The sequence below is a fragment of the Cryptomeria japonica genome, chromosome 8, assembly GCF_030272615.1.
Source record: "Cryptomeria japonica chromosome 8, Sugi_1.0, whole genome shotgun sequence".
NCBI lineage: Eukaryota > Viridiplantae > Streptophyta > Pinopsida > Cupressales > Cupressaceae > Cryptomeria > Cryptomeria japonica.
In genome coordinates this window covers 299,624,600-299,912,957 of record NC_081412.1, presented here as the reverse complement: position 1 = coordinate 299,912,957, position 288,358 = coordinate 299,624,600, and the positions used below count along the sequence as shown (strand labels likewise).

The 288,358-nt window shown below is 37.1% G+C and overlaps 1 protein-coding gene across 6 annotated transcripts; it reads right to left on the bottom strand.

The window, feature by feature from the left end:
- Positions 1 to 64,773: 64,773 nt before the first annotated feature.
- Positions 64,774 to 247,279, bottom strand: LOC131035868 (sterol 3-beta-glucosyltransferase UGT80B1). 6 transcript variants are annotated; one of them, XM_057967618.2, is made up of 15 exons: positions 247,097 to 247,279; positions 245,342 to 245,883; positions 243,675 to 243,844; positions 210,546 to 210,788; positions 170,378 to 170,489; positions 160,348 to 160,518; positions 137,453 to 137,516; positions 119,294 to 119,351; positions 119,012 to 119,189; positions 88,644 to 88,774; positions 80,696 to 80,798; positions 79,984 to 80,060; positions 79,564 to 79,611; positions 77,793 to 77,942; positions 64,774 to 65,328 (listed from the first exon to the last, which is right to left on the bottom strand). In XM_057967618.2, the coding sequence occupies exons 2-15, from the start codon at positions 245,754 to 245,756 to the stop codon at positions 65,137 to 65,139; spliced, it is 2,112 nt and encodes a 703-aa protein (XP_057823601.1). In that variant the 5' UTR covers positions 245,757 to 245,883; positions 247,097 to 247,279; the 3' UTR covers positions 64,774 to 65,136. The 6 variants fall into 6 exon arrangements, with proteins under 6 accessions (XP_057823601.1, XP_057823602.1, XP_057823600.1 ...); XM_057967619.2 differs by lacking the exon at positions 247,097 to 247,279 and adding an exon at positions 245,988 to 247,014; XM_057967617.2 differs by lacking the exon at positions 247,097 to 247,279 and adding an exon at positions 246,024 to 247,014.
- Between the last annotated feature and the right edge of the window lie 41,079 nt (positions 247,280 to 288,358).

Sequence of the window (288,358 nt, the reverse complement as noted above, 5' to 3'; positions counted from 1 at the left end):
GACTCAAGAGAAACCAAAAACATCATAGTAAAGTTTAGATTCCCATTGCCAAGGATGGATGACATTATGGATTATTTGAGTGGAGAAAAGTATTTCACAAAAATTGACCTAAAGAGTGGATACCATCGTATCATAATTAGAGAAGAAGATGAATGGAAAACTGCATTCAAGACAAATGAGGGATTATATGAATTGGTTGGTAATAGCTTTTGGATCGACTAATGCACCAATAACTTTCATGATGTTGATGAATGAGGTATTGAAACAATTCTTAGGTAAGATTTTTATTATTTACTTGGATGATATTTTTATTTTCAATAATACTAGAGGGAAAAATTTGTGGCATATCAAACAAGTATTTCAAAGGTTGAGGGAAGACAAGTTGCTAATAAAAATCAAGAAGTATAGTTTCATGAAGACTGAATTAGTTATTTGGGATTTGTCATTTCTATAGAAAGATTGAAAATGGATCCAAAGAAGGTTAGGGTAATTGTGGAATGGCCTAAACTAGTGAACATTGGAGAGGTAAGATCTTTTCATGGATTAGCCACTTTTTATAGGAATTTCATCCAAAAAATTAGTATTTGTAAACCAATGACTGAGACTATGAGGGGAGAGATGAGAGACTTAATTTGGACATCTATAGCACAAATGATTTTTGAATCGTTGAAACAAAAGTGACAAAACAACCAATGTTAGCATTGTTGGACTTCAACAAGGTATTTCAAGTTGATTGTGATGCTAGTGGAAATATAGCAAGAGCAATGTTGAGTTAGGAAGGGAGACCAATATTGTATTTCAATGTGAAAATGAATGATCATAGGAAGAAATATTTAGTCTATAATCAAGAACTATATGTCATAATTCAAGCCTTGAATAAGCGAAGACATTACTTGTTGCCTATGGAATTTGCGCTATACACTAACCATCAAGCCTTACAATGTTTGAATAGTCAAAGCAAGATGAATCAAAGACATATGAGATGGGTTGAACTCTTCCAGAGTTACACATTTGTGTTGAAGAATAGAAGAGGCAAGTCAAATTAAGTTGTAGATGCATTGATTCAAAGGAGGAATTTGTTGACAAAGAGACAAGGGGAAGTATTAGATTTTGAGGATCTCAAGAACTTGTATGAAGATGATCTTGATTTTGCGGGAGCATGGAAAGCGTGTAAGGAATTGATAGTGACAAATAGATCAAGCCAGTGACTGGATTACTTCATTTAGGAGGGAACGTTATTCAAAGTAAATTAGTTATGCATTCCAAGGAGTTCAATGGGAGAGAGTTTTATCAAAGAAAAGCATAGCAGAGGATTAGAAAGACATTTTGGTGTTGACAAAATAGTTTTTTTGTTGTGATCGCTACTTTTGGCCACAAATATATAAGGATGTTAGGAAGTATGTTCAAAGTTGCACGCATTGTCAAGTTGCAGAGGGAAGTAGTCAGAATATCAAATTATAAAAACCGTTGACGGTATAGAAAAGACCTTGGGAAGACATCAACATCGATTTGACTGGGGTTACAAGGACACAAAGAGGACATGATTCAATATTTGTAGTAGTGGACAAATTTTCTAAGATGACACATTTCATTACTTGTAAATATAGTAATGATTCAATACATGTTGTGGACCTATTTTTCAAGGAGATTGTTTGATTGCATGGATTACCAAAGACCATAATTTTAGACTAAGATACAAATTTCATTGGATACTTTTGGAGAACCTTGTGAAAGAATATGAATACAAACATAGATTTCAATTTAGCATATCATTTATATACTGATGGACAATCAAAAGTAGTAAACAAAAGTTAGGGTAACTTGTTAAAGTGTTTAGTAGGAGACAAAGCAATAAATTGGGATATAGTTTCACCACAAGAAGAATTTACAACTAATAACATAGTTAACCAAAGAACAAGGAAGACACCATTTAAGATTATGACTAGGTTACACCCTACAGGAGTTGCAGAGCTTAGAGACATCAATATGGAGAATAAAAGAAGTACACAAGTAGAATAATTTTTAGGATACATGGAGACAATACACAAACAATTTTGAAAAATATTTGGAGGATACTAATAGTCGGTATAAATAAAACATGTATAAGAAGAGAAGTCATAAGGAATTGATTGTTGGGGATGGATTCATTATTTATCTAAGAAATGAGAGGTTTTCAGTGGGAACATAGAAAAAATTGGAGGTGAGGAAGCATGGACCATGTAATATTTTTAGGAAGTTTGATTTAGGAAATACAGAAGAAGAAGAGTTACTAGAGAAACTTGGTATGTCGCCTATTTTTAATATTGTATAAATTTATGAGTACCATGAAGAGAAATCTAATGGTTGTACCAAAGAAGCTAGTTTGAAGAATCAATTATGATATCAACCACTAGAGGATATTAAGAAGATCTTGAAAAATAGAATTGAGAGGAGCACTAGTAACAAACAATATCAGGAGTATCTGGTGACTAGAAAGACAGGCCAATAGAAGATTAAAGATTGATTACTTAGGATAGAGTGGACTATCTCTATTTTCTACTAACCCCAGAAAGTCAGAAGCTCACTTGCTTTCTAACCCTCAGTATCTAATATAGGATCATCCCTAGATGTAAGAGAAATCTTGCATCAACCAAAAATATTTATTTCCTTGCATTCAATCTATAGTTGTCTCAACATTTTCCACCAAAATATCCTCATTTACATTCAACATGAAATCAACTAGATCATATCCAGAAATATTGTGATTTGCATATCATTAGAAATTTATCACTCTCTAAAGTTACAACCAAATTCACTATCAAAGCATTGAGGGCCTAATTGGGATGTCCTAAGTTTGTAGACCATTTTCAAAACACATAGAGCTAAATGAAACATTATTCAAGATATTTTGGGTGCATGGGGAACCTCTCTCGTGATCTACAACATGTTATCTTCTTTTGAAGAGCATAATCATGTTCTTAAGGCCACCCTTCACTTCATCATATTGTGGTTTGTGAACCCTTGAGGTTGACATGTACCATTTCTAGAACTAGAGAAACATATTTAAGATTACTTTGTAACCAATCCATAGTAGCTAAGTTGTTCTTAATAGATGGATCCTTAGAATGAGGATTTTTCAATACACCAGCCCTCAAACTATGTTTAGACTAGTGAGCCCATTGTAATATCCTATAACGTGTTATGATAGGCCTGAGATCCCTAGATATTCTACATATGAAGGCATGTAATGTAGTGTTGCAAATGATGAAATCAATAAAACTTCTTGTTTTCTCATCATTTTCCTATGTTATTTCCACTATGTTGAACTCTATGCTACATGGTTGGACAATCCTTTTTGGACCCTTTGTCCATGGTTACACAAAGTTGGGACATGATACGATATTTCTTCACTAATACCTGACTCATTGTATTAATTTGCACTTCCAATTTTCATGTAAAGCATGCTTTTCTCAAGTTACACGTAGCAAAAGAAAGCAAGCCTTCAGATCCAGCCATTTATTCTTTCATAGCAATCAATGCACTTTCATTTTTCATTTGCATGAACATTAATTTTGTTGCCAATTTTTAAATTCTCCATGTTGCACACTATGTCATCATACGACTATCATAATCAAAGTCTTTTTCATCACATCAATCAAATCTATACCCTTTCACACGCAACACATATCTTTTGCATCATTTTTTGCCAACTCATCATGTGTACTCAAAATCATTTCAAAGATGATAACCGATGTGATTCACATCAAATCTAATTTATGACATGATTAGCAATATTATAAATTTTTTATTTATATGCATTATTCCTATCAACGTGACATTTATGTATGGTTAAATAATTTTTTCCTTTCAAATGTGCGTTGTTTCCCTCAATTCAATTTGAGGACAAATTAATACAAAATTTGGGGTTGATATAGTCATTATTATACTTATTTTGGAAAGGGCATTGTTGTCATTATAATTCATATGTGGATAGTTGATGTAATTGTTTATGAGTGTGTTGTCTATCAAAATTTTAAATGATTTTGTAAAGTTCAGTAAATTTTGGCAAGTTTAGACCTTGGATAAAATAAAACACCAATCTTGGCATCATAGTTGGTCATACATAAATTACATGCATCTTGGGAAGGGAAATAATTATTGAGGAAACTTGATCTAGTAAATTTGTTAAGTAGAGATAAATGGATTTGAGCTTGACTTGAGCTGCATTTGAGTGGAATTAAAAAAAATTGAGCTAAAAATAAAGGAATTATAGCTCAATTTGTAGTGAAGATGTAGGACAAGGGAAGGAAAAGAAGAAGCAAAATGGGTGACGATCCCATTAGAAGGGAGCCTTCAAACCACTTTCTAATGCTCACAAATGCAAACTCTATGCCATTTTTTGAGAGAGAAGGGTGGGTGCACCATTGTTTAAAATTAACATAATATAATGATGAAATGATAGAGTAATTCACAGCCACCTTCAGGAATAATCAAGCAATTATTAAATGGTTGAGGGTGGATGTGTCTGAGGCCACCATTTTTTAAGCCTATGATCATCTAAGAATGGGCGAAGAGTTTCCAACATCATTGGATGTAGCATCAACAAGGGTATAATTTTCTTTCCCTAATGAGGAGTTTGAGTCGTCCTCTAAAGGCACTCATCGGGTATCTCTTCCTCCACTCTGACAAACAATGGCTTCACAAGTCATAAGTTATTTTACCTGTAATGGTACACAATTTATGTTTTATATTGCTCATTTAAAACTATTGATTCATCTCCATCTTAGAAGACTAGTTAATGTGTTAAATTTTCTACATCATATGTTAACCACAATGGATCTAGAATATAGGACTCAAAGATGAAAACCTCTTTCTTGTCTCACCATTGTTTAATTGTCTTATTGGTTAAAATAAGTTTGTCTTGAAAATTTCCAAATGTCAATTGGGAAAAATTTAGAACTTGATATAATATCTATAATAGGCTCTTGAGAAATGTTCTAGAATAGAAAGAAAAAGGGTCTAGAAGGGCTAAGCGAGAACAATCAATAGCAAAGGAAGAAGTTAAAACCCTTGTAGGGCAACCCTCAAGGGTTAACGAGGATAATGTAGACACTTGCTTTTCACCTCCCAAAAACCCTAGTAAATCTAAGGAAAAAAATTGGAACATGAGAATGTTCGTGATGATGAACATGTGGCTTTACCCACAACATCACTAGAAGCACCTGCAACCTCTATGAAAATTCCATCTTCATCATCAAAATATAGTCTGAGGTCTTCTACAAAGAAGAGAAAAGGATTTGTCTCTTCCTCAAATTTAGAACATAGAAATTTGAGGATAGAATCTACAAGTGAGGAACCTATGACAAGGATAAAGAAGTGCATAGAATAATCTAAGTAAAATTCCACATGAGAGACAGAGACAAAAAAGCCTAAAGAAAAACTAGAAACCCCCAAAACTGCCAAATAGTCTAAACAAAAGAAACCAAAAGGAAAGGGGACTTTAGAAAAATAGAGCTCAAAGAGACATTCCACTCACCTCTCTATAAAGAAAGCTTCATCCAAGAAAGAGACCCTTACACAAGAGACTATACATGTGGAGGATATCAATTTAGAGAGGGAAAATATGTTTAGAAACAAGGAGGCTAAGGATAAGGATGTAGGAGAACCTAATGTAGTAATTGTTAGAGAGGGGATACAAGGGTAATGTGATCATAAGATTGAGGATGAAGACCTCTTTGACCCAAGAAAGATACCTACAAAGTCATCTAGCCCAAAATAATAGGGGATCATTCCCCCTATGGAATACTATAGCCTTGATAATTAACTAAAAGTTGATCCTAAATTTTTGATAAGTCCTAAATATAGTATTGAAGGAAGAAATAAAAAATAAAAGTTGCAAGCAGCTCTAGAAAAGATAAAGGAATTGGAGCACCAGTTGGTTGATTATAAAGAAAGAGAAATGGGTTTAAAAGGAAAAATGCAAGAATTATAGTTTAAAGGGTGCCTTGTTATTAAAGACAAGGATGAATCAACACCATTAACCACAATTACACTAGGGATTGATTTATGGAAACAACACTTCAAATTTGAATGAAATAAAAACTAGTGGGCAAAAGAAAAACAAACACTCTAGGAAAAGTATCAAGCATCATTAGAGGAGAAGAGCACAGAGGTTAAGAAGTTGATTTTTATTATAGAGCAAATGGTTGACTTATCCAATCAGCTTATAACTTGATGTCCTCTTGCCTAGGTGTATGTACTTTACTTGCAAGAAAAGTTTTTATGTTTTCAAATTAGCCAACTGCCAAGTAACTCACTCATTTCTATTTTATCACCAAGTTCATTTTTTTTTTCTTATTCTAAGGCCACTTCAGATCCATCAGACCAAATGTGTGAGTTTTATCTTCACAATCTGGTAGTTCTATATAGTACTACTTGGAACCCCTTACTCTATCTGGGGGATTTACAGTTGAAAGCGCACACATCTTACATTAAAAATGAATAAGAAAGAGGAGAATTTTATTATCTATATGAGGAATTAGAAAAGGCACACCCATTGATGATCAGAGCTAAATGTGATGATACAATTAAAATTGCAATGGAGTCATTCAGAATGACTAGCATGCCAAACATTGTGATAAAGCTCCATGAATGCAAAGGATAAGACTATTAGAGATTCAAAACTTTTATGAATGAAATAGGAAAGGATAAGACTTTGGTACATTGTCAACATAGGTCAACATATATGGTTGGAAGCTAACTCAGTAAAATCGAGCCACACTCCCTCTACAACTTTATTTCCTTAGAGATCAATGCCAAGAGATACATGAAAGCCTCCGAGGATGTATGAATAACATGGATGCCACTTAGATTTTGTACTCTACTCCTCTTCTCGGTGCTAGATTGGTCAGGACACCAGATGATCGATCAAGCAATAGAAAGGGAATGATGGAAGAGGACTGCAAATGATAATGGATTCTACTTAAATTAACTCTAAGGAGTTATCAAGTCCATATATTATAGATTAGACATTTTAGGATTTAATCTTAGGAATTGGTTTACCTGAGGACAAGCAAAAGGCAAAATTGAGGAGTAATGATGAGTCCTGGGAATGTCTTAGTTTCATTGATTTTTTAGATACATTATGAGAATTTTACTAGTTTATAATAAAAAATTCATATGTTTTAATCATCCTCATAGCTACATTATCATCTAGTTATAATATATAAATGACATCTTGATATGGAATTATCTATGTAGTTTAATGAATGATATATTATTGAATGTTATGGATGATAATTCGTGTGGATTAGTATTTGTTGTAAAGGACTACCATGTAGCTTGAAGGGATCCCAAAGGCATCCATAACCTAAGAGATCTTTGATCCACTTGCAACGAAAGGAAACATACTTCTTTGGTCTGCGTGGAAGCATTCAAGGAATGGTAGGAGAGTTGTGGCCACGTGAAGTTGTTGTTGACTCTATCTCTTCACCGGCCATAGATGATTTATAACATAATGGAGCATGAGGAGGTTATGATTCATTAATTAAAATTTAATATAGTGAACCATGTCCCTAATTCTATGCTACTAAGGAATAAAGGAGTCCATTTTAGAACAGGACTCTTGTAGGCTAGTTGTTATTTCTATTTTACTTTTGTTGAATAAGTCACCTCAGTGTTAGGTAAGTGCAACATCTATCTAGGATCAGTTAGAAGAAGTAATGATCCACTTCCTATGATTTATTTAAGAAGGAGGAAGTGTGGTGTCAATAAGGATGTTTTTCCATTGGTGTTAAGTTGTTTTCAGTTTTACTAGCTAATTGATGTTAAAATCACAAAAAATATAGACAATGGTTATTGCTAGATTTTATGTGTAATTGTAATTTGTTTATCTTGGATATGAACTTATGAATGAGAATATACAACAATTGTTACTTTCTAAGTAAGAGTGTTGTTACTCTTTGAAGATTACACTCCTCAAGCAAGGGCCACTTGAGGTAATGTAATCCTCCCTTATCTTTCTATTATTAATTATTTATGAATGTAGTAGCTAGATTACTATTGGTTTCTTAACTATTGTTAAATGTATTCTTATGTTTCATTATTATTGTTGTAGTTAGAGTTGTTGAGCAGTTTGGAATACTAAGAGGGGGTGAATTAGTATTCCACTCAAATTCTAAAACTAGTACAGATAATATGTTGATCTTAACTTAGTCTTAATTATCCTTAAAATGATACACATAAATGAATTGCATAACATATCCACATAAGAGATGCCAAAGATTTTTATACATGGAAACCCCAATAAGGGAAAAACCACAGAGAGGGTTAACTCTCAAGATAATATAACTAGTTATATGAGGTTACAAAAACAGTCTCATTGCCGGAAGGCTCACTGCCCGGAGAGATTACTACTCATATACAATTGGCTTATTGTTGGAAAGGATTACTGCCAAAAGGAGTGAACTACAAAAATTGCATCTACACATGCATGAAATCGGTTCCAGTTAAAGCTCTGACAATATACCAGCATATCACAGTAGATCTAGTTAAGAACCTCTACAAAACACTTCACCAACTTATTGCACCAATTTTCTTATACTCAAACAACTTTATGACTTAGTCACCTACCACTTTTATCCTTTGCTCATGCTCTTTTTTTTCCTTCGCAACATACTCAATCCATATTCCATACATACATCAAGTCGGCCTCTGAGATACTTACAAAAGAACATTTTAAGGATTAGGATACATGTTGCAATCACCAAAGTTGAATACCAATATAGGTCTTCAAAGTCGGCCAAACCAAAAATGAACACATCCTTGAAGTACCAAAATGACACACTACCAAAATGTCGCAATTATTAGAGCACAAAATGGAACAACCAGATCATAGCTAAGACCAAAAATTCAAGGTGCAATAATCATGATCCAAGTCAGCATTAAACAATTCAAAACATGAACAACAAATCATCAAGTGAATATCACCAGAAATCAAGGGAAACCAGAGAGAACCAGAGCACAAGATTCTGCTCATCACAGCATATCCAAACATACAATTGAAGCATGACATCTACAGAACAACTTCCGGAGCACAAGACCAAATGTCACAACCAACACACAAAAAAACTCTCTTATCTAGATAATCATGTCCTCATAATTTTGGAGCAATAATTATATCAAAAACTGCGACAACAACAACAATAGCAACAACAAGGATTTGCAATCTGTAACATACATACCTATCTTCCACTATTCTGTATAAATATCTATCTTGCATTGTTCTGGAACTCAACATATATGACATTTTACATACAATTTCAAACCAATCTGGATCACCAAATTTGACATCAATGACAACTAAAATAAGTAATTCCAACAAGAGTCCTAGTTAAAACCAACTTGTTACTTGTTATTAGTTGTTACCCGCAACCACTTTCGAGTCGCTCTTTGAGTTTTTCACAACAATTTTTGTATTAGATACCTTTTCTTTTAGCACTGTTTGTAGTTTCATTAGTTAGTGTTACTACATACAACAATAGGAAGCTTGATAAATCTTTTTTTGCACTTATACTACCAATACCATCTTTAAAGATACATCCTTGGTCAATAATTAAGTGAACCTCCATTTACGACATTGAGTTACCCCATTGAATACCTCAACCAAGTTGAGTGCATGATATATTGCACAAACACTATGGACATAGTGGATACTAGTCACTCCTTTTTCACTATATCTATTAAATTTTGGTGTTTCAAAGTTTTGGGGAAAGGGAAGCATGTATAATGACTTATCAAAAGTATAAGGTCATAAGTCCTCCATCATATATGTGTTTTCTTTGGTATGCCAACTTGGATGTTCTCAATTTTTTGTTGCAAGTTTTGAACCGGTTGCATAAAATATTTGTAGGGGTTAGTGGAATGTGAGTGTTATGCATAGAGTGAGAAATGAGATTTGGATTTGGATTTGCAAAAGGGATTTGTTTTGGAATAGATGGTTCATTGATTGAAAGTATAACCATGTTGGTTTGAAAGATGTTGGTTATGATAACAAATGTTATAACCCAACATGGATGCCAATTTGGTAGAGGTATGTATGTGTTATGGTGTTGGTTTGGTGGAGGTATGTATGTGTTATGTTCCTGGTTTGGTTGAGGCACATATGTGTTTTATTGTTGGTTTGGTGGAGGTACATATGTGTTTTGATTAGAAGATGCCCCTTGGGATGTTGTTCATTGTTATTCAATGCACCTAATTGAAGTGAGTTGTTAGTCTCATATATGGCTACCATCATTGGGGGTTCAGAAGTGTTAATGGCGTTTACTTGAGATGTAGAAGGTAACATGCTTTAATTTTGAGGTAGTGGGACGTATGCCACATTAGATTGAAGGGAGGTGCATTGTGGAGTGGGTTGGTGAATTACAAGTTATATGCGGGTTGTGCAGATGTGGTGACATGAGTAGTGTATGAGATTTGTTAACTAACAACATACCCATGGACAATTGTTGAGAAGAAGATGGTTTGGAGAAGGATCCTAGATTTTGTGACATGTCGTTAACCTCAACTTATTTCACAAGTGATAGATCAAAATACATTGGTAATTTTTCCCCATTTTGAGCAAGTAAGATAAAATATATGTTTGGGTCGGAAAATAATAATGTATCCATAACTTTAAGGACATGGGGATATTGTGAGACATCCTCAATTTCATCTTGTGTCATATCATTTTCAATATTTTCTAAAGAAAACTCATCATTATAATGTTGTAGGGTGGTCCCATATCTTGATTATCATTGTCGGTATGATGAGGACACAAAATTCATTGCACTAATGGGATTGACGTTGGGATTAGATGTTGGAACCATTTGATTTATGGTTTGTGCTTAAGTGTTAACTATGGAAGATTCAAGGAGTTGTATCTTTATAGATTGGAATTGTGTGCCAACCATACGAGACTTTTAGACTCACCTAGTGTTGACCTAATGAATGTTAAAGATGACACTAAATTAAGATGCTATTTCTTTTTAGTAATGCAAGCAAACTACACTATGTTTTTTATATTTTTGACTTTTAAGGATGAAAATGCAACTTAGGAAAAGACAATGCAAGTCTAAATTTTTGGGAATTTTTGAATTGAAGACAAAAATATACATAAGGAATTTGACAATGCAATCCTATGTTTTTGGTATTTTTATGATTTTGGAAAACAATTAAATGCAACCTACAGATGCAACCCTAAGAGATCAAAAGGAGACTCTTGACCTCAAGATCAAGATGATGATGATGTTGAATTTGATAAATTTTTGTCCTTTAGTAGATTGATGAGTTAGGGATTTGACTGTTGGTGGAAAAGATAAGTCAAAGAGGTTGATAAGGTCCAAAATGCTCTAATAATATATGGTATTGATCCTAGATTTGGTTTTTAAGCTTCCCAAATTTGTTTCAAAGTTAATATTTAAGCTCAAAACTAAGAAATTCAATATGGGTTTGATAATGTAAGCTAAAGGCGAATGATGACCTATGCTATTGACTAAAAAGGCAAATTGAGCTAAACCTTGAAGAGTAAAGGCTTGACTACGACAATCCTAAAGGATATAAACCTAAATAATGTGATGTCTGAATGAAATGCAAAGGTAAATCTCAATGGTTTTGATTGTCACAAATATATCTCAAAGGTGCGATCTAGATCCAAATTGAAAATCTATTTGTGAAATTTGAGCTCCCTAATCTTATCAATCAATTGCATCACAATCACTGGTAAATGTGATACAAATTAAATCAAATGTGACACAACAACATATGTATACGATATTGATTTGGTCAAATGTGGCATAAATTTCATGTTTGTAGTATTAATTTTGACAATTGCATAGTTGATTTTGTGAATGCATGACTTTGGATTTCTTATGGTTTTGTTTCAGTTCCAGATCAATTTTGATTTCAAAAAATACAAAAATATAATATTTGGTAGTTGACATGGACACTCTGTTATTCAGAGTTACATAGATGGGGCCTAGATTAGCCAAAGATTGTTCTTTCACTGGTACAACACATTGTTATGAAAAATGTCCAAAGCAAATACAACCTATCTCAAGGATAAGATACTACTTGATCAGAGCTCCCACAATAATAAAATACCTATCCAAGATCAATAGATAGAGATTTGATGGTGTAATGAGTGGAAAATTAGTGTTTCCACCATTAGATGCATGAAAATTGCTAATTTTCCATTATATTCAAAAGAGGGGTGAATACAATAGATTTAGTCATAACCAGCAATAATAAGGACTAAAAATACTAATTGGATTCAAGGGGTGTGAATTGTTTTGCCTCTTTTGTGAGTTGAAATGTTAAAATTAGGGAAAAGTGCTGAAAATGAAGGTAAAAGGGTGGAAACAATTAAATACATTTATCAAATTGAGGCACGCACCTGGATTTGAGCAATATATGCATATTCGAACTAGATCCTCGAAAAATCTCCAAAAATGTTAGGACTAGAGCACCTGTCGCTCTAGTCCTCCTAACTTTTTGCACGCTAAAGAGGGTTGATTCGTCTCTGTAAATAATGCCTATTCCGAAGATCAAAACTTTGCACTTGTTTCCTACATACAAAGAGAAAGGGAATAGGTTGGGAATAGGGGCTTTCCAAAGTCAAACCCCGGTTTTGGAATTAACCATGAAATAGAGATAAAAAAATATAATTGAATTGTTGTAAATCAAGATTCTCCTTTTGAGGGAGATGATAAATAATGACTAAAAATCAAATGATACACCTCTTTGTGAAGTTTTTTTGTCTCCACAAGGGATTAGGGTTTCATGAAGTCTTTCATAAAATATGATTTAAATCTCCACTTCAATGCATGAATCTTGACTTTGTTGTTGCTCCAAGGCTTGAAGGAAGACTGGTTACTTGCTCAATTATTTGAATGTTTGATCTCATGTGTGTATAATGATTGTTGGATTGATGTGGTGATCAAATGAGAGGGGAAAAACCTCCTTTTATACTTGTCTATCGAAAAACTTGCTAACTTCCTGACATGAGTCGACATGGAGCTAGAAATCTTGCTCAAATTTGAAATAGGGAAAAGGGTTTGAAAGGAACCCAAAATAGGGAGGACCAGAGTGTGGTGCTATGGTCGTACCCTATTTTGGGGCTAGGACAAGGTGCCTAGCTTATGCAAAAGGTCAAAAATAATGTCATTCTTGAGAAATATGAGTAGAATCAGTCCCAATCAGGCCTAGGAGCGCAAATGCTAAGGTAGGGACCCAATGCAGTTAAATTTGTACAAGGGTACAATTTTAGGATGCTACAAATAACACAGGCTTGATAGCGTAAGCTCAATTGATAATTGATTCACCTTTCCTCTTACCCCAAAGGTTAGGAGACATGATGAACTCGAGTATTTCTATCTTACCAAGGAGGGTACATGAGGAGTATTTATGGGTTATGATGCACACACCCTGAACTGATCAAGTAATTACAGAGGTTGGCTTCTAAATAATGAATTGTTCATAGTAAGGGCTCCAACAATACCTGAACTTAAACTTCTATAGATGTTAAGACCTATTATATGTTTCATGCTCTTACAATCAAACCTACGTGTTCACCCTATGTGTCCTACATCACCAAGCAACACATAGAAACACCCACCAAATATATGTCAGGATTATATGTTTCTCTTGGACCAAGATTCATGAAGGCAAGGGGAAAGGATATGCATATAATAGTTAGAGACCACCCTACAAAAGTGCAAGTGCACAATGGATAGTAAACAATCATAAATTAACCTTAAAAATTTAAAATATTATTTATGCTAGAAAACACAAACACTTAAGGAATAAAAAAGAAGATTTTTTATTTATTGTGGTCCCACAACACGTGTTAGAAGATCTAGCTTTTCAACATCTTTGCTTCCTCCCTATCAAGACACTACACAAATAATCAATAGCACCAAAATCTCTACCCTAATGAAAAAAAACCATAGAAAATCATAAACTAAAAATTGACAGAATGCCAATTTTTATTTTTTTTAGCAGATAAATGTGGTATTTGATTTTGTGTATGTGTGATAGATTGTTGTGTATGTGGCACCAATTTCAATATATGCGAAACTATTTTTTGTGAATGCGGCACCAATTTTTGTGTATGTGTCACTTTTGTATATGAATGCAGCACAAAAACTTGCAAATGCATTAAATATTAAAGCGAATGCATGAAGGATTAAGCATTTGCATGAAGGATTTCACGATTGCAGGAAAAAAAATTGTAACCTATGAAATTTCAGAACTAACAAAACATATTTGATTAGTACATGATTTCGCATTAGGTTAAAAAAAATACACATTGAAAATTAGGGAAATATTGTAATAGATTGAATGAGCAACCACAAACCCAAATCTATTTCTAAATTCTCAATCATAACAATAAAGGATTGCATATACATTCAACAAGTGATGATAAATCAATAAATCAAAGGTAAACCAAAATGTTGAACTCATGCAAGTGCCTCCATTGCTCTTCTCCTTTTTGTATTGTGTATGGTGGTTCTCAAAATCAAAGCACTTTTCCTAGAGAGTGATAACACAAAAATTTGAAGATAGTGGTTATTGATGAATGAGAACGAGGTTTTTATTTATAGATTCCATGGTATCGATCGGCGGTTCAGGTTGAAAGATCAACATAGTGATCAACAATTGATTATTGTTGAGACTATTTGATTGATAGTTAATTACGAGGTTGAAGTGCCTACATGATTGAGAAAGACAAGATTGATTGATGAGGTGGCTAGTTTGATTAATCTATCCAGAGAGATGACTAGGCTATTAACTAAATTGATTCCAAGAGAGGTGGATTGATAGGCTCAGACAAAAAAAAGTGATTGGGAGTTGAAGTTTTAGTTAGCAATAGGGAATAATTAGCCATTTTAAACGTGTTGTAGGAGATTATATAAGATAAATATTTTATTTATTTTGGAGGAAATTGATTTTTGAAAAGAGTGGACAATTAAATGAATTAAAGTATTTATTTAATTATGAAGACATAATTAGTAAAAAAAAAATTGTATAATTATTTAACTGTGAGAAATTGATAGGAATAAATATTTAATCAAATAGGAGGAAAGGAGATTAGTTAAATAATAAATAATAAAATTATTTATTTAATATTAGAAGAGAATGAAATAATTAATTAATTAATTAATAATTATTTAATTATGAGGATGGATGGAAATTTTGATTCTTGAATTTAGAGTAGGAGAATAAAGTTAGATTAATTAAATAATTTTAAAAAAATTAAATAACTAGGAGAAAAAATAGTAAATGTAATGTTCATGGGCATTAGGGTAATTTTAGGTGTAGATATAGATACCAATTGTCAAAAATTACAATGTTGATCAAATTATTTCCTACACAATTTCATGAGGAAAAAGGATACATACAATCTTACAAAATAATCATAATGTAACTATAAAAAATAATCATAATGTAACTATCAAAAACATACCAAAAGATTACACAAGATGTACCCTATGAAAACCCTCAAGAGAGAAAAACCCAACCTTTAAAAGCATCCACATTCAATGTTTTTTTCTAAATATTACAATGCATGGAGTACGTGAATACTTTTGAAGTATCAAGCTCCTCCAATGCATCCACTTGTGTCCAAGCATTTATGCACACACCCCATCTAATGATTCACATATGCACTCAAACTGAGAGAGCTTGGTATAATGGCTGCCCACTCAAACTAACCAACCTCAACCACTAAACATGTACTTTCTTTTATAAAATCAAGCTTTTGCATAACAACCAAGTGGTAAGGTAAATCCATGTGCCTCAAAACCTTGAGTACAAAAACCATTGACTCCAATATTTACAATTTTGTAACTAATTTATCCTAATGTTAAATATTTTTCCCATATGTAATCCACACATAAAATATCCAATAAATTTCATATGCAAGTTTAAAGTGGATACAAGTAAATATTTAATGTGGCTAAAAACATCACCTAAGGATACACCACAAGTAAAAAAGAATTGCATAACTAAAATAATTATTTCTTGTGCAAGGTGTACAACACTCCTTTCCTAACATCTGGAAAAGAACGAACTATGGTTAAATAAAGTCAATATCTTCTTTATTTGTTCAAATCAAGATATTGTGTCTTCTAAAAGATTTTTGATAGCATCAATGTGGAGTAAAAAACTTGGCTTGTATGTTTCATTATGTTGGATGCTTGAAAAATGAGTCTTTGATTCTTAATAATGTAATGCATTCAATTTTGAAAAAGGGAGAATTGAGGTTAAACAAAGTAGGTATCTTCTTTATTTGTTCAAATCAAAACTTAGTCTATATGTTTCTTTTTATGGGATGCTTTAAAAATGACTTCTTTTGTTTATGTTAAAACTAGAAATGTGCATAAATAGGTGATTGGTACAAAAAATTGAAATGTTTGTCAATTGATTTTCAAGCATTTTTCTTGGGACCTTGTGGTTGATCTTGGCAATATGGTTCTTTAGTAGGATTCAAAATGGATTAAACTTTGTGATGTTCTCTCACATCTTTTTTTTTGTTCCCTCATGTTACGAGGAAATATATTAAATCACACGATAAATAGTTTTCACTACCACATTTGAATGTTAGTGCTTTAATTTCTTTAAAACCTACATTTTTCATTGCAAATTCACTTTGTTTTGAGCTTCATGGCTTTGAGGTTATTTGCAAATATCATAGCTCTCTATACATTAATCTTATTTCTTATGCAAAAATGATGGCCATGTGATGAAGAATTACTTTGAGGAAAAAACTTATCGAATATTCTAAATCTCCTATCACGACTACAAATTTGGGTAGCATTAAAGAGAATAATAATATGTAATAGTAGGTTGACCTATTCATTGGAGATTCGTAGAGCCATTGAAATTTTTACTCAAAATGGTATGTTGTTATTTGTGTTCAAGATCTTAATAAGGTTGGTAATCCCATTCATTTGAGGTTCCTTCTCTCCATTGTGCCCCTCATTCCCACTCTTCAACTTCTGAGTTGTCTTTAAAAGGTGAAAACAAAGATATAGCATCCTCTGTCAATACTAAGCCCCCCTCTAGACTTGACCTTTCCTCTCAACCTACTTCTATAAGTAAAAATTTGGGTGTTCTTGGTTTTGTCAATTTTGTTACCCCTAAAATTTCAAGAATTCCTTTTAGAACTATTCTAAGCAGTAAAAATAAACTAGTGATTTTGAGCATTTGGTTTCTAGATGGCCTATGCCTATGTGTAATAACCCACTTAACTTAATCCAAAAACTCAATTGATTTTTTTTTTAATATATAAAAATATTGATTTCTTATTCTTACTTAATCTTATTTATTTTTGATTCAATCACATACTCAGGTACATCTATCCAAACGAGATAGGCATCCATCCAACCGGGATGGGCATCTAACCATATGGGTTAGGCATCTATCCATATGGGACTAGGCATCTAACCATACAGGTTAGACATCTAACCATACGGGGCAGGAGGTTTCATCTATCCAATCCGGGATAGGCATCTACCCAAATGGGGTAGGCATCTATTCATAAGAATAGGATATGCTCTGGCCAGAGACTTTAGACTCATCGGGACCATCTGGGTCCCGAGCCACTCTCTAAAGACTACACTCCCCTACTAGGAGTGCACCGAGGTCGTCGTCCTTAGGAGTATAAAAATAATTACATTAACAAGCTTGAGTTCCACCTCGGAAATCGGCCTAAAGCCTCGGGAAGTCAAGTGAATCCATACGGGATTCCTTCTGAGTATGCAATGAATTAATTTTAACATTTCAATTATTATTTGCACCATTTGATTAAAAGATCAAGGAGCTTCAAGAACCAACTACTCACCCATAACCAAATCCTAACCCACATCCCCAAACGCCTCAGTACAAGGGACAACTTCGTCCCTAGACTGCCTACATACCCGTTTCAGCATGGGATCAAGACATAAAGTATGTAGTTCTGGTTTCTAACTATGGTTTAATGTAAATTGTTTGGTGGGTATGCAACCCTTTCTAGGGTCAATGTCCCAGACAATTTCTCTGCAGTCGCTACCCACGATGGTAGCTATATAAAAAAAAGGCTCAAGATGGCCTTTTTCTTGTGGCCTAAACAACTAAGTCCTATTTCCTATTAAATACGTCACCCTTAATCCGTTATCATCCGCTGAAATCATCAAGATAAAATAAATTTTCAAGATCTTCACACACATCCAAACCCTAATGGGGTTATCTAAAGTTCAACTGATCGGTTGTAAATTCATTTAAAAATTAATCTTTTTATATTATCGATCCAAGGGGGATTACCCATCCCTTGGATTCTAACTTACAAATGACCCTTATTTGTCCCCGGTGATTTAGAGGGACGATGCCATAGATGTCGTTATTGCAGCTTTATTAGGCGTTAAGTGCAGTAGTTCAACACAACGGCATTACCCGTAAGTGTGACCCAGAGGCACCATAGATACCGAATGCCGCTAATTTTTGGTTTCAACTCCTCTTGTTTAGTTATCTAACTAAGAATTTAACTTTGAATTCACGAATCTTAAATGAAGCAATATACCAATACAATTATGAAAAAGAAACTATTATATACAAGGAATTATCACTTGAATTTAAAAATTATAGTATGAATTTTACGTAATTGAAAGGAACATAAACAAATCGACTACTCGGAATAGTATTTTCTCCTAAGGAAAGTTATGATAATTAAAAATTCGAAAACTTGAACGAAATACATGAAATTACTAATTGCTTGGAAACCATGATACTTTCAAAGATAACTTATGAAAATGATTTGAATTACTTGCAAGATATAATTGTTTTGGGACAAACCATTACACAATAAGTATGAATCCTAGTACTGATTTGCTTGAAAGAAAATTAAATGATTGAATAGAAAGAATTTGGAAATGAATTTTAATACCTACTTGTTTGAAGTGAAAAGTACTTAATAATAATCCCAACTAATTATTCCATATGAAGTAATACAATTTTCATCTACAAATGATAACACTACTTTAAATGTGAATCCTAATACTTGAAAGGTACTAAATTGCTTGAAATAGAATTTAAATTATCAAATAATTATACTTTGGAAATGAATTTAATACTCACTTGTTGAAGGGAAAAGGAAACAACTATTCAACAATAAGCTTCAAACTAACTACATTATTCTTAGTTACTAATTGTTTGAAAAAGAGATTAGACAAGAGTGTAAACACTTGCTAGTTAACCAAGTAAATAATACTAAGTCTCCTAATAAGACAATTCTAATCAATAAACTTCTAGTTGCTTTTGAACTAATACCTTTGCAAGATTATAAAGTGATAACTAATTACTCCTTCCACTTGAAGTAACGTTAACTTTATCGTTGGATACATTCTAAAAATAATAACTTTATCAATTTCAAATACTTCAAAGGGAGCTAATGTTTGCTCCTTAAATTACCCTCAATTAGAATTGTTATTAAATTTTCTAAGTGATCATGGAATAGATTTCTTGAAACCCATTTGCTAAAACAATTTTGGTTTTGAATAAACTCTCCTTGCATCCTAATTAATTCTATTGCCATATGAATATTTAACTATGCAATTTACCTCTAATTTTAATGTTAATTAAATTTATCCTTACTAATTACTTGTATTATTCAGTGTAACTTTTCCTTTTTACTAGTCTTATGTTTCTTTTAGCTAGAAGGTAAATGATTTTAACTATTAAAAGAAGTGACTATTCGCAATGCCTTATATACTCATATCTTGGAATCTAATAAAGAAACAAATCTAATAATCAACCTTTCGAATTGAGGCAAAACTTTGTCTAACATTAACTCATATTGTTGAAATAACTAAAAGGGTTACTATGAATCTAAACACATCTACTTGTTAGGTAAATTCCTTTAACATTTGATACTTGTACAAATTGAAATATACAAAAGTTAGTTTTGAAATCCAATAATTAAAGAACTTAAATATTTGAAATGTATTGAATGTCTTGAGGGAACCCACTTACTATTAGGATTTATTTATTTGATGAAAAGATCCAAAACTATGGAATAAGTGTATCATTGGCGCAATAACATTTTCCTTTGCTTTGTTTTTCCTAAGTCAAACTAATTTGTTTAATAAGGAGATTTAACTATTATATCTACATCCTAAGAAGGATTAATTCAAGATGATAGATCTCTTAATGCTCGATTATCTATTGAAATTCTCAAGTGTTAATTGACCCTTTTGCCTTATGCAATATTTATCTTTTCAAAACCCAAGGGACTCTTTTCCCATCATTGAGGAGATATTGACTCTTTAGAATTTAAAAAGAGTTCAAATTTGCAACTTAATTTTCCATAATTAAAACTCCAATAAGGTATCCATTAATATGGGTTAGACCCTTTTCGCTTAATTTTTCCTTCAATATATTAATAATCTAATTCTTAAAACTAGAGATGATATTTTAAACACATTTCTATTAATTTTAATAAGGTTAGATTATAAATAGGTCTCATTAATCCTTTTTAAATAGATATATCAATAAATAAAACCATTTTTCATTAAATAGACCTCAATAAATAAATCCATCACTAAATTTGATTAATTTTCAATTATTAATATTTATAATTATAAACTAATCCTAAATGATTTTTTATCACCAAGTGCATAATTAAATTTCAAAGAACTATAAGCTTATTAATTTTAATCATTCATAATAACTTTCAATATTCTAAAACATTTTTAATTTTAAATTAAACACATAAATTTTAATTGCAAACTCTAAAGTATAATTCAATTTTAATAAAACAATTCCTAACTCAAATTATATATATGTTTTTTTTTTTAAATAATTGACTCAAATCTTTTAATAATATAATAATAAACTTAAATCTACAAACAAATTAAGAACATAAATTTAATATGATTTTAAATAAATTTGATATATATGTTTATATAATATATATTTGAAGGGAAATTTACTAATTTATTAATCAAGGCAAGATTTTTTTTTTTTTAAATTCATACATGCAAGGGAATAATATTTGTTTTCCTAAAAATGCAAAGAGATGAATATGTTTCTAAAAAGTACAAAGATGAACTTTTTTTTTCTGTAATGCACAAAGATGAATGTTTTCCTAAAATCCACACATGACTATTTTCCTAAAATCCACATAGATGGGTATTTATCTAACATACACAGAGATGAATATATTTCTATTTTTGTTTTCTTTATTCTGATTTTATATTACTTTCGCAATAGATTTATTTTTGTTCAAGTTATTCTAATATATATATATATATATATATATATTCTAAAAAAGCAACTGATTTTTTGTAAAATAAAGAAAGTTGATTGAGGAAAAGATTTCAGATTAAACAATATTCAAATTTGTATATGCATATTTTTAAAGAAATCTATTAACCAATTTATATTCCTACATGCAAAATAAATAAAAAAGATTTTCTTTTTCTTTTTTTTGGATAGAAAAGCAATTTATTACATGTATTTGATTAAATCAATCAACAAAAATTGAAAAAGATTTCCTTGCAAAAATCTGAAATGGATAAAAGAGATTTCTTTCAAAAAAATAAAATTAAAATATAAACTTTCTTATGTGCAAAATTTTGAAAGAGACGAGAAGAAGATTTTCTTTGAAAAGAAAAAGCAAGCAATGAATGTGCAAGAGGGGAACCTGGATTTGAATGAAGAACCTTATTGGCCTCCTTCAATTCCTCCTTGAAGCTTGGTAATTATCTTCTCCAAAATCCTGCAACACATCTACAAAATTTCTCCTACAACTAACATGGTATTGCAAATAAATTCATAAGAATTTCAAGACTACTTTATCATCCAAAAAACAATGAACTCCCTTTTTCAAAAATTTAGAACTCAATATATAGAAAAGAGAGTCATTTTCCCACTACAAAAGAAATTAATTGATTTCCATATTCTTTTCCCAAAATAATTTCAGGCAAAATGAATAATTGTCATAGTGGGGGTTACATGCAAAAAAATTGAATTTGAAATTCTCTTCTAGAACCTTCTCATTTCCTCCTACAACATGTGCTAAATAGCATATTGAGAAAACAAACAATTTCTAAATTATTTTCATGCAAAAATGATTGTTGGCATAGTGGGGGTTACATTTGACCATGCATTCAAAATTTGAATTTGAATTCTCCTCCAAAAATACATTTTGTAACTCCTTTGTCATAAAAATGCCATGAATAGAATTATTCTTTTCATAGAATAGTTTTTTAACTCCCATGTCATATATTTGCTAAATATAATATTTATTCTTTAATATTTTAAATTTTAATTTTCTTTTCTAGAATCTTCTTATTTCTCCTACACCATGTGCTCAATTAGGATATTGAGAAAATAAGCAATTTTTAAATAAATTATGACCTCATGTGTGTGTCACCACTTAAATTCTTTTTTTTTTAATTTAAAAACTTCAACCTCATTTCAATTTATATTTTCTTTCTAACATTACTCATAAAATTAATATTATAGTAGTAGTAGTAGTAGTAGTAGTAGTAGTAGTAGTAGTAGTAGTAGTAGTAGTAGTAGTAGTAGTAGTAGTAGTAGTAGTAGTAGTAGTAGTAGTAGTAGTAGTAGTAGTAGTAGTAGTAGTAGTAGTAGTAGTAGTAGTAGTAGTAGTAGTAGTAGTAGTAGTAGTAGTAGTAGCAAGTCATATCAAGATCCAAAAAAAGGGTTATGACACTATGGCCTACGATAGTTGTGAGAACCTTGATAATAGATGCCTACAAAAAAAATTGGAGGTGGCGATCAAAGTAGATTGATTGATGGAGTTAAAAGCAAGGATTCCAAACTCCCCTCCAATTTTGAAAGAGTGTGTAAAGGTCGAGGGAGCTAACTCTATCTTCTTTGTGTTTTTTGATCTAAGATATAAAATGTATTAGCTGCATTATGAGATAGCTTGAATCCCAATATGAAATATTGGTGGTGAGATCTTTATAAAACTTTAGGCAAGGTTTGGAAGTTCTACAAGAAGTTAAATCTATAGGATTTTGAGATAGATTTTGTCTGAAGGTTTATTTGGTCTAATGCTCTTTATTTATCTAGCAACATTGAGAAATGTAAGGGGGGCTTCTATCTTTCTTAACCCCACTAGTCTAACTCTATTTTTAAGGTTTAATTTCTCCATGTAACAAGGTTGTTTGGGATGTATTTACTTTGTTGAGTAATACATTTGATATTTGCTCAATTTATGTCCTAATATTTATAGAGAGAGGTTAGACATTTTGAATTGGATAGTTGTGCAAATCACAGATGCCCCTTGGATATTGTAAGGTGATTATTATACAATGAATAGTAAAAAAGATAAATTAGGTGGTTGTTAATTTGACTAGAAAGGCTGCTAGTTATTTTTTTATCTAAATTTGAAAGGAAAAAATGTGGTTAACCTAATGTTTAGAGGTACATTCTGCTAAAGGTATTTGGTCCATCTAAGGGGGTTCAATAGGCTTACCTAGATAAAAGTTCCTCTAGAGTTTTCAATGTTTAAAATAATAATAGGGTTCAAGTTTTACCATATATACTTTGTGACCGTCAATCTATTGTATTGATTTTTCTCATCTTCCTCCCCACTTGGCTCCCCTAGAATTGAAATGATTGTTCAAGTTGAACATCTATTACCTAAAGTATTATCTCTATCTTAGATGTTTAATTAATTATTCGGAATTCAAAAGGCTTATTTTGAACAAGTTTTATTCTAAGGTCCCTAAGTGATTGATGGTATGATGAAAGAATAAGTATCCGGTAGAATACTCAAAGTGGGGGGTGAATCAGTATACTGAAAAACTGATACAAAGTTCCCAAACTCAAATTCAATCACACAAAGTAAACATATCTCAGTTAAGATCAATATCATAAGAATACTTGACATCAACCGGTTTGACTATTATGACAACTTAACAGTAAACAACTTTAATCTTGTAAACATCAACAATGCTTAATCATAACTCAACATATTCATCTCGCAATGCTTCTAGTTATCATGCCTTATCAAAAATTAATCAAATCAACAAATAAGATCATAACCACAAAAATATTCACCACTTGACACAAATGTTTATACATGGAAAACCCAAATAGGTAAAAACCACGGTGAGATGAGACCCACAAGGATAGCTATATGAACTCTTATGAAGTTCGCCCTATTAGGAGCCAAGCATGTTAAAGCTTTACAATAAGTCTTGTTAAGAACTAATTCTGGTTAGGAATCACCAGGTTAAGGGATTTACAAATATGCCTTGATGAAAATAACAATACCCTGTTAGGAGTAACCTCGCTAAAGGATTTAAGAATCCAAGCTAATGGACCACCTTGTTAGAGGATTTAATGAGTAACCAAGCTTGTTAGAGCTTACCCGGTTAAGGGATTTCACTTTTGTTGTAATTGTTAGAAAACAACAAGTTTTCTTGATCTGTCTTAGTAGCACTATATTTGCTTGATCAGATCCTTCTTAAGCTTCAATCTGCCTTCACTCAAAGTGCAGATCCATTCACTAGTTAGGCAACTACACACTCAACAGGTTTCTATGAATCTTGCCAACAACCTTTACAAACAACTCCATCGACCTTAAATACAAATCAATTAGGTCGGTAACACAACAAAAACTTAATTCTCATCATCAAGATTACAAACAAGTCGGTACAATCTTGACCATTAGAAATCATGATAGTCTCTTCACATTCTTCAAGAAAATTCCAACCGCTCCATGATCACTGCTTCATCGGACTTTGTAACTCATCACGCTTTGTGCATTAGATGCAATCCACTTTTCTCCTTCCCTGGACAATAACCAAACGCACAAAAATAATTTGAACTTATCCTCATACAATGATCACACGTGTCTCCATCATTACCACTCATCAGATAATAAACCAACAAACTTGATCGGTTAGGGTTTAACAACTAATAGGGTTTACCAGTTACATTGCATAGAAAAGTTTAACCCTTTACACTGGTTCACCGGTTCAACTCACAAAATTTACATACTGGTTTACAACATCTTCCACAAATCTCTTCGTATCGGTTTACTAGCCAATATAAAAAACAACAATATCAACAATAACATGAATACCATTACCGGTTCAATTGACATCAATGACAACCTATCATTAATGCAATCTATATGCAAAATGCCAACAAACTCCCCCTTTGGCATTGATAGCAATACAAATATCAATGCCTCTAATTGTTGCTGAGATTGGTGAAATAGGAATGCTGGTTTACATTACCAAGTATTCACCTTGCTCTGTATGTCTCAAGCCTGTCGTTGGTTCACCAAATCAGACACATAATTCTTCTCCTTAATCACATAATTCTTCTCCCGCTTTGACAGCAATGCCAAAGTGAAAGTAAAAACATGTAATTCTGCTCTCATTGTGCATTAACATCATTCTGCAACTTGATGCTCCCCCTATGGAAAACATCCACTTCTTCATCAAACCATGTAAAATTTTGCAAGTGGTTCAGGGACTGATGTAATCAACATCATACTCAACTAGCCTCATGAAGAGGGACAACCCCCAATTGACTTCTAAGATACTCGAAAGTGGTCTTAGGCAGAGGTTTGGTAAAGATATCTGCAAGCTGCTCCTTGGTAGAAACATGCTCCAAGATAACATCTTTACTCTTAACTTTTTCCCTCAAGAAGTGATACTTCAATTCAATGTGCTTAGTCCTTGTGTGCAAAACAGGATTTTTAGAAAACTTTATTGCACGTGTATTATCACACAAAATCTTTATTGGTTCTGATATTTCCATCTTCAAACCTTCCAAAATGTGCCTCATCCACATAGCTTGTGTGCAATTCATATAAGTTGCTACATGCTCAACTTCAGCAGTAGATTCTGAAGTACAACTCTGCTTTTTACTAATCCATGAAGCTAGCCTTCCTTCTAGAAAGAATGCTCCACAGGTAGTACTCTTCCGGTCATCAATATTTCCTACCCAATCAGCATCTGTGTATGCCTTCAAGTCAAAATTTCCACCATATGGATACCATAACCCATAGTCAACATTACCTTTCAGATATCTAAAAATTATCTTGGTTGCCATCAAATGTGCCTCCTTTGGATTCTTTTGAAATCTAGCAACAATACCAGCTGCATGGGCAATATTCGGTCGACTGTGAACAACATAGTGTAATTTTCCAATCATTGACCTGTATTTGTTTTCATCTACAAACTTAGATGCATCTTCTTTGGACAATTTACAACCTGTAACCATTGGGGTTCCAACTGGTTTACAGTCACTCATACGGAAGGTCTTCAAAACCTCTTTCACATACTTGGATTGAGTAATGAAAATACCATTCTTCATCTATTGTATCTGTAAGCCTATGAAAAAATTTATTTCCCCTACTAATGACATCTCAAATTTATTCTTCATTTCATCTGCAAAACAATTACTCATGTCATCATTACCTCCAAATATAATGTCATCAACAAATACTTCACTGACCAGTATTTCATCTCCTTCAGACTTGAGATAAATGTTGTTGTCATCACTAGTTCTAGCAAATTCTATCTTCATCAATTGAGTATGAAGTCGTTCATACCATGCTTTGGGTGCCTGCTTTAATCCATACAAATATTTATGCAATTTGCATACCATGTCTTCCTTATTTGTCAATGCATAACCATCAGGTTGCTCTATATAGACCTCTTCTTCTAATATCTCATTCACAAATGCAGACTTGACATCCATCTGGTATACCTTGAACTTCTTATGAGCTGCAAATGCAAATAATGTTCTGACACCTTCCAGTCTTGCTACTGGTGCAAAATTTTCTCCATAATCTTCTCCTTCTTCTTGCGCATAACCTTTGCATACTAATCTTGCCTTGTTGCGAACTACAACACCATCTTCATTTAACTTGTTTCTGAATACCCATTTGGTACCTATAACATTCTTGTTTACTGGTCGAGGTACCAGGGTCCAAGTGTTGTTCTTCTCAATTTGATCCAATTCCTCCTCCATAGCTTTACCCCAATGATCATCACCAAATGCCTCCTTAGCACTTCTAGGTTCAAAGGTAGAGATCATGCAAGAGTTTTCTCTTATTCTATTTCTAGTTAGTCCATTGGCATCATTATCCCTAATTATCTGTTCTGAACTATGAATCAGTCTCACATACCCAGGAATAACATGATCATTCTCTTCAGGTTTAGCTTCTTCACTATCATCTTCCTCTGAATTTATTTGTTCCGGTTGAACAAGTACATCAGGATTTGCTTCATCGGTTTCTGATTTAACTATTTTGGGTTCCAAAAGCAAAATTCAAGGATCTTCATCCTTCTTCTAAGAACTAGTTCCTTCTGAAACTTCACGACATTCATCTACACGAATATCAACACTCTCAACAATTTTCTATGTCCGATTGTTGAAGCATTTATAGGCCTTACTCTTGGTGGAATAGCCAAGAAATATTCCTTCATCACTCTTAGCTTCAAACTTGTTAATGTAATCACCTCTTTTACTAAAACATTTACTTCCAAATATCTTAAAATAGCTAACATCAGGTGATCTCCCATACCAGTATTCATATGGGGTCTTGTCCTTACCTCTTTTCACCAGAACTCGGTTCATTGTGTAGACAGTTGTACTTTCAGCTTCTTTCCAAAATGTTTTAGCTACACCTCCTTGTATCAACATAGTCCTAGCAGCTTCAACCATTGACCGGTTGTTTCTCTTTGCTATACCATTCAATTGTGATGTCCTTGGTGCAGAAAGTTGTCACTTGATACCATTATCATCACAATATTAAGTGAACTCCACAGAAGTGAATTCACCGCCTTGATCTGTTCTCAGGCATTTTATCTTTTTGCCACTAAATATTGTCACATCCCTAGGCAAAGGGAAGTCACTTCTCAAACCCTCAAAGTCTTTGGAAACCATTAAAGGCTTTATGTCTTCAACAAGTTAACCTTGAAAGTCTTCTAAACCATTAATGGTTAACTCAACCCTCTTGCATGATTAGAGACTTTCTCTCTAACTCAACCCTCATCTAACCCAAGGGTCTCATCAAGCATTCATTTCTTTGACCATGGTTATCCCTTTAACCCTTGCACAAGAGTTTATCCTTTGGGTAAAAGTTTTATCCAATGGGTAATCCTAACCTAACCTTAATCCTTACCTCCTAAGGTAACCATGAGGTCTTCTCAAGCATTTAATGCTTCTTACATCCCCTCTCAAGTAGTCTTATGTTGACAATTGTCACCAATTCATTGGTAAGAATTGTAAACATGGATTGATAACTTTCAATCCTGGCCCTTGATAAGATTATCCAATCTTGACCATCCATTGCCCTATTCTTCCTATAAATAGAGCTATCATTCCTCCATTTTCATATCCAAGTCTTTAGCATTACACTTATAGGTACTTTTACTAAGCATATCTAGTCATTTTATCAAGCATTTAGTCTCACTTTGAATAGAAATAATCTAATAAACATTTTAGAAGCATTTCTATTATCACAAACAACCATATTAAGCTAGTGTATCATGTTAGGATTGTTCTTTTACTAATCCTTGCATCTTATCATTATATACATGCTAGTTTAATTCATACTTGTTAATATCATGCACATTTAGGATTGCATTCATGTTAGATTGGTCAAGTATCCCTCATTCTCATGATCATCATCCCTAAGTCAATTTGCTAAGTGATATGAGAGAAAAGGCATTGGCTTGAGGGATCTTGTGAGATAGAGAATAATGGAACATCCCTTGGGAAGTTGAGTTATTCCATATAACTCCATAACTTGCACCAAGAGTCTCATTGGTGTGTGGACTAGTCCTGAATTCATATTTTCCGTTTCATCGCACCACTTTTCCTGCACACATTTTTGGTGCACACCATGAGGCATAACCCCATTTATCAAATCATTTTTTATGCAGGACTAACTTTGTAGGTACACAGAAAACATGAATTAGCACATTGATACCATCCTTTAGCGCATCCGGCCTATCCTCTGGTGCATACTGCTCACTATTTAGCACCTTGGACCCGAAACTTAGCGCATCCCGCAGTAACCTTAGCGCATAACCCTTCTATTGATTCATGTTAAGCCTCAGCACTTTAAAGCATCAGTTCAGCACATCCATGCAACAACGTAGCGCATCAAGATCTTCTGTTAGCGCATTTATGCGATTTTGTAGCGCACTGGGTCTGCAGATTAGCGCATAATAGACACACAGAGAAAAACATAATTGTAACAAAGACAGAAAATTAGACTTGTAGAAGTCCACTTTTAAAACACTTTTTGCTAACTGGTTTTATTGCAAGTCACTAACATTTGTTTGCAGGGTTGGGAGATTTCATTTTACTAGTTTAGGCATTTTGATTAATTTTTTCTTGTTTCTAACTTTGTTAAGTTAGTTATTAGAAGTTTTTCTCATTTCCTTATTGGTAAAAATGAACTCATTTTCCTTTTGGGTTACTTAAAAAGAACAACAAACAAAAACCTTACCTTGCTTTCATAGGGAGAGAAACACTTGATTTTGGGTTTAAAAAGAACAAGACAAACTTTATTTGTGCAAAGTTTTAAAATGAACCTCACCATCCTTTGGTGTTTAAAAAGATCCACTTCATTTCTTGCATAATTTAAAGAACCTCATTTCCAAATTCTAGATAGAACAAAAGAGGGAAATCCTTCCCCTATCGAATTTATTTTGTTGACCATATCAAAGAATTTGCTTCATTGACCAGGATTTCTTTACTTAGATCAGAAAATCATTGATTTGAGAGTTAAAAAGAACACCATGTATTTTTGGAGCAACATCTCCCAATAGAAGTTACCAAATCACTAAATTGAAAGGATAAAAAGAACCATTTGTGCCTTGTCTCGAAAGTGGAAGGTATATGCTCTCCCCTTAATTGGGTGACCAAAAAGCCAAACCACTCTTAAAGCTTTCTGTATTTTAAAGCATTTGCATCCTTTAGCAAGCCTACTCTCCTGAGTAGCTCTTAGAGCGCCATTTAAATGGTCGATGAGAGGAGAACGACCTAAGTGGGGAACAACTTTATCACCAAGTGTTCCAACCCACTATAATCAAAAGTCGAGGATGACGAAAGTCCCTTCAACAGTTTTGCTCAGTGATTAGCCTTCCCCCAATATCTTTACGATACGCAAAGCCTTTGTTCTAAAGGTTGGGAAGCCTCCTGAGGGATTTTATCACTGAAGACCAAACGGGAAGCTTGATTATGAACTTTAGAAATAGAAACCTTGAGATGAGTCAGTATCCAAACATCCTCAATATCATAGTACAAGGGTGGGGAAGAATCCTCCCCCAAGATTACTCACCATATATCTCCCAAGATAACTACCCAATTGTGAAGCAATTCATTTTGGGTTAATTTATGGCAAAAGGCAAAAAATGGGTGCCCCCTAGGAAGTGACACGGATGTTTGAGTTGATGGAGTATCGAGACTAGTGGGATATGGTATTGTTAATGACCTTGAATAAAGAGTCTATTTGAATTGTCTTATTTGTATCCAAACCTGTGAAAACATTGGGGATTTGAACACATCCTTGCAAAACATACACTCTTTGTTTAGAATAGGCAAAAATGGTTGTCTTTTTCTTGCTGTGTTTGCAATTTATACTTCAGAAAATCATCCATCAAAATTAAACAAGTGTTGAAAATTTCCAAGAAAACCCAAAATAGAACAAACAGAGCATTTTAGCACGTAGGAGCAATCTCCTAGTGCATTTGGAACACACTTTAGCACATACAAGCTGAAACTTAGCACATTCATTCTCAAAGATAGCGCATAACAGTCTGAACATTTGACAAACTTTCACTAGCGCTCTTAGACACCATATTAGCGCTTTAGAGCATCAGCCTAGCTCATTGGGGGACAACTGTAGCACTTTGAGTCTAAGCATTAGCGCGTATTAAGGACAGATTAGCACATAACCCATCTAGATCGATCAAAATTCAAAACTTTGGTTTAGCGCGTAGCACAGGCAGCTTAGCGCAATAGTGGCTTTTGATAGTGCATCTAGATCACACTTTAGCGCATCCAGTCTTTGTCTTAGCGCATAGGTAAAACTTAGAAAAACACAGAGCAAAACTGAGCATTTTTGAAAAAAATTATCATCAGTCTCGGATACCCTTTTGGATCCTCAGTCGACCTCACCAAGTAAAACTTGAACCAAAACATTAGAAAAATATTCCAAACAAATCAAACAAGTCATTCTTAGAACAACAATTGTTAGAATCTGAAACTCGCTAGAGATAAAACTTTATCCTATTAGAATCAGGTAGTATCATCACATTAATCAAAAGGTCCACCATCTAAACGATTTCATCAACCAAACATACCTAGTTTAAACTTAAGTCGTCAAATTGAGTCTCCATATCGAGAAACTCTTATCCATATCATTTGACGCACTTTGTCGTGGAAGCAAATCTAAACCTCTACTCGATAAAAGTAGGCTTAAGTTTTCAAATGAAGTATCTCAATCCAAACATCAAAGGAAACCATTGATCAATCGTGTATGACCACTCCTCATATTTTGAGAAGAAAAAGTCTTCATCACAAAACTCAGTTGAAGAAATGACAACTCAGTTCTCAGGAACTTGCCAAATGAACTAGATTTCTCTACATCAATCGCCAACTCTTCAAATCACATCACACCTTTCTCTATCATATGCGCTTATATCTTCAAGACAAGTCAAACGAATTTGACGAAGAACCATTAAGAAGCAGAGCCTTTTGCCAAAAATCAGCACTTAGTCAACACTTAAATCGTGGAGGAAAGATCGACCCAGCTTTCTTCCCGGTAGTCTGCATCACTTATAACATAGCTCGATTTGAACCACCAACCCCTGAACAACACGAAGAAGAGGATTTTGTCCCCTTTGTCACAAAAAGTTTCTATTAGATGTCCGTTGTCACTCGCTCTCATTGAAAGAAGAAAAGCGAACCACAACCAGAGTCCAGTACGGGTCAAAGATTATCAAATCCTTTCGAGTAGCCAAATCTAAAGGACACGGAGATTACTGAGGAGCTTATTCAAGAATGTCAAGAAAACCCCTCATTCCAAAAACATATGGAAAGACTCATAGAAGCTAACAAAGAAAAATACATGCTCATGCTAACAAGAAAAGGAGTTAGGATTCTTGAAGACTTTGACACTAAAATCTTTAGGACAATGTCTCGAAATTACGCTTATCAAGAACAACAGAGAGAAGAGGAAACACGTGAACCTGGACAACATAACATACTAGAGCACACCCATACCCAAACTAGGGATAACGAAAGAGAAGAACTGATTCCTCGGAAAACAAACGCGCCCATGGTTGCTCTTACACAACAAATACAAATGCTGCAGAGGCAAATGCAGGACATGCAATAGGGGACCTCACTATGATACTCCTTAAACGAAATTTGTCCTTACCCCTTTGATAGGAGATTAAACATGATACCTTTTCCCCTGAATTCAGACATACCCAAATATAAAAAATATGATGGTAAGAGTGATCCTCGCGATCATGTCCGGGAGTTTTATACCATGGGTCTTGAATTTGCTCACGATGACACTTATTTGATGAGGTTGTTCCCAAGGAATTTGGGAGGGAAAACAATGGAGTGGTTGTCTAAACTTACACCTCCCATCAGATCCCTTGATGAGTTAGTCAATAAATTTATCACACAATACTCCTACAATATTAAACACGCAATCACCATGTTGGATGTATGTAATACCAAACAGAAAAACAACAAAACATTCATGGTGTTTCTTCAACGATGGAGACGTATGGTTTCAAGATATCCTTGAGATGTGCCTGAGAAAGAAAAGATGGAAATATTTATCGACAATCTGAATAGTGAGATGAGTTATCTACTGAAGCTCCAATGCATACCATCTTTTGCCAAGTTATTCGAAAATGGAATCCAAGTAGAGGAGGCATGTATCAAGAAAGGAACATTGAAGTTCTTCAAAGAAGGAACCAATTCATCCAACTCTCATTTTAACAACCAAAACAACAACAACAACTTAGACAAATCCAGATTCTGGACCAGAAACAAAAATGTTGTTAATGAGGGAGGAACGGATGCTAATGATATGAAGTCCAAACAACCAGTATTGGCTTTATCAGGTAATCCCCAGGTTACCAAGAATCAAAAGGGTGCTAACCAAGGCACTAACGCTTATCCGCCAAATACCAATCAAGGACCTTCAAATCCAAATACCAACAACAATGCCCAAGGCAACAACACAAACCGAGGAACTAATCCAAATCAAAGGGGTAACACCAACAATTTCCAAAATAGATGCATCTACACACCATTGGGACAATCCTTAGAATCAGCATTCTGAGAACTCCTGGAAAACAAGATTATCACATTACCATCCATAAACAACTTTGAACCCCAGGTCAAACCACCTTGGTGGAATGAATCACACTTCTGTGATTTTCATTGAAACAAAGGACATCAAACAAATGATTGCATGAGGCTTAAAAAAATTATTCAAGACATGATTGATAGAGGTGATTTAACAGTTGATGGTCTCAAAACAAACAGTGATCATGACGTGTTTAAAAATCCTCTTCCAAATTACAAGGAAGGAGCTTCATCATCAAACGATACCAAAGGAGCTCACATAAATCATGTATACAATAACACCGTCAATCATATATCGACAGATGACAATCAAGTAAATGTCATTAAAATCAAAGACAAACACGAACATGAGTCGATCAATGTAACCACCAGAGCTCAAAAATATGTCTTGAAAGGGCATACATCAACAAAAACCACTATCCCCAAGACTCAATATAACTTGGTTGATCAACTGCGAAAAAATCCTACTCAAATATCCATACTCGAGTTACTCAAACTTTCACCAAAACATAAGGACAACTTGAAACAACACAAGTACCAAATCAAGTTCCATATCGAAAATCAAATCCCATATCGAAATCAACATCAAAATAACTTGAAACAACACAAGTACCAAATCAAGTTCCATATCGAAAATCAAATCCCATATCGAAATCAACATCAAATCAACTTGAAACAACGCAAGTATCAAATCAAGTTTCATATCAAAAAAATCAGGAATCCATATCAACATCAAATCAACTTGAAACAACGCAAGTACCAAATCAAGTTCCATATCGAAAATCAAATCCCATATCGAAATCAACATCAAATCAACTTGAAACAATGCAAGTATCAAATCAAATTTCATATAAAAAAAATCAAGAATCCATATCAACATCAAATCAACTTGAAACAACGAAAGTATCAAATCAAGTTCCATATCGAAAATCAAATCCCATACCGAAATCAATATCCAATCAACTTGAAACAACACAAGTATTAAATCAAGTTTCATATCGAACATCAAGACCCATAACGCAAGCACCATATCGAGGAATCCTATCAAAAGATCCATATCAACAATCAAAGAACCATATCAAAAAAATCAAACTCAAAAACCCATAACGCAAGCACATCAAAAATCCATCACATCAGGAACCATATCGGAACTCATATCAGACATCAAATTCAATTCAAGGCAAAAATCAAAGATCCATATAAAATAACAAATCAGGATCATCATTAATCAATCAGCTTGGTACTTCAACAACAAAAGAAATTTCACAATCTATCAAGACTCGACATCATCACAAGCAGGCACAAATTTGGCTAAAAATCCATCCCAAAGCACTTGGCAGACACCTATTTACCCCTAAAATCATCTTCCTCATCTATTTTTTCCCACAATGCAATCTTCCCACTTATTTCCATCTATTTTTTCTTGCTCACGCGCTAAGAAAACCCTCCCATGCGCTACGCTGCCACCTATGCACTACCTAAACTTGGCTATGCACTAAAAACTTTGCCCTACACGCTAGGCCCCTATTAGCCCTATGCACTATTCTATCCTATGTGCTACCCTAAACCTGTGATGCGCTATCCAATGACTCCTAGATGCTACCCTAGTTGAAAAACCCTACGTGCTAACTGTTTTATCGTATGCGCTAGGCGACAGACCTGGTGCGCTAAAACGTGAAATTCGCAAGCAAAAAATTAAAACATGACCAAAATTGACAAAACAAAAAGCAAACAGGAAAAAATAAGGATGACTTACAGGTGGACCATATGTGGCGGGCCTCTGGTATCAAAGAACGCGCTCAAATCGGTGTGAAGTATAAGGAACTGACATCTTGTCACTCTTCAAATGTCACTCTCACAAAAAGTCAAAAGGTGCAAATGATACAAATAAAATCACTTTATACTTTTTATAGGGTAAAAGTAAATTAGGGTTAGTAGGTGGGGCATGTATTTTGCTCGTTCTCTCACAAATCACATTTTCAAGGTAGCTTAACTCTATATTTACCAGTGCCTCTAGGCAGTCGTTTTGCCAAAAATGATTCAAGTTCCACTAAGTTGTCTTCATCATCAACATCTCTGTTGGATCTAGATTCATAACCATGGCCGATATTTCTACTTCTTCTTGTAGACGTATAAAAATGACCACTTTCCTAAGTGAATATTTAATATTCATTTTAACCTCATTCCTCTATTTAATTAAATTTTGTTTAATTAAATTATTCACATTCATCTATTTGATTAAATAAGTTATTCAATTTATTTAATTAAATTCGCATAGGCCTTTCATATCCATTTAATTGAATAAATCACTTTATTTAATTAAATCCCCTTTCTACCATTTTTAATTAAATTTCTCATGGCAAATAAATAAATCTAATTTATTTAAATCCCCCACTTGCATCTATTTTGTTGAAATAAAGTAATTTATTTTAATTAAAATTACCCTCCATCCACTTGCATTCTCCTGCATTTCTCACTTGTCTCCTAAACTCCTTCTAGATTCTTCTAATCACTTCCAAATTAGCCTAACCCATCTACTAAATATTGTCACATCCCTAGGCAAAGGGAAGTCACTTCTCAAACCCTCAAAGTCTTTGGAAACCATTAAAGGCTTTATGTCTTCAACAAGTTAACCTTGAAAGTCTTCTAAACCATTAATGGTTAACTCAACCCTCTTGCACGATTAGAGACTTTCTCTCTAACTCAACCCTCTTGCATGATTAGAGACTTTCTCTCTAACTCAATCCTCATCTAACCCAAGGGTCTCATCAAGTATTCATTACTTTGACCATGGTTATCCCTTTAACCCTTGCACAGGAGTTTATCCTTTGGGTAAAAGCTTTATCCAATGGGTAATCCTAACCTAACCTTAACCCTTACCTCCTAAGGTAACCATGAGGTCTTCTCAAGTATTTAATGTTTCTTACATCCCCTCTCAAGCAGTCTTATGTTGACAATTGTCACCATTTCATTGGTAAGAATTGTAAACATAGATTGATAACTTTCAATCCTGACCCTTAATAAGATTATCCAATCTTGACCATCCATTGCCCTATTATTCCTATAAATAGAGCTCTCATTCCTCCATTTTCATATCCAAGTCTTTAGCATTATACTTATAGGCATTTTTACTAAGCATATATAGTCATTTTATCAAGCATTTAGTCTCTCTTTGAATAGAAATAATCTAATAAACATTTTAGAAGCATTTCTATTATCACAAATAATCATATTAAGCTAGTGTATCATGTTGGGATAGTTCTTTTACTAATCCTTGCATCTTATCATCATATACATGCTAGTTTAATTCATACTTGTTAATATCATGCACATTTAGGATTGCATTCATGTTAGATTGATCAAGTATCCCTCATTCTCATGATCGTCATCCCTAAGTCACTTTGCTTAGTGATCTGAAAGCAAAGGCATTGGCTTGAGGGGTCGTGTGAGATAGAGAACAAGGGAACATCCCTTGGGAAGTTGAGTTATTCCATATAACTCCATAACTTGCATCAAGAGTCCCATTGGTGTGTGGACTAGTCTTGAATTTGTATTTTCTTTTTCATCGCACCACTTTTCCCACACACATTTCTCATAGATGGGTTAGAGACAGAAGCACTAAATGCAGATTCTGATTTCTGTATACTACCATCGTAGCCATTTAATTCAAAGGCAGTAAGTTTTCCAATAATAGAGTCAAGAGTTACCTTTGTCTTGCCAATGGATTTCAGCTCCTCAATAGCTACAACTCGGATAGAATAGACCGGTAGCAGGGTTCTCAATACCTTACTGATTACTATGGCTGTAGACACCTAAAATTGTCATGTCTGATTAAATAAATATTTTTATTTATTTAATTATCTAAGCCTAATTCTTCTATTAATTGAATAAATCTTTATTTATTTAATTAATTCATTTATCCTCTTCTAGCCTTATTTCTCATTTAAATAAATACATTTATTTATTTAAATTATCCTTTTCCTGAATTAAGTAAATATCTTATTTATTTAATTGATCCCACTTCTTCTATTAATTAAATAAATCTTTATTTATTTAATTAATTCATCAACCTTTTCTACCCATGACACATGTCATTCATCTCTTAATTCATACACTACCCACCCTCTCATTATTTTCTTATTTCTTCTACCTACCCTCTAATCATAGCCGACCTCTTTTTACACCTCTCAATCTTATCCCTCCATTTCATATAGTGTCTTCTATATAAGGAGATGCTTCCTTCATTATCAAGCCCTCACTCACTCACTGGCTAATCAATTTATGCACTTGACTACACTACGCTTTTCATATGAGATCCTACTTGCAACCACATTTCCATTCTTTGTCGAGCTCTTGTGCACATAAAATCTGAGAGCAAATATATCAAGCAAGCTCAATGGAGATAGGAAGAATGGAGATCCAAAACCCTATTGGACATGTGATGGTATAGTCTTTGTGATTTCATTTGATTTGCATTGTCTTAGGTAATCTTCATATGTTATGGTGGATCTTTGTTGTTGCTAGGCTAGGGTTTTGTGGTTGAATTCATTTAGTCTTTCATCATTGTTCTTTCCATTTTCACCATATACATTTTGGCACGCCCGGTGGGACTCTTGTCCCTTTTGCATTTAACATCCTTGTTGCAGATTTTGTGTTTTGAAGTTGCAGATCTGACATTTTCGACAGTATTTTGGTATTTTTGCGTCTACGTACTTTCGGATCGCGTCTTTGGTTTTCAGCCACATCTACGACATCTAGGATCGCGTCCACACCCTCGACAGTCTTATTTTTTTGCAGATTCCAAAAATTGCGTCTGTGTTCCCTAGTCACGTCTATGGGGTTTTCAAGCGCGTCTGCGTCCAGAAGCCGTGTCTGCGTTACGGAGTCGCGTCTGTGTTTTACAGAAGCGCATCTGCATCCAGAATCTGCGTTTGTGTTTATGATACCCACGTCTATGCACACTGATTTTGTTTTTTGGGGGTTTTTCATTGATTCAGTTTTTAGTCATTCGGTTTTATAGATCTGGTTTATTTTGAGCTAACATTTTTTTTCAGATCTAGCTAATGAAATTGGTGTAGCTTGTCTTGAAAGCAAAATCGTTTTGTCGAAGGCCCCTATTTTCACAAAGTCTTTTGGATCTAAAATTTACCTAACTTGTATGCTTGCAGGAAGGGGTGATTATTTTAAACAATCCAACTACTAATAAATCTTTGTTGCAGGTCCTTGGCAAGGGTTTTTGGATTTTTATTGTGTGCCTTGTTTTCATAGACTAGCAAACACTTCAATTGGTGCTTTAAAATTGAATCATTGTCTTTTGTGTCTTGAGCAATAGGCTCTTTTTGTTTAATCTTTAGAGGGCCTGTCTCCCCGTGTGGTCATTAGGACTACTAGTGAGGAGAGAACGACCCAAGTGGTAGCAAAAGAAAAGCCATCTTCTTCCAAACCACTATAAATAACTGTATTCATGGTGAAAACTATGAATAACGTGTGTTGATTAGTTCATACCGACACTATGTCTCCCCATAAACCCGTTTGATCAAATTTATTTGATCATTTGTAGGGCATAACCCCTACCGGCTGGGAGCCTTCTGTATTTACAGAGCTGAAAGTGCCGCATGTATGGCCACATGAGCGGATGCCCTTACTAGCACTTTTTTGTTTTAGAAGCCAAAATCCTTCTAGTTGTTGGGGCAGGAGGTCGGACCTTTGGTAGCGGCCCACACACATATGGTTCTTAGTAGAGATACAAAGTTCACCACAAGGAGTTTTTGTGGGGACTGATGCTTGGCTGCCCCGAGAAGTGAGTGCCGAGGGTGGAGCCAGTGGGGTCAAGCATCTAAGTATCCGCTCCTAATAGCGTAGCCTCGGGGGAAACTCCATGTGGGATCAACAACTATTGTCTTGGCCAGCCATAAGAATTGTGCTTGACTTATTTTAAACATTCAAACATTCAAGACCAAACATCAAAACATTGTATCTTTTGTGTCTTCAAGTGTACGCAAAACATTTTACATCAAACAACACACTTTCTTTGGGTCATTTTGAGTCTAAACACTTGCAAACATTGAGTCTTCATCAACACTATGTCCTCTTGTCACGAAAAACAGTCAAACATTCAGATTTGGTCACAACAAGCAACTTCACAAATTGGAAAAATTGCACAAAATTTTCAGAAACGCGTCTGTGTCTGACAGAATAGCGTTTGTGTCATATAACCGCATCTGTGAAGGGCATAAATGCGTTTGTGTTTTTGAGCAACTTTGCATTTACAACATCCCAGAATCACGTCTGTGTTTAACAGAACCATGTCTGTGTCAGGGAATCGCATATGTGCAGTATACAGGCATATCTGTGTTCAGAATTTAAAAAAAAAAAAAACTTTTACAGTCCAGCAAACAAACACAGTCAGTTTCGGAATTCTTGAGCTTCCTAGGTTATTTCTCCAGGGTTTCATCTAGCATTCAGCCTATTTCTGGGTCTCATAAAGTCCATCATTGCTATACACCTTGCATTACATTCACATTTGTCTAAACTTGAGTCAAAAGGTCACTTGCTTGTCCTCATCATACTTTGTCAAGACACTACATACAACAACATTTTGCTAAGTGGTCCCTCATCAAGGTCTATCACCTTTGGGTCTCATTTGGTCTTACTTAGAGTCAAGGTCAACTTACCTCATCAAGAGAAACTATCATCTCTTTGGAAGCCACACCTACTCTACTACATACATACTTGGTCTTACACTTTGGACATTGCAAGTACACCTCAGATTCATTTACATTCCATCCAAACTCTTGGTCTTCCATACTCTTTCTATTTTCATCTAGTCTCACACATCTTGGTCAAGACCTAGTTCAAGGTTGAAACCCGTTCCCAAAAATCTAGGAGAGAAACTAAAGAGGCTCAAGATTCCGCAAACATGAGCTCATATGAGTATGACAATGATATCTTTTTCAATTCTGATCATACTACATTACCTAACATGGATGCCTATAGAAACATTCCAAATGTTGAGCACATGGACACTACAAACAACAATGATACACACAATGACAATATGGACAACTTCTCCATACATTCAGCAAAAGTGGAAGACACCATTATGGATCCTCATTTCAATAGATTGGTTGAGGAAAGAATGAGGAGAGATAGACAATACTTCCTACAAGTGATGGCACAAAGTGGAGCCAAGATACCTCATGATTTTGACATGTCTCGAATAATGGAAAATCGACCTTTGCAACAAAGTCACTCCAACATGGATCAAAGGAGGCCTAATAGTGGAGGCAATAGAGGACCACATATGGTGCCTGAATCACCATCGTCTTTGTTTCAAAAACCAGAGGTCCCATACACACATGGTCAAGCATATGATACTCACCTTCACAGACCATTATGGAAGTCTTATGCAAAAAAATATGCTCAATCACATACCAATGCTAATGATCAACCACCAAAGCAATTGGATACTCAAAGGCATGCTCAAAATTTGGACACAAGGAAACCCCGTGTCAAATTTGGGGGCAACACACTAGAACAAACTCATGACATGCCTGTAGAATATGGTATACATGGACAAAGCAGATATTCCATTCCTCAACATGACTCTATACCAAGTGGTCCATATACGCAGCATCATTATAGACCTCCTCCATATGAACATGTGTATGATCAATATCATCCATATATGCAACATGCTCCTCCTCCAATTGGTGCCTCGAGCATGGGCTATGGTCCAAGAAGTTGATCTCCACCTAAGAACAATTTGGAGCAACAAATCAGGGACTTACAAAAGAAAATGGAGGACATAAATACACCGAAGCCAACATACACAATGAGAGACATATGTCCTTATCCATTTGACAAGAGCATTCCAATGCCTCCTTTTCCTACACACTTTGTGACACCTAAGTTTGATAAGTATAGAGGAAAAGGGGATCCTAAGGCACACATAAGACAGTTTTTCACAGCTTGCATTGAGGTAGCTTCAGAAGAGACATATTTGATGAGATTATTCCCACAGAGCTTAGGTGATCAAGCTATGGAATGGTTCTCCCAACTTCCACCTGGAATTAAGTCATGGGGTGACTTAGCAAAGGCATTTATTCAATGTTTCTCCTACAAAATAGAGACAGACATATCAGTCACTACTTTGTACAACACCAAGCAAAAAGAGGGAGAGTCTTTTGCATCATTTTTACAAAGATGGAGAAATCTAGCTAGCAGATGCTCTTGTGAAATTCCACAAAAACAAACGGTAGAGATGTTCACCCAGAATGTTAACAAAGACATTGGCTATGATCTAAGGAAAGCTTGTTTGTCCACCTTCAAGGATGTCATTGAAAAAGGCTTAGCAACAAAAAAAGGTCCTAATTGAACAAGGAGTCATTAAGATATTCAAGGAAAACAAAGATGACTTTAAAGGAAAAGATAAGCCAAGATTTTGGAATAAAAACAAGAACACAGTCAATGATGGTGTTGTTGATGCCAATACAGTGCGACCCAAAATCATTTTTTCGAGATCAGGCTCTACAAACAATCAAGTGAATACTCAAACAACTTCTAGATCATGAAGGAAGTACACTCCATTGGGAGAACCACTTGAGTCAATTTTCAAGAAGCTAGTGGCAAACAAAGTAATCACAATTCCAAATTTTCCTCCATATGAACCAAAGGTCAAACCAAATTGGTGGAATGATGATGAGTATTGTGAATTCCATAAGAGCAAGGGTCATAAAATAGGAAATTGTCATCGACTGGAGAATATTATACAAGATCTTATTGATAGAGGTGACATTGAGATTGAAGGACACTCATCCAATCAAGAACATGAGATGTTTAAGGAACCATTCCCAAAACATGACAAGGGAAAAGCTGCAGCCACAGATGACCAGAGCAACTATACCAGAGCATCTTATAAATACGATTCAACTATTAATCACATCTCGATGGACAATTATGTCTCTACCATTATCATCAAGGACAAAACCCCTGAGAATTCTACCCAGAGACCCAAGATCGTTCTGAAAGGAATTGGATCTTCTTCTGAACCTACCTCTGAATGTCATGTTACAACCCGTCAAGGTAAATTCACTTTGCAAGGTGCTCCAACTAAAAACATCGCTTCCTCATCAACCAAGCCTGAATACGACCTTGTAGAACAGTTAGGGAAGACACCTGTGCTTATCTCCATCCTTGAGCTCTTATGCATATCTCCCGCACATAAAGCTATTCTTGACAAAATCTTGAGAGACACTGCCATTCCTACTTATTTGAACGTGGACCAGTTTCAAGCCATGGTGGGATACCTTTCCATTCCACACTCTCTTACATTCACAGAAGCTGATGACGCCTCCGTAAGTCAGCCACATAATGCACCATTACACATTGAAGCCCTCATAAACAAACATAGAATCAAACGAGTCCTGATAGATGGAGGAGCAGGTCTAAATATTTGTACATTGAGCACTATTAAACAATTCAAATATTCCGACAAAGCTGTGAATTCTACAAACAAAATTACCATTAAAGCATATGATGATGAAGAGCGTTCATCCAAGGGCACAGTCACCTTACCTCTCAGAGTTGGGCCAGTTACAAAGGATGTGGTTTGTCAAGTACTAGATCTTGATCTCACATACGACATATTGCTAGGATGTCCTTGGATTCATGAAATGAGGGTGGTCCCATCTACATATCACCAATGCATCAAGTTTCCTCACAATGGAGTCGAAATAACAGTCAATGGAGATCCTAATCCATTCATATATTGCAATAACTTGAGACCAAAAATTGAGACCATCATTCCCAGTAATCGCGAAGCTCTTCCTTCTTCGACATACATTGATCTTGAGTCATTAAAACCTTCGACATCAAAACAAGGTGAACTTAAGGGAAAATTCCAGGACAAGGGCATTGGTGAATACACTTTGAATCAGACCATGTACTTACAACAAGTCATGAGTTCACCAAAAGAATATGGAAGACCACATCCTAATAAGCAGGTATCTATCATTATACTCAAATGGGACACTACTATCTTTCAAAGATGGGATGAACTAGAAGAGGAAGACTTATACAAAATGCTTTACAAAGACCTTGAAAATGATACACAAGATCACATCAGTATACCATGTGAGAAGTATGGAAAAGGGTTCAAGATTCTACAAAAAATTGGGTATGATGGCAAAAGCCCTCTTGGGTTAAGAAAGGAAGGCATCATTGAGCCTTTACAACCTGAATTGACATTCAAAAAGGAATGCTCGAAGGGACTTGGTTTCCTGACTTCCAAGGTCCACACTCAAAGGACAGAAGAAGCATTACAAATCAAAACTGCCAAAATTCAACAAGAGAATCGCTATTCCACAGACTCCAATGAATGGGAATGGGGTTCAGACAAATCCTCTAGTGACTATGAGCTCACTGAGACATTCAGAGAACCAGGTGAACCAACAGAAGAAGAGGAATTTAATAGAAAATTCAAAGTTGGTCAAGAAACAACCCCAGAGGATCCCATACAGTCTTTGCCTCTAGGTCCTATGTTGAAATCACATAGAATGAGAACACCTGTCCCGAAATGCGCTGCTAGTGATGATAATTTGGATTCATTCACGATCGACACTAATGAGGAGAGTGCCAACGATGACCTCGATAACTACCTCGACATACCTGAATATAACTGCATCTTCACTCTTAACCCCGCTAACTTTGAAGACATCAAAGGCCTTCCCCTTGTTCACCACCAACTTATTGATTGGGACCATGAAGGACCTACACAATTTGACACATTCCAAAATGATGAAGCCCTTATTGACTATCTTGGCATACGAGAGGATATTCCCCCTAGGGACCATAAAGCGGGATACACTATAGAACTCAACAGCGTGGCATATTTTGGTGAGAGTGTCGGACCTTCCAGTCGCAAAAATATAAAAATAAAAACAAACCAAGGGTCTTATGGCGAAAACCACACTGTGGCGTTGTTTGACCCCAAAAAAGTAAAAAGAAAGGATGTATCTGAGGGCGAAAACCTCTCTGAGGCACCCGAAGATGGAAGGCTCGACATTCTCCCAGCATCATATGAAGAAAAGTCATCCATGTTGGTAGAGGAGACTATCAAAACAAACATTGGTACAAAAGAAGTTCCACACAACATATTCCTGGCTCAATCTTTGACAGAGTCAGAAAGTTCAAAATTCATAAGTTTCTTCATGGAGCGACAAATCAACTTTGCATGGTCATATGCTGATATGCTGGGATTGGATCCAGATTTGGTAATGCATCATTTGACATTAAACTAGGGGCAAAACCAGTGAAACAGAAATTAAGAAAGATGCATCCACAAGTGGCATTGCTAGTCAAAGCAGAACTTGAGAAATTATTGGATGTCAGATTCATACGCCCAATTGATTATCCTAAGTGGATCTCCAACTTAGTGCTTGTCAGTAAACTAGATCGTAGCATCAGAATATGTACAGATTTCAGAGACATCAACAAAGCTTGTCCTAAGGATGATTTTCCATTACCAAATATTGACTTGATCGTCGATCTCATAGCAGGTCATGCGATGTTATCTTTGATGGATGGATTCTCTGGTTACAATCAAATAAAAATTGCATCTGAGGGTCAGCACAAAACGGCATTTACTTGTCCTTGGGGAACCTTATGCTAGAATGTCATGCCCTTTGGGCTAAAAAATGCAGGCGCTACATATCAAAGAGCCATGACTACTATCTTTCATGATCTCATGCACGTTACTGTGGAAGATTATGTTGACAACCTCTTGGGCAAATAATAGACAAAGATACACATTTGGACATACTTTCAGTCGTCTTTGATCGGTTGGAAAAATATAAAGTAAGATTAAACCCCAAGAAATGTGTCTTTGGAGTAACCTCCGGGAAGCTCCTGGGATTCATTGTATCAAAAAGAGGAATTGAAGTCGATCCAACAAAAGTCAAGGCCATCCTAGAGATGCAACCACCACAAAACATCAGTCAGCTTCGATCTTTGCAAGGGAGACTCCATTCCATACGAAGATTCATAGCACAACTTACAGATAAGTGTAATCCTTTTCAACACTTACTACATAAAAACATCAAATTCAAATGGGATGATAACTGTCAACAGGCTTTCCAGATACTCAAAGATTATCTTCTGAATCCGCCAGTTTTGATGCCACCAGTTCCATATCAGCCTTTATTACTATACATATCAACTACTTCAACAGCATTGGATGCACTCTTAGCACAAGTAGTTGCTGAGGGCAAAGAAAAGGCAGTATACTATATCATTCGCACATTGGTGGGATATGAGCTAAACTACACACCAATTGAGCGTGCATGTCTCGCCGTGGTCTTTGCTTCGCAGAAATTACGACATTACATGCTAATTCATAAGACTAAGTTGGTTGCAAGGATCGATCCATTGAAATACCTTCTCAATAAAGCAACGCTTACTGGGCGACTTGCCAAATGGGTAATGATCCTGAGTGAATTCGACATCGAGTATGTGGACAGAAAAGCAATAAAAGGACAAGCTATCGCAGATCAGTTAGTAGATGCCCCCATGATAGATGATGTTCCTCTAATTTCAGAATTTCCAGATGAATCCATTTTAATAGTGTCACATGCAAAGCCATGGCAACTATACTTTGACGGCTCATACACACAGCATGGGGCAGGAGCTGGCATCCTCTTTATAACTCCTCAAGGGGATTCTATACCAAAATCATATCGATTATCATTTCCCTCCACTAATAATATAGCAAAATATGAGGCATTAACAACTAGATTACGGATTGCAGTTCAGTGGAAGATCTAGGAACTTCGTGTTTTCGGGAACTCTGAACTTGTAATTCGTCAAGCAACTGATGACTACCAAACAAAGGATGAGAAATTAATGCCTTACAAAAGAATGGTGGATGACCTGAAACAACATTTCACAAAAATAGACTTTGAGCAGATACCAAGAGAGCAGAATCAAGCCACAGATGCCATGGCTACAATTGCTTCACTGATCGATCTACCTCCAAATGAGACCCGCTATGAGTTCTTGGTGGATAACCTTTTGGTTCCTTCATATGAAATCACTCCTACTGAGATAATATGTGTCGTCGGTCCTGAGTCCCAATTATATGGTTTCATTTTCACATACCTTCATGATAATACCTGTCCTCCTGACCTATCCAATAACCAACATCACACTTTCATTCACCAATCTTCTCGATACATCATTTTAGCCGATGTCCTATACCGTCGAGGTCTAGATGGCACTCTTCTTAGATGTTTGCAAATCGACGAAGCTCAAATTGTGTTACGTGAAGTACATGAAGGGATATGTGGTTCACATTCTAGTGGTCCTACCTTAGCCAGGAAACTTATCAGGACTGGATATTACTGGCCCAATATGGAAAAAGATTCATATCAGTTTGTTAGGAAATGTAAGCAGTGTCAACTTCATGGAGACCTCATCCATGCGCCAGCACAAGAACTTCAACCAATTGCGACTCCTAGGCCCTTTTGTCAGTGGGGACTCAATCTCATAGGCAAGATTCACCCTCCATCCTCCAATGGTCATAAATTCATTATCACTGCCACAAAGTATTTCACAAAATGGATCGAAGCAGTGCCTCTCATGCAAGTCACTGGAAAACAAATTGCTATATTTATTCTCAACTATATCATTTGTCGATACGGTATTCCTGTTTCCTTTATCACCGATAACGGGCGTCCCTTCAAAAATCAGGATGTTCGTGAACTCTGTGACCGCTTCCATATTTCCCATCGTTTCTCCACACCATATTATCCCCAAGGTAACGGTCAAGCTGAGGCATCTAATAAAACAATCCTTAAAATCTTAAAAAAGACAGTCGACGACGCTGGCCATAATCGGCATATCCAACTTAATCCCGCACTTTGGGCCTACCGCACAAGTGTTCGCACACCTACAGGAGCTACACCCTATTCACTTGTTTACGGCGCTGAAGCTATCTCGCCTATTGAGGTCGAGCTACCCTCTTTATGAGTCTCTTTGCAAAACATTATCAGTGACGAAGACTATAGGGTCTCTCGCTTACAAGAACTTGAACTATTGGATGAACGAAGACAAACTGCTTTTAATCATCTCAAGACTTATCAACAACGAAAGAGTCGCAACTACAATCACAAAGTCAAGCCTCGTACATTTGAGGCAGGTGATTTGGTTCTCAGAGAAAACCCCAAAAATCAGCAAGACAGAGAGAAGAAGGGCAAGTTCGAACCAAACTGGCTTGGTCCTTACATCATTAAAGCAGCATATGGATCTGGGGCATATCAACTCTCAACTCTAGAGGGTGAACATTTAGAGGATCCTATCAACAACATGCACCTTCACAGGTTTTACACATAGCTCTTCGGAATATCCTAATTCAAAAATACAAAAAAATTCAAAAAATATCAAAAATATAAAAAAATCATAAAAACAAAAAAATCGTTACTTGGTGAAAACCTGGCAAACAGGCGCCTTGTGACACAAAAAAAATTGGAAAACAAAAAAACATTTCGTCCAACGGTGAAAACCACTTCGGTGGTGCCCTAGGCAAGTACCATGGTGAAAACTGGGTCACCAGTGCCATGCGTAGAGACATTGCTCCTCCCTCCTTCAGGATTCCATCTCATCCTTTCACTTTGCACACACTCACAACCTATTCATCCACAATAAACTTTACACATTCCCATCATAGCTTGTTATTGATCTACCCAAGATTGGTTAGCCATTCATAATAACATTCCTTTTTACCCTTTTCCATTCATAATAAATCAGCTCCTATCTGTGGTTAAGGCAAATCCTACGTCTAATGATGGGTGTGGAACTAAGAGCATCACATGTTTCGAGGAGTACAACTTCTTCCAGTTTTCTTCAGTCTATTCGCGTACAATCTGCAATAAAACAGCACTTGCATCGCCAATCTGCAATAAAGTTCCATTTTCTCCACAATAAAGTATCAGTTTCATGGATTCGGTAAGTTTTAGATGAGACACAACATCAACAATGGGCTTCAACAAATCAAATATGTCAACAGACTCAGACAACATTATGGTTCAGTGCTATCTATCCTTTTTGTGAAAGTAAACATTGTGACCACAATCAAATAAGACTTATACAAGTGACAAGAGACACTAAACTTGAGGACTACAGTGGATGTTGGTGTCGAGTCTTGGTTTTCTTTTGATTTTATCTTTCTGGTGACATGTCTTTTAGCTTTTCCAGGATGTCTTTGACTAGAGATTCTATCTCCAGGATGTCTTTGACTAGAAAGGCGAGGATGGGGTATCGTCACCTATTTTTGTTTTGTTGTCTGTGGATTGTCTCTTAGTAATGCTATGACTTGTCCAAGGATATGAGGACACTGTGAGTCTAGTATGAACTGGGGCATTCCTTGTTTGCAACTGTCTTATCTCCATGTAAACGGGTACAATGACTTTCTGGGTCGAACATATGCCTTGATTGTCATAACCTACTTGCCATAATAAGCTCAATGATGATAACGCACAAGAAGCTCTTTTCACTTCCATATCTTCTATCTTCCATCCCCCTTTCTTGATTGACTTCCATCGTCCTTCTTGAGTCTGTGTAGCCCGTTATCACATGACTGAGTATAATGACATGCCAAAAACATTTGCATTTCATGTAGTTGCACCTGCATTACCACATATTAGCATTTCATACATACATATAGATATCACAATTGCATCACATCCTGCACACAACACATATTAGCACATTTTACATTCTCATCATGTAAATAGTTATTTGCATTATCATATTCATTTGCATTTCATACATCCACATCATGCATAACATATCAGAAACATAAAAGAACAAAAATATTGCATTTCATTATGTACATATTTGCATCCATGTCATAACCATCACATAAAAGCATACATCATGAAACATCTCATCACATAGGTACACATGCATATAGTTGCCGCAAAGATGAATCATCTCATATATATATATATAAAGTGTCATGATACAATGATGTCAAAATCATATGGCTACAATCACCCAAAGGTGTCTATATCATCATACAAAATGGTACAAAACTGATACATAGGGAGCCCTCTAAGGCTATGATGAACTCCCTCCCTCGGAACCATCTGGCCTCGACGGAGTCTGAGCCCTAGAAGGACCCGCCCCAGGATCATCCCTCTTGTTCTGTCTATCTGGTGGTGGTGGAGGACCCATAACCCCACCGCTGGACGCCTGTCTCCTCTGGCTCCCTCCCGTAGCTGTCGTTGGTCGCGATGGTCTGTCGAAGCTCCTCGCCCGCTGCTCTGGTGGCACTGCCCCGTAATATAGGTCTCGCCAGTAACCTATCTCCTCCCCTACCCAAAGAACATAGGCATATCCAGCCCCTATATCCTCTGCTACCTACCTCCCGGCCCTCAGCGTTGTCTCAACCTCAGTATAGCATTGGATAGCCTAATCCCGCTCATGCTCTGTCTCCCACAGTCGCCTCCTGAGCCTAGTTGTCTCCCTCTCCAGGTCCTGAATCTCATCTGCCTATCCCTGGCAGATCTCCCTCAACTCAAGCAGCTCATCCTCCTCCTCGGCCCCCCGTGCCTCTGCCTTTGGCTCCCCCTGTACTAGTGCCTGTACCTATGCCTGTACCTACCTCTGCCCCTGTCCCTGCACCTGTCTAGGACCCTGTGCTACTGGCACCTATAGTGGCAATCCACCACGACCCCTCAGCACCCAAGCCTATCTCTCCTCCCCACCCTCTCTCCATGGAGCCACCCTCCTCTCTCCAATAGCACCCCGCCTCCTCCGTCGGCTTCTACCCCCACCATCTCCATCATCATCCCCATCCCCACCATCTCCATCTATCGCCTCCCCTGGGTCTGTCAGTCATGGAAAGGGATGCTCAGCCCAATACGCCGTGTACTCTGCATCCATGCCTGCATCCTCAATATCTGGCCACATATCCCATGGCATCGACACCATCTCTACTAGCTGCGTCACGACCTGATCATACGACAATAATGGCCCAAAGTGTGCCTGATCCCTAACTGTCCGAGCATACATCCCGGAACCCCGTGGCATCCGCTGAATCCGGCCAAACTGCCTGCATACCCTGTCAATCAGCTGTCTCTCCAATACATAGGGCATCCGCCCAATCAGATATCTGCTCTAGAAAGTATAAGGTAGATCCACTACGTCCTCCTCCCACTGCTCGCACCCGAGGTACAGCCTCCATATCACAGTGTCGATCTCATCCAGGACTCGACGCCAATGCTCCAACCTGCCAATCCGTGGCTAGGATGTAATCATATCATATAAATGCACAAAACTGCATCCATGACCCCTGCCCCTGAAGTGTATCGGTTGGGTAACCGGCAGATGCTCATAGGCCCATACCTACAGCAATGTGACTCTGCAGCTCAATCATACGGATCCATGATACACAAACTGATGTAGCTCATAGTACAAGTGTGCCAGCACACACGGTTCCCAGGCATATCCGGTGTGCTATGTAACCAGTGTCTCCATGGTGCTCCCCCAGCCCATAGCCAACCCTCGTGTCGCCCTATCTGGACACAAGAACCCACTGATCACTCCTCCTAGCACTGCTGGTAGTGTCAGTCCTGTTGTTGTCATCGTGTCCCATGCCACGTGTCCAGCTCTCATCTCTAGGCCTAGATCCTGAAACACTCGTCTTAGGGCCTCCCTATCTCCCTCTCAATCATATGGAATCAGCTCCCCATCAATCGGTATCCGCAAAATCCTGTAAACATCCTCTAAGGTGACTGTCATCTCACCCATCGGCAAATGGAAAGTGCATGTCTCTGAGTGCCATCTCTCAACTAGCGCAGTCAGCAACCCCATGTTTGTCTGAAACTCAGGCACATAAATAATATATCGCAGGCCCATACCCTCAATGGCAGCTCTGTCCTCGAATGTCAACTCTGGGCGCAACCTCTGAGTCGACGGGAATCTCTCTCGCGACTCCAGCATAGGCAAATACTCCTACAGTCAAGCAAATCAATCATGTCAGTCATAGTGGCATTCACTGTTCATCACAAAATGCTACTTTTTATCTAAGTGCGTATGGTACTCTATCCTAGTAACACTCACTGTTCATCACAAAGTGTTGCTTCTATTCTAGTGACACTCACTGTTCATCACAAAGTGTTGCTGATTATCCTAGTGGTACTCCCTGTTCATCACAAAGTACTACATGTTTTGCACTCCGTGTTCATCACAAAGTGTTGCTCATATTTGCACTCCTTGTTCATCACAAAGTGTTGCTCATATTAGTACTCCTTGTTCATCACAAAGTACTATGTCTTGGTACTCACTGTTCATCACAAAGTGTCTTGATCTATCCTATCCTAGGGCCTCTGCTTGAGTGAATCCTCTTGAGTAGTTTCCTAATTGGCAACGTATGTTCTATCATAGAATTGTCGATCCTAGCCCTATCTGCTATCCTAGTCTTCCCTAAAGGACCTGCTTGAGTGTATCCTCTCAGCAGCTTATCCAATTGACAGCGTATGTTCATCACAGAACTGTCGATTTGACCTTGAAGACATAAACGCGCCTGCTCTGCACAGACGTGCCTGAAATACACAGATGTGCCTATGCTCTGCACAGACACGCATGTCCTGCACAAATGTGCCTACATTTCACAAACGTGCCTGAACAACGCAAACGCAATCGCATTTGGCATAGACGCTTTTCCCAGCATAGACGTGCCTGGCACAAACACAGACGCGCCTAGCCAACATAGACGTGCCTGGCACCTACACAGACGCGCTTACACGTTTTTGGACATTTTTGACATTTCCTAAACATGCATTTATTGCTCTACCTATGATGCATTTATGACAACATTTATTACAACAAAGTACAAAGAGGTTTTGTGGTACTCATCGGCCCTCCTGCGTCGGCTGGCCTCTGAAATCGGCGAACGTGATCAAATCTGTGAACCAATGTCATCGTTGCTGACTGCTGCTGCTCTATTCTCTCTCTGCACTCTGATCTCTTGGATGTGTGGATGACAATGAGGATGGTTTCCCTTCGTGGCCTACCTTATAGACTACCCTAGCCCTAGCCCTAGCCCTCATTTCCCGAGTCAGTCTTCATTATCTCGTGACTCTGTCACTCTATCCTATTTGGTCAGTCATTTCTAGCCTTTCTTTCTTATTGAGAGATTGTCTGCGATCTTTTCAGACATTTTCATCCAATCTCTCGAGGGGGCATATTAATCCCATCTTGGGGCAACTTTTTATCAGTTCATATTATCTTCTTTGAAACAACGCGACAAGCTACATTGCCTCAAAGAGGGGCAAAATGTAGACACCTAAAATTGTCATGTCTAATTAAATAAATATTTTTATTTATTTAATTATCTAAGCCTAATTCTTCTATTAATTGAATAAATCTTTTTTTATTTAATTAATTCATTTATCCTCTTCTAGCCTTATTTCTCATTTAAATAAATACATTTATTTATTTAAATTATCCTTTTCCTGAATTAAATAAATATCTTATTTATTTAATTGATCCCACTTCTTCTATTAATTAAATAAATCTTTATTTATTTAATTAATTCATCAACCTTTTCTACCCATGACACATGTCATTCATCTCTTAATTCATACACTACCTACCCTCTCATTATTTTCTTATTTCTTCTACCTACCCTCTAATCATAGCCGACCTCTTTTTACACCTCTCAATCTTATCCCTCCATTTCATATAGTGTCTTCTATATAAGGAGATGCTTCCTTCATTATCAAACGCTCACTCACTCACTAGCTAATCAATTTATGCACTTGACTACACTACGCTTTTCATATGAGATCCTACTTGCAACCACATTTCTGTTCTTTGTTGAGCTCTTGTGCACATAAAATCTTAGAGAAAATATATCAAGCAAGATCAATGGAGATAGGAAGAATGGAGATCCAAAACCCTATTGGACATGTGATGGTATAATCTTTGTGATTTCATTTGATTTGCATTGTCTTAGGTAATTTTCATATGTTATGGTGGATCTTTGTTGTTGTTAGGCTAGGTTTTGTGGTTGAATTCATTTAATCTTTCATCATTGTTCTTTCCATTTTCACCATATACAGTGGCATCTTCCATTTTCCCTCCTTCACTCTATATCTCACCAACTTCTCTTTAATCCTTTGACCATACTGTTGGATATTCTCACCTTCATCTACATTCTCATGTCGTCAAACTTTCCTCTTAAACTCTCCTCTTTGGCAATCTTAACATGTTCATCACCGCTATAAATCTCTTCAAGTTTTTTCCATACTTCATATGTAGTTTCAAGACCATGAACATCTGCATATTCAGCATCAGACAGGGAACTGATAATAGCCTCTAATGCTTGTTGTTTTTCCTGTTGTTCTTTCTTATGATCATCAATTAGGGTTCCAATAGGTGTAATATACTTATTTTCTATATGATCCCAATACTGAAAAGCAAGACTCTTAATGTAAATCTTCATTTTGTCACTCCATATTCTATAGTTATCTTTGTTAAACTCCGGACCTTCTGTAATGCCCCGCCAGGAAACCCCGAAGGGATTAAGCCATGACACAAGAATAGAGTGCAATAATTTTTTTTTTAAAAAGTTACACCACATTAAGATACAACAAGATATCAAAGATTCAGATTACAAAGCGGAAGACATCAACTAACACCTAAAGAGTTTCCCAACGAGATTACTTAAATATCACAATTCACTTAACTCGCACAATTAATCCAATAAGCTGATTATCTTAACAACGAGATAATTCTTAATCAGGATAATTTCTTTCAAAGATGGACATATAAATCACAAACAAAGATTCATCCATTAAGATCTATTCATAATCTTCATTCAAGCTTTTCATTTAAAATTACAAGCCATACATCTAATACCTTAACACACTAGGATTCCATCATATACACATGAGATCTTTTCAAGCATATTTAATTTCCTTAACAACAACTGAATATATATTCCATTACTCTAAGTTACATTCTTTCATATTCCATCTTATTGCATTTTAAAAGACGATTACATACATGCATCAACGATAAATCTCATCTAAACCACTTACGCATTTGATCCACATGGCATACAAGAAGGGACTGAATATAAAAGCATTTAAAGTTAATTCCATTTATCCACTTAACCATTCTAACATAAGCTAATCATACATGATAAAGCTGAATAAAGGAAACATAAGAGAATACATCACATAACACCATAATGATCTCGGAGTTCACCCCTAAAGGGCTACATCTCCGGGTCTGCTCAACTGCAAGACCCCTCTGATAATTAATAAAGTTAAGAATACAAGAGGTTACACCATTACAATCCGGCCATCAAGGCGAAACATAAACAATATACAAGCGACCGCATCGGTCAATAAATACATAAACGATCCTCGAAAAGGAAAGGATCCAGCTGAACATAATCAAAGCTAAAACAAAGGTCCAGAAGAGCATCCATAAAACTGAGCCACCACCACCCAAGGTCTAACATGAAACCGATACTCACAAGGGCAGATACAAAAGGACGACCCATAAAGGTACTCCTAACAGGACAAAACGACAACACACTAGCGAACGTAGGGACAAGTGTCATCACACAACCTGGTATGGTTACCATGGCAAGTCTTCATAGGTCCCGGCCCCATACACTGGGTCACCCTGGCAACCTAATCCGAGCTTTCGACCCATCCAAGCCTCATGTGGACCCACACATCCTCTCGTGAAGACAAGGATGATGGTTTGCCATTTCAGGCCTTCTCACAGCATGTCGAGTCTATGTTAGCACTCGTCCCATGTGTGAGGCACATTAATCTTGCTTAGAGATTACATTCTATTCTACTGTTAGGTTATCACTTATTAGACTCACTTTCGACAGGTTACCCAGCAGCCACTTTGGGCGCGGCCCCCAATCGAAAGCCACTTCCCATATGACAGTAGACTAAACTCAGACAAACTCAAAACCAGGGAATACACATGGTCAGACGAACGGAGTTCAAGAAGAGAGAAACAAACATCTTGTCAAACACGACTCAAAAGTGGTACACTTACTGACGGTGCTCTAACTAGAGACCTGACAAACTAAGGTCAACCACGAATCATCATTCGACACCCATACAAGGGATATGACCAACTACGACAACACCACAATACAACAGTCAACTCGAAATCGAGGACTGAAACAGGTACCCCAAATCATTCCATACGACAGGGTCCTAAAAAACAAAGCACGACTTGCCGATTCATAATTAAGAGCGAATACAGAAATTAAACTCGCAAAGGCAATAAACAGAAAGGACAATATTCAACATATGCAATCTTTCCGAATTGATCTAAACATTAAACGTCGATCAAGTTTCCTACAAGATCTATATCAGATAACAGTTATCTACCTCATCTAGGGATAAGTTGTTCTTGGTTTTCTAACTCCTTAAGGTTCAAAGCATCGAACAGACATATAAAGCCATAATGAGTTCTTAAACCAAATTCATATTAATAAAATTCAGACAACCCTTAATCAATCAATTAAGATATTTAATCTCCAAATCAAAATGTCATAGACATACTGGTTCAAAACCGTCCTCTACAGTTTCATATTTTTCAAACCCAAATGCATAATACGAATCATGGAAATATAATTATAAAAAGAGAGTCTAAAGAAGATAATCATTTCCAAAAGCACATCGTTTAAATTCAAATACCCAACAATAAATATTTCACTTACTTCTCAATTACTCAAATGATATGTTCTGGAATAATATTTAACATCATCAATTAATAATTATAACATATTTCAACAGTTTTCCCAATAACATAATATTCTATTAATATTTTTAAACAATACTACCTCAAATAGCCATCTTCCCTAATCAGCTAGAAGGTAAGATATAAATTTATTAATCCAAGATCAATCAGAATATAATCAATAATATTCAATTGCGAAAATTCACAGTTTTAGAACTTAATTAGAAGGAGGCATAAGTCACGAAATGAAGTTGAATAATGATTAAAATATAAACTCCGTTATAAAATTAATCAATACCAAATTAATATTTATCATGATATTGCCACCCTAATCATAATTAAGAAACTAATTTCCACTTAACAACAAAATAATATTTAAAATATTATAAGCATTTTTTTTTTGAATAAAACAAATACATTAAAAAAAAACAATTTTAAAAACTATTTAAAAAAAAATGCATTTTTGAAAAGGCGAGGGCGGGGCCCACCTCCCAACAGGGATGGCTGGGCGCCCAAACCCTAGCCGCAGGCGGGGATATGCGCGGGCGGCGCCACAGTGGTGCCCGCAGGTCCCGCGGCGCCCTGCGGCCACTGCGGTCCCTGCAGCCACCACCGTGAGCCGCGGTCTCTGGTGGACTGCGAACAGAGGTAAGGGGAACGAGCGGGGGAGGGGAGGAGGAGCGGGTGGAGCTCCGCTCCCCGCCCTCCAACCCCAAACCAACAGTTAAAAAAAAAAAACACCCGCACAGCTCGGTAAGATATACTAACATTTCGCCCAATTCGATATTTTTTTTTTTCATTATTTAAAACGGCAAACAAAATTTGTTTTATAGTTTCGGTTTATACTGAGATCCGGTTACAATAAAAATATGTTTTGGGTAACCACAAATGGGTATCAAACCACCCAAGCAAAGAGATGGGAAAATAACAAAACCTCCAACAAAATCTCCAGCCAAACTCCAAATAGGCCAAAAAGGAAACTATTTTTACCACAACGATTCAGCTATGCTAGCAAGAACACCAGGCATAGGCAAAGATCTTAACCCACAAATCCAAGATTAAAACTAAAATCCATTTCAAAAGAATGGAAATACACATATATTTTTCTTTTAAAACCAAATGGATAAACAGATCCTACCTGATCTCGCATTCCTGGCAAGATCTGCCGAAGAGCCCCAATCTGCAGCTCCCAAATCCTTCCTTCTCCATCCAAAACCCCCAAATTTCTTCTCCAAAAAAATATTTTTTTAACCAAAAATTTCCCAAAATTATCTATCCTCCAAAATTTCCCCAAAAATTAGGTTATATGGAAGAGTTGACCAAAAATTCTATTTTTGGAATTAAAAATTTTTTTATTTAAAAATAACTCTCCAAATTAATACTTTTCTAACTATAGCAACAAATTAACTTGCTTTTCAATCAAAAATCGATTTCCTCATTTACTACAATTTAGCCTTTCTAATCAAAAGCCAACAGACTACAATTAAATCTATTGCGATAAAATACAAAACTTTCTTTTCAACAGCATATACAAAATGCATTCAATATTCCAAATCAGTCATTTAATCGAACTTACTCCCAACTTAAAACGAGAAATCCAATATTAACGAAAATCGCATAACGAAATCCCGATTACTTTAGTCCATTGATCTCTAATGCACAAATACATATTTAATCAAGATAATTACTAAGGACTAATCAATCAATTTAACCAAACACACCAAGCACGCAAATCGAGAAAGTCAACCAAACAGACGACTCGCAACCCGAACAAAAGGGATTACCGACGACGACTGACGATGCTCACTTGAGCACGACGAAGGTCAACTAGGGTCTTACGACCACCTAATCCAACTCTAAGGATTAAAAGAGTACACTCGAACCTGCAAATCCAGGTGAAGACGAACCTCGCACTCATGCGGCATTGTACCTGAAATTTCCTGCAACCAAGAGTCATACATGCATACATATAAAAAATTTAATGAAAGCGTTAGCCCGATATTAATACCACGAAATAGGTACACTAACAACTTGCATACACTAGTGTGAAAACCACATCAACAGCTATGCGTTAAATCAAACATCTGACTATAACATTATATTAAGATAAACTAACCAAGATTAAACCATGATTAGAGATTGATTAGGGTAGGGGTACTACACCTTCTTTCTTCATCATGATCTACAAGATCTTTTCCTCAAGTTGTTAGGCTTTTAGATTAAGAGGAGCTGAGACGCTCTGATACCAATTGATGGTATGCTGAAAGAATAAGTATCCGGTAGAATACTGAGAGGGGGGGGGGGGGGTGAATTAGTATACTGAAAAACTGATACAAAGTTCCCAAACTCAAATTCAATCACACAAACTAAACATATCTCAGTCAAGATCAATATTCATAAGAATACTTGACATCAATCGGTTTGATTGTTATGACAAGTTAACAGTAAACAACTTTAATCTTGTAAACATCAGCAATGCTTAATCATAACTCAACATATTCATCTCTCAATGCTTCTAGTTATCATGCCTTACCAGAAATTAATCAAATCAACAAATAAGATCATAACCACAAAAATATTCACCACTTGACACAAATGTTTATACGTGGAAAACTCAAATAGGTAAAAACCACGGTGAGATGAGACTCACGAGGATAGCTATCTGAACTCTTCTAAAGTTCGCCCTGTTAGGAGTCAAGTTTGTTAAAGTTTTACAATAAGTCATGTTAAGAACTAATTCCGGTTAGGAATCACCCGGTCAAAGGCTTTACAAATATGCCTTGATGAAAAGCACAATACCCTATTAGGAGTAACCTCGCTGGAGGATTTAAGAATCCAATCTAATGGACCACCTTGTTAGAGGATTTAATGATTAACCAAGCTTGTTAGAGCTTACCCAGTTAAGGGATTTCACTTTTGTTGTAATTGTTAGAAAACAACAAGTTTTCTTGATCTGTCTAAGTAGCACTATATTTGCTTGATCAGATCCTTCTTAAGCTTCAATCTGCCTTCACTCAAAGTGCAGATCCATTCACTAGTTAGGCAACTACACACTCAATAGGTTTCTATCAATCTTGCCAACAACCTTTACAAACAACTCCATCAACCTTAAATACAAATCAATTAGGTCGGTAACACAACAAAAACCTAATTCTCATCGTCGAGATTACAAACAAGTCAGTACAACCTTGACCGTTAGAAATCATGACAATCTCTCCACATTCTTCAAGAAAATTTCAACCGCTCCATGATCACTGCTTCATCGGACTTTGTAACTCATCACGTGTTGTGCATTAAATGCAATCCACTTTGCTCCTTCCCTAGACAATAACCTAATGCGCCAAAACAATTTGAACTTATCCTCATACAATGATCACACGTGTCTCCATCATTACCACTCATCAGATAATAAACCAACAAACTTGATCGGTTAGGGCTTAACAACTGATAGGGTTTACCAGTTACATTGCATAGAAAGGTTTAACCCTTTACACCGGTTCATCGGTTCAACTCACAAACTTTACATACTAGTTTACAACATCTTCCACAAATCTCTTCTTACCGGTTTACTAGCCAATATCAAAAACAACATTATCAACAATAACATGAATACCATTACCGGTTCAATTGACATCAATGACAACATATCATTAATGCAATCTATATGCAAAATGCCAACAAACTCAAAATTCCAATAGTGATGTGATTCTATTTGGGATGCCCAAAATTTATTGAGGTGTTATGGTAGTGATGAGGATAGGTAGAGACCAATAGTGAATAGATGTATTCAAGAAAAACTTATTGCCATTACAAGTTAAGTTTGAGAGAATCCTCGTGATTTGAGTCTACAATAGAAATCCATGGTGGTCAAGTATTTATTGAGATGTGATCAAAATTGTCAAGGAAAGCGAGCTAAGTTGATGTCTAGGTTGTCATAGTTAACATTATGGAATAAATGTACTATCTTCTTTTTAACTTTAATAAAACTCAAACATTGGAGGATTCCCAAATTAGATGTCCATCTCAATCCTTTTATTAGTTATTTTTTTTACCTCCAACTCTTTCAAGAGGATGTAATTAGAACCAAGAACATTGTCTCAAAGGGTGATGTCAGGTAAGTTGAATAGTGGCTTGACTAATTAGTTGAATGGCAAAATTTCTTTGAATGTTGTTTGTAAGGTTATTGATACTTTAGGTAAAGAGAAAGAGCAATGTTTTGATGGCCTTCAAAATTCTATTAGTCAAAGAGAGATTGTGTTTTTTCTACATTACTAGATGTATATAAGGAAACTTTTGTCGTAAGGTCTTAGGGGAAAGATATCAACAAAGGTATTGTAAATTTGATTCCTAAGAGCAATGATGTCAATCAAATTGAAATGTTTCTCGCAAAATATTTGCCAAAGTTATACCTATGAGATTAAAGAAGGTTTTATCTTCATTATTTATCTTTTTCAAATAGGTTATATAGAGAGATGCATCATAGATAATATTCTTATTAATTGGGAAGCAGTGCATGTGGCTAAGGAATATGATGAAAATGTTTATATTGGCCTTATTGATTTTGAAACATCTTATGAAAATTTTCAATTACATGTTATTTTTTCACTTGCTTGTGTATCTTTTACAAAGAAAAAATACCAATTAGTTGTTGGGATATTTTGTTAAAATACATTAATTATAATCCTATGTTACCTAAGTATGATTTTTAAGTTGTAGTTGATCTCCTCCTTTAAGATTGTGAAACATTTGGCTCATTAGAAATAATGCTTTTCAAAGCAACTTGAGGGATCTCACTAGCATCTTTTTAAAGTTGTGATGCATCTCCTTTATGATTATGATATACTTGACATGGTAGAAATAACTATGTTTTCTGAGGGAACTAAACTGATCTCACTAGATTCTTTAGGGAAGTCATGCTCTATTTGATTTCTTTACATGTAGGTTTCCAAATTAGTAAACTCTGTGAGGATATCATGAGATAAGATTCTCCAAATGGTACCCCCATTCCTTATCGGTGATTTTAGGTCATGAAAATATCTACATTTACTAATTTGAATCTCCAAATTAGTAAACTCCACAAGGATATCATGAGATAGCATACTTCAAATGGTGCCCCCATTTCTTATTGGTGATTTTAGGTCATGAAAATATCCACATTTACTAATTTGAATATGAGGTCATTACCAATGTAAATTAGATAAGGTGTCATTATTAATGAATGAGACAAGTTAAAACCATTAAAATCATTGTCCTATGTTTGTTGCCTCTAGTTAAAGTTCCTTTTTAACTATAAAATTGTGTTCTTTGTTGCACAAATATGCAAATTCATGAAGACTAGATGAATAAATAGTAACATTTTTCTTATGCATTTTCTATTTTTATATGTGAATTGTTCAACCTTTCTTTTGGCATGAAGTCAAATAGGGCTTGAGCTATAACATGTGAAATTGGATTATTGCTTTTTATTTTGCAACTTTAAAGGGGAACTCCTTGTAAAATAAAAATTAATGTACTATGAACCATATTTACTCACAATTTAGAATCTTTATATTATTTTGAGAGCTAATTTCACATTTAGGTAAGTGGAAGAGGTGCTAGTGGTAGTTCAAGTGATTAATTGGGGTGAGTAGGAGGAAATATATAATCTTTGAATGTGTCTTTTTTAATTTATCTAGTGTAACAAGTTAATACATTCTTTTGAAACAAGGCAGAGGATTTTATTTTATTGTAAATTAATATAGATCTTGAAACTAGACACTTATATTATTTAATTAAAAATAGGCTAAATGATGCAAGTACATAGAGATTTGATAAACAATCTTGTGATAAATTATATGCAGGACTTGAAAATGATCTACATCTTTGAGCCTCCAATACAAAACTTACAAATTTGCCAAAAGACTTCCTTCCTCAACACACATTGCAAACAATCTTCATAAACATTTATAAATAGACACAATAAATGTCAAGTGTATGAATAACATTGAATACTTGATAACTATGAGAATCAATATTTTTAAATTAAGAATTACTTCTAGATTTGTTGTGTATGTTTTTTGAATCAACATTACAAATTACAATTACACTCAATGATCCATCATCTGAAAGAGAAAGTGAACGATAAGGATGCAAACATGGTCTTGACAAGAAGCAAAGAGAAATTGGGAAGAATAAGTCATAATATTAATAAGTATTACTATAATTATTTATTTATTGTAATAAGTATTACTATAATTATTTATTAACTATACAATAAATAACTAAGAGACAATTTATAGTACAATTGTTAAATAATTATAATAATAATAATTGCTAATAGTCACTTTTTCTTCTCAATTTCTTTTTCTATCCTTTGTTGTTTATCATTGTAATTTTTGACTCATTCTTTAATCTCTTCTTCCCACTATTTTTGAAGATATGTCTACATCTTTATCCTTCACTTTCGCTTTCCTCTTCTTAATGATAGATCACTTAAAGAAACATGCACAACAAATTCTAAAATAACATCTTAATAAAACAGACATGAAAAACTTATACCAACTATTATCAGTTTTAGTAACTAATTATTTTTTCGCTGCAACTTCTCCCTTTTATCCTAGCCCCAACTTAGTCTACCTTTTAAAAGATGGCAATTAGCTTTTTCTTTTTTCCTCCCACTTATACATCTTAAATTTTGCTTATTTTGTTTTACATTTTAAAATAATATTCATTAATTAATACTTAGATCTCTTAAAATTATTTACTATTTTATTTTAAACTAATAACATCAATTTTAATTTAATAAATTTTCATCAAAATTAAATATTTAAAAAATTATTCTAGATTTTAAAAATATAGATTAATAATTAATAATTTAAAAATAAAATTGAGGGGCATGCTACAAGGTTTGTCAATACAACATTCACCTGAAAATGACTATGATTTCAACACAATTTTGCACAAAAATGATGATCTATTAACACTGGAAATAGATAACCTGGAGATGCAAGTCAAGTTTCCGATTTTTGGATTGGGTACAGTAATGCGATCGTGATTTTTAAGTACCATTCTGGAGAGCATTTTAAACAACCTATCTCTTTCGTGTGCAGATCATCTAATCATTCAAATGAGTTTTGTATTCTTTAGGGGACCCCTTGCCTTTTTTAACAAAAGAGTTTTGAAATTTGCTTCCAGCTCCTCTAAATTATGTTGATTTCTTGGGGGTTACAGACTTCATTGTTCTGGTTGTTGGATCGGCTTTTTCTATTTTCAGTGGTAGTGCTCAAATATCTGCTGTATGATCTGTACAGAGATTTCGAAGGTCTTAGGGGCACACTCCTAAATGGTCACATTTGTAATAGGACCTATATTTGTGAAGAGGATGTTTTCATGGTCAATGGAATGCTATCATTCTCTATCTCCGATGTCTAAAATCAAGCAATTTAGTAGTGCTTTGTCGAGGTATAGATTCACATTTTGCATGATTTAGGTCTTTGGGTTCTTATAGTTAAATCTGCGGCAGCAATATATTCATCTATTGCAGATCTTATATTTTATGTATATGCTCTTTGATAGTATTCATTTCTGAGAAGGAGCGACCATGCCTTAACTCGAACAATGGTAGCCAAATCCGTGGAGTCAAAAGCTGATGACCAGTGTCTCATGAAGAAATCTTTGGAGGTGAAAGCCCGCTGATCAGTGTTTCATGAAGAAACATGTACCTCCTTCATGAACTAGGGAACTTCTTGAAAATCTTAGCCGCATTCCTGTTTTGAAGCGAAGAATGCCACAAAGTATCCTTTAAGTATCATTAGAATGTCTACTTCCTTAGTGGGCTTCGAATTTTCCTATAACCAAACTTTTGGGTTCATGAATGCTACCATTTATCTACAGATCAAATCTTTCTACTTGAGAAGGGTGAGTCCATTATCTATTTCATCCATGGTGAAGAAGACTTTTGGGAATGTCTCAAGCAAGCAAGCAGCAAATTCTTTTTTGTTGGAAAATAAGGTCTAATTACTACACATTTTACTGTAAATTTTCTTTGCCCGTGGGAGCAGTATTGTCAGAGACGACGTTTCTGGAGTCTGAGGGCATTGATGGAGGAATTGGTGAAGAGATGGGAATGAAACAGAGGACAGGATAGGTGGGATGTTTTATGTAAACACAGAATTTTGTTCCAAAATAATACACAATTTATTCCAAGCAAATGAGAATTAATTAAAGACTCTGGTGCACGTTTTCCCCTTCTAAGTGCTTTTTGGCTTCTCGCCCATATTGACTAGAAGCAAAGTAATATAGATTCTCCAAATGGACTAAGAGAACATGACAACGATGATCCCTTCTAGCTTTCACACACATCCAAGTTAAATGTCATTAAATCTTCCACTTACGATTACACATGATTCATTTTATTATTAAATCTAGGAACCGAAATTTCACAATTCACCTGATCTAATTTGTATACCTCTTTCCTTAAAGATTGCATGAGGAGACATTTAGTCCTTTAATATCTCTAATTGTGTTATGCTATACAAATATTTCAGAAATTGTGAGCATTACAGATTTAATCTTGTAGGAAAGCAGATTGGAAAATGTTTCCCTTGAAAGAATATCTTAAGGTGAAACCCTTGAGAAAAGCAAAGGACTTTTGCCTTTATTTTGGGAGTAATATATTATGAATGGATAAAACATGTAAACCTTACAAGGAAGTGGAAAGAAATTATGTTACAATGTTATCAAAACTGAAGCAAAAAGAAGAATATGAATTTCAATTTCTTCGTCATAAATGGGAAGGGCCTATTGTACATGCATGCTGCCTTTATAAAAAATAATACATCAGGCAAGAAAAAATGGACCTCATATACTCAAGCTACATATGGACAACAATTGTAAAACTAATGATAATGTACCTCACATACTAATCCTACATTTGGACAACAATTGTAAGACTAAAGCTAATGTACATCAGAATATTATTTAGGTGATGCAAGGAAAACAGAACCATCTCTCTAATGTGGTGAAAATGCATTCCAAAACACTCGGAGATTCTGGAGTCGGTTCAGACTCTGGCAATGCTGTTGGTAGGTGTTTGTGGAAAGCATTTACAGCTGCCACAACACCATCCTCTTCTTCAATATGTTTCGCCAACTCAACAGCCTTCATTTTCACCTGCATATTAGACTCCAAGTTATAGGACTTCATCCATCCTAATCCAAGTCAGGGAACAACAGAGTTACATCCATTTCCATGTTAAAATATATTTTTATAATAATGTCTCTTTCAATTCATTACAGCCTCTTGAATATAAGATTTTGTCAAATACACTCGCAATGAGTTAGTCCCCAGTAAAAGTCAGAAATATATTATGCTAAAAAATTAAAAAGTACTTGTATTTTTTTTGCAATTTGCTTTCAATTTTCATATCATAATAGCAGCATGCACAAAACACAGAATTGATCAGTCACAATTTTCATTGGAGGGGACTCCCTCGCAAGACATCTCCATGGAAACATTTTTAAAGTTTCCAAGGGCTCCTATGGGTTCAGTCCTATGTTCAACACGTGTACTTAAATTATATTATGGCTAGAGCAGGACTTCTGAACAATTTGTATCAGCCAAAGAAGCCCTTCCGATCTTCCTTTATCTGGCTATTTATTCATAAATATATCGTATCATAAGAGGGGAGAACTACTTCTATGATTAGTTGATAGCACTGGACTGAATTTCATTCCAGATATTACTCTAAATGTAAAACTTTCAGTAACAATGACTCATACTTCATGCGGACTGAAATATCACTTACAATGTTGGTATGGCTAGTTTTGCCTTAGTTTTCTCTTAATACAATGCATTGATGTAAGACAAGTCATGACCCCCAAGCTCTCACTAGAGCCTTTAAATCACTAATACCAACCACACCGAAAAATTGAAATATGAAATCTGTAACCAAACTGAATAGTAAAAGTAAACAAGGAAATGAGTTTATGAAACTAGATTTACTAGCCAAGATGAGTTTGCTTGTATCCTCCATTCAAGTCCTGTGATTCAGAATGCACCTAGAACACTATCACTATGAACAATCTGCCTGACTAAAATAAGCTAAAACAACTAAAGAGAAAATACGATGCCATCTCAATGTGATTCAAAAGATGTCAGTCTTTTATGGTTTTGTTGAGGGAGTTAGGGTATATTTATACCTATAATGACTGCAAGCATGTGCTCCTCTAAGATGGTTTGATGACTCATGAAAAGATTCATCACTGACGCACCTTTATTGGCAAAAGTAGCCTATGTTTCTTAGCTTCTGGATTTGATTGTGAGAGCTTTTTTACATCAACGTTTCGGATCACACTCTGTGATCCATCATCAGGATGAAAGTAGAGAGCACAAGGAAAAAAAATCAAGCAATGCTGATGATGGATCACAGAGTGTGATCCAAAACGTTGATGTAAAAAAGCTCACAATCAAATCTAGAAGCTCAGAAACATACTAATGGATTGTGGAAATCTACTGATATTGAAAAGTAGCCTATTCAATTAAAATTACACAATGAAGAGCAGTTTATCATGTCATGTACTATTTTTAATATATAACCTACTCAACACAGATAGGATACAATGGTTTCAAACTTTCAAGCTCCTTGTGAAAATAGTCCTTAAGCAAGCAACAAGGCATCTCAAACTTCTTCCTTGGCTGAGGGATTTGGGGTATATTTAATAAAGTTCCCAGACTCGGACTCAGCTCGGACTCGGCTCTGACTCGGCAAGGCCAACTCGACTCGTGACTCGGCAACAACTCAGCAATGACTCGGCAAAATCTTGAAATTACATACTTTTACAATTATATATATATGAAATTATATATCATATTCCATGACTCGGGCCAAGTCATGAAAACTCGGCGAGGTCTGCTCGGCTCAGCGACTTGGATAACTCGCACGATTCGCAGCGAGTTTGGGAACTATACGGCTATGACTTTTATAGGTAGGTCAGCTTACAAGTCCATGCAATGTGCTCCTCAAAATGGTTTTGTGACTCAACAAATCTGAGGCACCTCTATTACCAGAAGTAGCCTACTCAATTTGTAGTATGTACAAAGAGCAGTTAACAAGATGCAAGACACCATTTGTATGAATCCTGCCGCAAGCCCCAATAGGATGCAATAGTTTTAGCTTCTTAATGAAAAGGGTCTTTACAAGCACGAGACTACTTTTCCCTTAAAATCAAGTAATCTAGGAGGACAGCCATCTACTCATGAGATACTAAAAAGTTATCAAGACTAGATTGGCAAGGCTCACTTTATGCTTTCATGGCCCTTCCTTCAGCATAGGCCTCACTAAAGGGTATAGTTCTGATCCAAGTTGAATGGTTGACCTTGCTCTCTCTCTTAACTAGAGCGTCGTCTATGTAGTCGGCATAATATGCCTATTCTAATGATTGATAATATTGGTTATCCACCAATGTATTAATTGTCCAAATTAAGTTTGTTGTCACTCTCGGGTAGTTAATGTGTCGGTTGGTTGACGGTTGTGTTCCTCTTGGCAACTGTTAGGTCCTTTAAATGTTGTGTACCGTCAAGGAAGGAGTAGGATATAGTCAGATCAATTGTAATCCTTGGCTGACCATCTCTGGTCTTCTTCTCTATAATAATCTCATGTGCAAATAAAGATATCTTTTACTCCTGTATCTGGTATGCATTGTTATTTGTATTATTATCTCCAATATTTAATTTATCAGATATAGCAATAAACATTTGGAACCATTGCCTTAAAAGAAATCAGGTCAGCCTTGAGTGATTCATGCCCTTAGATCTCAATAAAGGCAAGAAGAGGCCACCGGGTGGTCAAGACCAAGCACTCAGGCAATCTTTAAGGATTGTAGAACAAAGAGAACGAAGAAGAAGACTATGAGAAACATTTGAGGAAACTCTAGTCTTAAACCATTCGTTCGTACAGTCAACATTGGACGAGGAGTACGAAGAGTGAAATCTTGAACTCATAGACGTATGTCACCGTCTATCCATCTCAAGGGAAACGAGAATTGGAGGATCCGAATCGCAAACCCCCGAATAGAGGGAGCACAGGAACGAATTAGAGCCTAGAAGTACCTGAAGTGTTGGGGACGCTGGAGGTGGACGTCTGCATGGCTGAGAGTGTCGGGAAAGCACCGAAACGTAGCGGTCGGAACAGTCTGCCCAAGTCCAACATAGAAGGGAGTATGAAGGGGAGAAAGATGGTGACTCCTCCGACAAGTCCGAATGTGGATTAGCAGAAAATGCCAAAGTTCGCGGGGAATGGGTCCAAGGATCCTACATAGCATTGCAAGACATGCAAAACCATTTGGTTGGCAAGCGGTCAGTTAGATAAAGGCTACCGGTTGAGGGTATTTCCTGCAACGTTATGAAGAATAGTAATCGACTAGTTCTCAGAACTAGAAGAGAAACACACAGAATCATGGGATAGCTTGAAGAAGGCATTCCAAGAGGAATTTAAAATCCTGAGAGACGACAATGAAATTGTTGCTGAAATCTACAATACCAAACAAGGGAAGCATGAGAGTGTACAAGCATACAATCGTAGGCTCAAGGAGTTGCTAGGTAAGATGGAGAACCAGCCAGCCGATGGTTTGAAGAAGAGGTGGTTCATTGAGGGATTGATCCCCTCGCTAGGCAAGAAGATGAAAGTAGTGCCTTCGTCCTCGTACATTGATGCTTACAATCGGACGATGGACATCGAGATAAGAGGAAGACTAATGATGACAAGAGCATCAAAGGTAGTAGCGACTTAGAATCTAAAACGGTTCAGGCCCTACGACAAGATATGATGAGAATGATGAAAGAATTAAAAGGAACCAATAAAGAAAGTAATGAACTATGGTGTACTGAGCTCAAAAGTGAGGGGCACATGAAAGGTAATTGTCCTAGAAATATGTTTTGTGAGATTTGCCAAGTGATGGGTCATTCAATTAAGGAGTGCCCATACAATTTGAAGATGAGAAGTACACAAGTACTCTTCACACAGGGAGAGTCCACTCCATCAAAACCATAGAATGCATCACCAGGCGATTAACAAAACCAATGAGGATGAAATCAAATACAGTATGATTCTAGAGGACGTCTTATCATACAGTGTCGATAATGTAGTGAATGGGGAGACTTTGCGAGATATTGTTAGAATAAGAAAGGTAACATACAATTATTGTGGAATTGGTGTGGACCAAGGAATCATGAAGACACAGACTGCCCAAAGCAAAAGGGTATTATTATGTTGGACGTGGTCGAACAAGATGAGGCAGTTCTAGCAATCATGAGAGCACAAACGAAGAAAGTGTACTCGAACCCTTGTACGAAGAAGGAATGACTTCAAGAAGCAGAGAAAAAGTAGAATGAGTGATGGTGAAGGAACGAATAACTTCCAATGGAACTGCAGTACATCATTGCAGGAGTCAGAGAAGAGCATAGTTTGACAGGTGCTACAAACAACCATACCCATCAAGGTGACAAAACTTCTTCAAACTATGGCGCAACTGAGAGTGGCAATTACCACCACGGTCAATGACGAACAATTAGCCAAACACAATGTAAACCACAAGAGGAACCGACAGGAAACCACCACGTGAAGGGAATGAGGTTAGTGATCCAATGATGCTAACGGTGAGCATCGGGAGGAAGTCGGCAGTTGTCGAGATCGAAACAAACACCATCATCAATGGAGGCTCGGGAATAAACATACTGCCAAAAGATACTTGGAAATGCCTTGGAACACCAACGCTCTATCCATCGACCTTCCACTTGGTAGGTGTCGACCAACACGACATTGAGCCGTTAGGAACATTGATGGCACAAAACGTAATGATTAGGAGAACATTTTTTCTTGGACTTCATAGTCATCCCATTGTAGAAGGCATACGACGCACTCCTCGAGACAGGATGGTTGATTACTGCCAAGGTGAATCATAATTGGAAACGGAACACACTCTCAACCGAGAGTGATGGGAGGAAATACGTCATTAACCTAAGGAACCAGGCGGTGAGTGAAGAACTGACATCCTTTGACTCAGAGTCTTGAGGGTGGAGATTTTGAGATGGACGGAAAACAATGGAACCTAATGACAAAGGGGTGCTCGAATTGGAAGATTGCTTAGAAGATGAGACAAGTTCCCTAAATGGAATATTCCACTGGCAAATGTAGGACTATGAGGTATTTTCGCCAACTTGTAATTTTCTTGAAGCTACAACAATTGAAGAGGAATCAATGAAAGTGTGTAAAGTTATGGATGATACATCTGACAATATGGAGATGAAAAATGGAAGGAAAAAGAAAAGGGAATAGAAGAAAATAAAAAATTAAGAAGGCAAAATATGGAGTTAACTAATGAGAAAAAAAATTTAAAAGGAGGTATTAAACTAGTAAGACACCCAACATTGGTAAAACACTCAATACCCAATGCATGACCTCCAAGGAGTTTATAGCATGGCATTCAAGTCTTCATTTCACATGACAACATTTGCAAGGCCCATCCAACAATCTTGGTATGACAATTTAAGACTTTGGCAACTGCATTCTAAGGTACGGCATACTGTACGACATTCCTAGACACTCATGCAATACAACAAGGATCCAAGACTGTACACCACAAACAACCTTGCTAGTTTGTACAGAGGAAGGGACATCAACACATGGTCATACGAGAACATCAAACCGCACAAGGAGCAGATTGGAAGGCCATACAAAAAGAAGAGAAAGAAACCGTATGAGAAGAGGATGTGGTATGGACAAGAAAGGAGCACACCACACAAAGGGGGAGATAGTAAGCCATACGAAAGGGTACACAAGCCGTACGTGACACTACAAGGGTCATACGTGGAGCTAGCTTACACGTCGTACGAACATGAAAGACCATATGTAAACACAATAACATACTTCCATGTGTTGTATGGACAGGAGAAGAGGACGCACGAGTTGAGGTCGTACACAGAGATGACAGTGGAGAAGTTAAGTCTGTACAGGGTAGAGGGCAAGCCATATGGTACAAAGGAGCCATATTCGAATTCAAAGGCACAATACAGAAACACTAAACCATATGTGGAAAACCAATCAAGCCAGTCAAGCCTGTATGTGAGGAGTAAACCATACAAGCAAGTGGAGAGGATGTCGTACAAAGAACAGATAAGCAAGCCGCATGTGAGGAAAACTTGCAAGTCATACATAGAGATACCACATGGGTCGTACGTTACAGGCATCTCAATGCGATCCTTTCATACGTCTTCAACACATAGTGGACCGACATGTCGTCTTGAAGTTGGTGCTATCCAGCATAAGTCATTGTCTACACTCGTCATCAATCTTCCCAAATATTACTTGAGTTTACTTGTCATCTAGAAGACGACTTTTTCTTTTTTGGGGGGGTGCAAGAAATAGTCGACATAAAATGCCTATTGTTATGTTTGATAATATTGGTTATCCACCAATGTATTAATTGTCCAAATTAAGTTTGTTGTCACTCTCGGTTAGTTGATGTGTCGATTGGTTGACAATTATGTTCCCCTTGGCAACCGTCGAGTCCTTTAAATATGTTGTGTACAGTCAAGGAAGTGAGTAGGATATAATCGAATCAATTGTAATCCTTGGCCGACCATCTTTAGTCTTCTTCTCTGTAATAATTTCATGTACAAATAAAGATATATGTTTATTGCTATATCTGAAAAATGAAATACAAGAAATAATAATACGAATAACAATGCATACCAGATACAAGAGTAAAATATATCTTTATTCACACATCAAATTATTACAGAGAAGAAGACTAGAGATGGTCGGCCAAGGATTACAATTGATTTGACTATATCCTACTCCCTTGACGGTACTCAACATATTTAAAAGACACAACGGTTGCCAAGAGGAACACAATTGTCAACCAACCGACACATTAACCCAAGAGTGACAACAAACTTAATTTGGACAATTAATAGATTGCAGGATGACCAATTTAATCAAACATAACAATAGGCATTTTATGCCGACTACAATCTATTACAGAAGCACCCTATGAAACATGCATGCAATTTAAAGGCTATATTTTCTCACCAAAGTTCCACCTACTATTCAGATGGAAGTCTTGAGACAGCCTTCATCAAGAAAATATCCAATCAGCATAGCTTAAGATTCTATACACATGCATTTATTGGCATTTAATTCAATTTTTGTTGTTGGTTGGCCCTACAATGGGACTCAAAATATTATGTGCCATGATTGGTGGAGATCACCCAAGTAAAACTTTTTTAAAAATGTACTGCAATATCCTTAAAATCAACAAAGGTAGAAAATGTGAGCAGCACAATTGTAAATCTGTGTATGTACGTAGGCAAGCAGTTGGGCATATAAAATGAGAACCTTTGTTTTTTCAGTAGAACTGCATCAGAGCTCTGCACATAACTAAAGGGCACTACCCTTTCAGGGTTCTCTGCCATGATCTTTCTGGGTCAACGCACAAAAAAGAAAATACCACCAAGTTGCAAAGAAAATATCAATTCCTTTATCTGGCATCACCTAAGATTTTCAACACCAAGCCTCATTAGCATGAATTTTGAAACATATATGGAAACTAAAATCCTATATTTCCATGATGCTAGTTTCGGTAATAGATTTAGTTATTTTAACAAATGGATATAGAACCACTTCAATTCCAATCCGTCTCAACCTCTTGGTCCATAGTACATACTCTACATATTAAAATTATAGATATACCATAGTTAGTTTAATTCTCCTGTCTGAATTCTCAAACTCTTCAAAGAGAATTTCTGCAGCTTTTCTTCAAGGAATATTATAAACAGACCCGTTTTCCATTTCTAAAATTAAAAATACAGATCTTACATTCTGTTATCGTTTCTTTTTCCCTACGCACTCTGATTTGGTAATTCGGAAATCATGGAAGGTAAATATTGGAAATTCAAAACAAGTAAAAATGAGATTAATTGAATTTTGGCAATGCAGTTTGTTATTAGCTTGTCTAGGAACCTATTCTTTTGTTCTAAGTAAAGTTTTACCTCTTCATGTAATCAATCATAATTTTCATATCAATAACATGTATGTGAGTTTCACATCTTTCAAAGAAGTAACTCCCTTTTTTATCTTATTGGATTCTCAAGTACAATCCACCACTTTGGGAGTGCAGGTGGTTGTGTCTTTTGTGTTTGTGCTTGTTGGTGAGGGCTCTGCCCCTTGACCTTGCCCTGTATCATGACAGGGAGCACACTAGGGGCATTGCCCCTGGACCCCATGACCCTTGACCCCACAAGGGGCACTATCCCTTGACCCCACTAGGGGCTCTGCCACAAATCCTCAAAAGGTGCACTACCCCTTGACCCAAATCTCCACCCACCATTGCTATTGTTAATGCAATCATTGTCATGTTTTTATTATTGGAGTTGAGAAAATACAACACCACAGGAGCCCAAATGATCTCTGCAAGCTGAAAAACCTGTTACAAGGAGAAGCAAGGAAGCAAATAACAAATAAAACAAATACACAGAAAATATGCTCAAAAAGATGAGAGCTCAATATTCACAAAAATGTGTAATGTGATAATCCTTACAAAACAAAGAAAGAACTTAACCTTTAATAGGTCAAGAAACCCTAAAAGGGAAAACCTAGGTTTGCACATAAATAATTAATAAAGAATTAATTATTATGCACCTAAAGTTAGCTTAAGTGTAAAAGAGATAAAAGGAACTTAAATAATTAAACAAATATTGTTTAATTAATCAAGTAAATACCCGAATACTCTAACACCCCCCTTAAGCTAGACTTAGGGAGAAGTTAAAACCTAGAACAGCTACTAAAAGCAAGAAAGATGGGTCACGGCAACAAAGCCTGATCGGGTACCCAAATACAACCAAATCTCTATGAACCGGAGAAATAGAGAAAACCACGTGGGAAAAAACTCTACTCCAAAAAGAGATGGAAAAGAACACCACTGAAGCATGAAATAGATGCAAACACTGTCGAAGAAAAACTGTTGATCTGAAGAACCTCCACTGAAATAGAACATGACTAGGTAGAGAAGACTGTAATCTGTATGAGTGCCCTCAAATGACACTACTCAAATTAGATGGCAAACAAGGCAAACAACTGAAATCGAAGATACAGATGGCATGAAAACACCAAAGCCTGAAGAGCTGATCAATCGAACCACGGAAGCATTAGAACCAACAGGACAAACCTCCCCATAATGCTGAAGAGGGAGAGGGACGGGTACACTGAAAAGAACGACCAACAAGAACTGCACGACGAAGAACCAGAAACATCGAATGCGCAGAGAAAGTACACAGTGTCGTGGAAGGAACACTCACTTGACACACAACATGAGGCGAATGTCGTGGAAGGAACACTCACTTGACAAAGGAAGATGGCAAACAAAAGGCAAACATCAACCCCCCCATGGCACTTTATTAGTGTATGTACAATAAGGCACAAGATGTGCATGATCCCAAGTAAACAATGCATGATGGCACTTTATCTCAGTGCGTTTGCATAAAAGAAGCTACAATGATAAGAATACTGGAAAAGGAGAACCAAAATAGAGACATCCTACTCAAAGAAGAGATCTCAGGACCTGAAACAACCAAGATATCCACAGTGCTGAAAAAGCAAAAAACTGAAGAAAAGATTCCTGGAGCAAATTCTGGAAATAAAACCCATATGGCTGGAAAGTACACAGCACACGCTTTCCAAAAATATAAATTTTTCGAAAAACGGAGTTCGAATGCTCATTCTACGGCTCCTGGAGTGCAAAAAAGAGACCCCACTTTGACTGGAAAAAAACACAATCAAACAGAAAAATTGGAAAAAAAATTCCAACATCACGAGGTCCAGCTCGGAACCAGCTTTCCGACACCTATTCGTTTTCGAAAAAACGATTTTGTATGCCCAAGATATGAGGAAAAAACCAAACCCCCCTTCAAAACAAGAGAGAGGGGTAGTTTGGTGGCTGGGGCAGGCGGAGGTGGCCCGTGGGTGGCGCAATGGTGGCGACCAGGTGGCGCGGCGGCGGTTTCCGGCAGGCGGAGCTGCGGGCGGCGGGGCCAAGGCTGACAGGGCCGCCGAGGGCCAAAGGTCGCCGAAGGTGGCCGGAGGCTGGCAGCTGGCAGGGCCTACCCTGACAGCGACGGCGGGGGCCTGCATCATACCGTGGGGAACCCCCTCAAAAACCTTTGTTAAATAAACTTTTTCGATGTGCTTTTTTTTCAATTATTTTTTGATTTTTGTTTTTTTGATTCTCTTTTTTTTACAAAATCAAAAAATCGGCCTGCATGCCGTAAAAAGGCAAAAAATTATTTTTTTTTAATTTTTTTTCTCGAATTGCATGTCAGGGCCGTACAGCCTGGTACTGGAGAAGAAATACTCCCAAAGGCTCAAGAGCCAAAAATGATCAAGTTTTATATGACTATAGGGGTTTTTGGGCCTTTTGAGCACAATGGTGAGGTCCGTTTAGGCCCAAAGTGCTCAGAAAAAAAAGGCCTATCCCTAAATACATAAAAAAAACTTCCTGAAACCCCAGATCTGCTTCCAATGCAAAAATTCTCAAAACAAGAACAAATAGTTGCAGATTTGAAGCTCTGATACCATATTGGAGTTGAGAAAATACAACACCACAGGAGCCCAAATGGTCTCTACAAGTTGAAAAACCTGTTGCAAGGAGAAGCAAGGAAGCAAATAACAGATAAAACAAATACATAGAAAATATGCTCAAAAAAATGAGAGCTCAATATTCACAAAAATGTGTAATATGATAATCCTTACAAAACAAAGAAAGAACTCAACCTTTAATAGGTCAAGAAACCCTAAAAAGGAAAACCTAGGTTTGCACATAAATAATTAATAAAAGAATTAATTATTATGCACCTAAAGTTAGCTTAAGTGTAAAAGAGATAAAAGGAACTTAAATAATTAAACAAATATTGTTTAATTAATCAAGTAAATACCTGAATACTCTAACATTTATGTTTATTACTTTAAACTTCACTTAGTATGCCAAAGTTTAATTTGCAATTCTTATTTTTGGTTTACTCCTAAAGCATGAAAACTTTGCCCATCAATGTTCAAATTTCAATGCAATCATTGTCATGTTTTTAATTAATGTTAGTTTAAACTTTACATAGCATGCCAAAGTTTCATTGACAATTCTTATACTTGTTCCTTACACATATTTTTATAACTAATTTTTCAAGTACTATATGTATTTGTGCCAACCCCCGCCATCCCCAAACTTGGTCCCTTGGTCCCCACATCCCCCAATCAGGAAACCTCGTGGAACTAAGGATTTTCTATAATATATGTATAGAGAAATAAGCTCTAAATGTTGATTGTTATTTTTACCTTCAAAACTGTAGCTTGGAAACAGTTAATTAATATAATACTCTGACGCTCACCACACATGCCATTGCACATGTATGTGGAATTGTGGATAACAATTATGATCACATGTTGAAAATTGGTTATTGTTCTCTTAGTTGACCCAAACATAGACCCATATTAGACCTTTCAGCATCTATATCATGCTAAGATTGAAGAAATTTGTTCAGTTCATAAGAGCGGGTTATTGTCAAAGAAGCAAAAGTAGAAAAAGCATGGGAGAGTTTCTATTTGTTCCTCGAGCTTTGAGGACAAAGCTTCACAAGGGAGAGGACATGTTGTGTCCATAAGCACCACATATTTTCTTATTTAATGTAAATTAACTATAATTATATAAAGCTCATGTTTTGTCAGATTATGTTATTTATTAAGTGCTGATAAGTAGCAGTATAAGGTGCATCATTAGAAGGGGTAAGTGGCTTGTGTAGGAAGCTAATAGAAAGCTAATTGAATCTAGGCAATGTTGTTTAGTAAATAGCCTGTTTCGGAAGCTAGCCTTTTTGTCATAAATAAGATTTACCTCTCTTTGCAACCAATCCTATTTTCATATCAATACAAGTAAATGTGATATGTTCACATATTTTAGAGAAGAATTTCCTCCTCAATCCTTTCAGTTTTGTAGTCACAATTCACCACTTTAGAAGTGTACGTGCCCCCACTGGTCCTATATTTTGAGTAGTTATGCCTCTTGTGTTTTTAGGGTAAACGATAAGTACTCTTCTAAATATGCAGTTTTGCTTTCATTTAAATTCAATTACAACTATAAACTTGTATATCCATGATCATGAATTGCTCTGAAACCATTCTTGTATCACACCTCTTCCAATAGATCATTGAATCGAGAATAATGTTCGTTTCTAAATGAGTTAATTAGCTGCTGATTCATTAGCATACACTTATGATTTATCAATGAAATATTTGTTTGATCTCTCTTGTGATGTTAAGTGGTTAGCAATTTAAAGATATAATACAAATTTAATAGATACACCTAAGAGAGCAGCGAATTCCATTATTGGAAAATCATGTGTATCATCATTGAAAAAGGGAAATCAGATAGCTAAATGCACAACACATTTTTTCTTAGACAAAATTAAAAACATATAAAGTTCATCAAAATGATGTAGCTTAAATGTATTATTTAAAATCTCAAACATAATAATGATTCTCTCCCTCACTGTTTAGCTCCCCAAGTCTGAAGGATAAGAAAAAGATAAGTTTATACCTGTGGATCAAGCATGAATCTTATGGCCTCACAAAGTGCCTCCATTGTTAGTTGGCTGATGGGAATAGGTGCAGGTCCAACTCCTCTATCATGAACCCTATCACCCCAAAAGTATTGGTCACCAAAAAATGGTACAATTGTTGTTGGGCACTGCAAAACAGGAACCCAAACTAAAGATCTCAGACAAGAAAATATTCATGTAGAAAATGTAAGGCCTTGAATGCCCAAGAAAAATTAATCATACAAATTTTTACTTGGCAATAAAATTATAAAACCACAAGTGCCCTCAAAAAATGTTATAAACAAGAAACATTCAACTGCAACAAAAAATATAAACAACATATTGATAAAATAGTTGCATTGCATGTTGCCTGTGGGCAAATATCCAATTATGCAATTAAATCAAAATTATACAAAAATAAATTGCAAATGCACCACACAATTGATAGAAAAAGTGATCTCACATATTTTCTTCTGACATATTTAGGATTTACTCATTTTGTATTCCCCACCTTGTTAATTTCTTTTATTTTGTAATTTTAGCTCAATTTTATCTCCTTCATGCTATTGTTATCAACTGTTATCATGTGTTTGTTCTTCCATATGAAGACATGTCAAATGATTTTCCATCAATTAATCCAGAGACTTTTTAATCCGATTTTTGGTGTCTTTCATGGGTCCTTATTCAGTCAATTAATCTTCTTATGATTCCTTAACCATGATCACTTAGACATAATCATCTCATGTGGCCCCACATAATGAATGGTGCCCTTTGAAATAACTAAAATCTTTAACTAGTTGCTGAAATCTAGGAGCTACCATTTTCACCTTAGCTTTGTTGGGTAAGTGTTGCACATTTTCCATGTTTAAAAGTCGGCATGGGGTCAACCCTGCTAGTGATTCTAAAAAATGTGTTTACATTTTTTGGAAAGAAAAAGTTGGGTGTTATTTTGGGTTTTTTTTAATTTTTGCCCATACTTTGAAGCACTCCTGTTTATCTTTTACGTGATTCAAGCTGTGTGTAAAACTGCTTTTGATGTGCCTATTTTTGTCCACACATGGTTGAAGTAAAAAAGATTTATTATTGTATTGGAGAACTGAGATTTTACAATAATGATTTTTTTACTATGCTGGAATTTTTTAGCTAAAAGGATTTTCATAGGTAAAAATACTACATATTGTCTTTTCTTTCTATTTATTCTACTATTGTTTCAGACTGAATATGCACTACTTCTATTGTACCAAGTTTAAAAGGCTTCTTTTTGTCTACAAGTTTTTGCTAGTACTAGATTCCACAAAACAAAAGCTAACAAACTTGCCCAAAAAATAAACTTCTTAAAATTTTCATACATTCCTGGAAATATTTTATGATCTCTGAAAGAATGAAATACATATTTCTCTCAAGGAGTTATGATTTTTATTTTATACAAACAAAAAGAAAAGAACTCTGCCTGGCGTTCTTTAAAATATTTTGTTCTCAGGTGCACACCATGTATTGAGAGAATTCCCAGGGAAGATTCTTTCAACTGGTTATTAGAATCTACTACACACTTTACTATGTACTGCTCTAATTAAAATCTCATGGTAACTCGCATAAAATAGAGATTAAAATAGAAAATATATTCCAAGCATTTTACTACAGTTCAGAGCTAAATAGAGTGAAGAACTAGTCAAATCCAAAGGGACAAAGAGTGGGACAAGAATATGGGGAAAAGAAAAATTGATGATGAGAACCAACACCCAGTGAGAGGTCATGTAACTTGTAAATTACCCCTGCTCTCAAACCTGCAGCTGTTGTACCAGCTCCGCCATGGTGAACCTGTTCAGAAGCAGAAAGTATGTAAGAATCAAGAAAGGTAATGAGTATGATAACAGAATACTTGCATGAAAATAGAGAACCCTTTCAAGGTCCTTCTTATATCGATAACCCACACAGAGAAACATAAAAAATTAATTAAAATTTAAAATAATTCATTCAGAATCAGCCAGTTTCTTAATCATTATTCCAATTGAACTCAAATGTTTTTTGAAAATAAGTTAAAATATAATAGCGACTGAAAAATGATCAAGAGAATTGCAAAACAAAATAAAATCCAAGGGAAAAAGGTTTAATACTTTAATAAGGTGAAACTGTTTCCATTTATAGAAGCTTACTATAGAAATCTTCTAAAATGATAAAAATGCTACATACCACAGCAACACATTGAGGGAACAGCCAATCATGTGGACAATCTTCAAGAAGGAAGACATGCTTTGGAATTTCATCAACTGCAAACCAAATACTTAGTTAAAATAATGTAGAACAAAAAAATGCATTTCTTTACTTTCAAAAAGATACAAGCTATAGGGAAAAGAATCTGTACATAGTTGAGTTTCAAATTTGTGTAGTTTATATAGAAGCATGCCTGGAAAAAGGTCTGACACAAACAGTGCTCCCTATGCTGACCCTAAAGAATAATACAATTCAATAGGCATATCATAGATATCTACATAAAATTGTATTATAGATTCAAAGGTGCGCATTCATCCAAAGTTTGCAGATCATAAAATAAAAGGGCTCACAATTGAATGCATTGATGTGGGAAAGTGAAGCTTTTGTGAAATTAGAATATGAACGATTTTCAACATAACATCTACCTTGTCTAACTAAGCTTCTAGCATGCCCTTAATTGTAAAATTAATGAAATCTTAACATGTTCATCTAAATTCTACATAAGCCAATCCTTCATGTTTATTTCCACTGTACAAAATATACATCTGCACTCTCACAACTAAAAGAGTATGCCATGTGTATAATGGAAAGAAGTCGATTAAAAACTGGAAAAAAAAAGATAAGAGAACTGTTACCTACAGCCAAAGAGATTATACAAAAAATTGAATAGGTATTCAAGAATAAGACTTACAATTTCCAAGGTTGCCCCATCCTTTGTCGATAATTCCTCGTTGACCTGTCTCTTTTAATGCTTCAAGGATGATCCTGGTAGTCTTCAATGGATCTTCAAGAGGCTTGACAAAATGGCAAGAGCTCTATTTGTTAAAAGTACTGACCAAAACAAAAATGCCAAGCAGATAATAGATAAATGTCCACTCAAAAGAAAGCCAAGAGGAGTAGCAAACTAGCAATAGTTGTTGGGGATTTTAATTCATGATTTCTGAAAGGTAAATGTATGATTTGAGCTCTGCATTGACACAAATGAGATGGCAAAATAGCTTTTTTCAAGAGATAGGAAATTGCATTAATAAAAAATATAGAATAAAAAGAATTGAAAAATATATCTTATCAGACTAACATGTTACAAGCATAATATAAATGATTGACATAACCACATATTGATTCAGACAAGAATATCTGCAAACATTTGAACATAACATACTTTTTGGTAACTAATTGTAATAATAGTGTCAGAAAAAGATCCATAATCATTCTTTCTAGTTTGTCGATAGTCAATTGCCTTCACTCATGCTATGCACTGAGACTGTGGGCCCCCCCTTGTTGCAGTGTGGGACTTAGGACGTAGACCATCTTAGTGCAGTGTGGGCATGAACATATGTTTGCACACTTCCAGTGTACCCCATTTTCCATACATACACCAGAAACACAATACATGTCACCAAATTTATGGTCTGCCATATTGCAGTGTTTGGGTTTGGACCTAGCCCACACTTATTTGCTACAAATTTTACGCTATTAGATAATTCATAATACTAATAGCAAATAAAATGATATCAGAAGTAACTGTAATACAATGAATATGGAATAAACTGTCATATCCCTAATGCACACGCACACATATGTAGTAGTATTGATTCAATTGTTCAGTACAAGGATTCAATTGCTCGGTACAAGGAGGACCCAAAGAACATTGCCTTTTGCCTGTCATTAGACTTACTATTTCAAAGTCAATATTTATGGTTACTGTTTACAGTTACACAACCACTAACAAACAAATCACAAGCAGTTAAATCGTTACCTTATGCTGCCAAAGATAACCAAAACAAGTTGGCTTACAAATATAAAATTATTTATTGCAACAGTCTACATTGTCCCTCCTGTAAAAAGTCAGTGTCTCTTCTGCAACAATAACAAAATAACTCAGCAAGAAGTTGTGTTGAATATGGGAAGGCTGCACCCAAACTTTGGTAGGCCCCACGTCCATCTTTTGCCAGCTGCAAACAAAATTGTAAATTTCGCTTGACCTGTGATATCTTTGTTTTTGTTTTTTTTAAAATCTTTTCCTGTCTTGTGTTGCCGTTGAAACTTCTACCAAATCTTGAGAAAAGTCTTTAAGCCTCCTAGAGTTGTTATACTTCTTTCTAGTTGAGTGGACAAAGACTGTTGTTATACCTCTCACAAAAGCAGTGACATCAATAATCCTTCCAATAATTATGGTTAATCCTCTTCTTAGGAATCTTTTTGGGAGAATGCCATAGCATAGGATCAGCAGTTGGCCGGAAAAAGAGGGAAAAGGGGCAAGAGAGCAGGCTGGCTTCAGACCTAAACACTCTACCATTGATCATTGCATCACTCTAAGGCATTTCATTGAAAAAGTTTGTGACAGCCAAGGTGGAGAAGCTTTTTGTTGCTTCATTGACTTCAAAAAAGCTTTTGACACCATTCCTAGGGATAAGCTTTGGCACAAAATGGAAGAATTTGGGGTTCCAAAGGAGTTTAGAGCGACTGTCCATAAGCTCTATGAGCAAGGTTAGAACTAATATCAGAACTAAAGAGGGTATGTTTGAATGCTTCGGTTTTGACATTGGATTCAAACAGGGGTTTCCTCTATGAAAATGGCTATACAGCCCTGTTGGTGTGTTTTTTATGCATGCTCAACTCAAAATAAAATACCCAAAGATATACTATTCTCACTTGATCAAAATCTTCTCTGTGCTAAACAGATGGACAATGTGATCACAAAGTCGACTCCAAGTTTCCAAATTCATGCGGATAGTCTCAGTTGGTTCATTATGAAATGCTGGTAATCTTAAGGGGGACTTACACAAATGTTTGAGGAATGAATCAAACAAAGGATTCTATTGATTGCAGACACACATAACTATCTTTTTTGGAATAATTTTGCAATGATTTCCTTTTCTATCCTACGTCTACTTAGATTTGTAAAAAAAAAGGGCAAAAGATGAGGGTTGAGGAAGATAACTCTAATTCTAAGCTAATCCTATGAACTTGGGAGACGGAAATCGCAAATACGGAATCAAAACCTTGCTTCGCCAAATTCAACAACTACGCAAGAACAGTGCAATCTTCTATGGAATTTCAAAAGATTTTCACATTACTTTCATTCACCAGCATTTTGAACAATGAATAAAGCAATAGAAGTTAAATTTTTGCTACTGGTTCAAGCTAACTTTGCACAATAACTGAAAAATCATCCGATTATCAAAAGTATGAACACCAAATTCCACATTGAACAATTTCTATCAAATCCTTCATTCAATTTAATGACTTGAAAATAAATCCTACTCTAATGAGAGCAAAGAAACCATGCTAACTTGCAAAAGTAGACAAGATTCACCAACAATTGAACAATGAATTATGCCTTAGTACTTAAGAAGTATCACTACAACAATTCCTCTGAAATCTCTCATATGAAATAAATGAAATGGGGAAGGGTTTATATAGGCACCCCAATACAAAGCAACAGCCTAGATTGATTTAAGATTAATGGCCAAGATTAATAGATAAAACCCTAATTAGGGTTAATTGCAAAAAAACTCCTTCCGGCCAATGGGAAAATTACAACACTATAGATAACCAATGAGAAAATAGGAGCCATTTGTTGAGTCTGGCTCATTGCACCGGGACATGTCTAACTTGGAACCCTTGGATTGGTTGATTGATGACTAGGATGTCTACTTAACGAATTTCAAAAGATCTCTGATTAAATTCTTGAATATCAGACCCAAAATCAGACTAAGTCTGAAAAACGAAAAGTCGGGAGTTAGAAAAACTTTGTAAATTACGGAATTAAGTCTGATTATGAACCTTAGGAATGAAAATCAGACCTTGAAACATTCTGAAAACCAAAATCAGACATTAAAAGTTCTTGAAATTGTGAAATTAAGTCTGATTCGCACTTTAGGAATAAAAATCAGGCTTGGAAAAGATTCTATAAGCTAAAATCAGACTAGGAAAATTCTGGAATTTGTGAAACCAAATCTGATTTTCAGGAATTTCTGCCTCCAAGATACCAAAAAGCAACATGGTTTTCTGATAGCATTCTGTGTGCAGGTCTGAGAATCAGATTTTTGGAATATAAGAGGGAATTTTGAAGTCCAGAATCCTAGGAGTATGCCTTGAAAATGCCTTTAGATCTGCAAGAATTGAAGAAATTCTTCAAAGGACTGCTTCTGATTGTCCGAATTCCCCCTTAAAATTGTCTTGAACCTGCAACTTCTTCTCAAATTCACCTTGCAACTCTGAAAAGATGCTTAGGGAAGTTTAAACTCCTAAGGATGAAAAGAAAATTGTGAATAATGAATTTCCCAAAGCTTATACTTATAGGAAATTCGAACTTGCTCTTTTTTTGTTTTTATGTTTTAATGAGTTTTATTACTTATTGACAATTCCCCCTTTCCTTCTCTTAAGCAACTCTTTCTTTAACTCCCTTTTCATCTTAGGCATGTTCTCCCTGCTTTATTTTTATTTTTTTTCTTCAATTCTTTGCCAAGTTCAAACTTTTCCTCCCCCTGAGTAGAGCGAATTTCTCCTTGTGCTCAGCTTTTTGTTTTAATCAATTTTTCATCTTGCCCAAAACTTTGCCATGAGTTAAGTGAATTCTCAGCTTTTGTGTGTTAATCCACATCACCTTTCCTTCATGCTTGAGCGAACCCTTGTGTTTTATTTCTTTTTGCTTTGATGCAACACTTAGGCAAATTTTATGATTTCATCTTTGACTTTCACCTTGGCTCAACCCGTGGGCCAATTTTTTTTGTTTTAAGCTTTTTGTTTTCCCTTGCTTTAATTTCCAACTTTATTCTTGCCAACCAAGAGCAGACTTAATGGTAGCTTAGGGAATTTTTTACATGAGGTAGGGTGGACTTGTGTGCATGCAAGGAACTTCTCATCACCTAGAGGGCGGACTTCACACATAAGTTGGGAATCTTCTCCAATGCCAAGGGCGGACTTGTCACATGACCAAGGAAGTTTTCTGTTTAAAAGGCTGATTTGATATTTGGATAGGAAAATTTTCATGAGAACTTCACCTTGATTTACCACTTTCTTGCAACCTACCGACACTCGGCCATACTTTCCTCCATGGGCAGACTTGATCTTGCTTTGGAATTTTTCCATCTTGGAGAGCGGACTTCATGTGGTATTGAGGAAAATCTTCTATACTTAGTCAAAAATCTGAATTTTTTTCACAAAGTACTACACTTAAACCATTTTTCTCACCCAATCTTGAGCGGGCTTTGCATGGTCTTGAGGAAATTTTTCATGCCTTGGTTTCTAACTTCTCTCTTCAACACTTCCATTACTTGACTTCATGATGATTTGGAAACTTTCACACCAAGATGGCGGACATTGCTAGTGACCAAGAAACATTTTTCATCTTGGAGAGCGAACTTGATGTTGGCATACTTAACCAAAATTCTTGCCCTTCTTCCAACACTTAAATCATTTTTTAACACCTCCTTAGGGCGGACTTTGCATGTGCTTGCATATAACTGCCAACCTAGAGAGGGCGGACTTGGCACAAAGTAACGCGTATGATTTGACATAGGGAGGGCAGACTTGGCACAAAGTCACATAAGATTCTACACCACCTAGGGCCGACTTTGCACATTGGCATGCAACTTTTCCCCATGGCATGGGCAGACTATGCACAGAGTCATGCAATGTTCCATATGCCATGATCTTCAACTTAGCTTTTCCGGAACACATCTTCTGAATTCAAACGATATTTCACACTTGGTCCGTTGCAGAGACAAGAGAATTCAGAGACAAAATGCTAAGAGGCCAAAACCCTAACCTAAAAAGAAAAAAAAGAGGGAGGGGGGGGGGGTTCATTTGCAATGGGGCGATGTGTGAAAACATCACAACAAGCCCTTAGGATGCACCAAACATCTATTGCAATGTATTTATAATGTAAGTAGGGTATTGATATCTTGGTGCATCCTAAGGCCTACATGGCCATTTCCGTCCTCTATCCCCCTCGTTGTTTGGTTTATGTATTGATAAACTTGAAGAGTGGTTAAACAATATCATCGAAGAAGGTATCCAATTAGTAGGTTACGTGGTGAAATTGCTTTTCAATGCAGATGACCTTATTCTTATTGCAAAATCTACCCCAAGGTTTTATAGAGCATTTAAAAGCTCTAGAGCTCTTTTGACTTTTGAATGAAGCCAACTCACGAAATTGAAGGATTTCCATCTTCCAATTCCCAAAGATTTGAGAGGGCTTTCCTCCTAACAAAAAATGTTGAAGCAAAGCTCTCCATGAGGGTTCTTAAAATTTTGGCAATGATAGAATAAGTTATTTTCTCCAATATTTTCCCTTTTTTCTTCTTTTTCCAACAACCCCAAAAAGTAATTTTTATTTTATTTTCAATATTTGTCCCTCTTTCTTTTTAATATTTTTGTATTTGAATATTCAATATTTTCACAATATGGTTTTTATTTGTATTTTCGCCCGAAGTAATAATAATAAATTTGTCTTTTTTTTCTAACTTCAACTTAGATGCTATTGAACGCTCAATAAATTATTATTAATTTTTTTCCCACAAATCATACCTTAAAATGAAGATAGGTTGCAAGTCCCACTACTTGACTCAATTTGAAAAAAGGGGACATTACAGTGTGCCCTTCCCGAAATTGCTTGCTCTCAAGCAAATGTGAGCTCCGTCTATCGACTCTTTAAAACTAAACCCATTTATAAATACTAGGATCCCAAATTAATTTTGGGAACTCTTTACCATGCTTTCACTACATCAATCTGACACAACAAGAAGCTACAAATGTGTCAAGCAATCTCTTCCAAAATATACTATTGGGCCCATATTGACAACTACCAATGTCAAGAGATGAGACTGAATCAGAATCAACACAAAAAGAGAGAACTGCTACTGTCTCATTAGGCAAACTATAATTCCTGAATGGAGGACAACTCTTTGTCCTTGAACTATACTCCAAAGGGTAATCAAATGGCCTACCTTAAATTACTGGTCTGAAAATATCAACGAACACAAAACCATCATTACAACCTTCTGTAGTACCTTTCTCATGTACAAGCCTCTCATCATGATTGTCTTGGAGCTCCACTTGCATCTAACGCCATAAACATATGTTGGTCATATCCAAATCATTTCATCATATATAGTCAAGGTTTTCTTCCCTATGACCTACACTGACTGCAGCAGATGAGTGTTCTGCGGCATTTGTTCCCTAAATTTTGAAATCCCTAATGTTCACATCAGGAATACAGCATAATTATATCAGTAACCTAATAGGTGAGTCCATATGCATTTAATTTCACTTTAACTTTTAAAACTGCAAGAAAGATGACAGCACAAAGTCAAGCAGCTTGACCAATGGGAGTGAAACCCACTCTTGGGATGCTGGAGGCCCTACTACGGATAAAGCCTGATCCCAATCTAAGGCCCAATGAACCAAGTCGAACGCATTCAACAATCAAAGCAAGGGTTTGTAATAATTTTGCCTATGGTAAGGCCGTCGGGTGTTTTTTAAGGTGTTAGTTGGAATAAGTGAGTTCCTGGGTTACTAAAGGACTATTTTTGAGAATTTATAACCTGCTGCTGTTTTAACTGTCAATTGACATCACTGTGTCACCAATAACCTAAAATGATTGTGTGTCATTTACTGATTACAAGTGCTTTTGATATCAGACAATTGTTTTTGATTGAATTTGACTGCACTTACGGCTTCAAATCTGCAAATAAAATAATCATGTTAGGTGTTATGTTGTTGACTTTTTGTGATGAAATTTTTTTTAAAATGCAGTATTATTTTCCCTCTATGATATTTACAGTCAGATAGCCCTTTTTGTGGAGAAGGGTCTACAATTCAAATAGTCCCGTCACTGAGAAATACATGTCAATAGCCTTTATTGTTGAGAAAGGCAAGAAAGTCAGCAAGCCTCCATTTTTGGATAGAAGACTAAAAGCTCCAATAGCCTCCATTTGTGAAGAAGAGCCTACAGGTAAAATTGCCTCCCTAGATAAGGGCCTATGGTTCACATATCCTTCCTTGTGGAGGAGGGCCCAGGATTAAATAGCATGCCTCATAGAAAAAGGCCTATAAAAAAATAGCCTTCCTTTGTAAAGAAATACCTAGTTTACTCATGCTAGACCTAAAATTCTGAAATAATATTAAGCATTATGGTGGATCTAATGTTGTGTTTATTCCATGCAGTACTGTGCAAGGTATGTCTCCATTTCTCAGGAAAAAAATTACCACTATTACTTTTGATGGATCTATTTGTGTTACATGCAAGTGTTAGAAGTAGAAACTATGTTGACATGACCTGTGAAAGATGCACAGTAACAGTCTTATCGCAGATCAAGCACTATTCATGGGTTCTAAATAGAAGTACCTAGCATGCATTCATGTAAGCTTTCATTGAATTCTTTGAGGTCTCAAATCCTCTACAACAGCTTAGAAAACTTCTGAAATTGGAACTACTGTTAGTTCATTCAGGATGAAAATAACCAGCCTTGTGGCATACAAGAAACAAAGAATATATAATATGATGCTTGACAATGAAAAGATAGCCTCCTTGCATACTAGGTCCAGTTAGTATACAAAACGAATATAAAAGATAAGTTTTAAGCATAGTCACACACAAATATTGATTTATATGATAAATCAAAACCTACCATGCTCCCGAAGCCAACATATACAGGTTTTGGACCATCTTGAAGCCACTGAAGAAATTTTTCACGGGGGCTATAATTAGTTCCCGAGTTCAAGAAACAATAGCCAACTACATCCACTAAGTGTCCCCAGTCTACAAGAAAATAAAATTTACAATTCAGTTCCAAATGCAACTCAACTAAGCCCAAAAGCATTCATAGTTCTTATTTTCAACTCAAAAAAAAAGATCTTAACATAAAGCTAATGCTAATACACTATATAAATGCTAGAGGCCGCTGAAAAAAAGTTGAAAAATGACTTCTTGTACCTACTTTTCTATCCATGCCTTGCATTCATTCTTCTAAGAGGTATAAGGGCTCTAGGTCAATTGTCTTATATCAATAAAGAAAAGAGATCTGTCTGTTAACAAGGACTTAAACGCAGCATTACTAATAATATAGCCTTTTGCACTCACATGTGATTTGAAAAAAGTAAAAGCATTTTTTTAAAGAAAGCATAGCCGATTGTGCAAGCAGATACACATGGCAGATCAAGTTCATCCAGCATCATTTTGAAACCAAATAAAAAAAACTTTAGGATATATATGGTTAATACCAATCTTCATACAAACAATTTACTCTGCCCATCAAAATTTATCACACCCCTTTATATATTAGTGATATTCTAACTAAAGGTCCTCAATACTGTCCGAGGGTTTAGAATTTGATTGGTTAAAATGTTGGGTTCTCATTGTGGAGACCCAAGGTCAAATTCCCGAAAGGACATCTAATGTGGAATTCTAAGTTATGATTCTTGGTCTACTATTATTAGCTCCTACTGGTTCTAAAGGTGGATTTCAAGGTTGCAACTCTTGGTCTTCCATTGTAGGTTTCTAGTGTGTTTTCTTGGAAGGAGCTGTATTGGGCTCAATGTTGATACTCACAAAAGTTTGTATTGGTCTCATGTTCGTGCTCATATGAGCTGAATATTTGTAAAAGAATTGCAATATATTAAAAAAAGATCGTGAATACTTGTTTATAGTTTAACACATCGGCCAATCACAAGGATTGTGATGACCAAAAACAATACACAAGGTAATCATACACAAAAACAACAAATTGGGCAATATTAATCACCTTTATGGCCTCTAATAGATCTTTATAGTTTGGATTAACTCCAAAAGTTGCCCACTAATTTTCTATTATAAAACTGATAATGGAGTGTCTCTTAATTCCCAAGTGGTTATTACCAATCAGCCAAAAGGAAGGACTTTGTCAGCGTATTGATTTCCTTTGTTGTTGAAGACGAGTATTGAGGGTTCACAAACCAATTCAGCTTATGTCTGAGTAAATCATGGTACCTTGATCACTTGCATTCCTCCACTTCCCATGAAGTCTGTTCAACTAACAAGCTCCCCCTAGAATGGCTGTGCAAAGAGCCATTGTCATTAAATTCTAAGGCATAGGAAGTGATATTTAGAGAATAGGCAGCAGCAGCAGGTTGAAGTTTCTCCACTTTCTTAGTGGACAAATCCTTTTATGATTTTCTCTCTACCATGCATCAAATTGTGGTCCAGGCATTTCTGTAACTCCAGCTCCATTAAAAATCAAGATCCACATCCAAACAAAGTGAATATTATCCACTATTTCTTTATCCCAATTTATCCTAATCTTCCTTTTGAGTTTGCCAGAAAGATAATAACTCAAAAGGGAAAATAATTAATAAACGATTGGAATGTCAATGATATAATGCCTGACGTGGAATTTTCTTTAGCTGCTCTTGATCTTGAAATGAGGATGTCATTTGCATGTATTTCCATCTAGAGCTACAGGAGTTAGGTCTTCTACTGGTCCAAAAAGAAGCTCCAAAATCAGACTACACACTATGAACTAACGAGAGTACAAAATCTATTTCCCAAAGGTGAACCCTACAAGGTACCACTACCCATGATGGGACATACAACAACATGAATTTCAGATAGTACAGTTAGTGCAAATAATAAAACTACTAGGAAAGGTACAAAAATTACAATTCTAGAACAGATTCATCTTCAACTTATATCTGATATGTGTGGAGAGGTATTTAATAGACTCAAGGTGCCAGACCCTGTGTTCTTACAGTTGTGCAGTGGTGGAACTGCCAAGTTAAGTATTTTGGACACATTTCTACACATTTTAAGTCCATGTTCATACTCAAATGTGCTGCCTTCTTTAAAAATTAAAAAAACGTTATAATTATTAAAAAAATCCATGTTGAGGCTCACACTTCAATGATGATCATGCACCCACTAACCCACAACCACCAAAAGTACAAGTTGATATACAGTGTATGTTAAGTTTTGTGACCCAGATCAGTAATCAGATTTTCAATATTTAATTGTTTGCTAACATTAAGTAAACTATAAACAAGTAAATGAAAGAATGAAAGCAAGTGCACAAGAGACCAACACAAATACCCTAGGAAAACCTCCAAGGAGGAAAAACCCAGCACTAAAGACCCATGGGTCAGATTATGTATTCAATCTTAATTATACCAATACAATACTTAGCTGGACTCTTCAGATCTGCTCCTTTTTATCATATCAGATCTGCCCTTCTAATTACAACAAGTCTGCATCAAGTCTGCTCTATAACCGAAATTAGGAACACCAAATGCCTTTGATCTCCTTGAATAAATTCGCCCAATTCTCTTCTAAATTTCGCACACTTAGTTGCAGAAGAATTTTGCTGGTTGCATGAGAATGAATGAGTGATTTGTGTTTGGCAATTGATCTTTTATTTATATGAGCATTTAACCCATATAACCCAAAGTCGTCCTTGATTGAATATATGCATTTTGGCGCCAAGTTAATTTAGTGTGGCGTGGTAAATATAGGGCTGGTCTTGTTTTAGGGGCACGCTATCCTTTTAGGACCGGTCCTACACGTTACCTTTAAGGGAAGGCCCCAGTCCGATAGGGGTTCGGATGTTGCCTTAAGGCAATCCGAACCCTCTTTCCTAGTTACAAACAACACTCCCTCTTAACTAGGGAAGAAGAGAATACATAACACAAGCATAGAATTACATCTTCCACCTAGCACACGAGCATAGAAAGAGAAATACACAAGTGGGTCTTTACATAATTACAATTTTCCATCTAGCACACAAGCATAGAGTGGATCCTTTCATTCTTGCACACAAGCGAAGAATGATCAAAACGCTGTAGATAGAGTCACTGAGATTGAAACTCCCTCTCAACCAAGGTTTCATTTTCCACAATACCAAGTCTGTCTCTGAAGTACTCGAACTTCACTCTGGATAAGGGTTTGGTAAGAATATCTACAACTTGTTCATCTGTGCTAACATACTTCAGCTTAATGGTGCCTCTTTGCACCATATCTCGAATGAAGTGATAATGCGTTTCCACATGTTTGGACCGGTCATGGAACACGGGATTTACCGACATCTTTATACAACTTTGATTATCACAATGAATAGTAGTAGGACCACTAGATTGACCAAATAATCCAACAAGAAGTTTGCGAAGCCACACTGCTTCTCTAGATGCAACAAATGCTACAATGTACTCAGCTTCTGTAGTGCTCAATGCTACCGAAGATTGCTTTCTACGTGCCCAAGAGATTACTGCAGAGCCCAAATTGAAGCAGATACCCAAAGTACTTTTTCTGTCCTTGACACTTCCTGCCCAATCTGAATCTGAATAGCCTTCCAAGAAGATTGAGGTATTAAATGAATACTTCAGCCCATAACCAATAGTGCCACACAGGTATCTTAAAATGTGTTTGGCAGCAACCAGGTGAACAAGTTTAGGCAAGCTCATGAACTGACTAAGGGCATTCACAGCATAACATATATCTGGTCTAGTATTGACTAGATACATCAAGGATCCAATCAACTGCCTGTGCTCAGATGGATCTACAAAATCAGAGTTAGCTGCAGAAACACTTAACTTCTTAAAGTTAGATTCCATAGGAGTAGACATGGGTTTACAGTCCATCATTCTAAATCTTTTCAGAATATCAATAGTGTACTTTCCTTGACTTAGAAAAATTTCATTGGGTTTTTGCCATACTTCTAACCCTAGGAAGTAATGCATTAGGCCTAAATCCTTCATTTCAAATTCTGAGGCTAATTCTTTCTTACATCTTATGATTAATTTATTTTCACCAGTAAGAAATAAATCATCCACATACAAAACCAGAATAAGCATATCATCATTATATATCTTCAAGTAAATGTTAGCATCAACATCATTCTTACAAAATCCTAAGCTTAGTAAGTACTTATCAATTCTTTCATACCAAGCACGAGGAGCCTGTTTGAGCCCATATAAGGCTTTCTTCAACCTGCAAACATGAGAATCTCTTTTATGGATTACATAACCTTTTGGTTGCTCAATATAGACTTCTTCCTCAATGACACCATTGAGGAAGGCAACGTCCATTTGATGCAGCTCCCAACCTTTGGCTGCAGCAATAGCTATTATAGATCTAATAGAAGTATATCTAGCAGCAGGAGCAAATGTTTCCTCATAATCTATTCCTTCCTTTTGAGAAAAAACACAAGCTACAAATCTAGCTTTATATTTTTCAATACTACCATCAGCATTATGCTTAATTTTAAACAACCATTTAGAAGAAACAACAAACTTACCTTTGGATCTGGGTACAATGTCCCAAACATCATTCTTGATGATAGACCCATACTCTTCATCCATGGCTAATTTCCAAGCATGATGAGACATAGCTTCTTCGACATCGTGAGGTTCAAACTCAATGATATTACACATTATAGAAATGTAGTAGACGTGATTTTGGGGTCTCTTGCTATCTCTAAAGGTTCCTTTGGGAGCAACAAATCCTTCAGCATCTTGAATGGTGTTTCTAACCCAAAGTGGCCTCTTCTTGCTGACCACAATATCCTTAGGTATATCTGTAGAGTCCATGGGTTCTGCTGGATCATCCTGAACTTCCTGATCCGGGAGGTCATAGGACTCCTTCTGTATCTCAAGGTTAGCATCAACATTTGAATCTTGATTTTCAATCACCATATCATCATTATCAGATAATGAACCTTTAGATCTTTTGAAAGCAATATCTTCTTCAAAAGTTACATCTCTACTTACCTCAACATACCTTTGACCTAAAATGTAGATCCTGAAGGCTTTGGAAGATTCACTATATCCCACTAAGATGCTTTTCTTTCCAGAGGGATCCAACTTGGTTCGTTTTTCTTTAGGCACATGAACATACACAGGGCTCCCAAATATCCTTAGGTGGCTGATGTCAAGTTTGATTCCTGTAAAGGCTTCTTCAGGGGTTACATTCTATAGAGCACGATGAGGACATCTATTCTGAATGTAAATTGTTGTTTTGGATGCCTCCGCCCATAGGAAAGGTTGCAGGTCTTGATCATGAATCATGGCTCTTGCAGCTTCAACAATGGTCTTGTTCTTTCTTTCAACAACTCCATTTTGCTGAGGATTGTGGGGAACACAGAACTCCCTCTTAATTCCTGCCTTAATACAAAAATCATAAAAACTACCTGAGGTGTACTCACCTCCATTGTCAGACCTTAAACATTTAATTCGATTTCCAGTAGTGTTTTCAACCAAGGCTTTGAATTCTTTAAATCTGTTTAGGACTTCTTCAGACTCTTTAGATTTAAGAAAGTAAATCCATGTTTTTCTAGAGAAATCATCTATGAAGATAACATAATAAAGGAAGCCGCTAGGAGATGCTACAGACATGGGACCACATAAATCTGAATGAATAAGTTCTAACTTTTCTTTAGCCCTACTATCACTTTTATGAAAAGGGTTCTTCACATTCTTACCCATTGCACAACCTTTACAAACATCATCATGAGATAAACTAAGTTTGGGCATACCTTTAACCATTTTACTGAGAGTGGGAAGAGCTTGAAAGTGTAGATGTCCAAATCTTTTATGCCACAACTCGCATGATTCAAGGGCCTCATGGATGAGAGCTTGAATTGGATTAGCTGCAAGCTTATATAAACTATCACATCTATTTCCAATAACACGAGCAGTTTTGAAATTAGATTTCTTAGACCAAGCAAGTACTTTCCCTTCAAAAAATGCTATTTGCAAACCCTTATCTTCTAAAGCAGAAATGGAAATAAGATTTCTTTTAATACCAGGTACAAAAAGGATATCACAAAGTTGTAAGGAAATACTAGAATCTAGTTTTAAAGAGGTAGTACCAGAACCTTTTACCGAGTATCGAGCATCATCACCGATTACCACATGAAGGTTGGTATCCTTTTCTATCAGATCTGAAAGATGCTCACGAAAACCTGAGATGTGTCTGGAGGCACCACTGTCAATTATCCAAGTATCACTGTCCGTAGGAACGTTGCTTGATAGAGCAGAGATAAGAAGATAGTTCTCATTTTGTTCAGCAACTTAATTTAAATTGACTTCCCTTTCCTTGGGATCATTCTGACAATCTCTGGCATAGTGACCATACTTATCACATCTGAAACAACGAATGTGAGAGGAATTTCTTAACTTCTTCCTTGGATCATATGAGGAGGATCTAAAATATTTGCTTCTCTTTTCTTTCTTCCAATGCCCACCTTTCCTAGACTTAGCTATGAGAACATGATTATCATCTTTGTGAGAGTTCTTGAGTTTTCCTCTTACCTCAATTCGAGATTCCTCTTCAATGCAATTAGATTGAAGACGCTCAAAGTTGGGACGATCAGCTCTTCCACCAATGCTACGAATGAATGGTTCCCATTCATCAGGTAGACCATTTAATGCAATCATGACAAGATCTTTATCTGAAATTTGGCAATCAAGAGTACTTAGCTTGTCCTTTAGTTCATTGATCTTCATGAAGTAGGCCATGATTGAGTCTTCTTCTTTCATTTTGATGTGAAGTAGCTACTGACTTAGAGCAAGAGCCCTGCTGAGGTTGTTGACTTCATACATCCCTTCCAAGTGTTTGATCATTTCCCTGGCAGAAGCAAATTTTGATATGACAATGACAAGATGATTCTTGACAGATTCAATTATGATCTTCCTAGCCTTGAGGGAGTCTTTCTTGAACAGCTTCAGTTCTTCAGCATCTTCAGGAGGGGACAGCCTTTCTTCTTCTACGAATTTAAGCAATTCTTTCTCTTCAAGGATCAATAAAATACGGACTTTCCAAGCAGCAAAATCAAGGGCTCCATCAAGTCTATCTTCAGCCATCAAACCTAACATTTTAATCTGAAAACAAACAGCAACTAGATGCAACAAATGATTTACTAAAATCTGAAGTTAATAACACCTTAGCTCTGATACCATGTTAAGTTTTGTGACCCAGATAAGTAATCAGATTTTCAATATTTAATTGTTTGCTAACATTAAGTAAACTATAAACAAGTAAATGAAAGAATGAAAGCAAGTGCACAAGAGACCAACACAAATACCCCGGGAAAACCTCCAAGGAGGAAAAACCCAGCAATAAAGACCCACGGGTCAGATTATGTATTCAATCTTAATTATACCAATACAATACTTAGCTGGACTCTTCAGATCTACTCCTTTTTATCATATCAGATCTGCCCTTCTAATTACACCAAGTTTGCATCAAGTCTGCTCTATAACCGAAATTAGGAACACCAAATGCCTTTGATCTTCTTGAATAAATTCGCCCAATTCTCTTCTAAATTTCGCACACTTAGTTGCAGAAGAATTTTGCTGGTTGCATGAGAATGAATGAGTGATTTGTGTTTGGCAATTGATCTTTATTTATATGAGCATTTAACCCATATAACCCCAAGTCGGCCTTGATTGAATATATGCATTTTGGCGCCAAGTTAATTTAGTGTGGTGTGGTAAATATAGGGCTGGTCTTGTTTTAGGGGCACGTTATCCTTTTAGGACCGGTCCTACACGTTACCTTTAAGGGAAGGCCCCAGTCCGATAGCGGTTCGGATGTTGCCTTAAGGCAATCCGAACCCTCTTTCCTAGTTACAAACAACAGTGTAAGTTGATATAAGATGAGGATTCAAATTCTTCCTATAAATTGTCATCTAAAGAATCCTTGGTAGTCTTCCCTATTTCTAAGGGACTGGCATCATAAGAGCATACATTCTTAATATGTTGAGATTCTGATCTATATAAGCGTGTGGTGCACAACTTCAACAATATTTCTTATATTGCTTACTCTCAGGTGCTATATTGATTCTTCTTTGATGAGTAGAAGGGAGTGGACTTGGTAATTGTTAGCTTTGGCTATCTGAAATAGATTTTAATATTTCTTTTGTATGTTTTTAGTATTTCTTGGTGCTGTATGTTTTTAGTATTTCTTGGTGCCTTAAGTTTGTAGAAATACCACTATATAATAGACTTTTTTGAGTTGAGAGGAGTAGAGAAAAGAGGGTTGTAGTCGGCATAAAATGCCTATTGGTATGTTTTGATAATTTTGGTTATCCAACAATGAATTAATTAATTGTATTAAGTGGGTTGTCAATCTCGGGTAGTTATGTGTCTGTTGATTGATGGTTGTTGTGATATCCCCCCATATTGTGAAATAATAATTTATATCTTAATTATTTAATTATGAGTTCATTGATATGAATGAACCAACCAGGCCGTCCTGTAATATAAGAATAGCAATTAAATTACTATTAAATTATTATTTAATAAATAACTTAATATTTATTTGAATATGAAATAAATTTAACAATAAAAAAACTAATTATTTAATTATATTTATTAATAAGTGTTATTATCAATTAATTAATATTGATTATATTTATTAATAAATAATTAATATTAATTATATTTATTAATGAGTAATATTATCCATTAATTATTATTTATTATATTTAAATTTGATATGAAATGTTTAGTGGGGCCCGATCCTTTGAGGACCCCACGATCACCTCCTTTCACATGGTTGGTGACTCTCCCTTTTGGCATCGAATAAGGCATACAAAAGGGAGAGGGGAGTAGAGTAAAAGGGGTACGCAGCAGGATGGAACGATAAGAAGAAAAAAACAGATATAAAAAGAGAGGAAGGTTGTACTCCCTACAGTGGGATTGAAACCATTCCAGTAGAGATAGGAAACGGGAAAAATAAGAAAAGAACATGGAAAGAATTCTTTCAGAATAATTATTAAGTTACGGGCAGTCACATCCTTGTTTTGGGTGGTATGCATAGGGATACAATTAATATGTATGCTTAATATATGAAACCGGTAATGTTCGTAGGCAGGATATAATAATATAAATAAAGATAATAATATAATAATTATAATTAATATAATATCTTTTGAAAACTGCTCTGCAGTTATATATAATAATAATATCTATAAATGAATTAAAATATATATATAATATTTTAATCAAACAAATATATATTAGAATATAAATCAGAAGAATTCTTAAAGTGAATATCAGATAAATAAAAATATTGTATTGTAAATCAGAAAGAGCTCATAAGGTAATAAACAGTGAGAATAATATGTTTATATATAATTCTTGTGACTATTGTCATTGTTTAAGAAGTTGGGAATTGAGATGTTTCCAAAGAGGGGCAGTCTAAATCCAGACAATACGATGATTCCCAAGAGAGGGTGGGGATCAGCGTCCCAAGAACCTTGAGGGACAGGGTCCCAAGATAGGGTAAGGGCTTGGATCTGTAAACTTTGAGTGAACCTATCGTATTTGGTATCTAAGCGCTTTGGTAGCATTCACATCCTCTTCTTCCTTGCAACTGAAGTAGAAACAAAGTTTGACACTTGAACTAAGAATTATGGATGTATGGTAGATGGGCAAGTTACTTATTAATAAATTAATTGATTGAACTATGGAATATCACTGATTTGATTCATGTTAAAATGTTATTGTCTCCTAATTGATTTAGTTTAGGTCATAAGTATGTTGAGATAGATTAGTTATGGTTAAAATAGGCCTAAACCTAGTAGGGGACATTACAGTTGTGTTCCTCTCAGCAACTGTCAGATCCTTTAAATATGTTGTGTACCACCAAGGAAGGTAGTAGGGAATAGTCGGGTCAATTGTAATCCTTGACCGACCATCTCTTCTCTGTAATAATTGCATGTGCAAATAGAGATATATTTGACTGCCGTGTCTAGTATGCATTGTCATGTATATAATTATTTCTTGTATTTGATTTATCAGATATAGCAGCAAACAAGGGTGGTGCTCTAGAGCTCAGTAGGAAGATGAACAGTCATCCTTCATTTTCACTCTTGAAGCTTTGCTTTTTTCTACAGTCGAATCCAATTAGTGTTCTTCATCACTCTATGCTTCTTATCCTTAGCTCTCCTCTGTGATCTTGGTGTTGTTTGCAATCTGATTATGGTGTCTTTGCTTAGTTTTCATGATTGTTTTTTTTTTTAATTTAATTGTCCTCTGTCAAATTATCAGTTGTAGATCATAAACTTTAATCGTTTAAGTTTTAACTTTTAAAAATTAGTTTAGAAGTGGCAGGTACTAATTCCACTTCACCAAGCTTTGTGCACATTAATTTGTGCAAAAGGATTGACTACGATGGCTGCAGAATCAGTACTGTCTTCCCTCCCAGACTGTTTGACATTCGAGGTGAAGTTGCAGCAGCAAGTTATAAAATATCAATTCCCTTGGTGCATAAGATACGATTTGAACGTAAAGTGGTGAAGCAAGATAAAGTCATCGAGACATAATCAATGGTCTCTTCAAGGAACAACCCACTATCTATGGAAGAGATGACCAAGGTAAGGAATCTCTATGCCCTAAGATACTTGTTATTAAGCCTAATGCTGCCATGGAAGAGATAGCTAAGAAGGAAGAGGAAGAGATCAAAAAAATTGCTGTGTTTTTTGTTTGTCTAAATAAATAAGCATTGCCTTCTAAGATAGTTTTCGATGATTGGGTCATAAGTGTATGAGGAAAAAAATGGGATTGTATGTATCTTTTTGTAAAATGTTGCAAAAAGGCTTGTTTGTTTTCTTCAAAAATGCTGAGATGCAAAGGAGGGTACCAGAAAAAGGTTTCTTGAATGTGAGAAAATCAGTGTTTAGGGTGACTCCTTGGAATCTGAAACTGAATCCATGTGAGGTTTTGGTCAGGTTAGTTCCTAGATGGGTTGAAATAAAAGACATACAACCTCAATTATGGACCCTCATTCCCCATGCTCTAAAATCTCTTTAAGAAGTGCTCCAAGTTGAAAATACAAGGGCCACCTATCCACATATGAATGCTAGACTCTTGCTTAGCTATCAACGCAGAAAACCCTATTGCTAAGTTAATTTGTTTTCAGCTTGAAAATAAGAATATTCAATGCAAGGTCAACCAGATAAGCAGGCTCAATACTTTCTTTTTGTGCAAGTGTGATGGAGATCAAAGAAGCAACTGCCGCAGGGTTGTTAGGAAACCCAAAGAACTTGAAACAACAAAAGTACCCAGAATCTTGAGGGACACATGAATTTCAATCAAAATTCTAAAAAGAAAAAATTGTTTCTAATTACTGTGCAAAGATGGAAGGATCAATCCAACAGATTCAATCTAAGATCCTTACATCTACTGATGAGTTGTTGGGGATGGATGTCCATGCTTCCAACACTTTACCCTTAGAAGAATTGAGAGAAAAGATGAAGTTCATTTACTTCAATCAGTTAGAATCTTTGAAGAAGAGTCAGATAGATGATTTGGTTCTTGTGGTCCACATCTACAGTTTGCAAAAGCTTATGCCAGATTGGGAAAATGCACTTGATTCTTTCTCAGATGCATTGGATGTGATTGATGCACAACAAGAGGCTTTACACAGCGTTACCATGGAGAAGCTCAACTCAGTCTTGGTCAGATTCTTGGAATATGCTGCTAGAGAGAGGGATGCAGGTTGGAATCTTCTAGAGGATTCCTTGCCTGATGACTAGGCGTCATCCCATTAAGTTTCCTTTTGGTGATTCCCTTTTTGATGTAAACCCCAATTAGGGCAAATTTAGGGCAGTGTTGGCATGATCTTGGCCATTAATTCTAAATGAATCTTGGCCCTTCATTCTATTTGAGACTCTATATAAACCCCATTGCCTCTCATTTGTAAGGGAGAGATTTTTGAGAATTGTCGTCTATATGCTGCAGATTTGAATATAAATCATTGAAGCGTGGTGGTTTTGTTTAGATTTTGTATGTATTTGTGGTTCTCATTGCATCCAAAATTTAGATTAGAATTTGTTTCAAGTATCTTAGATTGGATGAAAGAAGTGTTGAATGCATTTGAATGAGATTCGTATAATCCATACCACTAGCTTCTTGTTGATTGTAAGTTCGCCTTGTGTGGTCAACTAGAAATTGAAATTGAACTTTACTTCAATTATTGCACGTCCATTGGTATGCATTGCCTTGATGGTATTGATGTCGATGGTGATAATTTGAACATCTATAACTTTACCTTAGATGATTGCACTAAGCATGTGTTCAATTGTTCGTTGATGGTGAAACCTTGCCTAGTTGGATCTCATTGAATTATTCACTACGTCTTGCATTCTAAGTTTTAGAATAGAACTCCTAAACCCTTATCCTTTTGCATTTTATTTGAAATCCTTTGTTAGATTAGATCAAGAGCTATATTGCAAGATCCTAAGTCATTGGCAAAACCTATTCCAATCCATGATAAGATTAATAATTTTGAACAATTGTATAAGTCCCCAAGTGAAAACATCAATTCACATCGACCATTGAGCTACCCACATGTCAAGAATTGACTGTAGGAACCTTGGAATCGTCTTAGTTGATTAGATATTTAGCATCCGCGATGATTTCGTTCAAGAAAGGGTAAAGTACTTTGGTATTTTATTCTATGTTTGACTGTGCCTTAAAAACACATCAACACATCCCCAACCCTATAAAAATGAATTGCACTTTGTGTGAAGAGGGGGAGGAGCGCATTGTTTGTGAACTTGCTACTCTTCTAGAGGAGGTTCCTGATTGCTTGCTAGATGAGTGGGGCAATGCTTTTCAATTTTAATCCATTAGTTGAGACAAAGGAGACTGGGCTTGACACCTATTGTATTCATGAGGAGAATGCTCCAGTTCCTAACCTCATCAAGACACAAGAAGATCCAAAAGGGTTATGGAGCATTTTTTTTGATGGTTCAAGAAAGAAGAATGGTGCAAGTACTGATGTAATGCTTGTTTCTCCCGAGCAGGAGAAATATTTCTTCTCTTTAGGCTTTTTTTGCTACACCAACAATGTGGCTAAGTATGAAGCCCTGGTCCAAGGTCTCCAACTTGCACAAAAAAAGAAAGATTAGATCTTTGCAAGTATTTGGGGATAGTGAGTTAATTGTTAAACATATTAGAGCTCAAAGCATAATATAGAACTTACTTAAATCATACAAACACAAGGTTTGGGACTTGATTGAAGAATTTGAGGCCTTTAACATTCAGAACGTTCCTAGGAGTTAGAATGAACATGTTGATAGACTTACAACAGTTGGTGCTCAATTTGACATTCTAGTGCATGTTGCAAACAAGAAGGAACAACACATCAGGTTGGTTGTGAGGCATGCTATCCTAGACAATCAAGCAAATTTGCAAGTGCTCAAAAGTGATCAACAGATTGTCACTTTCTTGCAAAATGAAGCAGATTTTTCTGCTACGAATCAACCTATGCTGCAAGACCAACATGGAGATTAGATCATGCAGCTAAACTCCAACAAGTTGCCCAAAGGTCTAGTTACCTTGGAAGGCATATTCAACTCGGATGATAACCTGAAGAAGAAGATGAACTTGGCTAAAAAGAAAGGTGATTATAAGCCAGTTGTTGTTACCAAGGGTATGTCACTAAATTTGGTAAAGGTATGTTCCTCAACCGAACAAGAAGCCATTGTTAAGCTTTTTCAAAAATATGATGACATAGTTGCTTGGACCTATGAAGATTTAAGGTTTTTTGACCCTAGCATAGCCCAACATACCATAGAACTAGACCTAGATGCAAAACCAATTAAACAAAAACAAAAGCCAATAAACCCCAAAATTGAGCCACTAATGAGAAAGGAGTTGACCAAACCCATAGAAGCCAATATCATATTTCCTATCAAACACTCCTCTTGGGTGGCTAACCTTGTCCCTGTAAGAAAGAAGAATGGGGAAATCAGGCTATGTGTAGACTTTAGGGAGCTCAATAGAGCTTCTCTAAAAGATTATTATCCCCTTCCCTCCATGGAACAAATTCTACAAAGGATCAATGGCTTAGAAAGATTTTCATTCTTGGATGGTTATTTAGGCTATAATCAAATACTGGTCCAAGAGTCGGACAAATACAAAACTACATTTACTACTAAGTGGGGTACCTATGCTTATTGTAAGATGCCTTTTGGGCTAGCTAATGCATGTGTAAAGAGCAATGGACATGGCTTTCAAGGGTGTATTATAAGAGTTTGCACTTATATACCTTGATGATATAACCGTTTATTTGAAGCATGTAGCTGATCATTTTGATCATCTTGAGCAGATGTTCATGAAAAGCAGGGAATATGGTGTGTCCTTGAACCCAAGCAAATGTGTATTCGCTATTGATCATGGAAGATTGTTGGGACACACTATATCTGAGGAGGAATTAGCCGTTGACCTGAAATGAGTGGAGGCCATTCTTTCTCTTCCACTCCCCAGTCACAAAAAAGGATTACAAAATTTCCTTGGTAAGATCAACTTTGTGAGGAGGTTCATTCCCAACGTTGCCACAATGGTAAAACCTCTCACCTCTGTGTTGAAGAAAAATTTAGCCTTCAATTGGACCAAGGAAGGGAAGGCCAGTTTCAAAGTGAGCAAGCAAGCAATTGCTTAGGCCCCCACTCTTGTCAATCCTAAATATGAAAAGGATTTCATCCTCTATACCTTTGGAGGAGAATCAAGCATCTTAGTTGTTACAATAATGATTTGGAGCAGCCCATTGCTTTCTTCAGTGAGGAGCTAAAGGATTATGAGCTTAGGTAAAACTATGTAGAGAAGCAAGTCCTCACTGTCGTTAGAGCATTGAAGAAATTTAGACGTGTTGTCTAACAACAGGATCCAACTCTTAGGTACACATGCAAGTGTCAAGGATTTCCTTCTCAATAAGGATATCAGTGAGAAGACGGCTAGGTGGATAATTAAGGTCATGGAATATGACATCAAGATCAAGATCACCAAGCTTGTAAGAGGCAAGGGCTAGCTGCCTTTCCTCTCCACCCTATTCAAGCAAACTAGCCATTCGCTCAATGGGGTTTAGACTTCACTGGCATGATAAATCCACCTTCTAATGCTAGTCACAGGTGGATCTTGGCAACTATAGACTACTTCACCAGGTGGACAGAAGCAGTTGCATTGAAGGATGCCACATAAGCCTCAGTATTGGAATTCCTTGATGGAATTGTAACCAAATTTGGTGTCCCTTCCGCCATCATATTAGATAATGCTAAGGCATTTGTTGGAGCCCAAATTAGTTCTTAGGCAATAAATCATGGTCTATACTTAAAGACGTCATCAAATTATCACCCCCAAAGTAATGGCTTAGCTGAGTCTTCCAACAAGAACCTCATCAAGATAATCAAAAGAAACATTAAAGACAATAAAAAAATATTGGCATACTAAGTTAAGCACAAACTTATGGGCTGATAGAATTACACCCAAAAGGGCAATTGGTAAATCCCCTTTCATGTCGGTATATGGGAAGGAAGCAAGACTTCCAACTTCCTTGGAGTTAACTTCTCTTGAACTAGCACATTAGCTAGAATTGACAGAGAATTATGCCATGAGAGTAAGGCTGCCGAGTTAATTGGCCTAGAGGAAGTTAGAAACCAGGCTATTCATACACTCGAGGTTCATCGAGAGCAAATCAAAAGAAGTTTTGACAAAAAGGCTACTAATAGATCTTCAAGAGGGAGATCTAGTTCTCAAGTGGGATGCAGATAGAGCCAAAGCAAGACACTTCAAGTTTGATGCTATCTGGAGTGATCCATACGCCATCACCAGTTGTAAGGAGACCAATGCATTTCATCTCTCCAAGCTTGATGGTGAAGTTCTTCCAATCCCAGTGACTGGAATTCATCTCAAGCCTTGCTTCTAAAGAGGGTTTTTTATGGCAATGTAAATATTAGATTAGAGGTTGTTTTTCTTACATAAGTGCTTTTGTACTTGCAACATTCTCCTTAAGAGGATGCATGCTCTAGTTCCCATCTTTCCTCCAAGTATAGGCAAGCACATGTTTTTGGTCCTTTCAGTGACTCGGTGCCCAATGGATGCTCAAGGCTTTTGGATCTCATGTTTAGCAGGAAAGCACCCTGTAGAGGTTGCAAAAATGTTGTCATTTTATAACATCCTTGGTCCATTAGAGAGAACCAATCAGAGATACGTTCTATGGACCAGTTATGTTTTAGTTGATCAAGCGCCAAGTAAGGGAATCAAGAAAATGCTTAAGTGTTCTTTCGTGATGAGGTGGACTTTGGGCCTTCTCCCTTCATCCTTGCATCTTGCTTTCAATACCTTGGGGTCCACTGGCCAACTCTCCCTCCCTTAAAGGATGTCGAATTTCAAATTTTGGGGAATTGGTCTAACATTTACTCTTTTGGCAAGCATCAGACTGTTTCCTCGAACCCGAAATCCAAAATCCCTTTGTTGAATTTCGGATTTCAAGAAACTAGTTTAACCCTTACTCTTTTCGTAAGCATTAGACTATTTCCCTGAACCCTGAAATCCGAAATCCCTTCCTTTATCGGATTTCAAATTTTAGGGAATTAGTCTAACCCTTACTCTTTTGGTAAGCGTTAGACTATTTCCCTAAACCTCAGAATCTGAAATCCCTTTGTCAAATTTTGGATTTCAGGGAACTCGGATAACCTTTAGTCTTTTCGTAAGCGTTAGACTACTTCCCCGAACCCTAAAATCCAAAATCCCTTACTTTGTCAGATTTTGGATTTCAAGGAACTGATCTAACCCTTACTCTTTTGGTAAGCATTAGACAGTTTCCCTGAATCCCGAAATCCAAAGTCTCTCTCCCGCCTCCCTCTTGTCTCTTCAGTCTTTCGAACTTCGTGGTTCTCGACTCCTCATCCTTAGCAACGTTTTCATGAGGACCCAACGTCCGATCTCTAATGACCAACAACACTTCTAGATGGTGTGATTGACACTCCAGGATCTTAAGGCTTCACCAACTCTTGCAACTTGTCTACTTTCATTCATGGACCTACATGGGCATATTTAATGTATTTTGCAGGTTGCCATCAAGTGGAGTCTCAGGCCATGCCTATTTATGGTTGCTTGATGGTCTTCATGTCAAGTCTACGTTGCTCTAGCCTTGGATTGTCAAGCAATCCACCTTCTAGAAGTGCTTTTCTTCTTGGGATTGTCTTGTCAAAGTATGGTCAAGTTTCTTGCACGCACCATCATGTCAAACCTGGCCGCTTCTCTATCTTCTCAAATTGGCATTCTCTTGTACATGACAGAGTCAGGGCTTCCCCTCTTTGACCATTGGTTCCTTCTCTAGGACCAATTTTCTATAAATAGGTTGTTATCCCTCATTGTAAAGGGTTCTCTCCCTGCTAGTACAAGCTATCTTCTGCTCTTTCACTTCCCTTGAAGACTTGTATATTTCTTGCATTTTTGCAACTGTAAGTTTGGTCATCGACCTGAGAATGAATTGAAATCATCATTCTTGCCTCTCTTCGACTTATGCATGTTGTGTATGTTTTATTACCTTCATAATAAGTGTGTGTTTTATGGCTTTCTCTCAAATATATGCTATGTTGACTTGTTTCTAAGTTCTTCCCTTTTGACATTCAGCAAACCTTAACTTCCATACGTGCATTTGGTGTCATCCATGCAATTCAAATTTGTGCATCTCCAAGGTATTTTGATTGATTCTTTGTGTCATACCGAGGTGGGAAGAGAGACATCTCTTATCTTGGTGCATCACCTCTTTGCTTTTTGCATTTTTTCACCTCTTTTTGCCTACAAGTTGTTAGGGTAGGTTAAGAAATAGGATTTGAAGTGTTGGGTGGGTTCAACATCTGCACCTGATTTAGGAAGGAAGTCGGCCTTCTTCAAAGATTCAACCCCTTGTGCAAGGTCTCACACTTTGGGGTTGTTTCCATGTTTCACGAGGTTGCTGAGTTGATAGCTTAGTAATGGTTGGAAAACATTCATGAGCACAGTTGGAAAGAAGAAGGCCCTTGAAAAAAGGAAGAAAGGTCTTGAATGTGAGCTGAATATGACTGAGTGTTTAGAGGAACTTCAAAATAAAACTAATAGTTAATATTAACCTCCAAAATAGATTTTTGGAATTAAAACATGAATGGAGATGTCACCAAAATGATATTGCTCAAGGGATCAAATTGAAAGTTAAATATTGTTTCAATATGCTGAAAGTTAAATTCAATAGAGAAATAATTGGACCCCTTAATATTAATATTTAATGGTTTAAAGATTTAAAAGTGAATAATAGAGAATTAAAAAAGCCTTTAGTGGCCTCTTTTCTATCAAACTAGGCTTAGGAGGAGGCTTGGGAGCTCAATAGAAGAGTAGTTCCTAAAAAAATGGATAAGGATGATGGTCTGTTTCTTGATAAAGATCTCTCTAGTGAAGAGATATGCTTTTAAAAACAGAAACTCTCCTGGCTGGGATGGTCTCCCCATTTAATTCCATAAAAAAGAACATCACTCGGATTGTTCCTGATTTGCTAGATGTTTACAAAGAGACTAATAGAGTTTGCACATTGGAAAGTGAGATAAAAAGAGGTGTCACTAAACTTCTCCCAAAGAAGGGGGATAGAACTTTAATGAAAAATTGAGGACAAATAAATCCATTAAAAGTCTCCTATAAAATAAAGACCAACACTTTGGAAATCTGATTAAGGGGCAGTCTTCCTAAAATTATTTCTCCTACTCAAATAAGCTATATCAAAGGGAAATAAATTCTGGAGAATTTGATTGCTAATTGAGTCAACATGTGTTTATGGCACTTCTTGATTTTGAGAAGGTCTATGATAGAATTGAGGAGCCCTTCACCATCATGATGCTTAAAACCATTGATTTCTCAAAAAAGTTTGGTAGAATGCTTTAAGTCCTACTCAAGGATCCTTCAGCCTAGGCTAAAATTAGTGGTGAATTGACAAAGATCTATTAGACAAGGTTGTCAACTTGCCCCCTCCCTGTTTGTTATTGCTTTAGAAGCTTTGTAGTTTATTCTTAGAACCAATGATGTTGATGGGTGTTTTATGACCACACCAACACAGAATAAAAATGCCAAAGACACTTTATCCTCTCTTGAGAAAAATCACCTTTTATGCTAAGATTGCGAAAGTTCATAAAAGTGATTCCAAGGTTCCTACACGAACTTGTGACTTTATGATGAATATAGGTCGTTTGGCATGATGTGTGTTGGAAATCCAAGGGGGACTTACACTTTTGTTGTTCTTCACTTCTCTTAATGCTATGATTGGAACTTCGTTATCGAATATTGCAAGATTGCGATGCTTCTTCCTTAAACGGACTTAACTAGTACTAGAAATAAAGGACAAAAGGGAAAAGGTTAAGAAGTTCTAATCTACTCCTAGGGATAATAAGAGTGATGGATCATGCTCCAATGGGCAAATTCCCAGTAACAAAGTCCTGGTTTGCCATGCTCAGCAACAACTCCATGAGAGTTGGTGCAATCTTCAAGGGATTATGCAAAGAGTTTGCATATCACAATGAACACCATCATAATGAACAATGTACATTCCATGATAGAAGTTAAACATCCATATAAAAAAGGTTCAGGTTAAGTTTACACTACAAATAGAAATCATCTAAGTGCAAAAGGGATGAACCATTGAAATTCATCAAACATTGTCACATTCTCCATTAACATCAATGCACTTCTAACAACTTGAGAAATCGAAGGAACACCATGTAACAAGTTGAAATAAACATGAATCCACCAAATCTTCAATGAAATCAAATTTTATTTGTCTAAGTCTTGCAACAATGTCTTCTCCTTCTCCTACCCTACTTCTACTCTAAGGAGCAAGAGCTCTCTATTTCTAATGAACTATCTAACGATTTACAAATGAGAAGACATGGGACTTTATAGCAAAGAAACAAGAATCGCTCAGACTCGCCCAAACAATGAACGGCCAAGATTGATTTGCAATCAAGGGCCAAGATTACAAGATGAAACCCTAATTAGGGTTTCAAAGTAAATGACCACCCTTTATGCAAAAAGAACTAGAGTAAAGAACCAATAACTAGATATCAACTAAGCATCAAACAACTCATCATCTAGAAGTAAGCGCCCCTTATCTCTCTCTTTGTTGGTAAATTCAATGAACATAGACATCACTATCTCGAGTTCATCTACGAAGGCACTTGGGGTAGTCTCATGCTTGGACTCCATGACTGTTGTATCCTTTTCACACTAACTAAGAGTCTTCTCCCATGCTAGCTTGAGTATCTGAATCTTGTTCGTGAAACTGATGAATATGGAAATGTCATCCAGGCGACTCCACAAGAAAGAACTCATGTCCTTGAAAATGTGTTCCTTAACCTTGCTCTTCAAATTATCTATGGTCGTATCTGTTGGTGTCTGTTTTATCATCTACCAAACATTAGGATAGGATACCCGAAGGTATTCTATCCTCTCTTGAAAAATCACTACTGATTCCAAGGTCTATATGTGTGAACAAGCAACTTTAGTGGAATAGCTTCTTGGGTAGTGTATGCTGAAATTTTCAAGGGGACTTACGTTTGACAAGTATTCTTGAACTACTGGACTTAGATGGATTTAGCAATTTTAGGCTCTTCTTTTTTGGGGGGGGGGGGATTTTCCGGGATTTAGACTTTCAAAAGAAAGGGAAAAAGAGATAGGGTTTAGGAAGGCTAATCTAATCCTACGAATTTCGGAGACGGTATCAACTGGGTGCTTTCGAGAAACCAAACCTTGCTTCGCCACACTAGGGACAACTACACAAGGCCGGTGCAATCTTCAATGGGTTGTGCTTATGATCGAGATGTTGGGATGCACAGGGGATGGGCTCAGACTAACTTTGCACGGTAGAATGGAAATCATCCATTTACCAAAAGTATGAGCGGAAATACACCATCAATTGACACTTATCAAATCCTTCATTCAAATTAACAACAATGAAAGCAAATCTAAATTAATTATAACTAAGTGTTGAGGCAATTGAAACCATGCAAATCATTCAAATAATAGAGATTACAAAGCAGCGCACATGCAATATATTATCTGGAAATGACCTTAAGCAACAATACATCAAAAACCTCACCCCTCCAAATGAGAGGAGGTAGGCTTATATAGTTTTCAAGAATAAATGAACAGCCGAGATCAAACAGTGATCAAGGGCCCAGATTGAAAGCTATAAACCCTAATTAGGGTTTCCCAAAACTAACTACCCTCGACCAATTACATTTGGGAAAAATAGAAGGTTGTTGCATTGTGAAGTGTGCCCTTCTAGAAGCTTCTGGATAAGTCAGGTTCATCGAACCTGGACATGCTGACTTGGAGCGATCTGATTGGTTGGAAAATGACGAGGCGCCACCTCAACGTGTTGGATGTTTTCCTTGAATTCTCCAATTTGTGTCAAGAAATCGTCCAAGTATGGAAATTTGATTCCTTCTTGTCACCATTTGATTATGCTTGGGAGCTTGTCTTTTTTAATTCCTTCAAGAGATGAAATTCTTCAAGAAGTTGGAAGTTTATCTAACTTTTCCATATTTTCACCAAGTCTGAGAACTTTTCTTTCTCGATGCCTTGAGATTCTTTCAAGTGCCTCGAATTTGGAGGAGAAATCCCCTCGTGAATTTTTTCTCATACTTAGCCAAATTTTGGCCCTCTCTGTACTCGGACAAACCTTGCTCGTGGTCCCGTCTTCAATTCTGAATTTGGCTCGAAACTCCATTTGTGTTTTCTGTGACAATCCTGCCTTCAGCTGCCAATTTATGTTGCGTGGGAGGAGGGTTAAAAAGCTCTGGGTAACCCCTTGCAAATATGAAATGATGGGATCAAGTTGTTCAGGCATTCACTGTGATCTTGTCCTTCTTCTTGATACCCTGACATGCCTTCATCATAATTGAGGAAATTGGAATTTTCTTTGTGAAACATTTCCCATACTTAGCCACATTTTGGCTATCTTCATGCCCGGATGAACCTTGCCTGTGAACTTGTCCTCAATCTTTCATTTGGCTTGAAACTCCAACTACAATCTCTATGATGATCCCGCTTCTATTTCCTCCTGCGACCTGTAAAACCAAAGGAAAATAAGTTAGAAATCTATCTTGGATTAAAGAAAATCGAGGCAGCGAACGTCTAAGTGTTTGGAAAATTTCACTTCATTATCATACTTAGCCATGAGAATGGGATTTTCAAATGTAAATTCTCCAACCTTCAAGATAACTGTGATCACAATCCAACACCAAGTGTTATAACTCCGAAAATTTCTTATACTTAGCCAAAAAAATGATTTTCCTCCCTTAGAAATTTGAACAAATTCACTAAAAATCATTTCTCAAACTCTGGAAAAACTCAGAAAATACATAAATCTGCATCATGAATTTAATTTCACCTTCAAAAATACTCAAAAATTCAGGAGAGATTCAATAATTCGTCCTTATACTGGTTGTCTTTCTCCAAAAATCTGTGAAACTTTTGTCAAAAAAGTTCATCCAACTTCCAACAATATCCAAAACTTTCTCCAAATGAACTCCAAACTAAAAGTATTTTACTATGCTCTCCTTAATATTTTCGAACTTCTTGGTGTAGAAATGAAGTTTACAACGAAGTATTTGTAAATAAAGTTAAATCCTCAATCAAAAACCCTTAAAATCTTCCAAATCATGTTTCCAATTTTAACTTCATTCTTTTGGAAAGTGTTGTCATGTTTCCAAATTCGAAGAAAATATCTTCCAAAAGTTTCCAATTTGGCTATAAGTTCGAAATATTTATTAATCTTCCAATATTCTCTTTAAAAAAACTTTCCATTTTGGATTTAAGTTTGAAATCCTTATCAATCTTCCAATATTCTCCTTTTGAAACTTTTCTATTTTGGATTTAAGTTCGAAATCTTGAAGGATTTTTATGACATCACTTTGTATTTTCGTTGATTCTGTTTGACTTTTAAATGCGTAGGTGGACTTTTGAAATTTATCTCCATCTTCTCCAAGGTATGGCGGACTTTGGAGACCTTTCCTCATGGCTCTCTTCAAGGCGAAATTTTTGGCTAAGGCATGGGGCGGACTTTAGCCTTTGCTCCTACATGGTGAAATTTTGGCTAAGGCATGGGGCAGACTTTGAAGGTCTCTCCTCATGGCTCTCTGTCAAGGCAAAATTTTGGCTAAGGCATGGGGCGGACTTTGAAGGCCCCTCCTCATAGCTCTCTTTACCCTTGGCGGACTTTAAACTTGGCACCTCCTACCTTGCTCTCTTACTTTGGCGAACTTGGGAGAGGGCTCCTACATGACCTCCATCTTGGGCGGACTTTGGTGGTGGCTCCCATCTTGGGCGGACTTTGGTGGTGTCCCCAACTTGGGCGGACTTCTATCACTCCTCCTCCTTAGGCTCCCAACCTTGGCGGACTTTAGGCTAGGCTCCCACCTTGGCGGACTTCAAACCCATCCCCTAAGCGGACTTCAAGCAACCTCCCCTTGGGCGGACTTTGGAGGGCTCTCCACCTTGGGCAGACTTTGGTGTTAGCTCCCCCATGACCTCTCTAGCCTTGGCGAACTTTGGTGAGTGCTCCCACATGACCTCTCTAGCCTTGGGCGAACTTTAGAAGGCTCTCCACCTTGGGCGGACTTTAAGCATAGCTCCTACATAACCCTCCTAGCCTATGGCGGACTTTAGAATGTTGGCCACCTTGGCCTCTTTAGGCTGGGCGGACTTTGGAGAGTGCTCCCACATCTTCTTTTCTCACTCCACAAGGCATAGGGCGGAGTTTAAGAGGCATGACCACCAATTGACATGCTTGGGCGGAGTTTTGATGTCCTTACCATCTTCACCAACAAGTTTGGGCGGACTTTGGAGAGTCCACAAGACATGGCGGAGTTTTGAAGCCTCTCAAGGCGGAGTTTAGGAAGGTCTCCTTGAGGGCGGAGTTCTATGCTCCCTCTTCATAGCCTCTCCAACATGTATGGCGGACTTTGGACACCTCTCAACATGGCGGACTTTTGGTCTACCTCCCAACATGGCGGACTTTTAGACATCTCCAACATGGGCGGACTTCCAAACCTTTGCTCTTCAAGGTGGACTTTTGGAGGCTCTCAAGAGGGGCGGACTATATATGAAATATAACATTTAAGTATAAGATTCTTATACTTTAAGTTATATTTCATATATATTGTCAAGATGTTTGAGAGTGGTTTCAGGTCTCTAGGACTTATAATGCAAAATCTAGTTTTTGGAGGATTCTCCAATTTTCCAGACTTAGTCAAATTTCAGGATCAGGATGACATTCCAGACTTGGCCAAATTTCAGGACATTTGAGGATCAGGATGATTTTTCGAGCTAATTATCCTTTGAAGGTGCCATGACCCCCTAAAATATAGGAACTTAGCTTTTTGGGTCAAAACTTGAAAATTTTGGATCGCGGTCGAAGCAGGTCAGTGGTACAAATGTAAACCCTAGGTTTGCATCCCGAAAAAGCAAAAAGCCTAAAATCTAGGGATTTAGCTTTTTTAGGTCAAAACTTGGAATTTTCAAGTTTCGGTCGAAGCTGGTCAGTGATGCAAGTGTAAACCCTAGGTTTGCATCCCGAAAAAGCAAAAAGCCTAAAATCTAGGGATTTAGCTTTTTTAGATCAAAACTTGGAATTTTCGAGTTCCGATTGAAGCAGGTCAGTGGTGCAAGTGTAAACCCTAGGTTTGCATCCCGAAAAAGCAAAAAAACCTAAAATCTAGGGATTTAGCTTTTTTAGATCAAAACTTGGAATTTTCAAGTTCCGGTCGAAGCAGGTCAATGGTGCAAGTATAAACCCTAGGTTTGCATCCCGAAAAAGCAAAAAGCAGACATCCCTAAAAAATAGGGAAACTTTCTAAAAATAGCCATACCGGGGATTGGGCTAAAAATGCCAAAAACGAAACTTCCTAAAAAATAGGAAAAAGCAAAAAAGCAAACTTTCTAAAAATAGAAATTTGTCCAAATTTGTCCAAATCAATTGCGATCTTCGTCCTTTGGCCTCTCTAAGCACTCTGGTGGTGTTCACATTTCGGAATCACATAACTTGCAAAAACTAGCTTTCAATCGTCAAGGCTTGAAATGCTCTGAACTAGACAAGGCTTGGTGAAACTGCAGCAAAAGGTCATAGGACACTAACAAAACCCTAGAAAGTAGGAAAAGAGAGGGTCCCCATTTGCAATGGGGTGATGTGTGAAAAATGTCACAACAGTATCCTTATCTCCCATTTCTTGCGCAAACAATTCATCCGTTGAGGAGAGGATTTCCATCTGAATTTCTTTGAGTATCCTCCTTAGTCGGGTTGATTCATCATTTGATTTCTCAAAGGCTTCCTTTCCTAATATCACTGCGCAGTACCATCTAGAGAAATCATATGCTTCCTTCTCCCTGATTAGCCCTCCTTTCCACGTACTTGGATTCAAGAATTCACTTTCTTGGAATGGATTGGACTCTCCTATCGAAGATTCTGTCATTCTTGAAATCTTTCACACTTGAACTTTCTGACCTTTGATTTTGGATTTTAGGAGGAAATTCTTCCTTCTACATTTGTACATGAGCTTTGATCTTTAAAGTGAACCTTGGGGTCTAGAACTAGATTGCCTTGAAGCCTGAATGTTTGGAGTTTGAACGTCCTCGATGTATAGAATTGGAATTCTTCCTCCATGAACTTCTTGAGATTGGAATTCTTCTTGAACTTGTATGTCACAAATTGGGTCCGCTCATCTTGGACCTCCATGCCTCTTGATATCCTAATGTTGCCTTTGGATAGGAAAGATGAATCCTTGATTCTTTATCATTTTCTGACATTTTGGAGATGGGTGCATTTGGAGCTTGGAGAAGGAATTTATCCATACTTTAGTCAAATTTTTGAGTTTCCATGCCTTGAGAATGCTTGAACACACATAGGATAGCATGGAGGATTTTTCCAACACTTAGTCACATTTCGAGTTTCCATACCTTCTTGAATGCTTGAGCGCATAATAGGCCTTCATGAATGCTTGGGTGCACTTGGAGGGGGAAGAAGGAATTTTCGCATAGTCAATTTTTTGCCATTTCCAAGACTTGAGTGCACTGTTGCTAGGGAGAAGGATTTTTTCCTCGCAGAAAATTCCTTCTCGAGGTGGATTTTCCACTCTTAGGTGCGCTATTGGCCTAGATGAGGATTTTTCCATTTCACCAAATTCCTCCTCCAACTAGAATTTCCACTCTTGAGCGCACTTTTGGCCTAGAGGAGGATTTTTCCTTCTCGCCAAATTCCTCTTTCGACAAGAATTTCAACTCTTCGGTGCATTTTTGACCTGGAGGAGGATTTTTCCTTTTCACAAAATTTTTCCTTCGACAAGAATTTCCACTACTGAGCGCACTTTTGGCCTAGAGGAGAATTTTTCCTTTTCGCCGAATTCCTCCTTCAACAAGAATTTCCACCCTTGGGTGCATTTTTGGGTTGGAGGTGGATTTTTCCTTCTACACTGACTTTTGCATTTTTGGCCTAGAGGTGGATTTTTCCTTCTACACTAACTTCTTTATGCTTTGCATTTCATCTTCGTTTTTTTGGACTTGAATCTTGATATATGCTCCACTTACAATCAACATTCTGATGTTTCTGAAAAATAGAAACTACTAAAAATAGAAAGTTGTCCAAAGGTGAAATTAGAATTGGGGCCATAGTGAAACTTTCTAAAAATAAAAAGTTCTCGAAAAACGCTCAAATTTTACCGGTAGGCCCTTTGAAGCAGAGAGTTTTATCCAAATTCAAAATTGGGCCAATTGGGGCCATAGTGAAACTTTCTAAAAATAGACATTGCTATAAATAGGAATTTCCCGAAAAAACGCTCAAATTCCACTGGTGGCTTCCTTGAAGGATTCTCTTTCTATACTTAGCTTCAAATTTCACTAAGCTCAAGGTTACGGACTTCTTTTTTAAGTCTAAAGGATAAAAACCCTAAAATAGACAATACATGCTTCCAAACTTAGCCAAATTTTTGGCTGATTCTCTTTCGTTTGCTCATATCAATTCTCAAGGTTATCTTTACACTTAGCCAAATGTCCATCATTCCATTCCTTTGACTATGCATTTTTGTTCTATTATTGCAATCTCTTCCTTGGACGATGATATCACCCACTCAACGATGTCCTCCTCTCAACATCCAAAGTCTTGCTCCCCGTAATGTACTTGAAGAAAGACAAGGAAACGTTGTGATGTACAAGTATCAATCAAGTTCATAATTAGCAAAATGCAAAGTTTGAAGGATAAAGCAATAAGCACAATGCGTTTCTCAATACATCAAAACCCTAATTCTCAACTTGATGACAATATTAAGATTGTATCTTGTCTAGGCTATATATTCCTTAAGAATCCATTCCTACTTGTCACTTCATTACTTCTAAAGGCCAGAATCCAAACCACAAAGACCTTATAACTCATTCCTTAGAGTCAGGAGATGACACAGACTACAAAAGACTTGGTTTATTTAGCAAAAAGAGGGGGTCCCCATTTGCAATGGGGCGATGTGTGAAAACGTCACAAGAAGACCCCTTATTAAAGGCCTTATTCTCCCTGATAATAATGAGATGTTGATTATCATAAATGTGAACGATTAAAAAGTATTTCTTGTGTTTGATGAGGATAATTTTGATGACTTTGTGAACAGGTTGGGTGTGCATTGTTTGGCATGTGGGTCTAAAATATCCTCCAATAAATCTGTTGTTCTAAGATGAAGCATTCAACTCCTAACTAGCTTTCAAAAACTAAATGGCAACAAGGAGGTCCCAATAAATTTGTGAAATATCTAGGCATACCTTTTTCTGTTCAGCCCTCTCAAAGAAATGTGGGAATGGATTTTTTTAAAAACCAAAAAGTAAAAAAATACCATATGCATGTATATGTATACATATAAATATATATTCACATGCATACATGTACATATATATACATTTTTATATATACATACATATATACATATACATATATTCACACACATACATGTGCATAGATGGAACACTCGCAGAGTACTCAGCGAGTTTCAAAAACTTGCCAAGTTTTTGAGCTCTGCAAGTTTTTACCACTTTAACTCACAGCAAAAACTTGCCGAATAATCGCCGAGTTTTTTCAAAAACTCGGCGAGTTTCTTTTAAAAACTCGGCTAGACTTAAAAAAGAGGCCCAAACATGTCAAAAAATTATCAATTTTTGTTTTTTCAGGTCAGTTTCATTCTCTTCATCAGAATATATACATGAAATATAACATTTAAGTATAAGTGGCATTTCAATGTCTTTTTCCTTTCTTATACTTTAAGTTATATTTCATGTATATATTGGCAGGATGTTTGAGAGTGGTTTCAGATCTCTAGGAGTTATAATGCAAATTCTAGGTTTAAGAAGATCTTTTAATTTTTCAGACAGTCAAATTTCAATAATCATTATGCTCCTATCAACATCCTCTCGCTCTCTCTATCTCACTCACTTTATCTGCCTCGAATTTTAGACCTATCTATCTCCCTATCACTCTTCCTCTATCCCCCTCTCTACCACACTCCATCTCACTCTCTCCTCTCTCCCCCAAGACCTAGACCTATCTCTCTACCCCTCTTTTTCTCACCCTCAAACCCTGGCGAGGGGTGCTACTCTCAACCTAATTTTAATTTGCAAATGCTTGGTGGCAAAGTTGGGGTGGAAATACCCCAAATCTCAAAAATTTTGCCCTCGGAATCTTATGTCAACCTTGTAGTTCATCCAGTTGTGAGCACAATTAGAGCTTGTTTGAAGCCATCGACACGAAGAAGAGGAGCAAGTTGGCTCAAAAACGCCTCAATGACCTTGTCTTTGTGCAATATAATCTTCAATTGCACGTAAGGAAGGTAGAGGAAGTAGCAAGTGGTCCACTTGACTTGGATGATATAGATCCTTACAGTGATTGGACATCACAGGAGCAGCCTCCATTGTTTTTTGAAATGACAACATTGATTTGGAGAGGCAAGCTATGGAGGAGGGGGGTGGATTTGGTGTCACGCTGGATGACATTGAGGAGGAAGAGGAAGAGGATGAGGAGTCATTGCCAGTGCCACAAGCAGGTGGAGACATAGCTTCATCTAGGATGGAAGATGAGCCATCCATACCGAGCGAGGAGGCACAGTCACGCCCACTGCAGACTTCTAGGACTAGACCCTCTAGTTTTACCTCTCCCCTAGTTTTGGCTAGAGCTGGGAAGAGGAAGTTGTAATTGTAATTTGTAATGATGTATTTACTTTTGGTTTTACAAAAACTATTTACTATTTTGCTTCCAGGCTTCCAGCCATCAGCATTCCTCATGAGGATGCGATTTTGTAGACACTTTGCATTTAAATATATCTAGAATCAGCTTGTTTCTTTTGTGTTATCATTTATTGACTCATTGGATGCATCTTCTCATTAAATTTTGCAAAAAAAATGCATTTTTTATTAAAATTAAGCGTGTTTTTAAGTTGCCGAGTTTTTCACCGAGTTTTTGCCGAGTTTTTTTCCCAAGGGCTTGGCGAGTCGAGCTGAGTCGCGAGTAGTCCAACTATGCATGTACATACATACATACATACATACATACATACATATATATATATATATATAAAGAGAGAGAGAGAGAGAGAGAGAGAGAGAGAGAGAGAGATTAACATCAAGCTTAACCAACAAGAAGTTGACTCTCCTAACATTTTTAGAGCTTATCAAAACTCAAACATTTTGTTCAAATATATTCTAAATACTCCAATGCATGCACCACATATCATCTATTGAATTGCTCACTAACTGTTTTAATTCTTAAGTTAAAGAGTAGTCATTCATTTCAATATCCCACAACTTCCTTTAAGAAAATATAATTTTCATTGAAACTACATAATCAAGGGAATACAGCACATCGAACAAGATAAAGATATATACAACATAAAGATAAACATGCACGCAACCAAGTGAAACAGAACAACACTTTTCCGCTGACATTATAAATTTAGTATTTCAATTCAAATTTGAATGAGATACGTTGCTGATTGATGTAATGACATGATATTTTAATATTCATGAACATTTACTTGTTCCTCAAGCTTCCAAGAATTACCCGTTGAACTTTTTGTCTCTTTATCACCTCAAATTTTCTATTACCAATAGCTAATTAGAAATATATTTTTATACCTTCTCCATCCTTCAATGCTCCCAAATCCTAAGTTTCTCAATTTAATGGCTTTCAAATACTTTTTACCTTTTGGCTTTGGTACAAGATGTGGACTCCACATGTATCCCGTTGGCAAATCAGAGATTGACCCATAGTACGCACTCAGGTATGCTATAGGAGGAAGTTTCAGCTTCTTCTTCCTCAAATCATTTATAATACCTCTTATTCCCCACCATATTAATATGTCCACAACCAAATACGATAACTGACCCCAACAAGACAAAACAATGTTAGTACATAAATACAAAAGATATATCAAATTTTGAAACTATGCATCATCATGTAGCAATAACAAAGCTTTGGACATACCCAATAACCAGCACTTTGTGTTCCTCGTGCCAAAGGATGAGGAAATTCAGCTGTGGGCCTGTACATCTTACAAAAATGTTAGATAAAATGCATGTACCTAATAAGAAACTGATACAACATCAAGATGGGAATTAAAGGTAAAAAGGGCAAACTGAGAAAAAAATTTACAGAATAAGTCCTAAATTTAATAATGTTTTTATATTATGATGTTCACAGATTAGAATCAACAATAAATTAGATAATAGCTAATACAGTTTAGATGGAGTTCTAGAATGCAAACAAGAGGAAAAACTATATGTTCTAGGCCAATAATCAAAATGCACAAGGCTAGCTGGCTAGGATTCTAAAATTTCTTGACAGAAAACTGTATTCAATGAAATATGAAGTTATGAACCCTCATACAGTCCACAGATAAATTCATACATCATTTTTAGAATATAAACTCTCCAAATTGATTTCACAGTAAATGAGCTACATTCGATATTCTGTGTAATATATCAATTTTCCAATCATGTAATATGCATCATAACCATGTCTCTGTGTTACGATGTTATTTATTTAGAGTAAATCAATTTCTCTTACTTATCAGGCCAAAGAATAGTGGCATGACATCTTGTGGTGTTGTCCAATAAATAGGTTGATATTACATAGAAAAGGGAAGTAGAAATAGTAAATAATTAATGTATCCATGCTTCGATTGTAAGAGGAAGTAAAACAGAATCCATGAAATGACAAAACAAAAAAATATAGACTGGAATATTTACATAGATAAATAAATACAGTAGCAAGATAATAATGATTCAAATTCCAATAGGCTGGAATGTTTTAAAATATCAGTAAGGGTACTGTTTGCCCCATTTTTTTACCTTTGACAATTTTCAAACTTTTTGCAGCAAATCCACAAACACCTCGGAGTGTCAAACCACTATGTCACAATAACCCATTTGAGTCAGTGGTTCTTGATCACAAAAGTTATTAGCCCCCCAAATGTCAAATTGCTCATCAAACTGAACTTGAAGTCATCAATTCACATTTGTAGTCTCAAAGTGTTGGGGTTACATGTTTTCTGGACAGTTGACCAGGGACCTAGACTGGCCAAAACAATTAAATTGAAAAAAACATTTGAGCTGGAAGAAAATCCTTTTGCAGAGACATTTAAAACTCTGGTGAACACAATGTCACAAACTTTCAAGGTAGGATGTCATCCCTGTTGGGAGATATTAAATTAACATTATTTCACTCAGCACATTACAAAAACATTTAAAACAGGAGTTTATGATAAGCTAGGGTGTAGTAAATTAACAAGGAGCTTTCTAGAGTTATTCTGCACCATCCGATCAATTTTCAAACTTCTTATTTGTAAGATCACAAATTTCTATGTCTAATTAATGCTGAACAACCATCTTTGTTAACCTATGGTCAAGAGGAACAAACATCACACTACATTCAATTTGAGCCAATACTGATTGAAAAGCATCTAATCTCAATACCAATTAAAAGAGAATACCCAAAATGTGGGCTATTGGGAAATTGTGGAGGAATAGCTTAATATAAGCTTATTAAAATTATATGCATGTGACAAATGGTGCAATTGATGTTGTACTTATTCGTGCAGGAGCACTGTTGGTATGAAATTGAAAGAACCTCAACATTGCTTGGCAAACAAATCTTATGATCACTGATAATCATTGCTAAAGAATTACTGCAGACATCATGAAAAAAGAGAACTCAATGAATAAATAAAATTGTTACTGTAGGGAATTGCCAAGACCCTACCCGAACCCACGGGGAACTGAATCCAGACCCCAAACCCAGGCTGGACCGGACTGGGACCCAGTCTCTGCAGGGGCTGAACCAGTAACTAGGGTATTATAGTATCATTTGTGTTTTATAAGTTCATTTTTTATTGCTCATAACAAATTATGTTTTTTTTATTATGTATGTTGTTCACTAAATTGAGTAAATTCCAAAGATTAAAGTGGCCTGTTTTGTGTATATACCACATATGTCACATTCAATGAGGACCAAGACCCTAACCGAACCACAGGGAACTGAATCCAGACCCCAAAGCAGGGCTGGGCCAGACTGGGACCCAGGCTCCGCAGGGGCTCAGCCACTAACTTAGGTATTATAGTATCGTTTGTGTTTAATGAGTTCATTTTTTATTGCTCATAACAACTTATGTTTCTTTTATTACGTGTGTTGTTCACTAGATTCCAAAGATTAAAGTGGGTTGTTTTGTGTATATGTCACATTCAATGAGGTATAAGTATAGGCTATAAAATCACACACAACACTTTAAATTACCTCCTTGACTGATTCAAACTGTCGTGAAAGCAAAATCAGGGAAGAGAAGATCCTTTCAAGTTGTTGCTCCTATAGGCATTCCTTTGCAGATCGAAACTGAAATAACACTAGTGTTACCAAGATTCAACAAAGCTCTACCAAAGTAGATATCCTTTATTTACACACTCACATAAAGACAAATGGCTGACCTACAACTGATCAGTGGACTTAGGAAGCCCAATTATTCTAAGGTTGAGAGCTCTCTTTGTCATGCCCTCTCTTCTTCAAATTTGCATGTATAACCATTCTAACAACTAGGGGTTCCTATTTCCCCTAATCACTTTTGCCCACAACTTATTTTCCTCCACTTGTTCTTTGAATAGATGATTGTTGGGTTGTAGTTTCTTTCTTTAAGTAGTCACGATGGTTTATAATCTCCAATTGTTGACTTTGTATTTCAGAAATTCCTTCCCCAAATTGTTGAATGTTTTAAGCATTGAGTATGGGGACCTTGGATTGCTCAATTTAATGATCCTTGTCTTCAGATTGGGAATAATATTGTCTTTGTCCTTCCATTATTAATGGAACCATGGAAAAGTCAACTCAAGTTAGATCCCAATTTCTAAATGGCTGAATTTTCTGCCAGTACAACCTTTTGTATAGAACCTCAAATGTTTTAATCGTCTCACCCTTATAAATATAAATGGTAAAGATAGTTTTTAGGTCACTACCATTCAAGACACAAATTTGGTATATAAGACCCTCCCTATGGAAGTCCACATGGAGATTGTTTGTAATATCCTCATTTTAAGCAAAATTGATTTATGAGCAATTAACCCAATTTTTGAGTTTTCCAGTAAACTACTTGGTAAGTTGGGAAGAACTTCAAAGTTCTTGGAATGCTCAGGATGTGTCTCGAAGAGATGTTGTTGGCAGTGAGCTCAGTTAGCCTTGGTGAGCCTAGTGATGCTTTCAGAATCAATTTGCAACTTTTTGTGAGCTCTGCAAACTTCGTGGAGGAGCAATCTCTATTTATTAAGTCACCTAGCTGCTTCGGTTCATCCTCTTAAGACTCTAGTATCCCTGTGGTATGATCGAAATCACATAATTATGTCATTTGGATACTTTCCACAACTTCGGTAAGCTATTGAGTTATTAATTAATTAATTCACTTAAATCGTCTAACATTGGAAGTGTTAAAATGACAACTTAGTGTAATAGCTTGTTGGAAAGGTATTAAGATATGTTTCAAATTGGGGACTTTGCACATGAAAATAATGTTAATTCTCCTAAAAGATCTTTGTATGCGAAAAAAGAAATTACTATATTTTAAAATTAGATATTTCCCTCCAGAAAAGTTATAAAAGGAGGTTGAGAGCTCATTTGTGAGTTAGACTTGTGAATGCTAATGTTATCCTACTAGAATGAACCTGAGTTTTTCCAAAGCTTTTTCAGAACAAAAACCCTCTTGGAGTTGCTGGTTTTGGGGACAAATTCCACCCTTCCCCCCCCCCTCCGCAACTGGTCATGTTAATTCCATCACAGATTACAGTTACCAAATTGATGTCTTTTTAAGTGCTGTTTTGAATTATTGAGAGTTTTGAAGGGGCAAATTGGAGGTTATTACTTGCTGGCCGTACCATCTTCATGCTGGTTGTAGTTATCCCTATCAGGTCGTACAGTTTGTAGTAGCTATAAGGATTTTTTGATTGAATAATCATTTCCTGTTTTTTAGCTCCATATATATACCTTGCAGGCCATACATTTTGTGGTGTGCATAGAAGATTAAAAAAGATTGTACAACTTTGTACTATAGTTAAAAGACTCGGACTCGGCTCAGACTCGGCAAGCTGATTTTTGACTTGGACTTGGACTTGGCGCCCAGACTTGGCCAAGACGCGGCAAATTGAAAAAACCCAAGAAATTCAAATTTTTTTGAGGATTTAAAACTTGTTTCATGCATCCTTTAATAAATAAACATTAAAGACACAATAATCTCATCAAATAGAAGCACATACACAAGTTTACATTGATCACATAAGTATAAATGCAAATCAACATGGACAGTGGAAATCTGATGAATCTAATTCATAAAATCTTCCCGATATTTGTGGAACACCTGCAAACACTTTATAAACTCTGTACTGAATTCCTCAATGTGATTCTGATTGGACCTCACATTTGTCTGACAACTGCAACTCTTAACTCAACAGGCTGGCAGGGTTAAATCTTTGATACCACTGTGAGATACCCTTACTGATTTCACCCCAAGTCTTTGTAATATATTCCAAACAATTATAACAAACATTTGCAAAATGTCTAATGCTCAGAAAATAATATTTGCAAAGCAGACTTGGTTTGTAACCAGCTTGACATTTTATAAGAACTTGGAGTATTACAAAATGGTGCACCTTATCAGCTGTGTCTTCCAACATATTTGCATTCAATCTTATTCAACTAAACAAAGATATTTGCACATTGAATAGCAACTAAATCATAATAAATGAACAGCTATTACTGGACAGATTTGTAGAAATAACTTAATAGAGAATTTCATAAATCTGAGTTTAATATAAATATTGACCAGTGTTGTTATATGGAGCCTAATCAGACTCGAAGGTTAATTTCTCCCCACTTTTATCGGCACAATTTCCCCCCAAATTATTCAATGGGGATTGGGGGGCAGCACCCCTTGCGCGCTCCCTGTCACAGTACAGGGCAGAGTTTTCAGGACAGAGCCCCCAAAAGCTCAACCGACTTTTATTATTTTATAAGGCGTCGAGAGTTATTTTTTCTGTTGGCTGATATCTAATGCTTAGAAAATAATATTTGTAGCATATCCATCAAAGTCCAAGGTTTGCGTTGGCTTTATCACTCCTCACATCCTTGAAATTTGTCTCTAATAGAGACTACACTGACTTTTCAATATTTTTTGCATTTTTTTTACTTGTTGGGCGGCAGAGTCTGGGGCTTAGGACTCAGCGAGTCTGCACAGACCCAGCCAGACTCAGTCGAGTCTGAGTCCAGGGTCCTCTACCTCGGCAAAGGTGACCCGCCTCGAGACTCGCCCAGTCTGGGCCAGACTCTGCAAGTCCTGTAACTATGCTTTGTACCAGTCATACCATGGTTGTAGGATGGTGTGAGGATTGCTGGGAGCTGAGAACCTAGTATTAGGGTCTTATTTTATGTCGTTTGAGGGCGCCCAAGCTTGCTAATTCCTCCTCAAGCAATTTAGCACTGAGATCTTAAAATTTGGTGATCTTATGATGAATTAATGGTGCTGTACCTCTTGTACCAGCACCATTTTCACACCTGTACTTGACTAAAAATTGATATCAGTTTGTTACAATCATCTTCTAGTATGTTGGGTTGAAGTTTGGGTGTGCTACGAAGTATCCTTCTAGCTCATGATTGATCAGTGGTGTGTTTGAGCATTTGATTGGTGAGTTTAAGAATGATACTTCGCTGTCCAGACCTGTTGCATTGTGTTTCTAGTGCATTTTCAGACCTGTACCAGCATATTCCTCAAACATTTATCAAGGCATATTGTTGTTACAAGCTAAGTGGGTTTGTTCTTGATTTGAGGTACACTTTTGTGTGTTACAACAGTTCTGTTTACATCAGCACTCATATCAGCTATACTCTCCTTTAATCAGAATTTTGTATCAGCAAATATAGTTCTATTTTGGCAAGGCTGTATGTGAGGTAACATAGTAACACTGGATGGCAGTACCACGGCCACCAATGGGATTTATCTTGGTTTATTGCTAATACATACCCAACTAAATAAGTGGTATTATTGTAATCGCTCACCAATAGATAAGCAGAAGAATTTGTGTTTCATTTCAGTATTGTTAAGCTTTCCCACCGAACAGTGGATGTGCCCATTTCGCTCACCAATAAATTAAGTGGAATATGCTTTTTTCCATTTCCTGTATTGCATATGCACTCCACTGAATAAGTGATATTGACTAGCTTTGTTGTCAAGTGCTTTCCTTGCAATTGTTATTTTTCAATTAATTGTAAGCCTTAACAACGTATTCTCTCACCTTGACCACTTTGGGATCTAGTATTGAAAACCTAGTGTGCTTTCCTCCAAAATTGTTTTGTTTTTTTTGGTTTTTATCTTCATAAACGTTGAAATTTCAAGATTGCCTTCAATAATGTCAAAACTTCACGTATTTTAATTAAAAAACAAAAGGGTTATGTCACTTAAGCCATACACATAAAAATTCTGATATCAAACACACTAACACAAAACTTTCAAATTAACACCAAGTTTTTCATTCACATAATAACAAATAAAACCTAAGTTACCGGAATCATCGCTCAGCCTCTAGGTGCAGGGTCGGGTTTGAATAGGGTCCTGGTCTGAGCCAGGTTTGGCCTTGGACTCATACCGGGTTCAAGATGCCACGAGATCGCATTCTAATCGCAAAAATCACCGGAAATCATTGGCAAAAATTTATGAAATCACTGGAAATCAATAACACTACAAAGTGCAATGGATAACAATGGCTGGAGATATTTAATTTGTATAAAACAACAATTGATATAACACCCAGCCCGCACCCAAGCCAAGGAAACATATATTTATAATTGCTGGAAATATTGTTTAAAGTTTACAAAATGATATAATAATTGATATGAAGTTTATTTAAACTTATTTTATATATTTGATTATGTTTACTAATATATGTTTTTTTATTTATTTATTAATTTTGAAGTTATTTTATAAATTCATATATATGTTATATTATATTATAATATAATATTATAATATAATATTATAATATAATATAATAATATAATATTATATTTATAATATTATAATATATATATATATACACACGTACCCAAGGAGAAAAAAATCTGCAGTGCCCAATTATGTATCAGTACCTACATCTGAATTGGTAACTTAGAATAAAACCAAACAAAATACCAAACAAGATTTCCTTTGTCCATATAAGGAGAGAGCTAACAATATCTTATTCCTTGCCCCAAACAGAACAAGGACCCATTAGAAACGCATATTTAGCTAAGACAAAACCCATAACAACCTTCTAATGTAAAAGCAACCACCTAATGTAGGATATTTTAGGTTCAAATAGTAGAATATTTACCTGCCCATATTCTAGGAGAATCATAGATAGTCTACTTAAAGTTAACCATTTTTATAGCTTCAACATCACAACAATGTTTCTCATGCAACTGCTTAGAAGAAATCACAGATGAGAGGGAGAGAGGATGGGCTTTGATCTATCTTACATTTTGCCAAATTTGGAGATTAAAGTCGAAGCTAAAACTAAAAATAAAATGTTTCAAAGAAGAGAGGGGCATTGAATGTCTTTACACTAAGTTACCGGTTCTTGTGGTTTTGGCTTGGGTCCGGGTCCTGGTTCGTGCCCAATCCTGGTCCGGCCCGGGTTCGACCTGGGTCCTTCCCAAGTGGCCGAGTTCCCTGTGGGTCCTGCGACGCAGGACCCACAGGGAACCCGACCACCTGGGAAGGACCCAGGTCGAACCCAGGAGGACCCGGGTGAATCCAGGAGGACCCAGGTGAATCCAGGAGGACCCGGGTGAACCCAGGCCCGTGGGTTCCCAAAAACGGGGCCCACGGGTCAAAAAACAATAAAAAATTATTTTTGTATGGATTGTATATATTGAAAATATATATAATATATGTGTATATATATAAATTTATAATTAATATATGTATATATGTACGGACGAACCCATACCCGTACCCAAGAAAAAAAAAATTGCCGAACCCGCGAATCCGTACCCGAATCCGAACCCGAACCAGTAACTTAGTCTTTACATGAGGAGGAATCTTAAGAAAATGCATAAATTCAATCCAAGAGATAATCTTCCCTTGTGCTATAAGCCTATAGCATTTGAAAAAGTTTTAATTTCTTTGCTAAACCAAAGCAATGTAAAGCATCCAATCAAATAAGCATGAGGCTTATTCTTTTGTTGTAAATTTCAATGAATGGATCTAAAAGGCTTGACACTAACAACAAGATGCTTGAGAAATTCCCAAGCCTTCAATAGAGAATAAGAGATGCCTTACCAAGTTTGTTGTACAATTTAAATCCCAATCCAAGCTAGAGAATACTTCAACCGTTTCAAATCTAACTTCCCTCTAGGGATCCCCCTTACAATGCCATGCCTAGCCAATACCGTTAAAGGCTCATTTCAAATAAAGGTCTCAAAATCCACTTCATTGCCAAGGATATTCCTTGAAGCCTTGAATTCTTCAGCCTAAGCCCTCCAAATTTCCTATGCAAAACACAACCATAGCATGAAATAACATGCCTTTCTATTTTCATTCCCAACTACCTGTTGTGACCATTTCACACATCGCCCCATTTAAATGGGGACCCCCTCTTTTTGCTCATTGTTGCTCGCCTTTCGCTCTGCTTTTTAGGGTTTTGGTAGTTTGTCAGTTGTCTGGATTTAGGGTCAAGCCTTAGGGTTTCTGTTTTTTCGTTTTCGGGCAAGTCCAGTCAGTCTTGAGAGTTTTTTTTGAGCTTCCTCTCGCAGGATGCAATTTTGAATAAAGTGAATTCGCCAGAGGCTAAGTGAGTTGGTCTATTTTCAATTGGAATTTTGAATGAGGAGTCTAAATTTGTCTAAGTGTGAATGATGAAATTGCGAATTTTGTCCAATTGAGTGATTTTGACCAAATTTTGAAAATTTTGATATTTGATCCCGGGCATTGGAAATGACTTGTTTTTACCTTGTGAAGTGATCAAAATCCCGAAATCATGATATTTTGGCCTGTAGGAGCAAAATCGCTCCTGTCCCTCAGTGGAGGACCGGAGCTCAAAACCAAACATTGCCTTGTCCTTGCAGGATTTAAGCAACTTGACGATTTGAAGAGAACCAAGGAGATATGTTTCATCAATTGAATATAATTTGAAGTGCCTTCGTGAAGGGAAATGGACCAAAATGCCAAAATCGCTCCTGTCCCTCAGTCAGGGACCAGGGCGAACTCAGTGATAGCTCCCGTCCCTCTCCCAGGGACCAGAGCGAAATTCCTCATAAGGCAAAATTTGGGTGAAGATTGAGCAAGTTTTAGGTTTGAGGCAAGAAAGGAGGGTGAAATGAACCTGTTGAATACAAATTGAAGATTACAAGACATCAATAGGAGACTCAAATTGGCCTAGGCGCTCCTGTCCCTCAGTCAGGGACCAGAGCGATTTTTGCCTTAGGTCAATTTCTTGCCAAGTTAGAACGAATTCCATGCCAAAGGCAAGTGAAGGGGTACACAACGAGTCCGTTGAAGATAAAATTGGAAGTTGGCAAAGTGTGATGGAGCCTACAAGTCTAAATTCGCTCCTGTCCCTCAGCCAGGGACCAGGGCGATATGTTAGTTATGATGCCTTTCCTCCAAGTTCAAACCACTCCAAGTCAATGTGAGGGGTGGCAAGGACATTTTGAAGCGTCTCAATGAAGAACGAAGTATCAAAAGTCGCCAATATTGAAAGAATTACACCAAATGTCCCAGTTCGCTCCTGTCCCTCAGTCAGGGACCAGAGCGAAAGTGTTCAAATAAGGCCAAATTTGGGTTGCTATTCACATTTTGAATGTTTGAAAGGGAGTAAAGGACATCATTTTGCACTTTGAAGACAATTACAAGTTAAGATGATGGAAAATTTTCATTATATACCCAAGTTCGCTCCTGTCCCTCAGTCAGGGACCAGAGCGAAATTTTCATGAAGGCCTAAATTTTGAAGGTTTATCAAGTATCAAGTGGCCAAGAGGGATCAAGGGACTTCATTTTACATGATGAAAGCAATGGCAAGTTGATGAAAGCAAGCATGAGCCCAGGACATTGAAGTTCGCTCCTGTCCCTTAGTCAGGGACCAAGGCGATATTTACTATATTTGCCAATTCATTCAAAAATCATGCCAAGTCAAGGTTATGCGCGGTTGCAAAGTATCAAAGGTATCTTAAGAAGATGATATGCAAAGAAATTAAGCGTCAAAAGGTGATCAATTTGAACAAGGAAGCTATATCGCTCCTGTCCCTCAGTCAGGGACCAGGGCGATTTTCACAAGATCATCCATTTTCCTTTAAAATCATGACAAAGCCAAGGTACATAAGATCAAGGATATCGTTTGGAAGGCAATGAACGAGGAGTCGAGGTTAAAAGATGACAAATTTGAGCTAGGATTCAAAGTTCACTCCTGTCCCTCACCAAGGGACCAGGGCAATAAACACTCAAATATCAAATTTGCCTTGTAAAAGACAAGTAAACTATGCGTGGAATGAAAGAATAAAGTTGTTACTTGCCTTGTGATATAAATTGGCAACTTAGAAGGCAAAGACCAAGGAGTAAATACAAGTTCGCTCCTGTCCCTCACCAAGGGACCAGGGCGAAAATGGTCTAAAGGGCATTCTTTCCAAAGATGAAATAAGTCACAATCAAAATACATAGCGATGAACCTCATTTTGGACGTAGGGGATGAAGTTTCAAGCGTGAAAAATGAAAGATGGAGGACCTAAATGCATAATCGCTCCTGTCCCTCTCCCAGGGACCAGAGCGATGAAGTTAATGTTCATTTTTCTTCCCATGTCTAGGCGCCAACATCATTTTTTAAATTGCATTAAATGCTAAATTTCGATAAACCTTGATATTTTTAATTAAAATTGGCATTTAATGGGTGCGCACAAGGCATTTAATAATTAATTTTGCCTTTTAAAAAACCGAAACAATTAATTACAAAGCTATTTTAATTAATTAATTAAATAAGGAGGTGAGCGCTTGGGTTTTATTTTTATATTTATACAAAAGTCGGCCTCCCTTTATTTAATTTTTGTTATTATTTGCTTTATTTCCAAGTCGGCCTAGAGGCAATTAGGGAGGTAAGCGCTTATATAAAGGGGGTGTGATATGACATTTTAAAACATCATTCAATCATCCCTTTGCATGCGATTTGGAGAAGACAATTACAAGGTGCGAATTTCATCAAGGAGAGGTGCGAAATTCCATTCAAAGGGGAGTGCGAACCTTAGTTTCAAATGGAGCGAACTTGCCAAAGACATTGAAGATCACGTCAAAGGCATCCCAAAGGTGGCGAAATTGATAGCTTGAGAGAGATCACGTTGAAGTCACCAAATTTCGATTGTTGCCTAGGCGAATTTCTTGTTTTGCATTTTAGAGTTAAACTCTCAAGTGAGGTATGGCGATGTGATCCCTTGTTTTGATTTTGAGCGTTGATTGTCATAGCTTCAAATTTTGAATTTTGAATTTTGAATTCCATTAGCTCAATCGTTTTTTTTAGGAAATGATAACTCAAAGACTTATCATGAGGTTTCCTAAAATTAATCTTTAATCTAATCTATGTTATACATTGCGAAATCTAGTTCTTATTATGAAATGTTGTGTAGGTATGGCGACCCCGAAGGCGGGAGCATCCACCAGTCGTCCAGCTCTCATGAAGGAAGATCAAAAGACCGAAGAGGTGGAGACCAAGATCGTGTCTAAATGGAGCAACATTAGAGATACCAACTTGGGCAACTTCAGTACAAAGAAATTTCGAGAGGTCCCTTACATTGGCAAGCCATCACCTGTCGCCCAGAGGATAATTGAAAGTGGCATCATTAAGGCGGTCGGCTTCCCTCCAGCAGTACAGTGTCATGAGTTGATGATCGAGTGTGCTCGTCATTATGATCCTCAATCCAGAACAATCGTGTCCAAGGAAGGAAACACTTTGGCGTATCTTTCAGAGGAAGCTTTAAGTGAGGCTTTCCATCTTCCAGAGCACAGAGATATGATCTACAAGAGCATAGAAGGAGCCAGGTCCATGTACGAAGATGATCCAGATGCTTGCCTAAGCATCATTAACAAGAACTGGTTACTCAAGAGTCGTCCTCGCCTAAGCAAGGTACCGAACACACCACATAGGATTGATTTCCAGGAGGAGTACAGAGATTTGATTACAATGCTCAACCGAGTCACAGGTGCACCTCAAGCTTTTTACTTTGAAAAATGGATGTTCTACTTCATCCAGGTGAAAGTTCAGGGTAAAGGAACAATTCATTGGGCTAGAATGATTAGCCATTGCTTGGACGTACAGTTGAGGAGACTCAAAGCTACCAAGTCCTTCCACATGAGTTCATACGTCATCTATGCCTTGATCAGGAGCTTCGAGTACGCAGGACTACCTCACAGAGGAGTGATTGGAAGAGGACCCGGCGAGGTCAGAGTTTGTGATTCCTATATTCACTTGCATCATCCGCCAGGAAGCAACTACAAGTTAGTTAATGATACCTTCACGATGAACATCACAAGGACGTTGCAAGGCGGGATTCACAACAGATTATCTCAGGATGCGCAGGAACTAGTAAAGAGGTACGGTGCTTGGTTTATCCAATTTCCGAAGTTTACTTATATCAGAGTTCATGGATGTCCTTCACCTCCATACATGTTGCCGAGATATCCGACAGACAGAATAGTGTTACTTGAGGTAACAAGACAGTTGGCAGCTTATGCGAAGGCATTCAGACACAGACATGGAAATGGAGTTCCTGTACCTATCATATTGGGCAATTCAGTTGAGGTATGTCCTAATGCTTTAGCCATGGATGACACAGAGAAGGAGTTAGCTTTGTATTCTTTTTCATTCTTTGCTTTGAGGGAGAGCTTTGATCCACATGGATATATAGAGGAGACAGTCGGTAGGAAATTTAAGCATGAGTTTCAGATAGAAGATTTTATGATGAATCTCTTGGATGATCTTGAAGTGAAAAGAAAGATGCATTCTAGGTTGTCTTTAGATTTCATCAGGAAGTGCAAGATTTACAGAGTGGCCGACCAAGCTCAAGACAGTGGCAGACATCTCCAGTCATCCTATGATCGGGAAAGCAAATCAATAAGGTTAGATTGGAATGAGCCCGAGGTTGTGGATCTGGATGCTTTGATGGCTCCAGTTTTGTCTTGTACTCGCAGATGGGTTGATGTGCAGCATCAGAAGTTGAGAGAACAGGGCATAGCTATGACTTTCACTTTGGAAGAGAAACCAGCCGAGGGTGGAGCTAGTGTAAGTGAGGGTAATCCTAATCTCAGAAATACAAGCGAAGGCAACCTTCGAAGTGTAAGTGAGGGCGATCTCCATCCAAGAGGCTCGAAGAGGAAAGAGAGACCTGGAAAGAGAGAATCTTCCAAGAAGAAACAAGAGGCCAGCCGAGATCGTTCATCCGGTACATCTTCTCGACAAGAGAAAAGGACACTTGAAGTGGAAGAATCTATGGAGTCGATGGTTCAGAATGATGAAGAAGGACAGGTACCTCAAGGGTCACCAAGTGGATCTCTCCAAGATTATGAGTTACATGAAGACAAGAATAATGATGAAGTAACATCTCCTCACAGAGAAGAAGAAATATTGCATAAGGAAATACAGGTCAAAGAGACAAGATCAGCCATCCCAGATTGGTTGAAGGAAAGATTAACGAAGGTGATTGTGATCGAGGACGAGGACAATGTAATTGATTTAGAGAGCCTTGTTGGACATTCCCAGGAAGAGACAGAGAAGAGAAAGGCTACCAAGATGTCCAAGATGATTAGAGATGAGACTGGATCCAGAAAATTGCAGATAGCTACACCGGCAGTAGACAAGTACGAAGGTGAGATCCTAGCAGAGGAATATGATATAGAGACATTTGAGCTAGGTCCATCCACAGCCGAGCAGACACTAGATGATGCCACCGATTCGTTTGAAGCATTGAAGGACAAGCTTAGAGAAGAAATGGAGAAGAATAGGAAGCTTGAGAGAGAGGTCGGTGCATGGAGAACATATTTCAGCCATCTCAATCAGCCTTTAGGACGTCAGGATCCAGCAAGATCACCCATACAGGCACTTCCCCTTCAATCAATTGGTGAGGCAGAGAGATTCAGGAGTATGGTCCAGCGTATGAGTACTTGGATGGACAAATCTCATTCAGTGGCCGTAGAATTTGCAACAAGGATGATGCAGACCATTCACCGAGCTATTCAGGTTCTTGAGATCATCCACAATTTGATGATAACGGTAGCTACTTTTGCTCATACCAAGGATGTTATCATTCCTGTCTTGAAGGTAATCAGACAAACATCAAGGAAGGTCTTAGCCCAGGAAAGGATCATGGATGGAGGACCTCACAGTTTACTTCAATGGTCAACCTTACTCCAGATGAAGGAAGTTCTCTTCGAGGACATCAGTACTAGATGTAGCCATGTTGAGGAGGTGATCAACCCGATCCAGGACAGAGTATTTGAGGTACTTCGTACCATTCTTGGCAGGAGGATCGAAGTTGAGACGGATGTGGATTTGTAGGAATTAGAAGATAAGATCAAGGTCATCTTTTGCAAGGACGCCAATATCACAGATGAGCAACAGGATCAGATGTTTGCTACCATGCTCCTGATTGAAAAGACTAAGGAACTTGAACTTACATGGGACACAGCTCTTCTAGATGCATTTGATCAGGTCATCCACTTGGAAGAAAGAATGAAGAATCTTCCCGAGATTCCAATTGCTGAGATCGAGGGAATCGTATCAAGATTCATTGCATATGCTAAAAAGGAGCATTGGAAAGGGAATAAGATTCTAGATGAGAGGTTGTTATAGATGACATGGCACCTTAATTGTCATTGGTCTATGTCTCCTAGATTTTCGTGCCAAATTTAATATTTGGCTATGCATTTAATGTTGTGCAATAAAAGGGAGGCTATTTGTAACAAACCCTAATTAGGGTTTAGGTGTCATGATCTTGACCGTTGATCTGCTTTTTGATCTGGACCGTTCATTGTAATTGAGGATGCTATTTATACCCTCATTTCATTTCATTTTGTAATAGCTAGAGAATCAGAAATTAGAGAGAGTTAGAGTTTAGAAGCAATTTACTTTTGTAGCAAGATTGAGTTTTGAGGAAGGAATTCAAACAATTGTTGTACATGATGACTTTGGAATCAATAAAATATTGAAGTTATGGTGTTTTGTTGCAATTCTCTTGGTTACCTTCATGGTTGTTCATTTTCCTTGAATCATTCTCAATCAAAGTAGTGTGTTAATTCGAAAGACAAAGTGTTGGACTTGATCTTTGGTAGGATTCGCTTTCCAAACCACTAGCTTCTTGCTGATTGTAGGAACGCCTTGCGTGGTCGACTGGAGATATTGGAATCACTCAAACCTTCAATCATTGTTGTATCTTGGACATGTACCTTCGTGGTAGTGTCTTTGATCTTTGATGTGTTGAAAATCATTTGTTACCTTAGAAGATCGCATCAATTTCAATTGAGTTGTTAATTTATGGCAAAATTGAAGTTGGTAGAATCTTGCCAAGTCTTGTCCACATCAAGTCATTCTTAGGGTTAGACTAGATTAGACCTCTTGCAAACCCTATCCTTTTGATATTTTTGAAAAGCTTGTTTAGTTTAGCAAAATCTTTGGCAACATAAGGCCCCTTGATGACACAGCAATCACAACGACCACTGGTGCTTATCCACACGTAGAGACCCTACTAAAAAGAACATTGGAGTCATCCTAACTAATCCTTCTTGCGAAATCTTCAGCAGTTAGCGACTTTATTCAAGAGAGGATAAGATGCCTTTGGGTATTTTATTCTGTGTATGATCGGGTACAAAACACTCGTCAACACTACCCAAAGAGAATTCCTTACCAACTTGTGCAGCTGATCCATATTGATATTGCAAAACAGTCAACATGATGCATAGTAGATCGGAATCCCAGAAGATGATGGAATATTTTGATAAAACAATATAAAGTATCCAATCAAATAAGCATGATGATTATCCTTATATTGTAAATTTCAAAGAATGGACCTAAAAGGCTTGACACTAACAAGACACTTGACAAATTCCAGAAGCCTTCAATAGAGAATAAGAGATTCCTTACCAAATTAGTTGTAAACTTAAAATCCAAATCCAAGCCTTTCAAATCTAACTTCCCTCTAGGGATCCCATAACTTAATATTGTAACCCTTTCAAATCTAACTTCCCTCTAGGGGTCCCCCTTTCAATGCCATGCCTAACCAATACCATCAAAGGCTCATTGCAACTAAGGTCTCAAAATCCACTTCATTGCCAAGGATATTCCTTGAAGCCTTAAATTCTTCAGCCGAGGTCCTCCAAATTTCCTAGGCAAAACACAACATGGCATGAAATACCATGCCCTTCTGTTTTCTTTACCACCTAAGCAAAGAGAATGTCTTACCAACTTGTGTAGCTGATGCACATTGATATTGCAAAACAGTCAACAAGATGAATACTAGATCCCATAAGAGGATGGAAAATTTTGATAAAACTTAAAAACTGTCATCTATTCACCTTAGACAAAAAATATCCTTGCCATGTTTCTTTACAAAAGGCCCTCAGAGCAAAGGTAATTCTCAAGTATCTCAAAATTTTGGAATGGCAATACCAAATCTATCCTTGATCAATTACCCATGAAAGGCAAGATTCCAGCAAACCCACAAAAAATACTCATTTGTAGAGATCTTCGACCCAGAGGCAGCTCAATAGGCTGCAAGCCTCTTGTGTAAGTCTAAAAAATTCTCCTTATCCAACTCAGGGAACAAAGAGGTGTCATCAGCAAATTTAACTTCAAGAAGAGTACACTTTTTGGGAAGCCTAATCCCTCTCACAGGTGGACCCAAAGAAGCATTCCCTAAAACAAAATGAATGGCCTCTGCTGCAATGACAAACAAAAAACCTACTAAGGGGTAAGCCTGTCTGAAAACATGACTAAGACAATTGGACGATCAGAACAGACAGTAGCTTTGTGATTCGCAACAGAGGCAGATGGGCCAAATGTGGCTGACAGGATTCCACTCTCAGCCACTAACTCTGCAGAAATTCTGCTAGATCTAGAGTAATCTCAGTAGAAAGTTGATCCGAACATATTGAAAATGGAATCCACCCCCTGAAAATGCCTGGAATCATTCTGGAATCACCCCAACACACCTGGATTCACCCGGGTATGCCCAAAACCAATTCCAACTAAAAAAGCTCACACCCTGCCCAAATTCAGAGACAAATTGATTCTGAATCCAATTCCAAAATGTTTTGTAACTAAAATCATCCAGGTTTCAGGTCAATTTGGTAATTTAACATTGGCATGTAGAGTCGAGTCCATGTATATATTATCATTCTAGTGGTTTGTGACATTCAAGAGACCTGATTTACATCTTTCCTGTCCTTGCGATTGCCTAGATAATCTTACCTACCCACAACGCTGACTGTCATACTTTAATTGAATGCTTTGAAAACTAAAAGTTACTGTCTCCAAAAATCACAACCAGGTATAAAAGTCTCTGCTTCCTTGCTTTTAAAACTTACTCCATTCCAATGTTTAATGAGGATGTATGGAACAGATTGTTAAATTCTTTACAAAGAAATCGCCTTTCTCCTTGTGCAAGGTGCCCAAGAGAAGTTGAAAATGAGCAATTTTATTTTATCAAATACACAGGGAATATCAAATTTTCAACATTCGTTTGAGAAAATTTCAGGAAATGTCAAAAAGAAAGAGTGGTGGCCAAAATATGTAGATAAAATCTAGAGATTCTAGAGTTAAGCATTTCACTTCTATAACTGAATCTTTCAACTTTTGTTAGACATTGACATTTGACTTTTTTATGAAAACTGAAATTTTCCCTAACTATTGACCATTTTTCCTCACATTTTTAAGCCACTAATTTGTATATTTTTAATGTTCAAATGTCAAAGAAAAACATTGAAAAAACTAATCTCATATTGTAGATTCATATGTTCACATTAGTTTTTATATACAACCAGTATACTTTCCTTTCCTCTTTTAGAAAAAAAGCATTAAATTTTTAAATATAAGACAGGTTCAAGATCCTTACGTCCAAGGCATTGTAAAGAAAATATGTAGAGGCACATGGAGAGCTTCTGCCACATGTACATGTCCTACAAGTACAAGAATGTTAACATTAGCTACTTTCCTTTGCATGACACAATAACTGCTCTAGCAAATCAAGCCTAATCAAATCAGCCAAAATAATATCCACAGTTATAATAGCCACATATTAATCTTTTCAATGACTTAGTTAATGTTAATAATCAAAACAAGAGCACAGGAAAAACTAAATGGTAAATCCAACCATGAAATTAAATCACTCCATAAAGGCACAGAAAAAGACCTAAACTGCATGATATTGTATAACTTAAGCCATTAAAGGTTGACAGTAAATTATTTATACAGTTCTGGTAAGAATCCAAATTATAATGTCAAAACAAGGAAAGTAAGACAGCCAACATGACGAGCATCCCCAAAGAGAAATACCAGATAAATCTATTCTAAGCAATGGTTCTCAAAAAACAGAAAAAACTGGAAACAAAATGCAAGAATGGGTCCCGTTAAGAAATATAGTTTAAAGCAAAGTTGCACAAAGCTTGGAAACAGGTATAGTTTCTTAAGAAAAAATTCTGAAAAATAGTATCAGAAATACAAGCCTCCATACACTCTGGAGATGGCAAAATGACATAGGAAACAGCCAGATTTTTTAACTTATAGAAAACGTTAACATAAAATACTAAGAAAGTCAGGACAAGTATAGCGAAAGAAAATAATGGTATAATTCAAGTTCCAAGACCAGATGAGGTACATTCTGAAGGAAGAACAAGAATATATCCACAAGAAGTAAATCTTATCTTGATGAGTGAAATCTAACACATGTTCCTATTTTGAAGAAGCTACTCTAAAATAAATTCAGAAGATGTGATGAAATTGGGATATGATGCTTTGATAAAATACACTGAAATTAGTGGAAAAATCAGTAAGTAAAATTATGAAAGCCAATATATAGTGTGTGTATTGTATGAAATTCAAGGCAAATGGATCAATCACTAAGTAAAAAGCTCAGAAAAGATTATGCACAATAGTAAAGTATAAATTGTGATGGAACCTATGTTACCCCAAGTTTCCGGGACAAGGACGGCAGGGGATGGGGAGACGCGTTTCTGGGATGGCAATTTTTTTTTGCCAATTTTGGGGATGGCCAGGGGACAGCAAAGGGGATGGCTATATAAAATATAGGGAAAATTTAATATATATAGGGAAGTTTTAAACCTTCATATGAAAACATGGATAAAACATGCATATATACATCATATTCATATGAAAACATAGATAAAGCATGTATATATACACTATATAACCTTTGTGTTCAATTAATGCCCTTGTTTAACCACCAATATTGATGGTATTGATTAGTATACACTAGCCATTCCCATTGATGTTCATTTCCAGCCCAAGCATGTGAGTTTGAAGGAGTATGAGTGGTTTCCAGCCTGACAACTACAATCGAGTACAGGTTGTACCTCTTGCAAATCTGGTGTGATCTACTGGATATAATTCTCTGCATTTCTTGGCCCCTTTGTTGCTGTTTGGTGATGCTGGTGGTGTATGTTGCTGCTGGGTAATGTTGGGAGGTGTTCTTTGATGTTTTGGGAAGGTGTTTGATGAATTTTGGAGCTTTTTTGACCTGCAATTAAGTTTGAGCTTTGCACAGTGGTTTCCCGACTTGACATTGATCATTCCAGCACTTTTTTGCAAGTATTTCATTGTTTCTTTCAAGTCGGAGGATATTTTGATAGTATCCTATTACTATTATGAACTACAACCGCTTCTTTATCCACTACCAGGTTCTGTGTGTTTGTGAAATTGATTACTAAGTTGCTGTTCATATTTTTGAGTGCTTTCGGCTATGATCCAGACTTGTTTACCCTTCGTATCAGTGAAAAGTCCAATGTAGCAGACCTGCAACCACTTTTTTACACACTACCAAGTTTTGAGTGTTTGTGAAATTTATTAACAGGCTGCTGTTCACTATTTCTAATTGCTTTTGGCAGAGATTCAGACATGTTTGCCCCTCATATCAGTGAAAAATCCGATATTGGAGACCTATAATCACTTTCATATGCATTACCAAGTTCCAGATGTTTGTGAAATTGAGTTGTGCTTGCTGCCCAGATATGTTGCAGCACCTATCTCTAGTGTTTTCCAGATTTGTTGTAGTTAGAACTGACATGCAGTTAAATGTGTAGGAAAATTATCAAACACTCATCCACTATTGCTGAGGTGTGGGGACCCACAAAAAGAAATAAAAAAAGTTTTTATTTAAACCATTTGTGTCTCTTTTTATTTTTAAATGTGCTGGGAAAAGGGAGATGGTTGGCCGTCCCCAAGATGGTTAGGGGACATCACAGGCATCCCCAACCGTCCTGGGGATGGAGCGACATCCCCTTTTAGAATCGCTGCCGTCCCCAAATTTCCAGGGTGTTTCCTGGGAAATTGCAATTTTTGGGGACAGGAGGGGACAGGACGTTCCCTGGCCATCCCTGAAAGGTCCACGATATAGGGACAGCGGATTTTGACCCAGGGACACGTCCCTAGGTAACCTTGAATCATGAAACCTTTTCTCACTCTGAAGTTTACAACAATGAGAATGATATTTACCATTGCAGGACACAGCTTGAAAGGATGCAAAAAGTGTCTTTCTTAAGGGTCATTTGAAAGAAGAGTCCTATAAGGAACAATCACAAGCTCTTTCTCTCAAAAGAATAGATTTTTTTTTTGCATCTTGGTAAAAGCATATAAAGAAGTGAAAATGAAGCCTTGTGCATTGTTTATAATGATTATCAAAGACAGAATTGTTAAAAGGAAGACCCGGGCTCCATGCCAGAGATTGAGTTGTACAAAGTTAGGCAAAGGTGAAATCTCCAATATCATGCACCACTGTTCAGCTCCAGAAATGGTAAAGAAGTTTAATCCTCTTCTAGAGTAGAAAAACTCCAACTTCATCACTGATAAACTAGTGGGAGCAACTCTTTGAATATGAAGGAACAAATTGACATTGTTGATTGCAGACTTACTACATCAACAAATGAATCATACGAGTAAGAAAGTTCAAGAGAGACCTAAAACTGTTTAGGGACGAAGCTTAACCTGTAAATTTATTTCAAGTTTGAAAGATTCATAAAACTTTAATTACTGGCAATCATACAGCAAAAGATTTAGCAAAGGCCATTAGCAGATTAAGATCACTTGATAACATTGCCAGAATGGAAAGGCAGAGTTATGTCATCAAAATCCAATACCAATAACCAACAACAAAAGGAAGTCACTGCTGACAATTATGTCTAGGTACAGGTATTGAGTTGGTAATAGGTGTGCACCAAAGTATCATCACCAGAAAGGCATTGCTAGGCAAAAGATGGAGCAATGCAAAGTATTAGATTGCATCATTCAACACCTAAGACTGAAGGTTGATGCAAAAATATAGGTTGTTGAAAGATAATAACTTAATTAGGAGTTGTAATGTCCCTTGTAGAGTCACTTAGATTTTGCCTTCAAAATAGATCGATGAAGGTATCAACTAGGGCACAAAACCTTTTTGAATCTATTATGTCGCCTTCGATTTACTTATAGAAAGTCTAACTTAACAATAGTTTTGATTGTTGATCACATATATATATATAGAAGAAGAGAAAATGAAATTAATAATGATGTTATGCTTCTGGTATGAGGTCTGAAGTTCTATTGGAAATAATGGAGTCTGATATTATTATTGATTGGATATGAAATATTGACAAGAGAAAGCAACTTCTGTTTCTGAATAAGACACTATGATCATGCGTTCAATATATGAGAGGCTATGCCTCACTCGGATAGCCGTGTCTGATTATATCTTTATACTCCTGTAATTCTCGGTGCTGTATCTGAATATTAGCTTTATGCGTATGTGTCCTCCACCTTGCAATCAAATGGGTCCTCACCCTCCTCTCACTCAGTTGTCTATTGGCTCGTGTGAGCACTGCAGTTATGAAGAAATATATAAAAGCACACATTCAATACACACTTCTCTCTATTTTTATATCTTCATATAATTTGAAGAGACATAAATTTTAGGATTAGATATCAATTAAAGTAATTTTGTAGTGTTTCTATGATGGTCAATCAGTTAGGATCTTTCCCTTTCGTAGTTAGATTCTTTTTAGTATGTTTCCTTTCGTGTTTCTATTCTCGATCAATTCTGTTATGGAAAGATCGTCTTGTAATTTTCTATTTAAGGAGTATTCATCTCCTTAATTAACAAACAGCATTGAATATGCAACACTGAATTCACCAAGTGCATCAATCCTTATCATACTATGAAACAATCGATTGCCACGATGTTTGTTTATCCAGATAATCCCCGGATTCCAAATTGTCCTTATGAATGTACCATCACGTTGCCGCTGTGCCACTCTGCGCCATAATCTGATTCTTGTGCCCCAACTATAATTGTCACTTCGGAAGTTTTAGGGAGTGTTCATTGTCTATCCTCCTGAAATGTATGTCATGATGGATCTTATATCTTATTCTTGAATAATGAATAGATCTGGTTCAACCATAGAGTCAAACTCTTAACACCTTTCCTCAAGAATTCAAGAGAAAAATCACCATTGTTCCAACCTCTTGTAATCATGAATGACTTAAAAAAGTTGGTAGACGTTACTGTCCCTTGTGATGGAGGTAGAAATCTAAATCATTGCCCTTTCTGAACTTGGAGATGTTACAATGTTCAATTGTCCTTCCCTTGCTGTCACCTCAATCGGAATATAATGGGAGTAATAACTATTTTGCATAAGATGTAAGAAGGGAATGTAATTTCCTTTTGCTATCAAACTCAAACATTCACTTCTCGATCTTGGCTCTAAAGAAGGAATCCTTTGCTGCACTTCATCCTTTGGTAGATTGAGTGGACAGCGTTTAGGGATGGCATTGTTAGGGCTTGTCATATTGTTCCAAATGCGTCTCAATGCTTTCTTGATTAAAGATGTACCAAGATCCCAAAATTTGTTTTCATCTTCACCCTTTTGTGGCATCAGATAATCCTCTTCATTCAATTCAAAGAGAACTTCAAACAAAGGATTACAAATAAGTCAAAGATTGTCTTTTCTTCTAAACTTATCTTCTTCCAACCTTCCTTTACCTAAAATCTTCGGACAGCCTTTCAAGTCAGCATCCTCTCCTTCGTTGTCACCATGTTCCATGAAGTACTTAGTTGCCATGCCTTGTCTTCTTGTTGGTGAGGTCTCTTCTATATATTTTGACTTGGTAGCAGATGCCATGTACTCATTAGGTCATAGGAAAGTGTCATGAACGTCTTTTTGCCTTTTGAATTCATAGGACAGGTTATCCTCAGCACATGATCTTTGAGATGGAGTAAGTGTAACCTTATGATCTTCAGGAGTCCAAGCATTCATTTTATTTGTAATAGAGGAGTTACATGAAGAATCAACTGTTCCTTGTGATGCTTGATGATCATCTATTGCTTTAGCCTCTTCTAGGGTTTTAGAACTTGCAGCTGTCCAACTTCCTACACTTTCTTCCCTTGGTGTAATGACCCTCAAAGCTTTTAATGATACTGCTTGTGAAACTCTTGATGCCATTTTTGAATTGCAATCATTCCTCTTTTGTTCTTTAGAGTATTCATGCTTTCCACTTTCCCCACATAGGTGTAAGTGATGAGTTTGTTGTCCTTTATAGGTGAATACTTCACCCTAAGCTCTATATAATCTTCTAGGGACATATCATGATGCAATCCACTTTCACCCAATCTTGTCAGATTTGTTCATGTAGATCCCTCATTGGTGGTTCATTGCTTTCTCGGTGTTCCTCTTTAGATGGAAATGTTGGTGTTATTGATCTTGAGTTTGTTGTAGGCATATGTTTAGTTGGAGTTTTATGAATTGATTTCTACTGTCTCCTTTGTTGTCATTATTGTATGCTGGTGTTAGCTTAATCAACAATTGATTTAATTTTTCTTGAGTGCTGCTATATTGTGTCATAGTTTGTATCAATCTTCAATGATCTTCATCTTCTGCTCATCTGGAATGTTCTTCTCACAGGCTAGCAGGATTATAACATCTGATACCACTTGTAATGTCCCCTTTTAGGATATCTTGGGATATTGAAACAACTGCCTTGAATTCTCTCTTTTTGATATGAATTGCAATGTATGATACCACTTAAAACTTTATAATTAAAAGAATATAAACAATGATAATGTTATTTCAAGAATAATAACTGATATCAATACCACTGCTGTCTCTGATTATACAATTAGATGTATGCTAGGTGATTTGATCTTATAGATATATATTGCACTTGGTGCAACAATATGCTGATAAACTTTCCCTTTCACCTATATTGATGAACGATAAATATTGGATAACAAAATAATGCTAAGATTGGTTCCCCAAATGGGGTTTACACTGCAAAAGGGCAGAAACCAAGTCGATTCTTCAGATTATCTATGGAGAAGCCAACTCCAACTACTAATATCTTCAAGGACTTGGACCACCTATGACAAGGATTCTGCAAATCCTTCTACACTTTGGGCTCTACAAGACTAGGGAGGGTAATCCCTTGGTGAATCTATAATCTTTGCACCATACTCACAAATTACACCAAAACTAAGCAGATAATCTCATATAAAGGCTCAACAAAGAAAGAGAATGCTCAAGAATGGTGAATTCTTCAGTGATCCTCAACCTATTGGAGCATGAGATGGATAAAACATGAAATAATCATACAGAAACTGAAATATATTCTGATAATCAACAGTTTGCAACAAATACAGATGAATGGAACATAAAATAGACTGTAAAAACTTAAGACAAGCTAGGACCAATGCCTTACTCCATTGGGCGCTTGAGTTCAAAAGACATAAAAGAATTATAACAGAATTTATCTAATAGCATTCAGATCTAGGATAATACTGCCTTACAATATTTCTTATCTCGATCCCAACCTAGACTACTTATCAAATCCCTGAACAAGCCCTATCACTCTGCAATTTTGTTTTAGCATTTAATTGATCCCTTAGATCAAAGCATAAACAAAAACTACATACATCACAACAATGCACTGAATGAAAGAAATCCTTGATTATATTTTATTCAAAAGATGAGAGGATTGTACAATGGAGAGAAATAGATCAGAATTGTATTTCTATTTGAATAAATTTGCTATTTCTGTCATAAAACAATTTACATATAACTCCTTCAAGAACCTGAAAAACTAGACACAAGACTGTTATCTATTGCTCTGCAAAATCTTTACAATTTGCTCATTTTCACCTAAAACCAGCTACAGGAACCCATGACTCCAAATTTTAGAAAAACTAAGTACAAAAATCAATTTCAGAACCCTGTCTCTTGGCCTTGAATTCCCTTTTATAGAAAATAAGGGAGCAAACAAGCTACCGGCCAGAGGAGACACCTGTCACTCAAAAATGACCGGTTACCCATAATTCTGTTACAAAATATTCCCCTTAAGGAATGTCACAACCAAGACCAAAATCTCTAACTGCTTCAAAAAGACATTCCGAGTGCTTTATCCCTTTTGTTGTTGCCAATGAAGATCTGATATGGGCCCACCTTGTTGTTGCTCATGTTCAAAAAGGTAACTGCTGCAAGAAGACAAAACCATCTGCCAAACTGTCACAACAAATAGTTAGCTAACTAACTATTTGCAATCCTTATTCCTCCTTTAAGTAAGTATTACTCCATTCGCCATATTCTTCATCTGATGGCCATTTGAAATTCCTAATCTCATCAGCTTTTGCTCTGTATGGAGTATACTTAACTGCCACTTTATTTGCCTCTTTCAAAAGATTCAAAGAATGTTCTTGTACATATTATTTTGTCCATGCTATCCTCCAGCATGCCAGTATCTAGCTCCTCACAAATCAAACCCACTTGAGTGTTGATGACTCTTTCCGCCTCTTCTTTCCAAATTGTAAAGGCTTAATTGCCCCACTCTCATCTTCAATACCTGGCAGAAGTGTTTCATTCAACTCAATGAAGCTTCTCATCAACTCCCTTATCTTCCTTTCTATATTTTTTGGCAGCATCTGAGCTTCCTGCATTGATTTTACTAACAAATAGGTTGGTTGAAGTGTGGATGGCCTCTCAGCATGGTATTTGGAAGCCATTGACATTATTCTGAGTTCATTTCCCCTTTGTAACCATTTTTTAAACAAATGGATTGCCACTTCCTTATCTCTATCAAAACTTTGAATAGCATTAAACAATAAAGAATGAATGCTATTTAATCTACTGTCCACCTTCTCGTTCAAATGAGTTAGCACTGAGCTAACTATCTCTCTCTGCTTAAAAGCAAACTGATCCTTTGACTCCTTTAGCTTATTTTCCAGCTCATTTACTTTCTCCAAAATTTGGGCTCTTGTTGGGTCAGTTGATCTAGTGGGTTTAGGCTCTTCATCGACATATGGCACTAATGGTGTGCTTGGAACATCAGTATCATTGTCGAATTGAACTGCTGCATCTACATGTGAGACAGGTGGAGACCTAGATGTTGATGGGACTGATGCAATTGTAGGAGCTGAAGAAGATGCTCCTATTTGTCTCTGCTCAAGAAGTTGAACCTTAGTTTGCAGCTCCACACACCTCTGTTGAACTGCATTATAATCATTGAAAAGCTTTCCAAACTTCTTCATTAGCTCCTCTTTTTCTTTAGCCTCCCTCTTTGAAGTTTCATGGGCCAATTTGGCCACATCAACAACCAACTTTGAGGCCTCAACATTTGATCTATCAGAGGCTCTTTTATAATAAGGCTTCCCCTCAAGTTTGGATTTATATCACCGATATTAGGCCTCCTAGGCCCCTGTTCTAGTGCCCACATTGCCAAGGTTGCATAATCATCTACAAATTCTGACCCTTTTAGTGCCAACCTTGCTTCTTCCTCTAAACTGAATTGTTGATCTTTTGATTTTCTGATTGCATCAAAAGCCACTGCATCAACTATATCCCACTCTGGCAAAATTAAGACTCCGGTCTGATTTATAATCATCCTGCCTTCATCTACAGTAATTCCTTTAAATTCTTCCATCATTTCATTTTTGACCTTCTCCTGATTTTCCTGATCAGATATGTCTGGCCTTTATGCCTTTCTCTCAGCGCTTCTCCTCTTGTATTCTTCTATCTTCATTTTCCATACAAATTGCAGGAAGGTCGGACTTCTTACAAAGGCTTCATCTTCAAGAAATCTATCACATGCCTCCTTCCTGGCATCTCTAAAGGCTCTCTACCCTGAATATCCAAAGGAGTGAGGTTCAATTCTAAAGTGGGTGGCACAAGAGGAATACCAACATGCATCTCTGCATTTGTCACTACAATGGTATTTTCCTCCTGTTGTTCTTCCATGTGCTGCTCCTCTCTTTGTTCTTCAACCTGCCTTGGAGGTGAAAAAGGCACATGAGGTGGTGAAGGACTTTTGTCTAATTCTTCAAGATCAATGATTTTGACCCCTTTAAAAGGTTTTACTTGTGTTTTTGGGGGTGTCTTTATCTTCATTGTCTTCTTTCCTTTTGTTCTCACCAACCTTCCACTATCACTGCTACTCTCCTCTTCACTACTTGTTTCTTCTCTTACCCTTTTTATTACAACACCACCCTTTGGAGGAGGCACATAGCTAGGTCTACCTTCTATTAGCCCATCTGTTCTGTGAGGTGGAGGAGGAGGTGAACCCGGATGTTTCATTCTCATCTGATGAATCATAGCTACTTCTTTCAGTGTGATGGGTGTAGGCCGCTGCACATTTCTTCTCTCAACTTGTCGGCCATGAACTTCCTCAAGTCTGGTTCTCTTTTGCTTTAATGCAAGAATTAGTTCATCAAAATTGTTCATGACAAAATCTACTTTGGCACAAAATGGAGTGAAGTTTTTTACTAGATCATAACTGGGATCCATTTTCTGTACTATAGCCCATAGCTTCCTAAAAGCTATCCATTTCTCCTTCCTCCAATCTTGAGTCATGATATCAAATTCATTTCTTATTATATCCTCTGAGAAATTGTGCTCATGGGGCAATAGGCTTTCTTTATTCTTGTCCTGAAAACATTGTAAAACCCCTCCGGGTCACTATGTCTAACTGTGCTAACCCCTAAATGATATGGTGCAAAAAGCTTGTCAAAATGCACATATCCCCCTTTTATAATCACAAAGTATGGGATGACAGAATAATCAGGGAAAATAGTCCCTTTGCCTCTACCCTTCAACTCCTTATCATGTATACAACCTATTTGTCACAATACTTCAGCAAAACCTAACCTCAAAGGAACATTAAAAGGTAATACATGTGGCTGGCCAGGGAAACCATAAACTCTGATAATTGTATTAACAGGATAAGGGATAATGTCCCCCCGTGCTCAATTTTAAAAAGTGGCAGCCTTTCCTTTGGTCTTACAAAATCATGCAGTTGTGTGGGAATCCTTGGTGGATTCATTGTTAACCTCTGCCTCAATCTAGAAGCAAAACTATTATCAAACCTGACAAAACTTCCTTCCTTCCTATCCCAAGACATGTCCATACTCCAAAGCTGCACCGGCACCTCAATATTGTCAACTATTCTCTTGAGATTCATGGTACCCTCAAAATAATCTGCATTTCTATATAAAAACATGTGCATTAACAATGAATACCAATAGAAATGAGTGCTAAATACACCATTCTTAATATCTTACTACCCCTCATGAATCTTCTCTTCAAGGTACGGGGCAAAGTAAAAAACCACTGTAAAATCTAGATGCTAAATTTGTATAGCCATATACATAAAATCAGGTGGCATGACTATAATAGGGTTGAACCCTAAAATCTAGCACAGAGAAAAGAAAGTGGCCTTCAAATATTTGGCAAAAGCACCAATAGGAAAAGGGCTCTTCTGAATTAGGGCTAATATGATAAGTTGTATCTCCTACTTTTGTCAAATGAGATGGAAGGAGGCTAGCTCTAATAAAACCCTTCATTCTGTAATATTTTGCCTTTAATTCATTCAAATCTATCTGAACCAAGGTAGCAGAAGGTTCATACAAATCAAAAATCTCTTGAAATTCCTCCTCCTGATTGTCAACAAAATTTCTCCCTCATTTCCCCTTATAACTCTAGAAACGGGGTCATATCTGTTTGCAACAACTTTGAGGAGGTTGACATCCATGAATACATTGGGCACCACTAACTTGCCCAAGTCATATTGCCAGGCACTTGAAAATGGGGATTGCAAATTTCTCTGTCCATACCACAACTTAAACAATTCCACACCAGTCATTGGCACCCTAGCATCCGCGATGTTATATGCCTTATCAGTTAATCCTTCTCCTAGGGTTTTGCCTCGTACAAGTCTCTGCCCCTGATATTTATCATTTGTCGAGGGCTTCAATTGATCAAGAAAATCATCAAATAGATTTCTCTTTAGATACTCTATCTGTCCTGAGTGGTTTCGCAGGGGAGCCATCCTATTTGACTAGGGCTTCTTACAATTACCCACAAAAGGAAAATAGAAATTAGGGCTTAACACGAGACTATCAAATTCAACACAGCATGTGCGAATTCTCACCCCTTTTTACCAAATTTCAAAAACCCTAGAGCAATTCACAACCTTTTCACTATAATTCCATACAATCCGCACTTTCAACAGCTCTGAAAACACAGAAGAAGGATTTAGCAACTTACAACTTCGTACACACCAAATGAAACCCAATTATGCACTGCAAGAACTCATATCGATCTTCTTCTGCTCAAGAATCACCTTCTGATCACCTTTGAATCGCGTTGTAAGTCAGAAATGGCTCTGAAAATGCTTTTATTTCTGTTCTGGAGTGAAGCGTCACCGTTTCATCTGCCATTACTGATCGCACGAGTGAAGAAACAGCTCGAAACTGCATTTGAATTAAGTTTGAATCTCCATTGTTGATTAATTCCTTGCTGGCAAATTGCAGGAACAACAGTGGTCCATCTAACATTGACCATCACATGAGGCAAGCGGGCCCGTCAAAGGTATGATGCAGCCTCTCCAACTCACCTTCCACCTCACCTCGGTCAACGTCCCCCCACCTTTTGGCTTATCTCGGCCCGCCTTGGACACGTGGCATCATCTTGTGATGCCACGATCCATAACCTCCGAGCATCTTCGACAGCAGGGTTGCGAGAACCATTATATCAGTTCAAGTTTTATCTCCTGGCCACGGTGTCCGCCTTCTTTAGCAATTAATGACCGAGCATCTTCTTGACCAAGAGTGAAAGATCTCGGTCCATCAAAACACGTGCAGATATTAGGAACTTTTAGTAGCTCGATCGTTAAACAAAGACACAGGCAGAAATATTAATGTTGGACTTTAGGAAAATTCATGCGCCCGATGAAAAATTAAAAGGGGACCCACCTAGGGAAAATTAAAACACAAACTTAGGAAAATATAAGGGACCGTCGAACAAATTAATGCCTAGGGAATAAAATGGCCCTGCCAACATTACTACAACCCTCAAACTAAAGTGAAAAAAGGTAACGCAAAATTAGAACAGGTTTAGGGGTTTTAACCAAGACTTAATCAAAATACATAAAACCCTAAACCCTAAGCATGAGGGCAAGAACAGAGAACATTAAACACTCAAAATGACCAAAATTTTCACTAAGGCATGAAACATTTTTGCACAGTCATTTTGAGGACTATCAATTCCAATCTTATATATATATATATATATATATATATATATATATCCCTCATTGGTGGTTCATTGCTTTCTCGGTGTCCCTCTTTAGATGGAAATGTTGGTGTTATTGATCTTGAGTTTGTTTTAGGCATATGTTTAGTTGGAGTTTTATGAATTGATTTCTACTGTAACCTTTGTTGTCATTATTGTATGCTGGTGTTATCTTACTCAACAATTGATTTAATTTTTCTTGAGTGTCGCTATATTGTGTCATAGTTTGTATAAATCTTCAATGATCTTCATCTTCTGCTCATCTTGAATGTTGTTCTCACAGGCTGGCAGGATTATAAGCTCTGATACCACTTGTAATGTCCCCTTTTAGGATATCTTGGGATATTGGGACAACTACCTTGAATTCTCTCTTCTTGATATGAATTGTAATGTATGATACCACTTAAAAATTTATAATTAAAAGAATATAAACAATGATAAAGTTATTTCAAGAACAATAACTGATATCAATACCACTGCTGTCTCTGATTATACAATTAGATGTATGCCAAGTGAGTTGATCTTATAGATATATATTGCACTTGGTGCAACAATATGCTGATAAACTTTCCCTTTCACCTATATTGATGAAGGATAAAGATCGGATAACAAAATAATGCTGTATCTGATACGATCTTAAGGATCATGCAAAGTTAGGATATTCCAATCTTATATATATATATATATATATATATATATATATGCTCTTCCTGAAATGCTGATGTTAATTGTGCAATGGTTCTCCCTATGAAGATAGCTTTAAAACTATAAGACTGCTATGTCTGATCCACCAATATGAATATGCAGATTGTAGATATTAGTATCACTCTACAGTGATACGCCGCTGTTCCAGATATAAAGTTATGTGCTTGCAACAAGAGTGGTGCTCTTCCTGATTTCGTACTTTAGCTATGTGCAACCCGATTTGCAAAGAGGCAAGAATGCTCAACTGAGCAGATCCAAATAGGATACAAGTAATAAACAAAAACAACATTCAATGATTCCTTTTGGATGGGTCGATCCTTATTATATAACTCGCAAACCAAATAGTTGCATCCTTTGAATGTTCAAGAGACATGTCTTTCCCTACAAACTGACTTCATTAATCAAATTGCATATTTCCATAATTAATTGTCATTTGTTCTAATCGCTGTCCTTCATGATTAATATTAATGTCTCTTTAGATAATCGCTGATGCATATCTCCAGCGCTGCCTTTTGATTATGATTTATGGTTACTCCTCTTTAATTGCTTCCTTATAATACCAAGCAATTACACATATCTTAAGCGATCAATGTCTTTGTCTCATATAGGATTGCTGCTTATTATATCTTCAGGATTTCCAATGTTGATGGGTCCAGTATGTTTTCCTTCCATGAGATGAATCAAACCATCAGCCATATCTGAAATATAGCAAAAGCCTCGGGTTTGAGTTCCTGTAGTTTGAATGGTTGATGATTTACCTCTGAGTGCAATGTGTTTACGTTGTGCACAACATATATACAAGTTGTCTTTATTCTAGGTGACAATTGTTCTTTAATTCATTTGCTTTCTTTACACTTGATGGTAAGCCAGAACTAGCAATACTACATGATACAACCATATTCAAAATTGATTTCACATAATCTTCTAGTTGGCAACAACTGATCCATGTTTGCTATCCATTTTACAACGACTCTTTTAGTTAGGCATTTTCTATGTTCTTAGAGTCTGCATTCCTTCATTATGAGGATGGAGAATAGCTTATATATAAGAAGGATACATATAAGAGTATGATTGTGATAAATCATTCACCTCTTTGGCATACTTCCCCAATATTAACATGATGGTCCATACTGAGCATCATACTTGAATTGTTTATAATAATGGTCTTTCAATATACTTTTGCAATTTTGTCTCTCCTAGAGACTTCACAAAATTGAAATGCTTCGCTGACACCATGTGAAATATTAGGGTTGAATTGTCATGGATGGGGACATTACAATAACACCTGTGGAATTAATGCAAATGATTAAATTGTTGGAATCACCAATGCATTTTCAGAAAAGGAGCATGATGAAGTTGGGTATGAAATTTTTCAAATCAGCTTATACTAATGATAGTTCGGATGTTCAGAAAAAGTCTCCAATGCCAAACAACTATCAATTTGACATCCAAATAGAACCTATGGAGAAAAGTGTTCATGATAGCTTCAACATCTTTGATTTGGAAAGTGATTTGTTTAAAGAAACAACCATTCATGGGGAACACAATAAGCATACTTTTTCATATCAAAGCCATCAGCTCATAAGTCCATGGGATACAAGAGTTTTGACACCAAAGTATGACAAAGAGCAAGCTTATGATGAATTTCCTTTTGAGCACAGTGTTGTCCTAATCTCAGAACATGAAATATGCAAAGAGGATGTCAAAGAGATGTCTCAGTTTAAGAATCATGTTCTTGACGAAAAATCAGAAAATCTATTGTGTGAAGCTGATTTTGATCAAAGGCCTAGTGAATTTGATCTGCATAATCAAATCAAAAAATTAATATTCTATGGAGGGTCATTGAACAATATTTCAGATTTGGAGCTGTTGTCCACCTTCCAAACATTCAACATTTGATTTTTGTTACTTGCATACACATGGATTGGCAAATAATCACAGCCAAGGGGTGGAGTATTTTTCAGTTGGAGTTGAATGGTAGAGGTAATCTAGTCATGGGAGAAGTCATTTCAATCATTTCCATGCTCACATCTCCTATACATACAAGAGTTTTTCATCATTGCAGCTATGGTCCCAACAATACAATGCTGATTCTTCAAACATGGTTTAGTTATTTCTGACAGGACATTGGTGAATAGTGGTCATCAAAATCATTTCATGTTGCGCGGGTCTATGTATTTTCAGATACTAAATTGATGTTTGTTCTTGATTGTGTGAATTGGTGTGCTCGGACTACATTTTTAGCACTTGGAGATTGAGTGATAATGAGGTACTTTCAGTTTATGGCAACAGAAGCATTTCCTGGATAGTTATGAACCTAGTTTTCAGATTTAACACTGTTGTCATCATTTGTATCACCTACTTGACAAGTACTAATGTGCATCATTTCTAGGGCACCATAATGAGATATGCTAACAACCATGCTTTCTTGTTTAAAAAAATTAAATTTCCTGTTGCCCAGGATCATTTTAAACAATGGGATTGTGGATGTTGACTATACTGAGACACTTTGGCATGAGATCTTCTATGTTACAGAATTCGGTCCTTATAAGTATTCCAATTTGGTTTATGAGGACTATTTATTTGGATTACAAGAAATGCGAGTGCAGACTTGGCACAATGGTATTCCAATTTTAACCAAAGTGGTGCAACGACAATACAGTGAGATCTTCCTGAGATGGATTTGGGATCCTATGGTCACATTGGGCTCAATTCGAGATCAATGTATGATTTGGCATACTTGAGGACAAGCAATCTTTGAGGAGAAAAGATTATAATGTCACCCATTTTTAGTCACACCAGCATCATAGTTAGCTCTGTCTTTCTAAGTGAGCGCTAACCTTGTCAGAATGGAATTTAGTTATTGGTGTTGAGCTTTGGGGATTTTATTGAGTTCGTAATGCTTTCTAAGAGCAATTCCAACATGTAGGGTGCATCCCAAATATCCTAGAGGAAAATGTTGTTTTTGGAAAGTGTATATTTTTAGTAAATCGGATCTCCAGTGAGATCTGAGTATATTGGCACCTTCAAATTTCAATTCTGGAATAATTTTGCCTTTTTTGTACTTTTAGTTGGTTGTGCGGGAAATAATTAATTGTAAGTTGTCAAAAAAATATAAATTAAAAGATGACTTAAAGAATTATTTATTAGGTGGATTTTGAAGTGAGTAAAATGTCAAAATGTTAAATATGAAATAAAATCACTTTATGGAGCAAAAAGGTTTATTTAACTATAAAGTGATTAATTTATAATTTCCGGAAAGTTCCCCTAGAAAATTATAAAAAAGGGTTGAAGGGCCTCATTTGATTCATTCTGGTTATTTGATATTTTTTGTAAACCATAGTTGTGGAGATTGAACAGGATTGTTCAAGCAAAATCTAGGATAAAAACCCTATGACGAAGATCAAATTTGGTCGTGAAAGATCCTCCCTAGCCAATATGGTGGAATCCATTCAGGGTTTTAGTTTGCACGGAAAAGAGTTGCAGGTGGATCATTCAAATATCATGCATGATTTGAAGTTTGTAGGAATCAGAGAAATCAATTTATCATTTCAAGTTTCCAAGATTGCTAAGTTTGTGGGTTTTAATTTATACAATATTTGCAAGAAAAATAAATTACTTGGTGCTATGTGAGTGAGTGAGTGTAGGAAAGATCACAATATTGTGTAGTGTGTGTTGTGGGAAATGTGATTTAAAAATCATATTTTTTGTTTATACTAAGAATAATTCCCAGTTGTGCCAATCTTCCTATCCCTGTCGTACCATTTAAACTTCACAAAGTATGGCAGTAATATGGTTTGGAAGAGTTAATAAGGAGACAAATCTAACATATTGTCAATCCAAGTTTGCCACAAAGATTTCTAGGAGTTGATCTACTAAGATTAAAGTTGTGGGAGATTTCAAAAAGGAATTTGTGGGCTATGTCCTGGCTGCTAGACCTTGTGGAGTCATGAAGATTGAAGCACAAATGATGATAGGTGATGTGGAAGAATTTTGGAAAACGGCAACAGAATTTGGATACTTTGCATAATGTTGGGCACTAGCAAAAGGAGTCAACTTCCTTTGTATTGAAGACTTTATTGATAATGAATTGGAGAAATCTTTTAAACACTAAACCACTAGCTTGAGAAGTTGTGAGAAAGGTAAGGAATAAAGAGGTGCAAGTTTATTTGTTGGCGAGTTGGGTTCATCATACAAATCATGCAGCCCTTGTGTTGCCTAGCACAAGGTTGTATGGGTTGAATGTACACATCATTAAGGCTAGGTCTATGAATCGGTGGTGTTGGCATGAATCTTAGTTCTCAGATTTAGACCGAGGCAGCATGGGCATGAGGCACCAACATAGGCACTGACCATCATCGAGTACATGTGACTAAAGAAGAGGAATTTCTAACTTGTTTACTCCCTTCAGCCCACACAAATAGGCATTTACTGAAGTCCCAGAAGTTAGAACATTTATATATGTATACGTATATGTATATGTATATGTATATGTATACGTATACATATATACATTGTATACATTGTATGTGTATGTATACACGTACATATATGTACACACACACACACACATATATATATATACATACATACCTGTATGTATGTATGTATGTATGTATATATATGTATATGTGTGTATGTATATATATGTATATGTGTGTATGTATATATATACATGCATGCATGTATGTATGTATATATATACATACATACATGCATGTATATATATGTGTATTATCTACATACATACATATACATATACATACATACATAAATATATATATATATACACACACATGTACATGTACATGTATGTATGTATATATATATCCAACCATTATATATATAACCAGCCATTTAATTACAGCAGAATGTATGAATTGTCATCAGTTAATCCCTAAATAGAAATCATAGCTTCTCAATATGTGGGGCCTTCTACAATCATAGCAATCATATTGACAAATACTTTTTTGGACAATTAAATCAATATGCTCCACAACATTAACAAATAATTCCAACATTACTTTGAGTAGTAGGTCAGTCCCTTGTGAAATGGCCCCACCTATTACACTTCTAGCACCATACTAGTGGTTGACCTTGACCATTGTACTAAATCCAACTTCCACTTCCACCTATCCTCTAGCATCTATTATATGTTTGATCTTGATAACCTCTATGTGAAGCACTTATGGAAGACATTGATGGCCCTATTGGATGCACCCTTATTCTTTTGCAACTTTATTTGCATGGTAGGAGGCATCGATGGCTCTCCTTGAGCAAAAAGTTCTTAGGCACTCTAATTCTTTAAATTGAACAAATAATGCTTGAACATGTGGCCCATGACTAGGTAGATTTCGCAAAACATCCTCTTTAGACAATTGACCTTTGTATGACCTGTTTTGCATTTGGTACACCAAAGATCTCTTCCTCTCTAGTTTCCTTCATCTCTTTCATCATCTAAAGCATGTCCTTCCAAAATGCTTTGAACAATTCTTGCTTCACTACCACTCCAACCAAACAATCATCTTCACTCCTTTTTAATTGTGAGGATATATCATTCCACTTTCAATACCTATTGCATGGATATACTTATATGCATCCTCATAAGATGAATATGGGACTACCTTCATCTTCCTTTGTAATGGGGTTATCAACCCTTCAATGAACCATTGCTTCAAACCATAGTTCACAGACTTGGACTCGAAGAGTAATTGGCAAGCCCAAAAGTTTTGACTTGACAAAAACTCAGCAACTTAGAAAGTACTAAAACTTAAAATTTCTTTAAAAAACATTTGTTTTTGCAAAATTCAATTACAAAATGTACTAAATTAAAAATTGACATCTCAAACGATAAAAATGCATGGTTTTATAGCAGAAAAAAAACGTGTGAAAAATGCATTTTAGCCAACGTTTTACCCACGTCAGCGATTAAACCCATGTTTTTCTTGTGTTTGCAAAAACTCGCAAGTTAACTTATAAAAACTCACACAACAAAAAAAATAGAGTACTCAGCAACTTAGAGATTACTCACAGAGTTTGTGAACTATGCTTCAAAGTTCAAACCATCAATTGTTTCCTTCTTGATTCTTCTCAATAGTTCTTTGAGCCTCTTGTTGTGAGCTTGTAAATTCTTAAACTTAACTTGTTGGATATTATAGATCTTTGTGACAATCCAATTGTCATCTTTCAAGACTCAATTTCTTCTTGAATGCCTTCCTCAATTTTTTCCAAGTGGCTTATCAAGAGTTTGGATATTAGTATAACTATATACCAAGCAATCACCTCTCAAAGTGTAGCTTGGAAGCAAAAACAACAAGGTCGCTTGCTTGTCTCTCCATTTGCAAACCATGTTGCAATACATGTACTACAATGTTAGATAGCATGTCCCTACGCTCAACCCTTTCTTCAACAATGATCTGTACATTGTCTTGGTTATTTTAGGACCCCTATGTATGTTACTCTCTCCCACTAGCGTTTCAAACTACCTTGACATTACTAGCTCTAGAAATTCAATCAACAAATCCTCTAACCCAAGTATATTAGTTACATGTGTGGCTCATTTTTTTGTGTAGAAATCAATGATAAACTCTACATTGAATTCAAATCTTCCTTCAAAAAGGGAGGACTCCATTAGATCTTCTATGGAGTTCATAGACTATGGCATGCAACCTTGACTGATCGAACAGCTCAACGTTCCCTTCCTCTAGACAGGGCAATTGTCATGCAATATCCATCCACTCAACAATAGTACATGGTGTACAGTATCCCGAAACTAATTGAACACTTCATTAGTTTAGCTCTAGCTTTGGTTCATCACATTTTAAATTCAACTTCAACCTTTGATTCAGCTTTAATTTCCACTACAGTCTTGTACTCATGGCCATGATTTTCTAAAGGAGGCCACCTCCACAACCCTTGCCTTCTTTAATGCAAGTTTAAAAATTGGATAGACTGTCAAATTGTTTGGACTACTCCCTCACCAAGTTGTCTCCTTTTCATGCCATTGCTCAAGATAAATGGCATTTAATTCCTTTTGCTTCAACATTAGTTCTCTGATCTTTCTTCTTCCTCAAAATGACAGCATTTCTTATATTGTTGTACGATAATATGATTTGCCGTTACTATACTTCACAGTCACATTCAACACAAAGATCTTGCAATACAAGGTAGTGCCTAACAAGGGGTCAAGGTAAATGATCAAACAATCAGTGGATTTATTCTGTTACTGCCAAATTATTTCAGATCAAATCTTAAGGTTCCTGGTTTTTTGGATTCTTCATAATGGGATCAAGTCCAAACAGGGCCCACAAATACCTAAAGTCTCTTATGGAATTATCCTCCCTTGGTTCATTTCAATTGCTTCTTCAATAGGCTGACCCATTTATGTTGCCATCATCTTAGTGTCATCGTCAATAGGTATTCCTGATCAATATTTCCTTATAACCAATATCAACAAATGCAACAGCATTAGAATGTCTGCAAATAAATTGAACACTAACAAAGAAAGGAGAATTTAGCTTTAGTAATTGAAAAGTGCCAGGAAAATAAAATAATCAAATCGTCCATATAATATAGTATTTGATACAATTTGCTCAATATATGGAGATCACCAATACAGTGCCCTTCTCCTGACATAAGACTTGCTATTTGACTGCCAAGAATTATGGTTATCTGTTAACACAATAGTCTACAGCTGAACCTGAACCTCAAGTCATTATGTTACTACTTAATGCCAACAATGATTAATGTAACAACATCGACTTGGAAGCAAAACAATGTTTAATTCAACACTCCACAAGGAGTAATACATTTTCACAGTCCATAATGTTGAATCTGTAAAACTTTGTGATAAAAACTATGTTGCAAACTTTACAACTTTCTTTGGAAAATCAGTTATAAGGTCAGTTATGTAGAGATAACTATCATGGCTCTGCGAAGTCTGCCAACCAAAAATTAAGGTAACCATAAAAAAGACTGACTCTAGGCAGAGAGATTGTATCTCAATAAAAGGCAATTCAAGCTTTGCAGAGATTTTCTTACTATGTACAATCAATATAAACCCAAATTCAGCATTGCTGAGATATTGAAATACAAGTTATTTACCATGGACAATGATGAATCACGACTGTGGGATGTGAAGCATTACACAGCACTATCTACATCTTGTGCTTTTAAACTTAAGAGATCTTTGATTTATCCTGTATTTAATAGCTTGAACTAGTATTGCAAATGGCTAGTGCTACTTCTTACATTGTAGCAAACAAGAGAAGAAAACTAATAATTTTTAGATTGCATGCTTACCAGTCAGATTGGGCTTTATAATAGCCAACAGTTCTGTGATATATATTGCAGACTCGGTTATGATAGAAAGCGCTGCTAATAATCGATGCTTTTGTCAGAAAATCAGTTGATGATTATTTCATTCTTTTTAAAGGTGAGGTGTAATGTGAACATCATCAGCTCCAGAAATAAATCTTGTAGCATGAATTTACATAGATTTTGTTCTATTCTCTAATTACTTAGAGAAAATGTTTGTCCTTTCTTAGGGAGTAAGAATCGGTACTCTTATGCCCCATTCCTATGGATGTGCAAAGTATTCTTCCATGAAATTTATTACATAATTCTGGTCCAATAAAAGGATTTAATTATTAACTCATGAAAAATTTCATGTGTTTGCAAGTACTCTTTTGTTACCTAGGCAAAAAGATAGGCCTGCGATAACAAAATGCTTTTGGAGGAATTATAAGAACTCTAAAACCAAGGTAGCTTTGAAGGATTTTCAATCTAAGGAGAATATGTAGCCTTAATGGCTGTTGGTTTATCATTTCACATTTTCAAATTCAAGTCAAAAGTATGCTAAGTTGCATCCACTTTTCTTGAATGTCAAATCATGTACATGGGTTATAAAAAGGAAAATCAACAATTATAAATGATTTCAAGTATTGGCTAAGAAAGTATGAACTCCATTTTTCGATAAAAGAAAAACAAAGGATATACAAGAACCTTATGCTGGCAGATTAAGGGTCCTTTATTGTAAGTACCCAGAAGGTCCAATACTAAAGCCTCAACATGATAATTCTGATTGGGAGACAGCTATACCAGGCATCAATGCTCAGAATGCTGACCCAGTTAATTTCAGTCTACACTATTTAATGGTGCAAATCAGCACACTAGAGAATTTTGAGTATCTGATGCAACGTAAAAACTAGTGTGTGTTCCAATCATGTTCTACGTATTCTACGAATATTTGGTATTTATGCCATGTAAAAATCATGTGACATTACCATAGAAGAAGCATTATAAACAAGAAGTAACTTTCGCTTGTTTCAAAATGACTAAAAATGCTGAAAATGCTGAAACAATATTTATACATGACTCGTGCTTATACTCGGGATGAGGATTCGCAAGAATGTGACCACGATATAAATCTCTTATCTACCATAGAAAGAGAGAGAGAGAGAGAGAGAGAGAGAGAGAGAGAGCCCACCATATGCAGGAGGATTTGCAATAATTGCTTGAGCTCTAAATGGAGCGCCTGAATCAATATCGGGTTCAGTACATGCAGGAAGTAATGAATTGACAATAGCTTTCAACTGTTTCCTTTGAAAGGAAATTTCTGATGGCCCTGAAGGTAGAAACCCCTTATTCCTCGCCATGTCTGCTCAAAAAATACATATGCGCCAGTTCGGAAACAAATGCCCAAATTTTAGAGAAGATCACCCAGAGGTTAATTAATCCATTTTAACATTAAAAAAATGAATGGACGAAAAGTAACACACCAAAACAGCAGACTAATACATGAGGAAAGCAATAAGCTGAGCAATGGAAATAGGAATATCATAGCAGATCTGACAAAAACAAAATTATAATGCCATATATATATATATATATATATACTACAAAGCCAATAAATAAGTGTTTTGCCAGGATTATTTGAGATAATATCCAGATATTGTAAAATGGAAGTCCAAGCAGAAAGCCCCCATTAGGTCAGATATGCACTTTTGGTGTAAACACTTGTGTTTAATGCCACAATTTATTTTGCACTGATATATTCTATCCCAATTGATCAATTGCATAGTCAATTGGTAATTGTATAACTGGATGCCCAATGCTTTTATTTGACATAGTGTCTCCCAGGGAAGTCCGGGAACATTTTGAGGATAGGGAGACAAGGACAGAATATCCCCATTCCATCCCCTCTTCTTTTGGCAGAATCTGTGGATGTCCAAAGTATGCTCTCTCAACATGGGGGCATCTCCCTGGAACATCTTAATGTCCCCAGTGGACTGTCAATTTTAAATTAATGAAAAAAACCACTCACTTACTTTTTTCTTTTTTTTAAATCTAAGCATTTTTTTAGGACCCACAAGGCCCCTAAAAGTTAAAAAAAACATATCATTTACTTCTATTTGCCCTATCCCACTATCATTTACTGGTGAAGGAGAACAAATGAGGACAAAGGAGGAAGTAAAGGAAAGAAGAAAAAGGGGAGGATGATAGGCAACGTGTCCTGCTATTCTTATTTGTTTTTCCTTTTAATTTTGTTTTGGAATGTCAAATACTTGCACACAATTTCAAGTTTCATTGTTTTTTTTCAAGCCTTCAACCCTACTGTTACAAACTTACATATATCATGTTAAAAATTTTCAAATCTTGCAAAATTACAGTATTTAACATATTCAAAGTTCAAATTGTCAACTTTCAAACCTAAATTTTTTAACTTGCTCAAACTTGCAAAGAAGCTGTTTGTCATCTCCCCTTCAAAAGAATGAAGGAATTAATTTAACACTTCAACCTATTTCTATTTCCCATGGCTAAGGGACAAGATAATGGAAATAAATTCATAATAGCATTGTAATTTAAGCCCAATCATCTTTTAAAAGGGCAATTTAAGTTGGGGTTCTCTAAATGAGGCATTATGAGGCTTACGTACTTCTTTACTTAAAAAGTACTTTGTTAATTGCACTTTGAGGGAAAGGTGAAACAATAAGGGTCCAAAGTGGAGGTGACTATATAGGAAAGGCAAGCGCCCAAATTGAAGCATCTGTTATTCTAATTATTAAATTCAATTTTCAAATTTGAACACTCAAGGACAAAAACCCTTGGTTGGCAAATTCCGAAAGATAAAAACCCTTTTGGATTCAATTTTGGGTTTGGGGATGAAAAACATCATATCCATTTGTAGCAATTCTACTCAAGGATAACAATGGTGCTTGTTACAAGTATTTTGGTTCATTCTGGCAAGCAAACTGCCCTACATTAGCAAATCAGCATTTTTCAAGGTTTCTGGAACAATTTGGTATATTTTAAGGTTTCCATTTCATATTTGTTGTGCAATAAGGGTTTTGTTGCGCTGCCTGGTTTAATATCATTTTACAGCCATATTGGCAGTCATAACCATCACCATACAGCCTCCTAGCTGTTGCCATACCAATTCCAAGCAGCCATACTACACCTAGTTTGTTGTGACTGTTTGCAGCCCTCATCGAGTATGATTATTTTTTTACGATCTTTTGGCTGTTCCCAGCCCTGCATCTCACTTTGCAAAACCATGTAGCAACTTAGCAACATTTTTGGCCACATTTTAGCTCACCATACAGGCTGTATGACAACCTACGAGTGGAAGTTGTTGCCTGATTGAATATTAATTTATTGCTGCTGTTCCTTGCCATATCTTGGAATCAATCGCAAAATTATCGTTCATTGCATTGTTGTGGGCTGCCAAATTGGCAAATTATTTCAAACCTTTATTTGTTGTCATAAATGTTGTTTATTCATATTAAATGCTGCTAACAAACCAACCTATTATTTTCAATTGATTTGGGATTTCTAGGGCTTTTTATTAATTACCATTGTCATTTAATGATCTGATCTAGCATTAACCCTAAATTTGCTAGGGTTTCTAAAATAATTTTCTAATCTAATGTTTCCAAATCTGCATTAAGTAGGGTTTAGTTTGTTTCCATCATTTATTTTCAGTCTTTTATAATCAGAAAAATACAAAAAAAATGCATATTATCCTAGGGTTCCTGATTGTGGACATCAAACTTTTTTATTGTTTTTGGCACTCAAATTCTATTGTTTTTTACAAGCAGAATCTTTTTCTAAATCTGAGATGTATTGAAAAGTTTGTTAATTTTTATACTAATATTGTTAGTATTTGTTGAATCTCTTTTCAAGTTCAAGATGGATTCATTCAGTTGCAATGATGAGCTTGATTTGGGTGATGAAATTGAGGCAATTCTGGAGGAATCAGCAAAGCACAAGAAAACCCCAACCACAATCACAAAAAGTTCAACTGGAATCATTCAATCAGATTGCCCTTTCAAGTTGTTGGAAACATATGCCAAAAGCCCATTTAACAAAAAAATTCCTTTACACAAATTTACAAAGTTGTTTGACACGCTAGTATAAGTAGAAGTCACCAATGAAAATGAAACATTTTCCATGAGAAATGGAAGGGCAGCATTATAAAGGTTAATGCAAACTTTATACATACCCTTGGTAAAGGAGCTAGGCCCTATGGAAGGCTCACACTTGAGGATGGGACCAAGATGATCAGATTATCTCAAGGGAACATGTTGGCCTTCTTTTGACACCACCAAATTTAAACTTTTCACATCGAAATGACAAGTGTTATCATGCATCAAACACCTATATTGAGTTGATTCTAGTTGCAAAATGATAGCCTACAAGTTATTAGAATAATATCTTAATTATTTATTATTAATGGTCAGTAATGTAGTTTATTGTAAATATTAGATAGTTTCTAATTTTCTTTAGTTTAGAATATCGTTTTGTAATTCTTTAAATGATCTTTCATTTAATTCATTCAGATTTTTACCAAAACATGGTATCAAAGCCAAAAAGAAAAAAAAAATCGTTTTTTCTAAAAATTTTGAAAGGAATTTTTAAGTTTTCTAGAAAACATTTCTTTCTGGGCGGAAAAATTTTCTTTGTTTTTTTACTGCTCGTGGTTTTCCCGCGCCATGAACTACGGCACAATTCTCTGTGTTTTTTACACGATTGCTTCTGTGTCTGCCACGACTGGATTCGTTTATGAAAAATTTGTGGATTTTGCAGGGTTTTTTGCTCGATTTCTGTTTCACAATGGGATTTTCTCCTCTGCAACTGCGCGTGACCTCCCACATTCGTGTTTCAATCTGCATTCTTTCTTGGGTGTTTTCAGTCTTTCAACCCGCACATTGGACATTTTAGGCATCGTTTTCTGAGTTTAGCGCCGTTTTTTTCTTGCACAGGTTTTACTATTTCGACGGGAATTTTTTTTTGAGTTTTTCATGGCTTCCCTTTTGCACATATTTTCCAACGGCTAAGGTTTTTTAACCCATTTTTTTGGGTTTTGACCTGCAGACTCAGCTTTCCCACCTGGGTTTTGGGTTTCAGATTTTTTGGGTTCCTTTTGTTTCTGAGGCTAGGGTTTTGCTGAAAACCCTCTGTTTTTAGACAAAAAAAATTTTAAGACCAGACTCTTCGTGGGTTTTTCCCATATTTTTCTAGGTCTTCATCGGAATTTTATGGGTCTGCCAAAAAAATTTACCTTGGGATTTGTGCCAAACGTACTTCGTATTTTTCAAAGTTTGTACCTTAATCTGCCTATGTTTTTGCATTGGGATTTGTGCCTCGAGTATAATCAGTTTTTCGCCTATTCAAAATTTCTCGTTTTTCATGCCTCGGAAAGCATGCAAGATGGCGTCATTAACCAACAACATGTTGGAAGGCAGTCAAAGATTCAACAACAAAAATTACAACACATGAAAGCAGTGGATGATGACCATCTTCGAATATCGTCGCCTAGATGATCTCGTTTTGGGTAAAGAGACTCGTCCTACCACAGCTGGACAAGATCAGGATAAGTTTGATGAGCGCAACCGGGAAGAGGTCATGCTTATCAAACTTTCAGTTACTGATGATTAGCTGCCACAAGTGCCATCCGGCAAGACAACTGCAAAAATTTGGACCATTTTGAAGGATCTCCATGAGACATTAGTTAAGAGCCGTGCATTCTTCCTAAAGAACCAACTAATTTTCTATCATGATGGATGAGTGTATGTCCTTACAGGAGCATCTAACAAAGATTAAGGACATTCAAGATCAACTGGAAGCACTTGGTCGGAAAATGGAGGAAGAGGATATGGTAGTTATAACCCTAAAGAGTCTACCTAAATCCTATGAGCACTTCATAGAAACTCTCTAGATTACTTCAACGAATGTTGACCTGAAATTTCCAAGTTTGGTAGCAGTGCCACTTCATCCTCCACCGAGCAAGCCTTCACAACCAAATCCTTTCACAAGGATAAAGGCAAATCTTAGTCTTCTCCACAAAAAGGCCCCAGTCAATCTCTGGATAGCTCGAAGAAGAAGAAAGTGCAGTGTAACTACTATCACAAATATGGCCACTTGATAAAGGAGTGTCGGAATCGATTGGCTTCCGAACAACAGAAGCAGGGAGGGTCTCAGCCTAAGGCCAGTGTCGCAAAGCACTCAGAGCAAAAAGAATCTACATTTTACGATTTCATGACAAAGTGTCCTGCATATCATGTGAAATCTTCTGCTTGGTAACATAGACTCCAATGCTTCTCAACATTTCACTCATCGACATGATTGGTTCATAGACTTCTCACCTTTCACCGATTCAGTCATTTTTGGAGGAAGTGAAGAGTATATTGTTGTTGGCAAGGGCAACGTTCAAATTCAATCTGGTGGGAGGATTCCTCAATGTATACTACGTTCTTGGTATGGAACTAAACCTTCTCTCAGTGAGCCAGATTATGCAGCATTCTCCTCAGCTTGATGTGGTATTCAGTTCACAAAAGTGTTCGATTTTTTATCGTGCGACTCGCACTACTATGGCTGTTGGCATCGAGAATCATGGTCTATACAAACTTGTGGATATGGATGATTCTCTCGAGCATGCCTTTGCAACTAAATCATCTTCTATCAACAATCTCGAGCATCAGTGGTATGGTCACCTGAAAATCCATTACCTTGCTCAGCTTGTTCGAGAGGATCTAATTCTTGGCTTACTTGAGATTCAAACTCAGAATCACCACATTTATGGAGCTTGTCAAGTTGGGAAGCAGCACAGGGCACCATTCAAGGATGGTGACTCATGGCGAGCCTCAAAGTTATTGCAGTTGGTTCACCCTGATGTATGTGATCCAATGAATACACTTTCTATTACTAGGTCCAAATATTTCTTGCTCTTTGTTGATGATTTCAAATGTAAAATGTGGGTGTACTTTCTTAGACAAAAATCAGATGTGTTTAATGTATTTCAGAAGTTTAAGGCCTTAGTAGAGAAAGAGTTTGGCTGTAGCATAGCCACTCTTAGGTCAAATAATGGGGGGAGTTTTGTTATACCACTTTCTCCAACTTCTGTGATACACACGGCATCAAACGCCAATTAACCACACTTTACACTCCTCAGTAGAACGGCGTTGTTGAACGTCATAACCGCACTATAACTGGAATGGCTAGGTCAATGTTGGAACACAGGAATGTTCCCAAGAAATACTGGGCAAAAGCAATTTACATTGCAATCTATCTCCTGAATCGATCTCCCACACAGGTTGTTAAGGCAAAGACTCCTGAGTAAGCCTAGACTGCTCGCAAACCTAGGATTAGTCATCTGGAAGTTGTTGGCTTTTTAGCATATGTTTGGATTCCAGATGTTAAGCACTCCAAGTTGGATTCCAAAAGTCAAAAACTTATGCTCAAAGGGTACAATGACAACCACATGGCTTACAGGCTGATTGATGTAGACACTGATCATCTTATCTTCAATCGTGATGTTGTCTTTGATGAAGAACAAAGACCTTTTCAGCTTTCCTCATTTGAGCAAAATTCTGAGGATTAGCCTTTGAAGGCTACTGATTTGGGTGTTTGTCTTCCATTTGGTTCACCTAATGGGAGGGATGATGCAAACTCTAAATTTGATGATGCACTACCTGAATTTCCTCTGGATGGTGCTAATCTGCCACCTATTTCAGATCCTGTTCCAGCTCCAATTCCAATCATTCCTCCTGCATTTGATGTTGGTTCTTCTACTCTCCAACCTAAATGGTGGGCTAAGACCATAAGTGATCTTCGACCTGATGAGCTCATCAAGTGTAGATCTTCCAGAAATAAGAGCAAGCAGCAAAATACAATCAACTTTGCTCTCATGGCCAACATTCATAGTATTTTTGAGCCTCAGACATATTCAAATTCTGAAGCCAAAGGAATTCTTGAGTGGGAAAAGGCTATGGAAGCTGAACACCATAGTCTTCTGAAGAATAACACTTGGGTCCTCTTTGATTTTCCACCAGGGAAGAAGCCCATTAGCTGCAAATGGGTGTATAAAGTTACGTACAAAGCTGATGGAACCTTTGACAATTACAAAGTTGGTCTCATTGCTACAGGGTTCTCATACAAAGCATTGACTATGAGGAGACTTTTGCTCCTACGGCCAAGATGAGTACCATTCGACTTGTCCTTGCCTTAGCAACTCAGTTTGGTTGGAAAGTCCATCAGATGGATGTTAAGAGTGCATTCCTCAACGGTGAGTTGCAAGAAGAGGTCTACATGACGCAGCCTCCAGGGTTTAAGGTTGCTGGAAAAGAACACCCGGTGTACAGACTGGTGAAAGCACTCTATGGCATGAAACAGGCTCCTCGGGCTTGGTACATCAAAATTGAAAAGTACCTCATAGATAATGGCTTTCAGAGGTGTCCATCTAATTCTAATCTATATGTCAAAAACACTGGGTGATGATCCTTATTCTTGTTGTCTATGTTGATGACCTCATTATCACTGGTAGTTTAGCACTTTTGAATTTTGATCGATCAAATCAAACAAAGTTTGTGCCAATCCTTTGACATGACAGACTTGGGACTTCTGCACTATTGCTTAGGTGTTGAAGTTTGGCAGACTTAAGGTAGTATCTTCATCTCTCAGTCAAAGTATACCCGCAATTTGCTAGACAAGTTTCAAATGCAAGACTGCAAACCTGCATCCACACCTATGGAGGAAGGGTTGACGCTAACAGCCAAATCAGATTAACCTATGGTGAATGAATCAGCATGCAAGCAACTGGTGGGCAGCCTCATCTACCTTATTGCTACTAGGCCTGATCTCAGTTTTGCGGTGAGCTACATTTCACACTTCATGACAGCCCCCAAGGCTGATCATTGGGTAGCAACAAAGCATGTGTTGCGTTATGTGAAGGGCACTTCTAATTTTGGTCTTCTGTATAGCAGAAGTCACGATCCTAGACTCATTGGTTTTAAAGACTCGGGTTGGGCAAGTTTCGTTGATGACAGAAAATCAACTTCTGGGTACGTTTTCAGTTTGGAATCTGGTGCAATCACATGGACTAGCAAGAAGCAGCAAGCAGTGGCTCTTTCCTCGATAGAAGTAGAGTATCGAGGAACAGTTAAGGCAGCTTGTGAGGCAATTTGGCTTCGAATGATGCTTTCAGACATGCAGATCCTACTCTCCTTTTTAGTGACAATCAAAGAGTGCTCAAACTAGCCAAGAATCCGGTCTTCCACAAAAGAACCAAGCATGTTGAACTTCATTGTCACTTCATTCGAAGCTGGTTGATGACGGATCAATTCAGTGGCTGCATGTTCCGATGATGGATCAAACAGTAAATATCCTCACCAAGTCTCTGAGCCCGAACAAGTTTGTAAAATTTAGGGGGCAACTTGGTGTAGTTGATAGATTGACCATTAAGGGAGGGTATTAGAATAATATCTTAATTATTTATTATTAATGGTCAATGATGTAATTTATTGTAAATATTAGATAGTTTCTAATTTTCTTTAGTTTACGATTGTTTCTATATAGAAACATCGTTTTGTAATTCTTTAAATGATCTTTCGATCATTTCTTTAATTCGATCAGATTTTTACCAAAACACATGTTTTATAAGTTTTTCATTATCTTCATCCATCTCTAGAGTTTCATGGTTGATTGTTTTCATGTTAAAAAATATGCCTGCTTGAAGAAGGGTCCTTCATTTCAATCAAAGTCTTGGGAGCAGCCACCCAATGCGGCAAATTATGGAAACAATTAAAATTGGAATCTATAAGAGCTGGTATAAAATAATTTTGTGGAAATGTTTGTGGTAGTATTTCACCCAATATGGCAAGTTTTCAGATCAAGAAGCCTTTTGGTCTATGAGATATTAAAAGTTCAAGTTTTCACTGGATAATTTATGGAAACAATTAAAAGAAGAGTTCTGCAATAGCTGAAGTGAAATGGTTTTATGAGAAGTTTTATGGATTCGTTATAAACCATGTGGTCAGTTTCCAGGTCAAAATATGTTCTGGAAAAGAAGATACTAAAAATTCAATTTTCGCCAGCATAGTTGTGGAAACAATTAAATTAAAAGTTTTAATAAGGTTGGAACAAAATGGCTTAATGGGTTTCGTTCATAATGGTATTGTTGATGTGGCATGTTTTCAGTGAAAATCTAGAGCCAAACAAAATCTACCTCAATTTCCTCCATCATGTTCACAAATTGATGAATGCATATAGACCCTGCTCACTTTTCAAGGATGTCAGACTTCTTCTTCAGTCCAGGTGTGATCTATTTCCATAGCTGCAGAAATCTTTTGTAGAGAATTTGCTGAAGTGCCTCCCAACGCTGAAGCGAATTCATATATCCTCAGTCTCAAAAGCCATACAGAAGAGGAAATTGCCCATCAAATGTCACACCTGTACAAAAAGAGCATGTGGTATGTTCTGTATTTTAAGGCTTGTGAAAGGATTTGCTCAATATACAATACTGGTCCGAGATTGCAGACAATTGTAATAATTCTGGTTCTGCCACAATTTTATATACAAGTTTGAAAGACATACATACAATATCTGTAGCAAACTTAACGTCAGAATTGAATCTATTAAAGCCAGTCCAGAATTGAACATTTGTGTCATTTGTGGAAAATATTGTTATTTTGCTATTTTCCTATTTAGGGACATTTCACTTATGGATGAATTTTGTGAATACAGGGGCCACAGAACTCATACCTTACTCATCCTTATCAAGACACATGAATTGCAACCTCTTTGATGTGTTAAATCTCTGGTTTGGGATACAGTTCTCAAATTAGCTACACATAGAGATGATAATGGATGGAATGCATACCCTCCCAAGGCCTATGTATTATTGTGAGTTTACTTTTGTTTATAATGTCTATTGAGATTCCTGTGTTGGATGAGGTTCTCTTTATAGGAAGGTGTCTATTAGATTTCACATCCACTGACAGAAAATTTTCAGTCCCTTCTCAAGTGTAATGAATTGGGTTGTGATCCATGAGCAAGAGAAGTAATAGAGAAAATCCACCGTAATTAATCACAGAACACAAGGAACCAAACATCGTAACTGAAAGAAAGGAGGAAATTCATTTCCTTATAAACCAGAAAAATACATGATAATTATAAAACATAAATAAAATGTTTCTCTGATTGTTACAGGAAAGAAAACCGACTATACTTAAAACTCTTACATTCTGCTAAAGCCCTTGGATCTCCTCCCAGAGGGTAGAATTCAATCCCAGAGGTAGTTACAAATGAACGAAAATTAGCATGTGTTGCCAGTCGAACATGGTGTCCGTACTCCTACAATACAGATCAATTTGAATGTCAAAATACTTACTGTTCAAATCAGTTATGACTTTAATAAGTGCCCATTTTTTGTAATCATGGAAGCAGAGAACCAAAAGTAACTATTGCATGCATAATATTATTGTCTATTTAAACAAAATATGCATATTGACTCCATAAAAGAAAAACCACAAAAATTCTAATTATCTATCACATTTGAAACCCAAAACAAACTCACAACTTCAATAATAATCAGGATATTTATCACACATGTTAATACTGAGCTATACACCATGTGTACAGCTAAGAAAAAAAGATTGAGACATTTGAAAGTAGCATCACCATAGCATTAAATACAGTTCAAACTAAAATTTCTTACATCCATCGGAATCATAGTTAGCAGCCTAGCACCATCTTAGCTTTTTAGGGCCCTTGGTATGATCATGGGCAACTGGTTGAACTTGCACATAATTCAGCAAGTCAACACTTTCTTATCAAATACAATTAACTGTCAGAATTTTTCTCTGTGTAGCATTTATTGGTAAAATTAAAATCGGAGATCTTTATTTATATGTCTGACCCTTGCTCATGACCTCAAAGTATATTCCTCCAAAACTTCCCCTTTAATTATATGCTCTCTGTTCTGAAACCAGCCTGCCTCAGTGCCATCAATCAAGCTTTGTGTCATGATATGCCATTTAAAATTTGCTGGCATCAACATTGTAGACCTTTGAAATAAATAACATTTTGTTTAAGCCATCATTTTTATGTTAATCCTTGTTGGCATTAGTTAGTAATGTAATGACTTGAGGTTCAGATTTTGGCAGTTCTGTTAACTAGTATCCTTAAGTCCTATCATTCAAGTAACAAGTCTTATGTCAGGGTAGAAGCATTGTATACCAGGTCCCCTCCATATCAAGCAAAATTTATCAAACACTACAAATACAAGATTTAATTATTCTATATTCTGTGTCGTACAATTACTTCAGTTATTGCAATTGATGTTCTCTAGTAGTGTAGAATTTATTAAAGAGTACTATAGAAATTTACTCATGGGAGCCAGATAGGCAAGTTTCATGGTGAGTTTTCACAGAGGCAGCAAGTACTCACCAAGTTTTGGTGAATTTGATGCAGAAACTCTCGGGAACATGGAATGGGCATGCCACCACAGTTTTGAGGCATTTTTTACACTTTGTTTTTGCTATTTAACTCCACACACCATAGTTAATTCTCACCCAGAAAAAAAATATCCTTGAGAGCAAGTTGAAAGGATTTTCAGTGGATTTGAAGGACAGATTTGACAAATTTCTGTTAGATTTTTTTTTTTTATCCTTTTTTTCCAAGGAGGTAATTTATGTGTAGCATGTTAATTCAATTTTTTCAAGCATGTAAATTACAATCTACTTGCAATGAGTTCAAATTTTTTTTAAATTATTGCTGTTTTGTACTGTTTTGTACTGTTTTTTCAATGAAATCAGTGTTTTTCTCCTTAAATGAAGGTTTGACACTTTCAATTCGAAAAAGTGGTTTTTTGAAGATATTAATTAATGGCATGCCGCATTGATATGCAATTGGTGTTTTTTTGGTATTTAAGCATGCTCTAGGTTGAATACGATGGCATTAGGCTCAGCATCATTTCCTGGAAGTTATCCCACTAGAAGCAAAGAACCCACTTGCAATTATGCCAATTTGCATCATATGGGCAAATAAACTTAATGGAAGCATGAATTGCCTCCAATATCACATTGCAGCCATTCCTAATCGTGACACCAAGGCATGTCCAAATGCTAAAGAAGAGAAAAAATTAAATGCAAGGATGACAAGAAACTAGAAAGGGCAAGGACACAAGCAACCACAGTAGATACCAGCAATCCTAACATGCAAGTAGGAATAGAAGAAGAGATGGCAGACATTGTGAGTTCTTGTCGTGGTTCACATAAACAAAGCACATCCACCTCATCCAATTTGAGCAAAGAATATAAACATAAGGCTTTTTAATACCTAGAAACGTACCTAGAGCACAACATTTGTTACAAAGTATAGCACAGGACAAGGAGATGACCAGGAAGCTGTAATGTCCCTACCTGATCTATTTCAATATAATAAAATTGATTGATATTCTTCAATTAGTTATTATCAAGTGCTTATATATTTTCCTCATTAGATGATTAATTTCATTATTCATAGTTCTTAATATAGATATCAGACCTTGCTACTACTTCAGTTTTAAGGGAGAAGGGTTTACGTATGTTACCAAAGCGCTTAGAGACCAACTACAATAGGTTCCCTTAAAATTTTGCAGATCCAAGCCCTTACCTATCTTGGGTCTATACCCTCAAGGCTTATGGGTCGCTGATCCCCACCCTATCTTGGGACTTACCTATTGCTTGGATTTAGACTGCCCCTCTTTGGAACATCTCATTCCCATCTTCTTAAATACAAACAGTAATAACATGATTTAGACTATAAGTATAAATATTTCTTATGTATTATGAATATATATATGAAATTGCGTATGACTGTCATACATATTGCAGTCCATATTAATATTACTATCAATTCCGCATAAGAACATTATTGGGCTTCATATATTAAGCATACTTATTAAACACATCCCATGCATACCACCAAGAACAAGGATGTTACTGCCTGTAACTTAATAACAGTTTTGATCTGATCTGATCCATGGTGATGTTCTTACTAGATGCTTTTGATTCCTTTCCTTTATATCTCTCAATGTGAGGGAGAGGTCACACCTCTTCATCATGTATGCCCTTTGGCAAGAGACACACCCTTTCACCATTCCCTTTGATAGAGTGCAAGTCTTCATTATTTCTGCCCTTTGAAGGGACACAACCTCTCATAATCAGATCTGCACTTATTATTTAAATTAGATCTGCACTTCTCATTTCCAAATTATCCCCCCTCTCATATGAGGTTCTCTTCTCCCTTTTATATCTCATTGTTGAGGGAATCACAACTTTTCCTTTCATGTCTTTTGACTTTTCATTAACTTAATTAATTTTTAATTAATCATATTTAATTATATTATTTTATATTTTAATTTAATTTTAAATATTTTAATTTTATTATTATCATTTATTATTAAATTTTATTTCAAAGTGGGGACATTACAGAAGCAAATAGAGCATGTGTGAATTTCTGGTTTTACAACCACCTTACCTTCAATGTGGCAAAGAGTTCGTGTTAGGACAATTTGGTGACAACATTGACAATTGTAGGTAAAGGGTACAAGGCACCCTCTCCAAAAGACTGAAGTGGCATGTTGCTCCAGCATGTTGTTGAAGATGCAAAAATAATTCTCAATAAACAAAAGAGGTAGTGGCAAAATTTTGGATGCACTATTCTTTCAAATGAGTGGGGATGGATGGAAAGAACCACACCCTTATCATTCGTTTGGCAACTTTAAACAGTGAGATTTTATTTTATTTTTGTCAATTGATGGCTCTAACAAAATACATTCATAATCACCTTTGGATTCTCAACTTGATGAGAGATCATACCAAAGGGGCTTGTGCAAGTAAGTGTCACAAGGTTTGCAACTAATTTTAGTGCTGCAAAGCATTTCTAGGTCATTGTCATCCTTGAAGTAGATGTTTATAAATCAAGCATGGCTAAACTCATATTCCAAGATATGTGCAGAAAAGAAAATTGTAGAATGTTGTAATTTGTAACTTGCTTAGATATGTAATTTATGATGATGATTATATTTAAGGCAATCATCATAAATTTATAATAGTTATTGACTAGATATTGTATCCACATGAAATATAATTTTGTACTGTGTGTATTCAAATCTAATAAAACATGCTTCCCCAGCATTTTGTAGACTCATTGGATATATTTTGTAACATAAGTTTGCATTAAATTTGCCTTCTTAAAAAAATTTAAGCAATCTAAAAAAGGAAAGGCAATCTCACAAGAGACTTCAAGAGTTTGAAACCTATATGTACATGAACATGTTAGAGAAAAATCAAAAAGAAATCATGTATTGCACGATTCTATCTAGAAAAGTTTGGAAGTAACAAAATAAGGTGACAGAATATTCGATCAATTTCCCTAATTTCTTGCCAACCATTACAATGTATTGTAACTCCTTCATGCAAAGTGTGACCATAAATTACAACAATCTTACAATAGTAAGAGGAAAGGTGTCATCATGAAGTAGAAGAAAGATCTGATGATTCACATCTTTCTAGAAGGAATTAATATCATCAATCCAAACAAAGGTGGGAAAAGGAGACAACTTGATGAGGGAGTAGACCAAACTATTTGAAAGTCTATCCAAATATTAGAGCAACAATTAAAGAAGACAGCATCTACAAGAGGCAGCTTGCTCTAAAAGATTGAGGATAGGCGTATGGGAAATTAGTATTACTGAACATAGAAGCCAAACAATGTAATGCCTCGAGAGCTTAGTCTTAGTTATTTTGTTTTATGGATCTAGTCCTATTAACCATTTTATTTTATTCTTTTACTATCAAGGTGTTCTCCATATGATTTCCTATTACCATCCGGATTTTAAGTGTATATTGCATGATGCAAGAGATACTCCCCGTTTTTATGTAATGTCCCCTTTATAAGCATAATTGGTTTGTGAACAATTGGTCTATTTCCCAAGTATTTTCGTAAGGTAATTGGTGAACAAAGGAAAACTCCAAAGTTCTTGGAGGGCACAAGATTAGTCAAGCAATGTTGTTGTTCATGGAAGTGGGTTCAAATGATCTTGTTGAGCCTTATATTGCTTTCAAAATGCAATTCCAACCTTTTGGGAGCTCTCCAAACTTCTTGGAGAAGCATGTTATGTTTAGACAATCATCAAGTTGCTTTGGTTCATTATCCTAAGTCCTCATTGACATATTGGTATAATCAAATTTTCATATTTGTGCCATTTTGATGCTTTATGTAACTTGGGTGATTAATTTAATTAATTAATTATTATTTAAGTTGTCCTTAAAAAGGAATATTAAAAAGGCAACTAAGGTATAATTATTTATTTAAAAGTGTTTTGAGTTGTGCCTACAAAGGGACACCTAGGCACAAGGGGGTCTTTTGCACATAATGAATTATTTATTTTGAAAAAAGAGTTTGCAAAGGAAAAAGGGAGATCATCATTTTATTATTATTATTTTCCCTCCAAAATATTATAAAAGGAGGTTGAAAGCTAATTGTTGAGATTAGACATGATTTGATATTGAATTGCTGCAAAGAGAACCTGTGTTCTTCTCCCATTTTGTTGAGGATGAAAATCCTCTTGAAAACACTAGTTTCAAGGACAAAAACCTCCTAGCAGGTTTGATAGTTTCATCCAAAAGTTACATCTACACCTACAAGTGGAGTATTTTTCCAAGCTTATCATCAAGATGAAGATTTTTGTAGTATTTTGAGTTGCTAAGAGTTTGATATTGATCATCTAGTGATTTTCTGAAGTTTGGAAGTGTGGAAGAGCAATTTTAGGAGAACTCCAAGCTAGTTGTATTGTTGTTTCAGATTTAGAAGTCTAAGTTCAGTTATTTTGCTATTTTAGTTTTAGCAATTTGCCATCTTTAGCTATAGTCCTCTTTTCAGCTTAAGTATGTAATTTGGGAACTTCCATTTTTTAGGCAATTTGACTCATGCAAGATAAGGCACACTTCCAGTTCCTCATCTTCATGAGTGATTGAGCAAGTGGCATGAGTGATTGAGCGAGTGGGACATCATTTTGCATGTGTCCTAACAACAATGGAGAAATAAAACAATATGTGGTAAAAAAAATCCAAGAACGCCAAGTGGACAAAGCAGATTGGACAAAAGAAAGCTTACTACATCAAAGAGTTTAACCCAACTTGGGAACAAGAGGAAAAAAACAAATCTAGGAGCAACTATTAAGGGAAAAGCAAGATTGTTCATTGCATAGTTGAGGACCTGGTCACATCATCTAAGATGTGAGACCAAGAAATAGACTATACCCAAGGAAGTTTGGGAAGGATAGCTTGCATTTTCTAGAGTAAGGGGGTGGGGGAGAAAAAATGGCACTTCATGATAGAATGTGCAACTTATGAAGATATTTGTACACAATATGAAAAAAAATTGAAAGTTAGCAGCCTTCACAAACTATTTGAGGAGGCAATGATCAACAAGACAACTAGCTTCTTGGTCAAGATCCATATTAGAAGATCCAACATTGAAAGAAGTTCAAAGATAACTTAAGGATATGGATCTCGGTCCCTTAGAATGCCTAGTCTTGCAGACTATTAAAAATCTTCCATTTCATTGTATTTCATCTATAAAAGGCAAGGGTGTGACTGATTTCTTCTTTTTTCTATTCCATTTTTGAGCTAGCAAAGTGTATTTCCCTTCAATTCTAATGAGAAGACAATCATAGGTTTGAGAGTTCAATACTACGTACTTCTAAGTTGACCTAATGGTGGAGAGCTTGTAATCTTGAAAGAGAGGTCACAAGTTCAAATCTTGCAGGGTATGTATGCCTCATTTGTAGAACAATTAAATGCCTCTTACATGGAGTACAAGATCGTCCCATACATTATAAGCCATCTATAGACCCAAAATCAAATTGCTCGATATCAAGGACTATAAAAGGATTCATTTCACTTTTCAATTTTGTTTGTAGATTCTTGTATTGCGAATCAGAAATTTGGATAGGATTTATCAAGTTTAATTTTCTTACCGTTTTAGAGTTTACTTTTCCAAGTGCAGCGTCTGCTTACTATGGTCTGAAAATTAACAAAAGCAAGGGTGGCATTAAGATTTTCTAGACAAGTTCATTAGTATGTCATACTAACATTGTTCATTAGTATGTCATACTAACATTTAAAGGCAATCACTTTGTCTAACATTGATGTCCAATAAAACATGCTAGGACACAAAACTTCACTATTAGTTGCTTGAATTTACGAGTACTTATATTTTTTGGAAAACATTTGGAGCAAGATTCATGAAACAAGCCATCTAGTGTACTGTAATAACATTTTTAGGCAATCACATTGTGTTACATTAGTATTTCAATGTATACACTACAACTATGATACCAATCCTAGTTTAGGTTATAGTTTGGGTTTGCTAGTTCAGTTCAAAGATTCAAGGATTGGGTTTGTACATGAAAAAAATATAAAAATCTATGTTACACGGGGACGCATCCCCACCCGTCAAACTATTGTCCTCGTCCCATGAGGCATCTCAGGGACGGGGGGACTTTATGGATGTCCCCTAGCCATCCCTCCCCAACTGAGAAAATGCAGAAACATCCCGAAACACATCCCTGGAATCGGGGATAGTAGGAAACTCATAGGGGACATCTACCTGTCCCTGATGTTGCCAAGGATGCCTCAAACATCTCTTATTGTCTTAGAGACAGCCAGGCATCTCCTATTGAAGACCTCAATTTTAAATAATGTTTTTAAAAAAATCATTCATAACCAAAGAAACAAGAATCGCCCAAACTTGCCCAAACTCGGCGAGTCCGGGTCAGAGTCATGCCTCCCGAGTCTGCTGAGCTCGGACACGGACTCGGCCAAGTCCAGGAAGCAAAATTGCCAGACTCGCCGAGTTGTGGCAAGTTTGGCCTAAAATCGCCAAACTCGGCGAGTCCAGTGCTTGAAACTCGGCCGTTGGCTGGGTCAAATAAAATGACAAAAAAAAACATTTTAAAAAGTTTTTTTTAAATGAATGATCTCGTCTTTGTTCACTACAACCTCCGGCTGAGAATGAGAAAAATTAGGGTTACAACATGTCAGCCAATAGAAAAATAACACCCGACACCTTTATTAAATAATAAAAGTCTTTTTGGTGCTGCCCCTTGACTCCGCAAGGGGCGATGCCCCTTGACCCCAAACCTCCGTCAAAAAATATGGGGGGAAATTGCGTCGATAGAAGTAGGGAAAATTTAACCTCTGAGTTTGACACTAATTGGATCGACCAGGTAGATATAGAGGTTGAGACTGTAGCCATGGCAGAGGAGGAGCGGAGAGCACGAGCAGAGACAGGAAATTCAGAGGCAGATAGTGACACAGATGTTCCTGATGTTGGTGAGCATGGCATGGTGTCATGGGGAGCAGCTATGGTTGTCAAATCATCCAGGACCTACCTTAGACGCCTTCGCAAGGGGTTGGGGCCGGAGGTTGCAGGCTCCTCTGAGCCATAGGCTTGTAGTTGTATTACCTTTGGTATTTGTATGGAACATTTGATGATGATCATATGATGACATGGATTTTTTATTCCATGAGTTTTGTAATATTGTATACATTTGACAATATTTATATATCTATGTTTGTTATTTCCTTCAGCTACAATTTGCGTTTATGCTTATGTGATTGATGTATACTTGTGTATGTAATCAAATGAGCAGAGTTTGATGATGTTATTGTGTCTTCAAGGTGTATTCAATAAAGGGTGAATGAAACAAATTTTAAATCTTTAAAAATCTCTAAATTTCTTGAGTTTTTCACTTTCCAGAGTCCAACCAAGTCTGACTCCGAGTCCCGAGTCCAAGTCTGGGTCGGCCTTGCCGAGTCCGAGTCCCGTTGCTTTGTTCATGACACATTAAAAAAAAGAGTGTAAAATATATCATAACAACAATATAAGATGACAACATTATAACAGCAGTGACATATCATGATTCAGATTCACAGTTAATGATATGACTTATATAAGTTATATAACAGTTAATATTAACAACAATAATTTGGACTTCTGATTTTATTGTTCAAAAAAGCATCAAACTTCAAAATTCTTGATATGATATTAGAAACAGTTATTATTGTTAGTTGCAAAAGAGATTAAAGGTGCATTTGCCATGATTTAGTATAGTGTGGTGTTGTGTGAGAAGTACAAACAATGGCATGTTTCTTTTTCAATTTTTTCTAAAAATAGCGACTTACTAAAAGTAGTATGTAAGCAGTTCCAAAATAGCAAATTAGGATTAGTTGACAGTTTGGGAAATAATAATGAATTTAATGATTTGGTTGGGATTATAATACTAGTTAAATGCCAGATATATTTGAATTTCAATATTTTCCCTCCTTTTGGTGTGGGGATTTAGGAAACTTCACATGACTTGTCTTTTTGGCAATTAATGGTTTTTTTTAAGTTTTAAGAAATGACAAGTTTCTTTCGAAGTTGTAGAAGTCTGGTGACACATGGAAAAAGTAAAGTTTCCTTTCCTTGGGAGTGGCATTTCAATGCCCGAATTATGTTTTTGAATGTGGTTTTGCTTGTGCATGAATTTGGCTCCGTTTCGGATTATTCTTGTTGCAGATTTTGCTAAGCTTAGCTTGTTTCTTCAATGGCTGATAAACCAGTGGAGAAGGAGACTGTAGAACAGGATCTTCAAAGGTTTCTAAGTGATCTAAGGACAGGAGTCAAAGGATTACCACGTGATCTAAGATAGGAGTCAAGGATTACCATAGTGTAATCGTATACAGAGATTACTGTTGACGTGTTTTTTGTACACTATCAAACACAGAATAAAATACCTAAAGGGTACCTTATCCTCTCTTGAATAAAGCCTCTGAATGCTGAAGATATCGCGAAAAGGATCGATCAGGGTGACTTCAAGGTTCTTCGTTGTAGGATCTCTACGTGTGGATAAGCTCTCTGTGGTATGATGTGATTTGCTGGAATCACAAGGGGACTTACACTTGATGATTAAACGTCTAATTTGCTTTTAATATTGCTGGAACACAGGATTTTACTAGCTTTGACTTGAAAAAAGGAAAAAAGGACAAGGGCGAGGAAAGGATCTAATTCTGATACTAAGAATGTAAGAGCAATGAATGATCTTTGATGAAATTCTAACTAAGTCTTGTTTTGACATCCCGGGACCATCTCCACAAGGTTAGTGCGATCTTCGAAGGAAATCTTTATGATGTTCAAATCATCACTACAGGCAATAGACACCATCAAGCTGATGCATATCAATGAAGAAGCGATAATTGAAGTTAAGCTTAAGCTGAATGATTCCAGTTGACTACACAAGGCAAGTCTGCAATCAACAAACTGCTAGTAGTATGGACATACGAATTTCACCATCAATCAAACACATTTCTTCCACTCATTTAATAACCTGAAATCAAATATGAGAAGTATAGAGACCATGCAAATTGTCGAATCGACCCATAAATTTCACCATTTCTTCAATGAAGTTTTACAAGTCTTTTACAACAACATCTTGGCAACAATCTTTGCCTTCTCTCTCTACCCTACTCTAATTGCTATTCTATCAATTGACTATTCACCTCCTAACTATTCTCTATCTATCTTCTTTCTAACTCCCTTTACAAAATGAAGAGTCGGGGCTTATATAGTGCCCTTAAAACAATTCAATGGCTAAGATCAATTTGAGATCAATGGCCAAGATTCAACAATGAAAACCCTAATTAGGGTTTGTTACAACCATTACATAACATTTAATCCTTGACCAATGATAAAATTACATCCTTAGGACACATGTCTTCTCTGGAAAATTCGACCAATAGATAGTTGGGGTAGGTACATAGAAGTTTGTGCCACCTTCCATGAGTTAGGTACATTGAATCTGGACATGCTGAGGTGGACCAACCCGACTGGAGAAGTGATGACTGGGATGCCACCTCGTCTGACACTCGTAATTTGGTGGATATTCAACTTGACGTTGCTGAGAAGCTAGCTTTAATTAACTCTTCTGGAACTATCTGCTCCTTCAACAAACCCTTGCTCTGACTTACTTTGTCTTTGATGTGCAGGATGATGATGTACCTCGCCTTGGAATGCTGGATTGGAAGAAGTCATTCCTGATGATACTTGACCGAAGAAGGCCGTCCTTGTCGATGCTAGACTGGAGGAGGTCGCCCTTATCCTTGCTTGATCTTCTTTGATGATACTGAGCAGGAGGAGATCATCTTTGTCCTGGACCGGATCTTCTTTGATGAGAACTTGCCGACTTGTAGATCCCCTGGGCTTTGGAGTCACCATCATGATACCTACACAACATTTCAAGATTAGTAATATATCTTGAAGTCTAGAAATTAAACTTAAAAGGAAGATTTAAGATTTTAACTAGGAAACCTCATGATAAATCTAGAGTTATCATTTCCTAATTAACCATGCAATACTTAGACTTTTCTAAAAAAAGTGCCCAAAAATCAAACCTTGAACAAGGATGCTAGATGATTTTGCCATACCTCCTCTTGAGTATTAAACTCTAAGAAATGATGTAAAAAAATGGATTTTGCTAGGCAAAATTGTAGATCAAAGTTCTCTCTTGGATAAAATGCGCCTCCTTTAGCCTTCAAAAGAATCAACTCCACTTCCCTCTAGTCTCCAACACTTGAAATAAATTCGCTCCAAGCAAACCAGATTTCGCACCTCCAATTAGCTCTCCAAATTCGCTCTTAAGGCAATGATTGAATGATTTGAATTGTGGAAAAACACCTCCAATATATAGAGCGCTCACCCCTTTGCTCCCTCTAGGCCGACTTGGCAAAAAAGAGGTTAAAAATTGTTAATTTTAGTACTTTCAGATTGAATAAAACTCAGAAAATTAGATTTAGATTAATTAATTTATTGTTTTCAGACTTTAAGCATAATAAAGGAAATGAAATGCTAAAGACAATGCACAGTTACCCTGGGAAAACCTCCTAGGAGGAAAAACCCAGCCAAAGGATCCTTAGATCTGATTTATGATTTAGAATTCAACAGGAAATTACACACTTATCTGGATTTACAGCCACCATGAGGGAAAAATAATTAGGTTACAGTCCTCCTTATCTGATTACAGCCCTTTAATGGAGTCTTCAATATTGGATGATGATCTGCTGTCTCTAAGGGAGTTCGCTGCCTTCAATGTAAGGTCTGCTGCTGTTTGATCAAGTTCGCACCCTCCTATTTTGGGTCTGCTACAACATGTGAGGTTCGCTGTTTGCTGGTTGAAGTCTAATGCAACCCTTATGAAGTTCACTGCCACTATATGGAAGTTCGCTGCCACTATATGGAAGACTTTGATCTTGCTGAATGCATAAGTATAAATTTCGCTCTTCACCAAAGATTATTTTTCAACATTAAACTTGATTGTGCTAATGAGAGGAAAGTGTTGCATTTATAGGTGACATATAGTTTCCTAATCATGTCGGCCTCCTTTATACTTTAAACCATTTTATTGCTTTCCTTTTAATTTACCTTGATGGGGTCGGCCCTATCAAGGAGGCGTGTTTATTTGAGTGTGTGGCGAGCAAAACTTTGGTGCCGTGTGGTGATGGGCCTAGCCCTATATGAAGGGGGCGGATTCCAATGTTGCCTAAGGCAATAGGAATCCGCTGGCCCTAAGTACAACCAACACTCCCTTTTAATTAGGGAATAGAATCATAATCATAATCTTCCAGCTTGCACACAAGCATAGACTGGATCCACCTTGCATTGCTCACAGAGGGTGGAGAGGATCCTTTGCTTACCATCTTACATTGCTCGCAGAGGATGGTCATAGGTTACAATACCATCTTACATGGCCCGCAGAGGATGGTTTAAAGGTTACAATACCATCTTACATTGCCCGCAGAGGATGGTTTAATAATTTATACTTCTCCCTGAGAAGTTTACAATACCACCTTACATTGCCCGCAGAGGGTGGTTAACATTTACAATACCATCTTACATTGCCCACACTTCTCCCTGAGAAGTTTACAATACCACCTTACATTGCCCGCAGAGGGTGGTTAACATTTACAACACCATCTTACATTGCCCGCAGAGGATGGTTTAAGAATTATGCTTCTCCCTGAGAAGTTTACATTACCACCTTACATTGCCCGTAGAGGGTGGATTTATACAATACAAAGTATCACTGCACTAGAGACTCCCTCTCAATTGGAGATTCATTTTCCACAATACCAAGTCTATCCCTGAAGTACACAAACTTCACTTTTGCTAGAGGCTTGGTAAGAATATCTGCAACCTGCTCATCAGTGCTGACATACTTCAGCTGTATGGCACCTCTTTGCACCATGTCCCGAACATAATGAAAATGAGTTTCCACATGTTTTGACCTGTCATGAAACACTGGATTGTTAGACATTTTAATACAACTCTGGTTATCACAATGAATGACTGTAGGATCCCATGGTTGACCAAACAGTCCAGCAAGAAGCTTACGAAGCCATACTGCTTCTCTGGAAGCTACACTTGCAGCAATATACTCAGCTTCAGCAGTGCTCAATGCCACTGAGGATTGTTTTCTGCAAGCCCAAGAGATCACTACAAAACCCAAGCTAAAGCAAATACCAGAGGTACTTTTCCTGTCTTTAACGCTTCCAGCCCAGTCTGCATCAGAATAACCTTCCAAGGTTATTGGAGTGTTAAGTGGATACTTCAGCCCAAACCCAATAGTGCCTCGCAAATATCTTAGGATATGCTTGGCAGCAACCAAGTGAACATGCTTGGGTAGGCTCATGACCTGGCTGAGAGCATTCACAGCAAAACATATGTCTGGTCTAGTATTGACTAGATACATCAGAGATCCAATCAATTGTCGGTACTCGGATGGATCTGCAAAATCAGAGTTAGCTGCAGAAATACTCAACTTCTTTAAGTTAGATTCCATAGGAGTAGACATTGGCTTACAATCCATCATCCTAAATCTTTTCAGAATGTCAATAGTATACTTTCCTTGACTTAGAAAGATTTCGTTAGATCTTTGCCATACTTCTAAACCTAGAAAATAATGCATTAGACCTAAATCTTTCATTTCAAATTCAGAAGCTAGATCTTTCTTGCATCCAATAATAAGTTCATTTTTACCAGTAAGAAATAAGTCATCCACATAAAGAACTAAAATCAACATTTCATCATTTGCAATTTTAAGATAAATGTTAGGGTCAGCATCATTTTTACGAAAGCCTAGACTTAACAAATATTTATCAATTCTTTCATACCAAGCACGAGGGGCTTGTTTAAGACCATAAAGAGCTTTCTTTAACCTGCACACGTGAGTTAATCTATCCTGGATCTCATATCCCTCAGGTTGCTCAATATAGACTTCTTCCTCAATGACACCATTGAGAAAAGCAGTCTTAACATCCATCTAATGTAGTTTCCAACCCTTAGTAGCAGCAATAGCAATGATCGTTCTAATGGAGGTATATCTAGCAACAGGGGCAAATGTTTCTTCATAATCTATGCCTTCCTTTTGGGAAAAACCACAAGCTACAAATCTAGCCTTATATTTTTCAATACTACCATCAGCATTATGTTTAATTTTAAACAACCATTTAGAGGAAACAATGGTTTTACCTTTGGGTCGGGGCACAAGGTCCCATACATCATTCTTGATGATTGACTGATATTCTTCATCCATAGCAAGCTTCCAGGCATGATGACTTAAGGCTTCTTCAACATTGCAAGGTTCAGTTTCAATGAGATTACACATTAAGGAAACATAGTTGGAAAATACCTGAGGTCTATTAGATTCACGGAAGGTGCCACTTGGAGCAGCAAATCTTTCTGCTTCTTGAATGGTGTTTCTTACCCAAAGTGGCCTCTTTTTGGAGACGATAATGTCACTGGGAATGTCAGTGGGATTCATGGGCTCAGGGGGATCATCATGATCCTCTTGGGATGGAGGTTCAACTTGCTCCCTCTGAATCTCACGGTTAGTATCAACATTTGTATTTTGATTAACATTAGATTCATCAATAACACAAGAGCCTTTCGATTTCTTAAAAGCAATGTCTTCTTCAAATGTAACATCCCTACTTACCTCAATGTACCTTTGACCTGGGATGTAAATCCTGAATGCCTTGGAGGATTCACTGTATCCGACAAGCATGCCTTTCTTTTCGGAGGGTTCCAACTTTGATCGCTTTTCTTTAGGTATATGAACATAGACGGGACTTCCAAAGATTCTGAGATGACTGATGTCTGGTTTGGAACCTGTGAAAGCTTCTTCCGGGGTCATGTTCTTTAGAGCACGATGAGGACATCTATTATGTATATATACTGCAGTTCTCGAAGCCTCAGCCCATAGAAAAGTCTGAAGGTCTTGATCGTGGATCATAGCCTTTGCAGCCTCCACAATGGTCCTATTCTTTCTTTCAGCGACACCATTTTGTTGAGGATTGTATGGAACACAAAACTCCCTCTTAATTCCTGATTCAACGCAAAAATCATGAAAGCTTCTGGAGGTGTACTCACCTCCATTGTCAGATCTTAAACATTTAATTCTTTTACCAGAGGAGTTTTCAGATAATGCTTTAAATTCTTTAAATTTACTTAACACTTCATCAGATTCTTTAGATTTCAAGAAGTAGATCCAAGTTTTCCTAGAGAAGTCATCTATGAAGATTACGTAATAAAGAAATCCACTAGGAGATGCCATAGACATAGGACCACATAAATCAGAGTGAACAAGTTCTAGTTTGTCTTTAGCTCTATTTTCGCTTTTATGAAATGGACTTTTAACATTCTTACCAATAGCACAACCTTTACAAATGTTATCATGAACTTGACTGAGTTTAGGCATACCTTTGACTAACCTTTCAAGTGATGGAAGAGCTTGGTAATGTAGATGTCCAAGTCTTCTATGCCATAGCTCACAGGATTCCGGGACCTCATTAATGAGGGCTTGAATAGGGTTAGTAGAGAGCTTATAAAGACTATCATTTCTATGACCAATTATACGAGCAGATTTGAAACTAGCTTTCTTAGACCAAGCAAGAACTTTTCCTTCAGAAAATGCAATTTGATAACCTTTATCTTCTAGGGCAGAAATGGAAATTAGATTTCTTTTAATTCCAGGAACAAACAGTATATCACTGAGATGTAATGAAATACCAGAATCTAAATTTAGAGAAGTAGAACCAGAACCTCTTACCGAATAACGAGCATCATCACCAATTACCACGTGAAGACTGGTATCCTTTTCTACAAGACCTGAAAGGTGGTCACAGTAACCTGTGATGTGTCTGGAAGCACCACTATCAATCAACCATGTATTGCTATCTGAGGGAATACTACTAGATAGGGCAGATATGAATAGGAAGTCATCATTGTGTTCTGAAACTTCATTTAGGTTAGCTTCACTTTGGTTAGGGTTAAACTGGCATTCCTTAGCATAGTGACCGAATTTGTCACATCTAAAGCATCGCACATGCGAAGTATCTCTTGGTTTCTTTCAAGGGTGTTGGGAACTAAAAGGTCTTGATTCCCTATTTCTTTTAGGATAAGGTTGCTTCCAATTACCCTTTTTCTTGCATTGGGCAGCAAGCATGTGATGCTCATCTACATGAGGGCTCTTGGATTGACCTCTTGTGAAGAGGCGAGACTCTTCTTGGATGCAATCATTTTTAAGAGGATCAAGGGAAGGTAGCTTAGACCGGCCACTTATGGTTTGGATAAATGATTCCCAAGAGAAGGGTAGGCCATTAAGGGCAATCATGACAAGGTCTTTGTCTTCCATGTTATGACCAATTAAACCTAGTTGATTCTTTAGTTCTGAAATTCTCATGAAGTAGGAAATAACAGAATCTTCTTTAGCCATTTTGATATTAAGTAGTTGTTGTCTTAACGTAATTGCCCTACTAAGATTGTTAACTTCATATGTACCTTGAAGATGGCTGAACATTTCCCTTGCAGTGGTGAATGAGGCAATAGAGGTGACGAGGTGATCTTTGACTGAATCAATGAGGATCTTCCTAGCCTTGACAGCATCCTTTATGAATTGTTTTAACTCAGCAGCATCCGATGGCACAATTAGCTCTTTTTCTTCTATGAATTGGAGGAGGTCTTCTTCCTCGAGAGCCAACTTGATTCGAACTTTCCATGCAGTAAAATTTAGATTCCCATCAAGCCTATCTTCAACTTTCAGCCCCATTGACCTGATTTGCAAAAACTACAGCAAGCTGAAAATAAAGGTGAACTGAATTTTAAATCTGAAGATTAATCTAACTAATTAGCTCTGATACCATGTTAATTTTAGTACTTTCGGATTGAATAAAACTCAAAAAATTAGATTTAGATTAATTAATTTATTGTTTTCAGACTTTAAGCATAATAAAGGAAATGAAATGCTAAAGACAATGCACAGTTACCCTGGGAAAACCTCCTAGGAGGAAAAACCCAGCCAAAGGATCCTCAGATCTGATTTATGATTTAGAATTCAACAGGAAATTACACACTTATCTGGATTTACAGCCACCATGAGGGAGGAATAATTAGGTTACAGTCCTCCTTATCTGATTACAGCCCTTTAATGGAGTCTTCAATATTGGATGATGATCTGCTGTCTCTAAGGGAGTTCGCTGCCTTCAATGTAAGGTCTGCTGCTGTTTGATCAAGTTAGCACCCTCCTATTTTGGGTCTGCTACAACATGTGAGGTTCGTTGTTTGCTGGTTTAAGTCTAATGCAACCCTTATGAAGTTCGCTGCCACTATATGGAAGTTCGCTGCCACTATATGGAAGACTTTGATCTTGCTGAATGCATAAGTATAAATTTCGCTCTTCACCAAAGATTATTTTTCAACATTAAACTTGATTGTGCTAATGAGAGGAAAGTGTTGCATTTATAGGTGACATATAGTTTCCTAATCATGTCGGCCTCCTTTATACTTTAAACCATTTTATTGCTTTCCTTTTAATTTACCTTGATGGGGTCGGCCCTATCAAGGAGGCGTGTTTATCTGAGTGTGTGGCGAGCAAAACTTTGGTGCCGTGTGGTGATGGGCCTAGCCCTATATGAAGGGGGCGGATTCCAATGTTGCCTAAGGCAATAGGAATCCGCTGGCCCTAATTACAACCAACAAAAATAAATAAATTTCCAAAAAAGGGGGGCCGACTTGGCAAAATAAGTGAAAATAAGGCCTTGTGCGCTCTATATTTAATTTTAATTTAATAAAAATTAATTTTAAATGCCTTCAAGATAGAAGTTCGATTTTTTAAGGCTTAAAATTAATTTATTAAATGCCAAAATTTAATGTCAATTTAATCTTAATTTTCCACATGCCTTCAAATTAGCAATTTTAGCGGCCTAATGCAATTTTGAGAATATTAATTTTTTAAAACAAGGCTTATTGAGATTTCATGAGGATTTCGCCCTAGACCCTCTTTGAGGGTCAGGAGCAACTTTTGATTTTTAGCCTTAAATATTCCACATTTCAACTTGAAAATCTCCTGGAGGGTAAATTGATATCCCGTTAACGTGTTGCACTTCAAATTTGACATTTTTTGTGAGGAAAAATAGGTGAAAATGCAAATTTCGCTCTGGACCTTCACTGAGGGTCAGGAGCAATTTTTCATTTTTTGCTCAAGTTTAGCACTTTTCAACCTCCAAAACTTCTTCAAAATGTTTCAACTAGGTCCTTTCACGGAATTGCAAACTTAGCCCTATCCAATTTTGGAGAAAAGGTGTGTTTTTGAAGTTTCTCGCTGTGGGCCTGTTGACGTGTATTTTATACACAATCATACACAGAATAAAATACCCAAAGGCATCTTATCCTCTCTTGAGAAAATAGTCTCTAACTGCTGAAGATCTGCAAAAAGGATCAGTTAGATGGACTCCAAGGTTCTTTTAGTGGGGTCTCCACGTGTGGACAAGCTTTTTAGTGGTATGATGTGATTTGCTGTTTCCTCCAAGGCGTCTTACGGATTCCAAAGGCTCGAAGATTCTACTAAACTAAAAAGGAACTTTCAAAAAATAGCAAAAGGATAGGGTTTAAGGAAGTCTAATCTAGCCTAACCCTATGAACGACTTAGCGTGAATGAGATTTGGCAAGACTCAACCAACTTCAATTTTGCCATAAGATAACAACTCAATTGAAATTAGTGCGATCTTCTAAGGTAATAATGATGTTCAATGCATTAAAGACCAAGGACACTACTACGAAGGTACATATCCTAGATACGAGAATGCTTGAAGGTTAAGGACTCAAAATGTTCTCCAGTCGACCACGCAAGGCGTTCCTACAATCAGCAAGAAGCTAGTGGTTTGGATTGCGAATCCCACCAAATATCAAATCTCACACTTAGTCTTTCAAATTAACAAACTACTTTGATTGAGCGTGATTCAAGTACATCCAACAACCATGAAGATAACTTAAGAAATTTGCAACAAAACACCATAACTTCAATATTTTATTGATTTCCAAGTCATCATATACAACAATTGCTTGAATTTCTCTCTTCAAGACTCAATCTTGCTACAAAATAAAAGTTGCTTCTAACTCTAATCTCTCTATTTCACTCTTATCTGACTATTCGACTATTAACTATTACACTATTCTCAAAAGAAATGAAAAATGGGGGTATAAATAGCATCCCCAGTTACAATGAAAGGTCCAGATCGAAAATAAATCAACGGACAAGATCATGACACCTAAACCCTAATTAGGGTTTGTTACAAATGACCTCCTTTTTACTGAACAATATTAAATACATAGCCAAATATTAAATTTGGCACACAAAAAATCTAGGAGGTATCAACCAATGAGAAATAAGATGTCATGTCATCTGTAACAACCTTTCATCTAGAATCTTATTCCCTTTCCAATTCTCTTTCTTAGCATATGCAATGAATTTTGTCACGATTCCTTCGATTTCTGTGATTGGAATCTCGGGAAGATTCTTGATACTCTCTTCTAAGTGGATGACCTGATCGAATGCATCTAGAAGAGCTGCGTCCCAAGTAGGTTCAAGTTCCTTTGTTCTATCAATCAGGAGCATGGTGGCATACATCTGATCATACTGCTCATCTGTAACATCTGCGTCCTTACGAAAGATGATCTTGATTCTATCCTCAAATTCTTGTATATCCACATCTGTCTCGACCTCGATCCTTCTGCCAAGAATGGTACGAAGTACCTCAAATACTCTGTCCTGGATCGGATTGATCACCTCCTCAACTTGACCACATCTAACACTGATGTCCTCGAAGAGAACACTCTTTATATGGAGTAAGGTTGACCACTGAAACAAACTGTGAGAATCACCCTCCAAGATCCTCTCCTGTGCTAAAATTCTTCTGGATGTATGTCTTATTACTTTCAAGACAGGGATGACAACGTCCTTGGTATGGGCAAATGCAGCTACTGTTGCCATCAATCTGTGGATTATCTCAAGGACTTGGATAGCCTGATGGGTGATCTTCGACATCCTTGAAACAAATTCTATGGCCACTGTGTGAGATCTATCCATCCAACTACATGTACGCTGGACCAGGTTCCTGAATCTTTCTGCTTCATTGATCGATTGAAGGGGCAATGCCTGCACTGGTGATCTAACTGGATCCTGACGTCCCAAAGGTTCATTGATGTGACTAAAATATGTCCTCCATGCACCGACCTCTCTCTCCAGCTTTCTATTCTTTTCTACTTCTTCTCTAAACTTGTCCTTCAATGCCTCAAATGTGTCGGTGGCATCATCTAAAGTCTGCTCTACTGTGGATGGTCCTAACTCAAAAGTCTGTACATCATAATCTTCTGCTAGGATCTCACCCTCATATTTATCTGCTGCCGGTGTAGCTATCTGCAGTTTTCTAGATCCAGTCTCATCTCGAATCATCTTGGACATCTTTGTAGCCTTCTTCTTTTCTGTTATCACATGTGAACGCCCAACAAGGCTCTCTAAATCAATTGCACTGTCCTCGTCCTCTACTACGATCACCTTAGTCAATCTTTCCTTCAACCAATCTGGGATATTCGATCTTGTCTCTTGAACTTGAATTTCTTTATGTACTATTTCTTCTTGTCTGGGAGGAGATGTTACTTCATTGTCCTCTTCTAACTCATAATCTTGGAGAGATCCATCTGATGAAACATGCTGTGCCTGTCCTTCCTCCTGTCTGTCATTCTGTACCATCGACTCCATGGACTCTTCCACTCGAACTGTTCTATCCTCTGGTCTGGAAGAAGTACCCGGTGTCTGATCTTTGTTGGCACCTTGCTTTTTCTTGGAAGGCTCTTTCTTTTCTGATCTTTCCTTTCTCTTCGAACCTCTCGAATGGAGATTGCCCTCACTGGCACATCGAATGTTACCTTCACCTGAATTCCTAGGATTAGGATTGCCTTCACTAACACTGGCTCCACCTTCGGCTGGTTTCTCTTCCAAAGTAAAAGACATAGCTATGCCTTGTTCTCTCAACTTCTGATGTTGAACGTCTACCCATCTGCGAGTACAAGACAAGACTGGTGCCATCAAATCATCTAAATCCACGACCTCAGGTTCATTCCAATTCAAATTTATTGTTTTGCTTTCTCTATCATATGAAGACTGGATGTGCCTGCCGTTGTCCTGAGCTTGGTCGGCCACTCTGTAAATCCTGCATTTCCTGGTGAAATCCAAAGGCAATCTAGACTCTTGAGTAGCCAGTTCTTGTTGATTATGCTTAGGTAAGCATCTGGATCATCATCGTACACTGATCTGGCTCCTTCAACGCTCTTATATATCATGTCCCTGTGCTCTGGAAGATGGAAAGCTTCACTTATGGCTTCCTCTGAAAGGTACGCCAAAGTGTTTCCCTCATTGGACACAATTGTCCTGGACTGTGGATTGTAGTGACGGGCACACTCGATCATCAACTCGTGGCATTGAATAGCTGGAGGAAAACCGGCCGCCTTGATGATGCCACTCTCTATTATTCTCCGGGCGACAGGTGATGGCTTGCCGATGTAAGGGACCTCTCGGAACTTCTTCGTGCTAAAGTTCCCCAAGTTTGTATCTCCAATGTTGCTCCACTTCGACACGATCTTGGTCTCCACCTCTTCGGTCTTCTGATCTTCTTTCATGAGAGCCGAGCGGCTGGTGGATGCTCCCGCCTTTGGGGTCGCCATACCTACACAACATTTCATTATTAGGACTAGATTTTGCAATAAATAGCGTAAATAAGAGAGAAAAGTTTTTTAGGAAACATCATGATAAGTCTTTAGAGTTATCATTTCCTAAAAAACAACGATTGAGCTAAGAGATTCAAAATTCAAAATTTCAAAATTTAAAATATGACGACGAATGAATAAAGCAATAAAAATAAATCGCCATACCTCGATAGAGAGCTAACTCTAGAATGCAAAAACAAAATTCGCCTAGGCAAAATTGAGGTATAAAATAATCTTCAATATGATCTCCTCAAAATTGACTTTGCCACCTTTGGAGTGAACGTGATCTTCAAGTATCGCCTTAGACGTGGTCTTAAATGATCTTCAAATTTGCCCTTGACAAATCGCTCAAACAAATCCTCCAAGTCTTTAGCAAATTCGCCTTAATGTATCCTCAAGTTCGCATTTGGTGTGGTCTTCAAATTCGCACCACCTTTTGATAACTAAGCACCACCCTTGGTTTGAATTCGCACCACCTTTGAACACACTTCGCACTATATTCGCCTCTCCTCAATTCGCATGAAGAAAGGTAAAAATGATTATGTGAAAATGAAAATTTCCACTCCCCTTATATAGCGCTTCACACCTTTACCCACTTTGGCCGACTTGAATAAATAAAACCATTTTTTAAATGATTTTCAATAAAATAACAAGGCCGACTTGCTTAATTAAGCGCTCCAAATCGATTTTTATTAATTAATTAATTAATTATAAATGCCTTGCGTTTTTTAAATGTGAATTTCGATTTTTAAATAAAGGCAAAAAATAATTAATAAAAGATAACGCCATATTAAATGCTAAATAAAATGGATATTCAATTTTTAAATCGATTTAGCATTTGAGGAAAATTCGAATTGTTTATTTTGACGCCAAAACTGGAAAACAAAGGGATGTACCTCATCGCTCTGGTCCCTTGGAGAGGGACAGGAGCGATCCATGACTTTGGTCTCGATTTTTTGCATTTCTTACGTCCAACTCCTTCATCTCCACGTTGAAAATCGACCATCTCGATGGTCTCTCGAATTTGATTGCCTTGTGTGCGCATATGGGTGTCCTTTAAGTGCATATCGCCCTGGTCCTTGTCCAAAGGACAGGAGCGATCTATGTTTTTCACGTTCATCTTGCATCTTTTAATTTCGATCTTTCATCGTTGGCGAATAACATACTTTACTTGTTCCTTTTGCGCTTGATTCATTTGTCTTCATTATGTGTTTGGTCATTTTAAGGGGTCATCGCCCTTGTCCCTTGGAGAGGGACAGGAGCGATCCATGTCCTTTTCCTTGACCTTGGCAACTTTACACTTTGATCTCCTTTGCAATGTCCTCTAGACGCCGTCCTTCGTTCTTCCTAACCTTGCTTTGCTTTGATCTTGAAGGAACGTGAGTGTTTTGATAAGATCGCCCTGGTCCTTGTCCAAAGGACAGGAGCGATGTGAGGCTTTTACATTGTTTGGCGATGTTTGGACGTTAAAAACCCTTGCGAATTATCTTCATACGATGCCTTGGACCCTCTAAAACATTGCGAAGTCTTGTCCTTACGTAAATTTTGCATGAAATGGCCAATGCATTCAACATCGCCCTGGTCCCTTCCTGAGGGACAGGAGCGAACTAGGCTATAGGGTGCGAATTTCATCATTGTGACGACCTTTGAATGTTTGTGCTTGCTAAAAAAGTCTTGAAGTGTCCCTCGCCACCTTGACTTCACTTGGATCGTCTTTGAACTTGCGTAGGAAGCAACATCATCCTTGTATCGCCCTTGTCCCTTGGAGAGGGACAGGAGCGATCCTCCTTTTGTAGCCTTTATCTCACCTTGCCAGGTTCCGAGTTTATATTCAACGAACTCGTCCTTCTTCACTCTATTCGTTCATGCCTTGACATTGTTTGTAACTTTGCAAGAAAATCAATTATATCAAAAATCGCTCTGGTCCCTTCCTGAGGGACAGGAGCGAACTAGGCATTTAGCACTGTTATGGACGTCCCAAAAATCTTCAATTTATATTCAACGCATTTATCTCATGTTTTTCCTTGTTTTTGAACGTAAACTTGCCTTGACATTGTCTGGATTTTGCATAATGAAGGAAATCGCTCTGGTCCCTGGGAGAGGGACGAGAGCTACAAGGTACCTCGCCCTGGTCCCTTGGAGAGGGACAGGAGCGATTTGGTCAATATAGGTCATTCTCCTTCGTTTTTGCATCTCAAATTATATTCATTTGGCAAAGCATCTTCCTCTGGACGTCCTCAAATCATTAAGTCTTCGAAATCTTGCAAGGACAAGGCAAAATTGAATTTGTAGCTCCGGTCCTTCACTGAGGGACAGGAGCGATTTTCCTCCTGGAGGCATTTTTGTGCTCATGAAAATCTTCAATTTATATTCAATGGAAAGATATCGCCGTTCTCCATCACTTCCAACTCGAAATTTGTCTGGACTCTGCAGGGACGATGAGATATTTGAACATGAGCTCCCGTCCTTCACTGAGGGACAGGAGCGATTTTGCTCCTACAGGCCAAAATAACATGATTTTTCACATTTTAACACTTCACGAGGCGAAAACAAATCAATTCCAATGCCCAGGATCAAAATCAAAAAAGGTCAAAATTTGGTCAAAATATTCAATCGGACAAAAATTCACATTTCACCTTCGACACTTAGACAAATTTAAGCTCTGCATTAACATTCCTATTGAAAATTAGACCATTTTGGCGAATTCATTGCATTCAAAACTTGCATCCTAGAAAAGAAGCTCAAAACTCTCAAAAACGACTGGATTCCGGCTTGAAAAGGCAAAATTTAAAACCCTAAGGCTTGACCCTAAATCCAAACGACTAACTAACTAACAAAACCCTAAAAAACGAAAACAAAAACGAACGAAAAACAAGCAAAAAGAGGGGGTCCCCATTTGCGATGGGGCGATGTGTGAAATGGTCACAACAGGGCCCTCTCTGAGGGTCAAGAGCGATTTTTGCAATTTAGGCTTGATTCTTCATCATTTTTCATTCAAACTTCATTCATCATTTGGCAATGCCTTCCTTTAATCCACTCCAACCAAATTCGCTTTGTTGTTGCATGGTAAAATGAGGATTTTCAACAATATCGCTATGGGCCCTCTCTGAGGGTCCGGAGCAATTTTTCACTGTGGGCCTTCACTGAGGGTCAAGAGCGATTTTTCATTTTCTGACCAAAATCATCAAGTTTTAAAGGCAAAATAATATTCATCCTGCTCTTGGAGGTCTTTTCTCCTTGTCCAAACCTTGCCTTAGCACCATTTTGAAGAAAACATGCATTTTTTGAAAATCTCGCTGTGGACCTTCAATGAGGGTCCGGAGCGATTTTTTGGTTCTAGGCAAATTCCTTTATCTTTTAATCTTCAAATCACCTCCAAGGCATAACACATCACGTTCTCCTCCTGTCCAAGCAAGATTTTACCTCAATTCTTCAAACCAAGGAGAGAAAATTGGAAAATCGCTATGGGCCCTCTTTGAGGGTCGGTAGCGATTTTTGTAATTGCCTTCAAAATATTGATTCTCAATGATTTCTTTTCACTTCAAGGCTTTTCAAACATCGTTTCAAACCCATGTCTAACCTTAGCTTCCCTCAAACTTGGGTGAAAAAATCCCATTTTAGGTTTCTCGCTGTGGGCCCTCTCTGAGGGTCCGGAGCGATTTCTCGCTGTGGGCCTTCAGTGAGGGTCGGGAGCGATTTTTTCAATTTGGGTTGATTTCTTCTTGTGTTGATCCTCCAAATTATATTCAACGGATAGAACATGCTTTCCTTCATCCGTTCCAATCATAAAATCACTTTGATCTTGCAAGAATAATGCATATTTGAAAATCTCGATGTGGACCCTCTCTGAGGGTCCGTAGCGATTTTTGCTACCTGGACCAAAATGTTTCACTTTTCATCTAAAAATCACTATGCCAAGGGAGATATTGTCTTGTTCTTTGCTATGAATAAAAATTCATGTCCAAGAAAGGTCCAAAAATGTGCACACAAAGAAAATCGCTGTGGGCCCTCTCTGAGGATCAGGAGCGATTTTACCTTTCCTGGGCAAAACTCCTTCAATTTATCATCTTTGATCAAGTCTGGATACCTCATTATGCTCATTCTATCCTTCACCATGCTTTTGACATCTTAAGTCGACCAAATAAGGCTAGCAATGACCCTTATAAGATTTCTCGTTGTGGGCCCTCTATGAGGGTTAGGAGCGATTTTTATGTTTTCAACAAGGTCCTTCATTATTTCAAGTCAAAACTTCTTCAGGCGGGTGGAGAAAGTCATTTATTTTCCATTTATGATCAAAACTTGGTCTCTTTTCATTGCAAAATGAAGGAAATCAAAATCTCGCTGTGGGCCCTCTCTGAGGGTCCGTAGCGATTTTTGACTTTTTGAACTCTCTGTCAGGATAATTTTATGGAATATAACATTTAAGTATAAGTTCTTATACTTTAAGTTATATTCCATATATACTTTCAGGATGTTTGAGAGCGGTTTCAGACCTCCAGGAGCTATATTGCAAAATCTAGTTTTTGGAGGATTTTCAGTTTCCAGACTTAGCCAAATTTCAGGATCAGGACTTTCAGACTTCATCACTCACCAACTTGACCTAACTCAAGCAGAACCTGCTATCCAGGTGATCCCCTTGGCGACACTCAAAATGCAAAGGCTAACTGACAAAACCCTAAAAAACCTAAAAACAAACCCTAGAAAGCAAAAAGCAGGGGTCCCCATTTGCAATGGGGCGCTGTGTGAAATGGTCACAACATCTAGAGCCACCTTGAATAAATGTTCCTGAACATTTCAGAGATAAAGACTCAATCGACACCTAGAACCTCCGAAAAATTCAACCTAGCTCATCAAGAGATTAGAAAAAGTACTCAAAGTGGAAGAAAAATCTTTGACCAGATCTAGACACTTAGTCTTTGATTACCCAGGTGTGTGCAAGTGTATTCATTCCTCTCGACAAGACAATTATGACCTTCAGGTTCCCCTATGATCGGCTACGTAGTTTATCTGAACTTCAAAAGCATCCTGGATAGAGCCCCGCTGCCAGTCAGACGTCCATAGTCTCGACGAGGTTATCGCCGCAAGCTCACGAACATTGCTCCATTGCCAGCCAAGCGTCTATAGCCCCGATGGAGTTATCCGTATATTCCCCTTAGCCAATTTTGATATTTCATTGTATTTCATTTTTCTCTTCATTTTTCTCTTTCATTTTCTCATTTTTTCCTTTTGATATTGCTTTTCACTCCGTCAATTCCTTTGGCTCGTAAGCAGTGAAGCTTACCAGGGTTTGAGGATTGCGGTGGCACTGAAGTCAGATTTTATATTTTTCACCAATCACAGCTTTGCCTGAAAACCATAATGACTCGGAGTCCATTAATGTGTGAAGATATAGTAATCAACAGATGTCGGCATCAAGATACAGAAAATGATTCCCTTCCAAGTCAAATACAGGTCCTGATCAGATGATAAAGCTAGAGAGGAACAACCTCGGATTCTGAGCACTTCATGAATAGATATCTAAGAAATGAGTCTAACATAAGATCCAGGATATTGCCATTATGCGACCAACAACACAAACGCCTTTCTCACAAGATAGAGGCTCCCACTCAAGACACCTAAACTAAAGCAAACGACCGACGGACTGACCCAAAGCAAACTAAGCTAAAGCGCACACCCAAAGCAAACTATCTAAAGCAAACAACTAAACTACCTGAGCCACACAAGATCATGAGTCAAATGACTCAAGGCAAATTAAGAACAAGGCTCAAAAGACCCCTAACTAAAGACACGAAAAGAAAACCTACTCTAAACCTATGTACAAGACTCCTAGACTCAACACGACTCAAAGAAGCAAAATATGTACACGACTTCACATGATTTCTCAGGTTGTGCAACAGGAGCATGGCAAACGTGATGGTTCTCAATCGGGCAAATTCATCCTTAAACACAGAAAAGCAAACTCTCACCATGCATCTCTCATACTCAAGCAAGTTTTTACTCAAAATGATCAACTGAGGTAATTCGTTAGGACAATGGTCAATCCAGATGCAAGTTGTTTTCCCAAAATCCCCATAATCAAAATCATAATAACTTTCAAAGCTAAGATTAAGGAAAGAGACAACCTGGCATATTTCTGGCTCAGATGGCACTGCATTGTCGGAAGCGAGGTCACCAACTGCTTCAGGAGGTCGCCATTGAAGATGAACTATTCTGCAAGCATCCACAACATGTTGATCTTGATTAGGAAGTTCTTCTTGAAACAAGCTCAACGCTCCTTCAAATAGCTCAAGATTCTCTATTTTCACTGAGACATCTTGCATAAACCAGGCATCTTCATGAAATTTTGTCAGCATATCTCCAAAAATGAGAGTCTCCTTGATGGATTGAGCCTCAAACATTTCCTCTAGTCGATCAAAGATAATCTCAGGTGATGTTTCGTCTTCAAGCATAGTCTCAGGAGGTCGGAGTTGATGATGGATCATATCACTCACAGTAACTTGCTTATCTTGAAAAAATTTTGGCAGTGATTCCATTTGTACTTCTTCTACAAGATCCTTCAATGTTTCCTCAAATAGCATAATGGTGATGAAATCTTCAAGCGCCCCTTTGAATTGTTCTTCATATCTGGGCTCACTTAACATGTCAACTTGATTGTCTTCTTCAATGAGGCCATTTGAAACATCCTGTAATTCAATCTCAAGGATCTCCTTTTGTAGCATAAACGAGAATTCTTCAAGGAATGAGTCATTTTCTTCTTTAATTGCTTGTTCAACTCCTGGATCTTCCTTTATCACTGCTTGAGTATTCTCAACTGACTCTTCAACTTTTGTTTCATGATTTTCCTTTTCAGGTGCAAGGCATGGCGGGCTATCCACTATAATACATTGTTCCTCAGGTGCATTTGTATTGTCAACGTACAACTGATCCTTCTCACAATCAGATGCCGGAGCAATGTCTTGTTCATAAGTCCTCCTGAATTCGGCTGCGAGATGTGAACCCCAAGATCTATTAATAATACATTCTTCCTCGGACAAAGTTGGCATTCCAAACTGGTTTCTGACTTGATTGATAGCCATTTCACATACTGAGCAAGTAAATTCAAAGTGAGGTGAGCTGTGAATTCTACACCACAATGGTAGCAATATGTTCTCTAAACGTAATTCACCATTCAAAATGAGCCGACTCTCGATCATCCACAAGAAGCTTAGAAGAGGATCCTTGCTTTCTGGGACACTGAAGCCGCCTTCTTCTGTTTCTAGCTTGGGGACATCCCAAAAGAAGATTTTTCCCTGCACTGCCGATTCCATCCTTGATAAGTACTTCAAGCAATGCATTTCATCATGTTCCTCTGTCTCGTGAACTCGACACTACCCGGGCCTTGCAAACTTGGACAATCTGCGTGGATAAAGCTGTGTATCTAATCTCCACCAAAGTTCAAGAAAATCAACTTGTTGCCCATCGCGAAACTGTTGCCGCTCCATTGAGAAATCTTTTCTTTTTTTGATTTTTTGATTTTTGATTTTTTTGGATTTTCTGTTTTTCACTTTTTTTTTTTATTTTCTATTTTTCACTTTTTTTGGATTTTCTGGAATAAGAGAGATCTTGAATATCTCAGATTCAACTTGAACGTTCAACTGGTTCCAGCTTGATTCCTTCTTGCGTAAGTCCAACTGACGATCCAGCGATCACCTTCCTTCTTTGTATCACTTCCATCGAGTGTTTGAAAAAGCTTTCCACTGATCTTCCTTGGATTCAAGAGTTCGCGTTCGCTCACCTTTCTTCTGCTTCAATTCTGTTGAGCGTGGAGGAGGGTAAAAAGCTCTTGGATAACTCCTTGCGAATTGATAGGATCAATTGTTCAAACAAATATCACGATCCGCCCTCCTTCTAGCGCCAATTCTGTTGACGTGTTTTTTGTACACTATCAAACACAGAATAAAATACCTAAAGGGTACCTTATCCTCTCTTGAGTAAAGCCTCTGAATGCTGAAGATATCGCGAAAAGGATCAATCAGGGTGACTTCAAGGTTCTTCACTGTAGGATCTCTACGTGTGGATAAGCTCTCTGTGGTATGATGTGATTTGCTGGAATCACAAGGGGACTTACACTTGATGATTAAACGTCTGATTTGCTTTTAATATTGCTGGAACACAGGATTTTACTAGCTTTGACTTGAAAAAAGGAAAAAAGGACGAGGGCGAGGAAAGGATCTAATTCTGATACTAAGAATGTAAGAGCAATGAATGATCTTTGATGAAATTCTAACTAAGTCTTGTTTTGACATCCCGGGACCATCTCCACAAGGTTAGTGCGATATTCAAAGCAAATCAGACGTTCAATCCTCAAGTGTAAGTCCCCTTGTGATTCCAGCAAATCACATCATACCACAGAGAGCTTATCCACACGTAGAGATCCTACAACAAAGAACCTTGAAGTCATCCTGATTGATCCTTTTTCGCAATATCTTCAGCATTCAGAGGCTTTGTTCAAGAGAGGATAAGGTACCCTTGGGTATTTTATTCTGTGTTTGATAGTGTACAAAATACACGTCAACAATTACCCACGTGCTGAACAGCTTGTGATTTCTTCAATTTATTTGCAATCTGTTTGCAGGAGGGTTTCAGTAGTTAGAAGTGTGATATTTTGGGGTTTAAGCATTGTGTTTGTTGTAAGTTTATGGCACCTTTGTGGATGTGGGTTTTCTGCTAATTCGTTATAAATCAGTTCTATGAAAGTTTGCTAAATTTCGGTGTGTTTTCAAAGTTCATTTCTATTGCCAATTTGCACTATTTTTTTTGTTTGCAAGTTTTAAATAAAGGAGTATCAAAAAGGTTTTCAAATCTGATATTGTTATTTGTCATGGGAAATTGCAAACAAACAATTTCTTTTTGGAATGTGGTTGGCATGCAAGCTTCTGCAGACATCATCCATCATCATTTGGGATGTAATCAAACCTTGTTCAAATGGGTTTTATCATATTTCAGTTTTGAGTATTTATGTTTTGTTTATCTTTATTTTTCTGCATTTTTTCGAGCAACTGCACAGTTATAGAGCTCAGCAACACAGGTACAAAGATCAATTGCGCAACTCTAGGGCTCAATTATGTAGCTTCTAAGCCCAACTACATAGGTTCACAGATAAATTGTTTAGGTCTTCTGGGTTTGTTCCAGTTTGCAATTTTGGTTCAATTTGGTTTTTTGGTTAGTTCCAAAGGCTATAAGTGACTCTATATCCCGTCAATTTTAGTTTTTTGTGCCTGATTGGACTTAATTTGGCTGGATTGGTGTTCATATGCCCTTTCCTAAATTGGCTTGTGAAAAGGAATAGTGATTTTGAGGTTATGATTCAGTTTCAAGACTTTACCTTGTGATTGGTCTTTGTTTGGAAGTTCTATTTGAAAATTGTGGAATCTATTCATGTATATAGATTTTTTATGTTCCTATTTGTATATCATATGTTTCATGGTGCTTATTTTGAGCCATAGAGGATAGGTTATCTAGGTGCAATAAGGGGGAGTGGCACCCTATCAAGGTCAGGGCCCAAAGTGGCAGCCAAAATAACCCATAGGAGAGTAGTTTAATAAGTGATAACATTAATAAAATTTTGGGTTGGGTTTACACACTAATAAGATAATGTTTTGTGCCCCACTCATGACTTTGTGTGCTCGTATAGTCAGAGAATGAGATTGAGATGGTCTATCCGTCTAGAGAGGCGTTTGGAACTGGCATGATTGTGCAATACCTTGTCTTCATGAAAGGATTGTATGAGTGCCCAACAACCTGGTCCTATCAAATCAAGCTCAGTTTTCTATCACAAGTGCACACCAAATCCCTATTCTCAAATTTGTACTTTCTGTCTTAGTTTTTCTCCTGTATCAGACTGTTATTACTACTTTTATCATTGTCTTCATTCATCTCACTAGCTTAGTTTTTTATTTAAATATTGATTATTCATTTATTATAGTTATCAACTAATGTTAGTAAGGTATTTTATGGTAAGTTGTGTTGTGCAATAGAAATACATACAAGGAAAGGTGAATTGGGTCTTGATGGTGAAAAATTGTAACCTATAATATAATCGTGTGAGAAAGATACAATGAAAATTCTAAATTAGATGAAATAGTTATGAGTGCATAGAGTGATTGGAATTATAGATCTAAGTTTTGAGTCAATGTAACTTGTAATCCTATCCATTATCCAATGCATATTTTCCATTCTTCATTCCTTCTTATCCAATCATTTGCATAAATACTTACCCTAGATCCATCAAATCACCCATCTCATTCGTTACCCTACCAATGTCTTTGAGCATACTTCCAATGGCCATAGTCTATTCTAGCATATTTTTCAAGGGTACCATCCAATCAAAAAAGATGCTTGAGTCCTTCCTCCATCTCCTATCTTCCAAAAAAGTCAAAAAAAAGAAAAAAGAAAACAAAATTAAAAAAAATATATCGCCTTGATAAAAACCAAGCAAACATGCGTCTAAGCCAAAGGATGTTGGGTAACAGATAGAATTAACTTTATGCAGACAAGTAAATACCTGCCAAATCTTTCTTCTGATAAAGGAAGATTTTATAGGTTGCAGAATGCAAGTTATACACTTATTGAAGGAGTGCTTTTTAAGAGCGTTGTATTAGTAGTGACATTAGGGAACCCACAAGAGGACTTAGTTTATGAAAATGTTATCTTCCGCTTGTGCATTTGTTTTATATATATGTAATAATAATAAGTGTCCTTATTATTACTATATATACAAATATCTATATATATACATAACGAATATTTATTATTGTCTATACAAATCAAAATATGAGCACCGTATCCATAAGTGTCGATTATATTGATCATTTCATTTGATCAATATGAATCGACTTTTCTTATAAAGAAATCCGATATATATTTATCATCGTGCATATCGACATAAGTCGATCTCCTTCAAAACGATTATGGAAATCGTTGTTGCACGTAACAACAATGATTAACGATTTGAAGAATCGTTAAATACTAAACGATAAGAGAAATCGTGGTTGAATGTTAAACCGAATAAATAACGATTAAGATATTGTTGCTTTGCACAAACCTTAGGTATAGAGACATCGCAATGAAGAGGCATGTCTCCACGTACGTAGAGGTATGTCTCCACGTACGTAGAGGTATGTCTATCCATTGACATGCCTATACCGTAAGGTATATAATATGATGCAGTTCGAGTTTAATAAGGCAAGTACAGTAATCATAAGTGCAAGCCTTTTAGATATCGATCTGCCTCATATAGAAGACTCTCATATAAATTATGCATTAAGTTGTGTTCCCTTCATATGTGCAGCAACCTGCATTCAAGAGTTCATTGACATATTAGTAAAAAAAATAATAATAACTGTTTACATATCAAATCTGATCCAAACTTTAACATGGTATCAGAGCTAGTTTGAAGAAAAGATCCGATCAGATTTATAGGAGGGAAACAACCAAACTTCATTAAAATCTCTAGATTTCTATATTCGTCAAAATGGTGAGTGGAGTTAGGCTAGAGGACCGACTTGAAGGAGCTGCAAATTTTGTATATTGGAAGTTTAGAATAATGCTCACATTAAAGGAACATGAATTAAACACTCGTGGAAAAGGCCTTACCCATGCCCGATGAAGAAGACGAGAAACTTCTTGGACAAGAAATAATAATAAAGCTATGAAACTATTGGTGGATGGAGTAAAAGATCACATTGTTCCAATTATCTCAAAATTAAATACTGCTTATCTAATGTCTTCAACACTAGAGAACATGTTTGAGAAAAATAATACTAGCAAGGTTCTTGCTCTAAAACAGCAACTACACCACATCAAAATGAACCAAAGTGAAACTATCACTTCATATTTCATGAGGATAACGGAACTAAGAAACCAATTATCTACTATTGGTCACACATTCGATAGCAAGGAATTGACTATGTTCGCACTCAACGGACTTCCCACTTCTTGGGAATCTTTTATTCAAGGAATTAGTGCTCGATCCAAACTCCCCAAATTTGATCGATTAAAGACTGATTGTATACAAGAAGAGTCCAGATTGATTACTAGAGGGACTGGAATTAACTCCCAAAATGAAGAAATGCAAGTCCTAAACACTCAGTCTCACAAAAGAGGAAAGAGGAATAACTTCAAGAAGAGGAGAGGCAAAGACTCAACCAGGAAGCAATCCTTCAAAAGGAAGAGGGACCTATCTGAAGTACAATGCTTTAGATGTGATAAATATGGTCACATTGTTGTAAAGTGTCCTAACAGACCTAAGCCTCAAGCCTCAATTGCTGAAGTCGGTGAGCCAAACACAGACTCTGAAAAACTTGTATTCTACTCTGCTCTATCCAGTCAAGTATCAACTAGCCTCAACACCTGGGTAATAGACAATGGGGCATCTCGGCATATAACAGGGTTCAGAGAGCACTTAGACACTATGATAGAGAAATTTGATGAGGAAGTCGCAATTGGGGATGATTCAAACTACCCAGTGAATGGGATTGGAACTTGTACGATTCAACTAAAATAAGGCATTGCCCTTCAATTGACAGATGTGCTATTTGTACCAGGCATCAAACGCAACCTAATCTCAATATCAGCTCTTGAAGATAAAGGATGTAGATTGTAGAATCACCTTCATGGATGGAAAAGTCTTAGCCTGGCCTAAGAACTCAACCATCAAGAAGGCTCACACCATTGGAGTTCGACATGGTCGCCTATACAAACTTTGCATCTCTCCTTCACAAGCACTTATTCATGAATCTTCTAACACTTGTGAACTGTGGCATAGAAGATTAGGGCATCTTCATTTTTGTGCTTTACCCTCTATAGAGAAAATGGTGGCAAGGATACCTAAGCTGACTCAAGAACATGAAGGAATCTGCAAAGGGTGTACCTTAGGAAAAAAATACCAAGGGCACATTTTGTAATAGTGAAAGTAAATCAAAAAATGTATTAGAAATTGTTCATTCTGATTTATGTGGACCCATGTCAGTACCCTCCTTAGGAGGATTTTTGTATTATGCCATTTTTGTAGATGATTACTCTAGGAAGACATGGATATATTTTCTAAAGTGTAAAGAGTCTGATGAAGTCCTTAAAAGGTTTAAGGAATTCAAAGCTTTAGTAGAAAACATCTCAAGTAGAAGTATAAAAACTCTTAGATCAGATAATGGGGGGGAATACATCTCTGAAAAACTTTTAAAAAATTTGTAATAATGTTGGGATTAAGAGGGAGTTCACTGTTCCTTACAACCCTCAACAAAATGGGGTTGTAGAAAGGAAAAACAGAACTATAGTAGAAGCAGCCAAAGCCATGATGCATGACCAAAACCTTCACACCTCTTTCTGGGCTGAAGCCTCTAGTGCTGCTGTATATATCCAAAATAGATGTTCACATTCCTTTCTTGACAACAAAACTCCTGAAGAAGCATTCACAGGAATAAAACCTGACATAAGTCACTTAAGAATTTTTGGCTGTCCTGTTTACATTCACATCCCTAAAGAGAAAAGATCTAAATTAGAACCCTCTAGGAGAAAGGGAATCTTTGTTGGGTATAGTGAAACTTCTAAAGCTTAAAGGATCTATATTCCAAGTCAAAAACAAATTGAACTAAGCAGGGATGTAATATTTGAAGAAGATGTTGCATTCAAATGATCTAAGGATGTTAATGAAACAGAAGATGAATCCCCTCAATACAGTGAAAAGGATCACTCCTCTGAGATTCAGAATGAGACTCACTAACCAATTGAAGGCAACACTCACATTGAACCTATGGACTATATGGTTGAACCTAGGGACACTAATGTGACAAAGAAAAGACCACTACGGGCCAAGAAGATGATTGAGGAGGCTGAAAATTATGCAGCTTCAAAAGGAACTTTCAGGGAAAGTAAAAGACCTAATAGATTCTCTAGCTACATTGCTCTAATGAGTGAAATCATTAATTCAAAACCCTCTACTATGGAGGAAGCCTTCCAACATCAAGCCTGCAAAGAAGCCATGACAGAAGAGTATAAGTCTATTATCAAGAATGATGTCTGGGGCATTGTGCCTAGACCTAAGAACAAATCAATAGTGTCTTCTAAATGGCTTTTCAAAATCAAACATGCTGCAGATGGAAGTATTGAAAAATACAAAGCAAGGTTTGTCGCCAGAGGTTTCTCTCAGAAAGAAGGAATTGATTACGAAGAAACTTTTGCTCCTGTTGCCCGATACACTTCTGTCAAAGCCGTGATTGCTATTGCTGCATCTAAAGGATGGAAAATCCATCAAATGGATGTAAAGACCACATTTCTTAACGGTGTGATAGAAGAAGAAGTCTATTTGGAACAATCTGAAGGATTTGTAGTACATGAACAACCTTCTCATGTTTTCAAATTGAAGAAAGCCTTATACGGGCTCAAACAGGCTCCTCGAGTGTGGTATGAAAGGATAGATCACTATCTATCAGGACTTGGCTTCTCAAAGAATGATGCAGATCCAAATCTTTATTTAAGGTAATCAATGGAGATATGTTAATTCTTATCCTTTATGTTGATGACTTGTTAATAATAGGCGAAGAGCATCTCATCGTCAAATGTAAACAAGAACTTGCAGCTGAATTTGATATGAAGGACTTAGGGCCTCTACACTATTTCCTCGGTTTAGAAGTGTGGCAGCAAACTGATGAGATCATTCTAAATCAAGGAAAATACACCATTGACATTCTAAAAAGGTTTGGAATGATGGATTGTAAGTCTATGTCCACTCCCATGGAAACAAACTTACACAAATTAAGAGAAGCAGATACAAGTTCTGAACCAGCAGATTCCACATGTGTACATCATTAAGAAGTGACAACTTCTGAATGATAATCACTTGTATTTTCAGTAGTTATTGTTAGGTGACGACTTTACGATAACTCTGAAATCTATCATGATATATATCATATGGTTGATATCTATGAACATGTCATGATAGTGCATATTTCTTATAACAATTTTATCATAAGGTTGATATCCTGAAATTGTTGAGATATATCATGGTGGATATTAAGTGCTTAATATCTGTGAGTATGCCATGATTTCCATACATCCCTATGGTAGGCATCATATGGTTGATGCTAGTGCACATACAATATTGGGCATTTTGAGTCTTGGTAAGTATCATAAGTGTTGATACTTGTAGGCCATTGCTCTTGATATCATATAATGATCTCTACTACACGATGAGTAGTTTCCTATATACAGATAAAACTTGTAATCCTCCTCCCTAGCTAAGAGGGAGTGTTGATGTTTTATAGCTTTGGTCGGAGAAGTCTCATATGTATAAGTAATGCATATTAATGTTGACATGAACATATATATATATATATATATATATATATATATATATATATATATATATATATATATATATATATATATATATATATATATATATATATATATAAGTGTCCTTATTATTACTATATATACGAATATCTATATATATACATAACGAATATTTATTATTGTCTATACAAATCAGAATATGAGCATCGTATCCATAAGTGTCAATTATATTGATCATTTCATTTGATCAATATGAAACGACTTTTCTTATAAAGAAATCCGATATATATTTTATCATCGTGCATATTGACATAAGTCGATCTCCTTCAAAACGATTATGGAAATCGTTGTTGCACGTGACAATAATGATTAACGATTTGAAGAATCGTTAAATACTAAACGATAAGAGAAATCGTGATTGAATGTTAAACCGAATAAATAACGATTAAGATATTGTTGCTTTGCACAAACCTTAGGTATAGAGACATCGCAATGAAGAGGCATGTCTCCACGTACATGGAGACATGTCTATTCATCAACATGTCTCCACGTATGTAGAGGCATGTCTGTCCATTGACATGCCTATACCGTAAGGTATATAATATGATGCAGTTCAAGTTTAATAAGGCAAGTACAGTAATCATAAGTGCAAGCCTTTTAGATATCGATCTGCCTCATATAGCAGACTCTCATATCAATTATGCATTAAGTTGTGTTCCCTTCATATGTGCAGCAACCTGCATTCAAGAGTTCATTGACATATAAGTTAGTTAAAAAAAAAAAATAACTGTTTACATATTCTGATCCAAACTTTAACATATATATATATATATTTTGTCGTCCACCTGCTGTCCCCAAAAAATGGCCCTTGGACTGCCATCCTCAAAATGTGTCCCCCACCATCCCCATCCCAAAAACATCATGGAACATAGATAAAAAGCATAAATATATACATATTTGCAACCTAAATCTAGGAATATTAAAGGGAACATACATATTTCCTAAAAAATTTAATGTAAAAGAATATTTATGAGCCTTATACAGTATTAATAAACTTAATATTATAATATAATAATAAAATCATCAATAAATTATAACAACATTGTTATTATTATTATTATTATATTATTGATTATAAAAATTCATTATCATGACCTATTCATATCATTTTCCATATTAATATATTAACTAATTAATATTTTCCATAGGGATACTGGTTTTAGCACCAATAGTTTTGGGAATAATGTCGAGAGCATTATTAGTAGCAATTGACATAACCAAAGTAAGCAAATGTCCCTTTACTAAGGAGATATTACTCAAGGCAATAAGTTTTCTGGAAAATGCTAAGAGTTGGAACCATAGCTGCGAGAACTAAACCAATTGCAAGGAACCAAATATTTAATGTCTTTTATACACCATGTTTCCCTTGGCACATGCTATACCTATCCAATGGAAAGGAGCTTTCTTAGGTAATACACTTTGAAGTAAAAAACAGTGCTAAGAAATTAATTAACACCATGCACAAACAACACTCGCAAAAACCCAAAAAAAAGATTAAAAACATCAAATAAATGTTGGGTTCGTCGCAGGTTTTAAGAAATCCCTTAAGTTCAAAGTGTGTTCACTTGGGTTCATCTATGGCAAACACAAAGGGAAAAAATAGGCCCTTGGTTGGATACCACACTACGCCAAACTAGGATCCAAATTAGAAGTGGATCATACCTAGATCCAGACATCTGAAGGGAAGAACCGATAAAATAGGACTATGATATGAGTGAAGCACTATGTTGTCAGCTCAAGTTAAGGTTCAGTTCCAATGGTTTGCTGATTTATATATATATATATATATACAAAAAATGTACAAAATTGAGAACACAGATGATAGTGATAATTGATAATTCAATGTCAAATGTCAATTCCATAGATATCAATAATCATCAAATTGTTCTCCATCAAGTGCATCAATGTCATTAATTAATTTGTTAGAACCACATGCAATACCAATGCCACAACCAATACTACCTCCACTATTCAAGTCCTGTGTAGCAACCTCATGCTCCTCATCCTTGGTCGAGACTGAGAAAAGTTGTGCAACAAAAGAATCTAAGTTCACATACTTAACGGCTTCATCCCCATGTCCCCTCGTACATTTTTTACTTTTGATGTGTTTTTCTAAATCTTTTTTTTTTAACTCACTTTTTGCAAGGCACCCCCAAGCTTGCCCTAGGAATGTAAGGCAGCATGTACATTCAAGACATACCCAGGCCAAATGGATTCTAGGACATTCCCTTGTTAGATCCATCCAAGGACCAGAACCCATATTGGGCCAATATGAGTACGACAAGGCATCTTGAACATTACCTAGCAACATAGATGAAGCATAATACTTAAAAAGAATAAATAGACTTGAAGAATTCAACATTCAATATAGCACATAAAAATGAAAGCTTACATGTCTTTGGGTTATGAAATAAATCACAATCCATGAAAACAAGGTTACTTCACTCTAAAACTAAATTATTTCTACCAAGAGCATAAGCTTTTGTTAGTGCAATTCTCTCAAAATCAGATTAATTCAAGACCCATAACATCACAAGTAGAAATGAAAATGAATTCCTAGTCACCTCTATATGCTATACAAATTGGCGATGAAATCGGTGAAAGCAATCTTTATATTGATGATACATTATAAAGCAACAAATAATATCATCATATAAACTCATATCTATGTAAATGTAAATTCATAATTTGCATTTTAAGGGGAAAGTATTTGACCAAAAATCTATAAATATATTGCATAAAATAGATTACTAAAAATAATATGAATAATAACTACAGATTATATCCATTTGTAAAGACACTCACTAAAAAGATGAAGAACATTATTAAACCAACCTGGAGGCGTTTTGCTATAGCAACAAAAGGTTGAACATCTCCCCTAGTGCCCACAATAAGCATTGCAATATTCAACTTTGGGATTGCTTTGACATGTTGATCTCCTTCATCCACTAGATTGTCAGGTCTTGTATCAGGCACATCTAAACCAAGCAATTCTGATGCAACTGGAGCACTACGAGCAACATCAACTTCCACAGTGCCATCATTTTTTATTTTGGCAAGGTTCTCAATGAGTATTTTCTGCAAAACAAAGACAGGATATTCAATATTCCTCACATTAATCTGTTTACAATGTGGAAACAAACCAAATTAAAAAAATAAGAATAGGGCTGAAAAAAAAATTCCAGCCTCATAATTTTAAGGATTATAATTACTAAAAAATTGAATGCACTATCAAGAAAATTAAAATAAAATGTCATCATCAAAACTACTGTTTCAAATATCAATATTTATAAATAAAAATAAGCTTCATTTAGATGAATTCTTCATTTGAAATTCTATTGAAGTGAATTTATTTAGCAAACAAAGAAACAATGCCATGCACTAACACATATAATTCCCCGGTTATAAATCAATAAGAAATGACATTAAATTTTATAGGTCAGTCAAGACATTTTCTAAGAGAAAACCTTTATTGAACCATGCCTACTTTCAAGCAATCAATGCATACCAAAGAGCCATTTGTTTGAATTGAACCAGATTGATCAGCAACCAGTTGACATTCTCTAATGGCAATCCTCCATAATTTTTGAGGAATCAGTGTAATACAAAGAACCAATTATTTCAAATAAACAAGATAGATTGCCAATCAAGCTTAGGATATCAAATCCTTAAATCTCTTACAAACTTTTACCCAGATTCAAATTAAAAATGAGTTATTACTATCAAAGTATTAATTACGTAAGTTTCATCTTCATGTGCTTAGATTCACAGTTACAATAATTAGCCTACCATCTCAATTTCAAAGTTGAGAACTGAAAAACACACAGGAAATATAGAGAGGGGGAGGGGAGGGTGGGGTGAATCAGTATTTCAATTTCTTACACATTCAAATAAAACACATAGGAACTTAATATGAGCAACCATCAAGACGTTAAAACCAGATTTCGTGTGGAAAACCCTTTTGGGTAAAAAACCACATATATAATAGCTTTCATTAACAGAAAAGGGCACCAACCCAGATTACACAAAAGAGCACCAACTCTACTAGACACACTAGCTACAAAGATGAAGCACCCACTCCACCAGATATTAAGCACCAACACACAACAAAAACAGTTAACACTGAGAATATCTTATACACTGCTCTTCAAATCAAAAATCAAAGCACTTAACAAAATTTTCAGCTCCTGGTATTCATTCCTTCACAAACTTATACGTCTTTCACAGAGCACCTCTGAATGCAAGTTCCCAATGCTTAGAAAAAGTATGTAAGGACCAGAAAATGGAGTTACAGCAGTCCAAAACTTACAAAGCAGCACCTTAAATGTGATGTCAACTTAGTTCAGGCATACAAGATATATCAACATGTATCAAGGAAATGACTTGGTCCACTCACACAGAGATTTATCAATATGTTTCTCTCCACAGTAACCTCATATAAAGTTGTGAGAGTATATGACAGAAATACCAGTTTAGGCTCATAGTCAATATGGCACAGTATAGCAGTCGCACAGGTATTGCTTCTCATGGCAAATCAACACTACTTCAAAATATGAAATACAGCAACTTCTATTTAAAGTGATACAGTCTTATGATGAACAGCCCTCACCAATTAAGAACACTTCAACATGAGTGAGCAGAGATTATGAACTGAAGATAATCTTTCTTCACGTGAAAATCCAGTATTGAATTCCCGTTCCCAAATCAATCGTCTTTCTTGCCATCTACACCAATTAAGAGAGACGGCTCTTGTTGTCTTATGAGCTACTCAAAAACAAAAATAAAATCCACTTCCCTATGATTATCACCAGAATAATATTCCAAAAAAAACTTTTAGGGGGGACACAACTTCATTAAGTTTTTTACTGCCACGAGTTGTGCCACATTTGTAACATACCAACCACCGCACAATAAAAGCGTTTTCCTTCATGAATAGCTGTACATCAAAACACCAAATCCCGATTTTTTAAACACATGGCAACTCTTTATAATGTAAAGACATTTTTTTTTTTTAAAAGAGAATTGTTTTTTTTTTATCATGCTCGATATCCTCTTCACCACGGATAAAGAAAACCTTTGCCATGAAGCAAAAAGGTTACGGTTTTAAAAGGAATAAGAAACGGCTTCTGCCATTAAATATCTGCCAACATCTTTTCAGAAAAAGAAACACCTGCCATGTTTTTAATGACAATAACATCCAGAACGAATATCGACGTAGCAACATAGCATAATAACCTTCCAGAACTTTCAGAAAAAATATCGACATCTTTAATGTCCAGATTCTCCAGAACCTTCCAACATAGCATGATAACCTTCCAACGTAGTAGGGTGGTAGTTGTTAATTGAATACCACATACTTACAAAAAGTCAAAAGATGATGTGACAAACAGTTTCAGCAAAACAAACTAGCAGGCAGATGACATGGCAAGTAAGTAAACAGGCTAGCAATTTAAGCATACAGCCAGATAGCTGAAGCACACAGACAAGCAGCTAAAGCAAGCAGGCAAAAAGCTCAACCAAGCAGGCAAGCAGCTCAACCAAGAAGGCAAGAAGCTCACCAGAAACTTCAATCCAATCTCTGAACCTCGACAACTGACCTTTGACATCAATGACAAAATGTTCAACAAAAACAATTTTCTAAAAATGGTATTTTATTTTCACTTGCCATAGAGAGTGGCAACCTTTGGTCAAGTGGATAAGATTTGATTTCATCTTCTAGGTGCTACTTTCTCATCTTTGAGATTACCAAATCTTACCATGTTTCTGCTTGCAAAGGTGTGTGTGTGTATGTTTTATGTTATTTGTAATCCATTTTAATCTTATTGGGTTTCTATAGTAGCTCTTGTAGTGGTTGTGCTAGTTATGAGAGATCCATGTCAAATCCTACAAGGTGTAAAAAGATTATATTTTTGCAATGTTCTTCTACGACAAGCTTTAGATTCTGGCATTTTTGATCTCCCTAAAGAACCATCATCAAGGGAAGGGTCAAAGTCAATGCATCAGATTACAGAGAAAGGTAACAATTATATAAATTGTAGTGTACTGAGACAGATTGGTTAGTGGTCGATTCATCAAATGAATGGAAAAGAAATAGATGCTACATTAAGGTAAGGAATAGCTAAAAGTTAGATATAAATTTAAAACTTAAAATTTAAAATAACATTAAACAATAGAAAGTGAATCGTTCAATAACTAAGTACCTATATTAGACAACTGACACTATCTAATAAAGTAATTCTGTTGTGACCTTTTTCCACACATCGCCCCATTGCTACTGGGGACCCTCTGATTTTCCTGCTTTCTAGGGTTTTGTTAGCGTCCTGTGACCTTTTGCTGCAGTTTCACCAAGCCTTGTCTAGTTCAGAGCATTTCAGGCCCTGACGATTGAAAGTTAGTTTTTGCAAGTTATGTGATTCTGTAGTGTGAACACCACCAGAGTGCTTAGAAAGGCCAAAGGACGAAGATCGCAATCGATTTGGACGAATTTGGACAACTTTCTATTTTTAGAAAGTTTGCTTTTTTTGCTTTTTCCTATTTTTTAGGAAGTTTCGTTTTTGGCATTTTCAGCCCGATCCCCGGTATGGCTATTTTTAGAAAGTTTTTCCTATTTTTTAGGGATGTCTGCTTTTTTCTTTTTCGGGATGCAAACCTAGGGTTTACACTTGTACCACTGACCAACTTCGACCGGAACTTGAAAATTCCAAGTTTTGACCTAAAAAAGCTGAATCCCTAGATTTTAGGCTTTTTGCTTTTTCGGGGTGCAAACCTAGGGTTTACACTTGTACCACTGACCAGCTTCGACCGGAACTCGAAAAATCCAAGTTTCGACCTAAAAAGCTAAATCCCTAGATTTTAGGCTTTTTGCTGCTTCAAATGATCCACCTAGGCATGGATTTCAAATTTCAAGTTAATCCGATTAAATTAGACTAAACTGTGATTTTTTTAAATTTCTCTGAAAATTATTCTAAGTCTGGCTAACAAGGGTTTTGAAGTATTTTTGCAGGTTCAAACCCCACCACGATGCAAGAGAGGCCATGAAGGAGCCTTGCCTGAAGTCCGCCATGCCTTAGGAGGTTGTGTGGGTGCTCACCCTGAAGTCCGCCATGTTTGGGGAGGTCACATGGGAGCACACTCTAAAGTCCGCCAAGGGTAAAAGGGCCATGAAGGTCCTCACTCTAAAGTCCGCCAAGGTCTAAGAGGTCAATGTGGAGAGCCTTCCAAAGTCCGCCCAAGCAAGAGGAGGGAAGGCTAAAGTCCGCCCAAGTGATGGAGGAGCTATCCTTAAAGTCCGCCACACCTCAAGGGGGGGCATGAAGGAGCTCTCACCAAAGTCCGCCATGAGTTTGAAGGAGGCCATGTTGGAGCAAAGGCTAAAGTCCGCCCCAATGCCTTAGCCAAATAACATCAATGATGGAGGCCATGAAGGTGCCTTAGCCAAAGTCCACCATGCATTTGGAGGCCATGTGGGAGCACTCTCCAAAGTCCGCCCAAGGTTGGGAGGCTAAGGAGGAGGAGTAATCAAAGTCCGCCCAATGAGGAGAAGCACTAGAAGTCCGCCCAAGATGGAGAAGACACCAAAGTCCGCCATAGTCATGTGGAAACCTTGCTAGAAGTCCGCCCAAGATGCTAAGTCAAGCAAGAGGAGCCTTGCCTAAAGTCCGCCACACCCTAGAGAGGTCATGTGGGAGCTAACAACAAAGTCCGCCCAAGCTTGCTAAGTGTTGGGAGCAACCTCCAAAGTCCGCCATAGGCTAGGAGAGATGCCTAAAGTCCGCCATAGGCTAGGAGGGTCCTGAGGAGAGGTCACCAAAGTCCGCCCAAGGTGGGAGAGAGGTCACCAAAGTCCGCCATACCTTGGAGAGGTATCTAAAGTCCGCCAAAATTTGAAGAAGATGGAGATAAAATTCGAAAAATCAACCTACACATGGAAGGTCAAACAAAGTCAACATGATGTCACAAAATCCACAGAGATTTCAAAATTAAATCCAAAATGAAGAAAATATCTAGGGATTATTGAATATCTTCAAAATAAATCCAAGTGGAAAGTTTTTTTTTTGAGGAAAAGAATATTGAAGGAATATTGGAAAATTATTGAGATATTAATTCAAAATGGAAAGGTTTTTTGAAAGGGAATATTGGAGGATTGATGAATATCTTCAAACTTAAATCAAAATGGAAAGTTTTTTTTAGAATTAGAAGTATGAGTTGGATGATTTTAGAGGTTTTGCTTAACCTTGTCTACAAATACTTCATTATCAACTTCATTATTACACCAAGAAGTTCAAAATTACTAAGAAGAGCTTAGTAAAGTATGTCAGTTTGAAGATCATCTGGAGAAAATTCTAGATATTGCTGGAAGTGGGATAATATTTTTTGGCAGAAGGTTTACAGATTTCTGGAGAAAGGCAACTATTCTGAATTTTCTGAATATTTTGGAGAAAAGTCTAGCCTTACTCCTATCCAAGTCAGAGGTGAAATTAAAATTGTGAATTTTCTAAATATTTTCCAGAATTTAATAAATGATTTTTTCAAAAATTTTGGAGGAAGAAAATCATTTTTTTTGGCTAAGTATGAATTTTTTTGAAAGTTTTGACACTTGGTGGTAACCACAACAAACCTTAAGACTGAGGGTTTTAAGGTGAAAATTCGATTTTTATGGCAAGTATGAGAATAAATTTTCCAACACTTAGCCATTTCGCAGCCCCGTTATTTTCAAAACTTTGCAAATCCTTTTCTCACTTTAAAATTTCCATTGTTTGTCTGCAAGCCTTATACATTATGAAATTCCAGGTAGACAAAGATGCTCCTCCAGAATCGAGGATGACTTCAAAGTGGAAGAACATCAGCGACACCAACCTCGGACACATCAATCTAAGGGAGTTTAAGAAGCGAATGTTTGGTCTGGTCAACCTTATGCCTACCACCATTGCGCGAAAAATGATGAAGAATGGTATCGTGCACACTGTCGGCTTCCTCCCCACCATGCAGTGCAATGAACTAGTAGTTGAATGTGCCAAACACTACAACCCCATCAGTAAGGATATTGTTGCACTTGATGGAAGAGTGTTGGCGAATGTCAGCGATGAGGCCATCAAAGAGGCCTTCAGGATCCCTGAGTACCACAACGCAATATATATGACAAAGGACGAAGCTGACAGTCTGTACCACGACCACCTGGAGGAATATGATGCCATAGTTAACCATTCCTGGCTAGACAAGCCGAGGAAGGGTGCCTCCAAACTCTAGAGGAAGAGCCTAGTGCGAGCATAATTCAAGGAGGACATTGGGGACATGATTGACCTGCTCAATAGAATAATAGGAAATCCTCAGGGAGCTCCATTCGAACCCTGGATGTATTATTTCATTAATGAAATAATCAATGGAGTAAAAATGATAGACTGGGCCCAGATGATCAGCGACAACCTAGACAGCCAGCTAAGGAACCTGGAGGCGAATAGGACTTTCTTCATGAGTTCTTACTTGTTTTATTCTTTGGCCAAGACCTATAGGTACAGAGGTCTCACTTGTAGAGGAGAAGTTGGGAACAAGGAGAACCAATTTCCAGTATATGATTGCTATCCCCAACTCCACATGGAGGAGAAGTTCCATTTCAAAAGGGTGAATGATACCTTCCTGATGCACATTACCTGGACCCTTCAAGGTGGCCTGCACAAGAGGCTCTCTCAAGAGTCTATGGACTTCATCGATCGGTTCGGGTGTTGGTACATCCAATATCCAAAGTTCACTTACCTCCGAATTCAGGGATTCTCTGGTCCTCCATACAAGCTTCCAGCTTACCCTACCAACCGAGTGGTGTTGCTCGAGGTTGTGAGACAATTGGAGTATATAGTGATTCAAAGGGATAAGCAGAAGAAGGCAGGGACGTCCTCACTTACAATTGGTAATGGGCCGGAAACATGTCCATCATCACAGGCTGCAACCACCGCTGAGAAAGAACTGGCCTGGTATCCCTTCTATCAATACAAGGCAAGAAAAGATTTCGATCCATTCCATAGGATAAAGAAGATCGAAGGGACAACGTTTGAGCACAAACTGGATCAAGAAGACTACAGGGCTAATGCAGCCGATAGTTTCGAGATCCGGAAGAGGTTCTGGTCAAGAATTCCTTTGAGTATGGTGAGAGCAACGGAAGTATTCAAAGTTGTCGATCAGGTAGAAGAAAGCCTAGAACTTCAGCATCCAGGTTTTGAGAAGATGAAGAATGAACCCTTAGTCTTGATAGATTGGACAGAGGGAGAAAAATCAGATCTAGCAGACCTCATGAGGTCGGTGGTTGAGTACTCAAGGTGGTGGGCGTCTGAAAAGACAAAACAATTGAAGGCCAAAGGTGTGGCTTTAACTTATGAATTAATGGGAGTAGATGATACTCTGTTCGTCAATCCTTGTACCTCCGCCGGTGATGCTCGGAATCCAGAAAGTGTTGGGTCTCGAAAGAGGAAGGAGTTGGGTGGAAGCTCCACAAAGGTCACAGGGAAAAGGGTTGTAGGTGAGAGAAGAGAATCCAGCGAAAGTCACTCCATCCTAAGTGCTGCTTCCATTGCGCCTGATCAGAGTACAATTGGGGAGCAAGAGATGAACATCTGTGTGATTGATGATGAAGTAAGAGTGCTTTCCCAACCAGTTGAGGAAGTGGTGGAGAAGGTCTTCCGAACTCCAGACAGGGGGCAGATTGAGGCCCCTACAATCTTCTTGGATGGCATACCAGCGAACCCAGGAGAGGCAGATGATGAGTTTGATCGGAACACTATAGAACAATCAACCATTCCGGATTGGCTGAGAGCAAGGATAAAGGCCAAGATTCCCAAGGAGGCCCACTCAACCGAGGAGGTCAACACAGCATTCCTGGAGAAGGTGAATGAACCTGCTATAGCTAAACCGCCCAAACCAGCCAGGAAGTTTTCCTTGATTCAGAGAGACAGTGTCGGATTCGGGACAGTCCAGATAGCAGTGCCCAAAGAAGGGAAGACTGGGGGCAAAGTCACCGTAGATGATTACAAGGTTACCACCATAGAGATGGGTAAGCCTACCCAAGACCAAGAGATCCAATATTTTGATGACTCCTGCAACGTTCTAAAGACGAAGCTGGCTCATGAAAAGGAAAAGAGGAAGAAAGTGGAAGAAGAGAACCAACAGTGGAAGAAGTATGTTCTCCATCTTACCAGCCCGCTCAACCATGAAGTCCCGGCTACTCCACCACAACCTCTTCAACAGGGATCAATGAAGGACTATGATGATATGAAGGGATCGTACACTCAAGAGGAGGAGTGGATTTCAGACGCTTTGGTACGTGCTGACACCCTGGTAGAAAACTTAGTATCGGCACATGAGGCAACTTCTTTGTTGATTGATCGTATCCAGGATCTAGCATCCAATTGGGAAGAAGTGGATGAAATTCAAAATGAAATACTCCCTCACCTGAAGGTTATCCGAGGCATGTCAAAGAGGAGCTTAGTGGATGCAGGCATCATACAGACAGGAGACAGGTACGACTTCGGCACGTGGTACTATGCTCTGGTCACTCGGATTGAGGTTCTGAAGAAATCCGAGACCAAGTGTTTTGAGACAGAGGCAAGTGTTAGAGAGATCCTAGGCAAGGTATTTCGTGTGGCGTCAGAGATCTGGAAGAAGGAAAGCCTAAGGGAGAAGCATTTACAAGCAGAGAACCTGAGAGCCAGGATTCAGGCAAGCTTCTTCCGAGATTCAGGGATGATTAACAAAGGCGATCTTTCGAAGATTGCAAACTTCCTCTCCATCGATGACAATGTCCTCACCCAAGCAGTGGAGTGGGAAGGCATCCTTGCCACATGCGCCGACGATGTGGACCTCATCGACTTCCAAATTGGCGGTTTGCCAAGTGTCACCATGGAGGAGGTCAAGCTCATTGTGTCCAAATACGTTGAATCTCTGAAAGAGGAAAGTGGCCACTCACCTCAGTAAAATTAGCAGCTACGCCACTTGTCACTCTTTCATTTGCTTGAACTGATAGTATTTCGGGAAACCCTAATTAGGGTTTAGGACTTTCAATCTTGGCCCTTGATCACTGTTTGATCTCGGCCATTCATTTATTTTCGAGAAACTATATAAGGTTGCCTCCTCTCATTTGAAAAGGGTGAGGTTTTTGATGTATTGTTGCTTAAGGTAATTTCCAGATAATATATTGCATGTGCACTGCTTTGTAATCTCTATTATTTGAATGATTTGCATGGTTTCAATTGCCTCAACACTTAGTTAGAATTAATTTAGATTTGCTTTCATTGTTGTTAATTTGAATGAAGGATTTGATAAGTGTCAATTGATGGTGTATTTCCGCTCATACTTTTGGTAAATAGATTATTTCCATTCTACCGTGCAAAGTTAGTCTAAGCCCATCCCCTGTGCATCCCAACATCTCGATCATAAGCACAACCCATTGAAGATTGCACCGGCCTTGTGTAGTTGTCCCTAGTGTGGCGAAGCAAGGTTTGGTTTCTCGAAAGCACCCAGTTGATACCGTCTCCGAAATTCGTAGGATTAGATTAGCCTTCCTAAACCCTATCTTTTTTTCCCTTTCTTTTGAAAGTCTAAATCCCAGAAAATCCCCCCCAAAAAAAAGAAGAGCCTAAATTGCTAAATCCATCTAAGTCCAGCAGTTCAAAAATACTTGTCAAACGTAAGTCCCCCTTGAAAATTTCAGCATACACTACCCAAGAAGCTATTCCACTAAAGTCGCTTGTTCGCACATATAGACCTTGGAATCAATAGTGATTTTTCAGGAGAGGATAGAATACCTTCGGGTATCCTATCCTAATGTTTGGTGGATGATAAAACAGACACCAACAAGTTCCTTGAAGGGTTGGTAATCTAATATGAAAGTAAACCTAAAAGCTAGATTTGAAGAGGAGAAAAAATTCATTAGGCAATCATTAAATTAATTAATTAAATTATCAATAGAGTAATTACTCAATATTGTTATTATAGTTCTAAGTAACAAGATTACAAGGAGAATGAATAACCAAAATAGCTAATGTGTGAGATCAAGGTCAATAATGTTGGTCTTGAATCTAACCTGATTTAGTTACTTTCTGATTGAGCTTGTGGAATAGTGGTTTCCAAGACAAAGTCACCAATTTCATTCTCTCCACCTTTTCTAATCCTTATATTCTTCTTATGACCTTGCATGGTGAGAATCATGGCATCCTCAAAGAAGATCTCATGGTTACAACAGTGCTTATTTGTGAGTAGGTATGGTGGATCCACCCTATGGGAGTAGCCATGGTGGATGTCATGTGAGAGACTCCATGACTAAGCACTTGTGTTTATTCACCCTCTGGGAGTAGCTATGGTGAAAGTCAAGATGAAATGATGACATCACGTTGAGGATTCCATGATGGGCACTTGTGTTTATTCACCCTCTGGGAGTAGCTATGGTGAACGTCATGATGAAATGACAACATCACGTTGAGGATTCTGTGATGGGCACTTGTGTTCATTTGTTTTTTTTCATTCATGGGTGTAGCCATGATGGACCTACCCTCTGGGAGTAGTCATGGTGGATGTGACTCGGCTATTGAGAAGGACTCCTCCCTAGCTAAGAGGGAGTGTTGATGTTTTTGTAGCTAGATCAGGTTCCTTCTAGGGCCGACCTAGCATATGGGTGACTAATTGGCCTATCGGCCTTAGTCACATTAATGTGCAAAAATCAATATGTAACTTGTATTTTGGTATGGCCCTAATTGGGCGATGTAACTTGTGAATTGAGACAGCCCTATAATGGGTGATGAAACTTGTAATATGCAAATGTAACTTGTAAGTGTGAATAGGGCTGACCCTATGTTAAACATGCAGCTTGTAAATGCTTATAGGGCTGACCCTATAATGGGCACCAAGCATATTATTGCTATTATTTGCAAGGCTGACCTGAGGTATATAATGAGGTCAAGGCACATATATATGCAAGGTTCATTCATGCATCAAGACACACATCAAGTCAGCGAATTACATCCTCCTTCAGCAGCGAATTTATCCAAGACAGCGAATACATCTCTAAGACAGTGAATTGCATCATCAAGATCAGCGAACTTATCCAAGGGCAGCGAACTCCTCTCCCAGGTCAGCAAATCTGTGCTTGAACAGCGAACCTCATTCATGGTCTGCTACAGGTCTCCTTAATCAGCAAATTGTCCTCTCTGATTAGGGCATCATTCTCAGTCAAGAATAATTGCAGATAAGTTTGTTATAACTCGGATTTTCATGGTGTTGTTCATACTACTGTGTGCCCTAGTGTAAAGTTATATTCTGATGTTCATATTGCTTCAAGTGTTGAAGCAAAATTGTAAAGACACAATCTGATTATTGCCTAATAGAAGTTGAGATTTTGTTGCTGGGTTTTTCACCTCCAAGAGGGAGGTTTTCCCAGGGTACTCTTGTGTTCTGTGTATTCATTGTGTTATTTCTGGTTATTGCTATCAATCTGATCTAAAAAACATGGATTTCCTGGTTCCCTTCTCTACTCAAGTGTAGGTTGGATTGGGCCACAATGTTCTATACTCCGATGTTGGATTATTACTGGTGGGGTTATTTGTTTTGGATGATCGTGTGGACAGGGTTGAATATGTGGTCACCTTATCATCATTTATGTGGTGTTGGGTGGGTCGCCCTGAGGACGTGTTTTCTTTGTTGGACTGATTATGCGGCTCCTCTGACTCTTCGGGAGTCTTCTCAGGCACGTCAGGCAGTGTGGCGGGCAAGTGTGGTGAGTTAGCACTTCGTTGGTTGTCTTGCAAGCGTGGTGCCCACTTGGTATCACATCAAGATGAAGGCGAGGCCTTATAATAATGGCCATTGTACTAGCTACATATACCAAGAGATTCAAATTTACTTTTATCGCCATATTTGTAAAGTAACCTTTATCTCTAATTAGTTGATGGTGATTATTTACATGAGATTTTCCTTACCTAGCATTTTTTTTGTACCACTAGCGTCGGGAGACAAGTTTGGCAATTAATATGGATGGTACCTTGTAATAATGATTATTACTACAACATGCATCCCATCTACCTATTTCCTTTCTAAATCTTTCCTTTTTTGCCACCTGCTTGTTGGCATATGGTGAAATGGTAGTAAACTACTAGGTTTGAATTTCTTGCTACTGTTATGAACATGGGGGGTGACAAAGTAAGAATTGAGCAAGCGCCCATTCTAAGTTTAAGGATGACGACACTGTTTGGCACATTTGTTCAAAGGGTGGGATCTCTCAATTTATTGAATGCATTAATGGGTTTGATAAAAACCTTTCTATCCAATTTGCGACATCATGGAAAAATAGAAAAATTATTGTGAGTTCATTTGAAATTAATGAGGATTTCATTGCTAAAGCGACTAGTATGCCCACTAGGAGACGAAAGTGGAAAAAGCAGAGCAAGGTTACCAACAACGATAGCCTGGCCCTCTTCTTCAAGGAAGGCAAAAAATCTATCAAATTGCATGGTGGGTTTGACCATGAGGAGCTATCAACACCCTGGAACCAGGTATACATAATGATCATGAAGTCCTTTACTCTAGAAGGAAGATTTAAGGTGTATATACTACCATCTCCCACTACTTCATCATTTTCATCATAACTCCTTGGTTTTCTTTTCGTTCTTCCTTTTGAACTCTATGGAAAAGGATGCCCTAGAAATGGCCAAAAATCCCAACAAAAAGCCCATCCCACTCCACCAAAGGCTCATTTTTCGTCTATACCATTTCCACTTAGCCTTGTGCCCACTGAAGCCTATAATTGTGGTTGAAGCTCACCCGCATTCAAAATCCTGCCCGCAACTACCATTTTGGACTCTCCTAGTGGCATAAAAGCAAAAAAAAGCGCTTATAGATCTTGAGCGCTAGCAAAGCCTCCCATATGGAAAGCAACCTAACCCCTAAGGCCCCCTCATGGCTCACCACCCCCACTTCTAGCCTCCTTACCTCCCATGTGTCGGAAGCCTGAGTTGTTTGTTGATATCTGAGTTGTGTTGTCATTGATGTCAAACTTGGTGTTCCGAATAGAGTTTGGTCCGGATATGGTTGTGTATTGTTGCAAGTTTCTCTAACTGGTGTTGTTGTTGAGTTTATGAAGTATATGGCAGGTTTTAATGTAGGAAAGAGTAATTAATGTATGCAAGAAAGAGTTTTTAATACTTGATTGAATGTTATGCTTACCTCCGGATGGTGAAGGTTATGTTTTGAGGTTCTGAATATGTTGTATCATCATGTTTTCTAGTTCATGGATTGCAGAAGTTGTTGTTACTATTCTCTAACAGTAAGGGTGTCTGTCAGACTAGTCCGGAAAGTCTTTGGTGGCCTCTAGATATGTGGAATCTTGTGTTGTATTTTGGTGGGCATGTTGAGTTGGTTAGTGCAATAGTTCAGTTCGATTCTATGGTGGTGTTTCTGTTCCAGAAGTGAGTTGTGTTGGATTATGCTTGGTATGTTCAGTATTCTGCATACCCGACTAGATTATCCTGTTCGGATCACGTCCTTAGGTTTGGATATGCATTGGAGGTTGAGTTAGAATATTGATATGGATCTCACCATGGCGTGTGGAGATCCATGTTAAGTAATTTGCATTGGAAGATGTCTTTTGGCAGACTAAGTGCTAAGTTTTATTGCTTATCTACAAGTTGTATTTGGTGGCGACTTTGGAGGATGTGTTAGCGTGTGCGGTTCGTTGGATTCGACTTGGGAGGATGTATTGTGATGTTTTGGGGTCCCCTCTTTCTCCTGGAGTGGACCGCCTTGAGTAATTTTGGTTCAAGTGGCTTATTTTGTGTAATAATGTTTATTTTGTTGGTGGTCGACCCTCAATTATTTTTTGGATGATCTAATCTATATTTAAGGAGTGCAGATGTATGAGTTGTGTATGGGATAGAGTGTGAATTGATGAGAAGCAAATATGAATGATATGCAAGCAGATTTGAGAGGGTGGATGTGCGAAAGTCGGTTTGTGAACAGCTTTGAGGGTGATACATTCAATGAGACAGTGTGTTGAGATAGTGGTGGTTACCAAAGATGTTTGCCATGATGTTGGTCGCTTGACACAAAGGTTCAAGGACAATTTCATGATCAAAAGATTCTTCTCATATGAATTCTGCTAATATTTTTGTTGTCAAAAGACAGTGGGTCTCTTGGCAGCCCCGTTTTGTATCTTACCCTGAAGCAGTGTGCCTCAATTGTGCAAGTCCATGTATCTTGCCCTAAGGCAGTGTGCCTTAGTTTTGTAGGTCCATCAGGTGCATGTTGCTCCTTGGCAATAAACCTAAAACTTTGTAATCAATTCTATTTATATTGTGAGTATGATTCTAACCGTGGTTTTTCCCTGATTGAATTTTCCACATAAAATTGGTGTTCATGTGTTGATGGTTGATGTTTTTAGTGTTGTTTTTAAATATTGTTTAATATCACTTAGATCAGATTTAAAGTTTTCCAAACTAATTCACCCCCTCTCAATCTTGTTGTGGGTTTAACACCATGGGGTTAAATCCACTTCTAAAAACACCCCTCTATGCATGATCTTGCCACTGAAGGTCTTTGTGACCATAAACAGTGCAATACTTCCACTAATCTGGGTAAAAGAGAGAAACTCAAGCATTCCATTCCATCAGCCAAGAAAATGAAGAAAAACCTAGCCCAATTTCGTATTGAGGAGATTGGCAGCGATGAAGATGTAGCCTAGGCCAACAAGGAGGATGAGAATAAGGATGTGGGTGGCTCCAACCCTCGGAGATCTAATAACCTTGCAAGCAGGACTACGGACAAAGGCAAAGAGAAGTTGGGTGTGGACAAGAATGATGAGGATCCTACGATGGAGGATATGAGGTCTCTAAGAATGAGGATAGCTCTAAAAAGACAACTAGTGACTAGTCCAAGAACTCTCACCACTTGTACACCACCAAGACGGCACTTTTGGGCCTAACTAGAGAGGCACGCATGAACGAAGAGGCTCACATGACTAAAGAGACCCACCAGGCTAGGAAAGCTCATACCTACACTAAATGTGAGGCCACTATTGTAGAACTTATAACCCTAAAGGTGAAGGTTTTAGACCTTGAGAAGAAGATGGTGAATTTTTGGAGGTTCAACTCAAAAGTGATGCACAAGTTTGCTTCTACCCTTTACCATTTGCAGATGAAGATGCTCGAGAAGGATGTTGATAATGATGGAAAATATAAGGACCTATTTAAATTCCACACTAAGGATTGGGGAGCCTATTTTCTTAGCTACTTTTTAGTTGTTTTTTGGTTTTTTGGTCATTTAGTTCCTAAGACTCTAAGACTTTACTATTGTTGGATTTATTACTCTAAGATTGTTTTGTGATATTAATGACTAGAATATTGTTATTGTGTTGTTAATAGCCTACTGAAGCTACCTCCAAGCTGTTTTGTTGCCTTTTAATATCAAAAACATATACAATGAGTGATAGGTTGAAGATTTACCAAACAAGCAACACCTACAAACTAGTTTATAAATAACAAAAATAATAATATTAAGTCTTATTTATCCTATAGTTTAGTTTCATTATAATGCACATGGAACACAAGATAAATGTGCCAAAACACAATTTTGACAATGTAAAAAAGCATTTTTATGGCTTTATAAGCCCTATCCACTCATGCTAGATAAACACACAAGCATTACAACATTGTAAGAGCAAATTACAAGGAATTTATAAGGGATTAGAAGACAAAATTTTTGGAATTTTGGATTTGCAAGTTAGTTCCTTTATTTTTCCCTATTTTCAAGTGTATAAAAATTTCTAACATTTTAAATATTTTATAGCATGCAAAATTTACTGATTCTATTGCACTGGGTTCAATTTTTATAAATTCTTTTGCTAGTTTACACAAATTTGTATGAATCAATTTTATTTTGTTTTTTTCTAAATCAATGGTTTCGTTTTAGGGTAAAAACATGTTATTATTGTCAAATTGTGATGTCCCCTTCTAGCTAGAGACATCACTCTAGCAGTTGATTAGCCTATCAGTAGACCCTCGTAGGCTAGTAGAGATGGGTAGAGGGTCATCTGTGGATGCACAGGAAACTCTGGTTGGCTCTAGTTCAGACGGCAGGCGAAAAGGTTAAATATTTTGAGAGTTATTAATGTTTAAGTGGCCAAGCATTTAATTAATGGTTCAAACTTTATATTATAATGTTATAATATATTTTCATATTATAACTTAAGTGAATTTCCTTGAGGGTCGAACCATCATGGGAGGGGGGCATTTTTTATTATAGTCAACTGGAGAATATTTAATAAAAACTATAGTCACCATTTAATTTAAATGATAATCATTTAAATGGTGAAAATCGTACCTTTTTGAGAAAGAAGCCAAACCCTAAGTTTGGCGTTAAAAGGAGGAGGAGTGAGTTTTTTTCTTTATGCCATTGATTATTGATTTCAGACTTATTCAGTTTCTTGAGCTCTGAGAAGGGTTCCAGCTTCAGCCATTGGAGAACGCAGTTCTTCTGTGTGTCCATCATTTGAGCCAGTGAAATATCTGGTGAATTTGATAATCAGAGAGGATCTCATTCAGAGGTTCTAATTTGTGCTTCAACGGAGGAGTTTGCAGGGGTTTGTAATGAGAGAAGAGGCAGATTGGTTCGGTTATTGCAGAGGGCAGAATAGTTGTTTTTTTTGCAGCCTTCGCAGCAGCCGTACCTGTTTCTCTTCCAGAAGGGCTGATTTCATACTTGCATGTCATAGAAAAATCAAATAAAATACTAGAAAGGGGCGCCCAGCTAAGGAGTGTTGATCTATGCTATCATTTGAGAAATCTGAAGATTATCTGGGGTTTGACAAGCTGATCTGTGAGTTGTTTATTTTTTTTTACGAACCCGCAAGGGTTTCAGACTTTATCTTTCAATAAATTGGTATGTGTTTGCTGAGAACAATTATGGTATTATGCATTGAGTCTGAATGAATTAAAATACCTTTTATGATCGGAAATTCATTAGTTTGTAAATCTGAAACTAATGTTTCAGTTCATGCTTTTTTTCCTTTTTATGCAACTTATTCAAAAAAATACAAAAAAATCAGAAATAGGTTGCAAACAAAAAAACAATCAAAACACACCAGGTTCAGTAAAACATCAGTGAACTGTTGCAAGAGCCTTAGAGGGTTCTTACACAAATTCATCAATTTGATTACTATTCAATCCCTATATTACCATATTAAGTTTCAATTTTTCAATAGATTTAAATTTTACATGATTTATTATTCATGTTCAAATTGTTGTACTTTTAAACATTATTTTTTTGTTTGTATTAAAGTATATAATGGTCCTTGGCTCTGCATAGGTTTGGACTCAATAAATGGAAGTTGTCCCATTGGAACTAAACCCCCAAAAACCATGACCTCAATTGCAACTATTCCATAATGGGACCCATAGCAAGGAATGTGATTTGCACCTGGTGCATGAAGAAGCTTAATGCAAGCATCAATTGCCTCAAATATCATATTGGAAGCACTGCTAACCATGACACCAAGCCATTCCCAGAAACCTAGAAGAAGCGAAATGAGAGATAAGAGCACTTCTTGGATTAGTAGATGAGAAGGACTTGGAGAGGGCAAGAGCACGAGCAGCCATAGAAGTAGTCATTGCTCTTGATTTGCCAATACAAATTGAGTTAGATGCAATTAAGCATTGTGGGACCTAGTCATGGTCCACACATACATGGCACATCCACCTCATCCAGCTCAAATAAAGCCCCATCACAAGGCTTTTTTGTGCCTAGAAACATACCTAGTGTACAACCTTCACTACACCATATAGCGTGGAAGAAGGAAATGCACAAAGACGAAAATAAGGTATGCGCAAATTTTTGGTATTACAACCTTCCCTTCAATGTGGTAAATAGTCAATATTGGGAGTATTTGGTGACAACATCGATAGTTGTGGTAAATAGTCCATATTGATAGAGTTAAGTGGGAGGTTGCTCCAAGATGCTATTACAAATGTGAAAACAATTGTGGCAGATCAAAAGAAGCAATGGTGAAAGTTCAAACCCAAAAATATTTTATTTGGGTTGATGGATGGAAGGAACTACACTCCCATCAATGTTTTGGTGGCTTCAAATGGTGACTTAATTTTCTTGAAGTCGGTTGATGCCTCCAACAAAATAAAGAATGAAGAAACTTTGAGATTAATGTTGGAGGACGATATTTTAGAGGTGGGCATACAAATTGTTGTGCACATTCTCACTAACAATGCAGGGGCATACTAGGCAGATAGAAGATTGCTTCAAGAAAGGCATATGACACTCTTTTTGACCCATTGTGCAGCCTATTGCCTTGACCTTCTTTTCAAGAATGTAGGCAAAATTGATTGGGTTAAGACAGTTGTAGAAGATGCAAGGAACATAACAAAATATATTTATAATCACCACTAAGTTCTCAACTTGAGAAGAGATCACACCAAGGGTAAAGATCTTGTGCAACTAAGTGTCACAAGGTTGTAACTAATTTTCTAGCATTGCAAAGCATTTCTAGGTCATTAACATCATTAAAGCAAATGTTTGTGAGTTAAGCATGGCTATTCTCAACATATCCAAATAAAGTTGATAGAGAAAGAAAGGCAAAAATAGTTTTTGATGATGTCTTTGCAAAATATCTATTGAGATTGTCTAGAGAGACAATTTTAAATGATGTTTTTGCCAAGAGATCTATAGAGATTGTAAGGTAACTTCAAACATAGTTTTTGATGATGTCTTTGCAAGAGATCTATTGAGATTGTCTAGAGAGACAATTTTAAATGATGTTTTGCCAAGAGATCTAAAGAGATTGTAAAGGTAACTTCAAACATCAATTTAAATTTTAAACTGAATCTTTTATTTTTCAGGCTTTACAAGTATTTAGTTTCACTACAAATTTGTAATTTTAATTTGTTTGAAACTTTGTACTTGTAGGTGTTGAGACCCTTGGTGAGAGTCTTGCACTTGGTGGATAGGGATCAAAACCCAATGGGGTACACTCATGAGGCCATGTAAAGAGCTAAAGAACCCATCTAAAACTATACAAGGGGATAAAGACAGATTTGATCCCATTTTATAGATCATTAATTGAAGGGGAACAATAAACTCCACCAACCCATTCATGCATAGGGCACTATGTGAAACCGAGATTTTTCTTCTCCTATAGCTTCACAAATTCTAATGGTGAGGTTATGGAGGGCTTCTCCACATGCATTAATATGGTGGCACCCAAGGTTTGGCTAAGAGACCCCATTATTTCAGAGTTGCAGAATTATAAGCAGACAGAAGGAAACTTTTTTATTCACCGCTAGCTATCCAAGAAAGATCCACCAAATAGCCAAGTAAAAAAATTGAAGTCTTATGTTACAAGTTACAAATTACAACTATTAATAAAATATTGCTTCCTTACAAACTCTTGAATATCTTATTTGCAAGTTTTTTTGTGGCGATATCGGTGCGAAAATACCTCAAATATTCAATATTTAGCCCTCAAAATTGCATCTCAATCCTATGAAATTCTAACTATGAGCACAACTACAGTTTTTTTGATGCAATACACATAAAGAAACACAAAATTTGACTCAACAATGACTCGATGACCTAGTTTTTTTGTGAAATACAAACTTTGGCTTTACACAAAAGAAAAAGTGGAAGGCAAATCAAAGAAACTTACTGATTTCAATGAGATTGATCCCTATACTAGTTGGACCTCACCAGATGAGAAGCCCTACTTGTTTACAAAGGAAAAGATTGTTTCTAGAGGCAGGCCATGGATGATGTGGTTGCATTCGAAGTAAGCGATATTGTATTAGATGGCGTCAATGTCATAGAGGAGGCACTGCTATCTAGTAGCAAGGTTGAGCCACAAGTACAGCCTTCTACACCTAGTGAGAAGCTAAAATTGAGTGCGAGAGAAAGACCATCTCCCCAATTTTGCACTAGAACGAGGAAGAGGAAACTATAAAATCTTCTAATTTGTAACTTGTATAATGATTTTCAAATGCAATTATCATAAATTCGTAATATTAATCAGCTAACTATTGTATCTGTATGATGATGAAATTTTGTATCCTATTTGTGTTCAAATCTAACAGAAAACACTTCCCCAAATTTCTATAGACTTGTTGGATTCTTCTTATAACTGAATTTTGCAAAAAATTTGTTTTTAAAGAAATTTAAGTAATTTTTTTAGTTGCCAAGTTGGAAAGTTTTTGTCTTTCGAGTCCAAGTCAAATTTGATTTTATGAACTATGGTTTAGTTTATCACAAAATGATGTATTATTGTTGGTGTAAATAATTATTCATCATGGATATTATTACACTATACTTAAGTTTACTTAAGTAAATGCATTTAATAGTAGTTTGGGTATGAGACACTTGGGTGTTTGTGCCACATTGGGATAGTGTGTGTAGGGGAATTTCCACCTTTTATGGTGTTGATCTTATCTTCTTGTTACATTCCACCTCATGTGGAATATTATATTGTTTCTCCTACCTACCCACACCTATTTCCTACCTACCCTTGTTTCTTATTGAGCCACATGTCAGGTTTGTGTGTAAAAGTATAGCCTTGTCTATATAAGCAGGCTCGTCTACATTGTTTGTATAGATAAACGGGCAATCATTGAACATCTTGTAATGATCCAGTTGATCATATTTTGCATCTTGATAGAATACAGTTTATTCCTATCATCTATTTTGTCTCTCTTATTTGTGTTTTCCATTGCCTCTAGATCTTGGCAAAATCCCACATGGTATCAGAGCCATTAGAGTGTCATTGGATTGCTAATTGAGAGAAATTTGATGCTATTTGGGGTTTGCATTTTGGAGCTTTCTATTGCAGGTTATTATTGAAGCTTGATGGGTCAAATCTGAGGTCACCAATGGATTGAGGAGGTCCAAGAAAGTCAGTTTTGCCTTTTGTTTCATCCAAATCGGACTTTGGAGGCCAAATCTAGAGGCATTTGAAGTTTGAAGCTGCGGCGGAAATTTTCCAGAAATTATAATTTTGCAAACAATTTTCAAATAGTGATATTTCACTCATCCGGACTCCTTTTTTCAAGCAATTTGTTTTGTTTTGGGGTAGAATTTCGTGATCTGTAAAGTGGTGTAGGAGTTTTCTGATTTTCGGATACAAGGTTTTCGGAAATCGTGAAATCCCGATTTTTACAACTTTTGAGGCTTCATTTAGGCTCATATGGACTCCTTTTCAAATGCCGTTTTATTTAGAGTGCATAATTTTTTGTCTACTTTCATAATCTGCCATTAGTTTGCAGTGATTTTGAGTAGAAATTGTACTTTCAGTATTTGGTCATTTTTTTGCCTATTTGGTACTTGTATTTTGCTTGGATCTCAGTTTAGATCATGTTGGTGTCTGTTTTATCATCTACCAAACATTAGGATAGGATACCCGAAGGTATTCTATCCTCTCCTGAAAAATCACTACTGGTTCCAAGGTCTATATGTGCGAACAAGCGACTTTAGTGAAATAGCTTCTTGGGTAGTGTATGCTGAAATTTTCAGGGGGTACTTACGTTTAACAAGTATTCTTGAACTGCTAGACTTAGATGGATTTAGCAATTTTTAGGCTCTTCTTTTTTTGGGGGTTTTCTGGGATTTAGACTTTCAAAAGAAAGGGAAAAAGAGATAGGGTTCAAGAAGGCTAATCTAATCCTACGAATTCTGGGGACGGTATCAACTGGATGCTTTCGAGAAACCAAACCTTGCTTCGCCACACTAGGGACAACTACACAAAGCCGGTGCAATCTTCAATGGGTTGTGCTTATGATCGAGATGTTGGGATGCACAGGGATGGGCTCAAACTAACCTTGCACGGTAGAATGGAAATCATCTATTTACCAAAAGTATGAGCGGAAATACACCATCAATTGATACTTATCAAATCCTTCATTCAAATTAACAACAATGAAAGCAAATCTAGATTAATTTTAACTAAGTGTTGAGGCAATTGAAACCATGCAAATCATTCAAATAATAGAGATTACAAAGCAATGCACATGCAATATATTATCTGGAAATAACCTTAAGCAACAATAAATCAAAAACCTCACCCTTTTCAAATGAGGGTAGGCAACCTTATATAGTTTCTCAAAAATAACTGAATGGCGGAGATCAAACAGTGATCAAAGGCCAAGATTGAAAGTCCTAAACCCTAATTAGGGTTTCCCAAAATATTATCAGTTCAAGCAAATGAAAGAGTGACAAGTGGCGCAGCTGCTAATTTTACTGAGGTGAGTGGCCACTTTCCTCTTTCAGAGATTCAACGTATCTGGACACCACGAGCTTGACCTCCTCTATGGTGACACTTGGCAAACCGCCAATTTGGAAATCGACGAGATCCACATCGTCGGCGCACGTAGCAAGGATACCTTCCCACTCCACTGCCTGGGTGAGGAAGTTGTCATCGATGGAGAGGAAGTTTGCAATCTTAGAAAGATCGCCTTTGTCAATCATCCCTGAATCTCGGAAGAAGCTTGTCTGAATCCTGGCTCTCAGGTTCTCTGCTTGTAAATGCTTCTCCCTCAGGCTTTCCTTCTGCCAGATCTCTGACGCCACCCGGAATACCTTGCCCAGGATCTCTCTAACCCTTGCCTCTGTCTCAAAACACTTGGTCTCAGATTTCTTCAAGACTTCAATCTGAGTGACCAGAGCGTAGTACCATGTGCCGAAGTCGTACCTGTCTCCTATCTGTATGATGCCTGCATCCACTAAGCTCTTTTTTGACATGCCTCAGATAACCTTTAGGTGAGGGAGTATTTCATTCTGAATTTCATCCACTTCTTCCCAGTTGGATGATAGATCCTGGATACGATCAATCAACAAAGAAGTTGCCTCATGCGCTGATACTAAGTTTTCTACTAGGGTGTCAGCACATATCACAACATCTGAAATCCACTCCTTTTCTTGAGTGTACGATCCCTTCATCTCATCATAGTCCTTCATTGATCCCTGCTGAAGAGGTTGTGGTGGAGTAGCTGGGACTTCATGGTTGAGCGGGCTGGTAAGATAGAGAACATACTTCCTCCACTGATGGTTCTCTTCCTCCACTTTCTTTCTCTTTTCTTTCTCATGAGCCAGCCTTGTCTTTAGAACATTACAGGAGTCGTCAAAATATTGGACCTCCTGGTCCTGGGTAGGCTTACCCATCTCTATGGTGGTGATCTTGTAGTCATCTGCGGTGACATTGTCCCTAGTCTTCCCTTCTTTGGGCACTGCTATCTGGACTGTCCTGAATCCGGCACTATCTCTCTGAATCAGGGAGAACTTCCTGGCTGGTTTGGGCGGTTTAGCTGCGACGGGCTCATTCACCTTCTCCAGGAATGCTGCGGTAGCCTCCTCGGTTGAGTGGACCTCCTTGGGAACCTTGGCCTTTATTTTTGCTCTCAGCCAATCAGGAATGGTTGATTGTTCTAGAGTATTCCGATCAAACTCATCATCTGCTTCTCCTGGGTTCGCTGGTATGCCATCCAAGAAAATTAAAGGGGCTTCATCCTGCCCCCTGTCTGGAGTTCGGAAGACCTTCTCCATCACTTCCTCAACTGGCCGAGAAAGCACTCTTACTTCATCATCACTCACATAGATATTTATCTCTTGTTCCCCAATTGTACTCTGATCAGGCGCAATGGAAGCAGCACTTAGGATGGAGTGACTTTCATTGGATTCTCTTCTCTCACCTACAGCCCTTTCCCTATGCACTTTGTGGAGCTTCCACCCAACTCCTTTCTCTTTCGAGATCCAACACTTTCCGGATTCCGAGCATCACCGACAGAGGTACAAGGGTGGACAGACAGAGTATCATCCACTCCCATTAATTCATAAGTTAGAACCATACCTTTGGCCTTCAACTGTTTTGTCTTTTCAGATGCCCACCGCCTTGAGTATTCAACTACTGACCTCATGAGGTCTGCTAGGTCTGATTTTTCTCCCTCTGTCCAATCTATCAAGACCAAAGGTTCATTCTTCATCTTCTCAAAACCCGACTGCTGAAGTTCTAGGCTTTCTTCCACTTGATCGACAACTTTGAACACTTCCGTTGCTCTCACCATACTTAGAGGAATTCTTGACCAAAACCTCTTCTGGATCTCGAAACTATCGGCTGCATTAGCCCAGTAGTCTTCCAGATCTAGTCTGTGCTCAAACGTTGTCCCTTCGATCTTCTTTATCCTTTGGAATGGATCGAAATCTTTTCTTGCCTTGTATTGGTAAAAGGGATACCAGGCCAGTTCTTTCTCAGCGGAAGCTGCAGCTTGTGATGATGGACATGTTTCCAGCCCATTACCAATTGTAAGTGAGGATGTGCCTGCCTTCTTCTGCTTATCCCTTGAATCACTATATACTCCTCCAATTGTCTCACAACCTCGAGCAACACCACTCGGTTGGTAGGGTAAGCTGGAAGCTTGTATGGAGGACCAGAGAATCCTTGAATTCAGAGGTAAGTGAACTTTGGATATTGGATGTACCAACAGCCGAACCGACCGATAAAGTCCATAGACTCTTGAGAGAGCCTCTGGTCAAGGCCACCTTGAAGGGTCCGGGTAATGTGCATCAGGAAGGCATCATTCACCCTTTTGAAATGGAACTTTTCCTCCACATGGAGCTGGGGATAGCAATCATATACCAGGAATTGGTTCTCCTTGTTCCCAACTTCTCCTCTACAAGTGAGACCTCTGTACCTGTAGGTCCTAGCTAAAGAATAGAACAAGTAAGAACTCATGAAGAAAGTCATGTTTGCCTCCAGATTCCTTAGCTGGCTGTCTAAACTGTCACTGATCATACGGGCCCAGTCTATCATTTTTACTCCATTGATTATTTCATTAATGAAATAATACATACAGGGTTCGAATGGAGCTCCCTGAGGATTTTCTATTATTCTATTGAGCAAGATGATCATGTCCCCAATGTCCTCCTTGAAGTATGCTCGTTCTAGGCTCTTTCTCTGGAGTTTAGAGGCGCCCTTCCTCGGCTTGTCTAACCAGGAATGATTAACTATGGCATTATATTCTTCCAGGTGATCATGGTATAGACTGTCAGCTTCATCCTTGGTCATATATACGGTGTTGTGGTACTCAGGGATCCTAAAGGCCTCTCTGATGGCCTCATCGCTGACATTTGCCAACACTCTTCCATCAGGTGCAACAATATCCTTACTGATGGGGTTGTAGTGTTTGGCACATTCAACTACTAGTTCATTGCACTGCATGGTGGGGAGGAAACCGGCAGCGTGCACGATACCACTCTTCATCATTTTCCACGCAATGGTGGTAGGCACAAGGTTGTCCAGACCAAACATTCGCTTCTTAAACTCCCTCAGATTGATGTGTCCAAGGTTGGTGTCGCTGATGTTCTTCCACTTGGAAGTCATCCTTGACTCAGGAGGAGCATCTTTATCTACCTGGAACTTCATGGTGCTCAAGACCTCTGACTTGGCTAGGCTTTTCTCCAAAATGTTGAGAAAATTCAGAAAAGATGCCTTTCTCTAGAAATCTGTAAGCCTTCTGCCAAAATATTATCCAACTTCTAGCAATATCTAGAATTTCCTCCAGATGATCTTCAAACTGACATACTTTACTAAGCTCTCCTTAGTAATTTTGAACTTTTGGTGTAATAATGAATTTGATAATGAAGTATTTGTAGACAAGTTTTAAGAAAAACCCCTAAAATTATCCAACTCATACTTCTAGTTCTAAAAAAAAAACTTTCCATTTTGATTTAAGTTTGAAGATATTCATTAATCCTCCCATATTCCCTTTCAAAAAAAAAAATTCCATTTTGAATCAATATCTCAATAGATTTTTAATATTCCCTCAATATTCTCAAAAAAAACATTCCATTTTGGATTTTTTTTTATATTTAGATATTTCTTCATTTTGGATTTAATTTTGAAATTTTTGTGGATTTTGTGACATCATGTTGACTTTGTTTGACCTTCCACGTGTAGGTTGATTTTTCGAATTTTATTTCCATCTTTTTCAAATTTTGGCAAATTTAGCCAACCTCTCCAAGGTATGGCGAACTTTGTCTAGAACTCCTTTGTGGCCTCTATTAACGTGAAAAAATTGACTAAGGCATTGGGGCGGACTTTGATGTTGACTCCTCCATGGCTTCCTTTACCTTGGCGGACTTTGGTGGTCTCTTCATGGCCTCCTTCCTTGACTTAGCATCTTGGCGGACTTCTAGCAAGGTTTCTACATGACTATGGCGGACTTTGGTGTCTTCTCCATCTTGGGCGGACTTCTAGTGCTTCTCCTCATTGGGCGGCTTCAACTTGGGCGAACTTTGGAGTAGGCACCTTCCTTGGCGGACTTTGGCTTGGACTCTTCATGGCCCCTTCAATCCATGGTGGACTCTGACCTTAGCACCCATGTGACCTCTATAGACTTGGGCGGACTTCAAGCTTAGCCCCCACATAGCCTGCATTTCCCTTGGGCGGACTTCAAGCTCACCTCCTTCATCACTTCTTCATGGCTGGGCGGACTTTGGAGTAGCCTCCTTCATGGCCTCTTCATGGCTGGGCGGACTTTGGAGTAGGCACCTTCCTTTGTCTCTTCATGGCTGGGCGGACTTTGACTCTTGCACCCACATGATCTCCTAAGGTGGGGCGGACTTTGGAGGTTGCTCCCTCATGGTCTCCTAAGCCTTGGGCGGACTTTAACCCATGCTCTTCCATGACCTCTTTAGGTGGGGCGGACTTCAGGCAAGGCACCCACATAGCCTCTTAAGGCATGGCGGACTTCATCCAAGGCTCCTTCATGGCCTCTTCAACCTTCGTGATGGGGTTTGAACCTGCAGAAACACTTCAAAACCCTTGTTAGCCAGACTTAGAAGAATTTTCAAAGAAATTTCAAAATTTCACAATTGAATCTAATTTAATCGGATTAACTTGAAATTTGAAATCCGTGCTTAGGTGGATCATCTGAAAAAGTAAAAAGCCTAAAATCTAGGGATTTTAGCTTTTTAGATCAAAACTTGGAATTTTCGAGATCTGGTCGGAGCTGGTCGATGGTGCAAGTGTAAACCCTAGGTTTGCATCCCGAAAAAGCAAAAAGCCTAAAATCTAGGGATTCAGCTTTTTTAGGTCAAAACTTGAAATTTTCGAATTCCGATCGAAGCAGGTCAGTGTTGCAAGTGTAAACCCTAGGTTTGCATCCCGAAAAAGCAAAAAGCAGACATCCCTAAAAAATAGGAAAAACTTTCTAAAAATAGCCACACCGAGGATCGGGCTAAAAATGCCAAAAACAAAACTTCCTAAAAAATAAGAAAAAAACAAACTTTCTAAAAATAGAAAGTTGTCCAAATTCGTCCAAATCAATTGCGATCTTCGTCCTTTGGCCTCTCTAAGCACTCTGGTGGTGTTCACACTTCGGAATCACATAACTTGCAAAAACTAACTTTCAATCGTCAGGGCCTGAAATGCTCTGAACTGGACAAGGCTTGGTGAAACTGCAACAAAAGGTCACAGAACACTAACAAAATCCTAGAAAGCAGGAAAAGAGAGGGTCCCCATTTGCAATGGGGCGATGTGTGGAAAAGGTCACAACAGATCACTAGCAGTATTTGTTGAAGTCTCTTATATCTCATTTTGAGAAGTTGCAAAGTTGAAATCAGAAGTCCACTTTGCCATTATTTGCAAGTGCCAACATGATCTTTTAATGGGGGGTCAATTGTTCATTTATATCTCTTGGTGAAATTCCATTCGGAGGCATCTTCATCTGCAGTATTCTACAGGGCTTCTTTGTTGGTGGCATCATTTTCATGTTTCCACATTTGAATATTTTATCATGATATATGCTCTTGCTTGAGTTGCCAAGATCTAGAGGCAATGGAAAGCACAAATAAGAGAGAACAAAATATATGATAGGAATAAACTGTATTCTATCAAGATGCAAAATATGATCAACTAGATCATTACAAGATGTTCAATGATTGCCCGTACAAACAATGTAGATGAGTCTGCTTATATAAGCAAGGCTATATGGATATGTGAGCACACAAACATGACATGTGGCTCAATAAAAAACAAGGGTAGGTAGGAAATAGGTGTGGGTAGGTAGGAGAAACAATAAAATATTCCACATGAGGTGGAATGTAACAACAAGATAAGATCAACACCATAAAAGGTGGAAATTCTCCTACACACACTATCCCAATGTGGCACAAACACCCAAGTGTCTCATACCCAAACTACTATTAAATGCATGTACCTAAGTAAACTTAAGTAAAGTGTAATAATATCCATGATGAATAATTATTTACACCAACACCCCCCCTTAAGTGCAACTTAGGGGAATGCACTAAAGTCTACAATGCAACTAAACAATGCAAGATGGGTCCCGGCTATGAGACCATGTTAGGTACCCATGTACAAATGCAAATGCAATCTCCCATAAACGGAGAAAGAGAGAAAAACCCAATGGGAAAAAACTCTCCCCCAAAAGAGAGATGAAGAAAGCAAACAATGCTCTCAATGATGAATGAGAAGAACAAAATATGTCCCCCCCATAAGAGAGAAGAAGAGACCATGAAGCCCTCCCTCAATGTCGAATCTCCTGCAAGGATGGTCCAATGATGATGACCAAAATACCTCCCCATAAGGAAGAATGAGCGTCAATGTTGCACCAAAAATGTCAAAGTGTGACAAAACAGGTACCAAGTCGATGACGATGAATCACTCGTTGCAACAAAAAAAAGATTAGGCATGGAGACAACCTGCTTTGAGCATTATCTAGATACTCGTAAATGGCAAAAATACTGGTACAATCTAAGTCTCACAGGAGCCATGCACAAATGTGTACAATCTAAGTCTCAACTAGAGCCATGCACCAAGTCTCACAAGATATTCCTAATCTACGTGTACAAGAGGATTACATCAAAAGATGTCATCAATGACAAAATACAAAGAGGTGTGGCACTTTATAATAGTGCGAGTACAACATTGCTCAAGCAAGAGCATACATCATGATAAAATATTCGAATGTGGAAACATGAAAATGATGCCACCAACAAAGAAGCCCTGTAGAATACTGCAGATGAAGATGCCTCCAAATGGAATTTCACCAAGAGATATAAATGAACAACTGACCCCCCCATAAAAAGATCATGTTGGCACTTGCAAATAATGGCAAAGTGGACTTCTAATTTCAATGATTACAACTTCTCAAAATGAGATATAAGAGACTTCAACAAATATTGCTAGTGATCTAAACTGAGATCCAAGTAAAATACAAGTACCAAATAGGCCAAAAAATGACTAAATACTAAAAGTACAATTTCTACTCACAATCACTGCAAACTAATGGCAGATTATGAAAGTAGACAAAAAACTATGCACTCTTAAAAAAACGGCACCTGAAAAGGAGTCCATATGAGCCCAAACGAAGCCTCCAAAAGTTGTAAAAATCGGGATTTCACGATTTCCGAAAAACCTGTATCCGAAAATCAGAAAACTCCTGCACCACTATACAGATCACAAAATTCTACCCCGAAACAAAAAAAATTGCTCGAAAAAAGGAGTCCAGATGAATGAGATATCACTATTTGAAAATTGTCTGCAAAATTATAATTTCTGAAAAATTTCCACTGCAGCTTCAAACTTCAAATGCTTCTAGATTTGGCCTCCGAAGTCCGAATTGGATGAAACAAAAGGCAAAACTGAGTTTCCTGGACCTTCTCAATCCAATGGTGACCTCAGATTTGACCCACCAAGCTTCAATAATAACCTGCAATAGAAAGCTCCAAAATATACAACCCCATATAGCATCAAATTTCTTTCAATTGACAAACCAATGACACTCTAATGGCTCTGATACCATGTGAGATTTGGATTGTACCAGTATTTCTGCCATTTACGAGTATCTAGATGATGCTCAAAGCAGGTTGTCTCCATGCCTAATCTTCATTTTGTTGCAGGAAGTGATTCATCGTCATCGACTTGGTCACTGGTTTTGTCACACTTTGACATTATTGGTGCAGCATTGGCTCTCTTTCTTCCTTATGGGGAGGTATTTTTGGTCATCATCATTGGACCATCCTTGTAGGAGATTCGACATTGAGGGGGGGCTTCATGGTCTCTTCTTCTCTCTTATGGGGGGGGACATGTTTTGTTCTTCTCATTCATCATTGAGAGCATTGTGTGCTTTCATCATCTCTCTTTTGGGGGGGAGTTTTTTCCCATTGGGTTTTTCTCTCTTTCTCCGTTTATGGGAGATTGCATTTGCATTTGTACATGGGTACCTAGCATGGCCTAGTAGCCGGGACCCATCTTGCATTGCTTAGTTGCATTGTAGACTTTAGTGCATTCCCCTAAGTTGCACTTAAGGGGGGGTGTTGGTGTAAATAATTATTCATCATGGATATTATTACACTATACTTAAGTTTACTTAGGTAAATGCATTTAATAGTAGTTTGGGTATGAGACACTTGGGTGTTTGTGCCACATTGAGATAGTGTGTGTAGGAGAATTTCCACCTTTTATGGTGTTGATCTTATCTTGTTGTTACATTCGACCTCATGTGCAATATTATATTGTTTCTCCTACCTACCCACACCTATTTCCTACCTACCCCTGTTTCTTATTGAGCCACATGTCATGTTTGTGTGCTCACATATCCATATAGCCTTGCCTATATAAGCAGGCTCGTCTACATTGTTTGTATAGACAAACAGGCAATCATTGAACATCTTGTAATGATCCAGTTGATCATATTTTGCATCTTGATAGAATATAGTTTATTCCTATCATCTATTTTGTCTCTCTTATTTGTGCTTTCCATTGCCTCTAGATCTTGGCAAAATCTCACAATTATTAATATTCTAAACTCTCTTCGGATGTCAAAGATCTTTAATTTCTCTATAGTTATCCTCAATGGGTTGACCCCTAAATCCTCAGTTCCAATCAGAGATTGATTCTCTAAAATAGCACAAATCCAAGGTGGATGATACAAGAAATGATGCTAATAAATGAGATGGATAATTTGGTGTTTACATTGATTTCCACTTTGGGAAAAGTGTTATTTACTTCTACAACAGATTTTTTATGAGAAAAATCCCTCCACTCGAATTATCTTACTTCGAACTAGAAGAGTATATTAATGTTTCTCAAGCTATAGTTTCTTATCTAGAAGATGGATTAAAGATTTGTTTCATGGCTTTGAAGATTCAAATGACTACTTGATTTAGCCTTGTAAGAATGGCCACTAGGTCTCTTTTCTTGTTTTCCAAATAAGAAGAAAAAGTGGCACTTTTCTATTGATGAGTATATCTATTATAGTTAGTTGATTATTGTTAGTTGCCATATCCATATGCAAGTGGGCACAGAGAAATAAATAAAAAAAAAGTTAGAAAGCTGAAACAACTGAAAAAGACAAATAGAAACAAACTAAAAGTAGATGGACTGCTGGAACAATTGGAAAGGTTAGGTGAACAGCTATAAACATCAAATGCCATTGTTATTTCTTTAGCCTATTATACAGGCTCCTAGCCTCCTCCCATGTAAAAAATGTTCACTTAAAATGAACGACAATATAATCATATCAAGTGAGATCGGGCCTTCCCATATCTGAATTTTACATGTTTTCAAACTTTCAACTTACTCAATCTTTAATAAACTCCTTGTGTATAAACAACACACAACCTAAAGATCAAACCTTCCTGTATCTTAAATCTCCTGTCTATATCCAAATTTCAAGATTATCCAACCTTTAATATACATCACTAATTAGATAATATTATGTGTAGGTCATCTTTGTCTTCATAACATTTTATCCTTCTCTCAAGTTGTAGTACGAAAACCCTTGGCCACATAGAAACATTAGCTTGATGTTTATATGTAACCCGATAATGCACAAGATGTCCAATCTTTGTGACATTAAGATCTTGGTCATTGTGATTTTGTATGCTTATTTTCATATTATGCATATATCTCTCCTAAAATGTGTTTTGTGTCTATCTTCTTCTTCTACTTTATAAGTCAGTACTTTGACTAAATTTGAAGGTTTGGCTAAATAACAAATCTTTTGAAAGTGACTTGGTTTTGAATCTTGAATCTCTGAAAATGCATAATTCATGCACATTTGACTATACCTGTTATGAGAAATGGTTTCTCTTGTAACAATCGATTAGATTTTAACTTGGATGATAGATTCTTTGAAGTTTCCTGCTTGAAAAATTTTCAACGATAAAATGGTTTGTTCTTTTTTTCTTCTGGAATGCAAACATGTTTAATGTAGTTGTTTTGAGGTCTTACTAAGTCTTTGAAAGTTTCAAATTTTGTTATGAAAGTGCAGTCTCTGACTCTCTATGATTAAACAATCTTTTGATGTTAATAATAATTTGGAATGCAGTGTTGTTAGTAGCATTTTACCATGCACTCACATCATGCAACAAGACTAGCAAAGCGTATATGCTACACTACATTCTGTTATTTTAGACAAACTTTTCATTTGGACAATTCATTGGCTAATCTCTCTATTTTAGACAATTCATGGGCTAAAATTTCTATTTTATTTGCTCTCTATATCTCTATGCTATGGAAATGCCTTTAAATTTCAAAAACAAGTAGTTTTTGTCTATTTTTCAATATTTTTTTATGTTTTTTTATAAATCTGATTCTTTCCCCTTTAAATCCCAGTTTTTTTCAAACAATCATATACTTTTAGTTTGTCGAGTTTTTGCCCAGAAGATTTTTTCTGCTATGACATTAACTATTATGCATCCTTTTGCTGCTTTCTGTGAGGGTGTTCTTGAGTCATGTATAGATTCTTAAATCAATGAAATGTGAAATAAAGCATGTGAATAAGAATTATAAAGGCCACAATTTATAAATAAAGAACCAACATGTGATGTTCAAAGAAAAGTACCAAAGTGATGCATAACAATCCTTCCAGGGAACTTTTATTAAATATGTAGCTTTGATGTAGTATTAAATTCAGTCAAGAATTGTACCTTTTCACGCTCAGATAGCTTGTCCAATTGCACGCTAGATGATTTAATATTATGCTTCTGGCTCTCCTTTTTCTCTGTCTTAGACCCACCTAGATTAAGATTGTTGTTCTCATCTAGTTGACAGTCACAGTGATGAAATCTGCTAGGAGCTGTTTGAGAACGCCCTAGGCCTGCAAATTGTGGAATTAATTAAAAACCCCTAGTTAAGAAAATTACATTGCAAGAACAATAAGATTTTAATAAATCTGGAATCTCAATGAGAATCAAATAACATTGTTTTACATCCCTTGAGTTTCCCCAAAAATACATACACATAATATACCTACAACCTGATATTAATGATACTTAGTTACAATACAACACAATTCTGCATGATACTATCAAAATAGGAATAGCAAGTACTATAATAATTTTCTTACAGTTGCCTGAAGTTTATCATCAGCAATGTTCAATTAGCACAATTTAGACACGACATAGATCATTATGAATTCTAAATACACTAGTAGGAATGAAAGCAAGGTTTGCACCCAGCCTAATAAACTGATGGATAGCTAGTAGTTGCTGATATTGCAATAACTTGCAAGATCTCGACGGTTCCCCAGTTTTTCAGAGCAAGAAATCATGATTGAATCGAAAAAATTGTGATTTTCTGGCGATCTCTGTCAACTTTTTCATCAGAAATATTAGGATTTCTGGGTTTTCATAATTTCTGCAGAACTTGCTTTCTGATTTTTTCTTAAACCTAAACCTAGCCAAAAAAAATTCCCTTAACCTAACACTAATCCAATTTTTCCCCATTATTTGAAAAAATATTTTGTTTCGCCGAGTTATTCCTAAGAAAGATATTTGTACTTAGATAGCTACGATGCAACCATTGATTACTCTGAAGAGAAATATCAATGTTAAGTTTCACGCTATGGCTTCCTATAAGTCTCGGAGGAAAGCTAACTTAATTCGATACAAACTAAGCCTATAATTATCCAAATTTTGAAACATGATTTTCATTAAATAAAAAAGAAGCAGTAGAACACTACTACACATAACGTCATCACTTTGTTCAACAGCGGTTTCGAACTAATGAAAGATATTGGCAAAGCCAAAATATCCACACAGTGATTCCAGAAAAAAATCTAACTGGAACTAGACAAGCGAAAATATAAGCCAACAGCAAATTATATTCCAGACAAGAAGCAGGTCAAAATCTCCAGTATGCGAACAAAACTCTGGCCGGGAATGCTTTGAATTTGGACCAGCAATTTTAATTGAAACATATTGTAGAATATAAGAAATGTTTCCAGACTTCATTCTGATCCCTGACCTTCACCGGCACAAAATCAAGATAGGTAAAGATTGGGAGGAGCTCTCGACCCTCAGATCCTTGAACTCATGTCAATTAAGTAAAAATAATAATAAATCAATTAAACATGTTCATGATAGATTCTTAAGAAAAAGCATTAAAGATTTTAGTAAGTACCATTCAGTCCTCCTTGACCATATAACAACTTCTAGCAAAATTCAAATTACAGAGTTATTGGCTGTCTTCAAAATATCTCTTTTTCTCGGTAAGTACCCATGCCATCTTATTCATTGAACACTTCTTTCCATGAAATTGATTTAGTCAACACATAAAATCGATGATGTAGAACTCCAGAGACAGTGATACAAACCTTGAGAAGGAGATGGGGGACCTGATATCGAAAGGCCCTGCTTTTCCAATTGAAATGCAGAAATGGAATGAAATGTTTCTTCATTATTTGGAAGAGCGACAGATCCTGATCCACTGGCCATAGCCACTACCAGTGCCTTTCCTGTATCTTTTGAATCACTTTCTGAGCTCCCCGCCAAAAATTCGCCATTATTTGATTCGGTGTTCACGTGCGAAGGCCAAGATTCAATTTCATTTGACGCAGAAGTTGAACTCGAATCCGCGTAGTGGTGATTTTGCCTCTGAGCCCATTCATTAGTCCTGCTGTAACTACCTTCCTGCCCAACATCGCCTTCCGAATATGTGACTATAGCCTTATTGCGCCCCTCAAGGTTACTCAAACTAATCATTCCATTGCTGAAGATTTTAGCATCCATTACCGATTCAAGGAGTAACCAAATCTCCACTGGTAATTTCTTCAATACCCAATAAAGTCATTTCCTTCGTCGCTACGGCAACCAAACGGAGAGAAAGGGGCCCTACTTAATCTTTTCCTGCTATGGCCTGCAAGTCCACGTCAAACCAATGTTAACCCCAATTCAATGATTTTATTCAAAATTCGAAAGAAGAAAATAAAATCTTGTGCAGCTGCTGAGCAAAAGATTTACAAGAAGACGCCATTTAATCCTATATTGTTTATGTACAGTTTGGGTTTGGTTGTGGCGACGGGAATTGTATTTAACATGCCCATTCCCCTTTACAGCCATGCAAATCGATTCCAGTTCGCCTTCGGCATTGCACCATTCTCTCATCTGTTTTGACTTTCTTACAACCAAACGATGATGTCCTCACTCCTCAACAAGAAAAAAAACTTGCTTGCCTACCAGTCAGTCCAGCGTGTGACTCGTTGTTACACACGCATTTCCCTCTAGTCTACGTGTATAGTCAAAACGTTGAAGACTTGGCTTGTCGTACCAAATCAAGTTTTCAATTAAAATATATATTAGTCGTAATCTTATGCTTACACGGAGCGGACAATTTATATGCCGAAGCTTCATTCCGCGAAACTCTTTACTGATATTCCAAAAACGATTTCGGCACAGAATTTTATTGCTATTAGATTCAAAATTTCTTTTGCCCGAGAATATAAGTGTCTATTTACCTGATGCTTGACAGTGAATCATTATCAATAAATTGTTTTGGAAAAAAGAATGTGTGTTTAATTATGTGACCCCATATCTCACAACAACCCAGAACGGTTTAAGCGTATGGTGATGTCGATAGAAACAAGCAAAATAAGCCATATTCATGCCAATTACAGTGGTAAAAGAATCGCAGCTCTAAAATTAGGGTAAAAATGGCAGATCGTTATCCAGCTCGAATCAGATTCGCTCCCCCTGTAGCTAAAGATGAATTTCACATACCCCACAATAAACACCAAAAAAATGTATGAACCACCAAATATTTTTCGTCCGGGAAAACATTTATGTTGAGGATAGGGTGAGGAGTTGATCGACCACAGCAACTCCCACTCCACCACATTTCAGTTTCAGAAGGACCCACGATTAATTTCAACCGTATACCTAAACTGCAAACTGTATATAAGACTAATTAATCTAGATTTCGAGAAACAAAAGTGTTTGCATGAATAATACTTAGCAAGGTCATTTTTTTCCACCCATGCCGCGAAAGATCAAATTGTTTTCAAATCTAGACCCTGAGGGCCTGCAACAGATAAATAAACCTTAAAAACAGGAAACCCTGATATGATATTAACCTAGACACCAAGGCTCGTAGAAATCTCCCCGCACACGGATTCCACGCAGCGACGGGTTTAATTTAGATTTGTTAAAGACAGTACAGAAGGAAATTGCCTAACGAGAGTCGAGTAAATGCTGTATGCTTTCTCAAGGGAAACATGGGAAGAACAATTCGGCGGCAAAATTGATTTTCCATGGGAAGAAGGAACGGTACGACGACGTTTACCGTGTATTTGGACTGCAGGTGTCTGCGAAGGGTCCCACCATTTGAGCGGCATATTTCCTGTCCACGTGCTTAATGCTGACTTTTGCGATACCTATTACGCTCGCTTTGTGCGGCGTTTCTTGTTTTCATCTTACGTTGAACAAAATATCTTTCCAAACATAAAAATTAATAAAACAAAAAACCAAAACTCTCGAGGATTTTAAGTGCATATTCTTTGAAATATTCTTGGAATGCTTTTGTATGTAACGCCTACCACTTGCCTACAAGGATTTATTAAAAAAATAATAAATAATCTGTTAGATGGACTTTTGGAGTTATTTTGTTTTAGGAAAATATAAGATGACTATCCCACCATAGAGTCTCTATTGCTAGCAATCCCATCATGGTGTGCAATGGGTATACTAAAGAGATGTGGAAGGTCAATTAAGAAAATTTTGTTATATTTTTGGCATACATTTATGCATCACATGAAGTCAACTGGTAGGTTATTTAGCAAATGATGTTGTTTAAGCAATAATGGTCTCAATAGTGAACTGGTAGCTTGAAATCAACTATGCATTCACTTACAAAGATTCAAACATGACTAAAATAAAACCTTTGAATTGGGAAAATAATTCGGTTCCATTATTAAGCGGGAGAGAAGAAGAGATGGGGATACAAAGTGGGAGAGATAGAGAGGGGATTTGGAAAGGAGGGAAGAAATAGGGGTAGAGAGATATGAATAGATAATGAGAGGGAGAGAGATGGATGAATAGAGAGAGGGGGACATTTCTAGGTATAGAGGAGAGAGGGAGAGGGAGAGGGAGAGGGAGAGGGAGAGGGGGAGGGAGAGAAATATATAGAGGTAAAAGGAGAGATTAAGATAGATAAATAGTGAGATAGAAAGCGAGAGCTACAAATGAGGAGATAAAGAGACAGATAGGGAGAGGGAGAGGGAGAGGGAGAGATATAAAGATATAGAGGGTGAGATATACTAATAGAGAGGTATAAGGAGATATAAAGAGAGGGGAGAGGGAGAGAGATGTAGACAAAGAGATAGATAGATAAACATTTACAAAGAGAAGTGGAGATAGAAAAATAAAGATAAAGATATGGAGAAATAGAGGGAGAGATAAATAGGGGAGATAGAGAGAGGGAGAGAAGAGATGTATGGGAAGAGAGAGACAATTATCTATGGGAACGGAAAGGGAGATAGAGGTAGATATATAGAGATAGATAGGGGGATAGGGAGGGAGAGATGGGGAGAGATGGAGAGAGGGAGGGAGAGATAGGTATAGGAAGAGAGAGTGAGAGAGATAAGTGTAGAAGAGAGATAAGAGGGAGGAGAGAGGGAGAGAGATAGGTAGAGAAGGGAGAGAACAGGGGTAAAGAGAGGGAGAGAGAAAGAGAGAAATAGGTAGAGAGAGAGGGGGGGGCAGAGATATGGAGATGTAAGGAAATAGAGGTATAGAAGGATATGGAGAGAGAGAGAGAGAGGTTGTGAATGTGAGGGAGAGAGAGGTGGAGAGGGAGAGAGAGGAGAGTTGTAGATAGAGAGGTATAAGAAGAGAGATGGAGAGTTACGGAGATAGAAGTAGAGAGATATGGATAGAAAGAGAAGTGAGGGAAAGGGAGAGAAAATAGAGAGATAGAGACATATAGCACTTTGACTTCTTTGTCATGCTTAGATACAATGTTTGACAATGTGTCCCATCTTGTTATAATTATATCATACCAGACCTCTATGAGTTTTACTGCCATTCACTCTACCATTTTTTAATCTCCTATTTGTCTTGCATTCAACAACTTTGTGCCCATATGCATTGCAAGCATAACAAACTCCCATTGAAAGACTGGACATAGTTCATATTTCTCCACATTATCCTACTTCTGCATTCAACAACCTTATGCCTAAACCTATTGCAAGAGTAACATCTCATGCTAATAGATTGATTTTTTATTCGACTTCTGCATTCACTAGATCTATGTCCAAATTTATTGCATGAAAAACAATTGCCACTAAAAGAATACTTGGATGCATCCTGAGAAAACATACTGTCATTCTTATTGTTTTTCCGGACGAATGAAATTCTATTGATTCTAATCAATATCCTTGACCTTTTCTTTTCCTTCATCCTTAGAATTTTCACTTTTCTCAAAACCAAATCCATCTTTATCATTATTTTGCTCCTGAGCACTTAGCATGGCATTAAGTACTTCACTTCCACCTTTTAGTTTTAGACCCTTGTTAGTCTGTTCCTTTGCCTCTTTCAATTCCTTCCTCATTTTATGCACTTCCTTTTCAAGTCTGGTAAATTCCTTATTTTTGCTATTCAACTTTGTGTCAAGATCATCCATAACCTTCCTACCTTCATCAAGCAACTTCCTCAAATAGGAAATTTTGTCTTTAACTTTCTTACACATGAATATGCTTTCATCCAGATCTGCCAAAGTGGATCTCAATTCTCCTTTCATATCAACAACACCTTCAACTTCCCAATCACTCCACCCTATAACATCTGTGTCATTCAAGGCTTCACCAAACATAGTTTTCAAGATCTGGGATCTACCTCAATGGTTAAATTGTCTCTTCAGGAACCAAAGCTTTGATACCAATTGTTGAATACTACTCGATGTTGAGTGGGGGGTGAATCAACATATACAAAAACTTAAGCAGAATAAAAATCTTAATCTATGACATACATATAATCATATGAGCATGAAAGTAAATAGTTGAAACAACAAGAACATCAACATAGGAACACTAGATTTTTACGTGGAAAACCAAAACTGGGAAAAAACAGAGTAGGATTTTTACTCATAATATATATGTTATCTAATTACAATGTTTTGGGCCATAGGTTCACTGCTCCGAACTTGTAGACCAAGGTGCTCTACCTTAGAGAAAGATACAAATGAATGACTTGCTCAACTGAAGATCACTTCTTCAAGGTAAGATATAAAACAACTGTACAAATACAATATAACTATATCAAATGAAAAATTAGGGTTTCCACCACAAGGGGGATGAAAACTACTAATTTTTACATGGGGACCAATACATTAGGGAAAGATAGGAATTAGATAGATCTAAACCTAAAATTTTTGAATGTTGATCTAATTTTAAGGGGTTTAGAATGTGCCTCTTCTTTCCCTTAAGTTGAATTGAATTGTTGAATTTACTGAAATTAGGGTAAATGCATTGGAATTGATGTAAATATACATAAATAGTAAGCTACAGTCATTGGATTGAGCCACGAACTTGGATCTGAGGATTGTAAGAGGATTTAGATTTGTTCCTAGAAGGAGCTCTTGATTTGTCGAGACTGGTGTGACAGTTGCTCTGGTCCTCCAAACTTTTCGCACTCCAATGGGGGATTGATTTGTCTCTACGAATAAAGTTTATCCTAAAGATAGCAACTTTGTACCTATTCCTGTGCACACTAAAGAAGGGAAATAGGTTGGGAATAGGGGTTTGCCTTAGGTCAAACCCCGGTTTTGGAATTAACCATGAAATAGAAATGAAATTTGATTGAATTGCAGTAATAGAAATGTTCTCCTCTTGAGGCAGATGCTAAATAATGACTGTAACATAAATGATATACCTCTTTGTGAAGTTTTGTTTTCCTCCACACAGAATTAGGGTTTCACGAAGTCTTCAATAACATAGAACATGAATGTCAACTCCAATGCTTGAATCTTGACTTTATCTTTGCTCCAATGCTTGAATGAAGATCGATTGCTTGCTTGCTTGAACTTGAATGCTTGATTGCTTAAATTGATTGGTCAATATGATTTCCAGGTGATCAAATGAGAGGGGTAGACATCTTTGTATACTTTCCCATTGAAAAACTATTTAATTTTTTGACATGAACCAACACAAAGTTGGAATTCCTGCTCAAACCACATGACCATTAAGAGGCCCAAATTTGGGTCCTAGTTAGGAGTACCAGAGCGTGGCCTGGTCCTACCCAATCATAGACCAAATTTATGGAGCAAAATGATGTGCAAAGTGAAAATGATGATATATTCGCATAGCAAGAGAAAAAATAGGTCCCATTCAAGCCTCAAAGCATGAACACCAAGGTGAGGGCTCAAATGTGGACAAAACTATAAGGGAGTATAATTTTGGATGCTACATTTATCCCCCACTTTAGTGGGAGTATGAGACTAAGAAGAATCTCAGTAAAATAAAAACGTTCACATTGAAAGGCCTTTATCAATATGCTAAGGAGGCAAGACACACCAAGCCCCCAGTGGAATTTAGGTATCTTACGACTTCAAGATCAAGATAAAATGGACATCATAAGAAAGAGGGAGAAATAGAACCATGACTACTAACCTAGTAAGTTTTACTTGCTATGAGTCATGAAAAGAAACGTACCAAAATTACAAAGCAAAAGACAAAGTTCGCCAAGTAACTCGAGTATCAAGATGTGCAAGAGAGAAACATTGAGTGGAGTGTATGTCCCCACGTTAAAGCGATTGCACTCACCTTATCGGGAGCAATTGCTTTAAGGTAGTATACAATCATCCAAAAGAGAAGCACATTATCACAATGATATGCCCCCAAGAGAGAACAAATCAAAGGATAATGATCACAAATCACAAAGCACATAAGAGTTCTACTTAACTCTAGGGTCAGTATGCTCTTATGATAAATAATGTATATCATGAAGTATATTTGCATTGAATTGTCCTTATCCCCCAAAGAAATTACAACCACTGTGGAAGAAGGGCACGTGTGTCTTTTGAGTCAACATGGGAGAGACCAAAATAAATCTCAACACTTTGCATCATCCTCAAATAGACAACACTAGGGACACCAAATAGAAGAATTGAGAAACAAATAGAAGAAGGTTACGAACAAACAAGAGAGGAGAGAGAGAGAATCTATGACACAAATGAAGCCAATCAAGCAAGTCATTTGCCTCCCAATCTTGCTCAACATTATTTTGGGAAGGTGGACAATATGAAAGAGGAGCCACTTTGAGCATGGTAGATGGAGCTACCACAAGTTCCAAACAAGGACCATGCTCTAATGATGGATCACTTTGTTTGTTACTAGGAGCTAGGATTAATGCTTGTGAAAATTGTTTAGATAAATCATTGTCAACGTCAACATATTCATATTCATCACTTGAATCAACATTGTTAGCATTAACATCATTTACATCCATCTCATCATCAAAATTAATAAAAATAGGATTTTTAATAGGAATAGAACATGAACCATCATTTTTCTTAAGCATTTTATGTCTTGGAGATTAGGGTTGAACTTCCTTCCTAGGGTTAGGCGAAGGCTAGACAAATGGGGTCGTGTCAATATTTGGAGTCTTCGGGGAGGAAATATGTTGAGAAGCAAGTTCACAAGCCTTAGTACGACATATTCATTGGCGTTCTCTTGCACAACAATTTCATTTAGTTTTAGTTGAGATTTGGGAAACTATAGGATCAATAGGCATAGGCTTCTTCTCTTCTTTTGAAGAAGGATACAAAGGAGAAGGTTTTTGTGGTTGAAAGATAGGAGATGTCGGGCGATTCCCTTTGTAAGATGTAGGAGGCAGAACCATAACATATAAAGGAGGAGTAGAAGGTGTAGGAAGAAGACCAGGTCCATCATGAGGAGGAGGGATGGGTCCATCATAAAGGAGAGGAATAGTATTGGGTTCTCTAGGTTTGCTCAAGGATAAGATCACCTCATTCTTACACCTTTGATAAGATTGAAAAAGAGCATCACTTCGAGGTTTAAGAGGTTCAAATTGTTTAGACCAAAAGTAATCAAGATTAACATCTCCATGCCTCACCATGTGTTGGTACTTGCTATGATTTTGTCATTAAGAGGGAATTTCAAACACTTATGAACAATAGAAGGGATCACTTTCATGGAAGATAGCCAAGGATGTCCCAACTTCACATGAAATTAATCTAATGTAGGGATGATAGCAAAATTGACATCTAAAGATTTAGTACCTATAATACCCTAAAAATGGCCATCTAAACCATGGGCCCCTAATCTCGACAACATCACCAAGGTCCTAACCAAAGGCAATTTAATCAATCTTGAGCACATTATTAATTATTTAATCATCAAATGTCACATGGCAAATCAATCACTCAATATTAATTAAATATTTATCTAATTGATTGAATCATTCCAAGAATATCATTTTGATCAATTATCTTGTTTAATTTATTAAATATCCTAGCATATTTAATTAATTAATAAATTTGTCATTTAATCATTCAAAAAAAGAATTAATTTATTACAAAAGAGGAATTAATTACAAAGCAAGAGTTGAATTGAAAATAAAATAAAAGAATTGAATTGAGAGAGAAATCAAACTTGAGATATTATTTCTTCTTCTAAATTTAGAACCTGAAATTGGAAAAGCAATTAATTGAATTATTGATCATTCTCTAAAATTGGAACTCAAAGCTTTTCAGAAAAAAGAAGTTCAGTTGCATTGAAAAGACTCTTTTCTTGAATAAATCAAAGAATTATCTATTTTTATCACAAGTGCATGGAGTTAATTAATTCTTATTTCCAATGCAACTTGAACTTCTAATTTAGATGCATTTCAATTAAACTATAATTGGAATCTATCTTAAGGTTAACTAAACCTGATTTCTCAATTATTTTCAATTAATCCTAAATTGAGCTTTTTTGTAATTCTCTATAAATTCAACCTTCAGCTCTCATTCAAAACACCCCAGAGATTTTTGAGAACACGCTTGGAGATTATTATTATGCTGATTTTGCTCTGGAGTCATTGGATACATTGTGCTTTTTTAGATTATTTGCATCCATATTTAGTTTATCCATTGTTGCTTGAATTCATTATTGTTTGAATCATTATTATTTAAATTATTCATCCATCTTGCATCTATTAAGCTTAATATCATGCTCATATAGATTAAATCCTTCGTCTTGGTGTAGTCTAGTCACTGGTATTGCTTATAAAAATCTGAGAGCAATCTTATACTCGCATCTTTTAGAAGGCAATTAGTCTCTTTGTTATGGTTTATTATTTATTGATTATTGATTTACTAACCATACATGTAATGACTTAATTGAAGTGTTGTGCCTGCAACTATCAGACTCTTTTCACTTTTTCACACACACACATCTCTGGCGCCCACCGTAGGGCAGAAGACTACATTTTTCGGCCTCCAAGACGAACATTTTATTTTTGTTATTTTTCATATTTTAGACTTTTCGGATTTTCGGTCGTACAACTTCTGCGTCATATTGTACGACATTTCTCATAGGCCAAAACAACAAACTGCAGGTGTCGTACGAACTGAAATCCTGTATCGTACGATCTGGTAAACTCTGTCGTACGGTTCTATATTTTTTTTGGTTAAAAGGACAAAAAAGCAAATTTTATGATTATGGTTTTCTGTTCAGATTGGTTATATTGATGACTGACCCTGGTTGTTTATCTATCTATCTTAGAATTTTTCACAGCCTAATCAATTTTTGCAAAATGCTTGTCAAATAATATGCTTGTCGTACAAAGACAACGTGACTACTGATTCGTTGTCTTTGCAGGTTGCCTAAAGAGAATCGACCAAACATCGTGTATTCTTTAAATTCATTTTTTAGGAACCTAAATTGCTATCTGGTTAAAGAACAAATCTGTATTTCATGTTTTAAGTAAATTATGAGAGGTAGGAGAGTATGCTCTTGTCTTTTTCTAGACAATCAAAAATCCAGACCCTTGAGGCATTTTCTTTGTTTGATATTTGTACATCTTTAGCAGGCCTGCCCTCCCAAGGAGCTTAAAAACTCTTAAAGTCATTACGGTCGATGTGAGGGGAACGACCTAAGTGGGAACGGCTAAACACCAAGTACTCCAACCCACTATAAAATAAACGTGATTTGATGAAAATCAAGTCAACGGCAGTGCTCGGGAATATCTCTCCTCAGTACCTTTGGGTATATTAAACCTTGGTTTTCAAGGCTGGGAGACCTCTTAATTGAGTTTATACCTCGACGCGCCGAACAAACCCCTTACTAGATACAATTAAAATTAGAAGCGACTCGGTTCACCTCCAAAAGGGGGATAATCTTTGTGCAAGAGAGATAGTAACTCTCCCAAGATACTTGTCATTTCGTGCCCCCATTAGCGTTTGGAGTCGGATAATACGGTGTTGAGAATCCATTGTGTGAGACTCAACGGTCTTATTCTGATTAGCTATTGGGTGTGTACCTGAGTCTATAAGCAAAGGTTTTCTTCTCTCACCAAATTCCGTAGGGCTTGCATGCTGTGATTGGAGTTACTATTCATACTACGTGTTTTCTGTGTTTTCATCCCTCAAACTAAAACTCGAATACCAAAATTGGAGAAAACAAGAAACACTCAGTGATCAAAAACTTTGTCCGTGTCAGAACTAGTCCATCCTAAGTCAAAATTATGTCCAAAACTAGTCTATCCTAGTCAAAACTCAGTCCATCTCACAATTGGTCATACTCAGCTATTGAAAAACTCAGAATTTTTGTCTCTGTTCTGAGAACAATCATACGAATCTGATAATTTATCATCCTACTTCATATCCTGTGTCGTACGAGTCTGATTATTTGTCGTCTGAGCTCAATCCTCTGTCGTACAAATCCTAATACTCTGTCATATAAAGATGAATCATGTGTCGTACGATATAGAATTGCACTGAATCTTCTGTCATCCTAGACATACCCATTCGTCATATGATACTAGGCAACAACTCGTACGAAACAAAACTATTGTCATCCTGAAGCTATTAAATTGTCGTCCGACTCAGTAAAACCTGTCGTATGAATCTCTGATTTTGTTAGTACAAAGCAGTCAAACTTGCCTAAAACAGTTTACAACGAACATAATACTGGTTATCATCATCCTAAGCATAAATAGATCAAGACAGTGTACCTCTGCCATTTTTATTGCATGATTTGGTCGATCATCTTTCAGCTAGTTCAATCAACTACTTATCAAACCTAAGTCACTTAGATAACATCTTATACAGGATAGATCGTTCTTGAAACCAAACTGAATCTTAGTCACTACTCTCGAATCAACTTAGATAAACGTCTTATATAGGATAGATCTTTCCTAAAACCAGACTAAATCTTAGTTGCTTCTCTCAAACAATACATTAACTGAACAACTAGCTCTGAAATTGATCTTGACCTCTGCATCACAAACAACTTTAGGTCACACTAATCCATAAAATACCTATTCAAACTAGGATTTCTCATAAGAAAGAAGCCAAAGGAAAAGGACAACCCTTCACATATCAAGATAACCCATACTACATGAAGGACCCACTCACTGACAAACCTTCGTCATCAGGGGTACCAGTTTTTTATGAACCTGAATCTCCCACTATACATGAGACAAAATACAATGACAAAGACAACCTTAGTATTCACGAGACCGATAATGATTCCTCATCAAGTGAAGCTGAAGAAGACACTGAACCTCCAAAAAAAAGATATTTGTGACTGTCAAAAGGATAAAGACTTCCGAAAAATGATGAAAGCTATCCAGGCTCGAGAAAAGGAAGACTATTTCTTAGAACTAGCAAAACAAGGTGCCAAACTTCCTACTGGATATGATGTTCAAACACTCGTTATTAAAAAACAAGAATCACCTATACTCATGGTATACAAACAATTAGAAGCCTTACGGACTGAGATCATAGAACTGAAGAATAAGGATAAGTCCCCAAAACAATATTCTCTGGAGACAATATGCCCCTTTCCATTTGACAAGAATCTATACATGCCTCCATTTCCTTCACGAGTTGAGATCCCAAAATTTGACAAATATGATGGTACCTCAGATCCTCAAGATCATGTCAGGGAATTTTATGCTGCCTATATGGAGTTCATGCACGATCAAACGTATCTCATGCGCCTTTTTCCAAGGAGTTTGGGAGGACAAGCTATGGAATGGTTCTCAAGTCTACCCAAAGGAATAAAAACATTTGAAGAACTAATCCAATTGTTTTTACAACAATACTCATACAACATTCGACATCCTGTGATTATGATCGAGCTTTGTAATACTAAACAAAAAATAAGGGAGCCTTTTCTTACTTTCCTCCAATGTTGGAGAAAGATGTTCTCTAGGTATTCACGACCTATCCCAGATTCTGAGAAAATGGATATATTTGTCAACAACTTGGTCCCGGAATTGAAATATAGTATCCAAATGCAAGTACACCCATCATTTAACAAAATAGTAGATAATGCTATTCGAATGGAAGATGTGCTCATAAAGAAGGGGGATATCTCACCTTGGAAAGAAACACAACCAGGATCTAGCTCTAAAGAGAAAAACAAGTATTGGAAGTATGGCAAAGACAACAATAAGAACGTTGTTAATGACAGAGTAGTAGACACTATTAAAACCAACTCAAAGCCCATGATATTGAACTTGGCTAGTGGCACACAAGTGCTCAAAGTTGTTGAAGCTGTAGCAAAAAATTCTCCAAAGAAAACTAAAGAGTGGTTCAAAGAGAAACCTTGGCTTTCCAAACCTAAGCGTGATTTCACTCCTCTTGAAGAATAATATGAATCCGCTTTCAAAACTCTGTTAGCAAACAATCTAAAAACACTACCAGATAATTCCAGGCCATATGATCCGGAAGTCAAACCAAAATGGTGGAGAGAAAATGAATACTGCGACTACCATCGGAATAAAGGTCATAACACAAACAATTGCATGAAGCTCAAACATGAGATTCAAGATCTCATAGACGCTGGTAAAATTGTTGTCAAGAATCACCTGACCAATGTTGATCACAAAGCATTTAAGGACCCTTTACTTGTTTACGAACAAGGTGATTCCTCAAAGACCAAAGGAGGTGCCAAAGTAAATTATACTTACACCAGTAATGACAACGTCATTAACATGATTGAGCCCTCCCAATCAGAATATTGCAATGTCGTTATAGTCCAAGATAAACCAAATGAATCATGATATGCAAGAGCTCTGACCCGTTCTCAAAAGAAAGTCACTCTCCAAAGAGCTAGTTCTTCCAACTCGGCTCAGGCAACACCAAACCTATCAGCCCTGTCAAACAAACAAAAAGAATCAACCTTGGATAAATTTAAAAGGCTAACTTCAACATCATCCTCTGGATATAGCGTTGTTGAACAATTGAAAAGGACAAATGCTCAAATCTCAATCTTTGAATTGCTAAAAATCTCTTATGCTCACAAAGAGATCCTGGACAAAGTGTTGCTCACCACTAATATTCCAAAAGATTTAGATATTGATCAGTTTCAGTCTATAGTGGGTCATCTAACTTCACCTCACTATCTGACCTTCTCTGAAGAAGATGACAACTCGCTAAAACATCCACATAACCAACCATTGCATATTGAAGCCATGATCCATAAACACAGAGTCAAACATGTTTTGATAGATGGAGGCGCGAGGTTGAATATCTATACTTACAGTCTGCTTACACAACTAGGGTTTTCTGAAAATTTCATTGATCTCGCCAAGAAATTAACAATTAAAGCCTGCAATGAAGAAGAAAGGACCTCTAAAGGTCTGGTATCATTACCAATCAGATTGGTACCTATAGAAAGAGATGTCCTTTTCCATGTACTTGATCTTCCTCTATCATACAATATCTTACTGGGTAGGCTATGGATTAATGAAATGAAGGCAGTTCCATCTACAGATCATCGATGCATAAAATTTCCCTACAATGGAGTTGAAGTCAGTATTCCTGCTGATACAAATGTTCCCTATAATGCATTGACAAAAGGTGCGGATACTTTTGTACCTCATAATAGGGCAGCTTCTACATATGAAAATCTGGAAGCTTTGATGAAAGACTTAGAAAAGAAATTGAAGATTACAAATACCGGCATGGATGGCTACAAGATAGAACTGGTACTTTCATTAGTCTCTCTCCCTCCATCACCAAAACAGTTGGGCAAACCATCAGAGGCTATGAGAACACAAACTTCAGCTCCGAATATCATATATGATGGTCTTTTTGTACAGTGTTCTACTTCCCTAGTAGATGAAATAGAAGAGGATGTTGTTCTAAAATGTCTTTTTAATGAAGATAGTGAAAACAAAGAAGTACGACACTGTGAGATTTCCTCAACACAATATGGTTTAGGCTACGAGATGATTCAACGCATGGGATATTCAGGTACTGGTCCCCTGGGCAAACATCAAGAGGGTATTATTGAACCAATTCAGCTACAAACAAAATCAACAATTGATAAGGCTGGACTGGGGTACAATCTGAAAAAGACATCAGACCAAAAACATGCTTCTAAGTGGCAGAAAATGATATCGCCTTCAACATTACAGGAAATAAACACTCAACAAACTCAAGCAGAGTGTGTAAAAGAGAAAGAGGAATCAACAGTCAAGAAAGAAGAAACAACCAACACTCAAGCTCCGATGGTGTCAGCTACAACAATACAAGGAGTTGAAGTCCCAGAGAATATAAAAGACGAAGTAAAAAGAATCAGAGAATTGTTTGCACCACTGAAGGTTCCAGTCACATACACTGGTAGGCAACAAGTAGAAGATTCAGAGACTGACTCAAATGAGTATGAATGGGGTCCATATCACCTCTCAGATACATCTACTACAAAAACTCCAGAAGAGTCTACTAGTACCACAAATGATACTTGAGAGCTGATGTGCATAAAACTTGAAAAATCAACAAAAAAATGCAAAATTGAAATGAATAACTGGCTTAAGATAGATTACTTACCGCTGGCTCATAGTCCCAAGGTCAATTATGTCATCTTTGTCGCTCGAATCGATGCTCAAGAGTGGGGACCACTATTTTTCTTCACAGAAGGCTTTTTTGAATTTTCAAACTTGGAAGGTTAAAATGAATTGAAAATGACACTTTTACCCCTTATATAGCCAAAACCCTAATTTTTCAACTTGCTCCGATGGACATGAAAATTGTACCCTTAGCTAATTCGCCCATTCTGATTCCATTTTTGGGATCAAAATCGAAATTCGAGATTATTTTGGTAGTCAATTTCACAAAATTTGGACCACTTAGCACTTTTTCATCAAATGCTCATTCTTTCTTCAAATTACGCTCAATTTCTCATGAATCAACGTTGAATCTCAATTATATTCTACACAACAAATTTGCACTCAACTTCAACATCAAAACCAAATATTCCTCAAAATCATTTGTGCTCAAATAATTATCATTGCCAAAAATTGCCTATAATCATGTACCCTCGCTATCTTTCGATTGCACTCTCGAGGGGGCATACTCGTGACCTTATGACCTCACATCTTCAAAGTCGAGAAAATTTTCAAATCTTCATCAAAGTCAAGCAAAAATCGTTTTCAACTAAAGAAAATCAAATTCTTATTGCTAAAGGGTATCTCAACTTCATCGTTTCACATCAAGTTGAGATCTCTCGATCATCTTAATCAAATCAATCGTTAGGGGCATATCAGTTTCATCGCTTCAAATCAAGATGATATTTGTCTTCATCTGAATCAATCTCTTAACGTTAATCAGTTTCATCGCTTTAGATCAAGTTGATTATTCGTTTAAACTCAATCAAGGATTTAAAGAGTATCTTCGATCACATGCTCAATCTAAGCAGGTGTTCAGTTTCATCACATCAAATCAAGCTGGACAATTTATCTTCGCTCATCATGTCTTGATCCATCAAGTTCAAGATTGATTTTTATCTTCACTCGTTGTGTCTAGTTCAATCAAGTTCAAGATCAGTAAGATCCGCTTCTTGATCAATCAAGTTCAAGTTCAGTATCTTTTCTCTCTATCGTTCCTAGTTCAATCAAGTTCAAGATCGGTATCACTTTAATCAGACTGTGTTCAGCTTCATCGCTTCAAATCAAGCTAAACACCTCGCTTTTTATCTAGTTTGTGATCAATCAAGTTCAGAACTGGTATCTCCTAGACATCAACTATTCTTTGAACCAACGTGTTGCTCGCACATTAATTCAAAGAGGGGCAAATGTAATACCCTAAAAATGGTCATCTAAACCATGGGCCTCTAATCTTGACAACATCACCAAGGTCCTAACCAAAGGCAATTAAATCAATCTTGAGCACATTATTAATTTTTTAATCATCAAATGTCACATGGCAAATCAATCACTCAATATTAATTAAATATTTATTTAATTAATTGAATCATTCCAAGAATATCATTTTGATCAATTGTCCTATTTAATTTATTAAATATCATAGCATATTTAATTAATTAATAAATTTGCCATTTAATCATGCAAAAAAAGAATTAATTTATTACAAAAGAGGAATTAATTACAAAGCAAGAGTTGAATTGAAAATAAAATAAAAGAATTGAATTGAGAGAGAAATCAAACTTGAGATATTATTTCTTCTTCTAAATTTAGAACCTGAAATTGGAAAAGCAATTAATTGAATTATTGATCATTCTCTAAAATTGGAACTCAAAGCTTTTCAGAAAAAGAAGTTCAGTTGCATTGAAAAGACTCTTTTCTTGAATAAATCAAAGAATTATCTATTTTTATCACAAGTGCATGGAATTGATTAATTCTTATTTTCAATGCAACTTGGACTTCTAATTTAGATGCATTTCAATTAAACTATAATTGGAATCTATCTCAAGGTTAACTAAACTTAATTTCTCAATTATTTTCAATTAATCCTAAATTGAGCTTTTTTTATAATTCTCTATAAATTCAACCTTCAGCTCTCATTAAAAACACCCCAGAGATTTTTGAGAACACGCTTGGAGATTATTATTACACTGATTTTGCTCTGGAGTCATTGAACACATTGTGCTTTTTAAGACTATTTGCATCCATATTTAGTTTATCCATTGTTGCTTGAATTCATTATTGTTTGAATCATTATTATTTGAATTATTCATCCATCTTGCATCTATTTAGCTTAATATCATGCTCATATAGATTAAATCCTTCGTCTTGGTGTAGTCTAGTCACTGGTATTGCTTATAAAAATCTGAGAGCAAACTTATACTCGCATCGTTTAGAAGGCAATTAGTTGCTTTGTTATGGTTTATTATTTATTGATTATTGATTTACTAACCATACATGTAATGACTTGATTGAAGTGTTGTGCCTGCAGCTATCAGATTCTTTTCACTTTTTAACACACACAGTACCAACCTCAATGGGTTGAGTAATAGAGCCAATGGTGGGACAAGAGAAACCATCAAAGATCTTGATCACCACATCAAATTTTTCATATGTTACTTGATGCAATTGTAAGGTATAAATATATTATTCAGTTATCACACTTACCATGCACACGGGATCAATGAGCATGCCTCATGAGATCATGTCTTTAATCCTCGCAATGACGTATAATTGGCCATCAGCTGCTTCAATAGTCTCACTAGAATCAAAGGCAATACATGTTGGCATCATGGATGAATTGATTATGTGTTGCATTGATGTTTTGTCATTGATGTCAACACTAGCTGTTATGGTTGGTTACCAATAGACAGGTTTTGGTTACCGATAGAAGATCTAGTGTTACTGACAGAAGAGACTATCTGTTGGACACTTCTGGTATGTTTGGATCTATGGAATATGTTTGGTTACATGTGGTACGTGCTTTTGGAGCATGTTTTGGTCAGCTGGTATTGACTTGGTAATTGGATGTTATCATACACTCTTGTAAACCCTTACCGACATTGGTTTAAGGCTGTACTGGTAGAGCTTTCTCTAAGGAATCTTGACAGGATGCATAATTGGTGTTGGTGCAGCTTCTAGATGGATTTTAGAATGTTGAAGATGTTCTTTGATCGTGCTTCAACTGCTTGAAGACATTGCTTTGGCATGGTGGACCCTGAATAGGTATGGTACCTATCTAGGTTATGGACCGGTGTACTCTACATATTACCGGGATGTTTTGAGATGTTTTATGGATTTGTTATTGTTGTTTTGGTCTTAAGCCGACATGGCATATCATTGTAATATGGATTTATGTGATGATCTTATTGTAATATCTTTTAGGTGGCCGACCTAATTGGTTTGGGCCTTAGGGTCAGTATAAAATGATGTAAGATCTCATTGTATAGTGTCGTGGTCTTGGAATGTAATATCATGTGCGAAGGAGATTTGGTCGATCATAGGTGATCGAATTGGGATTAAGGAAGAGGTCAAAGGCCTCCAATATTGAGCTTAACTAGGACTGTAATCAGGCATGGTAGATGTTATCTCTGGCAGTTCACTCTATTGGATTGTTGTCCATTTAGCTTGAGATGGTTGTTGCCTCTTTGTAGTCAGTGAGACTCTTTTGTAATGAGCAGTACGCTCTAGGCAGTGTGCCTTCCTGCATGTGCAGGCCCCTCATTGTAACACATACTTTCTACAGAAGTATCATTTGACTGTGGGAAGGCTTCCCACAGTGGTTTTTCCCTTTCCAGGTTTTCCACGTACAAATCATGGTGTTATGTGGTATGGTTGTTTTGCATTGATTATCTGTTTAATTGTTAAGTTGCATTGTTTACCGGTATCTGTTTCTGTTTTACCGGTACTTAATCTAGTTAAAGGTTATTTAGTGGATTAAATGTTATAATCTGTTAACAACTTATTCACCCCCCCCTCTCAGTTGTTCACTGGTTATCCTAACACATACATGGGTGAGCCTATATGTGTCTCAAACTTGCTCAGTGATTTTGCATTTATGACACATTTATTAGCTAGGATAGTCGGTTAGACAAAAATGTGAAATCGGTGTATAAGGTTTAAAATGTGTCTAGGTCACGTTAGGGTGCGTATGTGTCAAGTATGCACACGTTTGTGAATGCAATCACATCTGCATCATGTATGTGCATGTGTGTGTGATAAAGTTGTGTCTAGGTTCTAAATTCACATCTCTATTTTAAAGGCACGTGTGTGCAGAACAACGTTGCATCTATGATTAAAAAATGAGTTTGGATAGTAAAGGCGTGCATGGGTAGATTCTTAACGCATTTGCATCCAACAAGGCTAAAATTGATATTTCTATGATAGATATACGTTATCAATTGGATATGTTGTCAAGAGGATACACTCGGATAGGTGTCCTAGCTAGGAGTACAAAATAGGATTAAGGCTGGAATTAGCTACCATGTGATAGACATGTATCACCAATTGGATAAACTATTGAGAGGATACACTCAAATAGGTGCCCCTAGGAAGGTAGGATGCTAAGATAATAGCGAATAAGTCGTCAAATTGATAAAATTCAATGAGTGCTCTAGCAAATAAAAAAGGATCACGTGCATTGCGATAAACATGTACAGTAGGATGAAACACCACGTGATAAATACAAGCACTAGGGTAGATAAGTGCCATGTGATAAACATAAGCACTAGGATAAATGAGTGCCATGTGATAAACATAAGCACTAGGATAGAGCCCAATGAACAATACCATGTGATAAACATAAGTACCACTAAGCTAGGATAGGATAAGATAAGCAACAATATGTGATAGACATGAGTACTACTAGGACTGACATGATTGGTTTGGTTGATTCCAATAGTATCTAGGATAGATAGAGTCACAAGAGAGATTCCCTATGACAGTGGTTATGACCGAACCTGACTACAAAGGATCATGTGGCAATAGAGACCATGGGTTTGAGACATATCATGTTCATGCTTGAGATTCGGGAGAACACATGATTGTTGAATACTCTCGCAAAGAGATGGTACTTCGAGACATGCTTGTTTCTGTGTGTGTGAAAAAGTAGAATAATAATCTGTAAGCTGCAAAACATAACACTTCAATTAAGTCATTAAATGTATGGTTAGACAGATATAAGTATGAATAATAAAACCATTACAAATCGACCCATTGCCTTCTAAAAGATGCGAGTATAAGATTGCTCTCAAATTTTTATAAGCAATACCAGTGACTAGACTACACCAAGACGAAGGATTTAATCTATATGAGCATGATATTAAGCTAAATGGATGCAAGATGGATGAAAGATTCAAGCAATATGGAGTAAACTAAATATGCAAAAATCTAAACTAAGATACAATAATCTCAAAAAGCAAGCACAATATATTCAATGACTCCAGAGAAAAAAGTGTATAATAATAAATCTTCAAGGTGTTTTGAATGAGAGATGAAGGCTGAATTTATAGAGAATCACAAGAGAGATCAAGAAAAACCATAATCTAGGATTAATTAAAATAATTGAGAAATCAGATTCAGTTAACCTTGAGATAGATTCCAATTATAGTTTAATTGAAATGCATTCAGATTATAAGTTCGAGTTTGCATTAGAGATAAGAATTAATTAATTCCATGCACTTATGATAAAAATAGGTGATTCTATGCAATTTCTTTGTTTTATTCAAGAAAATAGTATTTTCCATGCAATTGAACTTCTTTTTCTCAAAAGCTTTGAGTTCTAATTTTAGAGAATGATTAAATTCTTTTTAATTGCTTTTTTGATTTCAAGTTATCAATTTAGAAGAAGAAATAATATCTCAAGTTTGATTTCTCTTTCAATTCAATTCTTTTATTTTATTTTCAATTTAACTCTTGCTTTGTGATTTATTCCTCTTTTGTAATAAATTAATTCCTTTTTTGCATGATTAAATGATAAATTTATTAATTAATTAAACTAGGATATTTAATAAATTAAACATGATAATTGATCAAAATGATTTTCTTGGAATGATTTATTTAATTAAATAAATATTAATTAATATTGAGTTATTGATTTGCCATGTGACATTTGATGATTTGCCTTTGGTTAGGACCTTGGTGATATTGTCGATATTAGGGGCCCATGGTTTAGATGACCATTTTTAGGGTATTACAGTTTCATTTGCCGACAGGTGAGATGTCCATCACATTAGAGAATGTGTACATGATTTTGAGGATTCCTATCACCAGGGAGCTAGTGTTATATGATTGGGAGGGAGATGTGGATGCACTACGATGAGTCTTTGTAGACCCAAAGTTAGAGTTGAGTGGAGGACATCTGAGTTGGGAGGTTATGTACACTAGCAAACATACATTAGTGGTAGTGGTTGGAGGAGCTATCAACGGGTTCTTATGTCCTGACAAGGCTACACACAGATTGGCCATTGGATGAGGGAGAGTATTAGAGATGCTCCCGATAGAGACGACTAAGTTTGCATGGGGTCCATGCGTATTGGCACATTTATACCATGAGCTGCAGGTTAGGATGTGGAGTGACATTACTACAAGTGTGGGATTATGAGCATATAACAATGACTAGGCCTATTCATTTCAGATTAAGGGGTCACAAACATGCATTTGTACATAATACATATGGTGTGATCACTTCCCAACCACAAATTGGGAAGTTAGAGTATTGGAGAAGGGTCATCGATGATATCGATAGTGTTATATGGAGACACTATTTATATTGTGAAGCATGGGTAGAGGATGATACAAAGTTACCTTTTTGTTTCCGTAGTAGATATTTGATCAGGAGGACACCATAGATTTTGGATAGGCATCTAGCAGGAAGGATGTCTAGACAATTTGGTAGAGTATTGTAGATGCCTCAAGGTTTAGGTGAGTTTGCTCGCACTATCAAAGTGCAATTACATTGGGGACCCATTTTGTCTTATGATGTTGTCGTGACACAGTTCTAGGACATGGTACTGATGCCCCAAGACTTTTGAGAGATATAGAAGATGCAGGGATGACCCCTAAGTACGAGGTATATTTTGTTTCACATCCATTCCCACGGTTGACAAGGCCAGGAGAGCCAACACCAGGTTTAGATGACGATGATGATGATGAGGAGGATGGAGGTGGGAGATGACGAAGACATAGGAGAGGGGGAGCAAGGAGGATGGTGAGAAGCAAAGGAGTAGGAGGTGGGGAGGGATAGGGTGGATAGGGTAGGGATGGTAGGCCACCAAGGCCAATTAGGGGGAGAGGTGGATAGCCTCTACAAATTGCAAGCCAGGTACAAGGATAGGGACATGTATAGGGATAGGTAAATGATTCCCCTAAACAAGAGAGGTTTGAGGGAGTAGCTGGGGGAGGAGATGAGGAGGTGGATGATCCCATCATGCTAAGAGAGCTCACACAGAGCTAGGCTAATGAGATCGAGGATCTCAAGAGAGAGGTGACTTGATGGAGGTAGGAGCTACGAGATACCAAGGATGAGCTAGACAAAGCCATTAAGCGGCACACAACTGCCGAGGAGACCATACGTGTAGCCAAGGATACACAACAAGGGGTTTCTACATTGGGATATTCCTACTACATCCAAGCAAGAGAGGAGATCTGTTACTGGCAGAGCTTGTATGAGGTAGTTATGCCACCTCATATTAGGGCTAGGAGTTATAGATGGGCGTATTGATCTACTACCACAGGGGGAGAGAGAGAGAGATAGAGGGCATCAAGTGGTGGAGTGATGGGGCCACCACCATCATTAGAAGTAGGGCCAACAGGAGGGGTCAACAAGATGATCCAGTGGCTGGGCCTTCAAGAGCTCAGATTCCTTCGAGGCCTATCGGCTCTAAGGGAGGGAGTTCACCATAGCTCTCTTAGGTCCATGGTGTATCATTTTTGTATGATGATATTAACACCTTCGGGTGATTTTGTAGTCATATGATTTTTGACATCATTGTATCATGACACATTATTTTTTATATATATGAGAGATGACCTATCCTGTCGGCAGTTATATACATGTGTTTTATGTGATGCATTTAATTTATGATGTTATGCTTATGATGCAATGTTTCTATAAGCCTTATAATATTTATGATGCGTATGAGATGTTCTATTATGTATGCATGTAATTTATATAATTATTCTATGATGCTTATGATGTATGCCTATGATGTGATGCAATATGTGATATGATGATGCAAATGTTTTATGCTTATAATGACGTATGATAGATACATATGTATATTAAAATAATGTACCAGTAAGTGGTGTTTGTAGGATGTGATGTGCGTATATACATGTTCATGATATATGGAGGATGAATGCAATTTTTCAAGTAATAATGCATAATAACATGTGATGATGTAGATGGATACTACATGAGATGCAAATCTTTTTTTGGGTGTGTCATTATAATCAGTCATGTGATTCTAGACTACATGGACGCAGGGACTGATGATGGAGGACAAAGTGAAAAGGGGGATGAAAGGTAGAAGATATGAAGGTGAAAGAGCTTCTTGTGCTATTATCATCATTGAGCTTTATTATGGCAAATAGGTTATGAGTCTATGACCATCTAGATATAAGTTTGGCCTAAATAGTCATCATACCTTTTGCATGGAGATAAGACGGTTGCAGACAAGGAATGCCCTAGTTCACACTAGTCTCATAATGTCCGAGCATGTCCCTGGATGAGCCATAATATTACTAGGAGACAATCAACAAACAACAAAATAGGCGAACATACCCCATCCTCGCCTTTCTAGTCAAAGACATCTTGGAGACAAAATCTCTAGTCAGAGAAATCCTAGAAAAGCTAAAAGACATATTACCATAAAAGAGAAAATAAAAAGAAAATTAAAGACTTGACACCAACATCAATTGAAATCCTCAAGTTATAAATGTTTCTTGCCACATATGTTAACATGTCTGATCTAGTCACAATGTTGTCATCTTGATAAAGGGTAGATAATGCTGAAAAACCTTGTTGTTGTCAAAGTTTGCCAAAAGATTGATTTGTTGAAAGCTCACTGTTGCTTGTGCCTCATGTGAAACTGACTTATTCCATGAACTGATACTTTATTGTGGAGAATAACAAAAACTTTATAGTGGATCAACGATGCAAGTGATCTTTTATTACAGATTGTGTTCGAGAATAAGGAGGAATAAAAAGATGATGCTTCTCGAAACATGCGATGCCAAAGTTCCACTTCCATCACTATGTTTAGGATTTGTCCCCAGTTATAGATAGGACTTGATTTATTATGGGTGAATGGAAAGAAAGGGAAAAGGTTGTTAGGGTTTCAAGCAGATCCGAAGCAAATATGAACTAACAATTATATGCAGATTTAAATATAAAAGAATAAAATAGGACACATATAACACAGAGATTTAATGTGGTTCACCCGGAATGGGTTACGTCCACCATACACAGTCGTCCAATCTTTCTTATTATCCAGCAAAAATAGTACATCAACATTACAATGCCTTAAGCATCCCAGTCACTTATAACATGTGTTTTTAGGGCAACAAACAAAGTTGGCCTTTTTAGGGTTTTATTACAATGTTGGTTTTCATCAACAAAAAAATGGCAAATTTTTTTTTCTTGTGGGCTACCGCCCCCGAACCCCCGCCTAGGGCCCGACCCTAGACCCCAGCAAGGATACGTGCTGAGTGTACATTACTTTGCTGATCAATCGCCACTTTTCAACAATCTCCTACTTGGAGACTGATACTACTCGACACCACTGTACATGCAACATCCGCTGGATAAAACACTAGGACTCGACTGGTATAAATTCCATAATTATCAATCAAGAAGACCAACAGAAATTGATGAAGAAATCAACTTCTCCTATGGAACTGCCTTCATGAATATATCGACAGGATTCTCACTTGTGTGAATCTTCTCAAGCGTAACTGACCCTCCTCCAAAACAGTCTGGATGAAGTGGTACCTGAGTTGAATGTGCTTTGTCCTTGAATGAAAAGCAGAGTTCTTCGCAAGATGAATGACACTTTGGCTATCAGTATACAATGGGCGATCCTCCTATGTTTGACCTAATTCCTCCAGAAAACATTGTAACCAAATCATCTCCTTGCTGGCTTCTATAGCAGCAACATACTCAACTTCAGTGGTTGAAAGTGCAACAACCTTTTGCAGCCTAGAAATCCAATTGACTGCAGTTCCCCCTATAGTAAAAACATACCCTGTAGTGCTCCTCTGTGAATCAATATCACCTGCCAGATCAGAGTTAATAAATCCACTCAGAGCAACATTAGATCCTTTGAAACATAATGCCTTCGTAGTGATTCCTTTCAAATACTGAAGGATCCATTTCACAACATTCCAATGTTCCATACCCGGATTACTCATCAACCTGCTCACAACTCCCACTGCATGTGCAATATCTGGCCTTGTGCATACCATTGCATACATCAGATTGGCAACAACTGATGAATACAGGATGTTAGACATTTTCTTTACCCCTTCTTGTGCCTTTGGGCACATCTCCTTATTCAATTTGAAATGACTAGCCAAAGGTGTACTGACTGCTTTTGCATCCTGCATGTTAAATCTTTTCAACACCTTCTTTATATACTCACTTTGGGACAAATTCAATGGTCTATTTTTTCTGTCCCGTGTAATCCTCATACCTAGAATTTGCTTAGCTACACCCAAATCCTTCATAGCAAATGACCTTACTAATTTATGTGTTCCATGTTAGACCCAACAACAAGCATGTCATCAACATAAAGCAACAGGATAATATAACTACCATTATCCAATTTCTTAAAATATACACAATGATCAGAATGACATCTATGATAACCGTGTTCAGCCATGAAGCTATCAAATTTTAAATACCATTTTCGGGGTGCTTGCTTTAGGCCATACAAATTTTTCTTCAACTTGCACACCAAGTTCTCCTTACCTTTGACCTAATATCCCCGTGGTTGCAACATGCAAATTTCCTCCTCCAAATCTCCATGGAGAAAAGTTGTTTTCACATCTAATTGTTCAAGATGTAAATCATCTGCAGCCACAAGACTAAGTACAATTCTAATTGAAGTCATTTTTACAACTGGAGAAAATATTTCATCATAATCTATACCCTTTTTCTGTGCAAAACCTTTTACCACAAGTCTGGCCTTATATCTTTTCTGACCTCCTTCCTCCTCCTCCAGCCGATAAACCCATTTTTTAGGCAAGGCTCTTTTTTCTACAGGTAAAGGAACTAAGTCCCAAGTCTTATTTTTCATCAAGGAGTCCATCTCCTCTTTCATTCCTAGCTCCCACTGTTGTTTGGCATCCACCTGCATTGCTTCTTCATATTCTTCTGGTTCACCATAATCAATTAATAATATAGAATACAAAGAAGGAGAAAATCTTTCAGGGGGTCTACTTGACCTCGTAGAATGTCTAACACTTGTAGGAGTTTGTGGGACATTCTATTGTTGTTGAGCATCAGGTACCTGTGGCATTTCATTTTCAGGAATCTCATCCAACACCACATATTCTTGCTTGTTCTGTTCATGCTTCTTTTCCCGCATTTGTTCTTTATACATAACCTTCTCATTGAATATAACATCTCTACTTCTAGTTATTTTCTTATTTTCAAAATCCCATAACCGATAGCCATATTCATCTATCCCATATCCAATGAAGGTACATTTCTGAGATTTAGCATCAATCTTGGTTCTGTTTTCTTTATCAACATGGACAAAAGCTTCACAACCAAAGGTTTTCAGAAAAGAATAATTTACCTTTTTACCAGTCCATGCCTCCTCTGGAATACCACCATCCAAAGGGGTTGAAGGTCCTCTATTTATCAAATAGATAGCAATATGTACAACATCTGCCCAAAAATATAAGGGCAATCCGGCATGCAATCTCATGCTCCTCGCGCGTTCCATGATAGTCCTATTCATTCTCTCCGACACACCATTTTCCTGTGGAGTTCCTGGAACTGTCTTCTGCTTTCTAATCCCATTTAAGGAGCAGTAATCTTCAAATGCCTTGCTGCAATACTCACCTCCATTATTCGATTTGAGACACTTCAACCTTTTTCCTGTCTCATTCTCAACCAAAGCTTTCCATTTCTTAAAAGTTTCAAAAACATTTGATTTTTGTTTTAGGAAATATACCCATATTTTTCTGGTTGAGTTATTAATAAAAATAACATAATAACAAGAGCCACCAAGAGATGATACCTGAGCTGGTCTCCATACATATGAATGCACAAGCTCTAACTTCTCACTCTTCTTCTCTTTCCCAACCTTGAGAAATTTGACTCTTTTTTGTTTGCCATAAACACAGTTTTCATAGAACTCTAAGTCAATCTTCTTTAGTCCTGGCAATAGATTTTTGGAGTGAAGGATTTTCATCCTTTTCTCACTCATGTGCCCAAGCCTATGGTGCCACATTATCGAATATGTTCTTGCAACATCTATTGTTGTTGTCCCTGCAGTAACTTTATCTGTAGCAGCTAAGGTAGAGTAAGTGTTACCAGTACACAGATATAATGTGCCTACCTTCGCACCTTTAGCTGCTACTAATGATCCTTTACTGACCTTCCAGATACTGTCTGAGAAGGTAACTATGCAACCTTCACTACCTAGTTGCCCTACAAAAATTAAATTTCTTCTTAAATTAGGAACATGTCTTACCTTCTGCAGAAACCAGTCATTACCATTCTGCAACTTGATCTTTATCTTTCATTTTCCAATAATTTGACAAGGCTCATCATCACCCAAATATACATGTCCAAAATCACCTTGAACATAATCTAGAAAATATTTTCTATGAGGTGTAGCATGAAATGAAGCCCCTGAATCTATTACCCAGGAATCATTAACGTTATCCAAACATAAGATTAAAGCATCTTGTAAATTATTACTTGCAATATTAGCTTCCTTACTGTCATTTTCATTTTTGTCTCCTTCTTTGTTTTTCTGAGACCAACAATCTTTCTTTAGATGACCAGGCTTTCCGCAGTACCAGCAATCTTTCTTTCCTCTAGATTGAGAGCGTCCTTTCTTTGACTTCCCTCGTGACTTCTCATTCCAAGGGCCTTTTCTTCTTTCCTTTGGTCTTCCTCTGTTCTCTACATTCAAAACACTACTTGATGATGTTGGAGTCTCACCTGTGCTTTTCCTTCGCATTTCCTCGCTTAGGATAACACCAACAATATCATCAAATACCAAAGTATTTTTTCCAGAGACAGAGTTACTTATAGCCATAACCAAGCTATTTCAGCTTTCTGGCAAAGAACATAAAATCAAGAGAGCCCTAACCTCTTCTGCAAAAGTAATTTTTACTGAAGACAATTGACTGGTAATTGTATTAAATTCATTTAAGTGCTCCACTATAGATCCTCCCTCACTCATTTTCAAATTAAACAAACGCTTCATAAGAAATACCTTATTCGAAGCCGAGGGTTTCTCATATAGCTTAGCCAATGTCGCCATCAAATCTACAACCATTTTGCTTCTGTTAAATTGAAAGCTACAAACGGTGCAAGACACAATTGAATGGATCCCAATGCCTTTCTATCTAAAATGTCTCATTCTTCATCTGACATTGTGGTCGCTTTCTTTGCCTTTCCTTCTAATGGCCACCACAAATCCTTTTGATACAGGTAATCCTCCATCTGCATTTTCCATAACTGATAATTCTAGCCGTTAAACTTTTCGACCTTGAATTTGGAATCCTCCATTGCTCCCACTCAAATCTGAAAGTCCTGCCAATTTACAAAAAACCTCGCTCTGATACCAATTGTTAGGGTTTCAAGCAGATTCGAAGCAAATATGAACTAACAATTATATGCAGATTTAAATACAAAAGATAAAGTAATAAAATAGGACACAAATAACACAGAGATTTAACGTGGTTCACCCGAAATGGGTTACGTCCACCATACACAGCCATTCAATCTTTCTTATTATCTAGCAAAAATAGTACATCAACATTACAATGCTTTAAGCATCCCAGCCGCTTATAACATGCGTTTTTAGGGTAACAAACAAAGTCGACCTTTTTAGGGTTTTATTACAATATTGGTTTTTATCAACAACAAAAACGACAAAAAAAAATTTCTCAGGGGCTACCGCCCTCGAACCCCTGTAGCGGGCTTCGCCCGTTTTGGGGGCTGCCACCCCCAAACCCCCGCCAAGGATACGTGCTGAGCGTATAGTACTTTGTTGATCAGTCGCCACATTTCAACAAAGGTTTATTATGGATGGTGAACCAAACTTAGGTAGATCAATAACAAACCATGATGGGAATGAGAAAAATTTATTATGGAATGAAAGGTTATGAGTGTGTGCAAAGTGAAAAGGTGACTAAATCCTAAAGGAGGGAGGAGAAAAAGTCTCTACACATGGCATCGATAACCCAATTTTCACCATGGTACTTGCCCAGGGTGCCATCGAAGTGATTTTCACCATTGGACTAATTTTTTTCTCTTTACGTTTTTTCAAATTTTCAATTTTTTTGTGTGTCACAAGGCGCTTGTTTGCCAGGTTTTCACCAAAGTGACATTCTATTTTTGTTTGTATTTTTGATTAGGATGCTCTAAAAAGCCATGTGTAAAATTTTCGAAGGTGCATATTGTAGACACCTAAAATTGTCATGTCTAATTAAATAAATATCTTTATTTATTTAATTACTTTATCCTAATTCTTCTATTAATTAAATAAATCTTTATTTATTTAATTAATTCATTTATCCTCTTCTAGCCTTATTTCTCATTTAAATAAATATATATATTTTTTTAAATTATCCTTTTCCTAAATTAAATAAATATCTTATTTATTTAATTGATCCCACTTCTACTATTAATTAAATAAATCTTTATTTATTTAATTAATTCATTAGCCTTTTCTACCCATGACACATGTCATTCATCTCTTAATTCATACACTACCTACCCTCTCATTATTTTATTATTTCTTTTACCTACCCTCTAATCATAGCCGACCTCTTTTACACCTCTCAATCTTATCCCTCCATTTCTTATAGTGTCTTCTATCTAAGGAGATGCTTCCTTCATTCTCAAACCCTGACTGATCAATTGACTCCACTACACTTTGCACTCTCATATGCGATCCTACTTGCAACCACATTTCCATTCTTTGTTGAGCTCTTGTGCACATAAAATCTAAGAGCAAATATATCAAGCAAGATCAATGGAGATAGAAAGAATGGAGATCCAAACCCTATTGGACATGTGATGGTATAATCTTTGTGATTTCGTTTGATTTGCAGTGTCTTAGGTAATCTTCATATGTTATGGTGGATCTTTGTTGTTGTTAGACTAGGGTTTTTGTGGTTGAATTCATTTAGTCTTTCATCATTGTTGTTATCCATTTTCACCGTATACATTTTGGCACGCCTGGTGGGACTCTTGTCCCTTTTGCATTTAACATCTTTTGTTGCAGATTTTGTTTTGAGGTTGCAGGTCTGACATTTCCGACAATATTTTGATATTTCGCGTTTGTGCACTTTTGGATCGCGTTTTTTATTTTCTGCCGCGTCTGCGTATTCGACAATATTTTATTTTTTTGCAGATTTTGGGAAATGCGTTTGCATTCCACAGTCATGTCTGTGAGGTCTTCAGGCGCGTCTGCATTAGAAAAACGTGTCTATGTTCGGGAGCCGCATCTGTGTCAGATCTAGGTGCGTCTGTGTGTTCTGGCAGTGTCTGTGTCTGTGACAACTGCGTTTGTGTTTGGTTGTTGCATTTTTTTTTGTTTCATTGATTCAATTTTGCGTCATTTAGATTTCAGATCTGGTTTATTTTGAGCTAACATTTTCAGATCTAGCTAACAAAAGTGGTGCAGCTTGTCTTGGTCAACAAAACGTATTGTTGAAGGCCCCTATTTCACAAAGTCTTTTGGATCTAAAATTTACCTAACTTGTGTGCTTGCAGGAAGGGGTGATTATTTGAAACAATCCAAACTACTAATAGCTCTGTGTTGCAGGACCTTGGCAAGGGTTTTTGATCTTTATTGTGTGCCTTGTTTTCATAGATTAGCAAACACTTCAATTGGTGCACTAAAATTGAATCATTGTCTTTTGTGTCTTGAGCAATAGGCTCTTTTTGTTTAATCTTTAGAGGGCCTGTCTCCCCGTGTGGTTATTAGGACTACTAGTGAGGAGAGAACGACCCAAGTGGTAGCAAAAGAAAAGCCATCTTCTTCCAAACCACTATAAATAATTGTATCCATGGTGAAAACTATGGATAACGTGTGCTGATTAGTTCATACCGACACTATGTCTCCCCATAAACCCGTTTGATCAAATTTATTTGATCAGTTGTAGGGCGTAACCCCTACCGGCTGGGAGCCTTCTGTATTTACAGAGCTGAAAGTGCCACATGTATGACCACACGAGTGGATGCCCTTACTAGCACCTTTTTGTTTTAGAAGCCAAAATCCTTCTACTTGTTGGGGCAGGAGGTCGGACCTCTGGTAGCGGCCCACACACATACAGTTCTTAGTAGAGATACAAAGTTCGCCATGAGGAGTTTTCATGGGGACTGATGCTTGGCTGCCCCGAGAAGTGAGTGTCAAGGGTGGAGCCAGTGGGGTCAAGCATCTAAGTATCCGCTTTGAATAGCGTAGCCTCGGGGGAAACTCCATGTGGGATCAACAACTATTGTCTTGGCCAGCCATAAGAATTGTGCTTGACTTATTTTGAACAATCAAACATTCAAGACCAAACACCAAAACATTGTGTCTTTTGTGTCTTCAAGTGTATGCAAAACATTTTTACATCAAACAACACACTTTTTTTTGGAGTCATTTTGGAGTCTAAACACTTGCAAACATTGAGTCCTCATCAACACTATGTCCTCTTGTCACGAAAAATAGTCAAACATTCAGATTTGGTCACAACAAAACAACTTCATAGATTGGAAAAATTGCACAAATTTTGTAGAAACGCGTATGTGTCTGACAGAACCACATCTGTGTCATATAACCGCATTTGTGAAGGGCAGAAATGAATCTGTGTCCTTTGAGCAACATTGCAGCATCTCAGAAACGCGTCTGTGCCTGACAGAACCACGTCTGTGTCATTTAAGCGCGTCAGTGTCTGAAAAAATAGCGTCTGTGTCATTTAAGCGCGTCTGTGAAGTATATAGGCACGTCTGTGTTCAGGAGTGAAAACTTTCATAATTCAACAAACAAGAACAGTCAGTTTCAGACTTATTGAGCTTCCTAGGTTATCTCTCTGGGGTTTTCATCTAGCATCCAACTTGTCTTTGGGGTCTCACAAAGTCCATTATTGCTTTACACCTTACATTACATTCACATTTATCTAAACTTGTGTCAAAAGGTCACTTGCTTGTCCTCATCATACTTTGTCAACACATTACATACAACAACATTTTGCTAAGTGGTCCCTCATCAAGGTCTATCACCTTTGGGTCTCATTTGGTCTTACTTAGAGTCAAGGTCAACTTACCCCATCAAGAGAAACTATCATCTCTTTGGAAGTCACACCTACTCTACTACATACATACTTGGTCTTACACTTTGGACATTGCAAGTACACTTCAGATTCATTTACATTCCATCCAACTCTTGGTCTTTCATATCTTTCCATTTTCATCTAGTCTCACACATCTTGGTCAAGACCTAGTTCATGGTTGAAACTCGTTCCCAAAAATCTAGGAGAGAAGATAAAGAGGCTCAAGAGTCCGCAAACATGAGTTCTTATGAATATGAGAATGATATCTTTCTCAATTCTGATCATACTACATTACCTGACATGGATGCCTACAGAAACATTCCAAATGTTGAGAACATGGACACTACAAACAACAATGATACACACAATGACAATATGGACAATTCTCCGTACATTCAACAGAAGTGGAAGACACCATTATGAATCCCCATTTCAATCGATTGGTTGAGGAAATATTGAGGAGAGATAGACAATACTTTCTACAAGTGATGGCACAAAGTGGAGCCAAGATCCCTCATGATTTCGACATGTCTCAAATAATGGAAAATCGACCTTTGCAACAAACTCACTCCAACATGGATCAAAGGAGGCCTAATAGTGGAGGCACTAGAGGACCACATATGGTACCTGAATCACCATCATCTTTGTTTCAAAAACCAGAGGTCCCATACACACACGGTCAAGCATATGATACTCACCTTCGCAGACCATTATGGAAGTCTTGTGTAGAAAAATATGCTCAATCACATACCAATGCTAAGGATTAACCACCAAAGCAATTGGATATTCAAAGGCAGGCTCAAAATTTGGACACAAGGAAACCCCGTGTCAAATTTGGGGTCAACACACTAGAACAAACTCATGACATGCCTATAGAGTATGGTATACATGGACAAAGCAGATATTCCATTTCTCATCATGACTCTATACCAAGTGGTCCATATACGCAACATCATTATAGACCTCCTCCATATGAACATGTGTACGATCAATATCATCTATATATGCAACATGCTCCTCCAATTGGTGCCTCAAGCATGGGGTATGGTCCAAGAAGTCGGTCTCCACCGAAGAACAATTTGGAGCAACAAATCAGGGACTTACAAAAGAAAATGGAGGACATAAATACACCGAAGCCAACTTACACAATGAGAGACATATGTCCCTCTTCATTTGACAAAAGCATTTCAATGCCTCCATTTCCTACACACTTTGTGATGCCTAAGTTTGATAAGTATAGAGGAAAAGGGGATCCTAAGGCACATATAAGACAATTTTGCATAGCTTGCATTGAGGTAGCAGCAGAAGAGACATATTTGATGAGATTATTCCCACAAAGCTTAGGTGATCAAGCTATGGAATGGTTCTCCCAACTCCCACCTAGAATTAAGTCTTGGGGTGATCTAGCAGAGGCATTTATCCAACATTTCTCATACAACATAGAGATAGACATATCAGTGACTACTTTGTGCAACACCAAACAAAAGGATGAAGATTCTTTTTCATCATTTTTACAAAGATGGAGAAATCTAGCCAGCAGATGCTCTTGTGAAATTCCACAAAAACAAATGGTAGAAATGTTCACCCAAAATGTTAACAAAGACATTGGCTATGATCTAAGGAAAGCTTGTTTGTCCACCTTCAAGGACGTCATTGAAAAAGGCTTAGCAACAGAGAAGGTCCTAATTGAACAAGGAGTCATTAAGATATTCAAGGAAAACAAAGATGACTTTAAAGGAAAAGATAAGCCAAGATTTTGGAACAAAAACAAGAACACAATCAATGATGGTGTTGTTGATGCCAATATAGTGCGACCCAAAATCATTTTTTTGGGATCAAGCTCTACAAACAATCAAGTGAATACTCAAACAACTTCCAGATCATGAAGGAAGTACACCCCATTGGGAGAACCACTTGAGTCAGTTTTCAAGAAGCTAGTGGCAAACAAAGTAATCACAATTCCAGATTTTTCTCCATATGGGCCAAAGGTCAAACCAAATTGGTGGAATGATGATGAGTATTGCGAATTCTATAAGAGAAAGGGTCATAAGATAGGAAATTGTCATCGACTGAAGAACATCATACAAGATCTCATTGATAGAGGTGACATTGAGATTGAAGGACACTCATCCAATCAAGAACATGAGATGTTTAAGGAACCATTCCCAAAGTATGATAAGGGAAAATTTGCAGCCACAGATGACTAAACCAACTATACAAGAGAATCCTATAATTACGATTCAACTATCAATCACATTTTGATAGACAATTATGTCTCTACCATTATCATCAAGGACAAAACGCCTGAGAATTCTACCCAAAGACCCAAGATTGTCTTGAAAGGCATTGGATCTTGTTCCGAACCTACCTCTGAATGTAATGTTACAACTCGTTGAGGTAAATTCACTTTGCAAGGTGCTCCAGCTAAAAACATAGCTTCCTCATCAACCAAGCCGAAGTACGATCTTGTAGAACAGTTAGGGAAGACACCCGCACTCATCTCAATCCTTGAGCTTTTACGCATATCTCTTGCACATAAAGCCATTCTTGACAAAATCTTGAGAGACACTCCTGTCCCTACTGATCTGAACGTGGACCAGTTTCAAGCAATGGTAGGATACCTTTCCGTTCCACACTCCCTTACATTCACAGAAGCCGATGACGCCTTCGTAAGTCAACCACATAATGCACCTTTACACATTGAAGCCTTCCTACACAAACATCAAATAAAATGAGTCCTGATAGATGGAGGAGCAGGTCTAAACATTTGTACATTGAGCACTATTAAACAATTGGGATATTCTGATAAAGCTGTGAATTCTACAAACAAAATTACCATCAAGGCATATGATGATGAAAAACGTTCATCCAAGGGCACAATCACCTTACCTCTCAGAGTTGGGCCAGTTATAAAGGATGTGGTTTGTCAAGTCCTTGATTTAGATCTCACATACAACATACTTTTGGGACGTCCATGGATTCATGAGATGAGCGTAGTCCCTTCTACATATCATCGATGTATCGAGTTTCCACACAATGGAGTTGAAGTGACCGTCAAAGCTGACCCAAATCCATTCATATATTGCAACAATCTGCAACCTAAATCAGAAATAATAATCCCAGTCAATCAACAAGCTATTCCTTCATTAGCCTATGTGGATCCAGAATCATTGAAAGCTTCTACATCAAAACAAGCAGAGATCAAAGAAAAGTTAAAGTTTAAAAACATGGGATGTGGTGAGTATATCTTTCATGCTGATCAAATCCCACTATCTCCTAAGATATTCAGTCGACAAGAACAGTATAGAAACAATTTGCAATGCCAAGGAATTGGGTGTGAACCACCTATTGTTGTGGCTACTAAGTCTGAATGCAAATATCCTCTAGTGGTGCAAGCATCTCTTGATATCAATAGTCCTAAGAGTGGTTCCAGTGAAGAATCTATTGAGAGTATCACCAACCCTCTTGAGAACTCACATAGCTCTATCTTTTCATTCGCTCATTCCATTTCCACTCCACTTCCAGACTTGGATCAACAAGAATTACAAAAGCCCTTACTCATTGGGGATCAAAAATCAAGCTTTGAAAAGAAAAATCTAAAAGTCAATAATAAAGAAAAGCCCTTCAGTCCAAATCATAATCAAAAGCTACTGGACTCTGCAAAAATCAAAGTCAAGGATAAAAATCCTATGAAGCAAAAAGAGAAAGAGTTGATCTCCCCTAATACCAAAATAACTGGGAGCAAAAGTTTTTAAATTTTAAGTCAAAAAGCACACTTGTTGATCCTAAGTCTCCATCATGTCATCCTACTTTCACTTCTTTTCACAATCACAAGCCTTCATAACTCATCCACTTGTTCCACACATCATTTCCCTTCTAGCGATACATCATGGACCTTTAATGGAGCTTCCTCAAAGGACTTTGTTATCAGGGGTGCCCAAACTTCTTTAGGTGACACAGATACGGGCCTGTGTAGTCCACACACTAGTAATTCTATCTCAATTCCTTCATCAAGGAAGACAGTCACTCGAGCTACACATCATTCAATCAAGAAACAATGCAGTTACAATCATAAGGTGAAGCCTTGCACATTTGAGGTGGGTGACCTGGTTCTTAGAGAAAATCCTAAAAATCAACAAGACAGAGAGAAGAAGGGCAAGTTCGAACCAAACTGGCTTGGTCCTTACATTATCACAACAACATATAGATCTGGTGCATATCAGCTCTCAACCACAGAGGGTGAACCTTTGGAGGATCCTATCAATAGCATGCACCTTCGCAGGTTTTACACATAGCTCTTCGGAGTACCCCAAATTCAAAAATACAAAAAAAATTAAAAAAAATTCAAAATACAAAAAAATCATAAAAACATAAAAAAATCGTTACTTGGTGAAAACCTAGCAAACAAGTGCCTTGAGACACACAAAAAAAAAATTAAAAAAAAATTAAAAAAAAATTTAAAAAATCCAAAAAAGTAAAGAAAAACATTTTCGTCCAACGGTGAAAACCACTTCGATGGCGCCCTGGACAAGTACCATGGTGAAAACTGGGTCACCAGCGCCATGTGTAGAGACATTGCTCCTCCCTCCTTCAGGATTCCATTTCCTTCATTCTTCACTTTGCACACACTCACAACCTATCTATCCATAATAAACTTACCCATTCCCATCATGGTTTGTTATTGATCTACCTAAGATTGGTTAGCCATTCATAATAACCCCCTTTTCACCCTTTCCATCCATAATAAATCAGCTCCTATCTGTGGCTAAGGCAAATCCTACGTCTAGTAATGGGTGTGGAACTGAGAGCATCGCATGTTCTGAGGAGTACAGTTTCTTCCACTTTTCTTCAGTCTATCCGCGCACAATCCGCAATAAAGCAGCACTTGTATCGCCAATCTGCAATAAAGTTTCATCTTCTTCATAATAAAGTATCAGTTTCATGGATTCAGTCAGTTTCAGATGAGACAACAACAACAATGGACTTCAACAAATCAAAATTTTCAACAGACTCAGACAACATATGGTTCAGTGCTATCTATCTTTTTTGTGAAAGTAAACATTGTGACCGCAATCAAATAAAACTTATACAAGTGACAAGAGACACTAAACTTGAGGACTACAGTGAATGTTGGTGTCGAGTCTTGGTTTTATTTTGATTTTTATCTTTTGGTGACATGTCTTTTAGCTTTTCCAGGATGTCTTTGACTAGAGATTCTATCTCCAGGATGTCTTTGACTAGAAAGGCGAGGATGGGGTATCGTCACCTATTTTTCTTTTGCTGTCTACGGATTGTCTCTTAGTAATGCTATGACTTGTCCAAGGATATGAGGACACTGAGAGTCTAGTGTGAACTGGGGCATTCCTTATTTGAGACTGTCTTATCTCCATGCAAACAGGTACAATGACTTTCTGGGTCGAACATATGCCTTGATTGTCATAACCTATTTTTCCATAATAAAGCTCAATGATGATAATGCACAAGAAGCTCATTTTACTTTCATATCTTCTATCTTCCATCCCTCATTCTTGATTGACTTTCATCGTCCTTCCTAAGTCCGTGTAACCTGCTATCACACAACTGAGTATAATGACACACCAAAAACATTTGCATTTCATGTAGTTGCACCTGCATTTCCACACATAAGCATTTCATACATACATATAGATATCACAATTACAATTGCATCACATCCTGCACACAACACATGTTAGCACATCTTACATTCTCATCATGTAAATAGTCATTTGCATTATCATATTCATCTGCATTTCATACATTCACATTTGCATCATACATAACATTTTAAAAACACAAAAGAACAAAAAAAACAAAAAACATTGCATTGCATTATATACATATTTGCATCCATATCATAATCATCACATAGACACATACATCATGAAACATAAGCATCACATAGAAACATACATCATGAAACATCTCATCACATAGGTACACATGCATATAGCTGCCGCAAAGATGAATCATCTCATATATATATAATCAAAAGTGTCATGATACAATGATGTCAAAATACATATGGCTACAAAATCACCCGAAGGTGTCTACATCCTCATACAAAATGGTACAAAACTGATACATAGGGAGCCCTCTAAGGTTATGATGAACTCCCTCCCTCGGAGCCGCCTAGCCTCGACGGAGTCTGAGCCCTAGAAGGACCCGCCCCAGGATCATCTCTCCTGCCCCCTCTATCTGGTGGTGGTGGAGGACCCATAACCCCACCGCGGGACGCCTGTCTCCTCTGGCTCCCTCTCGTAGCCATCGTTGTCCATGATGGTCTACGGAAGCTTTGGTGGCACTGCTCCGTAGTATAGGTCTTTCTAGTAACCTACCTCCTCCCCTGCCCGCAGAACATAGGCATATCCAGCCCCTGTGTCCTTTGCCACCTGCCTCCCAGCTCTCAGTGTTGTCTTAGCCTCAGTATAGCGCTGGATAGCCTGATCCCACTCATGCTCTGTGTCCCTTAGTCGCCTCCTAAGCCTAGCTGTCTCCCTCCCCAGGTCCTGGATCTCATCTGCCTATCCCTGGCAGATCTCCCTTAGCTCAAGCAGCTCATCATCCTCCTCCTCAACCCCCTATGCCTTTGCCTATGGCTCTGCCTGTGGCTCCCCCTATACTGGTGGCTGTACCTGTACCTATACCTGCCTCTGTCCCTGTCCCTGCACTTATCTAGGACCCTGTGCTACTGGCACCTATAGTGGCAATCCACCGCGACCCCTCACCACCCGAGCCTATCTCTCCTCCCCACCCTCTCTCCGTGGAGCTACCCTCCTCTCTCCAACTGCACCCCACCTCCTCCATCGACCTCTCCCCCCACCATCTCCATCATCATCTCCATCCCCACCACCATCTCCATCTAGAGGCTCCCTTGGGTCTGTCAGTCATGGAAAGGGATGCTCAGCCCAATACGTCGTGTACTCTGCATCCATGCCTGCATCCTCAATCTCTGGCCACATATCCCATGGCATAGGCACCATCTCTACTAGCTGCATCACGACCTGATCATATGATAACAACGGCCCAAAGTGTCCTTGATCCCTAACTGTCCGAGCATACATCTTGGAACCCTGTGGCATTCGCTGAATATGGCCAAACTGCCTGAATACCCTATCAACTAGCTGTCTCTCCAATACATAGGGAGTCTGCCCAATTAGATATCTACTCCAGAAGGTATAAGGTAGATCCACTACTCGCAATCATGGTACAACCTCCGTATCACAGTGTCAATCTCATCCAAGACTCGATGCCAATGCTCCAACTGGCCAATCCGTGGCTATGATGTAATCATATCGTACAAATGAACAAAGTTGCGTCCATGAACCCTGCCCCTGAAATGTATCGGTCGGGTAACCGACAGATGCTCATATGCCCACACCTGCAACAATGTAACTCCACAGCCCAATCCTATGGATCCATGATACACAAACTGATGCAGCTCATAGTATAAGTGTGCTAGCACGCATGGCCCCCAGGCATATCTGGTATGCTGTGTAACTAGTGTCTCCAAGGTGCTCCCCTAGCCCACAGCCAACCCTCGTGTCGCCTTGTCTGGACATAGGAACCCACTGATCACTCCTCCTAACACTGCTGATAGTGCTAGTCCTATCGCTATCATCGTGTCCCATGCCACATGTCCAACTCTCATCTCCAGTCCTGGATCCTGAAACACTCGTCTCAGGGCCTCCCTGTCTCCATCTCGATCATAGGGTATCAACTCCCCATCGATCGGTATCCTCAGAATCCTGTAAACATCCTCTAAGGTGACTGTCATCTCACCCATCGGCAAATGGAAAGTGCATGTCTCAGAATGCCATCTCTCAGCAAGTGCAGTCAGCAAACCTATGTTTGCCCGAAACTCAGGCACATACAGAATGTATCATAGACCCATACCCTCAATAGTAGCTTGGTCCTCGAATGTCAACTCTGGTCATAATCTCTGCGTCGACGAGAATCTCTCTCATGACTCTAGCATAGGCAAATACTCCTACAGTCAAGTAAATCAATCATGTCAGTCAAAGTGACACTCACTGTTCATCACAAAGTGTTGCTATCTATTCTAGTGACACTCACTGTTCATCACAAAGTGCCTCGATCTATCCTATCTTAGGGCCTCTGCTTGAGTGTATTCTCTTGAGTAATTTTCTAATTGGCAACGTATGTTCTATCACAGAATTGTCAATCTTAGCCCTATCTGCTATCCTAGTCTTCTCTAGAGGACCTGCTTGAGTGTATCCTCTCAGCAGCTTATCCAATCGACAACGTATGTTCATCACAGAACTGCCGATTTGACCTTGAAGACACAAACGTGCCTTCATGACATAAACGTGCTTACAGACTGCACAAACGCGCTTGCTCTACACAGACGCGCCTGCAATACATAGACGTGCCTATGCTCTGCACAGATGCGCCTGTCCTGCACAGACGTGCCCACATTTCACAAACATGCCTAGACAATGCAAACACGCTCGTATTTGACACAGATGCTTTTCCCAGCATAGACGCGCCTGGCACAAACATAGACCCGCCTAGCCAACATAGACGTGCCTGGCACAAACACAGACACGCCTACACGTTTTTGACATTTTCCTAAAGCACATTTATTGTACTACCTAGCATGCATTTATGACAACATTTATTACAACAAAGTACAAGGAGGTTTTGTGGTACTTACCGGCTCTTCTGCGTCTACTGGCCTCTGAAATCGGCGAACGCGATCGAATCTGTGAACCAATGCCATCACTGCTGACTGCTTCTTCTCTATTCTCTCTCTGCACTCTGATCTCTTGGATGTGTGGATGACAATGAGGATGTTTTCCCCTTGTGGTCTATCTTATAGACTACCCTAGCTCTAACCCTAGTTTCCCAAGTCAGTCTTCTTTATCCTGTGACTCCGTCACTTTATCCGGTCAATCTATTCTAGCCTTTCTTTCTTATCGAGAGATTGTCTGCGATTCATCCAATCTCTCGAGGGGGCATATCATTCCCATCTTGGGGCAACTTTGTATCAGTTCATCTTATCTTCTTTGAAACAACGCGACAAGCTGCATTGTCTCAAAGAGGGGCAAAATGTAGACACCTAAAATTGTCATGTCTAATTAAATAAATATCTTTATTTATTTAATTACTTTATCCTAATTCTTCTATTAATTAATTAAATAAATCTTTATTTTTTTAATTAATTCATTTATCTCTTCTAGCCTTATTTCTCATTTAAATAAATACATTTATTTATTTAAATTATCCTTTTCCTAAATTAAATAAATATCTTATTTATTTAATTGATCCCACTTCTACTATTAATTAAATAAATCTTTATTTATTTAATTAATTCATTAGCCTTTTCTACCCATGACACATGCCATTCATCTCTTAATTCATACACTACCTACCCTCTCATTATTTTATTATTTCTTTTACCTACCCTCTAATCATAGCCGACCTCTTTTACACCTCTCAATCTTATCCCTCCATTTCTTATAGTGTCTTCTATATAAGGAGATGCTTCCTTCATTCTCAAACCTTGACTGATCAATTGACTCCACTACGCTTTGCACTCTCATATGTGATCCTACTTGCAACCACATTTCCATTCTTTGTTGAGCTCTTGTGCACATAAAATCTAAGAGCAAATATATCGAGCAAGATCAATGGAGATAGGAAGAATGGAGATCCAAACCCTATTGGACATGTGATGGTATAATCTTTGTGATTTCATTTGATTTGCATTGTCTTAGGTAATCTTCATATGTTATGGTGGATCTTTTTTGTTGTTAGGCTAGGGTTTTTGTGGTTGAATTCATTTAGTCTTTCATCATTGTTGTTATCCATTTTCACTATATACACATACTATTGATAGGTTCATCCAATGGTTCTCCTTCTAGTGTTGATAATTGATATGCATCTGATCCATAGGCTACTGTGATGACATAGAACCCAAGTCAATTTGGTTCAAACTTGCCCCTTTTCTCTCTATCTTGTTGATTCTTAGGATTTTCCCTGAGGACCAAGTCACCCAGCTCAAATGTGTCAGGATTTACCTTGTGATTGTAATTGTGATTCATACAATGTTGATATGCTTTGATATGATTAAATGTAGTTTGTTTATGCTCATCTAACAATTCCAAGTCTTAGAGGGGGAGACCCTGTAGTCCTCATCACTGATAAGATCGTGCAAAGAGACCCGTAAAGATGGCAACTCGACCTCAATAGGTAATATGGCTTCTGCACCATAGACAAGTGAATAAGGAGTGGCTCCAGTAGGCGTGTGAGCACTTGTGCGATATACCCATAGTGCGGGTTTTAGTTGGACATGCCAATTATGACCAGTTCCATCAACTATCTTCTTAAGTATTCTTAGGATGGTTTTGTTGGATGTCTCAGCTTGACCATTACCTTGGGTTAATATGGAGTGGAAAAGCGATGGTGGATATGGAATCAGTCACAAAGCTCACAAATATCTTGATTATTGAAAGGAGGCCCATTATCTGTGACAATGGAAAGGGGAACACCACATCGACAAATAATATAGTTGAGGATAAAAGTTGTGATCTTCTTTCCAGTGACTTGGGTGAGTGGAATGGCCTCAACCGACTTCGTGAAATACTTTGTGGCCGTGATAATGAATTTGTGGTCATTGGAATATGGAGGGTGAATCTTGCCCATGAGATCAAGTCCCAATTGACAAAAGGGCCATAGAGTAGCGATCAACTGAAGTTCCTAAGATGGTGCATGAATGAGGTCTCCATGAATCTGACACTACTTACGTTTTATGACAAATTGGTATGAGTCCTTTTCCATAGTAGGCCAATAGTATCCAATCCTTATAAGTTTATTGGCTAAGGTCAGACCACTAGAGTGATCACCACATATACCTTCGTGAACCTCACGTAATGTAATTTGAGCTTCGTCACTTTCTAAACATCTAAGGA

What these genes read in the sequence shown, in the direction of transcription:
- LOC131035868 (XM_057967618.2), bottom strand. Translation starts at nt 245,756, where the DNA reads ATGGATGCTAAAATCTTCAGCAATGGAATGATTAGTTTGAGTAACCTT. An exon ending in TCCCCCATCTCCTTCTCAAG is followed by an intron (nt 243,845 to 245,341) that starts GTTTGTATCACT and finishes CACAATTTGCAG; the next exon opens with GCCTAGGGCGTTCTCAAACA. An exon ending in AGCTATCTGAGCGTGAAAAG is followed by an intron (nt 210,789 to 243,674) that starts GTACAATTCTTG and finishes TTTGTTTTGCAG; the next exon opens with AAAATACTCATTGAGAACCT.